Below are 259,679 nucleotides of genomic sequence, written 5' to 3' on the forward strand. Positions count from 1 at the left end.
TTGACCAATCCCTGAAACCGTGGAGCAGAAAACATTAGAGATTGAGTACAGCACTTGTAAACGAGGACACAGTGTCACACCGTTGTTATTTCTGTTGCAATGTTCAGTCACATTTCACAGAGAAGTTAATCACGTCAACTTTTAGGACACACGGGAGCCCATGATCTTATGCAACAGAAGGCCATTCAGCCCTTCACAGCCATTTAAACAAACCATCTAAAATTATTCCATTGTCCACGTTCTTTATCTCAGCCTTTAAATAAAAAAAATTCTCAGTCGCAAGTTATAGCTCACTCCGTTCCCACCTTCCCTACAGACTGTGGATTCCGATTATAACTCATCTCACTTCAGACTGCTTTCTGTGTCCCCTACGATTCCAACTTTCTAAGAAATGCTAGCTCCTTATTTACTGCGACAAAACTCTTCATGATTCTAACCACCGCAATTCAATTCCCCTTTCACCATGTCTGTTTCAAGTGTCGGCACAGAGATTAAGTTGCAAACCCAGTCCCATTCCAGTAAGTCTCCTCTACCCATCGCCAAAGCCTCAACATGCTGTTTAAAATACGGTGCCCTAAATAGAACACAATAGTTTTAGCACACATACAAAAGCACTGTGATACAAGGCTGTTACAATGACTGATCACCAACAACTTCAACTATCTTCCTTTGTGCCAGGTTAGAGTCACACTGAGAACATGAGAAGCTGGTCATGGTTGTTGGCGGTCAATCATCTCAGCACCAGGTCATCTCTGCAGGAGTTCCTCACGGTAGTGTCCTAGGCCCAACCATCTTCAGCTGCTTCAATGACCTCCCCTACTTCTGACCTTATGGTGGAGGGATGTTCACCAATGATTTCACAAAGTTCAGCACCATTCGCGACTCCATAGATGTTGACAATGCCCATGTCCAAATGCAACAAGATGTGGACAACATCCAGGCCTGGGAATGACAAGTGGCAAGGAACATTCATGCCACACAAATGCCAGGCTATGCCCACCTCCCACGAGAGAGAATCTGACCACTGGCAGATGACATTCCATGGTGTTACCATCACTTAATCCCTCACTGTCGACAGCCTGGGGATTGCCTATGACCAAGAAACTGAACTGGACCAGTTGTGCAGTGGCTACAAAAATAAGTCAGAGGCTAGGAATCCTGCAGACAGTAACTCTCATCCTAACTCTCCAAAGCCTGTCCACCATTTACACTCAGGCGCAAGACCAGCCAGGACAAAAGCAGCCCATTTGGTTGGCACTACATCCACAAACATCCATTCCCTCCACCACCGACTCTCAGTGGCAGCAGTGTGTACTATTGACAATGTGCACTCCATAGATTCACCAAAGATCCTCAGGCAGCACCTTCCAAACTCACAACCACCTCCATCTAGAAGGACAAGGGCAGCAGATACATGGGAACACCACCACCTGCATGTTCCCCTCCAAGCCACTCACCATCCTGAACTGGAAAAAAAAGGGAGGCAATTGCCTAGTGGTATTATCACTGGACTGTTAATCTGTTGAACTAGGTAATGTCTTGGGGACCTGGGTTCAAGTCCCACTACGGTTGAATTTGATATAATAGGAACTGCAGATGCTGGAGAATCTGAGATAACAAGGTGTACAGCTGGATGAACACAGCAGGCCAGGCAGCATCATAGGAGCAGGAAGGCTGACGTTTCGGGCATAGACCCTTCATCAAAAGATGAAGGAAGCCTGAAGGAAATGACAAAACATCAGCTTTCCTGCTCCTAAGATGCTGCTTGGCCTGTGTTCATCCAGCTCTACACCTTGTTATCTATGGTTGAATTTGAACTCAATTTTTAAAAAAAGTCTGGAATTAAGAGGCTAATGATGACAATGAATTGCTTATTGGAAAAAAACCCAACTGGTTCACTTTCAGGAAGGAAACGGCCATCCTTACCTGGTCTGGCGTACATGTGACTTCAGACCCACAGCAATGTGGTTAACTCTGAACTGCTCTCTGGGAAATTAGGGATGGATAATAAATGCGGCCTGGCCAACGACACCCTCATCCTGTTTAAAAAAAAATCACTTTCTACACTGTCTCTGGGTCAAAATCCTGGCATTCCCTCCCTGAGGGCATTGCGGGTCTACCCACAGCACACAGACTGCAGCAGTTCAAGAAGGCAGCTCACCACCACCTTCTCAACGGGCAACGAGGGATGGGCCATAAATGGTGCCCAGCCAGTGATGCTCATATCCTCAAAATTAACAATTACAAAAATGAGATGAATGAAGAGTGAGAGGGTAGTGGAGTACACACATCATTCTGTTGTCTTCAAACATCACAATGCCAACTACAAACCTCTCAGTTGTCATTGAAGCTTTGGAACTGAGTAGAGGTATGTAACACAACAGGAAGAGTGCATTTAGATCCTTAAGAGTGCTGTGTCACTCAATAAGACGATGGCTAACTGTATCAACTTCAATTTCCCACATATTTCACCCCCATACCCCATCATCTAACGGAACTTATCCCTCTGTATTGACCACACTGATCGATGAGTGCCAGAGACACAGAACTACACAGTCAAATGGCTCTCAAATTCACAAGGATTCTCAGCTTGGCGAGCACAGAAAATGCAGCTCTTTGCATCAGGAGAACGGGGGCGTTCAATCATTAGCAAGAAGAAGAAGAAAAGCCAGGGAACTCTGTACCAATACAAACAAAAGAAAACCTTCCTAAAGCTGGAGGAGAGATGTGTGCATCACCGGTGCAGAAAGCAATACAGTAAATCAGAAACCAGCTAGCACAAATGCATCCATGCACGCCACGTGACCAGTGCCACATACTTTAAGATTTTTTTTGACAATTTGAAACAACTTGCAGGACGCTCATTGAGGAAGGAAATGGGGAGGGAAAGCCGCGATAATTAAATCGCAAAGCCATGTGATAGGGGCCTTAGACTCAAACCTCAGAGAAAAATGCAAACTCTGCAAATCCTCTTGACCCAGAAAAATCACAAGTGGCCTCGCTGAACGGCGACGGCAGCTTCCCCGATAAAAAACGAGGGATTTTATAATAAAGAGCCAGCCTCAGCTGCTTCTCACATGGGGCTGCTCACCTTCAGGAGGTCCAGGGGGTGCGTGCAACACGCTGCCCCGCAAGATGCCAAGCCTCCGAAATACCAGCGAGACCTCCTCGACCCGGACATGACCACCTCCTGCTCGCTCTGGCTGTGTTGGAGCTGGAGGGGGAACGGCCTTACCGAGCAGCTCTGATCGCCTCCTGGGCTCGTCCGGCTTCTACTTAAATGGGGCTGACGGCTTTGTCAGGCACGGAGATGCACACAGTCCCCTTCGCTGCTAAATTCATCAATCTTCCCTCTTATTATAAATCCAACACCCACCTCTCTCTCTCTCTCTCTCTCTCTCTCTCCCTCCCTCCCTCTCCCTCCCTCCCTCTCTCTCTCTCCCCCCGTCCGTCTCCGTCTCCCCCGCAGGAGAGTGAATGGACTGAGAATCGCTCACACAAGACTTTTGGATTGGTGGTGGCGAGGGGGAAGGCTAGAGACCCTGTGGCACAGCCAATGTGCAAGGGACTTCCGGAATACAACTTCCAGCTGAACATGCAACAAAAAAAGGATACAAACGCCCGAGGGAGGAGGGGACTCCCTGACTGGCAGCGACCTCCTCCAATCACAGCAAACCCCCTGCCCCGGCCCGGGCCAATAGGTTTGCGGGAAGGGTTTGATTGACTGCCCATTGCAGACATCGGACAGAGCCCGGCTCTGGGAGAAGGTCTGGCAGCCCAGGGATTTCCAATCACCACCCCCCCCCCCCAGCTCCCCACCACCCAAACCCCTACCCCACTCCTCCTCATTTCAAACTTGTTAGCCTGAGCTGACAAAGCCCTCCACTCTCCCATCCCCACCCCACCCCCCCCCCCCAGGGGATGAAACACCCTCCCCAAGCGTGGCCTCCTTCCCCCCACCCCCCAACACACCTCCGCCCACGGCTTTCCTCGCCCTGCACTCCCAGCCTGTGTAAAACACTCAGGAAAGGAACAAAACAAATTGTTGGAGGAACTCAGCAGGTCTGGCAGCATCCACGGCTAGAGAAAACAGGGTTGAGATTTCCATGAGACCGTCAGATATAGGGGCAGAATTAGGCCATTCAGCCCATTGAGCCTGTTCCACCATTCAATCATGGCAGATATATTTCTCAACCCCAATCTCCTGCCGTCTCCCTGTAACCCTCGATTCCCTGAATAATCAAGAACCTGTCTATCTCTGTTAACATTTCAGGTCCAGTGACCCTTTCTCAGAGCTCACCGGACCTGAAACGCTAGCTCTGTTTTCTCCTTCACAGATGCTCCTGGACCTGTTGAGCTTTTACAGCAACTTTGTTTTTGATCCTGATTTACAGCATCTGCAGGCTTTTGGCTTTTACCTATCTCTCTTTTTTAATGGCTTAAATAAATGACTTGGCTTCTGAACACTTCTGCAACGATGAGTTCCACAGATTCACCAACCTCTGGCTAAAAAAGTTCCTCCTCATCTCAATTTGGAAGGGTTGTCCCTTCACTCCGAGGCTGTGCCCTTGTGTTCCAGCCTCTCCTACTGAAATAAACATCTTCTCCCTGTCCATTCCGTTCAGGCCTCCTGGTATTCTGTAAGTTTCAATCAGATCCCCCTCCCCATCCTTCCAGACTCCATGGAGTACAGACCCAGAGCCCTCAACTTCTCCTCGTGTGATAAGCCCTTCATCCCCAGGATCATTCTTGTAAATCTCCTCTGGACCCCACCAACTTCAGCACATCCTCCCTTAGAGATATGGCTTAAAACTACTCACAATGTTCTAAATGCAGTCTGACCAGAGCCTTAAATAACAAGGTGTAGAGCTGGATGAACTCAGCAGGCCAAGCAGCATCAGAGGAGCAAGAAGGCTGACGTTTCGGGCCTCGACCCTTCTTCATTTTCTGCAGGTTCTCCAGCATCTGCAGTTCCTGCTATCTCTGACCAGAGCCTTATACAGCTTCAGCAATACATCTCTGCTCTTGAAGCTGCCATTCCTAAAAAAGACCCCTTTACCCTCACTATTTGTCTTCTGCCAGTCAGTAAATCCTCTGTCCATGCCAGTATCTTACCCCTAACACCATGGGCTCTTATCCTATTTGGCAGGCTCCTGTGCGACACCTTGTCAAAGGCTGCCTGGAAATCTAAACAGATCAGACTGGCTCTCCTTTGTCTAACTTGGTCATTATCTCCTCAAAGAATTCAAGTCCAGTACGCCTTCTTCAGAAGCCTTGAAGAGGATTTCAGTCATAAGGAAGGGTCACTGGATCTGATACGTTAACTCTGCTTCTGTCTTCACAGATGTTGCTAGACCTGCTGAGTTTCTCCAGCAATTTCTGTCTTTGTTTGTTTCAGATCTCCAGTGTCAGCAGTGCTCTCTGTGTCAAGAACCTACCTCTGGCATCTTCTTCTAATCACCTTAAAATTATGTCCCCTTGTAGTAGTCATTTTCGCCCTGGGAAAAAGTCTCTGGCTGTCCACTCTATCTATGCTTCTCATCATTTTGTATACCTCTATCAAGTCACCTCTCATCCTTCTTCGCTCCAATGAGAAAAGCCCTAGCTCCGTCAACCTTTCCTCATAAGACCTGCCTTCCAGTCCAGGCAGCATCCTGGTAAATCTCCTCTGCACCCTTCTCCTCTCTGTACAAGCCAATAACTGGAATTAATGTTCTTTGGGCTCCCGACAACACTGTCCTCAAGCTGAGTTTATCCAGCTTCTCCTCACAGCTAAAATGCTCCATCCCAGGCAACATGCTAGATTTTTATTAAATTCAAATTTCACCATCTGTCATTGCTAGCATAGGAATCAAAACCAAATCCTGAGAACATTAGGCTGGGCACCCTGAATTCCTAATGCAATGACGTTGGCACGATGCCACACCAACACATTATCTCTTAGCTGTGTGTGCAGCCACTCGGAGCATCTGCACCTGGTGGCCAGCTTGTCACTGCCGCTTCCAGCAGCAATCTCCCACTCTATGAGTCACTGCCCCCACACAGAGGGAACACAAATGAGCGGGAATACTCCCAGAGGTTTTAGGCTTCTTGAGTTTTGTTGGAGCTGTACCCATCCGGAAAAGTGGGGAGTATTCTATCGCACTCCTGACTTGTGCCTTGTAGATGGTGGGCAGGCTTTGGGGAGTCAGGAGGTGAGTTACTCACTGCAGGATTCCCAGCCTCTGACCTTGTAGCTGCTGTGTTTATGTGGCGAGTCCCATTGAGTTTCTGGCGAATGGCAACCCCCAGGATGTCGATAGTGGGGATTCAGTGATGATAACACCATTGAATGTCAAGAGATGGTCATTAGCTTGTCTCCTGTTGGATAGTCACCTGGTAACTGCATGGTGTAAATGTTGCTCACCACTTCTCAGCACAGATAACTTTTAAAAAATTCATTCACAGGATGAGGGGGTCGCTAACCAGGCTGCATTTATTGCCCATGCCTAATTGCCCAGATGGCAGTTAAGAGTCAACCATATTGCTATGAGTCTGGAGTCACATGTAGGCCAGACCAGGTAGGGATGGCAGTTGCCTTCCCTAAAAGGACATTAATGAACCAGATGGATTTTTCCAACAACTGACAATGGATTCTACTGGTTGACCAGTAGAAAGCAAAGAGTAGGGGTAAGTGGGTGTTTTTCTGGTTGGCGGTCAGTGGCGAGTGGTGTGCCTCAGAGATCAGTGTTGGGACCGCAATTCTTTACAATTTACATAGATGATTTGTAGTTGGGGACTCAGTGCGGTGTGTCAAAATTTGCAGATGACACTAAGGTGAGTGGTAGACCAAAGTGTGCAGAAGACACTGAAAGCCTGCAGAGGGATCTCGATAGTCTAAGTGAGTGGACAAAGGTCTGGCAGATGGAGTACAATGTTGATAAGTGTGAGGTCATCCATTTTGGTAGGAATAACAGCAAAATGGACTGTGTTTTAAATGGTAAAAAATTGCAGCATGCTGCTGTGCAGAGGGACTTGGGTGTCCTTGTGCCTGAATCGCTGAAGGTGGGATTGCAGGTGTAGCAGGTAATTAAAAAGACAAATGGATCTGCCATTGCTACAGGGATGCAATTTAAAAACAGGGAGGCTATGCTGCAGCTGTATAGGGCCCTGGTGAGGCCACACCTGGAGTATTGTGTGCAGTTTTGGTCTCCTTACTTGAGAAGGGATATACTAGCACCAGAGGGCGTGCAGTGGAGATTCACTCGGTTGATTCCAGCGTTGAGAGGGTTGGATTATGAGGAGAGACTGAGTAGACTGGGATTATACTCATTGGAATTTGGAAGAATGAGGGGAGATCTTACAGAAACATATAAGATTATGAAGGGAATACATAAGGTGGAGGCAGGCGGAGGTGTTTCTAAAACATAGAAAACAGGGGTGATAGAAAATTGCAGGCCATTCAGCCCATTGAGCCCGCTCACTATTCAGCTTGATCATGGCTGATTCTCAACCTCAAAGCCACAATTCTGAGCTCTCGCTGTTTCCTCAATATCTTTAGTTTCTTGAAATCTATTTCCTTCTCAAATGTATTGAGACTTAATCCCTCACAGCTTTCTATGGGAGAGTATTCCACAGGGCCATCACCAACTGAGAGAATAAACTGCTCCTCACCTCAGTTTGAAATGGCCTGAGATGGTGGCGTATTGTTCTGGGGTCCTCAGGGCAGGGGAAACCAATCAACCTGCATTCAGTTTTCCCAGCCCTGTCAGAATGTTAGCCGTTTCAGCGAGATCCTCTCTCATTTTTCTTCACTCCAGTGAATATGGGCTCAGTTGACCCTATCTCTCCTCAATGACAAACCAGCTATCCCAACTGCAGAACGTGCGGGCCCCATGGTATCAGGAGCTGGATTAATACCTGAAGTCAGGATTACAGGCAGCGACTCTGAGCATAATGTGGGCAATTGCTACAAGAATCTCCTCCAACCCCCAAACCTCTGCACTCATTTTCCACTGGGCTCTTCAGCACCTGTCCCCACCTCACTGATTCTAATGAGGTCCCCAGCAACATGAGCTTCACCTTTCAAAGCCCAAACCTCAGGAATTCCTCATTTGACACCTCTATCCCCACCCTCCTGTCCCCAAAAGCCAGCCTGCTTGGCCAAATGAAGCATCGCAGTGGGTTGCTCTATGTTGCCATATAAATGGAAGTTGTTGTTGAATGGGGATGCCACAGCTCAGGCAGCCCTGAGGAGTTGGTGAGGCATCTTGTGTAACCCTATTGAAGCTGGGGTGCTGACCGTGCTGGGCCACAGTGCTGCTGGAGGGGGGAGCTCATCCCCAAAAACCCATTGCTCATTCTCTCTCACATACACTCACACACACACTCACTCACACACACACACTCTCTCACATTCACACACACGCACACTCGCACACTCACGCACACACTCTCTCTCACACACACATTCACTCTCACACACAGACACCCTCTCTCACACACACTCAATCTCTCATACACACACATTCAAACACACACACTCACTCCCACACATACTCTCACACACAGACACCCTCTCTCACACACACTCAATCTCTCATACACACACATTCAAACACACACACTCAGTCACACACACACACACATACTCACACACAGACACTCTCATACACACACACTCTCTCATACACATACACACACACACACTCACTCACAAACACACACACTCACTCACTCACAAACAAACACACACACACAGAGGGCAGAAGAGAAACCTGGAGGCAACCTGCATTTGTCACTTTAAATGTTTGCGAACCGTAGCACAAATAAAAAAGCTTCATACCAATGGATTCTTCTCAACATAAAGTCATTTTTAATTCCATAAGCAAACTCAACAGCAGCTTTGGACACATGATTCGGCCATGATGAGAAAATTGTTTTTTTTGCAGTCCAGGCTGAAGCTTGAATATTTTATTGGTTTGTCCTGAATGTTAGCAGTGTTGTTGCGCCGTTAATAAAATTGTTGAAGAAAGAAAGACACTCAGAGTGAATGTGGGAGTATCAGGGTGTATGTGAAAACTGGAAAGCTGCATTAATTACTGCAGCGTTTTAGTGGCCTCAGAATCTGAGAAGCCATTCAAACTCTGGGTGACCTCTAATCCTTCTAACAAACATTTTAGGTTAGTGTTCCCTGGTAACGGGCCTCTCCTTCTTGGGCAATAGGTCTTCCTCATCCATGCTATTCAAGCCCCAAGAATAAAATGTGAAGCTGGATGAACACAGCAGGCCAAGCAACATCTCAGGGGCACAACAGCTGATGTTTCGGGCCGAGACCCTTCATCAGAGAGGGGGATGGGGTGAGGGTTCTGGAATAAATAGGGAGAGAGGGGGAGGCGGACCGAAGATGGAGAGAAAAGAAGATAGGTGGAGAGGAGAGTATACGTGGGGAGGTAGGGAGGGGATAGGTCAGTCCAGGGAAGACGGACAGGTCAAGGAGGTGGGACGAGGTTAGTAGGTAGGAAATGGAGGTGCGGCTTGGGGTGGGAGGAAGGGATGGGTGAGAGGAAGAACAGGTTAGGGAGGCAAAGACAGGCTGGGCTGGTTTTGGGATGCAGTGGGGGGAGGAGAAGAGCTGGGCTGGTTTTGGGATGCGGTGGGGCAAGGGGAGATTTTGAAGCTGGTGAAGTCCACATTGATTCCATTGGGCTGCAGGGTTCCCAAGCGGAATATGAGTTGCTGTTCCTGCAACCTTTGGGTGGCATCATTGTGGCACTGCAGGAGGCCCATGACGGACATGTCGTCTGGGGATTGGGAGGGGGAATTAAAATGGTTAATGGCAATCATTGGCAATCAAAAAATTGCAACCATTTTAACTCCCCCTCCCATTCCTCAGACGACATGTCCATCATGGGCCTACTGCAGTGCCACAATGATGCCACCCGAAGATTGCAGGAACAGCAACTCATATTCCGCTTGGGAACCCTGCAGCCCAATGGTATGAATGTGGATAACAAAGTGTGGAGCTGGATGAACACAGCAGGCCAAGCAGCATCTTAGGAGCACAGAAGCTGACGTTTCGGGCCTAGACCCTTCATCAATGTGGACTTCACTAGCTTCAAAATCTCCCCTTCCCCCACCGCATCCCAAAACTAGCCCAGCCTGTCTCTGCCTCCCTAACCTGTTCTTCCTCTCACCCATCCCTTCCTCCCACCTCAAGCTGCACCTCCATTTCCTACCTACCACCTCATCCCACCTCCTTGACCTGTCCGTCTTCCCTGGACTGACCTATCCCCTCCCTAACTCCCCACCTATACTCTCCTCTCCATCTATCTTCTTTTCTCTCCATCTTTGGTCCGCCTCCCCCTCTCTCCCTATTTATTCCAGAACCCTCTCCCCATCCCCCTCTCTGATGAAGGGTCTAGGCCCGAAACGTCAGCTTTTGTGCTCCTGAGATGCTGCTGGGCCTGCTATGTTCATCCAGCTTCACATTTTATTATCTTGGATTTTCCAGCATCTGCAGTTCCCATTATCTCTATTCAAGCCCCTGATTACTTTGTACACCTCAACTATGACAGCCCTCAACCTCCTCTGTTCTACGGAATGTGACCCCAGTCTATTCCATCTTTCCCCATAGCTGAAATGTTCAAGCCCTGATTACATTCTTGTTAATCTCCTCTGTTATCTCTCTAGAGCAATTATGTCCTTCCTGTACTATGATGATTAGAATTGCTGACAGAATTACACCTGTTGCCTAACAGCACATGAACTGCAACAGTTCCAGAAGGCAGCTCACTACCACTTTCTCATGGGCAGCTAGGGACAAGCAATAAATACTAGTTGCAGCATTCCATTGAACAGCTTGCCCAGTGAAAGATAGCATCCCAAAAGCCTTTTTTACCTCCTTATCTACCTGTGCCGAGGTTCTGTCCTGATGGCCAGAACAGTGTGTTTCAACAGACAAAAGGATTTCATCATCCAGACATACAGCAGGTGTTTCTCTTTCTGAGGGCATCCAAAAGACAGGTCAATGACAAATCCAGTCAGGAATTTGAGAGAAATCTCTTCACTCAGCCATGGCGAGAATTGAGAATTTGCTAACTGATGAAGTGGATGGGAAGGGCCCATGGGCTCCTCTCTTACGCGAGGGAGGTGGTGGTTTAATCTGAGGGTTACCATGCCATAGGTAGAGGAGAGGTTGAGAAAGAGGATCCTTCATGTTAATCTTAGCCAGTGTGGGATTTCAATCCATGCCGTTGACAGCAGTCAGTACCAGAGACCAGCCATCCAACCAAATGAGCTAACCAGCCCTACACACACTGACACAAACTGGTCGGGTCAAATGGTCTGTTTCTGTGCTTTCATTTCTATTCAGTGCTTTATACCTTCTTCCTTCCTCCCCCTAACAAGTAAACAGTGGAAACGAAAGCCCTTTGATTTAAAATAAAAGGAAATTGTCATGTGTATCTGTAAACTGCCATTTTAGCGTTCCAAAACTCTGTGAAATCAGTCTTCTTGAGCAATGTGTCTCTAGTATCTCACTCCGACAACAGTTTAATTACTCATTTACCTTTCCAAATCCAGAATCTCTGCCGAAGAATGTTGCAATGCAGCACTGACAAGGGGCAACACTGCACAGTTAATGCAAAACCTTTACATTCTACTCTCTTCACAGAGTTATTTGTTGGTTGGCTGGACAATTGCCAGTCTCCTGCTTGTTACAAAACCCCCAAAGTAATACTGTATGAATCAAAGAAAGGAAATAAGCACTTTGTACTCATTTAGACAGGTTATATCAGTATGCTGTATGTGCTGAGCAAAAACAGAAGTTGCTGGGAAAGCTCAGCAAGTCTGGCAGCATCTGTGAAGGTAAAAACAGAGTTAACGTTTTGGGTCCTCAGTTCTGAGGGAGGGTCACCCGACCCAAAATGTTAACTGTTTTATTCCTCCACAGATGCTGCCAGACCTGCTGATTCCAACAACTTCTGTTTTTGTTCCTGAGTTACAGCAGTTCTTTCGGTTTTTATTAGTGTATGTACTGAATGCCATGGAACCAACTCGTGCCTGAGTTACATCGAGTGACTCAGGTTTAATGCACAAATTCACAATTAAGATTGAGTTGAAGAAAGTGATCGGTTTCAAGAGAAAGTAGGTAGAGTGGTTGAATGGGCAAATACAGAAGAGATTAATTTCAGTGTAGAAAAGTGTGAGGTGATATACTTTGGCAGAGAAGAAAACATGGGGAGATAATTTAAGCGAAAGAAAACAATTTGAAAGGTGGTACAAGGGAGTAAACAGTGGGGGGTGTTTGTAGACACTTTTTTGAAGGTGGCAGGTCAAGTTAACATAGCAGTTAATAAAACTGAACACAACAAGTGATGGTGCAGTGCTCTCTCACTGTTGCACAAGGAGTGTCAAAATGGATCATAAATGCCTGAGTCTGAGGCAAGAGTTCTATGATCTGAGATGTCGCACAGGGTACCAGCCACTGAGTTCATTCTTCATGGAGCTGTACTGAAACTGTGAGTACTAGTGAGGATATTAAAGGCTACAGAGATACTGTAGTAATCTTCCAAGAATCCTTCATCCGACAGTACTGTAACACCTTTATTCAAAATGGGAAGGAGACAACAAAAGGAAGCAGGTAATTGGCCAGTTAGTTTAACATATGTTATTGGGAAAACGTTGGTATCTATTAGAAAGGATAGAATGCCAGAGCATTTACAAATACAATATATAATCAAGCGGAGTTATAGAGTCAAATCGTACAGCACAGAAACAGACCCTCATTCCAACTTGTCCATGCCAAGCAGATTCCTAAATAAATTAGTCCCATTTGCCAGCTTTTGTCCCATATCCATTTAAACTCTTCCTATTCATACACCCATCCTTTTTAATGTTGTAATTGTATTGCATCAGCATAGCTTAATGAATTGGGAAACTGAATCGGACAAATTTACTAGAATTCATTGACATAACGAGCAGGATGGATAAAGGGGGCACAGCGTATACAATAAATTTGGATTTTCAGAAGGCATTTGATAAGAGACCACAGTGTGAGTAAGAGCCCATGGTGTTAGGAAGCAGGATCAGGGCAGTGGGTACGATGATCAGCCATCACTTTGAATAGTGCAGCAGGAGTGAACGGCTTGCTCCTATTCCTATGTCTCTATGAAAACACAAGCTTTCAGAGCGTAGCCCCTTTGTCAGGTGAAGTCATGCTCAGAAAGTTTGTGATTTCAAATAAACCTGTGACTTCTCACCTTATCCACCCCCATCCAACGCCAGCACCTCCAGATCATGGCTATGTTTCTACGAGCATGGATAGAGGAAAGGCTAAGTGATAGGAGTCAGAGTTGGGATAAAGGCGCATTTTCAGGATGGCGCCCTGTAACCAGTGGATTGCCACAGGAATCAGTGCTGGGGCCACAGTTATTAACAATATATATTAATGGCTCAGGTGAGAAAAGTGAATGTACCATAGCCAGGTTTGCAGATAGTAGGCAAGAAGTGGGTAAAATCTTTGCCAATAGAATATAATGGGAGAAAATATGAGGTTGTGTGCTTTGACAGCAAGAATAGAGCTGCTGAACATTATGTTATATTCACCCGTAAGTCATCTTTTAAGCCAAATGAGGAGAAGTTGAGGAGATGGAGCTGTACTCATTGTAGTTTAGGAAGATTGAGAGATGATCTTACCAATACATAATAGATTCTTCGGGGACTCGACAGGGTAAATCCCAAAAAGGTTTCCTCTTGGGAGAGAGTCTAAAACCACATACGCATTGTCTCAGAATAAGGAGTCAGACACTTGAGAGATGCGGAGGAATTTCTTCTCTGATGGGAGGTAGTGAATCTGCGGAATTCCCTGCCGTAGAGGGCTGTTGAGGCAGGGTCATTAAGTATACTTAGGGCTGCGTAGATTTCGAAAAAAATTGAGGAAATCAAGGCTCCTATCTAGCAGAAGTTGGACAAACACTTGGGGTTGAAGGAATCAAATGATTTTGAGAAGAGCAGGAACAGATTATTGAAGTGGATGATCAGCCATGACCATATTGGGTGTGCAGGTTCAAAGGGCTGAATGGCCTACTCCTGTTCCTATTTTCTATATTTCCATTATAGGATAAAGGCAGGACAGTGGAGTTGAGGATTATCAGACCAGCTATAATCTCATTGAATGGCCTACATCTGCTCCTATCTTATGGTCATAAAATGCATTCCACAGACAAATGGCCCAAGCCCAGGACTAATACGACAGAACTGATATCGTGAGCTGCAAAAGGACAGGGCTCAGAATGGAGAGAATGTCAACTATTTTACAACAGGAGCATCTCTTTCCCATTCTTTGGTTAAACAATTACCGTAGGTGTTGATTATCCCAACAGTGAAATGTTTAACGCAATGGTATTTTAACTCAGTGACCTATAAATCCTCTCTAACTACTCGCTGCATTGGATTCTATGCTATCTAGTAAGAATTCTGCATCTCTCTCTCCTGAGACTGTAAACTAGAACGCTCCAATTCCTTCTCCAAACCATGGGCTTTAAAAACCAGGCATGGTGTTTCTAACCACAGCTTTCATTGCCCTTTCCTCCTCCTTTAGCCTCGGTGGTGCTCCAGAGCTCAAGTCTGAACCTTTGGCCAGTCACCTATTGCCTGGCCTATGAAGTTGGAACATTTTAAATTCCTTTCTCTGACTCAACGTAATCTTTGCACCTTGAGGTTTTGCAATATTTTACAAGGCAAATTCAGAGAGCAGGTTTATCAGGTAAACCATTTTCGGGAAAAATGATTGCGACAGTGTTTTCCTGTGGTTCAGCCACACCCTGACTTTAACTGGACTCCTCACAGCCTGTTTGGGCTTCCTCACATTTCATAACTTTCTACTGGCTGCTGGCAGAGAACCCTGAATCTGTGTCTAACTCTCTAAAGGACGATGCAAAAACAGCTGTGTCAGGGCCTCTTAATTTGCTGAATGATAACTAGGATAACAGGCTTTTAGCAAAACTAACACCCAACCCAAGTCACAGGGATGAGAGATTTGCATTCACATTACATTGTCCCAAGTGCTTTATAGCAAAAGGCTGATTACTGAAATGTTGTTAGTTGGGAAACATGGTGAGCAATTTACACAGCCAGTTCCCATAGATGGAGCAATAAAGCTCTTTGTTAACAGATGTTTATTTGATCATAAGATGTAGAAGTGGGCCATTCAGCCCATCAAATCTGCTACACCATTAATACAGATCCTGGTTTATCAGATAATTCTCAACTCCATTTCCCCGCAGTTTCCCCTGTCTGCCACAACTTGCTGCCTGTTTAAGACTGCAGTCACACAGCATAGGAACAGGCCCTTTGGCCCATCACATGTATGCTGACTGTTAACACCAAACTATACTAATCCCATTTACGTGCACTTGGTCCATTGCCTACAATGTCCTAGAATTTTAAGTATTTTCCTTTGAATATAATGAATGGCCTAGCTTCAACAGCACTCTGCAGGGACGTGTTACACAGTATAATCACTTTAAAGAGGAAATGTGTCTTCCATCCACCTTAGATGTGCGATCCCTTAGTCTGAGATTATGTCCTCTGGGCCTTGATTCTCCCACAGGGAGAAACAACCTCTCCACATCTACCCTGTCAAATCCCCAAATAATCTTCTTTGTTTCAATAGAGTCTCCTCTTACTTTTCTACATTCGAATGAGTATTGCCCCATCTCACTTCAACAAGACAGACAGAGTCAAGAAACACATCAGTCATCACCCCATTGAACAGCAGGCAATACCTGGGGAGCTCAATGGCAAAGTCCCATTCCCATGTGGTGAACATACTGTGAGCGGTGAGCGTCTCTATTACCTGCTGGAATCACAGCTCTTACTCTTTCCCTTAGTCACGGCAGTGCCCTGAGATCAGGCAGTAAGCATGAGTCATTTGGAATTACTATATCAGCCCACCGCAAGCACAAAGGTTCTGGAAAGAGTAACATCACCAGCATTGAAGCCTCCCAAGCCCATCCAACTCTGGGTGACGCACATCCCCCAGACCATGGGAAGTCACCCACCCAAGATCACACATCATTAACAGCTGAACACTGGTAAATGGCACAGACATGCCCCACACAAACACTGAGCAGTCCCTGGAGAAATCCATTTGTGTGTGTCACATTGAATATTGCCAGTGTGAACCCCACTGGTGGCGATAGCTAGAAGTGGCACATCAGCAGTGTTACAGACCACCTTCTGATACTGAGTGAAGAGCCAGTGTTGGAATTAACAGGAAAGGTAGGTCCAGTTATCTTCAGCAGTACCAGCTGTGGGAGAATCTGCTGGTTACAGAAAGGCGCAAAAAACCTGCAATCAGCAAATACAAGGTAACAAGGCGTGGAGCTGGATGAACACAGCTGGCCAAGCAGCAGAGGAGCAGAAAAGCAGTTTTGGGCCTAGACCCTTCTTCAGAAATGCAGTTCCTACTATCTCATCAGCAAATACAACCTTCTGACAATCTTCATCTGCAACACAGCCACCACTTCCAACTCACGTGGCACATAATACAAGTGTGCTTGCATCGTACAGTGTGTGTATATATAAAATACAATCCACATCCGTTCACATTGCAACAAAAGGACAAGGAATGGTGTCCATTCTCCGGGCATTTCACGCTGGTTCGCCTGAGAATTGCAGTTTAATGCTCAGGTAAGAGAGGAGATGCCACCAGAGGGCAGTGCTGCCTGCAGCTAGCAGGAAGAACGCATTAAATGCAATGCAGAGGCCTACATAAGATACCAGGCCAATATCAGAGAGCCGGTTTGCTCAAAGCTCTCTGAATATATAAACTAGAACCTCGCTACCAAACAAACAATGCTATAAGAAGCTCCCACCCCTACAGAAATTCCTATTCTGCAAGAGTATATTTTCCACTATCTAAGCAGATTGCTCCCATTACTCAGATGCAACTATCATTGTGTACACACAGAGATTCAGGGTTGGATAACAGTGTGAAACATTGAATGTCAGCTTTCCTGCTCCTCTGGTGCTGCTGGGCCTGCTGTGTTCATCCAGCTCTACACCCTGTTATCTCAAACATTAAACTGGCTGTCTTTTGCACGTTGACCTCACTGAAAACAAAAATCAGCAGTGGATAATTCACCAACTCTTAAAGAGGCCTATAGAACTGCCCCAGTCCTAAGGTCAGGAATCTCCCCTTCATGACATTCCCTGAAATGTCCCTCTTGGATCATGTAGAGGGAGACAATAAATATGTAACTGGTCACTGCTGCTCTCAAACAAGCCAATGAGGGAAGGCAACGGGGGGGGGGGGGGGGGGGGTGTGTGTGTGTGTGGAATCAGTTGGGATGGAGGAGGGTCTTACTGCATTGCAGATGAATAGGAAGAGCAGCTCTCACAATCAAATGCAGTCCCACATGTGACAAACAGGACCTTGGGTAATGGTAGGTCAGAACAGTCAGAAAAACAGTCCAAAACCGTTCACTAGCGTCGGGGGCAGGGAATTCCAACTCACTATCTCAAAGCTTCATGGCTCTCATAATCTCTCTTCGAGATTACCAAAAACTGTTCAGACTACAGGGAAAGGGGTGTGATTACTTGGCAAGCCGATATTAATTGGCTGTGTTGCAATGAAAACAGCATCAGGAAATTATATCCTCTTCCAGGCAACTGACAAAAAAAAGTGCAAGGTCTGATCAGGGTGGGGCTCAAAGCCTACAGCAAAATGCATAGATTGTGAGGGAACTGAGTGTAAATTATGAACTGGGTGAAGATGAGCAACTGATGAGTGAACTGAACAAGCGATGCACAGACTGTGCGTGAATTGAGCTGTAATACCTCACTGCAGGAGCATCTTCCACCCCACAGCCCGCAGGAGTCCATCAATTACCAAATCGTCAGACTCTCAGACCTAGTAGAGCAAGGGCTGAAGGAATTCAGGGAAAACCGTGAATCCTAAACTGCAGTCAAATCTCTCAAGCAAGGCAGAGAAGTAGCTATCCACAACACCTTGGGGACAGTCGTTACTAATCTACACTTCAAATTCCCTGATCTAACTTTACTGGGGTTTCAGCAACTGTTAATCTAAACCACATCAGCACAGCAGCAGGTCACAGCCCTTTAACAAAGGAGCAATTCCTTCTTTACACTGACCATAGCACCAAGAGGGGTTTGGACTGCTACAGTCAGAGACCAAAGATGGAAGATATAACACTGAGCCTGCCCATGGCCACAGTCATTACTAGCAGCACTGACTTCTCCTATACTTAAAGGCATTATCCTCTCATTGTTAGGCACAACGCTCGCTGTTGAAAATCAAAAGTACTGCACTGTGTGCTGGGGTGGTGTAACCATAGCTTGGAAGCTTTGTCTGTCTCCAATGTGAAACCTCAGCGTTCATTATTACCCCCAAAGTTTTACAACGGGAGGAAGGTGTTCAGGGTTGGGGTACAGGATTTGCTGGTGATTAGATTCACATCAGCGTGAGAACGGAGGGGCTGATCTTATTTTGAAGCCTGCTTGTCTACCTACAGTGACGATGCCCCTGCTCCCAGTACAACTTAACTGAGTTAGTGCATAGTACAAGGTCACTGGATGAAGTCAAAAACATTCACCCCCAGAGTGTGACAAAGGTTCTTTCTTTTCATCATTTAATGATGGGTGAAAATAATCATGCTGTACATGGCGATTCCGTTGATTATGTTCGTTTATGTGAGCATTTACAAAATCTCCAATTCCTATCGGACCAATAACTGCACACTCAGGCAGTGGTATAAAATCATAATAAGTAGACACACACATACAAACAATATCTTGGTCAACCCACACTCCCCACTGTAAAGTAAGTCCCATGACACAGTATACAGCAGCTCCAGGACACCAGTCAGTGTACAGGACCACTAAGGAAGGTCTTGCGACCAGTCTCCACGGTACCCTGCAGTGGCTAAGCGAGCAGGAAAGGTTACTCCAGCTGGACAGTTCCTCCCGCTGCTTCAAGGGCAGCCTTCAGTTTCTCTGCTTCCTCCTTCCCGACTTTAGCCTTGACCTCTTGAGGAAGAGACTCCACCAGTTTCTTCGCCTGGTGATAAGCAGACAGAAGGTTAATCACAGAAAGGGGAAATCCTCCAACGCAGCGACACTTACTGTGCAGCAGGCAGAGACCCCAATCCACCAGCCCAGCTCTCAGTCAGTAAGGATTCAGATCCAAACCACCACTCCCCCTCATCCCAATGTTTCACTCAAGGGAAGAGTGCCTCAAAATGTGACTCCAAGAAAAATCAGAGTTGTCCAAAAACTGGTTTCAGAGACAGTAGGAACCGCAGATGCTAGAGAATCTGAGAAAGCAAGGGTAGAGCTGGAGGAACACAGCAGGCCAAGCAGCATCAGAGGAGCAAGGTCTAGGCCCGAAACATCAGCTTTCCTGCTTCTCTGATGCTGCATGGCCTGCTGTGTTCCTCCAGCTCTATACCTTGTCAAAAAACTGGACCCTTTTTGCTTCAGCTGTTGAGGGGTGAAATTTTTAAAAACAATGTACCTGCACCAATGCAACTAGACACTACATTGGCTTCAGATCCGGTACTGCTTTTGTGACGAGGATCACAGAATCCATACAGCGTGGAAACAGGCCCTTCGGCCCAACACGTTCACACCGACCATGGCCACTTTGGGTCACTCCCTTCAACTCAACTCACCTGCACCAGGTTGAGGCCAGGAATACAGTTCTTCACCTCTTTAATGAGCTTCATTCTCTGCTGCTTTGAATTCTGTCAGTTTCACTGTGAAAAGGGATTTCTCTTTTTTGACCTGGGCAGTGTCTTCGTCTGCCTGCTGGAAAACAGGAGAGGCACGAGAGAGGGCAAGGAAACGGGTCAGATAACATGCCGCATTTAAAGAAGGTAAAGTCACTGAAGGCCTACCATAGGGCTGCTCCCTCATTACAGACACGAGTAGCAGTGGCTTAACCCGAGGGTCAGCATGCCTCAGGCAAGGGGAGGGCCCTTCATGGTGACCTCAGCCAGAACAGGACATCCAACGCGCGCTGTTGGTGTCACAACGCATCACAAACCAGCCATCCAGCCAACTGAGCTAACTGACCCCACATTTATGCGTACACAGTATCACAGGTTGGTCACAGCTGATGTCATTGCTCAGTGTTACACTATGGATTTACTGCTCATACCAGAGGGGAGTGCCGGGTTTCATACTGCAATCCAGAAAACCAAAAAAAAGAAAAGAAACAACTGGCCAATTCTTAAAATAATTCACTGTTTGAATTGTGTTCATGTTATATCACACGGACACCCTCCTGGGCAGCTGCTGCATGCAATGTTAACTGAATAACATATTGTATAGTAGTTAACTGAGCATTACGAGTTCAATACTGAATATTACTAGTACCAGGTCTAGTGATTACTGCACAGACTCAGCACAAACAAACATGAGATACCACTTTCTTGGATAACTACACTATCAACCTGCTGCCTTCCCTCCAACCAGCAGCTGTGTGTGTTCTGAGCCTTGTAAGAAACATCTAGCTCTCGGAGTGCAGATTCAATCTAAGACCCATTTTCTACAAACACTTGCTTTTATAAAAATTCATTCACGGCAACGTGGACTTTGCTGGCTGGACCAGCATTTATTGTTCATTTCTAGTCTAGATCCCTAGCTTGTGACTTAGTTTTGTAACCACAGGAGGCCAAGATGGATCATCCACTCGGCACTTCTGGCTGAAGATCGCTGAAAATGCTTCAGCCTGCTCTTTTGCACTGATGTGCTGGGTTCTTCCAACATTGAGGAAGGGGATGTTTGTGGGGCCTCCTCCTCCAGTGAGTTGTTTAATTGTTCACCACCATTCACCACTGGATGTGGCAGGACTGCAGAGCTTAGATTTAATCTGTTGCTTCTGGGATCATTTAGCTCTGCCTTTCACTTGCTGCTTATGCTGTTTGGTGTGAAAGTAGTCCTGTTTGGTGTCTTCACCAGGTTGATACCTCACCTTCAGGAATGCCTGGTGCTGCTCCTGGCGTGCCCTCCTGCACTTTCCATTGAAACAGCTTTGATCCCCTGGCTTGATGCTAACTGCAGAGCTGGGGATATGCTGGGCCATGAGTTTGCAAATTGCGTTGGGAATATAATTCAACTTCTGCTGATAGTCCATTGACCCCCATGAGTGCCCAGTCTGGAGTTGCTAGATTTGTTCGAAGTCTGTCTGATTTAGCACTGTAAGAGTGCCACACAACACTATGTAACGTATTCTCAATGTGAAGGCAGGGCTTTGCCTCCATAAGGACTGTGTGGTGGTCACTCTTACTGATACTGTCATGGACAGAGGTATCTGCAGCAGGCAGATCGGTAACAATGAGATCAAACATTCATAGTCTGTCTTGGTTCTCACTGTGCCGCTACCTCTGTTGGGTCTGTCCCACCAGTGTGACGTGTCCAGGGTTAGCAATGGTGTTGTCTGGGATATTGGGTATACGATATGATTCTGGAAATAAAGGAGAGAGAGAGAGAGAGAGAGAGAGAGAGAGAGAGAGAGAGAGAGAGAGAGAGAGAGAGAGAGAGAGAGAGAGAGAGAGAGAGAGAGAAGCACAGAGAATGAGAGAGAGGGAGGTTGAGAGAGTGGATCCTAGATCTTAGGGCCCCAAGAAGCTGACATTACAGCTGCCAGTGGGGAAATGATTAAGATCTCTGATATACACGAGGGCAGATCTAGAGAAACAGTGATCTTGAAGGGTTGCGGGGCTGGGGATAGAGTGTTGGAGACACACAAGAAATCTGAAAAGAAGGACAGGAATCTTATAATCCCTGATGGCCCAGGAGTCCACGTAGCTCAGTGAGCACAGGGTTAATGAGGGAGTGGCCCTTGGCCAGAGATAAAACACTAACAGCAAAGCTTCTGGATGAGCTCCTGTTGCCAGAGGCTGGAAGATGGGGAGGTCTCCCTCAAACAGCTGTTACCTGGGAATCTGGCTGAGCAGCTGCCATCGGTCCTGCCATCGGCATCATTCCGATATCCTGAATTTTCAATGTTTTCTGTGAAGTTAAGGAGAGCATTAATTATAACACACAATCAGTTCATTACAACATTCTCACAGGGATAGTTAGGTAAGAAACACAAGGAATCTGAATTCATGTATCTAGCTGCATGGAACATCGATCTGAACAGGAATCTCAAACTGTACTGTAAGCACCGCAAGTGCTCTAGTAGCACTGTGGTAGTGCCCTAAATCTCTGAGCCAGGAGGTCAGGGTTTAAGTCCTACCTGCTCCATAAGTGTGTAATAACATCTCTGAACTGGTTGATTTGAAAGTATCTACCATTAGCACTTAGCCATCAACGCCCAATAATCTTCGATTGTTTCTCGTAAACAAAAGGAAGCCAGCACCAGTTTTCAAATATTCAAAGACCGAAAACACCCACCATCTCCTGAAGCAGAGTACTGCAAGGTCACACAGCCCTCAGAGACATAAATTCCCTCATTTCTATCCTAAAAGGTGGAGCCCAAATTTTACAACAGTCCCCTCGGACTAAACCGTAAGAGGAAACTGCCATCCCAAGTTCATTTTGTAGAGACTGTTCAGGATCTTATAAGTTTCAAGTAAATCATGCCTCACTCTCCTGGAGGCTACTTAGTGCGAACAAACCCAGTCCATCCAATCTTTGCTGATGGGACAACCAGACCCGAAGATTCACTAACTAGGTGTGCTTTACCAGCGTGCACCTTAAACCAGCAGGATGACAAACACTGGCCCATCAGCTTCCTGTGCAACATCAGAACATGAAGCACCATCCACTGCAGCACTGCTGTGTCAGAAGCCCCTCTCAAATGACAGCACCTCTGACAGTGTAACACCTCCCTCGGTACTGCACTGGACAGTCATCCCGATCAAGTGCTTCAAGTCTCTGGCGTGGGAGGAACCAACAACATTATGACTCAGAGACGGAGTTCAAGCTCTCACCAGGGCAGGGACTGGCACTGTCTTGAGCCCCAGGGTTGAGGAGCCAAGCTACTGGCAGGGCTCCCACTGAGCCCCTGGCCAACACCCTATCCTGCTCTGTCTTATTGTGTCCACAGGGCATTTCCAACTCTGTGACAGACAAAGGGAGGTCCTTTCCAAAACGTACCTTAAGCAGTTCATTTAAGTCAGAGATTTCCAGAAGTGTCAAGCTCGCTATTTCCTGCACCAGCTGCTTTATCTTTGGTGAATAATCCTTAGGGGCAGTGTCGAGAGGTGGCGTTGCCAGACTGTCATTGTAATAGCAGGCACTGGTCCTCAGGGCTCGTAATGCACAGAAGGTTCGCAGCTCTCTCCTGTCAAGAGATTGGATAAAACATGATGAGTTCTAATGGAGATAGCAGTGGACTGAGGCCTCGAGACGTTAACTGTTTCTCTGGAGCTGGTCCTGAAAAGTCATTTATCCAGGTTCTGTGAAATAATGGTAAGGCTCTCAGCACCACAGCAAATTGATAAGACCTTTAAAAACGCGGTACAAAGTGGGAACCCAGGGACAATGATCAGAAGGTAACCACTCTGCTGGAGCACGGGATGCGGTTTCCAAATTGCTGAGCGCTGTTACTGGTATTACACTATGTGGTGTGAGTATTTCCTCGCCAGCTTAATACTGTCCCGCTGAAATACAACAGTTTCAGTAAATGGTCTCAGGCTGCTCTCTAAGAGAGAGTTGACTGGTTGTGGTTTTAACTTGAGGGTCACCACGGCTCATATGAGGAGGGGAGGTGAGAGGGTGGGACCTTTGAGATAACCTTATAGCTGGAGCGGGAATCCAACCCACACTGTTGAGGCACTCTCCGTCACAAATCAGCCATCCAGCCAAATGGTCCTGGCACAGTCGTGACCAAGATTGTTACATGACTGCTTTTGCCGTCACAGTAACCGCACAGTACAAACTGACCACCTAGTCAGTTACAGTGCACATTGTGTCACTGATGGTAACACCCTGTGTCAAAGATTCGGGCCAATCGTGACACTGGAGCAGCTGCAGAATTAAGAACATGGGTTATTTTTCAATACTGCCCTGATGTACAGTCTTAAATGCCACATCTTATTCTGCCAGTCTAAACCAGTGTTTCAGACTTGGAGACTTTGCAAAATCAACACCCCCGGGAGGGGTACCCAGCTTCTTAGTGCCAGCTGGGACACAACGGACACTCCTGTTGGTGAAGTCCTTTTCTAGATACACCGCAAAGACATCAGCATTCCGGTATAGTGAAACGAGAAGCTCGCTTTCACTTCCTGGTTTGGAGTCTGACTGTCTCCGTGTGCACAATGATAGGGAACTGAAGCTGTGGCCACCAAGAGGGGGAGAATTAAAATTGGACAGGCACTGGCCTAGTGGCATTATCACCGGGGGGGAGGGATGAGGAGTGGGGGGGGGGGGGGGGGGAGTGCGGGGGGGGGGGGGTGGGCAGTGCGGGAAGGGGGGGAATGCGGGAGTGCGGGAAGGGGGGAATGCGGGAGTGCGGGAAGGGGGGGAATGCGGGAGTGCGGGAAGGGGGGGAATGCGGAAGGGGGGGAGTGCGGGAAGGGGGGGATGTGCGGGAAGGGGGGGAGTGCGGGAAGGGGGGGAGTGCGGGAGGGGGGGTGCGGGAGGGGGGGTGCGGGAGGGGGGTGCGGGAGGGGGGGTGCGGGAGGGGGGGTGCGGGAGGGGGGGTGCGGGAGGGGGGGTGCGGGAGGGGGGGTGCGGGAGGGGGGGTGCGGGAGGGGGGGTGCGGAGAGGGGGGGTGCGGGAGGGGGGGTGCGGGAGGGGGGGTGCGGGAGGGGGGGTGCGGGAGGGGGGGTGCGGGAGGGGGGGTGCGGGAGGGGGAGTGCGGGAGGGGGAGTGCGGGAGGGGGAGTGCGGGAGGGGGAGTGCGGGAGGGGGAGTGCGGGAGGGGGAGTGCGGGAGGGGAGTGCGGGAGGGGGAGTGCGGGAGGTGGGAGTGCGGGAGGTGGGGAGTGCGGGAGGGGGAGTGGGGAGTGCGGGAGGGGGAGGGAGGGGGAGTGCGGGAGGGGGAGTGCGGGAGGGGGAGTGCGGGAGGGGGAGTGCGGGAGGGGGAGTGCGGGAGGGGGAGTGCGGGAGGGGGAGTGCGGAGGGGGAGTGCGGGAGGGGGAGTGCGGGAGGGGGAGTGCGGGAGGTGGGGAGTGCGGGAGGGGGAGTGGGGAGTGCGGGAGGGGAGGGAGGGGGGTGCGGGAGGGGGGGGTGGGGAGTGCGGGGGGGGGTGGGGAGTGCGGGAGGGGGGGGTGGGGAGTGCGGGAGGGGGGGGGTGGGGAGTGCGGGGGGGGGTGGGGAGTGCGGGAGGGGGGGTGGGGAGTGCGGGGGGGGGTGGGGGGGGGATGCGGGAGTGCGGGGGGGGGTGGGCAGTGCGGGGGGGGGTGGGCAGTGCGGGGGGGGGTGGGCAGTGCGGGGGGGGGGTGGGCAGTGCGGGGGGGGGGTGGGCAGTGCGGGGGGGGGGGTGGGCAGTGCGGGGGGGGGGTGCGGAGGGGGGGAGGGGAGTGCGGGAGGGGGGTGGGCAGTGCGGGAGGGGAGTGCGGGAGGGGGGAGGGGAGTGCGGGAGGGGGGAGGGGAGTGCGGGAGGGGGGTGGGGAGTGCGGGAGGGGGGTGGGGAGGTGCGGGAGGGGGGTGGGGAGTGCGGGAGGGGGGTGGGGAGTGCGGGAGGGGGTGGGGAGTGCGGGAGGGGGGTGGGGAGTGCGGGAGGGGGGTGGGGAGTGCGGGAGGGGGAGTGGGGAGTGCGGGAGGGGGGTGGGGGAGTGGGCCAGTGCGGGAGGGGGGATGGGGAGTGCGGGAGGGGGGGGTGGGGAGTGCGGGAGGGGGGTGGGGAGTGCGGGAGGGGGGTGGGGGAGTGGGCCAGTGCGGGAGGGGGGTGGGGAGTGCGGGAGGGGGGGGTGGGGGAGTGCGGAGGGGGGGGGGTGGGGAGTGCGGGAGGGGGGGGGGTGGGGAGTGCGGGAGGGGGGGGGGGGTGGGGAGTGCGGGAGGGGGGGGGGGGTGGGGAGTGGGCCAGTGCGGGAGGGGGAGTGCGGGAGTGGGCCAGTGCGGGAGGGGGAGTGCGGGAGTGGGCCAGTGCGGAGGGGGAGTGCGGGAGGGGGAGTGCGGGAGGGGGAGTGCGGGAGGGGGAGTGCGGGAGGGGGAGTGCGGGAGGGGGAGTGCGGGAGGGGGAGTGCGGGAGGGGGAGTGCGGGAGGGGGAGTGCGGGAGGGGGAGTGCGGGAGGGGAGTGCGGGAGGGGGAGTGCGGGAGGGGGAGTGCGGGAGGGGGAGTGCGGGAGGGGGAGTGCGGGAGGGGGAGTGCGGGAGGGGAGTGCGGGACGGGGAGTGCGGGGACGGGGAGTGCGGGACGGGGAGTGCGGGACGGGGAGTGCGGGACGGGGAGTGCGGGAGGGGGAGTGCGGGAGGGGGAGTGCGGGAGGGGGAGTGCGGGAGGGGGAGTGCGGGAGGGGGAGTGCGGGAGGGGGGGGTGGGGAGTGCGGGAGGGGGGGGGGGAGTGCGGGAGGGGGGGGTGGGGAGTGCGGGAGGGGGGGGTGGGGAGTGCGGGGGGGGTGGGGAGTGCGGGGGGGGTGGGCGGTGCGGGAGGGGGGTGCGGGAGGGGGGTGCGGGAGGGGGGTGCGGGAGGGGGGTGCGGGAGGGGGGTGCGGAGGGGGGTGCGGGAGGGGGGTGGGGAGTGCGGGAGGGGGGTGGGGAGTGCGGGAGGGGGGTGGGAGTGCGGGAGGGGGGTGGGGAGTGCGGGAGGGGGGTGGGGAGTGCGGAGGGGGGTGGGGAGTGGGCCAGTGCGGGGAGGGGGATGGGGAGTGCGGGAGGGGGGGGTGGGGGAGTGCGGGAGGGTGGGGAGTGCGGGAGGGGGGGGGTGGGGAGTGCGGGAGGGGGGTGGGGAGTGCGGGAGGGGGGTGGGGGGAGTGGGCCAGTGCGGGAGGGGGGTGGGGAGTGCGGGAGGGGGGGGTGGGGGAGTGCGGGAGGGGGGGGGGTGGGGAGTGCGGGGGGGGGGGGGTGGGGAGTGCGGGGGGGGGGGGGGGGCGTGGGGGGGGAGTGGGCCAGTGCGGGAGGGGGGTGGGGAGTGCGCAGTGCGGGAGGGGGGTGGGGAGTGCGGGAGGGGGAGTGCGGGAGGGGGAGTGCGGGAGGGGGAGTGCGGGAGGGGGAGTGCGGGAGGGGGAGTGCGGGAGGGGGAGTGCGGGAGGGGGAGTGCGGGAGGGGGAGTGCGGGAGGGGGAGTGCGGGAGGGGGAGTGCGGGAGGGGGAGTGCGGGAGGGGAGTGCGGGAGGGGAGTGCGGGAGGGGGAGTGCGGGAGGGGGAGTGCGGGAGGGGGAGTGCGGGAGGGGGAGTGCGGGAGGGGGAGTGCGGGAGGGGGAGTGCGGAGGGGGAAGTGCGGGAGGGGAGTGCGGGAGGGGGAGTGCGGGACGGGGAGTGCGGGACGGGGAGTGCGGGACGGGGAGTGCGGGACGGGGAGTGCGGAGGGGGAGTGCGGGACGGGGAGTGCGGGACGGGGAGTGCGGGACGGGGAGTGCGGGACGGGGAGTGCGGGACGGGGAGTGCGGGACGGGGAGTGCGGGACGGGGGTGGGGAGTGCGGGAGGGGGGGTGGGGAGTGCGGGAGGGGGGGGTGGGGAGTGCGGGAGGGGGGGGTGGGAGTGCGGGAGGGGGGGGTGGGAGTGCGGGAGGGGGGGGTGGGGAGTGCGGGAGGGGGGGGTGGGGAGTGCGGGAGGGGGGGTGTGGGAGTGCGGGGGGGGGGGGTGGGGAGTGCGGGGGGGGGTGGGGAGTGCGGGGGGGGGGATGCGGGAGTGCGGGGGGGGGGATGCGGGAGTGCGGGGGGGGGTGGGCAGTGCGGGGGGGGTGGGCAGTGCGGGAGGGGGGGTGGGCAGTGCGGGAGGGAGTGCGGGAGGGGGGTGCGGGAGGGGGGTGCGGGAGGGGGGTGCGGGAGGGGGGTGGGGAGTGCGGGAGGGGGGGTGGGGAGTGCGGGAGGGGGGGGTGGGGAGTGCGGGAGGGGGGGGTGGGGGAGTGCGGGAGGGGGGGGTGGGGGAGTGCGGGAGGGGGGGGATGGGGAGTGCGGGAGGGGGGGGGTGGGGAGTGCGGGAGGGGGGGGGGGTGGGGAGTGCGGGGGGGGGGTGGGGGAGTGCGGGAGGGGGGGGTGGGGGAGTGCGGGAGGGGGAGTGCGGGAGGGGGGGGGGTGGAGGTGCGGGTGGGGGAGTGCGGGAGGGGGGTGGGAGTGCGGGAGGGGGGGGTGGGGGAGTGCGGGAGGGGGGTGGGGAGTGCGGGAGGGGGGTGGGGAGTGCGGGAGGGGGGTGGGGAGTGCGGGAGGGGGGTGGGGAGTGCGGGAGGGGGGTGGGGAGTGCGGGAGGGGGAGTGGGGAGTGCGGGAGGGGGGTGGGGGAGTGGGCCAGTGCGGGAGGGGAATGGGGAGTGCGGGAGGGGGGGGGTGGGAGTGCGGAGGGGGGTGGGGAGTGCGGGAGGGGGGTGGGGGAGTGGGCCAGTGCGGGAGGGGGGTGGGGGAGTGCGGGAGGGGGGGTGGGGGAGTGCGGGGAGGGGGGGGGGGTGGGGAGTGCGGGAGGGGGGGGGGGGTGGGGAGTGCGGGAGGGGGGGGGGTGGGGGAGTGGGCCAGTGCGGGAGGGGGAGTGCGGGAGGGGGAGTGCGGGAGGGGGAGTGCGGGAGGGGAGTGCGGGAGGGGGAGTGCGGGAGGGGGAGTGCGGGAGGGGGAGTGCGGGACGGGGAGTGCGGGACGGGGAGTGCGGGACGGGGAGTGCGGGACGGGAGTGCGGGACGGGGAGTGCGGGAGGGGGAGTGCGGGAGGGGGAGTGCGGGACGGGGAGTGCGGGAGGGGGAGTGCGGGACGGGGAGTGCGGGACGGGGGAGTGCGGGACGGGGAGTGCGGGACGGGGAGTGCGGGAGGGGGGGGTGGGGGAGTGCGGGAGGGGGGGGGGGGGGGAGTGCGGGAGGGGGGGGTGGGGAGTGCGGGAGGGGGGGTGGGGAGTGCGGGAGGGGGGATGCGGGAGTGCGGGGGGGGGGATGCGGGAGTGCGGGGGGGGGGTGGGCAGTGCGGGGGGGGTGGGCAGTGCGGGAGGGGGGGAGGGGAGTGCGGGAGGGGGGGTGCGGGAGGGGGGGTGCGGGAGGGGGGTGCGGGAGGGGGGTGCGGGAGGGGGGTGCGGGAGGGGGGTGCGGGAGGGGGGTGCGGGAGGGGGGGTGGGGGAGTGCGGGAGGGGGGTGGGGAGTGCGGGAGGGGGGTGGGGAGTGCGGGAGGGGGGTGGGAGTGCGGGAGGGGGGTGGGGAGTGCGGGAGGGGGGTGGGGGAGTGCGGGAGGGGGGTGGGGGAGTGCGGGAGGGGGGTGGGGGAGTGGGCCAGTGCGGGAGGGGGATGGGGGAGTGCGGGAGGGGGGGGGTGGGGGAGTGCGGGAGGGGGGGGGTGGGGAGTGCGGGAGGGGGGGGGTGGGGAGTGCGGGAGGGGGGGTGGGGGAGTGGGCCAGTGCGGGAGGGGGGTGGGGAGTGCGGGAGGGGGGGTGGGGGAGTGCGGGAGGGGGGGGGGGTGGGGAGTGCGGGGGGGGGGGGTGGGGAGTGCGGGGGGGGGGGGGTGGGGAGTGCGGGGGGGGGGTGGGGGAGTGGGCCAGTGCGGGAGGGGGGTGGGGAGTGCGCCAGTGCGGGAGGGGGGTGGGGAGTGCGGGAGGGGAGTGCGGGAGGGGGAGTGCGGAGGGGGAGTGCGGGAGGGGGAGTGCGGGAGGGGGGAGTGCGGGAGGGGGAGTGCGGGAGGGGGAGTGCGGGAGGGGGAGTGCGGGAGGGGAGTGCGGGAGGGGGAGTGCGGGAGGGGAGTGCGGGAGGGGGAGTGCGGGAGGGGGAGTGCGGGACGGGGAGTGCGGGACGGGGAGTGCGGGACGGGGAGTGCGGGACGGGGAGTGCGGGACGGGGAGTGCGGGACGGGGAGTGCGGGACGGGGAGTGCGGGAGGGGGGAGTGCGGGAGGGGGAGTGCGGGAGGGGAGTGCGGGAGGGGGAGTGCGGGGAGGGGGAGTGCGGGAGGGGGAGTGCGGGACGGGGAGTGCGGGACGGGGAGTGCGGACGGGGAGTGCGGGACGGGGAGTGCGGGGGGGGGAGTGCGGGGGGGGGGTGGGGAGTGCGGGAGGGGGGGGTGGGGAGTGCGGGAGGGGGGGGTGGGGAGTGCGGGAGGGGGGGGTGGGGGGTGGGGAGTGCGGGAGGGGGGGGTGGGGGAGTGCGGGGGGGGGTGGGGAGTGCGGGGGGGGGATGCGGGGAGTGCGGGGGGGGGGTGGGCAGTGCGGGGGGGGGGGGTGGGCAGTGCGGGAGGGGGGGTGGGCAGTGCGGGAGGGGAGTGCGGGGAGGGGGGGTGCGGGAGGGGGGTGGGGAGTGCGGGAGGGGGGTGGGGAGTGCGGGAGGGGGGTGGGGAGTGCGGGAGGGGGGGTGGGGAGTGCGGGAGGGGGGGGGTGGGGAGTGCGGGAGGGGGGGTGGGGGAGTGGGCCAGTGCGGGAGGGGGGTGGGGAGTGCGGGAGGGGGGGGTGGGGGAGTGCGGGAGGGGGGGGGTGGGGGTGCGGGAGGGGGGGGGGTGGGGAGTGCGGGGTGGGGGGTGGGGGAGTGCGGGAGGGGGGGGGGTGGGGGAGTGCGGGAGGGGGAGTGCGGGAGGGGGGGGGTGGGGAGTGCGGGGTGGGGGGAGTGCGGGAGGGGGGGGTGGGGGAAGTGCGGGAGGGGGAGGCGGAGGGGGTGGGGAGTGCGGGAGGGGGGGGGTGGGGGAGTGCGGGAGGGGGGGGGGTGGGGAGTGCGGGAGGGGGGGGGGGTGGGGAGTGCGGGAGGGGGGGGGGTGGGGAGTGCGGGAGGGGGGGGGGTGGGGAGAGTGCGGGGTGGGGGAGTGCGGGAGGGGGAGTGCGGGGTGGGGGAGTGCGGGAGGGGGAGTGCGGGAGGGGGGGTGGGAGTGCGGGAGGGGGGGGTGGGGAGTGCGGGAGGGGGGGGTGGGGAGTGCGGGGTGGGGGGAGTGCGGGAGGGGGGGGGTGGGGGAGTGCGGGAGGGGGGGGGTGGGGAGTGCGGGGTGGGGGAGTGCGGGAGGGGGGGGGTGGGGAGTGCGGGAGGGGGGGGGTGGGGGGGAGTGCGGGAGGGGGGGGGTGGGGAGTGCGGGGTGGGGGAGTTGCGGGAAGGGGGGGTGGGGAGGGGGAGTGCGGAGTGCGGGAGGGGGGTGGGGAGTGCGGGAGGGGGAAGGACGGTATCTCCGAGCTGGTCCTCCCCCACAGTCCGACCCCGTACCTGAGCAGGCCCCGGGCTGTCGCGGTCCCTCTCCCCAGCGCCGCCAACATCTTTCCTTCTCCCCCCCGGCCCCGCGCCCCCGGGCGGACGGTCACCTCCTCAGCGCTGCCGGCTCCCACATGGAGCAATGGCGGCGGCGGGAGGGACGGGGGCGGGGAATCGTGACCTCCAGCGCGTGACCTACCCAGCAGGCACCCTGCCGCCAGGGCGCCGTTGAACCTTATTGACACCCTGACCAATCACGGTAACCCAGCAGGCACCGCGCTGCCGGGACGCTATTAAACTTTATTAACACCCCGACCCAATCACAGCCACCCAGCACGCAACGCGCTGCCAGGATGCAATCAAACGTTATTGATACGCCGACCAATCACGACCACGCAGCAGGCCCCGCGCTGCCAGGATGCAATTAAACTTTATTGATAGGACTCAAATGTGTTTGTTGCAGGGAAGAGCCCCAGGGACCTTGCCTATAAATACCATCAAGAGCTTTCCTGCAGCATTATTACAGCTAATGCTCTGTAGCATTAAGGCTGCAGGATATTTATATATTGGGCCAGATTTCAAACCCATTTGTAATAATCTACTGAATTTTAAAAGATATTTCGATAGGAAAGGAGAAACTAAAGCTGGTATCAGTTCTCTCGGTAGATAAGGTCTGATAGAACTGCAGATGCTATAAAGCAGGAGCAGAAACAGAAGTTGCTGGCAAAGTGCAGCAGGTCTGGCAGTATCTGTGAAGGAGGAAGAAAAAAAAAATCAGATTAAACGTTTTGCATCCAATGACCTTAAGAACCCAGGTCTGTGGTAAACACAATCAAATCCTGTATCTTCTCAAAAGAAGAGATAGCATGAAGATATCGTTGCTATAATCTTCAAAATTGTTTTGATGCTGGAAGGATCCCATTGCATTGAAACGTAGCAAGTTTTGCTCTTTTAGTTTGGTAAAATAACGGAGGCCAAAAGCAAGAATCCAAGGGCCGATTAGCCCAAAGTCTGTCTTTGAAATGCTTAAAGCATGATGCAAACACCAACCTTAATCATAGCTTTAGAGAAGAGAAAAAACTACATTAGTTTAGCATTCTATTGACCAAGTAACATTCATAGTGGCTGTAAGGGAACCAGGTGGTGGGTTGTACTTTGATTTCCAAATGATATTTTATGAAGATGCCATGTAACATGTTGCTGGACAACATGAGAGCACATGGTGAAGAAGTTTGCTAAAGGATTGGTTGTCTAACAAGAAGCAGACTGTCAATAAATGGATCATTTTCATGTGGACAAGCTGTAACTGTTAAGAGTGCCACAGCAATCACTGCTGGCTTTTGACTATTTGTAATTGTTTTCAAGCTGAAGGAGAGTCTGCAAAAGGGATAAAAATAGGTTAAGTGAGTAGGCAAAATCTGGGTAGGAGTACAACGTCAGCAGGTGTGCACTTGTCCATTTTGGCACAAAGAATAGAAAAGCAGTTTACATTTAGATAGAGAGAGATTACAGGACTTTGCAGTACAGAGGGGTATGGATGCTCTCGTACATGAATCGCAAAACACAGTCAGTGTGCAAATCGAGCGAGTGTTTCAGAAGGCAAATGGAATGTTGTTATTTATTGTACGGGACAATAGAACCAAGTAGGGAAGTCTTACTGAAATTTTACAGGACACTAGCACAACCACATCTTCAGTGCCATGTAGATTTGGTCTCATTTCACAAAATACATAATTTCTCTGGAAGTGAGTGGAATAAAAAGTTTATTTTGTGAAGAAAGGCTGAACAGTTTAGATCTCGTTTCATTAGAGTTTAGAAGATCCTGAGATGAGTGGTATTTCCTTATAAAGTAGTAGAGATTGGGTCCTTAAAATGTATTCAAGAACCAATTAGAATTTTGATAAAAATAGATCCCAAGTTTCTGGGGTGCAGAGAGCAAAGTGGAGTCAAGGTACAACCAGATAAGCCGTGATCTTATAGAACGGTGCTATGGACTTGAAGGGCAACCTGCACTGTTGCTGCAATACGTATGTTCCTCGGTACTGACCTCAACCACATTGTCAGGTTTGTCCTCTTGCAGTAACAACTATAAAGCCTAAAATTCCTTTCCACAGACAGAGGTTCAAAGCAATCCCAGCTTGGCCTGCTGTGTTCATCTAGCTCTACGCCTTGTTAACTCTTGTTTGGAACAGGTTTGTTGCCCAATGACTGTCCTGAAGGCTGGTAGCCAGTAGTCAGAAAAGCCATAAAATCTTCAAAAGGCATCTTTTGCTTTAAACTCAAGTATGAAGCGCAGAATGTCCAAGATCCATGTGTTATCCTGAATGCGCACACAACGTGGGGCTGCAGTTTACCACACTTGATGGAATCAGGAACAATTAATGAAGTGAAAACTATGCAAAGTACAAGACAGGTGCAAAACCATGCTAACGAAGGCGGCAGGCAAAGTAAAATCTAGCGTTTAAATTCTGTGGTTTGCAGCATTGTTCAAAACTTGTTCACTCCAAAAGATGACTCTCGGCATTCGGAGGTCACAGATTCCAGCACAGTAACAAACCAGGTGGTTCAACTGGCTTATATTAAAGTTTAGCCTCCACGAGTCTCCTCAATCCATTTCTCATCTAACCCCATGAAGCAAATGCTAGCTGCTCGGCAATTTCTATTTAGCCTGGACTACATCTCAGAAATACCTACGTTCCACACAGATATATGAAAAAAATGCTTTTCTGTAAGTTTTCCACTATTCATAACATTTGTTTCAAACTTTCTAGTATGTTTTAATGTGGTCTTATTTTAAAGCAGACTGAGAAAAAAAGATTGCTTTCCTGTCCAAACCATCTAGTCAACTGGTCCCCCTCCCCGCATCCAGTTATTGTAGGGAGTTCATTATTCTGACCTCAAGTTTTTCCCTCACCCTCTGTAGCACCCGTTTGTCCTGTTAGCCACCTCTCAGTTTTAAAAAGAAAAACAAAATCAACATTAGACATGTTGTGACACATCTGGGGCAGGAAGGACTGGAACCTGGAGGTAGGGACACTATCACAGAGGCCTGTTGGATGACCAGAGATTCATGGGACATGGTACTGAAGCAGATGGCCATTTGGCCCATCACACCACTGCAGGCTCTGTGAAAGAAATCCAGTTGGTCTCATTCCCCCTGTCCTCTCCCCATAAACATGACTTTCTCCACTGGTATTTAACTTGATGCCGTTGGCAAGAATGTCCTTTCATCACCGTTCGAAGCAATGCCTTCAAGATCATCATAACTCATTCTGTCTTACCTCTCCATTAAAGCACACATCAAGTCCATGGAAGTGAAGGACATGAAGGAAAAAAACATTTATTAAATATATGGTTTCAAAATCAGCTGAAACAGTGGGGAAAGCAGAACAGTGTTTTAATAAGGAAAAAATACAGAAGATAGAGACACATTCATTTATAGTATAACAGAACATGCGTGTCCAGCATCTTACTGACACAAGGATAAGGACAGGATAAACCTGTACCCTTTGAACCAACCACAACAATGCAAATTATCCCGTACATTATACTGCAAATGAATAGACAATTAAATTTAAACATGCAGGCCCCATTTATGAGGATGAGCCTTTTTAAATTAGACATTTAATAGTTTATGTTCCAAAGAACACACACATACAACTGAGAGTGACTACACAATATATAATCTGCTAAATGGATGATAGTTACCAGTTAAGGTTAATTATATTGAGCTCCATTCTAGCACACCAACGGTTCATGGAGGACAGTAACTTTCCACAGGACAGTGCCTGTGACTCCAGTGCAGACAAGCTCAGTAAGCAGTCCATCTCCACACTGCAAATGTCCACCTGTCACTTAAAAACCAGAGGAATGGGCTCCTAATCGGCACAGTTCAATCTGGATCTGTTGTACACTCAAGACAACTGAGGTGTCGTTTAAAGTGTGCAGTCAAAACCCTTGTTCTTGTTAAAACTTAATTTGTACCAACTGTCACAGCCGCTCAACCTTTTCCTTCAAAAGGCACCGTTCCCAAGCCAGCATTTTATAACGTTTCTCTCGTTGCATTCAGCCTTTTGCTCAACAGAGGGAAAGGGGTAACCGGCAAATAGTAGACGGCAGTTTCATGGACAGAGCCTCCAGGAGGCTTCCCAATGTTTGTACACCTGTGTTTTATTCAGCGTATTACCATTCGAGAAAATAACCTAGAGATGTGAACAGGCAGTGGCTACCCATAAATGATCTCACCAGCTCTCTAAGTGAATTCCTGTTAGCAGCCCAGTGGTGAACTAGTTGAAGCAGGTAACACTCACTAGTCTAGACAAGAATGTGACTTGTTTTACCAGGACAATGGGTAACAGTTTACAGCAGCACGCAGCAAATAGCATTTTGGAAAAAAAAGACTGCAGTGGAATACTGGGACCAGTTCCCAGGCACCAGTGGATTCATGGAATGGCTGGTGTACCCGCGTCTGGACACACAATCTACGATTCAGTCAGAGGTGACACCTACCCAGGGAGGGAGGTTCAAGGTCCTTTGCTCAGCCACACACAAGTCCCTCCCTCCTGCCTGGCACACTCAAGCTTGTTATCAATAAGCTAATTCTTCAGTTTTCGGGTACTTCCCTTTCTGCTTAGTTTGACATCAGACACGTAAAGCTAGGGAGGTCCATCTTGTGAGCACCCTGTGACTGGACAGTGGGAGAGGACAAAGGCAAAGTCATGCTCTGTCCTCCATCTATGAAGTTATTGTGTAGATGCCAACTGAGAACCACAGTGATATACACACTCCCACAACATTGGAGTTTAATCACTTACTGAAGCTTGGGTGAGAAGGGGAGGGGAAGGGGGCTGTAACCAGTGTTGCACCCAATGTCCAAGTTTACTTTCCACTGAAACCACCCCAGGGAGAAAAATGGCTTGCGTTCATACAACGCCATTCATGGACTCCGAACACACCAAAGCGGCTTACAGCCAAACAAGGTTTCTTGAAGTTTAATCACAGCATTAGTGTAGGAAAGGTAGCAACCAATGTGCAAACAGCGAGCTCCCACAAACAGCAGAGAGACAAACGATCAGATTATCTGTTGTTACGATGCATACCAGCCAGGACACTGGAGAGAACTCCCCTGCTCTTGTCTGAAGGACTTTTGTGGGATCGTTTCATGTGCATCTAAAAGTAAAGACAGACTCTCCATCTGACGTCTCCTGGGAAAGAGGGCCTGGATCTGCAGGAGGTGACAGAGTTTTGTGGTGAGGGGATAGATGATGAGACCCGCAGAAATACATTTCAGTATCGTCAAGAGGAAGGGGAAGGACAGACTTTGTGCACGAGCAAGCACGCGTAGGGGCATGGAGGGGGTGGAATGACAGCCAGTCACAGAAAGTTACCCCATCAGTCGATGAACAATATGGCTCCAAAGAGCAAAGAAAATTAAATATGATGGAAACATCCAAAAACCTTCATTGTTTATGTTATATATCTAACAGTTCACATGGTCCAAGGCTCAAGATTAAAACAAGAGTGCAGCATCACTTTTGATTTAAAATGTGAGGGGTGGAGAAAATTTTTAAAAAAGCAATCCCAGGAAACACCTGCCTGTACTCTCACAAAACTCCCCATGGTTCAAAACCGCAGTCAGCATCAACCCCAGACACGGCACTGTAACCACAGACATCCAAATCAAATCTACTATCTTAAATGATTATCAGTAGTGTTCTTTTCTTCAGCCTCTCAAACACAACCATTTGTAGCAAGGCAGCACAGAGTGGAATTAGAGATTTCTGGTCAGTAGGCAAGTCCACGTGAGATTTTCACAAAGATCAGAACTGGAAGAAAGCCAGTATGTGTTTGAAGTGTTAGTCCAGCCAGTAGTAGCATACACTCTCAATTTCTTTTTTCACTCCCCTCCAAAGATTGACTGGCAACGTGCACCTCCCAGTACGAGGGTGACCGTCACCCCCCCACCTGCCCCAGAGAGACGTTAGTCAAACGAGATGAGCTGTGCCTCTGAGCCGACCTGCTGCTGCTGCTGCTGCTGTGGTGCTGCTCCTCCAGGGGGTGCCATCTGCAAGTTAAGGAAACAGAAGTTAAAAACGCTGTCAGAGGCTGGTTGACAGCCCCTCCCCAATCTGTGCTTCAGGACTCTGGCTCGGACCCCGGCCATTGAGGCAGGAGCCACAGAAAACCAGATACTGCTTTGTAAGTCAAAGGGTTTTCTCATGCCCTTTACCGCTCTTGGGTTCTCAGTGCAGACGTAATTTTTCAGGCTCAACACCAACTTTGCACCAAACCGCAAGGCGGCAGCTCAGTGGGTGTTACTCTGGCATAAGGGCAATCAGAATATAATCTAGGTTGATTCTCCAGCACAGTATCGAGGGACTGCTGCAGGTGTCTCAACATTCAGACATGAAGTTAAACCAAGGCCCGTCTGCTATCTCAGGTAAATGCAGAAGATCCCATGGGACTAATCAAAGATGAGCAGCAACCAGACTGATACTTATCCCTCAACCAGCATCACCAAAACAGGCACAGAGTTACATTCACCATTTATCAAAAGCAGACAACTCGAATTCTGAAACTAGTAACATTCACAAAATTTTCCTGAATAAGGGTCCTGACCCGAATCGTCAAGTTTTCCTGCTCCTCTGATGCTGTTTGCCCTGCTGTGTTCATTCCAGCTTCACACCCCATTATCTCAGATTCTCCAGCATCAGCAGTTCCTACTATCTCTAACATTCACAAAATGTTGGATTCCAATCACCACCCAACTCTGCTCTGAAAACAAAGCATTTTGTAAATCCAGTGACTGCACTGCTCAAGCCTGATCCCTAAACATAAGTTTGCTACTTACCTGCTGATACATGGGCTGTTGTGCTGGAAGGTAAGACTGCTGTGGAGGTAAGTTGCTCATGGCAGGATCCTGAGCTGGGTGTGTTGACATCATGTTCTGTTTGGAGCAACAGAGTGAGTATTCACCACACAAAACGAAGCAGAGATGGAATAAAGTATCAAGCCACACATTCACAAAATCCTGCTAATAGGGTCAATCAAAGAGCTAAACAGTCATTTCTTTACTGGCTTAACATGAACTTGTGATTATTAACCCAGTTAAATCACACAACAGAACAATACAGTTTGAAATGTAAAAACTAACAGATATTTTACAAAATCTGGACTTCAGAAAACTTATTCATTTCATGCGCTTTAGTGAACATTTTCCATCCTACCTGAGGATTGTGAACTTTCACTGAAGATTTCTCTAACCTCAGAACTGTTGATCAATCAGCAACCAAACTTTAGACATTCTCTCAGTGCAGTGATTAGTGAGATAAGCAGCAGTACAGCTCACCTGCATGTTATATGTCTGGTAACCCATTGGGACAGACTGGGATCCCATGTATCCCAATCCTCCTGACTGCGGAGCTTGGGGAATTGTTCCGCTCTGTGCCTGGGAAACCACATTCTGCAACGGAAATTCAGAGTGAGCAGCCACAAAATGGGGGACAGCTCATATGCGTGATCATGCATGCATTCCCACCCACACATACAGCCAAGACAATCCCAGTCTACATACACACACAAGCAGAGAGCCCGAACGGACCCCTGACACACACATACAGCCAAACTAATTGGTTAATCAAACCCAAAGAATGAACTTTTTACTCCTCTGCTCTCCAGTCAGACACAGCCTTCGCTGAGGTAAATGCCGAGCACTGCATACACACTCCAAACAGGAGTGTGCGGCCTGATTGTTAGGCCTGTGTAGGTCACGTCAGCTGAATATTTGTTGGTTATTTAACCACTGGGGGAGAAGAACATCCACACCAGTTTAACCTTTCCTTTTCAGCAGAGGTGACCGGACATTTTGAGGGTGTGGTACGTCATCTGATTGCTGAAGACTAGCAGGGCCAAAACAGCAGAATTAACAACCACATCGACCCAATTCAAACATCCTGAAGAATGAAATTCACACCAAGTACAACACAAAGGTCTCTACCCCCCCCCCCCCCACACACAAACCACCAGTGTATTCGTCACACCTGACTGCACATTGTTCCACAGCTCAGCATTTGCATGCCATGACAAAGAGAACAAGCTACTCTCCAACATCCAATGCTGTTCAAAATCGCAGCACGCTCTGGAGCTCAACACAACGTCAAACACTGGCAATAACACACGTAAACTCAGCTTGTGACCACACTATGTTAAATATGCATATTCCAAATGTGCCTTATAACAAGTTCAGGGGACAATAAATCCTCTTATCATTAACCTAAACAAGCTTCACCTTTCTGACTGTCTTCAGAAAATGTCACTGAAACAGACAATATGAGGAGACTCGAGAGAAATCTCAAAGCATGACGGTTATGGGGAAAAGGCTGAAAAGTGGGGTTGAGGGTCATCAGATCAGCCATCATCACACTGACTGGTAGAACAAACTTAAATGGGCTGAATGGCCGACTTCTGCTGTCACATCTCATGGTCTGACTCTCATTGTTTCCATCCTCAGGGATCAACCTGAGAACAGCTTCTGTGGTCCATGCTTACCCTGCCCACGCAGATCTCACGAGAGATGAATGCCTGATGTTCAGATATCATCAGTTTTTTGGACAGCTACTCTTGAAACACTGTGCCAATGCTTCAATCCAGCACCAAGAAGAGCTCATTCTCTCTCTCTCACACACACACACACACACACACACACACACACACACAGAGAGAGAGAGAGAGAGAAAGACAAGAGACTTGCCTGATAGTTCTGCGTAGGGGTTGGTTGGTAGTTTGAATATCCGGTATTGGTTGTGGACACTCCCTGGCCTTGCTGAGTGGTCTGGCTGGTTGGGGCTGCTGCCTGGTACATGTAAGGATTCACCATACTGGGATCTGAAGTGCACAGGAAATATATGAATGCACACACAATACAGGAACAGATAAAGCATTAACACACATTATCCTACAAAATAATGAACACACTGGAGGGTGGAATACCTGAATAGCTTTGACCTGTTTTCAGATGGATCAGACTTTTACAACTACTTATCCACAGAAGGGAACCTACATTAAGAATGTCTTGTGGTACAGCAGTAATGTCACTACCTCTGGTCTGGAGGTTCGGGTCCCACCTGCCCCCAAGGCCTGTTATAATTATGTCCAAATAGATTGATTAAAATAACTAAGTGAAGTGGTTTCTGGGTTGGCAATACCTCATTTTAAAATTCTTTTCCTGATGTTCAATTCCTTTCCTGGCCTCATCCCTCCCTGTCTTTGTAACCTCCATATGCCCTACAACCCAAGACATCAGTGTTCCTTCAACACGGTGTTCTCTTGCGCATTTCAAACCCCTCCACTCCTCTCTTTTGTGACACTCCCTAAAACTATACATGTGGATAAGTTTTGGCCCACTTGTCCCTACTATCACAATGTGACCAAATTTTCTGTTTTATAACGGTCTGATCTGTGTGTTGGAATGTTTCATTGAAAGTATACAAATGCAATGTGGTGCTGCGTGATAGCTCAGAGGTTATTAAAGTTGTGAAACTCAGTTCTTACCTTGGCACCAGACAAAGAAACAGCTGCTGTACCCCCGTCAGATCTACAAACATTCCGACTCCATTTCCACTAGCTTGAGATGGCCTAGCAAACTACATGGTTACAAGTTGCAGCAGCAAATGGTTTTTAAGGCACTTCATAAATTCTCAGGCACCTTGTAACAGGTAGTAACTAGAGGGTTGTGAACACAGCCCAGAACATTACCTAAGCCACTGATTCCACCCACACGTCTCACTGCCCCATAAAGGCAGCCAAAGACCTCCCCCACCTCTGGTTATAATGTCTTCCATTGGGCAGCAGATACAAAAGCTTAAGCACGTCAACAGATTCAAGAACAGCTTCTTCCCCGCTGTTATTAGATTTCTGAAAGGACCTCTCAAATTTTAAATTTAAATGTTGATCTCACTCTTTGTGCGCCTTCTCTGCATACATAAAAGTGTATTCCTCGCTCTGTTCTATTACCCTAATGCACTTTGTATGGTATGATCTTCTTGTACTGCACACAAAACAAATCACTGTACCTGTGGACATGTGACAATAATAAACCAAATCAAATCAGAATACTGTGGGACACAGAAGTTGGGAACAGGTGATCATTGTACCTGCTCATTCATCAAGATCATGATGGATCTGATTTCGGCCTCAATTCCACATTCACACCTAGCCCTGATAATTGGTGACTCCCTTGCTGGTCAGGGTTCTAGCTGCCTTTGCCTTAGAATTATTCAGTTGCCTCACTTTCACTATTCTTTGGATAAGAGAGTTCCAAAGACTCAGCCCTCTGAAAGAAAACGTTCCTCCTAATGTCGGTTTTAAATAGGAAACCCCCCAGTTGTCAAACGGTGTCCCCTAGTTCTCGGCTCCCCTACAAGGAGAAACTTCCTTCCAACATCCAATTGAAAGTAACAATCTTTGCTGTGGGTGAACCCAATTTACATTGTTACACTAGTGATCATGATTGGAAACATCAGCAGTCACTGCTAAACAGAGATTACTGATTATGTTTCCCAAAAGGAATTTGTTAATGTCAGGCTCTCAAACACCAGTAAAGACAAATATTTCAGAGGTAGCATTTCAGTCTGAAAGATATTGGTATCATTGATTTTCAGAATATAGAAGGCCATTCAGCCCTTAAAGCCTGCTTATACCATTTAATAAGATCATGGTGGATCTGGCTGCGGCCTCAGCTCCACCTTCTGCACTCTAAAAACAGACTCATCATCTCAATCCTCCTGACCCACAAAATTCCTGCAACAGTGAGTTCCAGAATGAGATACTGGGATGTAAAACAAGCACTCAACGTTTGACTAGTGTTTGATGTAAAGCAGTGTCCCGAGTGCTTTATTTGGCCATTGAACAGTTGCACCTCACCTGCCCCAGAGACTGACATTGAGGAATATGGTCCAGTGCCTGGCTGTCCTGTCTGATTCATGTAGACAGAATGCATAGGAGATCCTTCCACTGAGCCTGCTGGGCTGAAAGTGCCAGGGAAACTGGTTGGACCTGTTGGCTGATACATCACACCACTTGCAGGAGGCATGGACTGGAGCTAGGCAGAAGGAAAATTTAGGATTAAACAGGAGTAGATTGTGAAGTTTAATTACTTAAACATCTCACTCTACTAAGTACCACACAATGAGTCAGATGGACAATTAGTCAGCACATCAACCATGTGGAAGTTTCATGATGCACTGTCACTGTGACAAATCCTCAGAATATAGCACTTGGCATAAAAAGGGAACTCTCACAACCAAAAACAAATGGAACAAGTTTTCCATCTAAATGCAATTAATAAATCTACAAAGAGATCAACACAAAGACACAAGGGAGTTACAAAATCAGTCGTCAAACTAACAAACTTTAAGCAGTTGAAACAGCACCTGCACCCAGAGATTAAAACTAAAGGCCTGTTGTGCTCATGTATTTTTTATTTACAGCTGTTGCTCCCTATTATACGGAGGGACAATCGCATGATAAGATGAGAAGAAAGGCAAGCTGCAAACAACAGGGCACCAGGTTGTGTGCATCAGTGATAAGCTCTTTCCTACAAACATTCTCTGATCCTCCTTCTAAACACAAAACAAATCTTTTACATGTCATCAAAATGATACTTTAGAATAGTAAAAATGGCGTCAAAACAACAAAATCACTCCACTTCAACTAAACACTGAAAGCTACAACGCAATCTCAGCACTGAGTCAAATTTATTAATTGGGTTGAGCTCTGCTCTCACTTACAGGATACTCCCTCTCTCCCAATAGAGTTACAGGCACTCTCCCCTGACCCGTATATTGAGCTCTAACCTGTGCATAGGGCAGCGGGAAAGCCGGCATCTGCGCTCGCATCTGAATGGTTTGCTTCTGCTGCTCCAGGCGCATTTGCCGCTCCTTCTCCTGTTCCTGCAGCCTTTGAATGGCCAACTGTCGCTGCATTTCCAGATACTCCTAAGACACAGCAAGACAAGTGGTTCAGAACTCCAAGATTTCAAGATTGACACCACTGTAAAGGTAATCACAGGGAAATGCAAACCTCTACCAGAAGGGGCACGGAGAGAAGCAGAATAAAAGGAAGGATTCAAGTTGAGCAGAGGTGTCAGATTAATTGAAGTCTCAAAATTGGCTTTGCTGCACTTTGTACAACGCATTACATATCACACAATGGATCAAATGGCCAAGTGTGTGCAGTGTGCGTGTGCGTGTGCGTGTGCGTGTGCGTGCAAGGATGTAAATGTAGGATTAGATGTTTATGTGAAGGTAACTGCCACCATCTCCAGAACTAGCTTCCTCGATTTCCCACGTCACCCGAGAGAATTTCAGTGGGGAAGTAGAGAAAGGTAAATCCTAAGCATGCATGTGCTCTTTAGGAATGAGATGTTAAACTGACTCCCATAGACACGAGGAGGCCACCCTGATACTGTTGGAAGGAGGTCTATTGACCCCAGTGTCTTGGCAATACTCAACATTTAACCAGCATCACAAAATGGAATTACTTTGTCAGTTGTCTCGTTGCTGTTTATGGGAGTTTGCTTTGAAATTGACCTTTTATCATTTCACTGTATTTGTTGTTCATCCCCTATTGTCCCTGAAGTGACTGGTTTGTGAGGCAACTTCATAGGGCAGTTATTTAGAGTCAGTCATACTGCTATGGATGTGGTATCACACATAGGCCACATGAGGCAAGGATGACAGACTTTACTCCTAAGAATGGTAGTGAGCCAGAGGAGTTTTTTTTGAAAAAAGACAACAATTAATGATAATTCTCATGGTCATCATTACCAAATCTAGCAATCAGTTTCAAAGTGAATTCCACTGGCTGTGATGCTGAGACTTGAATCCATGTTCTTATGTCCATTTGCTGAGGCATCTGGATCATCAGGTCAGTGACTTTACCACAAGAACTTCTCCTTTTAACATAGTCATCATTATAGCATAGAAAACTATGCTTCAAAAGCTCTTAAGCGGCTGTGAAGTTCTGTGAAACAAGGTCACATACACCAGACCATGGCGGGGGGGGGGGTGTTGGTGGCGTGTTGATTGTTTAACCGGAGGGTCACCGTGTCTTGGGCAAGGGGAGAGATTGAGAAGGAGAATCTTCCATGATAACCTCAACCAGGGTGGGACGTGAACCCACCACTTTTGGCGTCACCCTATCAAAAACTAGCCATCCAGCCAGCTGAGCCAACCCAGTGACATATGATAGACATTACAATAAGGAAGTTCCTTCACCACAAGTATTTAAACCTTTGATGTCTTGAAATTTAGCAATCTGTCTGGGTGTGGGTGAGGAAGGAAACAGGACAGCCACTTAACAGACATTAAACAAAAAGCCCCACAATGACAACTGTCCCTCAGTCCGCACATGCGTACACACCTGCTTCTTTTGCCTCATAATCTCTAGTTTCTGCGCTAACTGGATCTGCCGCTGGCGCTCGGCCTCCTCAGCAGCACGCCGTAGCTTCTCGCAATGTTCTTCACGTAAAGCATTCAGCGCCCCACGTGCATCCCGGATTTGGGCCAGCTTGTCTTGTAGGCCTTCATAATATACTGAAATATAACAGCAACAAAAATCACCGGTTAAACCAGTTACTTGGTTCATTTGTTTTGCAAACCACTGATCACAGATTCTCAATAAAAGCATCTTCCAAACCTGTGCGTACCGCAGCTTGAGAATGCAGTTTTTAAATTCCAAAAGCGCTACCTTTGGAGTCGGCAGAACATAGGAGACTATTCAGGCCAGCGTACCCAACTCCGTTCTTTGATAGCGCTGTCGGATTCCACTCTCGGGTGACTGACTGTGTGGAGTTTGCACATTCTCCCCGTGTCTGCGTGGGTTTCCTCCGGGTGCTCCGGTTTCCTCCCACGGTCCAAAGATGTACAGGTTAGGGTGAGTTAGTCATGCTAAATTACCCATAGTCTCTAGGGTGGGAAATGCAGGGGAAGGGTAGGGGATGGGTCAGGTTGAGAAATGCAGAGTTAGGGTGGGTTTGGATGGGATCTTCTTTGGAGGGTTGGTGTGGTTTTGACGGGCTGAATGGTCTGCTCCCACACTGTAGGGATTCTATTCTACTCTAACCTTTCCTCAATAACCTTCCAAGTGTTGTCCTTTCATGTCTACATCCATTTTTTAAAGAACACAATCCCTACGCGTGGAAGCAGGCTATTCAGCCCATCAGGTCCACACCAACACTCCAAAGAGCATCCCTCCCAGAGCCAACACCACCAACCCCTGCCCTCCCAACCCTGGCCCTATCCCTGTAATCCTGCATTTCCCATGAGTAGTCCACCTAGCCTGCACATCCCTGGACACAATGGCTAATTAAGGACAGCAAACCCATCTAAACTACACATCTTTTGACCGACGGGAAACCAGGAGCACCCAGAGGAAATCCACACAGACACGGGGAGAATGTGCAAACCTCACACAGACAGTCACCTGAGGGTGGAACTGAACCCAGGTCTCTGGGGCTGTGAGGCAGCAGTGCTAACCACAGAGCCACCGTGCCATCCTTTTCTACTGCTAGCTATTATACCTTTTTCAACCATCCCTTCAAGATAGCACATTCTGAAGTTTAAAGCCAAATCTCATCTCCTCCAAAGATCTTATCAAATAGCTTTAAGGTAATGATTTATGCTGAGTTAATAACGAATAATCAAAAGTTTATGAATAAAGAAATGGAACCTCTAAGTTGATTGGTGATTTCAGACTGCAGTCTTCCTCCTTCAATCAGTACCCATGCTGCAAAGGACAGCAGTCAGTCTTGTTGCCAAAAATGTCCTCACCAGATCCAACACTCTGACATTTTGAGTCAGGTTGTGGCTTGCAGGGTTTTAAAAGCAGACAGCCAGATTGAGGAAGCTATTGTAAATCTTAGAACTTAAAACTGGAGATAACCATTGAGAATTTCACATCCTATGGCGGCTGGTATGTAGCTGTTTGGTACAAGAGAAGCTCCATCAGGTTTTTACCTCTTTCTTGCTCGATACAATGGCCAGGATCCAGGGTCAGGCCAGCTGCTGAACTTCTGCCGATGCAACACTGACAGATTACTGGATATTGAACAGGCAGGAAGCTCAGCTGTTCTGGGAAGCATTAAAGCAAACCATTTGGTCTAAAGTCTTATGGTTTATGACTCTCTTCCCACTAGACATTATCTCAGCCCATCAACAAACTTTTCTACCCCTTTCACCCACTTGTTCCATCTAACTGGGATTGGTTGAGGGAGGAAGGATGGGTGGGTGGCTGGCAATAGCAGAGTGGTAATATCATTGGACTGGTAATCCAAAAATCCAGGCTCCTGTTCTGGGGACATGGGTTTGAATTCCATGACGGCATGTTGAAATCTGAGTCCAATAAAAATCTGGCCAAAAGGCATTGTTATTTGCTGTAAAACCGATCTGGTTCACTAATATCCTTCAGGGAAGGAAATCTGGTCTGGTCTACGTGTGACTCCAGACCCACAGCAATGTGGCTGACTCTTAACTGCCCTCATTGCAATTAAGGATGGGCAATAAATGCTGGCCTATTCAGAGATACCCACATCTTGTGAACAAATTAGAAAAACACCCTATTTTGAAACTGGGATCTCTCCCTGGCCTCTAGTACTCACAGCGCTTCTCATCCAGCTGATTCAGCAGGTCCAGGAGCTGAGGGTGCATATTGTTGATGGACTGGAACAAGGACAACACTGCAGTGTCATTGGTGATGCTACGACCACGCATGTGATTACTCTTCATCCTGTTCACAAACGTCACAACAGAGTTCTGCAATGCCTTTAGAAACTGGTCGTGGTTCTCCTCAGACTCTCCATTCTGATATTGCTGCTGAACCTCAAAAGGAAAACAAACAATTGGTCGGAGGACAATGTGCAGAACAAGGGGCAGAGTTTATTGCGTGTGTTTATTCTTGCCAAATAAGACGTCCAAAGCCCTTTCCCAATTAATTACCTCCACCACTGCAACAGGAGGGGCCTGAGTTTCAATCGGCTGAGTTACAGACTCCACCACAGAGACTGGGGCAGAAGGAGTGGGGCTCTTTCTAACCTCTTCCTGCTTCTTCTCCCAGTAGTTGCGATTCAGGTATCGAGCCAACTATTTATTTTCCAAATAAAAATCACAAGTTAGGAAAACAAAGTATTTTGCCTCAATTGAAAATTTTCATTTGAAAAATGCTGAAAATTTGTTATGAACATGGATTATTCTTCACCTCAGGATCAAGCTCTTCAGCTGTTGGGGCAGAAGAATTCTGTAAGAAAAGTATATTTTTGACGTATTAATATTTTATGTTAAACATCAGTAAACGTGGCATGGTTTTTCTCTGTCAGCGGCACAGAGAAGGCTTTCTCTCTCATAACCCAATCAGATACAAATAAGTAGGGAGCTCAAGATTTCAAGAATGAAGTTGATACTTGAGCTGTGGGAGCAAACATGATCAATGTAACCAGTGTGATGCCAAATTCTCTGTGCTGTAGTTAGCCTGTGACAGGCGACGTTACAAACAATCTTCCTGCTTTTGGGGTAGGCTAGAGGGGTTCCCCTCTCTCTCCTAGGCGACCTGAAAACTCCAGTTCAAAGCCAACATTCATGGCTATAAAGCAGGGATGCAAACTTCACAAAAATAGATGCTAAGTATTACAACAGTGACCATGCTACATAAGTTACAAAACACATTGGGACACAGAAGTTGTAAGAGGCCACATATATCCTCCTTTTTTAAGATCATAAACTAAAATGGAAGTTACTGGCAAGATTTGCAACTCAAGAATCAAAGTTGTATGGTACAATGTTGCTTTTTGAAGCAATGAGGGGGAGAATTTGATACGATGGGGCACTGACTATAGATTCAGAGTTGTCCAGAACAGAGAGAGCCCCTTTGGTCCAACTCCCATGGGAGGCAATGGCCTAGTGGTATTATCGCTATACTGTTAATCCAGAGACCCAGGTTCAAATCCCACCACGGCACATGGTGGAACTTGAATCCAATAAATATCTGGAATTAAGAACCTCATGATGACCACAAATCCATTGTCGCTTGTCAGGAAAAACTCATCTGGTTCACTAATATCCTTTAGGGAAGGAAGCTGCCATCTTTTCCTGGTCTGACCTACACGTGACCCACAGCAATGTGGTTGACTCTGAACTGCCCTCTGGGCAATTAGGGATGGGCAATAAATGCTGCCTGGACAGCGATGTCCTTCATCCTGTGAATGAATGCAGTGAATAGAGGAACTCGTCCACACTGACCAGATATCCTAAATTTATCCAGTCCAATTTACCAGCATTCAGCCCACATCACTCCAAACCCTTCCTATTCATATACCCATCCAGATGCCTTTCAAATGTTGTGATTGTGCCAGCCTCCACCTCCTCTGGTAGCTCATTCCACACTCGCTCCACTCTCTGCATGAAAAAGTTGATATCTTTTGAGTCAAGGAAATTTTGCCTGACAACAGCTCTCTGGTTGGTAGGGCTGCAAGGTGTTCAAACAATATAAGGGCCAAGGTAGTAGAATGAGAGAAACTTCCAGAGCCTGCAAACAGACGGTATCCATTTGCACCCACTCGCCAGCAACACAGCATGTCAGCAGTGGTAACAGAAAATCACAAGCTATGCTAGACAATTATAACGCATTCTTGAAATCTGGACTTTTGATCATTGGAATTTACTTTACACTGTCTATTAATTTTCCAAGTCTGTTAAACTATTTGTTTTATCTCTGACTTAATCCTGACTGAGTGAGAGAATATATTGTGTTTTTGAAGTGGTACAATTTAAGTTTCACAGTATATTAGAAATCCTTTCCATTCAATACTGTTGTTCAAGTTAAGTCTGTTACAGTAAAGAGTTTTTTTACCTTGCTACTTACAAAACCTGGTGTGAATCGCTTTTGTTCTGATTAACAGTGAGTCAGGCATAATTGGTCATTTTGGTGGCCTCACTGGAATTTTACACTCTTATACATTTTGTGATGGCTTGTGGAACAGTGAGGAATGATACCAGCGCACTCCTCTCAGTTAAATTATGACAGGGTGCATTATTCAAAAAGCCCTTTTCTCTAATGAGCAAGAAGAGGACACGCTTTGCTTCTGTTAACCAACTAAAGGGTCAGGGAGAGACACCATATGCAACTAACAGTTCTTCCTCAAATATGTGAGAAACATTCAAAAACTGACAGTTAACTCTTACCACTGGAGATGAATACAGACTGCTGACTGGTGGGGCTGAAGAGGTGACTGGTGTTGGGTCAGTCTTTGGGTACATGGAGTAAGTGTTCTTCTGTCTCTGCATAGGGAGAAATCTCATAAGTGAGGGCACATCAACGGTCTATAAACTCACGCAGCTCAGTGTACCATCTGTTGTTAACTAAACATCCAGGCACACAAACACTGTTTCTCTCTCTACACCTGCTGCAAGACTTGCCAAATGTTTGCCAGCATTTACTGTGTTTATTTCAGTTTTTCAAGAACTGCAGCAGTTTAATTTGTTTAAAAAAAAACTTTACTCACCATTCTCTCCTTCTCCTCTGCCTCAGACTGTGATAAGGCTATAGCTAGCTGAAGTTCCTCCTCCTCCTGTAAGGCAGCTTCGTCACGTTTAGGAGGCAACTGTCACAATCAGAAAGCAGAAGACATAAGGGTTATCAGAAACACATTCAGAATTCTGACATTTTCCACAAAATGTCCTCAAAACATGGGCATCACTGGCTGGGCCAGCACTTATTGCCCTTCCCCAGTGGTTACTGGGAAAGTGGTACTAAATTGCCTTCTTAAACCACAGTTGTCCATATGCTGTAGCTACACCCACGATGCTATTGGATAAGGAGCTCCAAAATGTCCATCCCGGGACAACATTCGAACAGTTTCAAGTCAGGATGGTAGGTGAAACTTGCAAGCAACATTGTTCTCATGCACCTGCTGCTCTTGTTCTTTTAGGCGGTAGTGCTCACAGATTTGGTAGCTCCAAGGAGGCTTGATGAATTACTGTATCTTGTGGATGGGACTCTGCGTTGCTGGTGGAGGAAGTGAATTATAAAAGTGGTGAATGGGGTACCAGTCAAGTGAACTGCTTTGTCCTAAATGGTGTCCAGCTTATTGAGAGTTGTTCAAATAGCCCTCATCCAGGCAAATGTGGAAGACTGAGCCACACACCTGACATGTGCCTTGTAGATGGTGGACAGGGTTGGGGAATATCAAGAAGTAAATGCAATATTAGAATTAGGAGTAGGCCATTCAACAAGGTCATGCTTGATCATATTGTGACTTCTACTCCACATTTTTGCTGACCAACATTGACTGTGACTCCTTCATTAGACAGGAATCAATCCACTCTGCTTTAGATTTATTCAATGATCCCCACCTCCAATCTCTCGGAAAGTGTTCCAAAGACACAACCTTGGGAAAGAATTCCTCCTCATCTCAGTTTTAAATAGGAGAATCCTGATTTTTAAAATGTCTCATACTTCTGCTCTCTCCCACAAAGGGAAAACGTCTTTTCATCATTTATCCCATCAAGTGACAAGTATTGGAAGAAGCACCACACATCCACCATTTAATAAGATCACAACCACCTGGATTATTCCCTCAGAGCAGCATTCCTGCCCAACCCTGATAACCTTTCACTGACCCTCTTGTTTACCAAGGATCTATTCAACTGCCATAAAAATATTCAAAGGCTCTGTTTCCATTGTCTTTACAGGGGGAAGGTTGCAAAGACTCATGACTTGAAGAGAAAGAATTTTGCCTCAGCTGTTTTACGTGAGTGACCCCTAATTTTTAAGCAGCAACCCCAGGTCTAAGTTCTCCCACAACAGGAATATCCTCCCCGTTTCTACTTCAAGGTCCCTCAGGATCATCTTTGTTTCAATCAACCAAGTCACTCCTTGCTCTTTTATGAACTCCAGTGGATACTCCAGCAGCCTGTCTGACCCCTCCTCATACAGCAAGCTATCTGTTCCAGTTTCCAGCCAAGTGAACCTTCTCAGAATGATCTCCAAGAAACGCTGTAAATCTGTTTAGGGAGGCCAAAACACAGCACTCCAAATGTGATCTCACCAATATTCCACACACTTGTCGCAAAACATTCCTCCTTATATATATATTCCATCTCCCTTCCACAAATGACACCTTCATCACTTGCTATACCTGCATACAAAGCTTTTGCAATTAAATGTAGCAGTACACCCAGCATTCTCTGCACCTCAGATAATATGCTGTGTTTCTACTCTTCCTGCCATAGTGAGGAAGTTTACATCTTCCCACTCTATCTGCCGATGTTTTGCCCACTCACTTTATCTATCTATGTCCCTTTACAAACTCTGTCTTCTTCACAATTTGCTTTCCAACCTTTGTGCCATCGGCAAAGTTAGCAACTATACTGTCATTGATTTAAATTGGAAACAATGCAGACCCAACACTGATCCCTGTCACATCCTGCAAACCCAAATTCAACCTATTTATGCTCAGCATCTGTTTTTTTAAAATTAAGAGTAAGCCAATCCTCTATCCAAGAGATTATTACCCCTCTACACCACGAAATCTTATTTGAGTAGGAACATCCGAGGTGGCACCTTATCAAATGCTTCCAAAAATTCAAGAGCAGTACATCTGCAGGATCCCCCATTTATCTACTTTGCTTGCTGTTTGTTCAACAAAGTCAAACACGATTTCTCTTTCACAAGATGTTGACTCCACCTGACTGCATTAAAGTTTTCTGAGATCCTAGCATTTTCCCTAATGACATATCAGGCAAAATGACCTGTAATTTCCTGCTTTCTGTCTCCCTCTTTACTTGCGTCATAGAATTCCCATTCTCTGACCTGCCTTTGTAGCCATACTGCATTTATATAGCTGGTCCAATGCAGTTTCTGGTCAGGATTTCAATGGTGACTCCCAGGATGGTGATATTTACAATTTCCGGCCATTTAAAACCTGCTGCATCAGGTATGAGGTGAAATGTAATTATATAAATATTGAAACCCATTTCATCACAAATTCAAAATATCAAAGCATCTACTGTGCAAAAGGAAACTACAAGCGATACTAAACTCAAGTGAGTTGCTGCTTACTTGTGATTGCTGGGATAGAGGGCTAGTCAGGTATTCAGGGGGAAGGTCAACTGGTGCTGAAGCTGTGGACTTGACCTCAGATTTCCTGGAAAAGGAACACGAGAAAGGTCAACCGTTATTGGAATACAAACATCACTTCAATCTCTCAATGCAAGTGACAACAAATTATGTGCTTCCTGGAGATCTGGAATGATAAGCATTCACGTGCGGAAGCTTGGGAATTCAGGCAACTACCTCACCGGAGCCTGCTAATGTTGGAATGCCTGGGTAAATACAATATAACACAAAAACACAATGACCTACTTCACTAACGCTAAAAGCTGTTGGGAAGTATAGACCAAGAGGTGCTGTTGGATTAAGTATTAGTAAGCATTTTGTCAGTAGATCAGAAATCTCAGCTCACATATCAGACTCATGCTAGTATTTTGGAATTGTTGTAATTGAACATTAATGGTCAGGGTCCAATGTTCCCTTCATGTGGTAACCATTAACTAGTGTGACCAGATCATTTGCTAGAACCTGAGGGGGAGGCAGTACTCTTGCGGGCTGTGGCTTTGATATAGTGCTCAATGGGAAAAGAAAAACTATTTCAAATAGTTCCCATCACTTGCAACAACTGGAGGAGAAATCAAGTTCTTGACAAACATTGAGAATTGCCACTCCTTCTGCAGCTGGCTTGATGAAACAGAAGTCTGATCTAGTTAGTTGCTGAATGTGCTTGCTAGGCACTTCTTGTTCCATTAGCACATGGACCAGACAAGGCGAATGCCTCTATTGTGAGCAATAAGTCTGAAGCCTTGTTGGACAAGGAATCATATAGACTGTATTCTGACTTTAAAATATTCTCATAATGGCCTCAAGGGATGGTGGTAGCTGAATGGGAATAGGATAACCCTCAAACATCACAGCATTTAACAGGAACAAAAACAGAAGTTCTGGAAAAGCTCAGCAGGTCTGGCAGCATCTTCGAAGAAACAGAGTTAACGTTTCAGGTCCGGTGACCCTTCCTCTGTTTTGAGGTGCTACCAGATCTGAGCTTCTCCAGCAACTTCTGTTTTTGTTCCTGATTTATAGCATCTGCAGTTCTTTTGGCTTTTATACAGCAATCAACAGCACGTCCACAGCAGCTTCAGTTAAAATTCAATTTTAATTAATTCACAAAATTGTGGGCATCATCGGCAAGTTTATTGCCCAGATTATTGCGAATTTCCTCGAGGGTAGTTGAGAGACAAACACATAGCTGTGGATCTGCAGTCACATACAGGCCAGACCAGGCAAGCACAGCAGTTTAAAGGATATTAATGAACCAGATGGGTTTTTCCAACAATTGACAAATCTTTCCTGGTCATCATGAGATTCTTGTTTTACAACTGTTATTGATTTCAAATCCTCACATTTGCAACAGTAGGATTCAAACCTGGCTCCATCTCTGCATTAATAATCTAGCAAAAATACCTCCAGAACATTTATCTTGGGGAGACAAAGTACCTGACTTGCACATTGTTGCCTGGTCAAAAGGGAACACTCCCCTGGATTTGACAAAAGTGTTTCATACATAGAACCCAGTGGCTTGGGTGATTGATAGCGACATAGTCACAGGAGTCTTGCCACCACAGCTACCCATTACATTACTGAATCTGGAAACCTGGTAATGTCTTTACCAGAGCAACAAAAGCTTGCACCCTTGCAGTCTGGGTTTACCACCCTGCCACAACATCTAACTTGTGACAATACTGTCAGAGCAAGACCAGGAGGGAGAAGAAAACAGTTAGGGAAAACACTAGAGATCTTTCTGAAATTCTGGCATGTGGATTGGATCTTCAATGGGAGCCTACTGAAATACTGGAAAAATTACCCGAAGAATATACAGATAATGCACACATTCTCAGTGGATTAGTGAAGGCTCTCTGAAGGATTGCATCTCTGCCTGGATGTTTTATCATTGAAGATGTAGTCAACATTGCTTATCCTCTTAATATGGCTACTACCTACTTTAATCCAGCTCATTCCAATGGCAGAGATATTTTGACATTTATTTTAATTTTCCTACACTCTACGCCTCATGACTTGCCCAAACCAATGCCAAAGAGGCAGAGACTGGGAATTAGCACAGTGCCCACTCAAGTTCAGGATATGAAGTCACACAGCATGGAAACAGACGCTTTGTTCAACTAGCCCTCAGCAGCCATGTTCCCAAACCAAACTAGTCCCACTTGCCCACGTTTGGCCCATATCCCTCCAAATCTGGATTTGAATGCTGTAACTGTATCCACTACTTCCCCAGCAGTTTGTTCCGCAAACAAAATCACCCTGTGTTAAATAGTTCCCCCTCCTGTCCTTTTTAAAACCTTTCACCTTAGAAAGTTTTAAAGTCTCTCACACTAGGGGGAAAAGACCTTTGATAGTCACCTTATCTGTGCCCCTCATGATTTTATAAGGCTCTATAAAGTCACCCCATAACCTCAGATGGTCTAGGAGAAAAAAGCCCAGCTGTGGGTAATAATTCCACTTTGAATGGTTCTAATACAGGAGAACATATTTTGCCAATATAAGTAGTGTAATCTAATTTACTGCAATCTCCTTAAATTTTGATGTAAAACTATGCTGTCAACATTTAATAAGCAGTGTTAAAGTATATATCTATGCCGCTTCAAATCTTTACAATCTTGGTAATTAAACATAATTTACTCAACAAGCAGCAAAACTATTTTATACAACGCTGAAGTTACGAGGTAATAATATTGGTTTAATTATAATCTACCAATTCAATGAGAATAAAGTTTGGCGTACATGTTACTGGTGTCAAGGTCTTCCTTTCTGTGAAAAAAAAATTATACGTCACCACGGAGGTACATACACACCATTTTTGTTTTAAAACTTCAACAACCTGGACTGTTGCACTCAGCCTACAGAAATAAACATTAATGGCAGACAGACTGCAGCTCTTCACAAACATGCCTCCACAGTTTCATTGGTCCATTTCAGATGTTGCCCTATTCAACTACAGGGGTTCTTTTACAAATTGAACTAGGAACTGGAATCCAGTAAAAGGGCAAAAAATAACATGCTGGGCTTATGAAAAAGAGCAAAATGTCTGACATTTAATTTTTGTTTCGAGTAAGCAACACACCAGCTATGGAAAAGGGCGAAACGCCAGTTTTTAATGCAGACGGTGTAAAGTCAGCTACATACCTGCAGTTGGGCTCGCACATAAAACAAAATACATGTGAATTGCGTATGTAAAAAAGCCATTTCCAAAGATCGGGCACCAAAATATGCTGAGGCGAATAAAGAATGGTCAATTTTAAGATCATCTCTATCAGACGAAACGACATGAGCATGCATTCTTTATTTACAAAGCTCACCTCTTGTTTTTAATTTTTTGGTTAAGTTTTTCCACGGACATTAATCATGGTAAATTATTGTATCAATACGTTGCCCAGTTTTGACATGTCAGCTGTCCCTGTTGAAGGTTTCAGGCATTCTGTGGCTCTGCAGAGCATGTATTGGAACATTCACTCCCATTATTTTTATTTATGTAGGACAGTGACAGTCACCGAAACTACTGACAATTTGCTAGTAAATTACGAAAAATACTAAATCAGGACAGCACAGTGATTAACGTTCAGTCCAATAAACTAAGATTGGGCATAGGTTCCTGTCAGGTTTCCTTCAGTTTTACAATTAGGACACAGCTGGAATTGAGCGTGCAGCTCTGGTCACTGCACTACAACAGTTGCACTGGACAGTATTCAGAAGAGATTAACCAGAACATTGCATGGGCTGGAGCATTTTGGCTGTAAAGAGAAACGAGATAGGCTTGGGTCATTTTTCTTCCAGCAGGAAAGGCTGAAGGGAAAAAAAAAACAGATAAGAAGAAACTTTTGTCCTCAGAGGGGTCAATAACTAGGGACATTTATTTAAGGTAAGGGGCAGGAGGTTCAGAGGTGATGTGACGGAATTTTTTTTCTACTAGATGGTGGAGATAGCTACAACTCACCAGCTGAAAGCGACTAGTCTAGTTATGAACCAACCCAACATTTAATCAGTATTTGGATGAACACTTGAACTGCTGCAGCATACAAGGATACAGGTTAGGTACCAGAAAGTGGGATTAGAGCAGTTAGGTGCTTGATGGATTGTACAGGCATGATGGGCTGAACAGCTTCTTTACGTGCTGTAAAACTCTATGATTATGACATAATTCTGAACTACATACAGCAGGGGAGGAAGGTCATGGCATTTCCAATTACAAGAAAGTAACAGAATAAAGAGTTGTGCCTGGTGATCCTTTTCATCACCTGCTGATGAACTACAAGAAACACTAAAATGGTATAGGATTGTCAAATGAGCTTTACAACGATACCATATTATGGTAGAAGTGAATTGTTATTAATCTGTATTCAGGTAGCTTTATGTCAACCAAGAATAACATATGAAGTGTTTATGTACCTTCCTTTGTAACATTCAGGATTTGCAAGACTGCGCCTCCATAAATCCATGAAAACATTTATTTGGAAGCAACTTGCGAGTTGACTTTGGTCAGGTGCTGTAGCCCATCCCACACCCTCAAACCCCAGAGGAAATGCCTTACCTTTGCTCAACATCATCCAGAGACTAGGCAATAATAGAGAGGGGTAAAACAGGAGACTCTCAAGTGCACAGTGACACCTATACAGACATCCAACAAGTTCTCGCTGCACAATAACCAGCTCGGAAGTCCTACAGATCAAGAGCAAAGTTACTAACTTGTTCAGCTGCTCAAAGCATGGCTCACAAACTCGGACTTCCTTCTCAATCCCAAATTTGGGGATGGTGGAGGACTTAGAAGAACACTTTCCACAGAAGATCTGGCCACATGCTCTGCAATGATGCTGGAGAACAGAATTAAAAGCAGAACAGTACTCAACAAACAAATCCAGGACATCTCAGTTTGAGATGATAGTTCTTTTATGCACACAATCTGGTTATCTATCTTGCTATTCACAAATTGGCTGTCACGTTATCTTCCATTACAACATCGACAGAACTGCAAAGGTAAATTATCTACAAAACAGTAGTAGTAATAGTAATAGTAATAAATCAAGCTTCTTTTTATTTATACTAATATCTCTTTAGTTGGCTGCCCAATCAAAGAGTTAGATGATATGATCTGCACGAAAGATAACTGGTCAATCACAAAACAGCCTTATCCACATGAAAGAGCAAGTAATAACTTACTTTCCTGGTTACCACACCAAACTGCACCCTACACCGATGACATTCTTCAGCATCTACCCAATCAGGAGCCTACAGGGAGACAAATAAAAATTCTTCGCATCCTTTAGGCTTGAGTCAAGATTTTCTTGCATTGCATAAACTAGTAGCCATATTTCCTACAATGCAAATACAGCAAACTCTGTTTTAACCAGCACCCTCAATAAACTGGCAAGCATTATATACCTCAATTACCAGACGTTTACTGTATTATCACAATCTCCAAGTAGTCAGCAAGTAAGAAGGCCTGTTGAGTTTCACGTAAAGCAAAATAGCAATATTTAAGTGATTTACGCTGTAAACAAAGTATAACAGTGATGTGCATAGTCCCTACATTACATTTCTACAACTTGGTGTGTGCTTTTACGTTGATTATGTGGGCCTCTTGACCAATGAGCACACTCCTGGTCCTATAGGTGCCGGTTCACAAAAGGTTTGCTGTGCTTCATTGATTCTAAGGCACTTTGGGATGTCCTGTGGTTGCAAAAGAAAGCCAATTTTCCTTTCTCCAGCGTGTAATTACTTATCACGCAACAGGAACTAGGTACGGGCATTATTAGTATAATATTCAGAGGAAATTAAATCCGGCACAAATCGCTGAAAAAAGAAACTCTTCTGGATGTGAGTTTGCTTGCTGAGCTGGAAGGTTAGTTTTCAGACGTTTTGTCACCATTCTAGGTAACGTCAGTGAGCCTCCGGTGAAGCGCTGGTGTTATGTCCCGCTTTCTATTTATCTGGTTAGGTTTCCTTGGGTTGGTGATGTCATTTCCTGCATTGGTGATGTCATTTCCTGTTCTTTTTCTCAGAGATGGTAGATTGATTTGGAGCCAGTGTGTTTGTTGATGGAGTTCCGGTTGGAATTCTGGTTTCCAACCGGAACTCCATCAACAAACACACTGATTGGAGCCCATCTACCATCCTCTGAGAAAAAGAACAGGAAATGACATCACCAACGCAGGAAATGACATCACCAACCCAAGGAAACCTAACCAGATAAATAGAAAGCGGGACATAACACTAGCGCTTCGTCGGAGGCTCACTGATGATGTTACCTAGAATGGTGACGAAACGTCTGAAAACTAACCTTCCAACTCAGCGAGCAAACTCACATCCAGAACCTCAACCTGTGCTACAAATCTTCTCAAAACTCGCTAGAAACTCTTCTCATACTTTTTCACACAATTTTCTGCAACCAGAATATGGACTCACGAGGAAAGTAGCTTGTTGTGGTGAATTCACCACAACATTAAAGTTTGATCATCAAGATAACAAAATTTAAAGCAAGAAATTTCATAATAAACCGAGCAATAAATCAGGTCTTTTCAAGTTCACAACAAGATGCACCATCCCATGTCTTTTAATTTACACATTAAATAGATCCATATCGACTCCAAACGTAGGCAAGGCTGGTAATAATACCGCTTACCCTTTCAGAAAGGAACATAGCATCGCTCTCTTTGAACTCTGGGAAGACATTCCCTGTAGGGGTAAAAACAAAAATCAGAACATTATAACGCAAGGCCTCTGTCTCATAATTAATTTATACATAATTAGTATGTAGTACAGATACAAACTTCAGGGTTCTTCTGGTGCTGTGGTAGCAGCTCTAACTCTGAGCTAGGAGGGCTGGGTTCAAGTCTCACCCACTCTAGTGGTGTCATGACATCTCTCTACAGTTTGATTAGAAAATATCGGCAGACCCACACTTAAGCAAAAATAGAGAGCAGAGAAAAGTTGAAAATCAAAGCCAAAAGGATAAGAAGCTCAAGTTTGGTTAAAAACAAAATTATATTGACACCGAATAAATAGCTTCTTTTAAATCAAATATTGCAAAATATTTGCTTTTAAACCAGATATTTACTCTGATTGCTGTGATCAGTAGCCTTCCAGCAGTATTAATCAAAGTAACTGAATTGCCTGTTAAGCTAAAATGCTGTAATGCAGGTAAGGTGCACTTGCCCAGAGGATATTATAGCACAGCCTGAAAAAGAAAACAGTAGTGCTCCTCCCTCACGGGTATAGAAAGAAGAAAAATCAGGTTTACACAGAGGCAATTAAAACAAACACACATTATACAGAAACCCAAGAAGTCATGGTAGAGCTTGAAGGTTGGGCAAGGCATGGAAAAGAATAATCGGTCAGCAGGAAGCAAAGTACACACCCGTCCCTGCATGTGGTGTTGCAGTTTAGATATTAACCATTCACATCGCACACATGAAGAGTAAGAGCAGCAAAAGTTTAATCAAAATATAGAACACATGTATTCACTTAAGCCCATCATCAGAGCAAACAGTTAGTTAATGAAAACCCTCATTTGTGCCTTAAATACCTCTAAGACTTGACCATCTCCACAGACTCTAGGCTGGTCACCCACAATCAACCCACTGTAAAGTGAAGGTCACCCGAAACCATGCATTACTGAACTCCCACAGAGTCCCATTCCCTCATCATTCCTGTGGTCTGAGCTCTGGTCATTGGCATCAGGTTAAAATGATCATGTTGGCTTTCAAAAGGGTGACTCCCGCATATTCTCCAGAGCCACAGTCCTCAGATACCTGCATTCTTTCAATTCTGGCCTTTTAAGCATCCCAATTTTAACCATCTTGATACCAAGTTGCCCAGCTCCTCAACTTTGCAATATCTTCCCTGCAGCTCTCCATTTCGCTCTTCTCAAAGTTCATCTCATTAACCTAACTTTTAATCATTGAACCTAATCCCTCCCTTATGGGTCTATATATTTTGCTTAATATTGATCACGAAGCACCTTGGAATGTTTTACTATATTAAAGGTGCTTTACAGATACGACCGCTGTAATCAATTCATCCAATGATTTGTTTAAACAAAGTGCTCGTTCTGGTTGCTCAAATGATAAGCAGTCTACTAAGTGGGAAACACAAACATCAGGAACGCTCTGGGGCTCAATTCCTTGGCGTTGCTGATTATTTTGATCTCAAATGGAATCAGTGAGCATCTGTTTTCTGCGCAGGGATAATGACGGAAGACAGACAATTTTAACTTAGTCAGAGACTACTGGTGCTTTAAAAATAGCTATTCCTGTTCCCATTCATTGAAACTGCATGGGGCAATTGGTGGTGGTGAGGGTGAGGGGTGCGCGGAATGGGGATGTCAGACAAGACCAAGAGTTGGACTTCAACTACAACATCAAACTGAGTCATGAAAGAGTGTAATTGGAAACTGCATGTGTTTTCTTCAAAAAAAAGGTTGTTAACAGAGTGAGCTCATTACTGGCCGGACCGAGATGGTCGGCACATTCGCACATGCCTTTGAGAAAGTAAGAGGGACTGCAGTCCATGTGGTGTTGCTAGACAGTGTTGTTATGAAGGCAGTTCCAGGGTTCCAACCCCAGTGACAGTGAAGGAACAACAATGTGCTGTAGGTCATAACGGGGAGTGGCTGATGGGTGGTGCTCCCATTCATTTACAGCCTTCAACGCTCTAGGTGGAAGAGGTCACAAGGTTAGAGGGTGCTATCGAAAGCCTGAACCAGCATTTTCATACACAGAAGGAAACGAGCTGTGCGTTTGGGGAACAGGAGAGGGGGTGGAAAAGGAGGTTGATTGATTGTTCCTGAGAAGCATGTTTTTCCATTCACCCGTGGCACAGAGGTGTCGCTGGCTAGCCAACACCTTTTATTGCTTCTACCTCGTTGTCCTCAAGAACTGCCTTCTTGAATGCAGTCCACCTGCAGTTAGTAAGCCCACAATGCCCTTGGTGGGGGAATTCCAGCATTTTGACCCAGCAATAATGAAGGAGCAGAAACATATTTCCAAGTCAGGACAGTGGGCGACATGGAGGGGAACTTGCAGGGGGTGGTGTTCCCATGTACCTGCTGTCCTGGTCCTTCTTGATGTAAGTCGTCATGGGCTTGGCAAGTGCTGCCTGAGGTTCTTTGGTGAGTTTCTGCAGTGCATCTTGTAGACAGTACACACTGCTGCTACAGAGCATCATTGGTGGAGCCAGTGGATGTGATGCCAATCAAGTGGGCAGCTCTGTCCTGGGACAGTGTCAAGCTTCTTGAGTGTTGTTGGGGCTGCACCCATCCTGGCAAGTGGGAGTATTCCACCACATTGCTGGCTTTGGGGAAGCAGGAGGCAAGTTACTCGCTGCAGTATTCCTAGCCTCTGACCTGCTTTTGTAGCCACTGTGTTTATGTGATGAGCCCAAGTGAGTCTTGAGTCAATAGTAACCTCAAGAATGTTGAGGTTGGTTGACTCGCCGAGCTGGTTTGTTGTTCCGCAGACGTTTCGTTACCGTGCTTGGTAACATCCTCAGTGCAGCCTCTGATGAAGTGTCGGTGTGTTTTCCCGCCTGGCTTTTAAATTCTGGGGTCCGTTGTGATGGATTGCCTCGCTTCCGGGTTTCCTCCACAGTGGAACGTACATGGAATTGAACTCAACCCCGTATACATTCCACTGTGGAGGAAACCCAGAAGTGAGGCAATCCATCACAACGGACCCCAGAGTTTAAAAACCAGGCGGGAAAACACACCGACACTTCATCAGAGGCTGCACTGACGATGTCAACAAGCATGGTAACGAAACGTCTGCGGAACAACAAACCAGCTCGGCGAGCGAACCAACCTCAACACCCACAACCCGAACTACAAATCCACTCCAAAACCTCAAGGATGTCGATAGCAGGGGGTTCAATGATGTTAACACTGCTGGATGTCAAGGAGCAGTGGTTGGTTTGCCTCTTTTTAGAGATGGTCATTGCCTGGCCATTGAGTGGAATGAATATTACTTAGATATTGTCCAGATCTTATTGTATTTGAACATGGACTGCTTTAGTATCAGAGGCGTCGCCAATGGTACTGAATATTGTGCAATTATCAGCAAACATCTCCACTTCTGACCTTCTGAAGGAGGGAAAATCATTAGTTGGGCCTAGGACATCACCCTTAGTAATTCCTGCAGAGACGTCCTGAAGCTGAGATGACTGAACTCCAACATCTACAGTCATCTTCCTTTGTGTCAAGGTATGACTCCAAACAGTGGAAAGTTTGCCCCGATACCCACTGATACCAGTTTTGCTAGAGCTCTTTGATGCCACACTCAGTTGAACAGAGCCTTGGTACCTCACCTCAGGAATTCAGCTCTTTTTTCAATGTGTGAACCAAGGCTGCAATGAGGTAAGGAGCTGAGTAGCCTTGGCAGAATCCAAACCGGATGTCAGTGAGCAGGAGCTTCTCAATAGCACTGCTGATGGCCTCTTCCATCACGCTATGAAGACCGAGAGTAGACTAATGGGGCAGTAATTGGATGGGTCAGATTTGTCCAGCTCTGTGTGCAGGACTTAACCTGGGCAATTTTGGACATTGATGGGTAGATGCCAATGTTGTAACGCTACAGAAGGAGCTTGGCTAGGCAATTGACAAGTTCTGGAGCACAAGTCTTCATCACTATTGCTTGAATGTTGTCAGGCCCCATAACTGTTGCAGTACCCAGTGACACCAACTGTTTCTTGATATCACCTGGAGCGAATCGAATTGGCCGAGGACTGGTATTAGTGAAGCTGGGGGCCACTGGAGAAATGACCGATCATCCACTTGGCACTTCTAGTGATTACTGCGAACACTGGTCAATTGTTGGTCAATTCACAATGTCACAAACTGCTATTGAGATTTTCTTACCTTCAACCTTCATGATTTGATAGGTGTCCTGTACCACTTTGTACTTGGGTTCATTGCGGAAGGCCTGGGCCCAAGCCTGGATCAGCTGCAAGATCTTGGTCCGGACATTCGACTCTACCTGTTTCTGAGAAGCAAGGAACATATGAACTGACTTGACCAGCAACACAACCAGTAAGGCAGAGAACTACGGCCCTGTGAGGTAACCATCAGAAAAGAAACAACAGACATAATTAATAATTCATCAGGGATCGTCAGTATGGTTTTGTAAAGGGAAGTTCAAGTGTTATTAACTTATTTGACGTTGAGAAAATAACAGAGGATTGAGGAGGAAATTAATGGGGTTATTGTCCTGCTTCAGAGCTGTGTAATAACATCAGTAGATTAGAAAATAGCTAAAATGGATTTGAACGAGGCATTTGTCAAGGTCCCACAAGGCAGGGAGGTCAGGAAAATTCAAAGCTCCTGCCTCTGTGGTTTTATGCTTCATACAACGCACTTGGGGGTTGGATTGTGGGAGAAAAACAACTAACCAGCTTCGACAGAATGGTAATTTGTTCAGACAGGCCAATCCACTTGTGAATTGTGGCCTGTGCCACTGCTCAGAGCTACTTGGCTTTATCTATATCAAGAAGCAGCTAACTTGTATACAAAGCTATTCATGAGAGGCGCAGGTAATTTCAGAGACATAAAATTCACACAGTCCAGAAGTCTGGAACCTCAGATCATTTTGTTACACTGCAAAGTTTGCTAACCTGAATCTCATCCACATTTTGAGCAGTGTGAGCAAATTCAATTTTAAATCAGCTGTTCTCTGGGATAGTTTCCAGGCCAAATGCTCTTCAGAGTAAATTGCAGAAAGAATTTCATATATTTTAAAATAAGAGACAAGCTCAAAGGATTCCAATAGTTCATGGGGATTTCCAACACACCATTTCTATTAATTACCAAACCAGGATCAAAAACTGTTTAAAAAGACTTCTGCCTTTATAGGAAGCAGGATCATTGTGACGTTGTCATCAAAGAAACAGAGTCAGACAGAGTTTAATGATCCAAGAAAGAAATACTATACCCATTGGAAATCCGAAATAATACTGGAAAGACCCAGCAACTCAGGACAGCATCTTTGGAAGGAGAAACTGGGCTAAGGTTTCAGATTAGCGACCAAATCACCAGACCAGTGACTGTTACCTCAGTGGGAAGTGACAGGCAAAAGACTTGAAATGTGGTGATTAACCACTTGTTTAAACGTGAAAGCAATTTGTAAATAGAAAACAAAAAATTTCAAAGGAGACAGAAAGGGAGGCAGGTGGTGGTAATGGTGAGGGGGGGCACGCAGCGGGGTTCGGGGTATGGAGGAGAAGGGTTGTGGGGGGAAAGCGAGGGGGCGAGAAAGAAGAATAGAAGAGAGAGATTGAGAGTGTGAGAACAAATAATTGCACTGAAAGCAGTAAGTACCAAACGGTTTCACACGAGATTTTTTTCCACATTATTTTGTTATAATGTGGCTGACGCATTAAAATTATGAGTATTGTATTTTCAGTATTTGCTGTGAAGAATGATGCTATAGCTCCTTGTACCTTTGGTTAGTGCTTCCATTCCTCAGCATGTTCTCCCATGTCTCCCAAGGGTTTTGGATACTTCCTAATTATGAGTCCTGCTCCATCTCAGTTACCTTTTGGCAGGAGCCAGTTGCTCCTCTGGGAACATGTTCATTCTGAATGGATTCCACAAGGAACAGCAGTTTGGAAACTGCTCTTACACAGGATGAGGAGCAGCAACTCTGGCACAGCTCCCCCTCATCAATCTGGGAATTTGGTACTCGCCTGGCCACGTCAACACAGACTAGGAAACGCACCTGCATAGTCCGGCTATAGTGGACAAGGCACACTCTCAGTTGAGATATTGGGAAGGGAAGCCCCAACACCAAACACACAGCAAACACAGTCCATTCCAGAACTGTTGGGAACAGTTGCACAAGTTACCTTAAACAACTCTTTGAGCTCCTCCATCGTTTGTTTATTAGCAACCTCATCGTGAACAGTCTGGCCACAGTTCTTTACCACAGATTCCAAAACCTGAAGGAGAAATTAGGCAATAAGCAACCAGTGTGAAAATACAGTATTCCAGTGAAACAGACTGGCCATTCAGACCTGGTAAAGCCCCAAACCTACCTCACAAAAAGAAATCACCAGGACTAGAAAACTACATAGCCATAAACTGCCCATAGACAGCACCTACAGATCAAATACTCACCAAAGACATCTAAATTGTGGAGAAAGAAAGCGTTAGCATTGAGTCTGATATGACTCTTTTCCAAGACAGAACAGTTCTGACAAAGTGTCATATCAGACTTGAAACGTTGGCTGTTTCACTCCTTAGAGGCAGCCAGACCTGCTGAGTTTCTCCAGCATTCTGTCTTTATTTCACCCTTTGCCTCCTCTGTTGGAAGGAAAACTTTAATCTCGCTCATCTTTTCTCCTAGGCACAGTTATCAAGCCCCAGCAACAATCTTGTAAACCTCCTCCATATTCTTCGAGAACAATTACATCCTATGCGCAATGTGACTATAACGATACACACAACTCCAGCTGTCGCGTAAACATTGTCTTATAAAGTTTTCGCATCACGTCCCTGCTTTTGGTACTCAAGGCCTCACCCAATGAAGGATAACATCACAAATGCCTTCTTTACCATTTTATCTAACTGTCCCGCTACCTTCAAGGACCACTGCACATGCATGCAGAGGTCTCTCACTTCTTTTCCTCTGCTCAATATCCTCCTGTTTATTGTTTGTTCCCTTGCTTTGTTTGGCCTCCTCAAACGCATAACTTTGCATTTCTCCAAACTGAAATCCATTTGATACTTTTCCACCCACTCGACCAAACAACTGACATCTTCCTCATCCTGGGTTATTGTCTTCATTGTCAACTACGCCACCAATTTTTTATCAGCTGCAAGTTTCCCAGATTCTGCCCTCTGCACTGTATCATGTTTATATATTTAAATTTATCACAAACAGAAATCTGGAACACCACCAGATATCTCTTTCTATTTGCAAAAACATTGGTCTGCTGTTATCCATTGTTTCCGGTCACTGAGCTATCTTGGGATCAATTCTCAACATTCCTCTGCACCCTGTGGGCTTGAATTTTTCTTAACAGCCTTGCACATGGGACCTTGTTAAATATTTGACTAAAATCCACGTAGACAACATCAACTGTATTACCATTGATACAGTTTGTTACTTATAGAACATAGAACGTTACAGCACAGTACAGGCCCTTCGGCCCTCGATGTTGTGCCAACCTGTCATACCGATCTGAAGCCCATCTAGCCTACACTATTCCATGTACGTCCATATGCTTGTCCAATGACGACTTAAATGCACCTAAAGTTGGCGAATCTACTACCGTTGCAGGCAATCCTCAGCAAAACTGAATTCAGTTAGTCAGATACAAGCCTTGCTTCACAAAACTGGGCTGACTATTCTGGAATAATCTTGTTGTCTTTCCAGGTTAATCATGAATTCTATTTCTCAATATTGACCCTAGTAATTTACCTACCTCCGAGGTCAGACTGCCAGTCTATAACGATTTGGCCAATCCCTTTCTCTTGCACTCTTTTTGAATAACGGGGTAATATTCTCAAATTTCCAAATCTCTGGTGTCTAGGTGATGTTTGGAAACAAATTCTCAAAATATTGCTATTTCTTCCTTGGCATCCTTCAACAGCCTCTAGCACAATTCAACTGGCTCTGGTGATTTATTTACTTTCAAAGAGGTTAGCTGCTCTAGTACTTCCGTTACGCTTCTCTCCATTATTTCACAACCTCCCTGCCTTCCTTTACTTGAAAGTCTGCATCATCCCTCCACTTTGTAAAGACAGATACAAAATACTCATAATACGGTGCTATTCCGACCCAGGTAAACAACCTGAAATAAAACAGGAAACACATAACTGCCAAGATTTTTGGAGGTATTGCAAAGCACTATCTAACGCTTTCTGCCATAGCATCAAGCTACTTGCTGGAGAATATTTTCCTTGAAAACAACACAATTCTTCTCTCCCCATTAGAAGACTAATGCACATTTGTCAAAGTGTATTTCAAGTTACATTTTGTCAGTATCTACTCACAGTGGATACTCAATAACAAAACACGCTTCTTTGGCCATAAGACAGCCAGAAAACCTACTCCAGCTCATGAATTACCAAAAACCTTCAGAGCAAAAGTATGAAACTGATATTTTAATGAAGATCTATTACGCAGTAGCAAAAGATAATTTTAGCACTCAAGACGTCCCTATTTTTATGCTAAATAAAAACCAAAAGAACAACTTTGGATGCTGTAAATCACGAACAAAACGCAAAAAGTTGCTGGAAAATCTCAGGAGGTCTAGCAGCATCTGTGAAGGAGAAAACAGAGTTAATGTTCCAGGTCCAGTTCTGAGGAAGGGTCACTGGACCCGAAATGTTAACTGTTTTATCCTTCACAGATGCTGCCAGACCTCCTGAGCTTTTCCAGCAACTTGTTTTTGTTCCTATTTTTATGCTGTAGCCCTATCTTTCTCAATGTCCACTGTGGACTCTTCAGAACTCTGCATGCTTCAAAATGACTACTTGGACATAAAACTCTCAGCACGTGCACTTTATCAAACCTGACAGTAACTAAACCCTTGGAAAAAAAAAATCAATGCTGACATAACTGTGCATTACATAACATCAGCCAGCCTACATAGAGCTCACAGTGTCAGGAATTAAATCTAGGATAATTCTACTGTCCACATACAGAAGTACCTGCAGTTTATAATAACAGATTACTCTCCAGTTAACAGCTACTATTGATTCTGTGTTCGGCTGTAAGTTACTTCACTAAATTGCACATCTCAGTTCCTGCCTGTTGAGTGACACCATTTCACTGCACTTGCTTAATCAGCAACATCATTTCTCTCCCAGTTCGCTCCAGAGTCTAAGCTGACTGCTGCTAAGGTGGTAGAAATGGCAGATTTCAGTGCTACTGCATTGTTTCAGCAGTGTGGGATTACTAGCAACCTTCTCTACCAGGGTGTAATAGCAATTCAGTACAATGCAGACGCACAGTAGGCACTACATTCATTCAGACCCACAACCGCTCCCATGTCTCAAACAGTTGAGAAAAACAACCTAATGCTCCATAAAAGCAAAGACACTGCAGATGTTGGAGGTCAGAAACCAACCAGTACTGAAGAATCTCAGCAAATCTGGCAGTATCCACAGCAGCAGAAACAGGATTAATGTTTCAAGTCGCATGACCTTCTCAGAACCCTGTTACAACCTGAGCTGATGTTATTACTGGCCAGGTCAGATTGCAGACTGAAATCAGGTTTGATAGATGGTAACTTTTGTTTTTGGTTTTAACAAGGCAAGTCCCTCATTGAAACAAGCAAAATGCTGCAGAATCAGTTTAACAGTAAAACAGAAATTTATTACTCAAAAGAAATGAAGACGAAACAGAATAAACCATACTATTTTAACATAACAGATGTTTACAGATTTTGAAATACACTTTAAAATGCAATCCCATTAATTCCTAAAGAAACCCGTTACAGCTCATATACCAGCGAAAATGCCCTTCTTTTTCTCATCTGTAGGGCTTAACTTCACCATGGCTTCAATTCTCCATCTTGAAAATCTGACAGATTGTTCCTCAGGCCTTCATACAACTCTGCTTAGACCTTCACGGCTTCAAACAACTCCTTCACAACTGTAAAACTTCTGGTCAGGAACTCTCAAACTAAACTGCCTACATTGAAGTAGGCTATTTAACAATTCTAAACCATCTCCTTTCACGAGGGTTACTTAGTACACACACAACTTCAGGCAAAACTTCCATAAAAACTGCCAAAACGATGCCCAAACATTTATTTCCCCCCAACCTACAACCCATACGCCACTCAAAAAATACCAAAATCTTCCATCTAAAAGCCTAATGCTTGTTTAGTTGATCTCTCAAACATGTAAACAAATTCTAATAAGACTTCATAAACTCTGTCTGCTTTTTAAAAGAAATGATGGCCACAGAAATGCAAGTTAATTAACCCCTTCAGAACTGAACAAAACCCAGATGCCATGAGCCCACATCCAAACCCTAAAATAAATTTTAAAATATAGATAAATCTCATACCTTACATCATAACCCAACCAAAGTAGTTCCTATAAAAAGTCAAACAGGATTTGAAATATTAACTCAGTGTCTCAACATGCTGCCAGTCCTGCTGAGTGCTCCCAATTTTAACAGTTGTTTTTAATATAACTTAACCCTTATCTACTTGGAGAAGGAACAGGTTCTCACACTTTCCATTTTGCCCCCAAACTCAGCGTAATAATAAGTGCTCACCTCTAGAGTGTAAAGAACCACATGGGGATTTTTATCATTCAGCTTCTTCTTGATGGCACCAATTGCGTATTTAGCCCTATGCCAAAAACAAAATCTTTGGTTAAAAGAATGAACGTCATTACTCCTTTGATGAGCCCATGAGTCATATCATCTCAAGTACCTGCGAAAGTAGGGTTAGGGTAAAGATTTGCCTCTGCCTGGAATCAGTCCTCAAAAGTGGGTGGGCAGTTGAATTAGCTCCAGTTCATATCATCACTGCGGCCCAGGCTCTGAAAGGCCCAGGAAGTGAGTCAGGAAGTGACCCAAATCGTTTGCTTCTTATTCTGTGGGATAGTGTATTGTCCCGAAGCTCCAAACTAACAGCATGGTTGGCCATCAACTCGAGAGGCGTGGCAGAAAGCAATGGATTCTGCAGAGATTCCCTCCTCGGACTTTCCCAACAAGCAACTGCACTAGCTTATCATTTACTACAAAGCAGTGTGAAGCATATTTCTGTAAAATTCAAAACTCAGATTAACAGTCACTCCAGGAGAACCCTAAATTTCTAATGAAGGTTCTTGTCACTTGGGCACGTTTTGAATCTCTTCACTCAACCAATAGAAATGATGTGTTATCTAAGCCCCATGTTTTGGAAATCCCTTCCCTTCTCTCCTGCAAGATGATCCCTAAAACGCATCCCAACATGGCCAAGTGGCAAATTTCACCAATGGAGTTCAGGTGAAGCATCTTAGGGAATTTGACAATGTTAATAGTGCAGATCATTGTCGCGGTTGTCCCCCTCAAACTTCTTCCCCTTTACCATCTACACCGAAGTAAAAAGATCAGCCAGCTGGAATGCTGCAGCTCCACTCTCCGCTGGAGGCTGTTTACAGATTTGCTCACCGCTATTAAACAACATTGTTATAGCAGCAGGATGTCGGAGCCACGACAATTGCATGTAGTTAACAACTGACAAACAGTATGCCTCATTCCCCCTCCATTTCAACTCACACTCATGTATTTTTTTTAATCATTCACAGGAGGAGGGCATCACTGACCACGCCAGCATTTGCTGACAATCCCTAATTGCCCAGAGGTAGTTAAGAGTCAACCACACTGCTGTGGGTCTGGAGTTACATGTAGGCCACACCAGGTAGGGATGGCAGTTTCCTTCCCTAAAGGACATTAGTGAACCAGATGGGTTTTTCATGACATTTGGCAACGGATCCATGGTCAACATGAGGTTCTTAATTCCAGATATTTATTGTACTCAAATTCCACCATCTGCTCTGGCAGGATTCAAACCCAGATCCCCAGAACACTGCCAGAGTCTCTGGAGTAACAGCCCAGCAATAATACCGCTTGGTCATTGCCTCCCCCTGCAGAATGCATCACGGTCTTGCTGTTTTTACATATTCTAGATTTGAAAGTGGCAGATGGAACAAGGAAAGAGAGCGGTTTTATTTGTAAAAACAAGATTTCTAATTTCAGCAAATTTCACACTAAGCTGGTCAATTCAAAGTCTAAGTTCCTATACCGAAGATTGATTACATTTAAATCCTGTTTGGAGAGGTTTCAAACTAGGCTCTTCAGCTGAGACCGGGCACCAAAAAGCATCCTTGGAGGCATGTTTCATTAAACAAAAGTAGACATTCACTAATCAGATAAGCTAAAATACACCAAGTTAGGGTTTGACAGAAACAAGGAGTAGACCACTCAGCCCGTCAATACTACATCATGCTATCAGCAATATCTGTTCTATTTTGTAAATATCCATACTTCACTGTTGTCTACATATTAAAATTCTTACTTCTAGATTTATTAACTACATCCTTTTTAAATGCCTCAACTGATTGTGAATCTACATCTGGAAGCTGTGCTCGTTTTCACAGTTCTTCACCGAGAAACATCTATCACAGATTAAGTTTATGTTTACAAGGCTGAAACTGCCTACGTCTATTGTTCTGAATCTATACTATAAACATCTAACTTCAAATTTACATGATTACTCATCATAGCAACATCACTTAACTCCAGATGTGTGCAGTGAACTCCCTCCTGGATCACAGACAGCCAAAACTGAAAGCAATACTCCAACTATGATCAGACCAGCATTTCTTCACTTTAATATTCGTACAGTAACACTGCAGGCGTGCACTCCAGAATTAGCCAAGCTGTTTGAGTGCAGCACTGGAACAAAGTGGAAATTGCCCAGGTATGCACTATTGACAAAAATAAAGAAGGAAAATCCAATCCATCCCATCAGTCTACATCTCAATCAGCAAAGTAATGGAAGGTGGCAATAACAGAATCATTTAGTGGTTCTTACTCAGCAACTGCTCTCTGATGCTCACTTTGGGCTCCTTAATGGTTGCTCTGCTCCTAACTTCTTCACAGCCTTGATCTAAATACAGATAAAAGAGGTGAAGTCCAAAAACAAGGGAACAGTAACTGGTCCTGGTTTAGATGATTTGATTGAGTAAGACATCAAGGAGCTGGAGCAAAACTTTATTCAATGAGAATCAGAGGGGGCAAAAAGAACTCCAGGAATTCCTCAGCGTGGTGCCCTGAGTCCAATCATCTTCAGCTGCTTCATCAATGGCCTTCCCTCCATCCTAAGGTCAGAAGTGGGGATGCTGCTGATGACTGCACGACGCTCAGCACCATTCACGACTCCTCAGATACTGTTGCAGTCCAACTTCAAACGCAGTGCTACGTGGACAGAGCCCGGGCTTGGACTGACGCGTGATACATAACACATGTCAAATAAGTGCCATGCAACGACCATCTCAATGAAGAGAGAATCCAAAAAAGAAAAAAGCTTGTATTTGCATTTAACTTCATAACAATTCATATCCACCAAAACATTTCACACGAAATATACAAGCTGTCACTTCTTATGTTGTCAAAGTGTCAGTTGTTTTGTGCCAGAATCCAAATAAATGGCCAGCAAGGCTGCTTTTATTCCCCTACACTGCCAGATCATCCTAACCAGCTTCCTAGTCAACTGGTTTCTTGTCTACGCCACAAAGACAGTCCACATATTGCTGTAACTGATAATGTCCTCTACGAATCCTAATCAAGAACCTTCTCAAATACTTTGATCCTGCTACAGTTGTCACCTCAGGCTAACAATTCCACACAACTATGCCAACTTCCAATTGCGCTCCTATATACAGATCCAGCAATCGAGCAGGAATCACTCTGCGCTCACCACTGTAGTTGTCCTACCCTCCCTTGTTCCAATATGCAATAACCTTCGTCACCTTCCAACTCAGTGGCTGTGACAGTCAACAGCAGGACCAATATTTGAAAGCGTACTTAGACACAGGATAGAGATGGGCAACTGAAGCAATATTAGCGATGGGCTTCTGGCCCACGGGCTACCGTCTTGGGGCAAAGGGTCTTCAGAGGGTTGAGAATCACCAACCAGGCGGGCTACAGACAGTCAGCATTTTCAAGGCTGAGATCGATGGCCTGGGAGAGTCAAGGGCCTATGGGACAGAATAAGAACAGATCAGGTAGAAAATAAGCCACGATCTTTTTGAATTGCAAGCAGGCTCAGGGCAGAATATGTTAGCCCTGCTCCCATTTCTTGTTCTTCTGTTGATGTGCAAATGCCAAAGTGGATTTAAAGACACCTTCTCCCAGGTAGGCATGAGCCTCAAACAACAGGGCCTTCAAGAATTGATAAGTGCATGAGCAAAAAGTCATCTTCAGGCTACACTACAACCACACAAGGTCAGTTTACTCACTGTATCAGCAAAAACATTGAAAGAGATGAAAAGCATTCACCCACACCTCTTTTACTGAAGACACTTACTGGGCATCTCCCTGTCGAATCAGGTCACAGATCTGCAAGATGGATTCCCAATCCGTTTCAAGTAGTAACTGGCTAGTTGCTTTGTCTGTTTAGGGAGAGAAAGAAGCAAATTAAACACAGAAGAATAAACAACTATTCTTAGCACGCTACATGCAATGCTGCACAACAGACCTCCAAATGACTAGCTCTCGCGTCAATCACTTGACAGCACAAGGAGGAGGAACAGGAGTAGGCTGATCAGCTCCTCATGCCCCTCTGCCCTTCATTAGAATCATGGTTAATCCAACATTCCTCATGTTCACTTTCCTGCCCTTTCCCATAACCCTTGATTCCCTGCCTGATCAAGAATGTATCTCAGCCTGAAACATAGACAAGAATTCTGCCCACACAGCTCTCTGCGATATAGAGTTCCAAAGGCTCTCAACTCTCAGAAGTAATTCCTCCTCATTTCAGTCTTAAGTTTCCCCCACTTTATTCTGAGACTATGTTCTCTGGTCCTAGACTTGCATATGAGGGGAACATCCTCTCAGCCTTTACCCTATCAAGCCCCTTAAGAATCCAATATGTTTCAATGAGGTCACCTCTCATTTTTCTCAGTTCCAGGGAGTAGAGTCCCAAACTATGTAATCTTTGCTCATATGAAGATCCTTCCATATTGGGATCATGCTAGTGAACTTTCTCTGAACTGCCACCAATGAAATGATATCTTTTCTTAAATAACAGGGCCAAACTGTTCACAGTACGTCAGGCATGGGCTCACCTGCAATTCGTACAGTTGCAGTAAGACTTGGAGAAGGCAATGGCCTAGTGGTATTGTTGCTGGACAGTTAATCCAGAGACCCAGGTAACATTCTGGGAACCTGGGTTCAAATCCCACCACAGCAGATGGTGGAGTTTGAACTCAATAAATATAGGCGATTAGGAATCTAATGATGCCCATGAATCCATTGTCGATTGTCAGAAAAACCCATCTGATTCACTAATGTCCTTTAAGGAAAGAAACTGCCATCTTTACATGGTCCAGCCTACATGTGGCTCCAGACCCACAGCAATGTGTTTGACTCTGAACTGCCCTCTGGGCAATTCGGGATGGGCAATAAATGCTGTCTAGCCAGTGATGTCTTCATCCTGAGAATGAATAAAGAGTCCCTTACTCAACCCCCTAGAAATAAAGGCCACTTCCATGAACCTTCCTGATTACCTGCTGCGCCTGTGCGCTAGCTTTCTGTGTTTCTTGCACAAGTACTCCAAGGCTCTTTGCACTGCAGCTCTTCTCCTTTCAAATAATATTCCGTTTTTCTGTTTTCCCTTCCAAAATGAACAGCTTTGCACGTTCCCAACTTAAACACCACCTGTCAACTTTTTGCCTACTAACTTAACCGATCAAATATCTCTGTAAATGTATGCATCTCTCTCACAACCTGTCTTTCCACCATTTTTGGTGTCATTATCTGACAATTTGGTCACAGTACATTCACTTCTGTCCTCATGAATATATATATCGTTCACAGTGGTGGTCCTGACACTGATCCCCATGGAGCCCTAAAGGTCACCAACCTGGTAAAAAATACATTAATCTCACTCACCGTTACCCGCCTATGAGCCAAATTCTCTATCTGTGCCCATATACTACCTCCAGCACCATGGGCTCTTGTTACTTTTCTGCGGTATGATGTTGAATGCCTTCTGGAAATCCAAATACAATACAGCCATTGGTTCCCCTCTATCCTCAACTAAATAAGTGACATCAGCTAGATATCTAGCATGTTGTGGCAGCAAGAATTAACGTGATATCGTTTTCAGAAACAAGGGTCTGTTACTATTCTGAAGCAAGGGATGTAAAGTCTTCATGTACCTTTATTGCTACGCATCAACTCCCTGCTTCTGTTCGCCCAATTACATTTACCATAGAACAGGAGGAAAAATACTAATAAAATGCTCCTTTTTTGAAGGTAAAGGTCATTTACAGGATAGGGGTGCTGCTGGCTAGGCATTTATGCTAATCACCAATTGTCCAGAAAGTAAGCATTAAGAATCAATCACACTTGGACTGTAGGGTATGTTTCCATGCTGTATGACCCTATAGCTGTGAATATAGTGTTGCATACAGATCAGGCCAAGCACAGGATGAAAATTTCCTTCCCTAAACAACACAGGTTTTCATAACAATCGACAATGATTGACATTGGACTAGTTTTATCTTTATTGAATTCAAATTTCGCCATCCACCTTGGTGGGATTCAAATCCATACTTCCAGAACATTAGCCTGGGATTCTGGATTACAGTGAAGCTATCAGTACGTCAAGGCCTCAGCATTAATGTCTCCCTGATAAAGCACAATATCATACATCCTACTTTCAAAATTAGAGCTAAGCAAGCAAAAAGAGAGGAAATGAACCTTTAAATCAAAATCTAATGCAATTCACATTGATAAATATAGATCCATAATTCTTTATATACTTGCATTAAAAGATTAGAACTTATTGGTAATCGAGTTTAGCCCCTTGCGCTCCATCTTGCTTGTGAAGTGGACACAACATTACTTCAACTTGCTGGTTAACGTTCCTCACAGAAGCCTGGTCTTGTTGAACTATTAACTCGTTACCAATCTCAGCCACAAGTTAGCCAGAGAGTGAGTGGCAGCCTCTGACTAAAAGGAGATCAACCGATTAACCTTTCACCTGACTGGAAACACAGCAGAATTTCATTGAAAAAAACTCAAAAAAACAAGGGCTCATGTGGGGCAAGCACAAAGAACAGAGACTCCTGACACGAACCCACAATGTGAAAGAATGAAAAGAACATTAACAATGAGAGGTATACGAAAGCAGAGGTTCCAAATGTATTGCGTAACTCCACAGGAACAGGAGATCATTCAGCCTCCCTACTTTGCTCCACTTTCCAACTTGTCCTGAATGCTTTTCCCTTACAGGGAAATGTCAAGATAGTCAAAGCTGGTTACCAGGACAACACAACCATTGTATGAATTAGATAAATGGTCGGGGCAGTGAGACAGATTAAAGAATGTGCATGCCAAGGGATACTAATTAAACATGGCCTCTGGTCCAAGGCAGTTTCACTGATATGAATTTGCTTCATTACTAATACAAACATGCAGTAATTGGTGTAAACGTTATAAAGGTCCTATTTCATCATGCAGTTTACTACACCCGGTTTTCACCAGAATCCAGAACGGTTCACAATTATACCATTGTTCCTTTACTGTTGCTGGGTCAAAACCCTGCAACTCATTCCCTAACGGCACCATGGGTGCATCCACACATAGCAGCAGCTAATTGCCGCTTCTCCAGAGGAATTAGGGATGTGATTGCCAATGCTGGCCCACCCAGCAATGTACATGTTCCATTAACGCTTTATGAAAAGGCTATTCAGACCCTTGCTCCTGTTCCTCAGTTCAACAAGGTCATGGCTGATGAGCATTTTAAATCCAACCATCAATTTCTCACAGTATTGTAAGGTACGTCCAGGAAAAGCTATCAATCTGAGAGTTGAAGTTATTTATTTCACTTTCTGTGGGGATGGAAATAACAGTTCTTTACTCCCTCCAAAAATATGCCCTTCCTAACTTTTCTCCTGAATGGCCTCATTCTAATTTCAAGGTTATCTCATGCTTGCATTGGAGGAAGGCAGCAGCATAGCAAAACCGTCTGGAACAGCAGCTGATGGGTTTTAAATTCAGTTATTAAAACCTAAAATGGAAAGCTAGTCTCAGTAAAAGTGGCCACAAAACTGATAACTGTCGCAAAAAGGAAACACATCTCATTCGCTAATATCCTTTGAGGAAACGTGAACATGGATTTGAAGCAGCAGTAAGCTATTTGGCCGCGATACTGTTCCACCTTTTAATAAGACCGTCACTGATCTGATCGAGGCTTCAACTTCACATTTCCACCTAACTCAAATAAATTTTTATTCAGTAATCAGTCACAAATCAATCTTGCTTCAAAGCTCTTCAATGATCCCACCTCCATTGCTCTCTGGAGACAGAGAATGCTAAAGACTCTCAATCCTTGGAAAATATTTTTCCTCACCTCCGTCATATTTGGGAAACCTGTTATTTTAAACAGTTTGTTTCCTAGTCCTACTGTCACTAAGAGGAAACATCCTCCTCGCCTGACAGATCTCCCCAGGTCCTTACATGTTTCAATAAGAAGAACAATGCAGCATAACAATGCACCCTTTGGCCCACCAAGCCTGTGCAGTATCCTAGTCCTTGTATAGACCTGCCACTTATTGCCCATGCGTGGTTTTTATCTGTTTGTCTCCCGTTCATGTGTTTATCAAGGTAGGCCTTAAATGTTGCCGACGTATTGCTTCCTCCACTTGTACTGGCAGTCTGTTCAAGACACCCATCACCCTCTGTCTGAATGATTTTTCCCACATCTCCCCATAAACATTACCTCTCACCTTGAACCTGTGCCCTCCTTCAGTTGGCCTTAACATCCTGGGAAAAGAGCATTTAACTATCCACCCTATCTGTGCCTCTCATAATTTTGCAGGCGCAAAACATATCTGAACAGATTGATTAAAATATCTGTTATCTTCGACATACATACTAGTTTAAAACATCAAATCAAACAAAAAGTATTCCATTTAGTCCATCATCTGCCAGTTCAGCAAAAGAGGTGCCCAGCCTAATTTTATTTCCCAGCAGCACAGTCTGTAAACCTGTAAACTATGATAACAAAAAGCGTGGAGCTGGATGAACACAGCAGGCCAAGCAGCATCTCAGGAGCACAAAAGCTGACGTTTCGGGCCTAGACCCTTCATCAGAGACGGGGATGGGGTGAGGGAGCTGGAATAAATAGGGAGAGAGGGGGAGGCAGACCGAAGATGGAGGGAAAAGAAGATAGGTGGAGAGGAGAGTACAGGTGGGGAGGTAGGGAGGGCGGACAGGTCAAGGGGGTGGGATCAGGTTAGTAGGTAGGAAATGGAGGTGCGACTCGAGGTGGGGGTGGGGATGGGTGAGAGGAAGAATAGGTTAGGGAGGCAGGGACATTCTGGGCTGGTTTTGGGTTGGGATGGGATGGGATGGGATGGGATGGGGGGGGGGGGGGGGTAAGATTTTGAAGCTGGTGAAGTCCACATTGATTCCATTGGGCTGCAGGGTTCCCAAGTGGAATATGAGTTGCTGTTCTTGCAATCTACGGGTGGCATCATTGTGGCACTGCAGGAGGCCCATGATGGACATGTCGTCTAAGGAATAGGACGGGGAGTTGAAATGGTTCGCGACTGGGACGTGCAGTTGTTTATTGCGAACCGAGCGGAGGTGTTCTGCAAAGCGGTCCCCAAGCCTCCGCTTGGTTTCCCCAATGTAGAGGAAGCCGCACCGGGTACAGTGGATGCAGTATATCACATTGGCTGATGTGCAGGTGAACCTCTGCTTAATGTGGAATGTCATCTTGGGGCCTGGGATAGGGGTGAGGGAGGAGGTGTGGGGGCAAGTGTAGCATTTCCTGCGGTTGCAGGAGAAGGTGCCGGGTGTGGTGGGGTTGGAGGGCAGTGTGGAGCGAACAAGGGAGTCACGGAGAGAGTGGTCTCTCTGGAAAGCAGACAGGGGAGGGGATGGAAAAATGTCTTGGGTGGTGGGGTCGGATTGTAGATGGCGGAAGTGTCGGAGGATAATGCGTTGTATCCGGAGGTTGGTGGGGTGGTGTGTGAGAACGAGCTACGATGTTTCAGGCACGCGCTAAAGACATTTTTTAAATGATGCTATGAGGATGTGTGCCTCTACCAACTTTTCAAGCAGAGAGTTCCAAATCCCCAACATCGTTTCGTTAAAAAGGTAAGTAACTGCCCATAAATGGACAGCACTTCCCATTCCCAATGTCCATGTTACAGCGATGTCCCCGATAGTCATTTGCTGCCTTCTCCAAACCAAATTTTCCTCCCGTTTTATGAACGGGATCAATAAAGAGATCGAGTTTCCACGTAAACATTTACACTCGGTGTCAACCGATTCTCCTCGCAGTCTCTGTCACTCGGGGTCAGTGCAAACCGGAGAGATTCCGACACCAGGCCGTCTAAGGTTCTACATCCCCTCCCCACGGCTTCACATCAACCACCCACATCATGGGAACACACTTTCTCAGAGGGAAACGGTTCAGTCCGCGGCCCCGAGGCCCCGGGTTCAGACCCCGGGACCAACCCCAGGCTCCCGGCCCGCGGCTGCCGCCTGTGAAACGGCGGCAGTGATCGGGTTCCAGTGAAACACAAAAACGGACGAGGAATAAGGCCGCCGCTTCTCACCGAGAAGCCTCTCGAAGGCGCCGCTGCCTTTGCCCATCCTCCTCCGCCGCCGATGCCTCCGCTCCCGGTGTTCAAGCGCTTCGGACAATCCTCACCCTCAGTGAGTACCCCGGCACCACAACAGCCGCCAACTTCCGGTCACTCCCGGGGTCCTCCCGTGAATGAAGGCGCCGTAACCTGGCGTCACCGCAGGTTGGGGACGACAAACTCCATCAGTTTAAAAATAAATAATGCGGTTGGAGGGAGAAACTGTGGCTTGAAGGGGAAAAGAGAAACAGGCCGATGGATATAAAAATTATAAATGTTAAGAGAAGAAGGGTAGCAGGAATGTTTCGGCGCGGGGTTATGACGTCACGGAGTCCCACAGACTGGTTATTTTGACTCGTTCAGGTCCGGACAGTCACCGACCAACATCGGCCCAAACTGCAAGCCATGTGTCTGCTGCTGGGAGTTACCGGGGTGGGGAAAACTCTGCTGCTCAAGAGACTGCACAATATCCTTTAATCAGAGGCTGGGCCTTCCACGGAGTTAAAACCAGAGACAGTCTGTGTAAAACATTATCCCAGAGAGAGAGAGTCTGTGTAAAACATTATCCCAGAGAGAGAGAGAGTCTGTGTAAAACATTATCCCAGAGAGAGAGAGAGAGTCTGTGTAAAACATTATCCCAGAGAGAGAGAGAGAGTCTGTGTAAAACATTATCTCAGAGAGAGAGAGAGAGAGAGAGTCTGTGTAAAACATTATCCCAGAGAGAGAGAGAGAGAGTCTGTGTAAAACATTATCCCAGAGAGAGAGAGAGTCTGTGTAAAACATTATCCCAGAGAGAGAGAGAGAGTCTGTGTAAAACATTATCCCAGAGAGAGAGAGAGTCTGTGTAAAACATTATCCCAGAGAGAGAGAGAGAGTCTGTGTAAAACATTATCCCAGAGAGAGAGAGAGAGTCTGTGTAAAACATTATCCCAGAGAGAGAGAGAGTCTGTGTAAAACATTATCCCAGAGAGAGAGAGTCTGTGTAAAACATTATCCCAGAGAGAGAGAGAGTCTGTGTAAAACATTATCCCAGAGAGAGAGAGAGAGTCTGTGTAAAACATTATCCCAGAGAGAGAGAGAGAGTCTGTGTAAAACATTATCCCAGAGAGAGAGAGAGTCTGTGTAAAACATTATCCCACAGAGAGAGAGAGTCTGTGTAAAACATTATCCCAGAGAGAGAGAGAGAGTCTGTGTAAAACATTATCCTACAGAGAGAGAGGGTCTGTGTAAAACATTGTCCCAGAGAGAGAGAGAGAGAGAGAGTCTGTGTAAAACATTATCCCACAGAGAGAGAGAGAGTCTGTGTAAAACATTATCCCAGAGAGAGAGAGAGTGTCTGTGTAAAACATTATCCCAGAGAGAGAGAGAGTCTGTGTAAAACATTATCCCAGAGAGAGAGAGTCTATGTAAAACATTATCCCAGAGAGAGAGAGAGAGTCTGTGTAAAACATTATCCCAGAGAGAGAGAGAGAGTCTGTGTAAAACATTATCCCAGAGAGAGAGAGATAGTCTGTGTAAAACATTATCCCAGAGAGAGAGAGAGAGTCTGTGTAAAACATTATCCCAGAGAGAGAGAGAGAGAGAGAGTCTGTGTAAGACATTATCCCAGAGAGAGAGAGAGAGAGAGAGAGTCTGTGTAAAACATTATCCCAGAGAGAGAGAGATAGTCTGTGTAAAACATTATCCCAGAGAGAGAGAGAGAGTCTGTGTAAAACATTATCCCAGAGAGAGAGAGAGAGAGAGAGTCTGTGTAAGACATTATCCCAGAGAGAGAGAGAGTCTGTGTAAAACATTATCCCAGAGAGAGAGAGAGTCTGTGTAAAACATTATCCCAGAGAGAGAGAGAGTCTGTGTAAAACATTATCCCAGAGAGAGAGAGAGTCTGTGTAAAACATTATCCCAGAGAGAGAGAGTCTGTGTAAAACATTATCCCAGAGAGAGAGAGAGAGAGTCTGTGTAAAACATTATCCCAGAGAGAGAGAGTCTGTGTAAAACATTATCCCAGAGAGAGAGAGAGAGAGAGTCTGTGTAAAACATTATCCCAGAGAGAGAGTCTGTGTAAAACATTATCCTAGAGAGAGAGAGTCTGTGTAAAACATTATCCCAGAGAGAGAGAGAGTCTGTGTAAAACATTATCCCAGAGAGAGAGAGAGTCTGTGTAAAACATTATCCCAGAGAGAGAGAGAGTCTGTGTAAAACATTATCCCAGAGAGAGAGAGTCTGTGTAAAACATTATCCTAGAGAGAGAGAGTCTGTGTAAAACATTATCCCAGAGAGAGAGAGAGAGTCTGTGTAAAACATTATCCCAGAGAGAGAGAGAGTCTGTGTAAAACATTATCCCACAGAGAGAGAGTCTGTGTAAAACATTATCCCAGAGAGAGAGAGAGAGAGTCTGTGTAAAACATTATCCCAGAGAGAGAGAGAGTCTGTGTAAAACATTATCCCAGAGAGAGAGAGAGAGAGAGAGTCTGTGTAAGACATTATCCCAGAGAGAGAGAGAGTCTGTGTAAAACATTATCCCAGAGAGAGAGAGAGTCTGTGTAAAACATTATCCCAGAGAGAGAGAGAGTCTGTGTAAAACATTATCCCACAGAGAGAGAGAGAGTCTGTGTAAAACATTATCCCAGAGAGAGAGAGAGTCTGTGTAAAACATTATCCCACAGAGAGAGAGTCTGTGTAAAACATTATCCCAGAGAGAGAGAGTCTGTGTAAAACATTATCCCAGAGAGAGAGAGTCTGTGTAAAACATTATCCCAGAGAGAGAGAGAGTCTGTGTAAAACATTATCCCAGAGAGAGAGAGAGTCTGTGTAAAACATTATCCCAGAGAGAGAGAGAGAGAGAGAGAGAGTCTGTGTAAAACATTATCCCAGAGAGAGAGAGAGAGTCTGTGTAAAACATTATCCCAGAGAGAGAGAGAGTCTGTGTAAAACATTATCCCAGAGAGAGAGAGAGAGTCTGTGTAAAACATTATCCCAGAGAGAGAGATAGTCTGTGTAAAACATTATCCCAGAGAGAGAGAGAGTCTGTGTAAAACATTATCCCAGAGAGAGAGAGAGAGTCTGTGTAAAACATTATCCCAGAGAGAGAGTCTGTGTAAAACATTATCCCAGAGAGAGAGAGAGAGAGAGTCTGTGTAAAACATTATCCCAGAGAGAGAGAGAGTCTGTGTAAAACATTATCCCAGAGAGAGAGAGAGTCTGTGTAAAACATTATCCCAGAGAGAGAGAGAGTCTGTGTAAAACATTATCCCACAGAGAGAGAGAGAGTCTGTGTAAAACATTATCCCAGAGAGAGAGAGAGAGTCTGTGTAAAACATTATCCCAGAGAGAGAGAGAGTCTGTGTAAAACATTATCCCACAGAGAGAGAGTCTGTGTAAAACATTATCCCAGAGAGAGAGAGAGAGAGTCTGTGTAAAACATTATCCCAGAGAGAGAGAGTCTGTGTAAAACATTATCCCAGAGAGAGAGAGAGTCTGTGTAAAACATTATCCCAGAGAGAGAGAGAGTCTGTGTAAAACATTATCCCAGAGAGAGAGAGAGAGAGAGAGAGAGAGTCTGTGTAAAACATTATCCCAGAGAGAGAGAGAGAGAGAGAGAGAGTCTGTGTAAAACATTATCCCAGAGAGAGAGAGAGTCTGTGTAAAACATTATCCCAGAGAGAGAGAGAGAGTCTGTGTAAAACATTATCCCAGAGAGAGAGAGAGTCTGTGTAAAACATTATCCCAGAGAGAGAGAGAGTCTGTGTAAAACATTATCCCAGAGAGAGAGAGAGAGTCTGTGTAAAACATTATCCCAGAGAGAGAGTCTGTGTAAAACATTATCCCAGACAGAGAGAGAGAGAGAGAGAGAGAGAGAGAGTCTGTGTAAAACATTATCCCAGAGAGAGAGAGAGTCTGTGTAAAACATTATCCCAGAGAGAGAGAGAGTCTGTGTAAAACATTATCCCAGAGAGAGAGAGAGAGAGAGAGTCTGTGTAAAACATTATCCCAGAGAGAGAGAGAGTCTGTGTAAAACATTATCCCAGAGAGAGAGAGAGAGTCTGTGTAAAACATTATCCCAGAGAGAGAGAGAGTCTGTGTAAAACATTATCCCAGAGAGAGAGAGAGAGTCTGTGTAAAACATTATCCCAGAGAGAGAGAGAGAGAGTCTGTGTAAAACATTATCCCAGAGAGAGAGAGAGAGAGAGTCTGTGTAAAACATTATCCCAGAGAGAGAGAGAGAGAGAGTCTGTGTAAAACATTATCCCAGAGAGAGAGAGAGTCTGTGTAAAACATTATCCCAGAGAGAGAGAGAGAGAGAGTCTGTGTAAAACATTATCCCAGAGAGAGAGAGAGTCTGTGTAAAACATTATCCCAGAGAGAGAGAGAGAGAGAGAGTTTGTGTAAAACATTATCCCAGAGAGAGAGAGTCTGTGTAAAACATTATCTCAGAGAGAGAGAGTCTGTGTAAAACATTATCCCAGAGAGAGAGAGTCTGTGTAAAACATTATCTCAGAGAGAGAGAGAGAGTCTGTGTAAAACATTATCCCAGAGAGAGAGAGAGTTTGTGTAAAACATTATCCCAGAGAGAGAGAGAGTCTGTGTAAAACATTATCCCAGAGAGAGAGAGTCTGTGTAAAACATTATCCCAGAGAGAGAGAGAGAGAGAGAGAGAGTCTGTGTAAAACATTATCCCAGAGAGAGAGAGAGAGAGTCTGTGTAAAACATTATCCCAGAGAGAGAGAGAGAGAGAGCCTGTGTAAAACATTATCCCAGAGAGAGAGAGAGAGAGAGTCTGTGTAAAACATTATCCCAGAGAGAGAGAGAGTCTGTGTAAAACATTATCCCAGAGAGAGAGAGAGAGAGAGTCTGTGTAAAACATTATCCCAGAGAGAGAGAGAGAGAGAGAGTCTGTGTAAAACATTATCCCAGAGAGAGAGAGAGAGAGAGAGAGTTTGTGTAAAACATTATCCCAGAGAGAGAGAGTCTGTGTAAAACATTATCTCAGAGAGAGAGAGTCTGTGTAAAACATTATCCCAGAGAGAGAGAGTCTGTGTAAAACATTATCTCAGAGAGAGAGAGAGAGTCTGTGTAAAACATTATCCCAGAGAGAGAGAGAGTTTGTGTAAAACATTATCCCAGAGAGAGAGAGTCTGTGTAAAACATCACAGAGAGAGAGAGAGTCTGTGTAAAACATTATCCCAGAGAGAGAGAGAGTCTGTGTAAAACATTATCCCACAGAGAGAGAGAGAGTCTGTGTAAAACATTATCCCAGAGAGAGAGAGAGAGTTTGTGTAAAACATTATCCCAGAGAGAGAGAGTCTGTGTAAAACATTATCCCAGAGAGAGAGAGTCTGTGTAAAACATTATCCCAGAGAGAGAGAGAGTCTGTGTAAAACATTATCCCAGAGAGAGAGAGAGAGTCTGTGTAAAACATTATCCCAGAGAGAGAGAGAGAGTCTGTGTAAAACATTATCCCAGAGAGAGAGAGAGAGAGAGAGTTTGTGTAAAACATTATCCCAGAGAGAGAGAGTCTGTGTAAAACATTATCCTAGAGAGAGAGAGTCTGTGTAAAACATTATCCCAGAGAGAGAGAGAGTCTGTGTAAAACATTATCCCACAGAGAGAGAGAGAGTCTGTGGAAAACATTATCCCAGAGAGAGAGAGTCTGTGTAAAACATTGGCCCAGAGAGAGAGAGAGTCTGTGTAAAACATTATCCCAGAGAGAGAGTCTGTGTAAAACATTATCCCAGAGAGAGAGAGAGAGTCTGTGTAAAACATTATCCCAGAGAGAGAGAGTCTGTGTAAAACATTATCCCAGAGAGAGAGAGTCTGTGTAAAACATTATCCCAGAGAGAGAGAGAGAGTCTGTGTAAAACATTATCTCAGAGAGAGAGAGAGAGTCTGTGTAAAACATTATTCCAGAGAGAGAGAGTCTGTGTAAAACATTATCTCAGAGAGAGAGAGAGAGAGAGTCTGTGTAAAACATTATCCCAGAGAGAGAGTCTGTGTAAAACATTATCTCAGAGAGAGAGAGAGTCTGTGTAAAACATTATCCCAGAGAGAGAGAGAGAGAGAGTCTGTGTAAAACATTATCTCAGAGAGAGAGAGAGAGTCTGTGTAAAACATTATCCCAGAGAGAGAGAGAGAGAGAGAGTCTGTGTAAAACATTATCTCAGAGAGAGAGTCTGTGTAAAACATTATCTCAGAGAGAGAGAGAGAGAGAGAGTCTGTGTAAAACATTATCCCAGAGAGAGAGAGAGTCTGTGTAAAACATTATCCCAGAGAGAGAGAGTCTGTGCAAAACATTATCTCAGAGAGAGAGAGAGAGAGAGTCTGTGTAAAACATTGTCTCAGAGAGAGAGAGAGAGTCTGTGTAAAACATTATCCCAGAGAGAGAGTCTGTGTAAAACATTATCCCAGAGAGAGAGAGAGAGTCTGTGTAAAACATTATCCCAGAGAGAGAGTCTGTGTAAAACATTATCTCAGAGAGAGAGAGTCTGTGTAAAACATTATCCCAGAGAGAGAGAGAGTCTATGTAAAACATTATCCCAGAGAGAGAGAGTCTGTGTAAAACATTATCCCAGAGAGAGAGAGAGTCTGTGTAAAACATTATCCCAGAGAGAGGGAGAGAGAGTCTGTGTAAAACATTATCCCAGAGAGAGAGAGTCTGTGTAAAACATTATCCCAGAGAGAGAGAGTCTGTGTAAAACATTATCCCAGAGAGAGAGTCTGTGTAAAACATTATCCCAGAGAGAGAGAGTCTGTGTAAAACATTATCCCAGAGAGAGAGAGAGTCTGTGTAAAACATTATCCCACAGAGAGAGAGAGAGTCTGTGTAAAACATTATCCCAGAGAGAGAGAGAGAGTTTGTGTAAAACATTATCCCAGAGAGAGAGAGTCTGTGTAAAACATTATCCCAGAGAGAGAGAGTCTGTGTAAAACATTATCCCAGAGAGAGAGAGAGTCTGTGTAAAACATTATCCCAGAGAGAGAGAGAGAGTCTGTGTAAAACATTATCCCAGAGAGAGAGAGAGAGTCTGTGTAAAACATTATCCCAGAGAGAGAGAGAGAGAGAGAGAGAGAGTTTGTGTAAAACATTATCCCAGAGAGAGAGAGTCTGTGTAAAACATTATCCTAGAGAGAGAGAGTCTGTGTAAAACATTATCCCAGAGAGAGAGAGAGTCTGTGTAAAACATTATCCCAGAGAGAGAGAGAGAGAGAGAGTTTGTGTAAAACATTATCCCAGAGAGAGAGAGTCTGTGTAAAACATTATCTCAGAGAGAGAGAGTCTGTGTAAAACATTATCCCAGAGAGAGAGAGTCTGTGTAAAACATTATCTCAGAGAGAGAGAGAGAGTCTGTGTAAAACATTATCCCAGAGAGAGAGAGAGTTTGTGTAAAACATTATCCCAGAGAGAGAGAGAGTCTGTGTAAAACATTATCCCAGAGAGAGAGAGAGAGAGAGAGAGAGAGAGTCTGTGTAAAACATTATCCCAGAGAGAGAGAGTCTGTGTAAAACATTATCCCAGAGAGAGAGAGAGAGAGAGCCTGTGTAAAACATTATCCCAGAGAGAGAGAGAGAGAGAGTCTGTGTAAAACATTATCCCAGAGAGAGAGAGAGTCTGTGTAAAACATTATCCCAGAGAGAGAGAGAGAGAGAGTCTGTGTAAAACATTATCCCAGAGAGAGAGAGAGAGAGAGAGTCTGTGTAAAACATTATCCCAGAGAGAGAGAGAGAGAGTTTGTGTAAAACATTATCCCAGAGAGAGAGAGTCTGTGTAAAACATTATCTCAGAGAGAGAGAGTCTGTGTAAAACATTATCCCAGAGAGAGAGAGTCTGTGTAAAACATTATCTCAGAGAGAGAGAGAGAGTCTGTGTAAAACATTATCCCAGAGAGAGAGAGAGTTTGTGTAAAACATTATCCCAGAGAGAGAGAGTCTGTGTAAAACATTATCCCAGAGAGAGAGAGTCTGTGTAAAACATTATCCCAGAGAGAGAGAGAGTCTGTGTAAAACATTATCCCACAGAGAGAGAGAGAGTCTGTGTAAAACATTATCCCAGAGAGAGAGAGAGAGTTTGTGTAAAACATTATCCCAGAGAGAGAGAGTCTGTGTAAAACATTATCTCAGAGAGAGAGAGTCTGTGTAAAACATTATCCCAGAGAGAGAGAGTCTGTGTAAAACATTATCTCAGAGAGAGAGAGAGAGTCTGTGTAAAACATTATCCCAGAGAGAGAGAGAGTTTGTGTAAAACATTATCCCAGAGAGAGAGAGTCTGTGTAAAACATCACAGAGAGAGAGAGAGTCTGTGTAAAACATTATCCCAGAGAGAGAGAGAGTCTGTGTAAAACATTATCCCACAGAGAGAGAGAGAGTCTGTGTAAAACATTATCCCAGAGAGAGAGAGAGAGTTTGTGTAAAACATTATCCCAGAGAGAGAGAGTCTGTGTAAAACATTATCCCAGAGAGAGAGAGTCTGTGTAAAACATTATCCCAGAGAGAGAGAGAGTCTGTGTAAAACATTATCCCAGAGAGAGAGAGAGAGTCTGTGTAAAACATTATCCCAGAGAGAGAGAGAGAGTCTGTGTAAAACATTATCCCAGAGAGAGAGAGAGAGAGAGAGTTTGTGTAAAACATTATCCCAGAGAGAGAGAGTCTGTGTAAAACATTATCCTAGAGAGAGAGAGTCTGTGTAAAACATTATCCCAGAGAGAGAGAGAGTCTGTGTAAAACATTATCCCACAGAGAGAGAGAGAGTCTGTGGAAAACATTATCCCAGAGAGAGAGAGTCTGTGTAAAACATTGGCCCAGAGAGAGAGAGAGTCTGTGTAAAACATTATCCCAGAGAGAGAGTCTGTGTAAAACATTATCCCAGAGAGAGAGAGAGAGTCTGTGTAAAACATTATCCCAGAGAGAGAGAGTCTGTGTAAAACATTATCCCAGAGAGAGAGAGTCTGTGTAAAACATTATCCCAGAGAGAGAGAGAGAGTCTGTGTAAAACATTATCTCAGAGAGAGAGAGAGAGTCTGTGTAAAACATTATTCCAGAGAGAGAGAGTCTGTGTAAAACATTATCTCAGAGAGAGAGAGAGAGAGAGTCTGTGTAAAACATTATCCCAGAGAGAGAGTCTGTGTAAAACATTATCTCAGAGAGAGAGAGAGTCTGTGTAAAACATTATCCCAGAGAGAGAGAGAGAGAGAGTCTGTGTAAAACATTATCTCAGAGAGAGAGAGAGAGTCTGTGTAAAACATTATCCCAGAGAGAGAGAGAGAGAGAGAGAGTCTGTGTAAAACATTATCTCAGAGAGAGAGTCTGTGTAAAACATTATCTCAGAGAGAGAGAGAGAGAGAGAGTCTGTGTAAAACATTATCCCAGAGAGAGAGAGAGTCTGTGTAAAACATTATCCCAGAGAGAGAGAGTCTGTGCAAAACATTATCTCAGAGAGAGAGAGAGAGAGAGTCTGTGTAAAACATTGTCTCAGAGAGAGAGAGAGAGTCTGTGTAAAACATTATCCCAGAGAGAGAGTCTGTGTAAAACATTATCCCAGAGAGAGAGAGAGAGTCTGTGTAAAACATTATCCCAGAGAGAGAGTCTGTGTAAAACATTATCTCAGAGAGAGAGAGTCTGTGTAAAACATTATCCCAGAGAGAGAGAGAGTCTATGTAAAACATTATCCCAGAGAGAGAGAGTCTGTGTAAAACATTATCCCAGAGAGAGAGAGAGTCTGTGTAAAACATTATCCCAGAGAGAGGGAGAGAGAGTCTGTGTAAAACATTATCCCAGAGAGAGAGAGTCTGTGTAAAACATTATCCCAGAGAGAGAGAGTCTGTGTAAAACATTATCCCAGAGAGAGAGTCTGTGTAAAACATTATCCCAGAGAGAGAGAGTCTGTGTAAAACATTATCCCAGAGAGAGAGAGAGTCTGTGTAAAACATTATCCCACAGAGAGAGAGAGAGTCTGTGTAAAACATTATCCCAGAGAGAGAGAGAGAGTTTGTGTAAAACATTATCCCAGAGAGAGAGAGTCTGTGTAAAACATTATCCCAGAGAGAGAGAGTCTGTGTAAAACATTATCCCAGAGAGAGAGAGAGTCTGTGTAAAACATTATCCCAGAGAGAGAGAGAGAGTCTGTGTAAAACATTATCCCAGAGAGAGAGAGAGAGTCTGTGTAAAACATTATCCCAGAGAGAGAGAGAGAGAGAGAGAGTTTGTGTAAAACATTATCCCAGAGAGAGAGAGTCTGTGTAAAACATTATCCTAGAGAGAGAGAGTCTGTGTAAAACATTATCCCAGAGAGAGAGAGAGTCTGTGTAAAACATTATCCCAGAGAGAGAGAGAGAGAGAGAGTTTGTGTAAAACATTATCCCAGAGAGAGAGAGTCTGTGTAAAACATTATCTCAGAGAGAGAGAGTCTGTGTAAAACATTATCCCAGAGAGAGAGAGTCTGTGTAAAACATTATCTCAGAGAGAGAGAGAGAGTCTGTGTAAAACATTATCCCAGAGAGAGAGAGAGTTTGTGTAAAACATTATCCCAGAGAGAGAGAGAGTCTGTGTAAAACATTATCCCAGAGAGAGAGAGAGAGAGAGAGAGAGAGAGAGTCTGTGTAAAACATTATCCCAGAGAGAGAGAGAGAGAGTCTGTGTAAAACATTATCCCAGAGAGAGAGAGAGAGAGAGCCTGTGTAAAACATTATCCCAGAGAGAGAGAGAGAGAGAGTCTGTGTAAAACATTATCCCAGAGAGAGAGAGAGTCTGTGTAAAACATTATCCCAGAGAGAGAGAGAGAGAGAGTCTGTGTAAAACATTATCCCAGAGAGAGAGAGAGAGAGAGAGTCTGTGTAAAACATTATCCCAGAGAGAGAGAGAGAGAGAGAGAGAGTTTGTGTAAAACATTATCCCAGAGAGAGAGAGTCTGTGTAAAACATTATCTCAGAGAGAGAGAGTCTGTGTAAAACATTATCCCAGAGAGAGAGAGTCTGTGTAAAACATTATCTCAGAGAGAGAGAGAGAGTCTGTGTAAAACATTATCCCAGAGAGAGAGAGAGTTTGTGTAAAACATTATCCCAGAGAGAGAGAGTCTGTGTAAAACATTATCCCAGAGAGAGAGAGTCTGTGTAAAACATTATCCCAGAGAGAGAGAGAGTCTGTGTAAAACATTATCCCACAGAGAGAGAGAGAGTCTGTGTAAAACATTATCCCAGAGAGAGAGAGAGAGTTTGTGTAAAACATTATCCCAGAGAGAGAGAGTCTGTGTAAAACATTATCCCAGAGAGAGAGAGTCTGTGTAAAACATTATCCCAGAGAGAGAGAGAGTCTGTGTAAAACATTATCCCAGAGAGAGAGAGAGAGTCTGTGTAAAACATTATCCCAGAGAGAGAGAGAGAGTCTGTGTAAAACATTATCCCAGAGAGAGAGAGAGAGAGAGAGTTTGTGTAAAACATTATCCCAGAGAGAGAGTCTGTGTAAAACATTATCCTAGAGAGAGAGAGTCTGTGTAAAACATTATCCCAGAGAGAGAGAGAGTCTGTGTAAAACATTATCCCACAGAGAGAGAGAGAGTCTGTGTAAAACATTATCCCAGAGAGAGAGAGTCTGTGTAAAACATTGGCCCAGAGAGAGAGAGAGTCTGTGTAAAACATTATCCCAGAGAGAGAGTCTGTGTAAAACATTATCCCAGAGAGATAGAGAGAGTCTGTGTAAAACATTATCCCAGAGAGAGAGAGTCTGTGTAAAACATTATCCCAGAGAGAGAGAGTCTGTGTAAAACATTATCCCAGAGAGAGAGAGAGAGTCTGTGTAAAACATTATCTCAGAGAGAGAGAGAGAGTCTGTGTAAAACATTATTCCAGAGAGAGAGAGTCTGTGTAAAACATTATCTCAGAGAGAGAGAGAGAGAGAGTCTGTGTAAAACATTATCCCAGAGAGAGAGTCTGTGTAAAACATTATCTCAGAGAGAGAGAGAGTCTGTGTAAAACATTATCCCAGAGAGAGAGAGAGAGAGAGTCTGTGTAAAACATTATCTCAGAGAGAGAGAGAGAGTCTGTGTAAAACATTATCCCAGAGAGAGAGAGAGAGAGAGAGAGTCTGTGTAAAACATTATCTCAGAGAGAGAGTCTGTGTAAAACATTATCTCAGAGAGAGAGAGAGAGAGAGAGTCTGTGTAAAACATTATCCCAGAGAGAGAGAGAGTCTGTGTAAAACATTATCCCACAGAGAGAGAGAGAGTCTGTGTAAAACATTATCCCAGAGAGAGAGAGAGAGTTTGTGTAAAACATTATCCCAGAGAGAGAGAGTCTGTGTAAAACATTATCCCAGAGAGAGAGAGTCTGTGTAAAACATTATCCCAGAGAGAGAGAGAGTCTGTGTAAAACATTATCCCAGAGAGAGAGAGAGAGTCTGTGTAAAACATTATCCCAGAGAGAGAGAGAGAGTCTGTGTAAAACATTATCCCAGAGAGAGAGAGAGAGAGAGAGTTTGTGTAAAACATTATCCCAGAGAGAGAGAGTCTGTGTAAAACATTATCCTAGAGAGAGAGAGTCTGTGTAAAACATTATCCCAGAGAGAGAGAGAGTCTGTGTAAAACATTATCCCACAGAGAGAGATAGAGTCTGTGGAAAACATTATCCCAGAGAGAGAGAGTCTGTGTAAAACATTGGCCCAGAGAGAGAGAGAGTCTGTGTAAAACATTATCCCAGAGAGAGAGTCTGTGTAAAACATTATCCCAGAGAGAGAGAGAGAGTCTGTGTAAAACATTATCCCAGAGAGAGAGAGTCTGTGTAAAACATTATCCCAGAGAGAGAGAGTCTGTGTAAAACATTATCCCAGAGAGAGAGAGAGAGTCTGTGTAAAACATTATCTCAGAGAGAGAGAGAGAGTCTGTGTAAAACATTATTCCAGAGAGAGAGAGTCTGTGTAAAACATTATCTCAGAGAGAGAGAGAGAGAGAGTCTGTGTAAAACATTATCCCAGAGAGAGAGTTTGTGTAAAACATTATCTCAGAGAGAGAGAGAGTCTGTGTAAAACATTATCCCAGAGAGAGAGAGAGAGAGAGTCTGTGTAAAACATTATCTCAGAGAGAGAGAGAGAGTCTGTGTAAAACATTATCCCAGAGAGAGAGAGAGAGAGAGAGTCTGTGTAAAACATTATCTCAGAGAGAGAGAGAGAGAGAGAGTCTGTGTAAAACATTATCCCAGAGAGAGAGAGAGTCTGTGTAAAACATTATCCCAGAGAGAGAGAGTCTGTGCAAAACATTATCTCAGAGAGAGAGAGAGAGAGAGTCTGTGTAAAACATTGTCTCAGAGAGAGAGAGAGAGTCTGTGTAAAACATTATCCCAGAGAGAGAGTCTGTGTAAAACATTATCCCAGAGAGAGAGAGAGAGTCTGTGTAAAACATTATCCCAGAGAGAGAGTCTGTGTAAAACATTATCTCAGAGAGAGAGAGTCTGTGTAAAACATTATCCCAGAGAGAGAGAGAGAGAGTCTATGTAAAACATTATCCCAGAGAGAGAGAGTCTGTGTAAAACATTATCCCAGAGAGAGAGAGAGTCTGTGTAAAACATTATCCCAGAGAGAGGGAGAGAGAGTCTGTGTAAAACATTATCCCAGAGAGAGAGAGTCTGTGTAAAACATTATCCCAGAGAGAGAGAGTCTGTGTAAAACATTATCCCAGAGAGAGAGTCTGTGTAAAACATTATCCCAGAGAGAGAGAGTCTGTGTAAAACATTATCCCAGAGAGAGAGAGAGTCTGTGTAAAACATTATCCCACAGAGAGAGAGAGAGTCTGTGTAAAACATTATCCCAGAGAGAGAGAGAGAGTTTGTGTAAAACATTATCCCAGAGAGAGAGAGTCTGTGTAAAACATTATCCCAGAGAGAGAGAGTCTGTGTAAAACATTATCCCAGAGAGAGAGAGAGTCTGTGTAAAACATTATCCCAGAGAGAGAGAGAGAGTCTGTGTAAAACATTATCCCAGAGAGAGAGAGAGAGTCTGTGTAAAACATTATCCCAGAGAGAGAGAGAGAGAGAGAGTTTGTGTAAAACATTATCCCAGAGAGAGAGAGAGAGTCTGTGTAAAACATTATCCTAGAGAGAGAGAGTCTGTGTAAAACATTATCCCAGAGAGAGAGAGAGTCTGTGTAAAACATTATCCCAGAGAGAGAGAGAGAGAGAGAGTTTGTGTAAAACATTATCCCAGAGAGAGAGAGTCTGTGTAAAACATTATCTCAGAGAGAGAGAGTCTGTGTAAAACATTATCCCAGAGAGAGAGAGTCTGTGTAAAACATTATCTCAGAGAGAGAGAGAGAGTCTGTGTAAAACATTATCCCAGAGAGAGAGAGAGTTTGTGTAAAACATTATCCCAGAGAGAGAGAGTCTGTGTAAAACATTATCCCAGAGAGAGAGAGAGAGAGAGAGAGAGAGAGTCTGTGTAAAACATTATCCCAGAGAGAGAGAGAGAGAGTCTGTGTAAAACATTATCCCAGAGAGAGAGAGAGAGAGAGCCTGTGTAAAACATTATCCCAGAGAGAGAGAGAGAGAGAGAGTCTGTGTAAAACATTATCCCAGAGAGAGAGAGAGTCTGTGTAAAACATTATCCCAGAGAGAGAGAGAGAGAGAGTCTGTGTAAAACATTATCCCAGAGAGAGAGAGAGAGAGAGAGTCTGTGTAAAACATTATCCCAGAGAGAGAGAGTTTGTGTAAAACATTATCCCAGAGAGAGAGAGTCTGTGTAAAACATTATCTCAGAGAGAGAGAGTCTGTGTAAAACATTATCCCAGAGAGAGAGAGTCTGTGTAAAACATTATCTCAGAGAGAGAGAGAGAGTCTGTGTAAAACATTATCCCAGAGAGAGAGAGAGTTTGTGTAAAACATTATCCCAGAGAGAGAGAGTCTGTGTAAAACATTATCCCAGAGAGAGAGAGTCTGTGTAAAACATTATCCCAGAGAGAGAGAGAGTCTGTGTAAAACATTATCCCACAGAGAGAGAGAGAGTCTGTGTAAAACATTATCCCAGAGAGAGAGAGAGAGTTTGTGTAAAACATTATCCCAGAGAGAGAGAGTCTGTGTAAAACATTATCCCAGAGAGAGAGAGTCTGTGTAAAACATTATCCCAGAGAGAGAGAGAGTCTGTGTAAAACATTATCCCAGAGAGAGAGAGAGAGTCTGTGTAAAACATTATCCCAGAGAGAGAGAGAGAGTCTGTGTAAAACATTATCCCAGAGAGAGAGAGAGAGAGAGAGAGTTTGTGTAAAACATTATCCCAGAGAGAGAGAGTCTGTGTAAAACATTATCCTAGAGAGAGAGAGTCTGTGGAAAACATTATCCCAGAGAGAGAGAGAGTCTGTGTAAAACATTATCCCACAGAGAGAGACAGAGTCTGTGTAAAACATTATCCCAGAGAGAGAGAGTCTGTGTAAAACATTGGCCCAGAGAGAGAGAGAGTCTGTGTAAAACATTATCCCAGAGAGAGAGTCTGTGTAAAACATTATCCCAGAGAGAGAGAGAGAGTCTGTGTAAAACATTATCCCAGAGAGAGAGAGTCTGTGTAAAACATTATCCCAGAGAGAGAGAGAGAGTCTGTGTAAAACATTATCTCAGAGAGAGAGAGAGAGTCTGTGTAAAACATTATTCCAGAGAGAGAGAGTCTGTGTAAAACATTATCTCAGAGAGAGAGAGAGAGAGAGTCTGTGTAAAACATTATCCCAGAGAGAGAGTCTGTGTTAAACATTATCTCAGAGAGAGAGAGAGTCTGTGTAAAACATTATCCCAGAGAGAGAGAGAGAGAGAGTCTGTGTAAAACATTATCTCAGAGAGAGAGAGAGAGTCTGTGTAAAACATTATCCCAGAGAGAGAGAGAGAGAGAGAGAGTCTGTGTAAAACATTATCTCAGAGAGAGAGTCTGTGTAAAACATTATCTCAGAGAGAGAGAGAGAGAGAGAGTCTGTGTAAAACATTATCCCAGAGAGAGAGAGAGTCTGTGTAAAACATTATCCCAGAGAGAGAGAGTCTGTGCAAAACATTATCTCAGAGAGAGAGAGAGAGAGAGTCTGTGTAAAACATTGTCTCAGAGAGAGAGAGAGAGTCTGTGTAAAACATTATCCCAGAGAGAGAGTCTGTGTAAAACATTATCCCAGAGAGAGAGAGAGAGTCTGTGTAAAACATTATCCCAGAGAGAGAGTCTGTGTAAAACATTATCTCAGAGAGAGAGAGTCTGTGTAAAACATTATCCCAGAGAGAGAGAGAGTCTATGTAAAACATTATCCCAGAGAGAGAGAGTCTGTGTAAAACATTATCCCAGAGAGAGAGAGAGTCTGTGTAAAACATTATCCCAGAGAGAGGGAGAGAGAGTCTGTGTAAAACATTATCCCAGAGAGAGAGTCTGTGTAAAACATTATCCCAGAGAGAGAGAGTCTGTGTAAAACATTATCCCAGAGAGAGAGAGTCTGTGTAAAACATTATCCCAGAGAGAGAGTCTGTGTAAAACATTATCCCAGAGAGAGAGAGTCTGTGTAAAACATTATCCCAGAGAGAGAGAGAGTCTGTGTAAAACATTATCCCACAGAGAGAGAGAGAGTCTGTGTAAAACATTGTCCCAGAGAGAGAGAGAGAGTTTGTGTAAAACATTATCCCAGAGAGAGAGAGTCTGTGTAAAACATTATCCCAGAAAGAGAGAGTCTGTGTAAAACATTATCCCAGAGAGAGAGAGAGTCTGTGTAAAACATTATCCCAGAGAGAGAGAGAGAGTCTGTGTAAAACATTATCCCAGAGAGAGAGAGAGAGTCTGTGTAAAACATTATCCCAGAGAGAGAGAGAGAGAGAGAGTTTGTGTAAAACATTATCCCAGAGAGAGAGAGTCTGTGTAAAACATTATCCTAGAGAGAGAGAGTCTGTGTAAAACATTATCCCAGAGAGAGAGAGAGTCTGTGTAAAACATTATCCCACAGAGAGAGAGAGAGTCTGTGTAAAACATTATCCCAGAGAGAGAGAGTCTGTGTAAAACATTGGCCCAGAGAGAGAGAGAGTCTGTGTAAAACATTATCCCAGAGAGAGAGAGTCTGTGTAAAACATTATCCCAGAGAGAGAGAGAGAGTCTGTGTAAAACATTATCCCAGAGAGAGAGAGTCTGTGTAAAACATTATCCCAGAGAGAGAGAGTCTGTGTAAAACATTATCCCAGAGAGAGAGAGAGAGTCTGTGTAAAACATTATCTCAGAGAGAGAGAGAGAGTCTGTGTAAAACATTATCCCAGAGAGAGAGTCTGTGTAAAACATTATCTCAGAGAGAGAGAGAGTCTGTGTAAAACATTATCCCAGAGAGAGAGAGAGAGAGAGTCTGTGTAAAACATTATCTCAGAGAGAGAGAGAGAGTCTGTGTAAAACATTATCCCAGAGAGAGAGAGAGAGTCTGTGTAAAACATTATCTCAGAGAGAGAGTCTGTGTAAAACATTATCTCAGAGAGAGAGAGAGAGAGAGAGTCTGTGTAAAACATTATCCCAGAGAGAGAGAGAGTCTGTGTAAAACATTATCCCAGAGAGAGAGAGTCTGTGCAAAACATTATCTCAGAGAGAGAGAGAGAGAGAGTCTGTGTAAAACATTGTCTCAGAGAGAGAGAGAGAGTCTGTGTAAAACATTATCCCAGAGAGAGAGTCTGTGTAAAACATTATCCCAGAGAGAGAGAGAGAGTCTGTGTAAAACATTATCCCAGAGAGAGAGAGTCTGTGTAAAACATTATCCCAGAGAGAGAGTCTGTGTAAAACATTATCCCAGAGAGAGAGAGTCTGTGTAAAACATTATCCCAGAGAGAGAGAGAGTCTGTGTAAAACATTATCCCAGAGAGAGAGAGAGAGTCTGTGTAAAACATTATCCCAGAGAGAGAGAGAGAGAGTCTGTGTAAAACATTATCCCAGAGAGAGAGAGAGAGTCTGTGTAAAACATTATCCCAGAGAGAGAGAGTCTGTGTAAAACATTATCTCAGAGAGAGAGAGAGTCTGTGTAAAACATTATCTCAGAGAGAGAGAGAGTCTGTGTAAAACATTATCCCAGAGAGAGAGAGAGAGTCTGTGTAAAACATTATCCCAGAGAGAGAGAGAGAGTCTGTGTAAAACATTGTCCCAGAGAGAGAGAGAGAGTCTGTGTAAAACATTATCCCAGAGAGAGAGAGAGTCTGTGTAAAACATTATCCCAGAGAGAGAGAGTCTGTGTAAAACATTATCCCAGAGAGAGAGAGAGAGAGTCTGTATAAAACATTATCCCAGAGAGAGAGAGAGTCTGTGTAAAACATTATCCCAGAGAGAGAGAGTCTGTGTAAAACATTATCCCAGAGAGTCTGTGTAAAACATTATCCCAGAGAGAGAGAGAGAGTCTGTGTAAAACATTGTCCCAGAGAGAGAGAGTCTGTGTAAAACATTATCCCAGAGAGAGAGAGAGTCTGTGTAAAACATTATCCCAGAGAGAGAGAGAGTCTGTGTAAAACATTATCCCAGAGAGAGAGAGAGTCTGTGTAAAACATTATCCCAGAGAGAGAGAGTCTGTGTAAAACATTATCCCAGAGAGAGAGAGAGTCTGTGTAAAACATTATCCCAGAGAGAGAGAGAATCTGTGTAAAACATTATCTCAGAGAGAGAGAGAGTCTGTGTAAAACATTATCTCAGAGAGAGAGAGAGTCTGTGTAAAACATTATCCCAGAGAGAGAGAGAGAGTCTGTGTAAAACATTATCCCAGAGAGAGAGAGTCTGTGTAAAACATTGTCCCAGAGAGAGAGAGAGTCTGTGTAAAACATTATCCCAGAGAGAGAGAGTCTGTGTAAAACATTATCCCAGAGAGAGAGAGAGTCTGTGTAAAACATTATCCCAGAGAGAAAGAGAGTCTGTGTAAAACATTATCCCAGAGAGAGAGAGTCTGTGTAAAACATTATCCCAGAGAGAGAGAGAGTCTGTGTAAAACATTATCCCAGAGAGAGAGAGAGAGTCTGTGTAAAACATTGTCCCAGAGAGAGAGAGTCTGTGTAAAACATTATCCCAGAGAGCAAGTCTGTGTAAAACATTATCCCAGAGAGAGAGAGTCTGTGTAAAACATTATCCCAGAGAGAGAGAGAGTCTGTGTAAAACATTATCCCAGAGAGAGAGAGTCTGTGTAAAACATTATCTCAGAGAGAGAGAGAGAGAGTCTGTGTAAAACATTATCCCAGAGAGAGAGAGAGTTTGTGTAAAACATTATCCCAGAGAGAGAGAGAGTCTGTGTAAAACATTATCCCAGAGAGAGAGAGAGAGAGAGTCTGTGTAAAACATTATCCCAGAGAGAGAGAGAGAGAGTCTGTGTAAAACATTATCCCAGAGAGAGAGAGAGAGAGAGCCTGTGTAAAACATTATCCCAGAGAGAGAGAGAGAGAGAGAGAGTCTGTGTAAAACATTATCCCAGAGAGAGAGAGAGTCTGTGTAAAACATTATCCCAGAGAGAGAGAGAGAGAGAGTCTGTGTAAAACATTATCCCAGAGAGAGAGAGAGAGAGAGAGTCTGTGTAAAACATTATCCCAGAGAGAGAGAGAGAGAGAGAGTTTGTGTAAAACATTATCCCAGAGAGAGAGAGTCTGTGTAAAACATTATCTCAGAGAGAGAGAGTCTGTGTAAAACATTATCCCAGAGAGAGAGAGTCTGTGTAAAACATTATCTCAGAGAGAGAGAGAGAGTCTGTGTAAAACATTATCCCAGAGAGAGAGAGAGTTTGTGTAAAACATTATCCCAGAGAGAGAGAGTCTGTGTAAAACATTATCCCAGAGAGAGAGAGTCTGTGTAAAACATTATCCCAGAGAGAGAGAGAGTCTGTGTAAAACATTATCCCACAGAGAGAGAGAGAGTCTGTGTAAAACATTATCCCAGAGAGAGAGAGAGAGTTTGTGTAAAACATTATCCCAGAGAGAGAGAGTCTGTGTAAAACATTATCCCAGAGAGAGAGAGTCTGTGTAAAACATTATCCCAGAGAGAGAGATAGTCTGTGTAAAACATTATCCCAGAGAGAGAGAGAGAGTCTGTGTAAAACATTATCCCAGAGAGAGAGAGAGAGTCTGTGTAAAACATTATCCCAGAGAGAGAGAGAGAGAGAGAGTTTGTGTAAAACATTATCCCAGAGAGAGAGAGTCTGTGTAAAACATTATCCTAGAGAGAGAGAGTCTGTGTAAAACATTATCCCAGAGAGAGAGAGAGTCTGTGTAAAACATTATCCCACAGAGAGAGAGAGAGTCTGTGTAAAACATTATCCCAGAGAGAGAGAGTCTGTGTAAAACATTGGCCCAGAGAGAGAGAGAGTCTGTGTAAAACATTATCCCAGAGAGAGAGTCTGTGTAAAACATTATCCCAGAGAGAGAGAGAGAGTCTGTGTAAAACATTATCCCAGAGAGAGAGAGTCTGTGTAAAACATTATCCCAGAGAGAGAGAGTCTGTGTAAAACATTATCCCAGAGAGAGAGAGAGAGTCTGTGTAAAACATTATCTCAGAGAGAGAGAGAGAGTCTGTGTAAAACATTATTCCAGAGAGAGAGAGTCTGTGTAAAACATTATCTCAGAGAGAGAGAGAGAGAGAGTCTGTGTAAAACATTATCCCAGAGAGAGAGTCTGTGTAAAACATTATCTCAGAGAGAGAGAGAGTCTGTGTAAAACATTATCCCAGAGAGAGAGAGAGAGAGAGTCTGTGTAAAACATTATCTCAGAGAGAGAGAGAGTCTGTGTAAAACATTATCCCAGAGAGAGAGAGAGAGAGAGAGAGTCTGTGTAAAACATTATCTCAGAGAGAGAGTCTGTGTAAAACATTATCTCAGAGAGAGAGAGAGAGAGAGAGTCTGTGTAAAACATTATCCCAGAGAGAGAGAGAGTCTGTGTAAAACATTATCCCAGAGAGAGAGAGTCTGTGCAAAACATTATCTCAGAGAGAGAGAGAGAGAGAGTCTGTGTAAAACATTGTCTCAGAGAGAGAGAGAGAGTCTGTGTAAAACATTATCCCAGAGAGAGAGTCTGTGTAAAACATTATCCCAGAGAGAGAGAGAGAGTCTGTGTAAAACATTATCCCAGAGAGAGAGTCTGTGTAAAACATTATCTCAGAGAGAGAGAGTCTGTGTAAAACATTATCCCAGAGAGAGAGAGAGTCTATGTAAAACATTATCCCAGAGAGAGAGAGTCTGTGTAAAACATTATCCCAGAGAGAGAGAGAGTCTGTGTAAAACATTATCCCAGAGAGAGGGAGAGAGAGTCTGTGTAAAACATTATCCCAGAGAGAGAGTCTGTGTAAAACATTATCCCAGAGAGAGAGTCTGTGTAAAACATTATCCCAGAGAGAGAGAGTCTGTGTAAAACATTATCCCAGAGAGAGAGTCTGTGTAAAACATTATCCTAGAGAGAGAGAGTCTGTGTAAACCATTATCCCAGAGAGAGAGAGAGTCTGTGTAAAACATTATCCCACAGAGAGAGAGAGAGTCTGTGTAAAACATTATCCCAGAGAGAGAGAGTCTGTGTAAAACATTGGCCCAGAGAGAGAGAGAGTCTGTGTAAAACATTATCCCAGAGAGAGAGAGTCTGTGTAAAACATTATCCCAGAGAGAGAGAGAGAGTCTGTGTAAAACATTATCCCAGAGAGAGAGAGTCTGTGTAAAACATTATCCCAGAGAGAGAGAGTCTGTGTAAAACATTATCCCAGAGAGAGAGAGAGAGTCTGTGTAAAACATTATCTCAGAGAGAGAGAGAGAGTCTGTGTAAAACATTATCCCAGAGAGAGAGTCTGTGTAAAACATTATCTCAGAGAGAGAGAGAGTCTGTGTAAAACATTATCCCAGAGAGAGAGAGAGAGAGAGTCTGTGTAAAACATTATCTCAGAGAGAGAGAGAGAGTCTGTGTAAAACATTATCCCAGAGAGAGAGAGAGAGTCTGTGTAAAACATTATCTCAGAGAGAGAGTCTGTGTAAAACATTATCTCAGAGAGAGAGAGAGAGAGAGAGTCTGTGTAAAACATTATCCCAGAGAGAGAGAGAGTCTGTGTAAAACATTATCCCAGAGAGAGAGAGTCTGTGCAAAACATTATCTCAGAGAGAGAGAGAGAGAGAGTCTGTGTAAAACATTGTCTCAGAGAGAGAGAGAGAGTCTGTGTAAAACATTATCCCAGAGAGAGAGTCTGTGTAAAACATTATCCCAGAGAGAGAGAGAGAGTCTGTGTAAAACATTATCCCAGAGAGAGAGAGTCTGTGTAAAACATTATCCCAGAGAGAGAGTCTGTGTAAAACATTATCCCAGAGAGAGAGAGTCTGTGTAAAACATTATCCCAGAGAGAGAGAGAGTCTGTGTAAAACATTATCCCAGAGAGAGAGAGAGAGAGAGAGTCTGTGTAAAACATTATCCCAGAGAGAGAGAGAGAGAGTCTGTGTAAAACATTATCCCAGAGAGAGAGAGAGAGTCTGTGTAAAACATTATCCCAGAGAGAGAGAGTCTGTGTAAAACATTATCTCAGAGAGAGAGAGAGTCTGTGTAAAACATTATCTCAGAGAGAGAGAGAGTCTGTGTAAAACATTATCCCAGAGAGAGAGAGAGAGTCTGTGTAAAACATGATCCCAGAGAGAGAGAGAGAGTCTGTGTAAAACATTGTCCCAGAGAGAGAGAGAGAGTCTGTGTAAAACATTATCCCAGAGAGAGAGAGAGTCTGTGTAAAACATTATCCCAGAGAGAGAGAGTCTGTGTAAAACATTATCCCAGAGAGAGAGAGAGAGAGTCTGTATAAAACATTATCCCAGAGAGAGAGAGAGTCTGTGTAAAACATTATCCCAGAGAGAGAGAGTCTGTGTAAAACATTATCCCAGAGAGTCTGTGTAAAACATTATCCCAGAGAGAGAGAGAGAGTCTGTGTAAAACATTGTCCCAGAGAGAGAGAGTCTGTGTAAAACATTATCCCAGAGAGAGAGAGAGTCTGTGTAAAACATTATCCCAGAGAGAGAGAGAGTCTGTGTAAAACATTATCCCAGAGAGAGAGAGAGTCTGTGTAAAACATTATCCCAGAGAGAGAGAGTCTGTGTAAAACATTATCCCAGAGAGAGAGAGAGTCTGTGTAAAACATTATCCCAGAGAGAGAGAGAATCTGTGTAAAACATTATCTCAGAGAGAGAGAGAGTCTGTGTAAAACATTATCTCAGAGAGAGAGAGAGTCTGTGTAAAACATTATCCCAGAGAGAGAGAGAGAGTCTGTGTAAAACATTATCCCAGAGAGAGAGAGTCTGTGTAAAACATTGTCCCAGAGAGAGAGAGAGTCTGTGTAAAACATTATCCCAGAGAGAGAGAGTCTGTGTAAAACATTATCCCAGAGAGAGAGAGAGTCTGTGTAAAACATTATCCCAGAGAGAGAGAGAGTCTGTGTAAAACATTATCCCAGAGAGAGAGAGAGTCTGTGTAAAACATTATCCCAGAGAGAGAGAGAGTCTGTGTAAAACATTATCCCAGAGAGAGAGAGAGAGTCTGTGTAAAACATTGTCCCAGAGAGAGAGAGTCTGTGTAAAACATTATCCCAGAGAGAGAGTCTGTGTAAAACATTATCCCAGAGAGAGAGAGTCTGTGTAAAACATTATCCCAGAGAGAGAGAGAGAGAGAGAGTCTGTGTAAAACATTATCCCAGAGAGAGAGAGTCTGTGTAAAACATTATCCCAGAGAGAGAGAGAGTCTGTGTAAAACATTATCCCAGAGAGAGAGAGAGAATCTGTGTAAAAGATTATCTCAGAGAGAGAGAGAGTCTGTGTAAAACATTATCCCAGAGAGAGAGAGTCTGTGTAAAACATTATCTCAGAGAGAGAGAGAGTCTGTGTAAAACATTATCCCAGAGAGAGAGAGAGAGTCTGTGTAAAACATTATCCCAGAGAGAGAGTCTGTGTAAAACATTGTCCCAGAGAGAGAGAGAGAGTCTGTGTAAAACATTATCCCAGAGAGAGAGAGAGTCTGTGTAAAACATTATCCCAGAGAGAGAGAGAGTCTGTGTAAAACATTATCCCAGAGAGAGAGAGTCTGTGTAAAACATTGTCCCAGAGAGAGAGAGAGAGTCTGTGTAAAACATTATCCCAGAGAGAGAGAGAGTCTGTGTAAAACATTATCCCAGAGAGAGAGAGAGAGTCTGTGTAAAACATTATCCCAGAGAGAGAGAGTCTGTGTAAAACATTATCCTAGAGAGAGAGAGTCTGTGTAAAACATTATCCCAGAGAGAGAGAGAGTCCGTGTAAAACATTATCCCACAGAGAGAGAGAGAGTCTGTGTAAAACATTATCCCAGAGAGAGACAGTCTGTGTAAAACATTGGCCCAGAGAGAGAGAGAGTCTGTGTAAAACATTATCCCAGAGAGAGAGTCTGTGTAAAACATTATCCCAGAGAGAGAGAGAGAGTCTGTGTAAAACATTATCCCAGAGAGAGAGAGTCTGTGTAAAACATTATCCCAGAGAGAGAGAGTCTGTGTAAAACATTATCCCAGAGAGAGAGAGAGAGTCTGTGTAAAACATTATCTCAGAGAGAGAGAGAGAGTCTGTGTAAAACATTATTCCAGAGAGAGAGAGTCTGTGTAAAACATTATCTCAGAGAGAGAGAGAGAGAGAGTCTGTGTAAAACATTATCCCAGAGAGAGAGTCTGTGTAAAACATTATCTCAGAGAGAGAGAGAGTCTGTGTAAAACATTTTCCCAGAGAGAGAGAGAGAGAGAGTCTGTGTAAAACATTATCTCAGAGAGAGAGAGAGAGTCTGTGTAAAACATTATCCCAGAGAGAGAGAGAGAGAGAGAGAGTCTGTGTAAAACATTATCTCAGAGAGAGAGTCTGTGTAAAACATTATCTCAGAGAGAGAGAGAGAGAGAGAGTCTGTGTAAAACATTATCCCAGAGAGAGAGAGAGTCTGTGTAAAACATTATCCCAGAGAGAGAGTCTGTGCAAAACATTATCTCAGAGAGAGAGAGAGAGAGAGTCTGTGTAAAACATTGTCTCAGAGAGAGAGAGAGAGTCTGTGTAAAACATTATCCCAGAGAGAGAGTCTGTGTAAAACATTATCCCAGAGAGAGAGTCTGTGTAAAACATTATCCCAGAGAGAGAGAGAGAGTCTGTGTAAAACATTATCCCAGAGAGAGAGTCTGTGTAAAACATTATCTCAGAGAGAGAGAGTCTGTGTAAAACATTATCCCAGAGAGAGAGAGAGTCTATGTAAAACATTATCCCAGAGAGAGAGAGTCTGTGTAAAACATTATCCCAGAGAGAGAGAGAGTCTGTGTAAAACATTATCCCAGAGAGAGAGAGAGAGTCTGTGTAAAACATTATCCCAGAGAGAGAGAGTCTGTGTAAAACATTATCCCAGAGAGAGAGAGTCTGTGTAAAACATTATCCCAGAGAGAGAGTCTGTGTAAAACATTATCCCAGAGAGAGAGAGTCTGTGTAAAACATTATCCCAGAGAGAGAGAGAGTCTGTGTAAAACATTATCCCACAGAGAGAGAGAGAGTCTGTGTAAAACATTATCCCAGAGAGAGAGAGAGAGTTTGTGTAAAACATTATCCCAGAGAGAGAGAGTCTGTGTAAAACATTATCCCAGAGAGAGAGAGAGTCTGTGTAAAACATTATCCCAGAGAGAGAGAGAGAATCTGTGTAAAACATTATCCCAGAGAGAGAGAGAGAGTCTGTGTAAAACATTATCCCAGAGAGAGAGAGAGAGAGAGTTTGTGTAAAACATTATCCCAGAGAGAGAGAGTCTGTGTAAAACATTATCCTAGAGAGAGAGAGTCTGTGTAAAACATTATCCCAGAGAGAGAGAGAGAGTCTGTGTAAAACATTATCCCACAGAGAGAGAGAGAGTCTGTGTAAAACATTATCCCAGAGAGAGAGAGTCTGTGTAAAACATTGGCCCAGAGAGAGAGAGAGTCTGTGTAAAACATTATCCCAGAGAGAGAGAGTCTGTGTAAAACATTATCCCAGAGAGAGAGAGAGAGAGTCTGTGTAAAACATTATCCCAGAGAGAGAGAGTCTGTGTGAAACATTATCCCAGAGAGAGAGAGTCTGTGTAAAACATTATCCCAGAGAGAGAGAGAGAGTCTGTGTAAAACATTATCTCAGAGAGAGAGAGAGAGTCTGTGTAAAACATTATCCCAGAGAGAGAGAGAGAGTCTGTGTAAAACATTATCCCAGAGAGAGAGAGTCTGTGTAAAACATTGTCCCAGAGAGAGAGAGAGAGTCTGTGTAAAACATTATCCCAGAGAGAGAGAGAGAGAGTCTGTGTAAAACATTATCCCAGAGAGAGAGAGAGTCTGTGTAAAACATTATCCCAGAGAGAGAGAGTCTGTGTAAAACATTGTCCCAGAGAGAGAGAGAGAGTCTGTGTAAAACATTATCCCAGAGAGAGAGAGAGTCTGTGTAAAACATTATCCCAGAGAGAGAGAGAGAGTCTGTGTAAAACATTATCCCAGAGAGAGAGAGAGAGTCTGTGTAAAACATTATCCCAGAGAGAGAGAGAGAGAGAGAGTTTGTGTAAAACATTATCCCAGAGAGAGAGAGTCTGTGTAAAACATTATCCCAGAGAGAGAGAGAGAGTCTGTGTAAAACATTATCCCAGAGAGAGAGAGAGTCTGTGTAAAACATTATCCCACAGAGAGAGAGAGAGTCTGTGTAAAACATTATCCCAGAGAGAGAGAGTCTGTGTAAAACATTGGCCCAGAGAGAGAGAGAGTCTGTGTAAAACATTATCCCAGAGAGAGAGTCTGTGTAAAACATTATCCCAGAGAGAGAGAGAGAGAGTCTGTGTAAAACATTATCCCAGAGAGAGAGAGTCTGTGTAAAACATTATCCCAGAGAGAGAGAGAGAGTCTGTGTAAAACATTATCTCAGAGAGAGAGAGAGAGTCTGTGTAAAACATTATTCCAGAGAGAGAGAGTCTGTGTAAAACATTATCTCAGAGAGAGAGAGAGAGAGAGTCTGTGTAAAACATTATCCCAGAGAGAGAGTCTGTGTAAAACATTATCTCAGAGAGAGAGAGAGTCTGTGTAAAACATTATCCCAGAGAGAGAGAGAGAGAGAGTCTGTGTAAAACATTATCTCAGAGAGAGAGAGAGAGTCTGTGTAAAACATTATCCCAGAGAGAGAGAGAGAGAGTCTGTGTAAAACATTATCTCAGAGAGAGAGTCTGTGTAAAACATTATCTCAGAGAGAGAGAGAGAGAGTCTGTGTAAAACATTATCCCAGAGAGAGAGAGAGTCTGTGTAAAACATTATCCCAGAGAGAGAGAGTCTGTGCAAAACATTATCTCAGAGAGAGAGAGAGAGAGAGTCTGTGTAAAACATTGTCTCAGAGAGAGAGAGAGAGAGAGTCTGTGTAAAACATTATCCCAGAGAGAGAGTCTGTGTAAAACATTATCCCAGAGAGAGAGAGAGAGTCTGTGTAAAACATTATCCCAGAGAGAGAGTCTGTGTAAAACATTATCTCAGAGAGAGAGAGTCTGTGTAAAACATTATCCCAGAGAGAGAGAGAGTCTGTGTAAAACATTATCCCAGAGAGAGAGAGTCTGTGTAAAACATTATCCCAGAGAGAGAGAGTCTGTGTAAAACATTATCCCAGAGAGAGAGAGAGAGAGAGTCTGTGTAAAACATTATCCCAGAGAGAGAGAGTCTGTGTAAAACATTATCCCAGAGAGAGAGAGAGAGTCTGTGTAAAACATTATCCCAGAGAGAGAGTCTGTGTAAAACATTATCCCAGAGAGAGAGAGTCTGTGTAAAACATTATCCCAGAGAGAGAGAGAGTCTGTGTAAAACATTATCCCACAGAGAGAGAGAGAGTCTGTGTAAAACATTATCCCAGAGAGAGAGAGAGAGTTTGTGTAAAACATTATCCCAGAGAGAGAGAGTCTGTGTAAAACATTATCCCAGAGAGAGAGAGAGTCTGTGTAAAACATTATCCCACAGAGAGAGAGAGAGTCTGTGTAAAACATTATCCCAGAGAGAGAGAGTCTGTGTAAAACATTGGCCCAGAGAGAGAGAGAGTCTGTGTAAAACATTATCCCAGAGAGAGAGAGTCTGTGTAAAACATTATCCGAGAGAGAGAGAGAGAGTCTGTGTAAAACATTATCCCAGAGAGAGAGAGTCTGTGTAAAACAATATCCCAGAGAGAGAGAGTCTGTGTAAAACATTATCCCAGAGAGAGAGAGAGAGTCTGTGTAAAACATTATCTCAGAGAGAGAGAGAGAGTCTGTGTAAAACATTATTCCAGAGAGAGAGAGTCTGTGTAAAACATTATCTCAGAGAGAGAGAGAGAGAGAGTCTGTGTAAAACATTATCCCAGAGAGAGAGTCTGTGTAAAACATTATCTCAGAGAGAGAGAGAGTCTGTGTAAAACATTATCCCAGAGAGAGAGAGAGAGAGAGTCTGTGTAAAACATTATCTCAGAGAGTGAGAGAGAGTCTGTGTAAAACATTATCCCAGAGAGAGAGAGAGAGTCTGTGTAAAACATTATCTCAGAGAGAGAGTCTGTGTAAAACATTATCTCAGAGAGAGAGAGAGAGAGAGAGTCTGTGTAAAACATTATCCCAGAGAGAGAGAGAGTCTGTGTAAAACATTATCCCAGAGAGAGAGAGTCTGTGCAAAACATTATCTCAGAGAGAGAGAGAGAGAGAGTCTGTGTAAAACATTGTCTCAGAGAGAGAGAGACGGTCTGTGTAAAACATTATCCCAGAGAGAGAGTCTGTGTAAAACATTATCCCAGAGAGAGAGAGAGAGTCTGTGTAAAACATTATCCCAGAGAGAGAGTCTGTGTAAAACATTATCTCAGAGAGAGAGAGTCTGTGTAAAACATTATCCCAGAGAGAGAGAGAGTCTATGTAAAACATTATCCCAGAGAGAGAGAGTCTGTGTAAAACATTATCCCAGAGAGAGAGAGAGTCTGTGTAAAACATTATCCCAGAGAGAGAGAGAGAGAGTCTGTGTAAAACGTTATCCCAGACAGAGAGAGTCTGTGGAAAACATTATCCCAGAGAGAGAGAGTCTGTGAAAAACATTATCCCAGAGAGAGAGTCTGTGTAAAACATTATCCCAGAGAGAGAGAGTCTGTGTAAAACATTATCCCAGAGAGAGAGAGAGTCTGTGTAAAACATTATCCCAGAGAGAGAGAGAGAGAGAGAGTCTGTGTAAAACATTATCCCAGAGAGAGAGAGAGAGAGTCTGTGTAAAACATTATCCCAGAGAGAGAGAGAGAGTCTGTGTAAAACATTATCCCAGAGAGAGAGAGTCTGTGTAAAACATTATCTCAGAGAGAGAGAGAGTCTGTGTAAAACATTATCTCAGAGAGAGAGAGAGTCTGTGTAAAACATTATCCCAGAGAGAGAGAGAGAGTCTGTGTAAAACATTATCCCAGAGAGAGAGAGAGAGTCTGTGTAAAACATTGTCCCAGAGAGAGAGAGAGAGTCTGTGTAAAACATTATCCCAGAGAGAGAGAGAGTCTGTGTAAAACATTATCCCAGAGAGAGAGAGTCTGTGTAAAACATTATCCCAGAGAGAGAGAGAGAGAGTCTGTGTAAAACATTATCCCAGAGAGAGAGAGAGTCTGTGTAAAACATTATCCCAGAGAGAGAGAGTCTGTGTAAAACATTATCCCAGAGAGTCTGTGTAAAACATTATCCCAGAGAGAGAGAGAGAGTCTGTGTAAAACATTGTCCCAGAGAGAGAGAGTCTGTGTAAAACATTATCCCAGAGAGAGAGAGAGTCTGTGTAAAACATTATCCCAGAGAGAGAGAGAGTCTGTGTAAAACATTATCCCAGAGAGAGAGAGAGAGAGAGAGTCTGTGTAAAACATTATCCCAGAGAGAGAGAGTCTGTGTAAAACATTATCCCAGAGAGAGAGAGAGCCTGTGTAAAACATTATCCCAGAGAGAGAGAGAATCTGTGTAAAACATTATCTCAGAGAGAGAGAGAGTCTGTGTAAAACATTATCTCAGAGAGAGAGAGAGTCTGTGTAAAACATTATCCCAGAGAGAGAGAGAGAGTCTGTGTAAAACATTATCCCAGAGAGAGAGAGTCTGTGTAAAACATTGTCCCAGAGAGAGAGAGAGTCTGTGTAAAACATTATCCCAGAGAGAGAGAGAGTCTGTGTAAAACATTATCCCAGAGAGAGAGAGAGTCTGTGTAAAACATTATCCCAGAGAGAGAGAGAGTCTGTGTAAAACATTATCCCAGAGAGAGAGAGAGTCTGTGTAAAACATTATCCCAGAGAGAGAGAGAGAGTCTGTGTAAAACATTGTCCCAGAGAGAGAGTCTGTGTAAAACATTATCCCAGAGAGAGAGTCTGTGTAAAACATTATCCCAGAGAGAGAGAGTCTGTGTAAAACATTATCCCAGAGAGAGAGAGAGAGAGAGAGTCTGTGTAAAACATTATCCCAGAGAGAGAGAGTCTGTGTAAAACATTATCCCAGAGAGAGAGAGAGTCTGTGTAAAACATTATCCCAGAGAGAGAGAGAGAATCTGTGTAAAAGATTATCTCAGAGAGAGAGAGAGTCTGTGTAAAACATTATCCCAGAGAGAGAGAGTCTGTGTAAAACATTATCTCAGAGAGAGAGAGAGTCTGTGTAAAACATTATCCCAGAGAGAGAGAGAGAGTCTGTGTAAAACATTATCCCAGAGAGAGAGAGTCTGTGTAAAACATTGTCCCAGAGAGACAGAGAGAGTCTGTGTAAAACATTATCCCAGAGAGAGAGAGTCTGTGTAAAACATTATCCCAGAGAGAGAGAGAGAGTCTGTGTAAAACATTATCCCAGAGAGAGAGTCTGTGTAAAACATTATCCCAGAGAGAGAGAGAGAGTCTGTGTAAAACATTATCCCAGAGAGAGAGAGTCTGTGTAAAACATTATCCCAGAGAGAGAGAGTCTGTGTAAAACATTATCCCAGAGAGAGAGAGAGAGTCTGTGTAAAACATTATCTCAGAGAGAGAGAGAGAGTCTGTGTAAAACATTATCTCAGAGAGAGAGAGAGAGTCTGTGTAAAACATTATTCCAGAGAGAGAGAGTCTGTGTAAAACATTATCTCAGAGAGAGAGAGAGAGAGAGTCTGTGTAAAACATTATCCCAGAGAGAGAGTCTGTGTAAAACATTATCTCAGAGAGAGAGAGAGTCTGTGTAAAACATTATCCCAGAGAGAGAGAGAGAGAGAGTCTGTGTAAAACATTATCTCAGAGAGAGAGAGAGAGTCTGTGTAAAACATTATCCCAGAGAGAGAGAGAGAGAGTCTGTGTAAAACATTATCTCAGAGAGAGAGTCTGTGTAAAACATTATCTCAGAGAGAGAGAGAGAGAGAGAGTCTGTGTAAAACATTATCCCAGAGAGAGAGAGAGTCTGTGTAAAACATTATCCCAGAGAGAGAGAGTCTGTGCAAAACATTATCTCAGAGAGAGAGAGAGAGAGAGTCTGTGTAAAACATTGTCTCAGAGAGAGAGAGAGAGTCTGTGTAAAACATTATCCCAGAGAGAGAGTCTGTGTAAAACATTATCCCAGAGAGAGAGTCTGTGTAAAACATTATCCCAGAGAGAGAGAGAGAGTCTGTGTAAAACATTATCCCAGAGAGAGAGTCTGTGTAAAACATTATCTCAGAGAGAGAGAGTCTGTGTAAAACATTATCCCAGAGAGAGAGAGAGTCTATGTAAAACATTATCCCAGAGAGAGAGAGTCTGTGTAAAACATTATCCCAGAGAGAGAGAGAGTCTGTGTAAAACATTATCCCAGAGAGAGAGAGAGAGAGTCTGTGTAAAACATTATCCCAGAGAGAGAGAGTCTGTGTAAAACATTATCCCAGAGAGAGAGAGAGTCTGTGTAAAACATTATCCCAGAGAGAGAGTCTGTGTAAAACATTATCCCAGAGAGAGAGAGTCTGTGTAAAACATTATCCCAGAGAGAGAGAGAGTCTGTGTAAAACATTATCCCAGAGAGAGAGAGAGAGAGAGTCTGTGTAAAACATTATCCCAGAGAGAGAGAGAGAGAGTCTGTGTAAAACATTATCCCAGAGAGAGAGAGAGAGTCTGTGTAAAACATTATCCCAGAGAGAGAGAGTCTGTGTAAAACATTATCTCAGAGAGAGAGAGAGAGTCTGTGTAAAACATTATCTCAGAGAGAGAGAGAGTCTGTGTAAAACATTATCCCAGAGAGAGAGAGAGAGTCTGTGTAAAACATTATCCCAGAGAGAGAGAGAGAGTCTGTGTAAAACATTGTCCCAGAGAGAGAGAGAGAGTCTGTGTAAAACATTATCCCAGAGAGAGAGAGAGTCTGTGTAAAACATTATCCCAGAGAGAGAGAGTCTGTGTAAAACATTATCCCAGAGAGAGAGAGAGAGAGTCTGTGTAAAACATTATCCCAGAGAGAGAGAGAGTCTGTGTAAAACATTATCCCAGAGAGAGAGAGTCTGTGTAAAACATTATCCCAGAGAGTCTGTGTAAAACATTATCCCAGAGAGAGAGAGAGAGAGTCTGTGTAAAACATTGTCCCAGAGAGAGAGAGTCTGTGTAAAACATTATCCCAGAGAGAGAGAGAGTCTGTGTAAAACATTATCCCAGAGAGAGAGAGAGTCTGTGTAAAACATTATCCCAGAGAGAGAGAGTCTGTGTAAAACATTATCCCAGAGAGAGAGAGAGTCTGTGTAAAACATTATCCCAGAGAGAGAGAGAATCTGTGTAAAACATTATCTCAGAGAGAGAGAGAGTCTGTGTAAAACATTATCTCAGAGAGAGAGAGAGTCTGTGTAAAACATTATCCCAGAGAGAGAGAGAGAGTCTGTGTAAAACATTATCCCAGAGAGAGAGAGTCTGTGTAAAACATTGTCCCAGAGAGAGAGAGAGTCTGTGTAAAACATTATCCCAGAGAGAGAGAGTCTGTGTAAAACATTATCCCAGAGAGAGAGAGAGTCTGTGTAAAACATTATCCCAGAGAGAGAGAGAGTCTGTGTAAAACATTATCCCAGAGAGAGAGAGAGTCTGTGTAAAACATTATCCCGAGAGAGAGAGAGTCTGTGTAAAACATTATCCCAGAGAGAGAGAGAGAGTCTGTGTAAAACATTGTCCCAGAGAGAGAGAGTCTGTGTAAAACATTATCCCAGAGAGAGAGTCTGTGTAAAACATTATCCCAGAGAGAGAGAGTCTGTGTAAAACATTATCCCAGAGAGAGAGAGAGAGAGAGAGAGTCTGTGTAAAACATTATCCCAGAGAGAGAGAGTCTGTGTAAAACATTATCCCAGAGAGAGAGAGAGTCTGTGTAAAACATTATCCCACAGAGAGAGAGAGAGTCTGTGTAAAACATTATCCCAGAGAGAGAGAGTCTGTGTAAAACATTGGCCCAGAGAGAGAGAGAGTCTGTGTAAAACATTATCCCAGAGAGAGAGAGTCTGTGTAAAACATTATCCGAGAGAGAGAGAGAGAGTCTGTGTAAAACATTATCCCAGAGAGAGAGAGTCTGTGTAAAACAATATCCCAGAGAGAGAGAGTCTGTGTAAAACATTATCCCAGAGAGAGAGAGAGAGTCTGTGTAAAACATTATCTCAGAGAGAGAGAGAGAGTCTGTGTAAAACATTATTCCAGAGAGAGAGAGTCTGTGTAAAACATTATCTCAGAGAGAGAGAGAGAGAGAGAGAGTCTGTGTAAAACATTATCCCAGAGAGAGAGTCTGTGTAAAACATTATCTCAGAGAGAGAGAGAGTCTGTGTAAAACATTATCCCAGAGAGAGAGAGAGAGAGAGTCTGTGTAAAACATTATCTCAGAGAGAGAGAGAGAGTCTGTGTAAAACATTATCCCAGAGAGAGAGAGAGAGTCTGTGTAAAACATTATCTCAGAGAGAGAGTCTGTGTAAAACATTATCTCAGAGAGAGAGAGAGAGAGAGAGTCTGTGTAAAACATTATCCCAGAGAGAGAGAGAGTCTGTGTAAAACATTATCCCAGAGAGAGAGAGTCTGTGCAAAACATTATCTCAGAGAGAGAGAGAGAGAGAGTCTGTGTAAAACATTGTCTCAGAGAGAGAGAGACGGTCTGTGTAAAACATTATCCCAGAGAGAGAGTCTGTGTAAAACATTATCCCAGAGAGAGAGAGAGAGTCTGTGTAAAACATTATCCCAGAGAGAGAGTCTGTGTAAAACATTATCTCAGAGAGAGAGAGTCTGTGTAAAACATTATCCCAGAGAGAGAGAGAGTCTATGTAAAACATTATCCCAGAGAGAGAGAGTCTGTGTAAAACATTATCCCAGAGAGAGAGAGAGTCTGTGTAAAACATTATCCCAGAGAGAGAGAGAGAGAGTCTGTGTAAAACGTTATCCCAGAGAGAGAGAGTCTGTGGAAAACATTATCCCAGAGAGAGAGAGTCTGTGTAAAACATTATCCCAGAGAGAGAGTCTGTGTAAAACATTATCCCAGAGAGAGAGAGTCTGTGTAAAACATTATCCCAGAGAGAGAGAGAGTCTGTGTAAAACATTATCCCAGAGAGAGAGAGAGAGAGAGAGTCTGTGTAAAACATTATCCCAGAGAGAGAGAGAGAGAGTCTGTGTAAAACATTATCCCAGAGAGAGAGAGAGAGTCTGTGTAAAACATTATCCCAGAGAGAGAGAGTCTGTGTAAAACATTATCTCAGAGAGAGAGAGAGTCTGTGTAAAACATTATCTCAGAGAGAGAGAGAGTCTGTGTAAAACATTATCCCAGAGAGAGAGAGAGAGTCTGTGTAAAACATTATCCCAGAGAGAGAGAGAGAGTCTGTGTAAAACATTGTCCCAGAGAGAGAGAGAGAGTCTGTGTAAAACATTATCCCAGAGAGAGAGAGAGTCTGTGTAAAACATTATCCCAGAGGGAGAGAGTCTGTGTAAAACATTATCCCAGAGAGAGAGAGAGAGAGTCTGTGTAAAACATTATCCCATAGAGAGAGAGAGTCTGTGTAAAACATTATCCCAGAGAGAGAGAGTCTGTGTAAAACATTATCCCAGAGAGTCTGTGTAAAACATTATCCCAGAGAGAGAGAGAGAGTCTGTGTAAAACATTGTCCCAGAGAGAGAGAGTCTGTGTAAAACATTATCCCAGAGAGAGAGAGAGTCTGTGTAAAACATTATCCCAGAGAGAGAGAGAGTCTGTGTAAAACATTATCCCAGAGAGAGAGAGAGAGAGAGAGTCTGTGTAAAACATTATCCCAGAGAGAGAGAGTCTGTGTAAAACATTATCCCAGAGAGAGAGAGAGTCTGTGTAAAACATTATCCCAGAGAGAGAGAGAATCTGTGTAAAACATTATCTCAGAGAGAGAGAGAGTCTGTGTAAAACATTATCTCAGAGAGAGAGAGAGTCTGTGTAAAACATTATCCCAGAGAGAGAGAGAGAGTCTGTGTAAAACATTATCCCAGAGAGAGAGAGTCTGTGTAAAACATTGTCCCAGAGAGAGAGAGAGTCTGTGTAAAACATTATCCCAGAGAGAGAGAGTCTGTGTAAAACATTATCCCAGAGAGAGAGAGAGTCTGTGTAAAACATTATCCCAGAGAGAGAGAGAGTCTGTGTAAAACATTATCCAGAGAGAGAGAGAGTCTGTGTAAAACATTATCCCAGAGAGAGAGAGAGTCTGTGTAAAACATTATCCCAGAGAGAGAGAGAGAGTCTGTGTAAAACATTGTCCCAGAGAGAGAGAGTCTGTGTAAAACATTATCCCAGAGAGAGAGTCTGTGTAAAACATTATCCCAGAGAGAGAGAGTCTGTGTAAAACATTATCCCAGAGAGAGATAGAGAGAGAGAGTCTGTGTAAAACATTATCCCAGAGAGAGAGAGTCTGTGTAAAACATTATCCCAGAGAGAGAGAGAGTCTGTGTAAAACATTATCCCAGAGAGAGAGAGAGTCTGTGTAAACATTATCTCAGAGAGAGAGAGAGTCTGTGTAAAACATTATCCCAGAGAGAGAGAGTCTGTGTAAAACATTATCTCAGAGAGAGAGAGAGTCTGTGTAAAACATTATCCCAGAGAGAGAGAGAGTCTGTGTAAAACATTATCCCAGAGAGAGAGAGTCTGTGTAAAACATTGTCCCAGAGAGAGAGAGAGAGTCTGTGTAAAACATTATCCCAGAGAGAGAGAGTCTGTGTAAAACATTATCCAGAGAGAGAGAGAGAGTCTGTGTAAAACATTATCCCAGAGAGAGAGTCTGTGTAAAACATATCCCAGAGAGAGAGAGAGAGTCTGTGTAAAACATTATCCCAGAGAGAGAGAGTCTGTGTAAAACATTATCCCAGAGAGAGAGAGTCTGTGTAAAACATTATCCCAGAGAGAGAGAGAGAGAGTCTGTGTAAAACATTATCTCAGAGAGAGAGAGAGTCTGTGTAAAACATTATTCCAGAGAGAGAGAGTCTGTGTAAAACATTATCCAGAGAGAGAGAGAGAGAGAGTCTGTGTAAAACATTATCCCAGAGAGAGAGAGTCTGTGTAAAACATTATCCCAGAGAGAGAGAGTCTGTGTAAAACATTATCCCAGAGAGAAGAGAGAGAGAGTCTGTGTAAAACATTATCCAGAGAGAGAGAGAGAGTCTGTGTAAAACATTATCCCAGAGAGAGAGAGAGAGTCTGTGTAAAACATTATCTCAGAGAGAGAGAGTCTGTGTAAAACATTATCTCAGAGAGAGAGAGAGAGAGTCTGTGTAAAACATTATCCAGAGAGAGAGAGAGTCTGTGTAAAACATTATCCAGAGAGAGAGAGTCTGTGTAAAACATTATCCAGAGAGAGAGAGAGAGAGAGTCTGTGTAAAACATTATCTCCCAGAGAGAGAGAGAGTCTGTGTAAAACATTATCCAGAGAGAGAGAGTCTGTGTAAAACATTATCCCAGAGAGAGAGAGTCTGTGTAAAACATTATCCAGAGAGAGAGAGAGAGTCTGTGTAAAACATTATCCCAGAGAGAGAGTCTGTGTAAACATTATCTCAGAGAGAGAGAGTCTGTGTAAAACATTATCCCAGAGAGAGAGAGAGAGTCTGTGTAAAACATTATCCCAGAGAGAGAGAGTCTGTGTAAAACATTATCCCAGAGAGAGAGAGAGTCTGTGTAAAACATTATCCCAGAGAGAGAGAGAGAGTCTGTGTAAAACATTATCCCAGAGAGAGAGAGAGTCTGTGTAAAACATTATCCCAGAGAGAGAGAGAGTCTGTGTAAAACATTATCCCAGAGAGAGAGTCTGTGTAAAACATTATCCCAGAGAGAGAGAGTCTGTGTAAAACATTATCCCAGAGAGAGAGAGAGTCTGTGTAAAACATTATCCCAGAGAGAGAGAGAGAGAGAGAGTCTGTGTAAAACATTATCCCAGAGAGAGAGAGAGAGTCTGTGTAAAACATTATCCCAGAGAGAGAGAGTCTGTGTAAAACATTATCCCAGAGAGAGAGAGTCTGTGTAAAACATTATCTCAGAGAGAGAGAGAGAGTCTGTGTAAAACATTATCTCAGAGAGAGAGAGAGTCTGTGTAAAACATTATCCCAGAGAGAGAGAGAGAGTCTGTGTAAAACATTATCCCAGAGAGAGAGAGAGAGTCTGTGTAAAACATTATCCCAGAGAGAGAGAGAGTCTGTGTAAAACATTATCCCAGAGAGAGAGAGAGAGTCTGTGTAAAACATTATCCCAGAGAGAGAGAGTCTGTGTAAAACATTATCCAGAGAGAGAGAGAGAGAGTCTGTGTAAAACATTATCCCAGAGAGAGAGAGAGTCTGTGTAAAACATTATCCCAGAGAGAGAGAGTCTGTGTAAAACATTATCCCAGAGAGAGAGAGTCTGTGTAAAACATTATCCCAGAGAGAGAGAGAGAGTCTGTGTAAAACATTGTCCCAGAGAGAGAGAGTCTGTGTAAAACATTATCCCAGAGAGAGAGAGAGTCTGTGTAAAACATTATCCCAGAGAGAGAGAGAGTCTGTGTAAAACATTATCCCAGAGAGAGAGTCTGTGTAAAACATTATCCCAGAGAGAGAGAGAGTCTGTGTAAAACATTATCCAGAGAGAGAGAGAGTCTGTGTAAAACATTATCTCAGAGAGAGAGAGAGTCTGTGTAAAACATTATCCCAGAGAGAGAGAGAGTCTGTGTAAAACATTATCCCAGAGAGAGAGAGAGAGTCTGTGTAAAACATTATCCCAGAGAGAGAGAGTCTGTGTAAAACATTATCCCAGAGAGAGAGAGAGTCTGTGTAAAACATTATCCCAGAGAGAGAGAGAGTCTGTGTAAAACATTATCCCAGAGAGAGAGAGAGTCTGTGTAAAACATTATCCAGAGAGAGAGAGAGTCTGTGTAAAACATTATCCAGAGAGAGAGAGAGAGTCTGTGTAAAACATTATCCCAGAGAGAGAGAGAGTCTGTGTAAAACATTATCCCAGAGAGAGAGAGAGAGTCTGTGTAAAACATTATCCCAGAGAGAGAGAGTCTGTGTAAAACATTATCCCAGAGAGAGAGAGTCTGTGTAAAACATTATCCAGAGAGAGAGAGAGTCTGTGTAAAACATTATCCCAGAGAGAGAGAGAGAGTCTGTGTAAAACATTATCCCAGAGAGAGAGAGTCTGTGTAAAACATTATCCCAGAGAGAGAGAGAGTCTGTGTAAAACATTATCCCAGAGAGAGAGAGATCTGTGTAAAAGATTATCCAGAGAGAGAGAGAGTCTGTGTAAAACATTATCCCAGAGAGAGAGAGTCTGTGTAAAACATTATCTCAGAGAGAGAGAGAGTCTGTGTAAAACATTATCCCAGAGAGAGAGAGAGAGTCTGTGTAAAACATTATCCCAGAGAGAGAGAGTCTGTGTAAAACATTGTCCCAGAGAGAGAGAGAGTCTGTGTAAAACATTATCCAGAGAGAGAGAGAGTCTGTGTAAAACATTATCCCAGAGAGAGAGAGAGTCTGTGTAAAACATTATCCCAGAGAGAGAGAGAGAGTCTGTGTAAAACATTATCCCAGAGAGAGAGAGTCTGTGTAAAACATTATCCAGAGAGAGAGAGAGTCTGTGTAAAACATTATCCCAGAGAGAGAGAGAGAGATCTGTGTAAAACATTATCTCAGAGAGAGAGAGAGTCTGTGTAAAACATTATCCCAGAGAGAGAGAGAGTCTGTGTAAAACATTATCCCAGAGAGAGAGAGAGAGTCTGTGTAAAACATTATCCCAGAGAGAGAGAGTCTGTGTAAAACATTATCCCAGAGAGAGAGAGAGTCTGTGTAAAACATTATCCCAGAGAGAGAGAGAGTCTGTGTAAAACATTATCCCAGAGAGAGAGAGAGTCTGTGTAAAACATTATCCCAGAGAGAGAGAGAGAGTCTGTGTAAAACATTATCCCAGAGAGAGAGAGAGTCTGTGTAAAACATTATCCCAGAGAGAGAGAGTCTGTGTAAAACATTATCCAGAGAGAGAGAGAGTCTGTGTAAAACATTATCCCAGAGAGAGAGAGAGTCTGTGTAAAACATTATCCCAGAGAGAGAGAGTCTGTGTAAAACATTATCCCAGAGAGAGAGAGAGAGTCTGTGTAAAACATTATCCCAGAGAGAGAGAGTCTGTGTAAAACATTATCCCAGAGAGAGAGAGTCTGTGTAAAACATTATCCCAGAGAGAGAGAGAGAGTCTGTGTAAAACATTATCCCAGAGAGAGAGAGAGTCTGTGTAAAACATTATCCCAGAGAGAGAGAGAGTCTGTGTAAAACATTATCCCAGAGAGAGAGAGGTCTGTGTAAAACATTATCTCAGAGAGAGAGAGAGTCTGTGTAAAACATTATCCCAGAGAGAGAGAGAGTCTGTGTAAAACATTATCCCAGAGAGAGAGAGAGAGTCTGTGTAAAACATTATCCCAGAGAGAGAGAGAGTCTGTGTAAAACATTATCCCAGAGAGAGAGAGAGTCTGTGTAAAACATTATCCCAGAGAGAGAGAGTTGTAATTCGAGAGGAGTCTGTGTAAAACATTATCCCAGAGAGAGAGAGAGAGTCTGTGTAAAACATTATCCCAGAGAGAGAGAGAGAGTCTGTGTAAAACATTATCCCAGAGAGAGAGAGAGAGTCTGTGTAAAACATTATCCCAGAGAGAGAGAGAGAGTCTGTGTAAAACATTATCCAGAGAGAGAGAGAGTCTGTGTAAAACATTATCCCAGAGAGAGAGAGAGAGAGTCTGTGTAAAACATTATCCCAGAGAGAGAGAGAGTCTGTGTAAAACATTATCCCAGAGAGAGAGAGTCTGTGTAAAACATTATCCCAGAGAGAGAGAGAGAGTCTGTGTAAAACATTATCCAGAGAGAGAGAGTCTGTGTAAAACATTATCCCAGAGAGAGAGAGAGTCTGTGTAAAACATTATCCCCAGAGAGAGAGAGAGAGTCTGTGTAAAACATTATCCACAGAGAGAGAGAGAGAGTCTGTGTAAAACATTATCCCAGAGAGAGAGAAGAGAGTCTGTGTAAAACATTATCCCAGAGAGAGAGAGAGAGAGTCTGTGTAAAACATTATCCCAGAGAGAGAGTAGAGAGAGTCTGTGTAAAAATTATCCCAGAGAGAGAGAGAGAGTCTGTTAAAACTTATCCCCAGAGAGAGAGAGAGAGTCTGTGTAAAACATTATCCAGAGAGAGAGAGAGTCTGTGTAAACATTATCCCAGAGAGAAGAGAGAGTCTGTGTAAAACATTATCCCAGAGAGAGAGAGAGTCTGTGTAAAACATTATCCCAGAGAGAGAGAGAGAGAGTCTGTGTAAAACATTATCCCACAGAGAGAGAGAGAGTCTGTGTCAAACATTGTCCCAGAGAGAGAGAGAGTCTGTGTAAAACATTATCCCAGAGAGAGAGAGAGAGTCTGTGTAAAACATTATCCTCAGAGAGAGAGAGAGAGTCTGTGTAAAAACATTATCCCAGAGAGAGAGAGAGAGAGTCCCTGTGTAAAACATTATCCCAGAGAGAGAGAGTCTGTGTAAAACATTATCCCAGAGAGAGAGAGTCTGTGTAAAACATTATCCCAGAGAGAGAGAGAGTCTGTGTAAAACATTAATCCACAGAGAGCAGAGAGGGAGTCTGTGTAAAACATTATCCCAGAGAGAGAGAGAGAGTCTGTGTAAAACATTATCCCAGAGAGAGAGAGAGAGTCTGTGTAAAACATTACAGAGACAGAGAGGGAGTCTGTGTAAAACATTATCCCAGAGAGAGAGAGAGAGTCTGTGTAAAACATTATCCCAGAGAGAGAGAGAGAGAGTCTGTGTAAAACATTATCTCAGAGAGACAGAGAGAGAGTCTGTGTAAAACATTATCTCAGAGAGACAGAGAGAGAGTCTGTGTAAAACATTATCTCAGAGAGAGAGAGAGAGAGAGAGAGTCTGTGTAAAACATTATCCCAGAGAGAGAGAGAGTTTGTGTAAAACATTATCCCAGAGAGAGAGAGAGAGTTTGTGTAAAACATTATCCCAGAGAGAGAGAGTCTGTGTAAAACATTATCCCAGAGAGAGAGAGAGAGTCTGTGTGAAACATTATCCCACAGAGAGAGAGAGATTCTGTGTAAAACATTATTCCAGAGAGAGAGAGTCTGTGTAAAACATTATCCCAGAGAGAGAGAGAGAGAGAGAGTCTGTGTAAAACATTATCCCACAGAGAGAGAGAGAGTCTGTGTAAAACATTATCCCAGAGAGAGAGAGAGAGAGAGAGTTTGTGTAAAACATTATCCCAGAGAGAGAGAGTCTGTGTAAAACATTATCCCAGAGAGAGAGAGTCTGTGTAAAACATTATCCCAGAGAGAGAGAGAGTCTGTGTAAAACATTATCCCACAGAGAGAGAGAGAGTCTGTGTAAAACATTATCCCAGAGAGAGAGAGTCTGTGTAAAACATTGTCCCAGAGAGAGAGACAGTCTGTGTAAAACATTATCCCAGAGAGAGAGAGTCTGTGTAAAACATTATCCCAGAGAGAGAGAGTCTGTGTAAAACATTATCCCAGAGAGAGAGAGAGAGTCTGTGTAAAACATTATCCCAGAGAGAGAGAGTCTGTGTAAAACATTGTCCCAGAGAGAGAGACAGTCTGTGTAAAACATTATCCCAGAGAGAGAGAGTCTGTGTAAAACATTATCCCAGAGAGAGAGAGTCTGTGTAAAACATTATCCCAGAGAGAGAGAGAGAGTCTGTGTAAAACATTATCCCAGAGAGAGAGAGTCTGTGTAAAACATTATCCCAGAGAGAGAGAGAGAGAGTCTGTGTAAAACATTATCCCACAGAGAGAGAGAGAGTCTGTGTAAAACATTATCCCAGAGAGAGAGAGAGAGACAGAGTCTGTGTAAAACATTATCTCAGAGAGAGAGAGAGTCTGTGTAAAACATTATCCCAGAGAGAGAGAGAGAGAGAGAGAGTCTGTGTAAAACATTATCTCAGAGAGAGAGAGAGAGTCTGTGTAAAACATTATCCCAGAGAGAGAGAGAGAGAGAGAGAGTCTGTGTAAAACATTATCCCAGAGAGAGAGAGAGAGAGAGAGAGTCTGTGTAAAACATTATCTCAGAGAGAGAGTCTGTGTGAAACATTATCCCACAGAGAGAGAGAGATTCTGTGTAAAACATTATTCCAGAGAGAGAGAGTCTGTGTAAAACATTATCCCAGAGAGAGAGAGAGAGAGAGAGTCTGTGTAAAACATTATCCCACAGAGAGAGAGAGAGTCTGTGTAAAACATTATCCCAGAGAGAGAGAGAGAGAGAGAGAGAGTTTGTGTAAAACATTATCCCAGAGAGAGAGAGTCTGTGTAAAACATTATCCCAGAGAGAGAGAGTCTGTGTAAAACATTATCCCAGAGAGAGAGAGAGTCTGTGTAAAACATTATCCCACAGAGAGAGAGAGAGTCTGTGTAAAACATTATCCCAGAGAGAGAGAGTCTGTGTAAAACATTGTCCCAGAGAGAGAGACAGTCTGTGTAAAACATTATCCCAGAGAGAGAGAGTCTGTGTAAAACATTATCCCAGAGAGAGAGAGTCTGTGTAAAACATTATCCCAGAGAGAGAGAGAGAGTCTGTGTAAAACATTATCCCAGAGAGAGTCTGTGTAAAACATTGTCCCAGAGAGAGAGACAGTCTGTGTAAAACATTATCCCAGAGAGAGAGAGTCTGTGTAAAACATTATCCCAGAGAGAGAGAGTCTGTGTAAAACATTATCCCAGAGAGAGAGAGAGAGTCTGTGTAAAACATTATCCCAGAGAGAGAGAGTCTGTGTAAAACATTATCCCAGAGAGAGAGAGAGAGTCTGTGTAAAACATTATCCCACAGAGAGAGAGAGAGTCTGTGTAAAACATTATCCCAGAGAGAGAGAGAGAGAGAGAGAGAGTCTGTGTAAAACATTATCTCAGAGAGACAGAGAGAGAGTCTGTGTAAAACATTATCTCAGAGAGACAGAGAGAGAGTCTGTGTAAAACATTATCTCAGAGAGAGAGAGAGAGAGAGAGAGTCTGTGTAAAACATTATCCCAGAGAGAGAGAGAGTTTGTGTAATACATTATCCCAGAGAGAGAGAGAGAGTTTGTGTAAAACATTATCCCAGAGAGAGAGAGTCTGTGTAAAACATTATCCCAGAGAGAGAGAGAGAGTCTGTGTGAAACATTATCCCACAGAGAGAGAGAGATTCTGTGTAAAACATTATTCCAGAGAGAGAGAGTCTGTGTAAAACATTATCCCAGAGAGAGAGAGAGAGAGAGAGTCTGTGTAAAACATTATCCCACAGAGAGAGAGAGAGTCTGTGTAAAACATTATCCCAGAGAGAGAGAGAGAGAGAGAGAGTTTGTGTAAAACATTATCCCAGAGAGAGAGAGTCTGTGTAAAACATTATCCCAGAGAGAGAGAGTCTGTGTAAAACATTATCCCAGAGAGAGAGAGAGTCTGTGTAAAAATTATCCCACAGAGAGAGAGAGAGTCTGTGCAAAACATTATCCCAGAGAGAGAGAGTCTGTGTAAAACATTGTCCCAGAGAGAGAGACAGTCTGTGTAAAACATTATCCCAGAGAGAGAGAGTCTGTGTAAAACATTATCCCAGAGAGAGAGAGTCTGTGTAAAACATTATCCCAGAGAGAGAGAGAGAGTCTGTGTAAAACATTATCCCAGAGAGAGAGAGTCTGTGTAAAACATTGTCCCAGAGAGAGAGACAGTCTGTGTAAAACATTATCCCAGAGAGAGAGAGTCTGTGTAAAACATTATCCCAGAGAGAGAGAGAGAGTCTGTGTAAAACATTATCCCAGAGAGAGAGAGAGAGTCTGTGTAAAACATTATCCCAGAGAGAGAGAGTCTGTGTAAAACATTATCCCAGAGAGAGAGAGAGTCTGTGTAAAACATTATCCCACAGAGAGAGAGAGAGTCTGTGTAAAACATTGTCCCAGAGAGAGAGAGAGAGTCTGTGTAAAACATTATCCCAGAGAGAGAGAGAGAGAGTCTGTGTAAAACATTATCCCAGAGAGAGAGTTTCTGTGTAAAACATTATCCCAGAGAGAGAGAGAGAGAGAGAGTCTGTGTAAAACATTATCCCAGAGAGAGAGAGAGTCTGTGTAAAACATTTTCCCACAGACAGAGAGAGTCTGTGTAAAACATTATCCCAGAGAGAGAGAGAGAGTCTGTGTAAAACATTATCCCAGAGAGAGAGAGTCTGTGTAAAACATTATCCCAGAGAGAGAGAGAGTCTGTGTAAAACATTATCCCACAGAGAGAGAGAGAGAAAGAGTCTGTGTAAAACATTATCCCACAGAGAGAGAGAGAGAGAGAGTCTGTGTAAAACATTATCCCAGAGAGAGTGAAAGAGAGTCTGTGTAAAACATTATCCCAGAGAGAGAGAGAGAGAGAGTCTCTGTAAAACATTATCCCACAGAGAGAGAGAGAGAGAGTCTGTGTAAAATATTATCCCAGAGAGAGAGAGAGAGTCTGTGTAAAACATTATCCCACAGAGAGAGAGAGAGAGAGTCTGTGTAAAATATTATCCCAGAGAGAGAGAGAGTCTGTGTAAAACATTATCCCAGAGAGAGAGAGAGTCTGTGTAAAACATTATCCCACAGAGAGAGAGAGTCTGTGTAAAACATTATCCCAGAGAGAGAGAGAGAGTCTGTGTAAAACATTATCCCACAGAGAGAGAGAGAGTCTGTGTAAAACATTGTCCCAGAGAGAGAGAGAGAGTCTGTGTAAAACATTATCCCAGAGAGAGAGAGAGAGAGTCTGTGTAAAACATTATCCCAGAGAGAGAGAGAGAGAGTCTGTGTAAAACATTATCCCAGAGAGAGAGAGAGAGAGAGAGAGTCTGTGTAAAACATTATCCCAGAGAGAGAGAGAGTCTGTGTAAAACATTGTCCCAGAGAGAGAGAGAGAGTCTGTGTAAAACATTATCCCAGAGAGAGCGAGAGAGAGTCTGTGTAAAACATTATCCCAGAGAGACAGAGAGGGAGTCTGTGTAAAACATTATCCCAGAGAGAGAGAGAGAGTCTGTGTAAAACATTATCCCAGAGAGAGAGAGAGAGAGTCTGTGTAAAACATTATCTCAGAGAGACAGAGAGAGAGTCTGTGTAAAACATTATCTCAGAGAGACAGAGAGAGAGTCTGTGTAAAACATTATCTCAGAGAGAGAGAGAGAGAGAGAGAGAGTCTGTGTAAAACATTATCCTAGAGAGAGAGAGAGTTTGTGTAAAACATTATCCCAGAGAGAGAGAGAGAGTTTGTGTAAAACATTATCCCAGAGAGAGAGAGTCTGTGTAAAACATTATCCCAGAGAGAGAGAGAGAGTCTGTGTGAAACATTATCCCACAGAGAGAGAGAGATTCTGTGTAAAACATTATTCCAGAGAGAGAGAGTCTGTGTAAAACATTATCCCAGAGAGAGAGAGAGAGTCTGTGTAAAACATTATCCCACAGAGAGAGAGAGAGTCTGTGTAAAACATTATCCCAGAGAGAGAGAGAGAGAGAGAGTTTGTGTAAAACATTATCCCAGAGAGAGAGAGTCTGTGTAAAACATTATCCCAGAGAGAGAGAGTCTGTGTAAAACATTATCCCAGAGAGAGAGAGAGTCTGTGTAAAACATTATCCCACAGAGAGAGAGAGAGTCTGTGTAAAACATTATCCCAGAGAGAGAGAGTCTGTGTAAAACATTGTCCCAGAGAGAGAGACAGTCTGTGTAAAACATTATCCCAGAGAGAGAGAGTCTGTGTAAAACATTATCCCAGAGAGAGAGAGTCTGTGTAAAACATTATCCCAGAGAGAGAGAGAGAGTCTGTGTAAAACATTATCCCAGAGAGAGAGAGTCTGTGTAAAACATTGTCCCAGAGATTGAGACAGTCTGTGTAAAACATTATCCCAGAGAGAGAGAGTCTGTGTAAAACATTATCCCAGAGAGAGAGAGTCTGTGTAAAACATTATCCCAGAGAGAGAGAGAGAGTCTGTGTAAAACATTCTCCCAGAGAGAGAGAGTCTGTGTAAAACATTATCCCAGAGAGAGAGAGAGAGAGAGAGAGTCTGTGTAAAACATTATCCCACAGAGAGAGAGAGAGTCTGTGTAAAACATTATCCCAGAGAGAGAGAGAGAGACAGAGTCTGTGTAAAACATTATCTCAGAGAGAGAGAGAGTCTGTGTAAAACATTATCCCAGAGAGAGAGAGAGAGAGTCTGTGTAAAACATTATCTCAGAGAGAGAGAGAGAGTCTGTGTAAAACATTATCCCAGAGAGAGAGAGAGAGAGAGAGAGTCTGTGTAAAACATTATCCCAGAGAGAGAGAGAGAGAGAGAGAGAGTCTGTGTAAAACATTATCTCAGAGAGAGAGTCTGTGTGAAACATTATCCCACAGAGAGAGAGAGATTCTGTGTAAAACATTATTCCAGAGAGAGAGAGTCTGTGTAAAACATTATCCCAGAGAGAGAGAGAGAGAGAGAGCCTGTGTAAAACATTATCCCACAGAGAGAGAGAGAGTCTGTGTAAAACATTATCCCAGAGAGAGAGAGAGAGAGAGAGTTTGTGTAAAACATTATCCCAGAGAGAGAGAGTCTGTGTAAAACATTATCCCAGAGAGAGAGAGTCTGTGTAAAACATTATCCCAGAGAGAGAGAGTCTGTGTAAAACATTATCCCACAGAGAGAGAGAGAGTCTGTGTAAAACATTATCCCAGAGAGAGAGAGTCTGTGTAAAACATTGTCCCAGAGAGAGAGACAGTCTGTGTAAAACATTATCCCAGAGAGAGAGAGTCTGTGTAAAACATTATCCCAGAGAGAGAGAGTCTGTGTAAAACATTATCCCAGAGAGAGAGAGAGAGTCTGTGTAAAACATTATCCCAGAGAGAGAGAGTCTGTGTAAAACATTGTCCCAGAGAGAGAGACAGTCTGTGTAAAACATTATCCCAGAGAGAGAGAGTCTGTGTAAAACATTATCCCAGAGAGAGAGAGTCTGTGTAAAACATTATCCCAGAGAGAGAGAGAGAGTCTGTGTAAAACATTATCCCAGAGAGAGAGAGTCTGTGTAAAACATTATCCCAGAGAGAGAGAGAGAGAGTCTGTGTAAAACATTATCCCACAGAGAGAGAGAGAGTCTGTGTAAAACATTATCCCAGAGAGAGAGAGAGAGAGTCTGTGTAAAACATTATCTCAGAGAGAGAGTCTGTGTAAAACATTATCTCAGAGAGAGAGAGTCTGTGTAAAACATTATCCCAGAGAGAGAGAGAGTCTGTGTAAAACATTATCCCAGAGAGAGAGAGAGAGTCTGTGTAAAACATTATCTCAGAGAGAGAGAGAGAGAGAGAGAGTCTGTGTTAAACATTATCCCAGAGAGAGAGTCTGTGTAAAACATTATCCCAGAGAGAGAGAGAGAGTCTGTGTAAAACATTATCCCAGAGAGAGAGTCTGTGTAAAACATTATCCCAGAGAGAGAGTCTGTGTAAAACATTATCTCAGAGAGAGAGAGTCTGTGTAAAACATTATCCCAGAGAGAGAGAGAGAGTCTATGTAAAACATTATCCCAGAGAGAGAGAGTCTGTGTAAAACATTATCCCAGAGAGAGAGAGAGTCTGTGTAAAACATTATCCCAGAGAGAGAGAGAGAGAGTCTGTGTAAAACATTATCCCAGAGAGAGAGAGTCTGTGTAAAACATTATCCCAGAGAGAGAGAGTCTGTGTAAAACATTATCCCAGAGAGAGAGTCTGTGTAAAACATTATCCCAGAGAGAGAGTCTGTGTAAAACATTATCCCAGAGAGAGAGAGTCTGTGTAAAACATTATCCCAGAGAGAGAGAGAGTCTGTGTAAAACATTATCCCAGAGAGAGAGAGAGTCTGTGTAAAACATTGTCCCAGAGAGAGAGAGAGAGTCTGTGTAAAACATTATCCCAGAGAGAGAGAGAGTCTGTGTAAAACATTATCCCAGAGAGAGAGAGAGTCTGTGTAAAACATTATCCCAGAGAGAGAGAGAGAGTCTGTGTAAAACATTATCCCAGAGAGAGAGAGTCTGTGTAAAACATTATCCCAGAGAGTCTGTGTAAAACATTATCCCAGAGAGAGAGAGAGAGTCTGTGTAAAACATTGTCCCAGAGAGAGAGAGTCTGTGTAAAACATTATCCCAGAGAGAGAGTCTGTGTAAAACATTATCCCAGAGAGAGAGAGAGTCTGTGTAAAACATTATCCCAGAGAGAGAGAGAGAGAGAGTCTGTGTAAAACATTATCCCAGAGAGAGAGAGTCTGTGTAAAACATTATCCCAGAGAGAGAGAGAGTCTGTGTAAAACATTATCCCAGAGAGAGAGAGAGAATCTGTGTAAAACATTATCTCAGAGAGAGAGAGAGTCTGTGTAAAACATTATCTCAGAGAGAGAGAGAGTCTGTGTAAAACATTATCCCAGAGAGAGAGAGAGAGTCTGTGTAAAACATTATCCCAGAGAGAGAGAGTCTGTGTAAAACATTGTCCCAGAGAGAGAGAGAGAGTCTGTGTGAAACATTATCCCAGAGAGAGAGAGAGTCTGTGTAAAACATTATCCCAGAGAGAGAGAGAGAGTCTGTGTAAAACATTATCCCAGAGAGAGAGCGAGAGTCTGTGTAAAACATTATCCCAGAGAGAGAGAGAGTCTGTGTAAAACATTATCCCAGAGAGAGAGAGTCTGTGTAAAACATTATCCCAGAGAGAGAGTCTGTGTAAAACATTATCCCAGAGAGAGAGAGAGAGAGAGTCTGTGTAAAACATTATCCCAGAGAGAGAGAGAGAGAGAGAGTCTGTGTAAAACATTATCCCAGAGAGAGAGAGAGTCTGTGTAAAACATTATCCCAGAGAGAGCGAGAGAGTCTGTGTAAAACATTATCCCAGAGAGAGAGAGTCTGTGTAAAACATTATCCCAGACAGAGAGTCTGTGTAAAACATTATCCCAGAGAGAGAGAGAGTCTGTGTAAAACATTATCCCAGAGAGAGAGAGAGTCTGTGTAAAACATTATCCCAGAGAGAGAGAGAGTCTGTGTAAAACATTATCCCAGAGAGAGAGAGAGTCTGTGTAAAACATTATCCCAGAGAGAGAGAGTCTGTGTAAAACATTATCCCAGAGAGAGAGAGAGAGAGAGAGTCTGTGTAAAACATTATCCCACAGAGAGAGAGAGAGTCTGTGTAAAACATTATCCCAGAGAGAGAGAGAGAGAGAGTTTGTGTAAAACATTATCCCAGAGAGAGAGTGTCTGTGTAAAACATTATCCCAGAGAGAGAGAGTCTGTGTAAAACATTATCCCAGAGAGAGAGAGAGTCTGTGTAAAACATTATCCCACAGAGAGAGAGAGAGTCTGTGTAAAACATTATCCCAGAGAGAGAGAGTCTGTGTAAAACATTGTCCCAGAGAGAGAGAGAGTCTGTGTAAAACATTATCCCAGAGAGAGAGAGTCTGTGTAAAACATTATCCCAGAGAGAGAGAGAGAGAGTCTGTGTAAAACATTATCCCAGAGAGAGAGAGTCTGTGTAAAACATTATCCCAGAGAGAGAGAGTCTGTGTAAAACATTATCCCAGAGAGAGAGAGAGAGTCTGTGTAAAACATTATCCCAGAGAGAGAGAGATAGAGTCTGTGTAAAACATTATCCCACAGAGAGAGAGAGAGTCTGTGTAAAACATTATCTCAGAGAGAGAGAGAGAGTCTGTGTAAAACATTATCCCAGAGAGAGAGAGAGAGACAGAGTCTGTGTAAAACATTATCCCAGAGAGAGAGAGAGAGTCTGTGTAAAACATTATCTCAGAGAGAGAGTCTGTGTAAAACATTATCTCAGAGAGAGAGAGAGAGAGTCTGTGTAAAACATTATCCCAGAGAGAGAGAGAGTCTGTGTAAAACATTATCTCAGAGAGAGAGAGAGAGTCTGTGTAAAACATTATCTCAGAGAGAGAGAGAGAGTCTGTGTAAAACATTATCCCAGAGAGAGAGTCTGTGTAAAACATTATCCCAGAGAGAGAGAGAGAGTCTGTGTAAAACATTATCCCAGAGAGAGAGTCTGTGTAAAACATTATCCCAGAGAGAGAGTCTGTGTAAAACATTATCTCAGAGAGAGAGAGTCTGTGTAAAACATTATCCCAGAGAGAGAGAGAGAGTCTATGTAAAACATTATCCCAGAGAGAGAGAGTCTGTGTAAAACATTATCCCAGAGAGAGAGAGAGTCTGTGTAAAACATTATCCCAGAGAGAGAGAGAGAGAGTCTGTGTAAAACATTATCCCAGAGAGAGAGAGTCTGTGTAAAACATTATCCCAGAGAGATAGAGAGAGTCTGTGTAAAACATTATCCCAGAGAGAGAGAGAGTGTCTGTGTAAAACATTATCCCACAGAGAGAGAGAGTCTGTGTAAAACATTATCCCAGAGAGAGAGTCTGTGTAAAACATTATCCCACAGAGAGAGAGAGAGAGAGAGTCTGTGTAAAACATTATCCCAGAGAGAGAGAGAGTCTGTGTAAAACATTATCCCAGAGAGAGAGAGAGAGTCTGTGTAAAACATTATCCCAGAGAGAGAGAGAGTCTGTGTAAAACATTATCCCAGAGAGAGAGAGAGTCTGTGTAAAACATTATCCCAGAGAGAGAGAGAGTCTGTGTAAAACATTATCCCAGAGAGAGAGAGTCTGTGTAAAACATTATCCCAGAGAGAGAGAGAGAGAGAGAGTCTGTGTAAAACATTATCCCACAGAGAGAGAGAGAGTCTGTGTAAAACATTATCCCAGAGAGAGAGAGAGAGAGAGAGAGAGAGAGTTTGTGTAAAACATTATCCCAGAGAGAGAGAGTCTGTGTAAAACATTATCCCAGAGAGAGAGAGTCTGTGTAAAACATTATCCCAGAGAGAGAGAGAGTCTGTGTAAAACATTATCCCACAGAGAGAGAGAGAGTCTGTGTAAAACATTATCCCAGAGAGAGAGAGTCTGTGTAAAACATTGTCCCTGAGAGAGAGAGAGTCTGTGTAAAACATTATCCCAGAGAGAGAGAGTCTGTGTAAAACATTATCCCAGAGAGAGAGAGAGAGTCTGTGTAAAACATTATCCCAGAGAGAGAGAGTCTGTGTAAAACATTATCCCAGAGAGAGAGAGTCTGTGTAAAACATTATCCCAGAGAGAGAGAGAGTCTGTGTAAAACATAATCCCAGAGAGAGAGAGTCTGTGTAAAACATTATCCCAGAGAGAGAGAGAGAGAGAGAGTCTGTGTAAAACATTATCCCAGAGAGAGAGAGAGTCTGTGTAAAACATTATCCCAGAGAGAGCGAGAGAGTCTGTGTAAAACATTATCCCAGAGAGAGAGAGTCTGTGTAAAACATTATCCCAGACAGAGAGTCTGTGTAAAACATTATCCCAGAGAGAGAGAGAGTCTGTGTAAAACATTATCCCAGAGAGAGAGAGAGTCTGTGTAAAACATTATCCCAGAGAGAGAGAGAGTCTGTGTAAAACATTATCCCAGAGAGAGAGAGAGTCTGTGTAAAACATTATCCCAGAGAGAGAGAGTCTGTGTAAAACATTATCCCAGAGAGAGAGAGAGAGAGAGAGTCTGTGTAAAACATTATCCCACAGAGAGAGAGAGAGTCTGTGTAAAACATTATCCCAGAGAGAGAGAGAGAGAGAGTTTGTGTAAAACATTATCCCAGAGAGAGAGTGTCTGTGTAAAACATTATCCCAGAGAGAGAGAGTCTGTGTAAAACATTATCCCAGAGAGAGAGAGAGTCTGTGTAAAACATTATCCCACAGAGAGAGAGAGAGTCTGTGTAAAACATTATCCCAGAGAGAGAGAGTCTGTGTAAAACATTGTCCCAGAGAGAGAGAGAGTCTGTGTAAAACATTATCCCAGAGAGAGAGAGTCTGTGTAAAACATTATCCCAGAGAGAGAGAGAGAGAGTCTGTGTAAAACATTATCCCAGAGAGAGAGAGTCTGTGTAAAACATTATCCCAGAGAGAGAGAGTCTGTGTAAAACATTATCCCAGAGAGAGAGAGAGAGTCTGTGTAAAACATTATCCCAGAGAGAGAGAGATAGAGTCTGTGTAAAACATTATCCCACAGAGAGAGAGAGAGTCTGTGTAAAACATTATCTCAGAGAGAGAGAGAGAGTCTGTGTAAAACATTATCCCAGAGAGAGAGAGAGAGACAGAGTCTGTGTAAAACATTATCCCAGAGAGAGAGAGAGAGTCTGTGTAAAACATTATCTCAGAGAGAGAGTCTGTGTAAAACATTATCTCAGAGAGAGAGAGAGAGAGTCTGTGTAAAACATTATCCCAGAGAGAGAGAGAGTCTGTGTAAAACATTATCTCAGAGAGAGAGAGAGAGTCTGTGTAAAACATTATCTCAGAGAGAGAGAGAGAGTCTGTGTAAATCATTATCCCAGAGAGAGAGTCTGTGTAAAACATTATCCCAGAGAGAGAGAGAGAGTCTGTGTAAAACATTATCCCAGAGAGAGAGTCTGTGTAAAACATTATCCCAGAGAGAGAGTCTGTGTAAAACATTATCTCAGAGAGAGAGAGTCTGTGTAAAACATTATCCCAGAGAGAGAGAGAGAGTCTATGTAAAACATTATCCCAGAGAGAGAGAGTCTGTGTAAAACATTATCCCAGAGAGAGAGAGAGTCTGTGTAAAACATTATCCCAGAGAGAGAGAGAGAGAGTCTGTGTAAAACATTATCCCAGAGAGAGAGAGTCTGTGTAAAACATTATCCCAGAGAGATAGAGAGAGTCTGTGTAAAACATTATCCCAGAGAGAGAGAGAGTGTCTGTGTAAAACATTATCCCACAGAGAGAGAGAGTCTGTGTAAAACATTATCCCAGAGAGAGAGTCTGTGTAAAACATTATCCCACAGAGAGAGAGAGAGAGAGAGTCTGTGTAAAACATTATCCCAGAGAGAGAGAGAGTCTGTGTAAAACATTATCCCAGAGAGAGAGAGAGAGTCTGTGTAAAACATTATCCCAGAGAGAGAGAGAGTCTGTGTAAAACATTATCCCAGAGAGAGAGAGAGTCTGTGTAAAACATTATCCCAGAGAGAGAGAGAGTCTGTGTAAAACATTATCCCAGAGAGAGAGAGTCTGTGTAAAACATTATCCCAGAGAGAGAGAGTCTGTGTAAAACATTATCCCACAGAGAGAGAGAGAGTCTGTGTAAAACATTATCCCAGAGAGAGAGAGAGAGAGAGAGAGAGAGAGTTTGTGTAAAACATTATCCCAGAGAGAGAGAGTCTGTGTAAAACATTATCCCAGAGAGAGAGAGTCTGTGTAAAACATTATCCCAGAGAGAGAGAGAGTCTGTGTAAAACATTATCCCACAGAGAGAGAGAGAGTCTGTGTAAAACATTATCCCAGAGAGAGAGAGTCTGTGTAAAACATTGTCCCTGAGAGAGAGAGAGTCTGTGTAAAACATTATCCCAGAGAGAGAGAGTCTGTGTAAAACATTATCCCAGAGAGAGAGAGAGAGTCTGTGTAAAACATTATCCCAGAGAGAGAGAGTCTGTGTAAAACATTATCCCAGAGAGAGAGAGTCTGTGTAAAACATTATCCCAGAGAGAGAGAGAGTCTGTGTAAAACATAATCCCAGAGAGAGAGAGTCTGTGTAAAACATTATCCCAGAGAGAGAGAGAGAGTCTGTGTAAAACATTATCCCACAGAGAGAGAGAGAGTCTGTGTAAAACATTATCTCAGAGAGAGAGAGAGAGTCTGTGTAAAACATTATCCCAGAGAGAGAGAGAGAGACAGAGTCTGTGTAAAACATTATCTCAGAGAGAGAGAGAGAGTCTGTGTAAAACATTATCCCAGAGAGAGAGTCTGTGTAAAACATTATCTCAGAGAGAGAGAGAGTCTGTGTAAAACATTATCCCAGAGAGAGAGAGAGAGAGAGTCTGTGTAAAACATTATCTCAGAGAGAGAGAGAGAGTCTGTGTAAAACATTATCCCAGAGAGAGAGAGAGAGAGAGAGAGAGTCTGTGTAAAACATTATCTCAGAGAGAGAGTCTGTGTAAAACATTATCTCAGAGAGAGAGAGAGAGAGAGAGAGTCTGTGTAAAACATTATCCCAGAGAGAGAGAGAGTCTGTGTAAAACATTATCCCAGAGAGAGAGAGAGTCTGTGTAAAACATTATCTCAGAGAGAGAGAGAGAGTCTGTGGAAAACATTATCTCAGAGAGAGAGAGAGAGTCTGTGTAAAACATTATCCCAGAGAGAGAGTCTGTGTAAAACATTATCCCAGAGAGAGAGAGAGAGTCTGTGTAAAACATTATCCCAGAGAGAGAGAGAGTCTGTGTAAAACATTATCCCAGAGAGAGCGAGAGAGTCTGTGTAAAACATTATCCAGAGAGAGAGAGTCTGTGTAAAACATTATCCCAGACAGAGAGTCTGTGTAAAACATTATCCCAGAGAGAGAGAGAGTCTGTGTAAAACATTATCCCAGAGAGAGAGAGAGTCTGTGTAAAACATTATCCCAGAGAGAGAGACAGTCTGTGTAAAACATTATCCCAGAGAGAGAGAGTCTGTGTAAAACATTATCCCAGAGAGAGAGAGAGTCTGTGTAAAACATTATCCCACAGAGAGAGAGAGAGTCTGTGTAAAACATTATCCCAGAGAGAGAGAGAGAGAGAGTTTGTGTAAAACATTATCCCAGAGAGAGAGAGTCTGTGTAAAACATTATCCCAGAGAGAGAGAGTCTGTGTAAAACATTATCCCAGAGAGAGAGAGAGTCTGTGTAAAACATTATCCCACAGAGAGAGAGAGAGTCTGTGTAAAACATTATCCCAGAGAGAGAGAGTCTGTGTAAAACATTGTCCAGAGAGAGAGAGAGTCTGTGTAAAACATTATCCCAGAGAGAGAGAGTCTGTGTAAAACATTATCCCAGAGAGAGAGAGAGAGAGTCTGTGTAAAACATTATCCCAGAGAGAGAGAGTCTGTGTAAAACATTATCCCAGAGAGAGAGAGTCTGTGTAAAACATTATCCCAGAGAGAGAGAGAGAGTCTGTGTAAAACATTATCCCAGAGAGAGAGAGTCTGTGTAAAACATTATCCCAGAGAGAGAGAGAGAGAGAGAGAGAGTCTGTGTAAAACATTATCCCACAGAGAGAGAGAGAGTCTGTGTAAAACATTATCTCAGAGAGAGAGATAGAGTCTGTGTAAAACATTATCCCAGAGAGAGAGAGAGAGACAGAGTCTGTGTAAACATTATCTCAGAGAGAGAGAGAGAGAGTCTGTGTAAAACATTATCCCAGAGAGAGAGAGAGAGTCTGTGTAAAACATTATCTCAGAGAGAGAGTCTGTGTAAAACATTATCTCAGAGAGAGAGAGAGAGAGTCTGTGTAAAACATTATCCCAGAGAGAGAGAGAGTCTGTGTAAAACATTATCCCAGAGAGAGAGAGAGTCTGTGTAAAACATTATCTCAGAGAGAGAGAGAGTCTGTGTAAAACATTATCTCAGAGAGAGAGAGAGAGTCTGTGTAAAACATTATCCCAGAGAGAGAGTCTGTGTAAAACATTATCCCAGAGAGAGAGAGAGAGTCTGTGTAAAACATTATCCCAGAGAGAGAGTCTGTGTAAAACATTATCCCAGAGAGAGAGTCTGTGTAAAACATTATCTCAGAGAGAGAGAGTCTGTGTAAAACATTATCCCAGAGAGAGAGAGAGAGTCTATGTAAAACATTATCCCAGAGAGAGAGAGTCTGTGTAAAACATTATCCCAGAGAGAGAGAGAGTCTGTGTAAAACATTATCCCAGAGAGAGAGAGAGAGAGTCTGTGTAAAACATTATCCCAGAGAGAGAGAGTCTGTGTAAAACATTATCCCAGAGAGAGAGAGAGAGTCTGTGTAAAACATTATCCCAGAGAGAGAGAGAGTGTCTGTGTAAAACATTATCCCACAGAGAGAGAGAGTCTGTGTAAAACATTATCCCAGAGAGAGAGTCTGTGTAAAACATTATCCCACAGAGAGAGAGAGAGAGAGAGTCTGTGTAAAACATTATCCCAGAGAGAGAGAGTCTGTGTAAAACATTATCCCAGAGAGAGAGAGAGTCTGTGTAAAACATTATCCCAGAGAGAGAGAGAGTCTGTGTAAAACATTATCCCAGAGAGAGAGAGAGTCTGTGTAAAACATTATCCCAGAGAGAGAGAGTCTGTGTAAAACATTATCCCAGAGAGAGAGAGAGAGAGAGAGTCTGTGTAAAACATTATCCCACAGAGAGAGAGAGAGTCTGTGTAAAACATTATCCCAGAGAGAGAGAGAGAGAGAGAGAGAGAGAGTTTGTGTAAAACATTATCCCAGAGAGAGAGAGTCTGTGTAAAACATTATCCCAGAGAGAGAGAGTCTGTGTAAAACATTATCCCAGAGAGAGAGAGAGTCTGTGTAAAACATTATCCCACAGAGAGAGAGAGAGTCTGTGTAAAACATTATCCCAGAGAGAGAGAGTCTGTGTAAAACATTGTCCCAGAGAGAGAGAGAGTGTGTGTAAAACATTATCCCAGAGAGAGAGAGTCTGTGTAAAACATTATCCCAGAGAGAGAGAGAGAGAGTCTGTGTAAAACATTATCCCAGAGAGAGAGAGTCTGTGTAAAACATTATCCCAGAGAGAGAGAGTCTGTGTAAAACATTATCCCAGAGAGAGAGAGAGAGTCTGTGTAAAACATAATCCCAGAGAGAGAGAGTCTGTGTAAAACATTATCCCAGAGAGAGAGAGAGAGAGTCTGTGTAAAACATTATCCCACAGAGAGAGAGAGAGTCTGTGTAAAACATTATCTCAGAGAGAGAGAGAGAGTCTGTGTAAAACATTATCCCAGAGAGAGAGAGAGAGACAGAGTCTGTGTAAAACATTATCTCAGAGAGAGAGAGAGAGAGTCTGTGTAAAACATTATCCCAGAGAGAGAGTCTGTGTAAAACATTATCTCAGAGAGAGAGAGAGTCTGTGTAAAACATTATCCCAGAGAGAGAGAGTCTGTGTAAAACATTATCTCAGAGAGAGAGAGAGAGTCTGTGTAAAACATTATCCCAGAGAGAGAGAGAGAGAGAGAGTCTGTGTAAAACATTATCTCAGAGAGAGAGTCTGTGTAAAACATTATCTCAGAGAGAGAGAGAGAGAGAGAGAGTCTGTGTAAAACATTATCCCAGAGAGAGAGAGAGTCTGTGTAAAACATTATCCCAGAGAGAGAGAGAGTCTGTGTAAAACATTATCTCAGAGAGAGAGAGAGAGTCTGTGGAAAACATTATCTCAGAGAGAGAGAGAGAGTCTGTGTAAAACATTATCCCAGAGAGAGAGTCTGTGTAAAACATTATCCCAGAGAGAGAGAGAGAGTCTGTGTAAAACATTATCCCAGAGAGAGAGAGAGTCTGTGTAAAACATTATCCCAGAGAGAGAGTCTGTGTAAAACATTATCTCAGAGAGAGAGAGTCTGTGTAAAACATTATCCCAGAGAGAGAGAGAGAGTCTATGTAAAACATTATCCCAGAGAGAGAGAGTCTGTGTAAAACATTATCCCAGAGAGAGAGAGAGTCTGTGTAAAACATTATCCCAGAGAGAGAGAGAGAGAGTCTGTGTAAAACATTATCCCAGAGAGAGAGAGTCTGTGTAAAACATTATCCCAGAGAGAGAGAGTCTGTGTAAAACATTATCCCAGAGAGAGAGTCTGTGTAAAACATTATCCCAGAGAGAGAGAGTCTGTGTAAAACATTATCCCAGAGAGAGAGAGAGTCTGTGTAAAACATTATCCCAGAGAGAGAGAGAGTCTGTGTAAAACATTGTCCCAGAGAGAGAGAGAGAGTCTGTGTAAAACATTATCCCAGAGAGAGAGAGAGTCTGTGTAAAACATTATCCCAGAGAGAGAGAGAGAGTCTGTGTAAAACATTATCCCAGAGAGAGAGAGTCTGTGTAAAACATTATCCAGAGAGTCTGTGTAAAACATTATCCCAGAGAGAGAGAGAGTCTGTGTAAAACATTGTCCCAGAGAGAGAGAGTCTGTGTAAAACATTATCCCAGAGAGAGAGTCTGTGTAAAACATTATCCCAGAGAGAGAGAGAGTCTGTGTAAAACATTATCCCAGAGAGAGAGAGAGAGAGAGTCTGTGTAAAACATTATCCCAGAGAGAGAGAGTCTGTGTAAAACATTATCCCAGAGAGAGAGAGAGTCTGTGTAAAACATTATCCCAGAGAGAGAGAGAGAATCTGTGTAAAACATTATCTCAGAGAGAGAGAGAGTCTGTGTAAAACATTATCTCAGAGAGAGAGAGAGTCTGTGTAAAACATTATCCCAGAGAGAGAGAGAGAGTCTGTGTAAATCATTATCCCAGAGAGAGAGAGTCTGTGTAAAACATTGTCCCAGAGAGAGAGAGAGAGTCTGTGTAAAACATTATCCCAGAGAGAGAGAGAGTCTGTGTAAAACATTATCCCAGAGAGAGAGCGAGAGTCTGTGTAAAACATTATCCCAGAGAGAGAGAGAGTCTGTGTAAAACATTATCCCAGAGAGAGAGAGTCTGTGTAAAACATTATCCAAGAGAGAGAGTCTGTGTAAAACATTATCCCAGAGAGAGAGAGAGAGAGTCTGTGTAAAACATTATCCCAGAGAGAGAGAGAGAGAGAGAGTCTGTGTAAAACATTATCCCAGAGAGAGAGAGAGTCTGTGTAAAACATTATCCCAGAGAGAGCGAGAGAGTCTGTGTAAAACATTATCCCAGAGAGAGAGAGTCTGTGTAAAACATTATCCCAGACAGAGAGTCTGTGTAAAACATTATCCCAGAGAGAGAGAGAGTCTGTGTAAAACATTATCCCAGAGAGAGAGAGAGTCTGTGTAAAACATTATCCCAGAGAGAGAGAGAGAGAGTCTGTGTAAAACATTATCCCAGAGAGAGAGAGAGTCTGTGTAAAACATTATCCCAGAGAGAGAGAGAGTCTGTGTGAAACATTATCTCAGAGAGAGAGAGAGTCTGTGTAAAACATTATCTCAGAGAGAGAGAGAGTCTGTGTAAAACATTATCCCAGAGAGAGAGAGAGAGTCTGTGTAAAACATTATCCCAGAGAGAGAGAGAGAGTCTGTGTAAAACATTGTCCCAGAGAGAGAGAGAGTGTCTGTGTAAAACATTATCCCAGAGAGAGAGAGAGTCTGTGTAAAACATTATCCCAGAGAGAGAGAGAGTCTGTGTAAAACATTATCCCAGAGAGAGAGAGAGAGAGAGTCTGTGTAAAACATTATCCCAGAGAGAGAGAGAGTCTGTGTAAAACATTATCCCAGAGAGAGAGAGTCTGTGTAAAACATTATCCCAGAGAGAGAGAGTCTGTGTAAAACATTTTCCCACAGACAGAGAGAGTCTGTGTAAAACATTATCCCAGAGAGAGAGAGAGAGAGTCTGTGTAAAACATTATCCCAGAGAGAGAGAGTCTGTGTAAAACATTATCCCAGAGAGAGAGAGAGAGAGAGTCTGTGTAAAACATTATCCCACAGAGAGAGAGTCTGTGTAAAACATTATCCCAGAGAGAGAGAGTCTGTGTAAAACATTATCCCAGAGAGAGAGAGAGTCTGTGTAAAACATTATCCCAGAGAGAGAGAGAGAGAGAGAGTCTGTGTAAAACATTATCCCAGAGAGAGAGAGAGTCTGTGTAAAACATTATCCCAGAGAGAGCGAGAGAGTCTGTGTAAAACATTATCCCAGAGAGAGAGAGAGTCTGTGTAAAACATTATCCCAGAGAGAGAGAGAGTCTGTGTAAAACATTATCCCAGAGAGAGAGAGAGAGAGAGTCTGTGTAAAACATTATCCCAGAGAGAGAGAGTCTGTGTAAAACATTATCCCAGAGAGAGAGAGAGAGTCTGTGTAAAACATTATCCCAGAGAGAGAGAGAGAATCTGTGTAAAACATTATCTCAGAGAGAGAGAGAGTCTGTGTAAAACATTATCTCAGAGAGAGAGAGAGTCTGTGTAAAACATTATCCCAGAGAGAGAGAGAGAGTCTGTGTAAATCATTATCCCAGAGAGAGAGAGTCTGTGTAAAACATTGTCCCAGAGAGAGAGAGAGAGTCTGTGTAAAACATTATCCCAGAGAGAGAGAGAGTCTGTGTAAAACATTATCCCAGAGAGAGAGCGAGAGTCTGTGTAAAACATTATCCCAGAGAGAGAGAGAGTCTGTGTAAAACATTATCCCAGAGAGAGAGAGTCTGTGTAAAACATTATCCCAGAGAGAGAGAGAGAGTCTGTGTAAAACATTATCCCAGAGAGAGAGAGAGTCTGTGTAAAACATTATCCCAGAGAGAGAGTCTGTGTAAAACATTATCTCAGAGAGAGAGAGTCTGTGTAAAACATTATCCCAGAGAGAGTCTGTGTAAAACATTATCCCAGAGAGAGAGAGTCTATGTAAAACATTATCCCAGAGAGAGTCTGTGTAAAACATTATCCCAGAGAGAGAGAGAGTCTGTGTAAAACATTATCCCAGAGAGAGAGAGAGAGAGTCTGTGTAAAACATTATCCCAGAGAGAGAGAGTCTGTGTAAAACATTATCCCAGAGAGAGAGAGTCTGTGTAAAACATTATCCCAGAGAGAGAGTCTGTGTAAAACATTATCCCAGAGAGAGAGAGTCTGTGTAAAACATTATCCCAGAGAGAGAGAGAGTCTGTGTAAAACATTATCCCAGAGAGAGAGAGAGTCTGTGTAAAACATTGTCCCAGAGAGAGAGAGAGTCTGTGTAAAACATTATCCCAGAGAGAGAGAGAGTCTGTGTAAAACATTATCCCAGAGAGAGAGAGAGTCTGTGTAAAACATTATCCCAGAGAGAGAGAGAGAGTCTGTGTAAAACATTATCCCAGAGAGAGAGAGTCTGTGTAAAACATTATCCCAGAGAGTCTGTGTAAAACATTATCCCAGAGAGAGAGAGAGAGAGTCTGTGTAAAACATTATCCCAGAGAGAGAGTCTGTGTAAAACATTATCTCAGAGAGAGAGAGAGTCTGTGTAAAACATTATCCCAGAGAGAGAGAGAGAGAGAGAGTCTGTGTAAAACATTATCTCAGAGAGAGAGAGAGAGTCTGTGTAAAACATTATCCCAGAGAGAGAGAGAGAGAGAGAGAGAGAGAGAGTCTGTGTAAAACATTATCTCAGAGAGAGAGTCTGTGTAAAACATTATCTCAGAGAGAGAGAGAGAGAGAGAGAGTCTGTGTAAAACATTATCCCAGAGAGAGAGAGAGTCTGTGTAAAACATTATCCCTGAGAGAGAGAGAGTCTGTGTAAAACATTATCTCAGAGAGAGAGAGAGAGTCTGTGGAAAACATTATCTCAGAGAGAGAGAGAGAGTCTGTGTAAAACATTATCCCAGAGAGAGAGTCTGTGTAAAACATTATCCCAGAGAGAGAGAGTCTGTGTAAAACATTATCCCAGAGAGAGAGAGAGTCTGTGTAAAACATTATCCCAGAGAGAGAGAGAGAGAGTCTGTGTAAAACATTATCCCAGAGAGAGAGAGTCTGTGTAAAACATTATCCCAGAGAGAGAGAGTCTGTGTAAAACATTATCCCAGAGAGAGAGTCTGTGTAAAACATTATCCCAGAGAGAGAGAGTCTGTGTAAAACATTATCCCAGAGAGAGAGAGAGTCTGTGTAAAACATTATCCCAGAGAGAGAGAGAGTCTGTGTAAAACATTATCCCAGAGAGAGAGAGAGAGTCTGTGTAAAACATTATCCCAGAGAGAGAGAGTCTGTGTAAAACATTATCCCAGAGAGTCTGTGTAAAACATTATCCCAGAGAGAGAGAGAGTCTGTGTAAAACATTGTCCCAGAGAGAGAGAGTCTGTGTAAAACATTATCCCAGAGAGAGAGTCTGTGTAAAACATTATCCCAGAGAGAGAGAGAGTCTGTGTAAAACATTATCCCAGAGAGAGAGAGAGAGAGAGTCTGTGTAAAACATTATCCCAGAGAGAGAGAGTCTGTGTAAAACATTATCCCAGAGAGAGAGAGAGTCTGTGTAAAACATTATCCCAGAGAGAGAGAGAGAATCTGTGTAAAACATTATCTCAGAGAGAGAGAGAGTCTGTGTAAAACATTATCTCAGAGAGAGAGAGAGTCTGTGTAAAACATTATCCCAGAGAGAGAGAGAGAGTCTGTGTAAATCATTATCCCAGAGAGAGAGAGTCTGTGTAAAACATTGTCCCAGAGAGAGAGAGAGAGTCTGTGTAAAACATTATCCCAGAGAGAGAGAGAGTCTGTGTAAAACATTATCCCAGAGAGAGAGCGAGAGTCTGTGTAAAACATTATCCCAGAGAGAGAGAGAGTCTGTGTAAAACATTATCCCAGAGAGAGAGAGTCTGTGTAAAACATTATCCCAGAGAGAGAGTCTGTGTAAAACATTATCCCAGAGAGAGAGAGTCTGTGTAAAACATTATCCCAGAGAGAGAGAGAGAGAGAGAGTCTGTGTAAAACATTATCCCAGAGAGAGAGAGAGTCTGTGTAAAACATTATCCCAGAGAGAGCGAGAGAGTCTGTGTAAAACATTATCCCAGAGAGAGAGAGTCTGTGTAAAACATTATCCCAGACAGAGAGTCTGTGTAAAACATTATCCCAGAGAGAGAGAGAGTCTGTGTAAAACATTATCCCAGAGAGAGAGAGAGTCTGTGTAAAACATTATCCCAGAGAGAGAGAGAGAGAGTCTGTGTAAAACATTATCCCAGAGAGAGAGAGAGTCTGTGTAAAACATTAACCCAGAGAGAGAGAGAGTCTGTGTGAAACATTATCTCAGAGAGAGAGAGAGTCTGTGTAAAACATTATCTCAGAGAGAGAGAGAGTCTGTGTAAAACATTATCCCAGAGAGAGAGAGAGAGTCTGTGTAAAACATTATCCCAGAGAGAGAGAGAGAGTCTGTGTAAAACATTGTCCCAGAGAGAGAGAGAGTGTCTGTGTAAAACATTATCCCAGAGAGAGAGAGAGTCTGTGTAAAACATTATCCCAGAGAGAGAGAGAGTCTGTGTAAAACATTATCCCAGAGAGAGAGAGAGTCTGTGTAAAACATTATCCCAGAGAGAGAGAGAGTCTGTGTAAAACATTATCCCAGAGAGAGAGAGTCTGTGTAAAACATTATCCCAGAGAGAGAGAGTCTGTGTAAAACATTTTCCCACAGACAGAGAGAGTCTGTGTAAAACATTATCCCAGAGAGAGAGAGAGAGAGTCTGTGTAAAACATTATCCCAGAGAGAGAGAGTCTGTGTAAAACATTATCCCAGAGAGAGAGAGAGAGAGAGTCTGTGTAAAACATTATCCCACAGAGAGAGAGTCTGTGTAAAACATTATCCCAGAGAGAGAGAGTCTGTGTAAAACATTATCCCAGAGAGAGAGAGAGTCTGTGTAAAACATTATCCCAGAGAGAGAGAGAGAGAGAGAGAGTCTGTGTAAAACATTATCCCAGAGAGAGAGAGAGTCTGTGTAAAACATTATCCCAGAGAGAGCGAGAGAGTCTGTGTAAAACATTATCCCAGAGAGAGAGAGAGTCTGTGTAAAACATTATCCCAGAGAGAGAGAGAGTCTGTGTAAAACATTATCCCAGAGAGAGAGAGAGAGAGAGAGTCTGTGTAAAACATTATCCCAGAGAGAGAGAGTCTGTGTAAAACATTATCCCAGAGAGAGAGAGAGAGTCTGTGTAAAACATTATCCCAGAGAGAGAGAGAGAGAGAATCTGTGTAAAACATTATCTCAGAGAGAGAGAGAGTCTGTGTAAAACATTATCTCAGAGAGAGAGAGAGTCTGTGTAAAACATTATCCCAGAGAGAGAGAGAGAGTCTGTGTAAATCATTATCCCAGAGAGAGAGAGTCTGTGTAAAACATTGTCCCAGAGAGAGAGAGAGAGTCTGTGTAAAACATTATCCCAGAGAGAGAGAGAGTCTGTGTAAAACATTATCCCAGAGAGAGAGCGAGAGTCTGTGTAAAACATTATCCCAGAGAGAGAGAGAGTCTGTGTAAAACATTATCCCAGAGAGAGAGAGTCTGTGTAAAACATTATCCCAGAGAGAGAGAGAGAGTCTGTGTAAAACATTATCCCAGAGAGAGAGAGAGTCTGTGTAAAACATTATCCCAGAGAGAGAGTCTGTGTAAAACATTATCTCAGAGAGAGAGAGTCTGTGTAAAACATTATCCCAGAGAGAGAGAGAGAGTCTATGTAAAACATTATCCCAGAGAGAGTCTGTGTAAAACATTATCCCAGAGAGAGAGAGAGTCTGTGTAAAACATTATCCCAGAGAGAGAGAGAGAGAGTCTGTGTAAAACATTATCCCAGAGAGAGAGAGTCTGTGTAAAACATTATCCCAGAGAGAGAGAGTCTGTGTAAAACATTATCCCAGAGAGAGAGTCTGTGTAAAACATTATCCCAGAGAGAGAGAGTCTGTGTAAAACATTATCCCAGAGAGAGAGAGAGTCTGTGTAAAACATTATCCCAGAGAGAGAGAGAGTCTGTGTAAAACATTGTCCCAGAGAGAGAGAGAGAGTCTGTGTAAAACATTATCCCAGAGAGAGAGAGAGTCTGTGTAAAACATTATCCCAGAGAGAGAGAGAGTCTGTGTAAAACATTATCCCAGAGAGAGAGAGAGAGTCTGTGTAAAACATTATCCCAGAGAGAGAGAGTCTGTGTAAAACATTATCCCAGAGAGTCTGTGTAAAACATTATCCCAGAGAGAGAGAGTCTGTGTAAAACATTGTCCCAGAGAGAGAGAGTCTGTGTAAAACATTATCCCAGAGAGAGAGTCTGTGTAAAACATTATCCCAGAGAGAGAGAGAGTCTGTGTAAAACATTATCCCAGAGAGAGAGAGAGAGAGAGAGTCTGTGTAAAACATTATCCCAGAGAGAGAGAGTCTGTGTAAAACATTATCCCAGAGAGAGAGAGAGTCTGTGTAAAACATTATCCCAGAGAGAGAGAGAGAATCTGTGTAAAACATTATCTCAGAGAGAGAGAGAGTCTGTGTAAAACATTATCTCAGAGAGAGAGAGAGTCTGTGTAAAACATTATCCCAGAGAGAGAGAGAGAGTCTGTGTAAATCATTATCCCAGAGAGAGAGAGTCTGTGTAAAACATTGTCCCAGAGAGAGAGAGAGAGTCTGTGTAAAACATTATCCCAGAGAGAGAGAGAGTCTGTGTAAAACATTATCCCAGAGTGAGAGCGAGAGTCTGTGTAAAACATTATCCCAGAGAGAGAGAGAGTCTGTGTAAAACATTATCCCAGAGAGAGAGAGTCTGTCTAAAACATTATCCCAGAGAGAGAGAGAGTCTGTGTAAAACATTATCCCAGAGAGAGAGAGAGAGAGAGTCTGTGTAAAACATTATCCCAGAGAGAGAGAGAGAGAGAGAGTCTGTGTAAAACATTATCCCAGAGAGAGAGAGAGTCTGTGTAAAACATTATCCCAGAGAGAGCGAGAGAGTCTGTGTAAAACATTATCCCAGAGAGAGAGAGTCTGTGTAAAACATTATCCCAGACAGAGAGTCTGTGTAAAACATTATCCCAGAGAGAGAGAGAGTCTGTGTAAAACATTATCCCAGAGAGAGAGAGAGTCTGTGTAAAACATTATCCCAGAGAGAGAGAGAGTCTGTGTAAAACATTATCCCAGAGAGAGAGAGAGTCTGTGTAAAACATTATCCCAGAGAGAGAGAGAGTCTGTGTGAAACATTATCTCAGAGAGAGAGAGAGTCTGTGTAAAACATTATCTCAGAGAGAGAGAGAGTCTGTGTAAAACATTATCCCAGAGAGAGAGAGAGAGTCTGTGTAAAACATTATCCCAGAGAGAGAGAGAGAGTCTGTGTAAAACATTGTCCCAGAGAGAGAGAGAGAGTCTGTGTAAAACATTATCCCAGAGAGAGAGAGAGTCTGTGTAAAACATTATCCCAGAGAGAGAGAGAGTCTGTGTAAAACATTATCCCAGAGAGAGAGAGAGAGAGAGTCTGTGTAAAACATTATCCCAGAGAGAGAGAGAGAGTCTGTGTAAAACATTATCCCAGAGAGAGAGAGTCTGTGTAAAACATTATCCCAGAGAGAGAGAGTCTGTGTAAAACATTTTCCCACAGACAGAGAGAGTCTGTGTAAAACATTATCCCAGAGAGAGAGAGAGAGAGTCTGTGTAAAACATTATCCCAGAGAGAGAGAGTCTGTGTAAAACATTATCCCAGAGAGAGAGAGAGAGAGAGAGTCTGTGTAAAACATTATCCCACAGAGAGAGAGTCTGTGTAAAACATTATCCCAGAGAGAGAGAGTCTGTGTAAAACATTATCCCAGAGAGAGAGAGAGTCTGTGTAAAACATTATCCCAGAGAGAGAGAGAGAGAGAGAGAGTCTGTGTAAAACATTATCCCAGAGAGAGAGAGAGTCTGTGTAAAACATTATCCCAGAGAGAGCGAGAGAGTCTGTGTAAAACATTATCCCAGAGAGAGAGAGTCTGTGTAAAACATTATCCCAGACAGAGAGTCTGTGTAAAACATTATCCCAGAGAGAGAGAGAGTCTGTGTAAAACATTATCCCAGAGAGAGAGAGAGTCTGTGTAAAACATTATCCCAGAGAGAGAGAGAGTCTGTGTAAAACATTATCCCAGAGAGAGAGAGAGTCTGTGTAAAACATTATCCCAGAGAGAGAGAGAGTCTGTGTGAAACATTATCTCAGAGAGAGAGAGAGTCTGTGTAAAACATTATCTCAGAGAGAGAGAGAGTCTGTGTAAAACATTATCCCAGAGAGAGAGAGAGAGTCTGTGTGAAACATTATCCCAGAGAGAGAGAGAGAGTCTGTGTAAAACATTGTCCCAGAGAGAGAGAGAGAGTCTGTGTAAAACATTATCCCAGAGAGAGAGAGAGTCTGTGTAAAACATTATCCCAGAGAGAGAGAGAGAGAGAGAGTCTGTGTAAAACATTATCCCAGAGAGAGAGAGAGTCTGTGTAAAACATTATCCCAGAGAGAGAGAGTCTGTGTAAAACATTATCCCAGAGAGAGAGAGTCTGTGTAAAACATTTTCCCACAGACAGAGAGAGTCTGTGTAAAACATTATCCCAGAGAGAGAGAGTCTGTGTAAAACATTATCCCACAGAGAGAGAGTCTGTGTAAAACATTATCCCAGAGAGAGAGAGTCTGTGTAAAACATTGTCCCAGAGAGAGAGAGAGTCTGTGTAAAACATTATCCCAGAGAGAGAGAGTCTGTGTAAAACATTATCCCAGAGAGAGAGAGAGAGTCTGTGTAAAACATTATCCCAGAGAGAGAGAGTCTGTGTAAAACATTATCCCAGAGAGAGAGAGTCTGTGTAAAACATTATCCCAGAGAGAGAGAGAGAGTCTGTGTAAAACATTATCCCAGAGAGAGAGAGTCTGTGTAAAACATTATCCCAGAGAGAGAGAGAGTCTGTGTAAAACATTATCCCACAGAGAGAGAGAGAGTCTGTGTAAAACATTATCTCAGAGAGAGAGAGAGAGTCTGTGTAAAACATTATCCCAGAGAGAGAGAGAGAGACAGAGTCTGTGTAAAACATTATCTCAGAGAGAGAGAGAGAGAGTCTGTGTAAAACATTATCCCAGAGAGAGAGTCTGTGTAAAACATTATCTCAGAGAGAGAGAGAGTCTGTGTAAAACATTATCCCAGAGAGAGAGAGTCTGTGTAAAACATTATCTCAGAGAGAGAGAGAGAGAGAGAGTCTGTGTAAAACATTATCCCAGAGAGAGAGAGAGAGAGAGAGTCTGTGTAAAACATTATCTCAGAGAGAGAGTCTGTGTAAAACATTATCTCAGAGAGAGAGAGAGTCTGTGTAAAACATTATCCCAGAGAGAGAGAGAGTCTGTGTAAAACATTATCCCAGAGAGAGAGAGAGTCTGTGTAAAACATTATGTCAGAGAGAGAGAGAGAGTCTGTGTAAAACATTATGTCAGAGAGAGAGTCTGTGTAAAACATTATCCCAGAGAGAGAGAGAGAGTCTGTGTAAAACATTATCCCAGAGAGAGAGTCTGTGTAAAACATTATCTCAGAGAGAGAGAGTCTGTGTAAAACATTATCCCAGAGAGAGAGAGAGAGTCTATGTAAAACATTATCCCAGAGAGAGAGTCTGTGTAAAACATTATCCCAGAGAGAGAGAGAGTCTGTGTAAAACATTATCCCAGAGAGAGAGAGAGTCTGTGTAAAACATTATCCCAGAGAGAGAGAGAGAGAGTCTGTGTAAAACATTATCCCAGAGAGAGAGAGTCTGTGTAAAACATTATCCCAGAGAGAGAGAGTCTGTGTAAAACATTATCCCAGAGAGAGAGTCTGTGTAAAACATTATCCCAGAGAGAGAGTCTGTGTGAAACATTATCCCAGAGAGAGAGAGTCTGTGTAAAACATTATCCCAGAGAGAGAGAGTCTGTGCAAAACATTATCCCAGAGAGAGAGAGAGTCTGTGTAAAACATTGTCCCAGAGAGAGAGAGAGAGTCTGTGTAAAACATTATCCCAGAGAGAGAGAGAGTCTGTGTAAAACATTATCCCAGAGAGAGAGAGAGTCTGTGTAAAACATTATCCCAGAGAGAGAGAGAGTCTGTGTAAAACATTATCCCAGAGAGAGAGAGAGTCTGTGGAAAAGATTATCCCAGAGAGAGAGAGTCTGTGTAAAACATTATCCCTGAGAGAGAGAGTCTGTGTAAAACATTATCCCAGAGAGAGAGAGAGTCTGTGTAAAACATTATCCCAGAGAGAGAGAGAGAGAGAGTCTGTGTAAAACATTATCCCAGAGAGAGAGAGAGTCTGTGTAAAACATTATCCCAGAGAGAGAGAGAGAGAGAGTCTGTGTAAAACATTATCCCAGAGAGAGAGAGAGAGAGAGAGTCTGTGTAAAACATTATCCCAGAGAGAGAGAGAGTCTGTGTAAAACATTATCCCAGAGAGAGAGAGAGTCTGTGTAAAACATTATCCCAGAGAGAGAGAGAGTCTGTGTAAAACATTATCCCAGAGAGAGAGAGAGTCTGTGTGAAACATTATCTCAGAGAGAGAGAGAGTCTGTGTAAAACATTATCCCAGAGAGAGAGAGAGAGTCTGTGTAAAACATTATCCCAGAGAGAGAGAGAGAGTCTGTGTAAAACATTGTCCCAGAGAGAGAGAGAGAGTCTGTGTAAAACATTATCCCAGAGAGAGAGAGAGTCTGTGTAAAACATTATCCCAGAGAGAGAGAGAGTCTGTGTAAAACATTATCCCAGAGAGAGAGAGAGTCTGTGTAAAACATTATCCCAGAGAGAGAGAGAGTCTGTGTAAAACATTATCCCAGAGAGAGAGAGTCTGTGTAAAACATTATCCCAGAGAGAGAGAGTCTGTGTAAAACATTTTCCCACAGACAGAGAGAGTCTGTGTAAAACATTATCCCAGAGAGAGAGAGAGAGAGTCTGTGTAAAACATTATCCCAGAGAGAGAGAGTCTGTGTAAAACATTATCCCAGAGAGAGAGAGAGAGAGAGAGTCTGTGTAAAACATTATCCCACAGAGAGAGAGTCTGTGTAAAACATTATCCCAGAGAGAGAGAGTCTGTGTTAAACATTATCCCAGAGAGAGAGAGAGTCTGTGTAAAACATTATCCCAGAGAGAGAGAGTCTGTGTAAAACATTATCCCAGAGAGAGAGAGAGTCTGTGTAAAACATTATCCCAGAGAGAGCGAGAGAGTCTGTGTAAAACATTATCCCAGAGAGAGAGAGTCTGTGTAAAACATTATCCCAGACAGAGAGTCTGTGTAAAACATTATCCCAGAGAGAGAGAGAGTCTGTGTAAAACATTATCCCAGAGAGAGAGAGAGTCTGTGTAAAACATTATCCCAGAGAGAGAGAGAGTCTGTGTAAAACATTATCCCAGAGAGAGAGAGAGTCTGTGTGAAACATTATCTCAGAGAGAGAGAGAGTCTGTGTAAAACATTATCTCAGAGAGAGAGAGAGTCTGTGTAAAACATTATCCCAGAGAGAGAGAGATAGTCTGTGTAAAACATTATCCCAGAGAGAGAGAGAGAGTCTGTGTAAAACATTGTCCCAGAGAGAGAGAGAGAGTCTGTGTAAAACATTATCCCAGAGAGAGAGAGAGTCTGTGTAAAACATTATCCCAGAGAGAGAGAGAGTCTGTGTAAAACATTATCCCAGAGAGAGAGAGAGAGAGACTCTGTGTAAAACATTATCCCAGAGAGAGAGAGAGTCTGTGTAAAACATTATCCCAGAGAGAGAGAGTCTGTGTAAAACATTATCCCAGAGAGAGAGAGTCTGTGTAAAACATTTTCCCACAGACAGAGAGAGTCTGTGTAAAACATTATCCCAGAGAGAGAGAGAGAGAGTCTGTGTAAAACATTATCCCAGAGAGAGAGAGTCTGTGTAAAACATTATCCCAGAGAGAGAGAGAGAGAGAGTCTGTGTAAAACATTATCCCACAGAGAGAGAGTCTGTGTAAAACATTATCCCAGAGAGAGAGAGTCTGTGTAAAACATTATCCCAGAGAGAGAGAGAGTCTGTGTAAAACATTATCCCAGAGAGAGAGAGAGTCTGTGTAAAACATTATCCCAGAGAGAGAGAGTCTGTGTAAAACATTGTCCCAGAGAGAGAGAGAGTCTGTGCAAAACATTATCCCAGAGAGAGAGAGTCTGTGTAAAACATTATCCCAGAGAGAGAGAGAGAGTCTGTGTAAAACATTATCCCAGAGAGAGAGAGTCTGTGTAAAACATTATCCCAGAGAGAGAGAGTCTGTGTAAAACATTATCCCAGAGAGAGAGAGAGAGTCTGTGTAAAACATTATCCCAGAGAGAGAGAGTCTGTGTAAAACATTATCCCAGAGAGAGAGAGAGTCTGTGTAAAACATTATCCCACAGAGAGAGAGAGAGTCTGTGTAAAACATTATCTCAGAGAGAGAGAGAGAGTCTGTGGAAAACATTATCTCAGAGAGAGAGAGTCTGTGTAAAACATTATCCCAGAGAGAGAGTCTGTGTAAAACATTATCTCAGAGAGAGAGAGAGTCTGTGTAAAACATTATCCCAGAGAGAGAGAGTCTGTGTAAAACATTATCTCAGAGAGAGAGAGAGAGAGAGAGTCTGTGTAAAACATTATCCCAGAGAGAGAGAGAGAGAGAGAGAGAGTCTGTGTAAAACATTATCTCAGAGAGAGAGTCTGTGTAAAACATTATCTCAGAGAGAGAGAGAGAGAGAGAGTCTGTGTAAAACATTATCCCAGAGAGAGAGAGAGTCTGTGTAAAACATTATCTCAGAGAGAGAGAGAGAGTCTGTGTAAAACATTATGTCAGAGAGAGAGACAGAGTCTGTGTAAAACATTATCCCAGAGATTGAGTCTGTGTAAAACATTATCCCAGAGAGAGAGAGAGAGTCTGTGTAAAACATTATCCCAGAGAGAGAGTCTGTGTAAAACATTATCTCAGAGAGAGAGAGTCTGTGTAAAACATTATCCCAGAGAGAGAGAGAGAGTCTATGTAAAACATTATCCCAGAGAGAGAGTCTGTGTAAAACATTATCCCAGAGAGAGAGAGAGAGTCTGTGTAAAACATTATCCCAGAGAGAGAAAGAGTCTGTGTAAAACATTATCCCAGAGAGAGAGAGAGAGAGTCTGTGTAAAACATTATCCCAGAGAGAGAGAGTCTGTGTAAAACATTATCCCAGAGAGAGAGAGTCTGTGTAAAACATTATCCCAGAGAGAGAGTCTGTGTAAAACATTATCCCAGAGAGAGAGTCTGTGTGAAACATTATCCCAGAGAGAGAGAGTCTGTGTAAAACATTATCCCAGAGAGAGAGAGAGTCTGTGCAAAACATTATCCCAGAGAGAGAGAGAGTCTGTGTAAAACATTGTCCCAGAGAGAGAGAGAGAGTCTGTGTAAAACATTATCCCAGAGAGAGAGAGAGTCTGTGTAAAACATTATCCCAGAGAGAGAGAGAGTCTGTGTAAAACATTATCCCAGAGAGAGAGAGAGAGTCTGTGTAAAACATTATCCCAGAGAGAGAGAGAGTCTGTGGAAAACATTATCCCAGAGAGAGAGAGTCTGTGTAAAACATTATCCCAGAGAGAGAGAGTCTGTGTAAAACATTATCCCAGAGAGAGAGAGAGTCTGTGTAAAACATTATCCCAGAGAGAGAGAGAGAGAGTCTGTGTAAAACATTATCCCAGAGAGAGAGAGAGTCTGTGTAAAACATTATCCCAGAGAGAGAGAGTCTGTGTAAAACATTATCCCAGAGAGAGAGAGAGTCTGTGTAAAACATTTTCCCACAGACAGAGAGAGTCTGTGTAAAACATTATCCCAGAGAGAGAGAGAGAGAGTCTGTGTAAAATATTATCCCAGAGAGAGAGAGTCTGTGTAAAACATTATCCCAGAGAGAGAGAGAGAGAGAGTCTGTGTAAAACATTATCCCACAGAGAGAGAGTCTGTGTAAAACATTATCCCAGAGAGAGAGAGTCTGTGTAAAACATTATCCCAGAGAGAGAGAGAGTCTGTGCAAAACATTATCCCACAGAGAGAGAGAGAGTCTGTGTAAAACATTATCCCAGAGAGAGAGAGTCTGTGTAAAACATTGTCCCAGAGAGAGAGAGAGTCTGTGTAAAACATTATCCCAGAGAGAGAGAGTCTGTGTAAAACATTATCCCAGAGAGAGAGAGAGAGTCTGTGTAAAACATTATCCCAGAGAGAGAGAGTCTGTGTAAAACATTATCCCAGAGAGAGAGAGTCTGTGTAAAACATTATCCCAGTGAGAGAGAGAGAGTCTGTGTAAAACATTATCCCAGAGAGAGAGAGTCTGTGTAAAACATTATCCCAGAGAGAGAGAGTCTGTGTAAAACATTATCCCACAGAGAGAGAGAGAGTCTGTGTAAAACATTATCTCAGAGAGAGAGAGAGAGTCTGTGTAAAACATTATCCCAGAGAGAGAGAGAGAGAGACAGAGTCTGTGTAAAACATTATCTCAGAGAGAGAGAGAGAGAGTCTGTGTAAAACATTATCCCAGAGAGAGAGTCTGTGTAAAACATTATCTCAGAGAGAGAGAGAGTCTGTGTAAAACATTATCCCAGAGAGAGAGAGAGAGAGTCTGTGTAAAACATTATCTCAGAGAGAGAGAGAGAGTCTGTGTAAAACATTATCCCAGAGAGAGAGAGAGAGAGAGAGAGTCTGTGTAAAACATTATCTCAGAGAGAGAGTCTGTGTAAAACATTATCTCAGAGAGAGAGAGAGAGAGAGAGTCTGTGTAAAACATTATCCCAGAGAGAGAGAGAGTCTGTGTAAAACATTATCCCAGAGAGAGAGAGAGTCTGTGTAAAACATTATCTCAGAGAGAGAGAGAGAGAGTCTGTGTAAAACATTATGTCAGAGAGAGAGAGAGAGTCTGTGTAAAACATTATCTCAGAGAGAGAGAGAGTCTGTGTAAAACATTATCCCAGAGAGAGAGAGAGAGTCTGTGTAAAACATTATCCCAGAGAGAGAGTCTGTGTAAAACATTATCTCAGAGAGAGAGAGTCTGTGTAAAACATTATCCCAGAGAGAGAGAGAGAGTCTATGTAAAACATTATCCCAGAGAGAGAGAGTCTGTGTAAAACATTATCCCAGAGAGAGAGAGAGTCTGTGTAAAACATTATCCCAGAGAGAGAGAGAGTCTGTGTAAAACATTATCCCAGAGAGAGAGAGAGAGAGTCTGTGTAAAACATTATCCCAGAGAGAGAGAGTCTGTGTAAAACATTATCCTGGAGAGAGAGAGTCTGTGTAAAACATTATCCCAGAGAGAGAGTCTGTGTAAAACATTATCCCAGAGAGAGAGAGTCTGTGTAAAACATTATCCCAGAGAGAGAGAGTCTGTGCAAAACATTATCCCAGAGAGAGAGAGAGTCTGTGTAAAACATTATCCCAGAGAGAGAGAGAGAGTCTGTGTAAAACATTGTCCCAGAGAGAGAGAGAGAGTCTGTGTAAAACATTATCCCAGAGAGAGAGAGAGTCTGTGTAAAACATTATCCCAGAGAGAGAGAGAGAGTCTGTGTAAAACATTATCCCAGAGAGAGAGAGAGTCTGTGTAAAACATTATCCCAGAGAGAGAGAGTCTGTGTAAAACATTATCCCAGAGAGAGAGAGAGTCTGTGTAAAACATTTTCCCACAGACAGAGTCTGTGTAAAACATTATCCCAGAGAGAGAGAGAGAGAGTCTGTCTAAAACATTATCCCAGAGAGAGAGAGTCTGTGTAAAACATTATCCCAGAGAGAGAGAGAGAGAGAGTCTGTGTAAAACATTATCCCACAGAGAGAGAGTCTGTGTAAAACATTATCCCAGAGAGAGAGAGTCTGTGTAAAACATTATCCCAGAGAGAGAGAGAGTCTGTGTAACACATTATCCCACAGAGAGAGAGAGAGTCTGTGTAAAACATTATCCCAGAGAGAGAGAGTCTGTGTAAAACATTGTCCCAGAGAGAGAGAGAGTCTGTGTAAAACATTATCCCAGAGAGAGAGAGTCTGTGTAAAACATTATCCCAGAGAGAGAGAGAGAGAGAGAGAGAGTCTGTGTAAAACATTATCCCAGAGAGAGAGAGAGAGAGAGAGAGAGTCTGTGTAAAACATTATCCCACAGAGAGACACAGAGTCTGTGTAAAACATTATCTCAGAGAGAGAGAGAGAGAGTCTGTGTAAAACATTATCCCAGAGAGAGAGTCTGTGTAAAACATTATCTCAGAGAGAGAGAGAGTCTGTGTAAAACATTATCCCAGAGAGAGAGAGAGTCTGTGTAAAACATTATCTCAGAGAGAGAGAGAGAGAGAGAGTCTGTGTAAAACATTATCCCAGAGAGAGAGAGAGAGAGAGTCTGTGTAAAACATTATCCCAGAGAGAGAGAGAGTCTGTGTAAAACATTATCCCAGAGAGAGAGAGAGAGAGAGAGAGTCTGTGTAAAACATTATCCCAGAGAGAGAGAGAGTCTGTGTAAAACATTATCCCAGAGAGAGCGAGAGAGTCTGTGTAAAACATTATCCCAGAGAGAGAGAGTCTGTGTAAAACATTATCCCAGACAGAGAGTCTGTGTAAAACATTATCCCAGAGAGAGAGAGAGTCTGTGTAAAACATTATCCCAGAGAGAGAGAGAGTCTGTGTAAAACATTATCCCAGAGAGAGAGAGAGTCTGTGTAAAACATTATCCCAGAGAGAGAGAGAGTCTGTGTAAAACATTATCCCAGAGAGAGAGAGAGTCTGTGTGAAACATTATCTCAGAGAGAGAGAGAGTCTGTGTAAAACATTATCTCAGAGAGAGAGAGAGTCTGTGTAAAACATTATCCCAGAGAGAGAGAGAGAGTCTGTGTAAAACATTGTCCCAGAGAGAGAGAGAGAGTCTGTGTAAAACATTATCCCAGAGAGAGAGAGAGTCTGTGTAAAACATTATCCCAGAGAGAGAGAGAGAGAGAGAGTCTGTGTAAAACATTATCCCAGAGAGAGAGAGAGTCTGTGTAAAACATTATCCCAGAGAGAGAGAGTCTGTGTAAAACATTATCCCAGAGAGAGAGAGTCTGTGTAAAACATTTTCCCACAGACAGAGAGAGTCTGTGTAAAACATTATCCCAGAGAGAGAGAGTCTGTGTAAAACATTATCCCACAGAGAGAGAGTCTGTGTAAAACATTATCCCAGAGAGAGAGAGTCTGTGTAAAACATTATCCCAGAGAGAGAGAGAGTCTGTGTAAAACATTATCCCAGAGAGAGAGAGAGTCTGTGTAAAACATTATCCCAGAGAGAGAGAGTCTGTGTAAAACATTGTCCCAGAGAGAGAGAGAGTCTGTGTAAAACATTATCCCAGAGAGAGAGAGTCTGTGTAAAACATTATCCCAGAGAGAGAGAGAGAGTCTGTGTAAAACATTATCCCAGAGAGAGAGAGTCTGTGTTAAACATTATCCCAGAGAGAGAGAGTCTGTGTAAAACATTATCCCAGAGAGAGAGAGAGAGTCTGTGTAAAACATTATCCCAGAGAGAGAGAGTCTGTGTAAAACATTATCCCAGAGAGAGAGAGAGTCTGTGTAAAACATTATCCCACAGAGAGAGAGAGAGTCTGTGTAAAACATTATCTCAGAGAGAGAGAGAGAGTCTGTGTAAAACATTATCCCAGAGAGAGAGAGAGAGACAGAGTCTGTGTAAAACATTATCCCAGAGAGAGAGAGTCTGTGTAAAACATTATCCCAGAGAGAGAGAGAGAGTCTGTGTAAAACATTATCCCAGAGAGAGAGAGTCTGTGTAAAACATTATCCCAGAGAGAGAGAGTCTGTGTAAAACATTATCCCAGAGAGAGAGAGAGAGTCTGTGTAAAACATTATCCCAGAGAGAGAGAGTCTGTGTAAAACATTATCCCAGAGAGAGAGAGAGTCTGTGTAAAACATTATCCCACAGAGAGAGAGAGAGTCTGTGTAAAACATTATCTCAGAGAGAGAGAGAGAGTCTGTGTAAAACATTATCCCAGAGAGAGAGAGAGAGACAGAGTCTGTGGAAAACATTATCTCAGAGAGAGAGAGAGAGAGTCTGTGTAAAACATTATCCCAGAGAGAGAGTCTGTGTAAAACATTATCTCAGAGAGAGAGAGAGTCTGTGTAAAACATTATCCCAGAGAGAGAGAGTCTGTGTAAAACATTATCTCAGAGAGAGAGAGAGAGAGAGAGTCTGTGTAAAACATTATCCCAGAGAGAGAGAGAGAGAGAGAGAGAGTCTGTGTAAAACATTATCTCAGAGAGAGAGTCTGTGTAAAACATTATCTCAGAGAGAGAGAGAGAGAGAGAGTCTGTGTAAAACATTATCCCAGAGAGAGAGAGAGTCTGTGTAAAACATTATCCCAGAGAGAGAGAGAGTCTGTGTAAAACATTATCTCAGAGAGAGAGAGAGAGTCTGTGTAAAACATTATGTCAGAGAGAGAGAGAGAGTCTGTGTAAAACATTATCCCAGAGATTGAGTCTGTGTAAAACATTATCCCAGAGAGAGAGAGAGAGTCTGTGTAAAACATTATCCCAGAGAGAGAGTCTGTGTAAAACATTATCTCAGAGAGAGAGAGTCTGTGTAAAACATTATCCCAGAGAGAGAGAGAGAGTCTATGTAAAACATTATCCCAGAGAGAGAGTCTGTGTAAAACATTATCCCAGAGAGAGAGAGAGAGTCTGTGTAAAACATTATCCCAGAGAGAGAAAGAGTCTGTGTAAAACATTATCCCAGAGAGAGAGAGAGAGAGTCTGTGTAAAACATTATCCCAGAGAGAGAGAGTCTGTGTAAAACATTATCCCAGAGAGAGAGAGTCTGTGTAAAACATTATCCCAGAGAGAGAGTCTGTGTAAAACATTATCCCAGAGAGAGAGTCTGTGTGAAACATTATCCCAGAGAGAGAGAGTCTGTGTAAAACATTATCCCAGAGAGAGAGAGAGTCTGTGCAAAACATTATCCCAGAGAGAGAGAGAGTCTGTGTAAAACATTGTCCCAGAGAGAGAGAGAGAGTCTGTGTAAAACATTATCCCAGAGAGAGAGAGAGTCTGTGTAAAACATTATCCCAGAGAGAGAGAGAGTCTGTGTAAAACATTATCCCAGAGAGAGAGAGAGAGTCTGTGTAAAACATTATCCCAGAGAGAGAGAGAGTCTGTGGAAAACATTATCCCAGAGAGAGAGAGTCTGTGTAAAACATTATCCCAGAGAGAGAGAGTCTGTGTAAAACATTATCCCAGAGAGAGAGAGAGTCTGTGTAAAACATTATCCCAGAGAGAGAGAGAGAGAGTCTGTGTAAAACATTATCCCAGAGAGAGAGAGAGTCTGTGTAAAACATTATCCCAGAGAGAGAGAGTCTGTGTAAAACATTATCCCAGAGAGAGAGAGAGTCTGTGTAAAACATTTTCCCACAGACAGAGAGAGTCTGTGTAAAACATTATCCCAGAGAGAGAGAGAGAGAGTCTGTGTAAAATATTATCCCAGAGAGAGAGAGTCTGTGTAAAACATTATCCCAGAGAGAGAGAGAGAGAGAGTCTGTGTAAAACATTATCCCACAGAGAGAGAGTCTGTGTAAAACATTATCCCAGAGAGAGAGAGTCTGTGTAAAACATTATCCCAGAGAGAGAGAGAGTCTGTGCAAAACATTATCCCACAGAGAGAGAGAGAGTCTGTGTAAAACATTATCCCAGAGAGAGAGAGTCTGTGTAAAACATTGTCCCAGAGAGAGAGAGAGTCTGTGTAAAACATTATCCCAGAGAGAGAGAGTCTGTGTAAAACATTATCCCAGAGAGAGAGAGAGTCTGTGTAAAACATTATCCCAGAGAGAGAGAGTCTGTGTAAAACATTATCCCAGAGAGAGAGAGTCTGTGTAAAACATTATCCCAGTGAGAGAGAGAGAGTCTGTGTAAAACATTATCCCAGAGAGAGAGAGTCTGTGTAAAACATTATCCCAGAGAGAGAGAGTCTGTGTAAAACATTATCCCACAGAGAGAGAGAGAGTCTGTGTAAAACATTATCTCAGAGAGAGAGAGAGAGTCTGTGTAAAACATTATCCCAGAGAGAGAGAGAGAGAGACAGAGTCTGTGTAAAACATTATCTCAGAGAGAGAGAGAGAGTCTGTGTAAAACATTATCCCAGAGAGAGAGTCTGTGTAAAACATTATCTCAGAGAGAGAGAGAGTCTGTGTAAAACATTATCCCAGAGAGAGAGAGAGAGAGTCTGTGTAAAACATTATCTCAGAGAGAGAGAGAGAGTCTGTGTAAAACATTATCCCAGAGAGAGAGAGAGAGAGAGAGAGTCTGTGTAAAACATTATCTCAGAGAGAGAGTCTGTGTAAAACATTATCTCAGAGAGAGAGAGAGAGAGAGAGTCTGTGTAAAACATTATCCCAGAGAGAGAGAGAGTCTGTGTAAAACATTATCCCAGAGAGAGAGAGAGTCTGTGTAAAACATTATCTCAGAGAGAGAGAGAGAGAGTCTGTGTAAAACATTATGTCAGAGAGAGAGAGAGAGTCTGTGTAAAACATTATCTCAGAGAGAGAGAGAGTCTGTGTAAAACATTATCCCAGAGAGAGAGAGAGAGTCTGTGTAAAACATTATCCCAGAGAGAGAGTCTGTGTAAAACATTATCTCAGAGAGAGAGAGTCTGTGTAAAACATTATCCCAGAGAGAGAGAGAGAGTCTATGTAAAACATTATCCCAGAGAGAGAGAGTCTGTGTAAAACATTATCCCAGAGAGAGAGAGAGTCTGTGTAAAACATTATCCCAGAGAGAGAGAGAGTCTGTGTAAAACATTATCCCAGAGAGAGAGAGAGAGAGTCTGTGTAAAACATTATCCCAGAGAGAGAGAGTCTGTGTAAAACATTATCCTGGAGAGAGAGAGTCTGTGTAAAACATTATCCCAGAGAGAGAGTCTGTGTAAAACATTATCCCAGAGAGAGAGAGTCTGTGTAAAACATTATCCCAGAGAGAGAGAGTCTGTGCAAAACATTATCCCAGAGAGAGAGAGAGTCTGTGTAAAACATTATCCCAGAGAGAGAGAGAGAGTCTGTGTAAAACATTGTCCCAGAGAGAGAGAGAGAGTCTGTGTAAAACATTATCCCAGAGAGAGAGAGAGTCTGTGTAAAACATTATCCCAGAGAGAGAGAGAGAGTCTGTGTAAAACATTATCCCAGAGAGAGAGAGAGTCTGTGTAAAACATTATCCCAGAGAGAGAGAGTCTGTGTAAAACATTATCCCAGAGAGAGAGAGAGTCTGTGTAAAACATTTTCCCACAGACAGAGTCTGTGTAAAACATTATCCCAGAGAGAGAGAGAGAGAGTCTGTCTAAAACATTATCCCAGAGAGAGAGAGTCTGTGTAAAACATTATCCCAGAGAGAGAGAGAGAGAGAGTCTGTGTAAAACATTATCCCACAGAGAGAGAGTCTGTGTAAAACATTATCCCAGAGAGAGAGAGTCTGTGTAAAACATTATCCCAGAGAGAGAGAGAGTCTGTGTAACACATTATCCCACAGAGAGAGAGAGAGTCTGTGTAAAACATTATCCCAGAGAGAGAGAGTCTGTGTAAAACATTGTCCCAGAGAGAGAGAGAGTCTGTGTAAAACATTATCCCAGAGAGAGAGAGTCTGTGTAAAACATTATCCCAGAGAGAGAGAGAGAGAGAGAGAGAGTCTGTGTAAAACATTATCCCAGAGAGAGAGAGAGAGAGAGAGAGAGTCTGTGTAAAACATTATCCCACAGAGAGACACAGAGTCTGTGTAAAACATTATCTCAGAGAGAGAGAGAGAGAGTCTGTGTAAAACATTATCCCAGAGAGAGAGTCTGTGTAAAACATTATCTCAGAGAGAGAGAGAGTCTGTGTAAAACATTATCCCAGAGAGAGAGAGAGTCTGTGTAAAACATTATCTCAGAGAGAGAGAGAGAGAGAGAGTCTGTGTAAAACATTATCCCAGAGAGAGAGAGAGAGAGAGTCTGTGTAAAACATTATCCCAGAGAGAGAGAGAGTCTGTGTAAAACATTATCCCAGAGAGAGAGAGAGAGAGAGAGAGTCTGTGTAAAACATTATCCCAGAGAGAGAGAGAGTCTGTGTAAAACATTATCCCAGAGAGAGCGAGAGAGTCTGTGTAAAACATTATCCCAGAGAGAGAGAGTCTGTGTAAAACATTATCCCAGACAGAGAGTCTGTGTAAAACATTATCCCAGAGAGAGAGAGAGTCTGTGTAAAACATTATCCCAGAGAGAGAGAGAGTCTGTGTAAAACATTATCCCAGAGAGAGAGAGAGTCTGTGTAAAACATTATCCCAGAGAGAGAGAGAGTCTGTGTAAAACATTATCCCAGAGAGAGAGAGAGTCTGTGTGAAACATTATCTCAGAGAGAGAGAGAGTCTGTGTAAAACATTATCTCAGAGAGAGAGAGAGTCTGTGTAAAACATTATCCCAGAGAGAGAGAGAGAGTCTGTGTAAAACATTGTCCCAGAGAGAGAGAGAGAGTCTGTGTAAAACATTATCCCAGAGAGAGAGAGAGTCTGTGTAAAACATTATCCCAGAGAGAGAGAGAGAGAGAGAGTCTGTGTAAAACATTATCCCAGAGAGAGAGAGAGTCTGTGTAAAACATTATCCCAGAGAGAGAGAGTCTGTGTAAAACATTATCCCAGAGAGAGAGAGTCTGTGTAAAACATTTTCCCACAGACAGAGAGAGTCTGTGTAAAACATTATCCCAGAGAGAGAGAGTCTGTGTAAAACATTATCCCACAGAGAGAGAGTCTGTGTAAAACATTATCCCAGAGAGAGAGAGTCTGTGTAAAACATTATCCCAGAGAGAGAGAGAGTCTGTGTAAAACATTATCCCAGAGAGAGAGAGAGTCTGTGTAAAACATTATCCCAGAGAGAGAGAGTCTGTGTAAAACATTGTCCCAGAGAGAGAGAGAGTCTGTGTAAAACATTATCCCAGAGAGAGAGAGTCTGTGTAAAACATTATCCCAGAGAGAGAGAGAGAGTCTGTGTAAAACATTATCCCAGAGAGAGAGAGTCTGTGTTAAACATTATCCCAGAGAGAGAGAGTCTGTGTAAAACATTATCCCAGAGAGAGAGAGAGAGTCTGTGTAAAACATTATCCCAGAGAGAGAGAGTCTGTGTAAAACATTATCCCAGAGAGAGAGAGAGTCTGTGTAAAACATTATCCCACAGAGAGAGAGAGAGTCTGTGTAAAACATTATCTCAGAGAGAGAGAGAGAGTCTGTGTAAAACATTATCCCAGAGAGAGAGAGAGAGACAGAGTCTGTGTAAAACATTATCTCAGAGAGAGAGAGAGAGAGTCTGTGTAAAACATTATCCCAGAGAGAGAGTCTGTGTAAAACATTATCTCAGAGAGAGAGAGAGTCTGTGTAAAACATTATCCCAGAGAGAGAGAGTCTGTGTAAAACATTATCTCAGAGAGAGAGAGAGAGAGAGAGTCTGTGTAAAACATTATCCCAGAGAGAGAGAGAGAGAGAGAGTCTGTGTAAAACATTATCTCAGAGAGAGAGTCTGTGTAAAACATTATCTCAGAGAGAGAGAGAGAGAGAGAGTCTGTGTAAAACATTATCCCAGAGAGAGAGAGAGCCTGTGTAAAACATTATCCCAGAGAGAGAGAGAGTCTGTGTAAAACATTATGTCAGAGAGAGAGAGAGAGTCTGTGTAAAACATTATGTCAGAGAGAGAGTCTGTGTAAAACATTATCCCAGAGAGAGAGAGAGAGTCTGTGTAAAACATTATCCCAGAGAGAGAGTCTGTGTAAAACATTATCTCAGAGAGAGAGAGTCTGTGTAAAACATTATCCCAGAGAGAGAGAGAGAGTCTATGTAAAACATTATCCCAGAGAGAGAGTCTGTGTAAAACATTATCCCAGAGAGAGAGAGAGTCTGTGTAAAACATTATCCCAGAGAGAGAGAGAGTCTGTGTAAAACATTATCCCAGAGAGAGAGAGAGAGAGTCTGTGTAAAACATTATCCCAGAGAGAGAGAGTCTGTGTAAAACATTATCCCAGAGAGAGAGAGTCTGTGTAAAACATTATCCCAGAGAGAGAGTCTGTGTAAAACATTATCCCAGAGAGAGAGTCTGTGTGAAACATTATCCCAGAGAGAGAGAGTCTGTGTAAAACATTATCCCAGAGAGAGAGAGTCTGTGCAAAACATTATCCCAGAGAGAGAGAGAGTCTGTGTAAAACATTGTCCCAGAGAGAGAGAGAGAGTCTGTGTAAAACATTATCCCAGAGAGAGAGAGAGTCTGTGTAAAACATTATCCCAGAGAGAGAGAGAGTCTGTGTAAAACATTATCGCAGAGAGAGAGAGAGAGTCTGTGTAAAACATTATCCCAGAGAGAGAGAGAGTCTGTGGAAAAGATTATCCCAGAGAGAGAGAGTCTGTGTAAAACATTATCCCAGAGAGAGAGAGTCTGTGTAAAACATTATCCCAGAGAGAGAGAGAGTCTGTGTAAAACATTATCCCAGAGAGAGAGAGAGAGAGAGAGAGAGTCTGTGTAAAACATTATCCCAGAGAGAGAGAGAGTCTGTGTAAAACATTATCCCAGAGAGAGAGAGAGAGAGAGTCTGTGTAAAACATTATCCCAGAGAGAGAGAGAGAGAGAGAGTCTGTGTAAAACATTATCCCAGAGAGAGAGAGAGTCTGTGTAAAACATTATCCCAGAGAGAGAGAGAGTCTGTGTAAAACATTATCCCAGAGAGAGAGAGAGTCTGTGTAAAACATTATCCCAGAGAGAGAGAGAGTCTGTGTAAAACATTATCCCAGAGAGAGAGAGAGTCTGTGTGAAACATTATCTCAGAGAGAGAGAGAGTCTGTGTAAAACATTATCCCAGAGAGAGAGAGAGAGTCTGTGTAAAACATTATCCCAGAGAGAGAGAGAGAGTCTGTGTAAAACATTGTCCCAGAGAGAGAGAGAGAGTCTGTGTAAAACATTATCCCAGAGAGAGAGAGAGTCTGTGTAAAACATTATCCCAGAGAGAGAGAGAGTCTGTGTAAAACATTATCCCAGAGAGAGAGAGAGTCTGTGTAAAACATTATCCCAGAGAGAGAGAGAGTCTGTGTAAAACATTATCCCAGAGAGAGAGAGTCTGTGTAAAACATTATCCCAGAGAGAGAGAGTCTGTGTAAAACATTTTCCCACAGACAGAGAGAGTCTGTGTAAAACATTATCCCAGAGAGAGAGAGAGAGAGTCTGTGTAAAACATTATCCCAGAGAGAGAGAGTCTGTGTAAAACATTATCGCAGAGAGAGAGAGAGAGAGAGTCTGTGTAAAACATTATCCCACAGAGAGAGAGTCTGTGTAAAACATTATCCCAGAGAGAGAGAGTCTGTGTTAAACATTATCCCAGAGAGAGAGAGAGTCTGTGTAAAACATTATCCCAGAGAGAGAGAGTCTGTGTAAAACATTATCCCAGAGAGAGAGAGAGTCTGTGTAAAACATTATCCCAGAGAGAGCGAGAGAGTCTGTGTAAAACATTATCCCAGAGAGAGAGAGTCTGTGTAAAACATTATCCCAGACAGAGAGTCTGTGTAAAACATTATCCCAGAGAGAGAGAGAGTCTGTGTAAAACATTATCCCAGAGAGAGAGAGAGTCTGTGTAAAACATTATCCCAGAGAGAGAGAGAGTCTGTGTAAAACATTATCCCAGAGAGAGAGAGAGTCTGTGTGAAACATTATCTCAGAGAGAGAGAGAGTCTGTGTAAAACATTATCTCAGAGAGAGAGAGAGTCTGTGTAAAACATTATCCCAGAGAGAGAGAGAGAGTCTGTGTAAAACATTATCCCAGAGAGAGACAGAGAGTCTGTGTAAAACATTGTCCCAGAGAGAGAGAGAGAGTCTGTGTAAAACATTATCCCAGAGAGAGAGAGAGTCTGTGTAAAACATTATCCCAGAGAGAGAGAGAGTCTGTGTAAAACATTATCCCAGAGAGAGAGAGAGAGAGACTCTGTGTAAAACATTATCCCAGAGAGAGAGAGAGTCTGTGTAAAACATTATCCCAGAGAGAGAGAGTCTGTGTAAAACATTATCCCAGAGAGAGAGAGTCTGTGTAAAACATTTTCCCACAGACAGAGAGAGTCTGTGTAAAACATTATCCCAGAGAGAGAGAGAGAGAGTCTGTGTAAAACATTATCCCAGAGAGAGAGAGTCTGTGTAAAACATTATCCCAGAGAGAGAGAGAGAGAGAGTCTGTGTAAAACATTATCCCACAGAGAGAGAGTCTGTGTAAAACATTATCCCAGAGAGAGAGAGTCTGTGTAAAACATTATCCCAGAGAGAGAGAGAGTCTGTGTAAAACATTATCCCAGAGAGAGAGAGAGTCTGTGTAAAACATTATCCCAGAGAGAGAGAGTCTGTGTAAAACATTGTCCCAGAGAGAGAGAGAGTCTGTGTAAAACATTATCCCAGAGAGAGAGAGTCTGTGTAAAACATTATCCCAGAGAGAGAGAGAGAGTCTGTGTAAAACATTATCCCAGAGAGAGAGAGTCTGTGTAAAACATTATCCCAGAGAGAGAGAGTCTGTGTAAAACATTATCCCAGAGAGAGAGAGAGAGTCTGTGTAAAACATTATCCCAGAGAGTCTGTGTAAAACATTATCCCAGAGAGAGAGAGAGTCTGTGTAAAACATTATCCCAGAGAGAGAGAGTCTGTGTAAAACATTATCCCAGAGAGAGAGAGTCTGTGTAAAACATTATCCCAGAGAGAGAGAGAGTCTGTGTAAAACATTATCCCACAGAGAGAGAGAGAGTCTGTGTAAAACATTATCTCAGAGAGAGAGAGAGAGTCTGTGTAAAACATTATCCCAGAGAGAGAGAGAGAGACAGAGTCTGTGTAAAACATTATCTCAGAGAGAGAGAGAGAGAGTCTGTGTAAAACATTATCCCAGAGAGAGAGTCTGTGTAAAACATTATCTCAGAGAGAGAGAGAGTCTGTGTAAAACATTATCCCAGAGAGAGAGAGTCTGTGTAAAACATTATCTCAGAGAGAGAGAGAGAGAGAGAGTCTGTGTAAAACATTATCCCAGAGAGAGAGAGAGAGAGAGAGAGTCTGTGTAAAACATTATCTCAGAGAGAGAGTCTGTGTAAAACATTATCTCAGAGAGAGAGAGAGAGAGAGAGTCTGTGTAAAACATTATCCCAGAGAGAGAGAGAGTCTGTGTAAAACATTATCCCAGAGAGAGAGAGAGTCTGTGTAAAACATTATCTCAGAGAGAGAGAGAGAGTCTGTGTAAAACATTATGTCAGAGAGAGAGAGAGAGTCTGTGTAAAACATTATCCCAGAGAGAGAGTCTGTGTAAAACATTATCCCAGAGAGAGAGAGAGAGTCTGTGTAAAACATTATCCCAGAGAGAGAGTCTGTGTAAAACATTATCTCAGAGAGAGAGAGTCTGTGTAAAACATTATCCCAGAGAGAGAGAGAGAGTCTATGTAAAACATTATCCCAGAGAGAGAGTCTGTGTAAAACATTATCCCAGAGAGAGAGAGAGTCTGTGTAAAACATTATCCCAGAGAGAGAGAGAGTCTGTGTAAAACATTATCCCAGAGAGAGAGAGAGAGAGTCTGTGTAAAACATTATCCCAGAGAGAGAGAGTCTGTGTAAAACATTATCCCAGAGAGAGAGAGTCTGTGTAAAACATTATCCCAGAGAGAGAGTCTGTGTAAAACATTATCCCAGAGAGAGAGTCTGTGTGAAACATTATCCCAGAGAGAGAGAGTCTGTGTAAAACATTATCCCAGAGAGAGAGAGAGTCTGTGCAAAACATTATCCCAGAGAGAGAGAGAGTCTGTGTAAAACATTGTCCCAGAGAGAGAGAGAGAGTCTGTGTAAAACATTATCCCAGAGAGAGAGAGAGTCTGTGTAAAACATTATCCCAGAGAGAGAGAGAGTCTGTGTAAAACATTATCCCAGAGAGAGAGAGAGAGTCTGTGTAAAACATTATCCCAGAGAGAGAGAGAGTCTGTGGAAAACATTATCCCAGAGAGAGAGAGTCTGTGTAAAACATTATCCCAGAGAGAGAGAGTCTGTGTAAAACATTATCCCAGAGAGAGAGAGAGTCTGTGTAAAACATTATCCCAGAGAGAGAGAGAGAGAGTCTGTGTAAAACATTATCCCAGAGAGAGAGAGAGTCTGTGTAAAACATTATCCCAGAGAGAGAGAGTCTGTGTAAAACATTATCCCAGAGAGAGAGAGTCTGTGTAAAACATTTTCCCACAGACAGAGAGAGTCTGTGTAAAACATTATCCCAGAGAGAGAGAGAGAGAGTCTGTGTAAAATATTATCCCAGAGAGAGAGAGTCTGTGTAAAACATTATCCCAGAGAGAGAGAGAGAGAGAGTCTGTGTAAAACATTATCCCACAGAGAGAGAGTCTGTGTAAAACATTATCCCAGAGAGAGAGAGTCTGTGTAAAACATTATCCCAGAGAGAGAGAGAGTCTGTGCAAAACATTATCCCACAGAGAGAGAGAGAGTCTGTGTAAAACATTATCCCAGAGAGAGAGAGTCTGTGTAAAACATTGTCCCAGAGAGAGAGAGAGTCTGTGTAAAACATTATCCCAGAGAGAGAGAGTCTGTGTAAAACATTATCCCAGAGAGAGAGAGAGAGTCTGTGTAAAACATTATCCCAGAGAGAGAGAGTCTGTGTAAAACATTATCCCAGAGAGAGAGAGTCTGTGTAAAACATTATCCCAGTGAGAGAGAGAGAGTCTGTGTAAAACATTATCCCAGAGAGAGAGAGTCTGTGTAAAACATTATCCCAGAGAGAGAGAGTCTGTGTAAAACATTATCCCACAGAGAGAGAGAGAGTCTGTGTAAAACATTATCTCAGAGAGAGAGAGAGAGTCTGTGTAAAACATTATCCCAGAGAGAGAGAGAGAGACAGAGTCTGTGTAAAACATTATCTCAGAGAGAGAGAGAGAGAGTCTGTGTAAAACATTATCCCAGAGAGAGAGTCTGTGTAAAACATTATCTCAGAGAGAGAGAGAGTCTGTGTAAAACATTATCCCAGAGAGAGAGAGAGAGAGTCTGTGTAAAACATTATCTCAGAGAGAGAGAGAGAGAGAGAGAGTCTGTGTAAAACATTATCCCAGAGAGAGAGAGAGAGAGAGAGAGTCTGTGTAAAACATTATCTCAGAGAGAGAGTCTGTGTAAAACATTATCTCAGAGAGAGAGAGAGAGAGAGAGTCTGTGTAAAACATTATCCCAGAGAGAGAGAGAGTCTGTGTAAAACATTATCCCAGAGAGAGAGAGAGTCTGTGTAAAACATTATCTCAGAGAGAGAGAGAGAGAGTCTGTGTAAAACATTATGTCAGAGAGAGAGAGAGAGTCTGTGTAAAACATTATCCCAGAGAGAGAGTCTGTGTAAAACATTATCCCAGAGAGAGAGAGAGAGTCTGTGTAAAACATTATCCCAGAGAGAGAGTCTGTGTAAAACATTATCTCAGAGAGAGAGAGTCTGTGTAAAACATTATCCCAGAGAGAGAGAGAGAGTCTATGTAAAACATTATCCCAGAGAGAGAGAGTCTGTGTAAAACATTATCCCAGAGAGAGAGAGAGTCTGTGTAAAACATTATCCCAGAGAGAGAGAGAGTCTGTGTAAAACATTATCCCAGAGAGAGAGAGAGAGAGTCTGTGTAAAACATTATCCCAGAGAGAGAGAGTCTGTGTAAAACATTATCCTAGAGAGAGAGAGTCTGTGTAAAACATTATCCCAGAGAGAGAGTCTGTGTAAAACATTATCCCAGAGAGAGAGAGTCTGTGTAAAACATTATCCCAGAGAGAGAGAGTCTGTGCAAAACATTATCCCAGAGAGAGAGAGAGTCTGTGTAAAACATTATCCCAGAGAGAGAGAGAGAGTCTGTGTAAAACATTGTCCCAGAGAGAGAGAGAGAGTCTGTGTAAAACATTATCCCAGAGAGAGAGAGAGAGAGTCTGTCTAAAACATTATCCCAGAGAGAGAGAGTCTGTGTAAAACATTATCCCAGAGAGAGAGAGAGAGAGAGTCTGTGTAAAACATTATCCCACAGAGAGAGAGTCTGTGTAAAACATTATCCCAGAGAGAGAGAGTCTGTGTAAAACATTATCCCAGAGAGAGAGAGAGTCTGTGTAACACATTATCCCACAGAGAGAGAGAGAGTCTGTGTAAAACATTATCCCAGAGAGAGAGAGTCTGTGTAAAACATTGTCCCAGAGAGAGAGAGAGTCTGTGTAAAACATTATCCCAGAGAGAGAGAGAGTCTGTGTAAAACATTATCCCAGAGAGAGAGAGTCTGTGTAAAACATTATCCCAGAGAGAGAGAGAGAGAGAGAGAGAGTCTGTGTAAAACATTATCCCACAGAGAGACACAGAGTCTGTGTAAAACATTATCTCAGAGAGAGAGAGAGAGAGTCTGTGTAAAACATTATCCCAGAGAGAGCGTCTGTGTAAAACATTATCTCAGAGAGAGAGAGAGTCTGTGTAAAACATTATCCCAGAGAGAGAGAGAGTCTGTGTAAAACATTATCTCAGAGAGAGAGAGAGAGAGAGAGTCTGTGTAAAACATTATCCCAGAGAGAGAGAGAGAGAGAGTCTGTGTAAAACATTATCTCAGAGAGAGAGTCTGTGTAAAACATTATCTCAGAGAGAGAGAGAGAGAGAGAGTCTGTGTAGAACATTATCCCAGAGAGAGAGAGAGTCTGTGTAAAACATTATCTCAGAGAGAGAGAGAGAGAGAGTCTGTGTAAAACATGATGTCAGAGAGAGAGAGAGAGAGTCTGTGTAAAACATTATCCCAGAGAGAGAGTCTGTGTAAAACATTATCTCAGAGAGAGAGAGTCTGTGTAAAACATTATCCCAGAGAGAGAGAGAGAGTCTATGTAAAACATTATCCCAGAGAGAGAGAGTCTGTGTGAAACATTATCCCAGAGAGAGAGAGAGTCTGTGTAAAACATTATCCCAGAGAGAGAGAGAGTCTGTGTAAAACATTATCCCAGAGAGAGAGAGAGAGAGAGTCTGTGTAAAACATTATCCCAGAGAGAGAGAGTCTGTGTAAAACATTATCCCAGAGAGAGAGTCTGTGTAAAACATTATCCCAGAGAGAGAGTCTGTGTAAAACATTATCCCAGAGAGAGAGAGTCTGTGTAAAACATTATCCCAGGGAGAGAGAGAGTCTGTGCAAAACATTATCCCAGAGAGAGAGAGAGTCTGTGTAAAACATTGTCCCAGAGAGAGAGAGAGAGTCTGTGTAAAACATTATCCCAGAGAGAGAGAGAGTCTGTGTAAAACATTATCCCAGAGAGAGAGAGAGTCTGTGTAAAACATTATCCCAGAGAGAGAGAGAGAGTCTGTGTAAAACATTATCCCAGAGAGAGAGAGAGTCTGTGTAAAACATTATCCCAGAGAGAGAGAGTCTGTGTAAAACATTATCCCAGAGAGAGAGTCTGTGTAAAACATTATCCCAGAGAGAGAGAGAGAGTCTGTGTAAAACATTGTCCCAGAGAGAGAGAGTCTGTGCAAAACATTATCCCAGAGAGAGAGAGAGTCTGTGTAAAACATTATCCCAGAGAGAGAGAGAGTCTGTGTAAAACATTATCCCAGAGAGAGAGAGAGAGAGAGTCTGTGTAAAACATTATCCCAGAGAGAGAGAGTCTGTGTAAAACATTATCCCAGAGAGAGAGAGAGTCTGTGTAAAACATTATCCCAGAGAGAGAGAGAGAATCTGTGTAAAACATTATCTCAGAGAGAGAGAGAGTCTGTGTAAAACATTATCTCAGAGAGAGAGAGAGTCTGTGTAAAACATTATCCCAGAGAGAGAGAGAGAGTCTGTGTAAAACATTATCCCAGAGAGAGAGAGTCTGTGTAAAACATTGTCCCAGAGAGAGAGAGAGAGTCTGTGTAAAACATTATCCCAGAGAGAGAGAGAGTCTGTGTAAAACATTATCCCAGAGAGAGAGCGAGAGTCTGTGTAAAACATTATCCCAGAGAGAGAGAGAGTCTGTGTAAAACATTATCCCAGAGAGAGAGTCTGTGTAAAACATTATCCCAGAGAGAGAGTCTGTGTAAAACATTATCCCAGAGAGAGAGAGAGAGAGTCTGTGTAAAACATTATCCCAGAGAGAGAGAGAGAGTCTGTGTAAAACATTATCCCAGAGAGAGAGAGAGTCTGTGTAAAACATTATCCCAGAGAGAGCGAGAGAGTCTGTGTAAAACATTATCCCAGAGAGAGAGAGTCTGTGTAAAACGTTATCCCAGAGAGAGAGTCTGTGTAAAACATTATCCCAGAGAGAGAGAGAGTCTGTGTAAAACATTATCCCAGAGAGAGAGTGAGTCTGTGTAAAACATTATCCCAGAGAGAGAGAGAGTCTGTGTAAAACATTATCTCAGAGAGAGAGAGAGTCTGTGTAAAACATTATCTCAGAGAGAGAGAGAGTCTGTGTAAAACATTATCCCAGAGAGAGAGAGAGAGTCTGTGTAAAACATTATCCCAGAGAGAGAGAGAGAGTCTGTGTAAAACATTGTCCCAGAGAGAGAGAGAGAGTCTGTGTAAAACATTATCCCAGAGAGAGAGAGTCTGTGCAAAACATTATCCCAGAGAGAGAGAGAGTCTGTGTAAAACATTATCCCAGAGAGAGAGAGAGAGAGAGTCTGTGTAAAACATTATCCCAGAGAGAAAGAGAGTCTGTGTAAAACATTATCCCAGAGAGAGAGAGTCTGTGTAAAACATTATCCCAGAGAGAGAGAGAGAGAGAGTCTGTGTAAAACATTATCCCACAGAGAGAGAGTCTGTGTAAAACATTATCCCAGAGAGAGAGAGAGTCTGTGTAAAACATTTTCCCACAGACAGAGAGAGTCTGTGTAAAACATTATCCCAGAGAGAGAGAGAGAGAGTCTGTGTAAAACATTATCCCAGAGAGAGAGAGTCTGTGTAAAACATTATCCCAGAGAGAGAGAGAGAGAGAGTCTGTGTAAAACATTATCCCACAGAGAGAGAGTCTGTGTAAAACATTATCCCAGAGAGAGAGAGTCTGTGTAAAACATTTTCCCACAGACAGAGAGAGTCTGTGTAAAACATTATCCCAGAGAGAGAGAGTCTCTGTAAAACATTATCCCACAGAGACAGAGAGAGAGTCTGTGTAAAACATTATCCCAGAGAGAGAGAGAGTCTGTGTAAAACATTATCCCACAGAGAGAGAGAGTCTGTGTAAAACATTATCCCACAGAGACAGAGAGGGAGTCTGTGTAAAACATTATCCCAGAGAGAGAGAGAGAGAGAGAGTCTGTGTAAAACATTATCCCAGAGAGAGAGAGAGAGTCTGTGTAAAACATTATCTCAGAGAGACAGAGAGAGAGCCTGTGTAAAACATTATCTCAGAGAGACAGAGAGAGAGTCTGTGTAAAACATTATCTCAGAGAGAGAGAGTCTGTGTAAAACATTATCCCAGAGAGAGAGAGAGAGTTTGTGTAAAACATTATCCCAGAGAGAGAGAGTCTGTGTAAAACATTATCCCACAGAGAGAGAGAGAGTCTGTGTAAAACATTATCCCAGAGAGAGAGAGAGAGAGAGTTTGTGTAAAACATTATCCCAGAGAGAGAGAGTCTGTGTAAAACATTATCCCAGAGAGAGAGAGTCTGTGTAAAACATTATCCCAGAGAGAGAGAGAGAGTCTGTGTAAAACATTATCCCACAGAGAGAGAGAGAGTCTGTGTAAAACATTATCCCAGAGAGAGAGAGTCTGTGTAAAACATTGTCCCAGAGAGAGAGAGAGAGTCTGTGTAAAACATTATCCCAGAGAGAGAGAGAGTCTGTGTAAAACATTATCCCAGAGAGAGAGCGAGAGTCTGTGTAAAACATTATCCCAGAGAGAGAGAGTCTGTGTAAAACATTATCCCAGAGAGAGAGAGAGTCTGTGTAAAACATTATCCCAGAGAGAGAGAGAGAATCTGTGTAAAACATTATCTCAGAGAGAGAGAGAGTCTGTGTAAAACATTATCTCAGAGAGAGAGAGAGTCTGTGTAAAACATTATCCCAGAGAGAGAGAGAGAGTCTGTGTAAAACATTATCCCAGAGAGAGAGAGTCTGTGTAAAACATTGTCCCAGAGAGAGAGAGAGAGTCTGTGTAAAACATTATCCCAGAGAGAGAGAGAGTCTGTGTAAAACATTATCCCAGAGAGAGAGCGAGAGTCTGTGTAAAACATTATCCCAGAGAGAGAGAGAGTCTGTGTAAAACATTATCCCAGAGAGAGAGTCTGTGTAAAACATTATCCCAGAGAGAGAGTCTGTGTAAAACATTATCCCAGAGAGAGAGAGAGAGAGTCTGTGTAAAACATTATCCCAGAGAGAGAGAGAGAGTCTGTGTAAAACATTATCCCAGAGAGAGAGAGAGTCTGTGTAAAACATTATCCCAGAGAGAGCGAGAGAGTCTGTGTAAAACATTATCCCAGAGAGAGAGAGTCTGTGTAAAACGTTATCCCAGAGAGAGAGTCTGTGTAAAACATTATCCCAGAGAGAGAGAGAGTCTGTGTAAAACATTATCCCAGAGAGAGAGTGAGTCTGTGTAAAACATTATCCCAGAGAGAGAGAGAGTCTGTGTAAAACATTATCTCAGAGAGAGAGAGAGTCTGTGTAAAACATTATCTCAGAGAGAGAGAGAGTCTGTGTAAAACATTATCCCAGAGAGAGAGAGAGAGTCTGTGTAAAACATTATCCCAGAGAGAGAGAGAGAGTCTGTGTAAAACATTGTCCCAGAGAGAGAGAGAGAGTCTGTGTAAAACATTATCCCAGAGAGAGAGAGTCTGTGCAAAACATTATCCCAGAGAGAGAGAGAGTCTGTGTAAAACATTATCCCAGAGAGAGAGAGAGAGAGAGTCTGTGTAAAACATTATCCCAGAGAGAAAGAGAGTCTGTGTAAAACATTATCCCAGAGAGAGAGAGTCTGTGTAAAACATTATCCCAGAGAGAGAGAGAGAGAGAGTCTGTGTAAAACATTATCCCACAGAGAGAGAGTCTGTGTAAAACATTATCCCAGAGAGAGAGAGAGTCTGTGTAAAACATTTTCCCACAGACAGAGAGAGTCTGTGTAAAACATTATCCCAGAGAGAGAGAGAGAGAGTCTGTGTAAAACATTATCCCAGAGAGAGAGAGTCTGTGTAAAACATTATCCCAGAGAGAGAGAGAGAGAGAGTCTGTGTAAAACATTATCCCACAGAGAGAGAGTCTGTGTAAAACATTATCCCAGAGAGAGAGAGTCTGTGTAAAACATTTTCCCACAGACAGAGAGAGTCTGTGTAAAACATTATCCCAGAGAGAGAGAGTCTCTGTAAAACATTATCCCACAGAGACAGAGAGAGAGTCTGTGTAAAACATTATCCCAGAGAGAGAGAGAGTCTGTGTAAAACATTATCCCACAGAGAGAGAGAGTCTGTGTAAAACATTATCCCACAGAGACAGAGAGGGAGTCTGTGTAAAACATTATCCCAGAGAGAGAGAGAGAGAGAGAGTCTGTGTAAAACATTATCCCAGAGAGAGAGAGAGAGTCTGTGTAAAACATTATCTCAGAGAGACAGAGAGAGAGCCTGTGTAAAACATTATCTCAGAGAGACAGAGAGAGAGTCTGTGTAAAACATTATCTCAGAGAGAGAGAGTCTGTGTAAAACATTATCCCAGAGAGAGAGAGAGAGTTTGTGTAAAACATTATCCCAGAGAGAGAGAGTCTGTGTAAAACATTATCCCACAGAGAGAGAGAGAGTCTGTGTAAAACATTATCCCAGAGAGAGAGAGAGAGAGAGTTTGTGTAAAACATTATCCCAGAGAGAGAGAGTCTGTGTAAAACATTATCCCAGAGAGAGAGAGTCTGTGTAAAACATTATCCCAGAGAGAGAGAGAGAGTCTGTGTAAAACATTATCCCACAGAGAGAGAGAGAGTCTGTGTAAAACATTATCCCAGAGAGCGAGTCTGTGTAAAACATTGTCCCAGAGAGAGAGAGAGTCTGTGTAAAACATTATCCCAGAGAGAGAGAGTCTGTGTAAAACATTATCCCAGAGAGAGAGAGAGAGAGTCTGTGTAAAACATTATCCCAGAGAGAGAGAGTCTGTGTAAAACATTATCCCAGAGAGAGAGAGAGAGTCTGTGTAAAACATTATCCCAGAGAGAGAGAGTCTGTGTAAAACATTATCCCAGAGAGAGAGAGAGAGAGAGAGAGTCTGTGTAAAACAGTATCCCACAGAGAGAGAGAGAGTCTCTGTAAAACATTATCTCAGAGAGAGAGAGAGTGAGTCTGTGTAAAACATTATCCCAGAGAGAGAGAGACAGAGTCTGTGTAAAACATTATCTCAGAGAGAGAGAGAGAGAGAGTCTGTGTAAAACATTATCCCAGAGAGAGAGTCTGTGTAAAACATTATCTCAGAGAGAGAGAGTCTGTGTAAAACATTATCCCAGAGAGAGAGAGAGAGAGTCTGTGTAAAACATTATCTCAGAGAGAGAGAGAGAGAGAGAGAGTCTGTGTAAAACATTATCCCAGAGAGAGAGAGAGAGTCTGTGTAAAACATTATCTCAGAGAGAGAGTCTGTGTAAAACATTATCTCAGAGAGAGAGAGAGAGAGATAGTCTGTGTAAAACATTATCCCAGAGAGAGAGAGAGTCTGTGTAAAACATTATCCCAGAGAGAGAGAGAGTCTGTGTAAAACATTATCTCAGAGAGAGAGAGAGAGAGTCTGTGTAAAACATTATCTCAGAGAGAGAGAGAGAGTCTGTGTAAAACATTATCCCAGAGAGAGAGTCTGTGCAAAACATTATCCCAGAGAGAGAGAGAGAGTCTGTGTAAAACATTATCCCAGAGAGAGAGTCTGTGTAAAACATTATCTCAGAGAGAGAGAGTCTGTGTAAAACATTATCCCAGAGAGAGAGAGAGAGTCTATGTAAAACATTCTCCCAGAGAGAGGGAGTCTGTGTAAAACATTATCCCAGAGAGAGAGAGAGTCTGTGTAAAACATTATCCCAGAGAGAGAGAGAGAGAGAGAGTCTGTGTAAAACATTATCCCAGAGAGAGAGAGTCTGTGTAAAACATTATCCCAGAGAGAGAGAGTCTGTGTAAAACATTATCCCAGAGAGAGAGAGTCTGTGTAAAACATTATCCCAGAGAGAGAGAGAGTCTGTGTAAATCATTATCCCAGAGAGAGAGAGAGAATCTGTGTAAAACATTATCTCAGAGAGAGAGAGAGTCTGTGTAAAACATTATCTCAGAGAGAGAGAGAGTCTGTGTAAAACATTATCCCAGAGAGAGAGAGAGAGTCTGTGTAAAACATTATCCCAGAGAGAGAGAGTCTGTGTAAAACATTGTCCCAGAGAGAGAGAGAGAGTCTGTGTAAAACATTATCCCAGAGAGAGAGAGTCTGTGTAAAACATTATCCCAGAGAGAGAGCGAGAGTCTGTGTAAAACATTATCCCAGAGAGAGAGAGAGTCTGTGTAAAACATTATCCCAGAGAGAGAGTCTGTGTAAAACATTATCCCAGAGAGAGAGTCTGTGTAAAACATTATCCCAGAGAGAGAGAGAGAGAGTCTGTGTAAAACATTATCCCAGAGAGAGAGAGAGTCTGTGTAAAACATTATCCCAGAGAGAGAGAGAGTCTGTGTAAAACATTATCCCAGAGAGAGCGAGAGAGTCTGTGTAAAACATTATCCCAGAGAGAGAGAGTCTGTGTAAAACATTATCCCAGAGAGAGAGTCTGTGTAAAACATTATCCCAGAGAGAGAGAGAGTCTGTGTAAAACATTATCCCAGAGAGAGTGAGTCTGTGTAAAACATTATCCCAGAGAGAGAGAGAGTCTGTGTAAAACATTATCTCAGAGAGAGAGAGAGTCTGTGTAAAACATTATCTCAGAGAGAGAGAGAGTCTGTGTAAAACATTATCCCAGAGAGAGAGAGAGAGTCTGTGTAAAACATTATCCCAGAGAGAGAGAGAGAGTCTGTGTAAAACATTGTCCCAGAGAGAGAGAGAGAGTCTGTGTAAAACATTATCCCAGAGAGAGAGAGTCTGTGCAAAACATTTTCCCACAGACAGAGAGAGTCTGTGTAAAACATTATCCCAGAGAGAGAGAGAGAGAGAGTCTGTGTAAAACATTATCCCAGAGAGAGAGAGTCTGTGTAAAACATTATCCCAGAGAGAGAGAGAGAGAGAGTCTGTGTAAAACATTATCCCACAGAGAGAGAGTCTGTGTAAAACATTATCCCAGAGAGAGAGAGAGTCTGTGTAAAACATTTTCCCACAGACAGAGAGAGTCTGTGTAAAACATTATCCCAGAGAGAGAGAGTCTCTGTAAAACATTATCCCACAGAGACAGAGAGAGAGTCTGTGTAAAACATTATCCCAGAGAGAGAGAGAGTCTGTGTAAAACATTATCCCACAGAGAGAGAGAGTCTGTGTAAAACATTATCCCACAGAGACAGAGAGGGAGTCTGTGTAAAACATTATCCCAGAGAGAGAGAGAGAGAGAGAGTCTGTGTAAAACATTATCCCAGAGAGAGAGAGAGAGTCTGTGTAAAACATTATCTCAGAGAGACAGAGAGAGAGTCTGTGTAAAACATTATCTCAGAGAGACAGAGAGAGAGTCTGTGTAAAACATTATCTCAGAGAGAGAGAGTCTGTGTAAAACATTATCCCAGAGAGAGAGAGAGAGTTTGTGTAAAACATTATCCCAGAGAGAGAGAGTCTGTGTAAAACATTATCCCACAGAGAGAGAGAGAGTCTGTGTAAAACATTATCCCAGAGAGAGAGAGAGAGAGAGTTTGTGTAAAACATTATCCCAGAGAGAGAGAGTCTGTGTAAAACATTATCCCAGAGAGAGAGAGTCTGTGTAAAACATTATCCCAGAGAGAGAGAGAGAGTCTGTGTAAAACATTATCCCACAGAGAGAGAGAGAGTCTGTGTAAAACATTATCCCAGAGAGAGAGTCTGTGTAAAACATTGTCCCAGAGAGAGAGAGAGTCTGTGTAAAACATTATCCCAGAGAGAGAGAGTCTGTGTAAAACATTATCCCAGAGAGAGAGAGAGAGAGTCTGTGTAAAACATTATCCCAGAGAGAGAGAGTCTGTGTAAAACATTATCCCAGAGAGAGAGAGAGAGTCTGTGTAAAACATTATCCCAGAGAGAGAGAGTCTGTGTAAAACATTATCCCAGAGAGAGAGAGAGAGAGAGAGAGTCTGTGTAAAACAGTATCCCACAGAGAGAGAGAGAGTCTCTGTAAAACATTATCTCAGAGAGAGAGAGAGAGAGTCTGTGTAAAACATTATCCCAGAGAGAGAGAGACAGAGTCTGTGTAAAACATTATCTCAGAGAGAGAGAGAGAGAGTCTGTGTAAAACATTATCCCAGAGAGAGAGTCTGTGTAAAACATTATCTCAGAGAGAGAGAGAGTCTGTGTAAAACATTATCCCAGAGAGAGAGAGAGAGAGAGAGTCTGTGTAAAACATTATCTCAGAGAGAGAGAGAGAGAGAGAGAGTCTGTGTAAAACATTATCCCAGAGAGAGAGAGAGAGTCTGTGTAAAACATTATCTCAGAGAGAGAGTCTGTGTAAAACATTATCTCAGAGAGAGAGAGAGAGAGATAGTCTGTGTAAAACATTATCCCAGAGAGAGAGAGAGTCTGTGTAAAACATTATCCCAGAGAGAGAGAGAGTCTGTGTAAAACATTATCTCAGAGAGAGAGAGAGAGAGTCTGTGTAAAACATTATCTCAGAGAGAGAGAGAGAGTCTGTGTAAAACATTATCCCAGAGAGAGAGTCTGTGCAAAACATTATCCCAGAGAGAGAGAGAGAGTCTGTGTAAAACATTATCCCAGAGAGAGAGTCTGTGTAAAACATTATCTCAGAGAGAGAGAGTCTGTGTAAAACATTATCCCAGAGAGAGAGAGAGAGTCTATGTAAAACATTATCCCAGAGAGAGAGAGTCTGTGTAAAACATTATCCCAGAGAGAGAGAGAGTCTGTGTAAAACATTATCCCAGAGAGAGAGAGAGAGAGAGAGTCTGTGTAAAACATTATCCCAGAGAGAGAGAGTCTGTGTAAAACATTATCCCAGAGAGAGAGAGTCTGTGTAAAACATTATCCCAGAGAGAGAGAGTCTGTGTAAAACATTATCCCAGAGAGAGAGAGTCTGTGTAAAACATTATCCCAGAGAGAGAGAGTCTGTGTAAAACATTATCCCAGAGAGAGAGAGTCTGTGTAAAACATTATCCCAGAGAGAGAGAGAGTCTGTGTAAAACATTATCCCAGAGAGAGAGAGAGTCTGTGTAAAACATTATCCCAGAGAGAGAGAGAGTCTGTGTAAAACATTATCCCAGTGAGAGAGAGAGTCTGTGTAAAACATTGTCCCAGAGAGAGAGAGAGAGTCTGTGTAAAACATTATCCCAGAGAGAGAGAGAGTCTGTGTAAAACATTATCCCAGAGAGAGAGAGAGAGAGTCTGTGTAAAACATTATCCCAGAGAGAGAGAGAGTCTGTGTAAAACATTATCCCAGAGAGAGAGAGTCTGTGTAAAACATTATCCCAGAGAGAGAGTCTGTGTAAAACATTATCCCAGAGAGAGAGAGAGAGAGTCTGTGTAAAACATTATCCCAGAGAGAGAGAGAGAGAGAGAGTCTGTGTAAAACATTATCCCAGAGAGAGAGAGTCTGTGTAAAACATTATCCCAGAGAGAGAGAGAGTCTGTGTAAAACATTATCCCAGAGAGAGAGAATCTGTGTAAAACATTATCTCAGAGAGAGAGAGAGTCTGTGTAAAACATTATCTCAGAGAGAGAGAGAGTCTGTGTAAAACATTATCCCAGAGAGAGAGAGAGAGTCTGTGTAAAACATTATCCCAGAGAGAGAGAGTCTGTGTAAAACATTGTCCCAGAGAGAGAGAGAGAGTCTGTGTAAAACATTATCCCAGAGAGAGAGAGAGTCTGTGTAAAACATTATCCCAGAGAGAGAGAGAGTCTGTGCAAAACATTATCCCAGAGAGAGAGCGAGAGTCTGTGGAAAACATTATCCCAGAGAGAGAGAGAGTCTGTGTAAAACATTATCCCAGAGAGAGAGAGTCTGTGTAAAACATTATCCCAGAGAGAGAGTCTGTGTAAAACATTATCCCAGAGAGAGAGAGAGAGAGTCTGTGTAAAACATTATCCCAGAGAGAGAGAGAGAGAGAGTCTGTGTAAAACATTATCCCAGAGAGAGCGAGAGAGTCTGTGTAAAACATTATCCCAGAGAGAGAGAGTCTGTGTAAAACATTATCCCAGAGAGAGAGTCTGTGTAAAACATTATCCCAGAGAGAGAGAGAGTCTGTGTAAAACATTATCCCAGAGAGAGAGAGTCTGTGTAAAACATTATCCCAGAGAGAGAGAGAGTCTGTGTAAAACATTATCCCAGAGAGAGAGAGAGTCTGTGTAAAACATTATCCCAGAGAGAGAGAGAGAGAGAGAGTCTGTGTAAAACATTATCCCAGAGAGAGAGAGAGAGAGTCTGTGTAAAACATTATCCCAGAGAGAGAGAGAGAGTCTGTGTAAAACATTATCCCAGAGAGAGAGAGAGAGAGAGAGTCTGTGTAAAACATTATCCCAGAGAGAGAGAGAGAGTCTGTGTAAAACATTATCCCAGAGAGAGAGAGTCTGTGTAAAACATCTCAGAGAGAGAGAGAGTCTGTGTAAAACATTATCTCAGAGAGAGAGAGAGTCTGTGTAAAACATTATCCCAGAGAGAGAGAGAGAGTCTGTGTAAAACATTATCCCAGAGAGAGAGAGAGTCTGTGTAAAACATTGTCCCAGAGAGAGAGAGAGAGTCTGTGTAAAACATTATCCCAGAGAGAGAGAGTCTGTGTAAAACATTATCCCAGAGAGAGAGAGAGAGTCTGTGTAAAACATTATCCCAGAGAGAGAGAGAGTCTGTGTAAAACATTATCCCAGAGAGTCTGTGTAAAACATTATCCCAGAGAGAGAGAGAGAGTCTGTGTAAAACATTGTCCCAGAGAGAGAGAGTCTGTGTAAAACATTATCCCAGAGAGAGAGTCTGTGTAAAACATTATCCCAAAGAGAGAGAGAGTCTGTGTAAAACATTATCCCAGAGAGAGAGAGAGAGAGAGTCTGTGTTAAACATTATCCCAGAGAGAGAGAGTCTGTGTAGAACATTATCCCAGAGAGAGAGAGAGTCTGTGTAAAACATTATCCCAGAGAGAGAGAGAGAATCTGTGTAAAACATTATCTCAGAGAGAGAGAGAGTCTGTGTAAAACATTATCTCAGAGAGAGAGAGAGTCTGTGTAAAACATTATCCCAGAGAGAGAGAGAGAGTCTGTGTGAAACATTATCCCAGAGAGAGAGAGTCTGTGTAAAACATTATCCCAGAGAGAGAGAGAGTCTGTGTAAAACATTATCCCAGAGAGAGAGCGAGAGTCTGTGTAAAACATTATCCCAGAGAGAGAGAGAGAGAGAGTCTGTGTAAAACATTATCCCAGAGAGAGAGAGTCTGTGTAAAACATTATCCCAGAGAGAGAGAGAGTCTGTGTAAAACATTATCCCAGAGAGAGAGAGAGAGAATCTGTGTAAAACATTATCTCAGAGAGAGAGAGTCTGTGTAAAACATTATCTCAGAGAGAGAGAGAGTCTGTGTAAAACATTATCCCAGAGAGAGAGAGAGTCTGTGTAAAACATTATCCCAGAGAGAGAGAGTCTGTGTAAAACATTGTCCCAGAGAGAGAGAGAGAGTCTGTGTAAAACATTGTCCCAGAGAGAGAGAGTGTCTGTGTAAAACATTATCCCAGAGAGAGAGAGTCTGTGTAAAACATTATCCCAGAGAGAGAGAGAGAGAGTCTGTGTAAAACATTATCCCAGAGAGAGAGAGTCTGTGTAAAACATTATCCCAGAGAGAGAGAGAGAGTCTGTGTAAAACATTATCCCAGTGAGAGAGAGTCTGTGTAAAACATTATCCCAGAGAGAGAGAGAGAGAGAGAGTCTGTGTAAAACAGTATCCCACAGAGAGAGAGAGAGTCTCTGTAAAACATTATCTCAGAGAGAGAGAGAGAGTCTGTGTAAAACATTATCCCAGAGAGAGAGAGACAGAGTCTGTGTAAAACATTATCTCAGAGAGAGAGAGAGAGAGAGTCTGTGTAAAACATTATCCCAGAGAGAGAGTCTGTGTAAAACATTATCTCAGAGAGAGAGAGAGTCTGTGTAAAACATTATCCCAGAGAGAGAGAGAGAGAGAGAGTCTGTGTCAAACATTATCTCAGAGAGAGAGAGAGAGAGAGTCTGTGTAAAACATTATCCCAGAGAGAGAGAGAGAGTCTGTGTAAAACATTATCTCAGAGAGAGAGTCTGTGTAAAACATTATCTCAGAGAGAGAGAGAGAGAGATAGTCTGTGTAAAACATTATCCCAGAGAGAGAGAGAGTCTGTGTAAAACATTATCCCAGAGAGAGAGAGAGAGTCTGTGTAAAACATTATCTCAGAGAGAGAGAGAGAGAGAGTCTGTGTAAAACATTATCTCAGAGAGAGAGAGAGAGAGAGAGAGAGAGAGAGTCTGTGTAAAACATTATCCCAGAGAGAGAGTCTGTGCAAAACATTATCCCAGAGAGAGAGAGAGAGTTTGTGTAAAACATTATCCCAGAGAGAGAGTCTGTGTAAAACATTATCTCAGAGAGAGAGAGTCTGTGTAAAACATTATCCCAGAGAGAGAGAGAGAGAGTCTATGTAAAACATTATCCCAGAGAGAGAGAGTCTGTGTAAAACATTATCCCAGAGAGAGAGAGAGTCTGTGTAAAACATTATCCCAGAGAGAGAGAGAGAGAGAGAGTCTGTGTAAAACATTATCCCAGAGAGAGAGAGTCTGTGTAAAACATTATCCCAGAGAGAGAGAGTCTGTGTAAAACATTATCCCAGAGAGAGAGAGTCTGTGTAAAACATTATCCCAGAGAGAGAGAGAGTCTGTGTAAAACATTATCCCAGAGAGAGAGAGAGTCTGTGTAAAACATTATCCCAGAGAGAGAGAGAGTCTGTGTAAAACATTATCCCAGAGAGAGAGAGAGTCTGTGTAAAACATTGTCCCTGAGAGAGAGAGAGAGTCTGTGTAAAACATTATCCCAGAGAGAGAGAGAGAGAGTCTGTGTAAAACATTATCCCAGAGAGAGAGAGAGTCTGTGTAAAACATTATCCCAGAGAGAGAGAGTCTGTGTAAAACATTATCCCAGAGAGTCTGTGTAAAACATTATCCCAGAGAGAGAGAGAGAGTCTGTGTAAAACATTGTCCCAGAGAGAGAGAGTCTGTGTAAAACATTATCCCAGAGAGAGAGTCTGTGTAAAACATTATCCCAGAGAGAGAGAGAGTCTGTGTAAAACATTATCCCAGAGAGAGAGAGAGTCTGTGTAAAACATTATCCCAGAGAGAGAGAGTCTGTGTAAAACATTATCCCAGAGAGAGAGAGAGTCTGTGTAAAACATTATCCCAGAGAGAGAGAGAGAATCTGTGTAAAACATTATCTCAGAGAGAGAGAGAGTCTGTGTAAAACATTATCTCAGAGAGAGAGAGAGTCTGTGTAAAACATTATCCCAGAGAGAGAGAGAGAGTCTGTGTAAAACATTATCCCAGAGAGAGAGAGTCTGTGTAAAACATTGTCCCAGAGAGAGAGAGAGAGTCTGTGTAAAACATTATCCCAGAGAGAGAGAGTCTGTGTAAAACATTATCCCAGAGAGAGAGAGAGTCTGTGTAAAACATTATCCCAGAGAGAGAGCGAGAGTCTGTGTAAAACATTATCCCAGAGAGAGAGAGAGTCTGTGTAAAACATTATCCCAGAGAGAGAGAGTCTGTGTAAAACATTATCCCAGAGAGAGAGTCTGTGTAAAACATTATCCCAGAGAGAGAGAGAGAGAGAGTCTGTGTAAAACATTATCCCAGAGAGAGAGAGAGAGAGAGTCTGTGTAAAACATTATCCCAGAGAGAGCGAGAGAGTCTGTGTAAAACATTATCCCAGAGAGAGAGAGTCTGTGTAAAACATTATCCCAGAGAGAGAGTCTGTGTAAAACATTATCCCAGAGAGAGAGAGAGTCTGTGTAAAACATTATCCCAGAGAGAGAGAGAGTCTGTGTAAAACATTATCCCTGAGAGAGAGAGAGTCTGTGTAAAACATTATCCCAGAGAGAGAGAGAGTCTGTGTAAAACATTATCCCAGAGAGAGAGAGAGAGTCTGTGTAAAACATTATCCCAGAGAGAGAGAGAGAGAGTCTGTGTAAAACATTATCCCAGAGAGAGAGAGAGAGTCTGTGTAAAACATTATCCCAGAGAGAGAGAGAGAGAGAGTCTGTGTAAAACATTATCCCAGAGAGAGAGAGAGAGTCTGTGTAAAACATTATCCCAGAGAGAGAGAGAGTCTGTGTAAAACATTATCCCAGAGAGAGAGAGAGTCTGTGTAAAACATTATCTCAGAGAGAGAGAGAGTCTGTGTAAAACATTATCTCAGAGAGAGAGAGAGTCTGTGTAAAACATTATCCCAGAGAGAGAGAGAGTCTGTGTAAAACATTATCCCAGAGAGAGAGAGAGAGTCTGTGTAAAACATTGTCCCAGAGAGAGAGAGAGAGTCTGTGTAAAACATTGTCCCAGAGAGAGAGAGAGCGTCTGTGTAAAACATTATCCCAGAGAGAGAGAGAGTCTGTGTAAAACATTATCCCAGAGAGAGAGAGAGAGAGAGTCTGTGTAAAACATTATCCCAGAGAGAGAGAGTCTGTGTAAAACATTATCCCAGAGAGAGAGAGTCTGTGTAAAACATTATCCCAGAGAGAGAGAGAGAGAGAGAGAGAGTCTGTGTAAAACATTATCCCACAGAGAGAGAGTCTGTGTAAAACATCATCCCAGAGAGAGAGAGAGAGAGAGAGAGTCTGAGTGAAACATTATCCCACAGAGAGAGAGTCTGTGTAAAACATTATCCCAGAGAGAGAGAGAGTCTGTGTAAAACATTTTCCCACAGACAGAGAGAGTCTGTGTAAAACATTATCCCAGAGAGAGAGAGTCTGTGTAAAACATTATCCCACAGAGAGAGAGAGAGAGAGAGTCTGTGTAAAACATTATCCCACAGAGAGAGAGAGAGAGAGAGTCTGTGCAAAACATTATCCCAGAGAGAGAGAAAGAGAGTCTGTGTAAAACATTATCCCAGAGAGAGAGAGAGAGAGAGTCTGTGTAAAACATTATCCCACAGAGAGAGAGAGAGAGAGTCTGTGTAAAACATTATCCCAGAGAGAGAGAGAGTCTGTGTAAAACATTATCCCAGAGAGAGAGAGAGTCTGTGTAAAACATTATCTCAGAGAGAGAGAGAGTCTGTGTAAAACATTATCTCAGAGAGAGAGAGAGTCTGTGTAAAACATTATCCCAGAGAGAGAGAGAGAGTCTGTGTAAAACATTATCCCAGAGAGAGAGAGAGAGTCTGTGTAAAACATTGTCCCAGAGAGAGAGAGAGAGTCTGTGTAAAACATTGTCCCAGAGAGAGAGAGAGAGTCTGTGTAAAACATTATCCCAGAGAGACAGTCTGTGTAAAACATTATCCCAGACAGAGAGAGAGAGAGAGAGTCTGTGTAAAACATTATCCCAGAGAGAGAGAGTCTGTGTAAAACATTATCCCAGAGAGAGAGAGAGAGAGAGAGAGAGTCTGTGTAAAACATTATCCCACAGAGAGAGAGTCTGTGTAAAACATTATCCCAGAGAGAGAGAGAGAGAGAGTCTGTGTGAAACATTATCCCACAGAGAGAGAGTCTGTGTAAAACATTATCCCAGAGAGAGAGAGAGTCTGTGTAAAACATTTTCCCACAGACAGAGAGAGTCTGTGTAAAACATTATCCCAGAGAGAGAGAGTCTGTGTAAAACATTATCCCACAGAGAGAGAGAGAGAGAGAGTCTGTGTAAAACATTATCCCACAGAGAGAGAGAGAGAGAGAGTCTGTGTAAAACATTATCCCAGAGAGAAAGAGAGTCTGTGTAAAACATTATCCCAGAGAGAGAGAGAGAGAGAGTCTGTGTAAAACATTATCCCACAGAGAGAGAGAGAGAGTCTGTGTAAAATATTATCCCAGAGAGAGAGAGAGTCTGTGTAAAACATTATCGCAGAGAGAGAGAGAGTCTGTGTAAAACATTATCCCACAGAGAGAGAGAGAGTCTGTGTAAAACATTATCCCAGAGAGAGAGAGAGTCTGTGTAAAACATTATCCCAGAGAGAGAGAGAGAGAGAGAGAGAGAGTCTGTGTAAAACATTATCCCACAGAGAGAGAGTCTGTGTAAAACATCATCCCAGAGAGAGAGAGAGAGAGAGAGTCTGAGTGAAACATTATCCCACAGAGAGAGAGTCTGTGTAAAACATTATCCCAGAGAGAGAGAGAGTCTGTGTAAAACATTTTCCCACAGACAGAGAGAGTCTGTGTAAAACATTATCCCAGAGAGAGAGAGTCTGTGTAAAACATTATCCCACAGAGAGAGAGAGAGAGAGAGTCTGTGCAAAACATTATCCCAGAGAGAGAGAAAGAGAGTCTGTGTAAAACATTATCCCAGAGAGAGAGAGAGAGAGAGAGTCTGTGTAAAACATTATCCCACAGAGAGAGAGAGAGAGAGTCTGTGTAAAACATTATCCCAGAGAGAGAGAGAGTCTGTGTAAAACATTATCCCAGAGAGAGAGAGAGTCTGTGTAAAACATTATCTCAGAGAGAGAGAGAGTCTGTGTAAAACATTATCTCAGAGAGAGAGAGAGTCTGTGTAAAACATTATCCCAGAGAGAGAGAGTCTGTGTAAAACATTATCCCAGAGAAAGAGAGAGAGTCTGTGTAAAACATTGTCCCAGAGAGAGAGAGAGAGTCTGTGTAAAACATTGTCCCAGAGAGAGAGAGAGAGTCTGTGTAAAACATTATCCCAGAGAGAGAGTCTGTGTAAAACATTATCCCAGACAGAGAGAGAGAGAGAGAGTCTGTGTAAAACATTATCCCAGAGAGAGAGAGTCTGTGTAAAACATTATCCCAGAGAGAGAGAGAGAGTCTGTGTAAAACATTATCCCACAGAGAGAGAGTCTGTGTAAAACATTATCCCAGAGAGAGAGAGAGAGAGAGTCTGTGTGAAACATTATCCCACAGAGAGAGAGTCTGTGTAAAACATTATCCCAGAGAGAGAGAGAGTCTGTGTAAAACATTTTCCCACAGACAGAGAGAGTCTGTGTAAAACATTATCCCAGAGAGAGAGAGTCTGTGTAAAACATTATCCCACAGAGAGAGAGAGAGAGAGAGTCTGTGTAAAACATTATCCCACAGAGAGAGAGAGAGAGAGAGTCTGTGTAAAACATTATCCCAGAGAGAGAGAAAGAGAGTCTGTGTAAAACATTATCCCAGAGAGAGAGAGAGAGAGAGTCTGTGTAAAACATTATCCCACAGAGAGAGAGAGAGAGTCTGTGTAAAATATTATCCCAGAGAGAGAGAGAGTCTGTGTAAAACATTATCCCAGAGAGAGAGAGAGAGTCTGTGTAAAACATTATCCCACAGAGAGAGAGAGTCTGTGTAAAACATTATCCCAGAGAGAGAGAGAGAGTCTGTGTAAAACATTATCCTACAGAGAGAGAGGGTCTGTGTAAAACATTGTCCCAGAGAGAGAGAGAGAGAGTCTGTGTAAAACATTATCCCAGAGAGAGAGAGAGTCTGTGTAAAACATTATCCCAGAGAGAGAGAGAGAGTCTGTGTAAAACATTGTCCCAGAGAGAGAGAGAGAGTCTGTGTAAAACATTGTCCCAGAGAGAGAGAGAGAGTCTGTGTAAAACATTATCCCAGAGAGAGAGTCTGTGTAAAACATTATCCCAGACAGAGAGAGAGAGAGAGAGTCTGTGTAAAACATTATCCCAGAGAGAGAGAGTCTGTGTAAAACATTATCCCAGAGAGAGAGAGAGAGAGAGAGTCTGTGTAAAACATTATCCCACAGAGAGAGAGTCTGTGTAAAACATTATCCCAGAGAGAGAGAGAGAGAGAGTCTGTGTGAAACATTATCCCACAGAGAGAGAGTCTGTGTAAAACATTATCCCAGAGAGAGAGAGAGTCTGTGTAAAACATTTTCCCACAGACAGAGAGAGTCTGTGTAAAACATTATCCCAGAGAGAGAGAGTCTGTGTAAAACATTATCCCACAGAGAGAGAGAGAGAGAGAGTCTGTGTAAAACATTATCCCACAGAGAGAGAGAGAGAGAGAGTCTGTGTAAAACATTATCCCAGAGAGAGAGAAAGAGAGTCTGTGTAAAACATTATCCCAGAGAGAGAGAGAGAGAGAGTCTGTGTAAAACATTATCCCACAGAGAGAGAGAGAGAGTCTGTGTAAAATATTATCCCAGAGAGAGAGAGAGTCTGTGTAAAACATTATCCCAGAGAGAGAGAGAGTCTGTGTAAAACATTATCCCACAGAGAGAGAGAGTCTGTGTAAAACATTATCCCAGAGAGAGAGAGAGTCTGTGTAAAACATTATCCTACAGAGAGAGAGGGTCTGTGTAAAACATTGTCCCAGAGAGAGAGAGTCTGTGTAAAACATTATCCCAGAGAGAGAGAGAGTCTGTGTAAAACATTATCCCAGAGAGAGAGAGAGAGTCTGTGTAAAACATTATCCCAGAGAGAGAGAGAGTGTCTGTGTAAAACATTATCCCACAGAGAGAGAGAGTCTGTGTAAAACATTATCCCAGAGAGAGAGAGTCTGTGTAAAACATTATCCCACAGAGAGAGAGAGAGTCTGTGTAAAACATTATCCCAGAGAGAGAGAGTCTGTGTAAAACATTATCCCAGAGAGAGAGAGAGTCTGTGTAAAACATTATCCCACAGAGAGAGAGAGTCTGTGTAAAACATTATCCCAGAGAGAGAGAGAGAGTCTGTGTAAAACATTATCCCACAGAGAGAGAGAGTCTGTGTAAAACATTATCCCAGAGAGAGAGAGAGTCTGTGTAAAACATTATCCCAGAGAGAGAGAGAGAGAGAGTCTGTGTAAAACATTATCCCAGAGAGAGAGAGAGTCTGTGTAAAACATTATCCCACAGAGACAGAGAGAGAGTCTGTGTAAAACATTATCCCAGAGAGAGAGAGAGTCTGTGTAAAACATTATCCCACAGAGAGAGAGAGTCTGTGTAAAACATTATCCCACAGAGACAGAGAGGGAGTCTGTGTAAAACATTATCCCAGAGAGAGAGAGAGTCTGTGTAAAACATTATCCCACAGAGAGAGAGAGAGAGAGTCTGTGTAAAACATTATCCCAGAGAGAGAGAGAGAGTCTGTGTAAAACATTATCCCAGAGAGAGAGAGTCTGTGTAAAACATTATCCCAGAGAGAGAGAGAGAGAGAGTTTGTGTAAAACATTATCCCAGAGAGAGAGAGTCTGTGTAAAACATTATCCCAGAGAGAGAGAGAGAGTCTGTGTAAAACATTATCCCAGAGAGAGAGAGTCTGTGTAAAACATTATCCCAGAGAGAGAGAGAGTTTGTGTAAACATTATCCTGGAGAGAGAGAGTCTGTGTAAAACATTATCCCAGAGAGAGAGAGAGTTTGTGTAAACATTATCCTGGAGAGAGAGAGTCTGTGTAAAACATTATCCCAGAGAGAGAGAGAGTTTGTGTAAAACATCATCCTGGAGAGAGAGAGTCTGTGTAAAACCTCATTGACAGAGTGTCCAGTGTGACCGTCATATTGGATAGTTTTCAGTCTGACAGTGATTTTTAAATCCATTTAGTCTGTGGTTCTCGGTACCATTAGGGCAGTGGGTCTGGCGCTGCCTGTGGACATAAAAACGTTGTGTTTCCGATCAGACATCATTCTTTTTTGTTCTCAGACTCAACATTAACTCCGTCTCTGTCTTTGCACAGGTGCTACTAGATGTGCTGAGTTTCCCCAGCAATTTTTCTTCTTCCTTCCACAATACTGTACTACATGTAATCCCAGAGTTTCGTGTTCAAGTCCTTGGAATAGGACCAAAAATCATCTTTAAAAATGATGCAGTGCTTCTGGTTTTTTGTCAAAGACAAATCTCATTCAAGCTTAGAATATTGAGCTACATCCCAGTCATGAATACTTGCAGAACGTGATGTGAATTTTCTGGTTTTAAAAATACATGTCAAATCTTTCAATATTTACACTTCTTGGATCTTTGACCTATTTGCACATATGTGTTCGAAAGAAAGCACTGAGGAACTGGGTCAGCCTCCCCCTACACTACCCACGGTACTGTCAGACTGACTTTTCAATGTCTTCAATAGTAGATTTGCAGCAAAGCTTTACCTGTTCTGAGCTGGTATCCTCAGCAAGTGTCTGATCAACAGTAGCACATTTTGTGCCCCTGCATTCTGAATCTGGCACAACTTTGCCAACCCGTGCCATATTTGGATTTTCATGTCCCCACTCGCCTCTACTGGTCAAGGAAATTTTAAAATCGTACTTAGTGTTTAGATTTCTCACTTGTTCTTTTGTTAAACTAAAAATTGTAAGGCATGAGGAAATTGTAAGCATGATCAAAATTGTTGATTTACTCCTGTTTTGGCTGGAAGTACCTTAGGACAAAATAAGTTTCTTACAGACGAGTCCTATAGTTCAGGCTAAAGGGGCTGAATGCCACCTTGTTTTCCGAATGTAATTTCGGTTATTCCAAAACATCAGCCGAAGTATTTTTGAAATGCCGTCTTGTTGTAATGTTGGAAGCATAACAGCAAATGTGTGAATGAACTACCAGGCTTGAGGCCATACCAGACCAATCTCCCAACCGACTGATACTCAGATTGAAGCCTGGTCTGGTCTGGAGCTAAGGCCTGGCACAGCCTGGAGGCGAGGTGCCGGCATTGACTAGGTTGATAGGCTGTTGTCCAGCACTGCAGAAATCAAAGTTCAGGACATTTTATTTCCCTACTTTCTAAGATCTTGTAACTAAAGAAGCTGAACCAAGGTACCTTTGTACCCAAGATGGCTCTATAAGTGGCAATGCATAAGCCTTTCGCTGTACTCATGTGAGGATATGTGACAATAAAGCTAATTCAATTCAATAAAACTAATTCCAATAGGTAACTTTTGTTCAGGAGGAAATGGTGGGCTTTAACCAAACTCTCATTGCAAGATGGCAGCTGTGACAACACTCCCTCTCGTGAAGTACCAGAAGAGTGCAGCTTCTAAAGTTGCAGTCTCACTCAGAAACTCTCAGGATCCTAGGGAGGAAATCACAGGTAGAGCAAGTGGTGCTGTCTCCACATTTATTAGGATCAGCACTTACTGTCTCGTCTGAAAGGCGGCATCCCGACAAACCTTGTCAAGCTAGTTTGTCCTAAGTCAATGACTAAAACCAGCAAGCACTACAAATGAAGGCCAAGCTGTCATTTAGATAGGGGCATTAATACAGTTTAAGGATGGTTCTTACTCCTGGTAATCTTACACCTTGCAAGAGAACTTTCTCCAGCCTGAATCGCTTCACTTTTTGGATGTCCTGCTGTGGACTGCTTTCCAGCCCATTCTGGTACCTTATAAATAAATATTATTGCATTTTGCCAATTGGTAGCTGGCTCAGTCTGTAAGATTCTCACTTATGCAAAACAGTTCCTTCATCTGTTCATATCTTGTACCTCGACCTCTTCCCGATGTGACCTTGGTTATTTCAGCTGAGTGCTGTTACCTTTCACATGGGCTCTGGGATTGTCTCCACAGTGTGAGTGATAGGAGGCCAACTCAATACATAGAAACATAGACAGTCAGTGCTATTCAGCCCTTCAAGCTTTGTGTGCAGTTTCAGCCTGTTTACCTTAGGAAGTGTGTTCTGGCCACAGAGAGAGTGCAATGGAAATGTACCAGACAGGTTTTTGGGATGACAGGACTGACGTATGAAGACAGACAAAATCAGTTAGGACTGTATTCACTGGAGTTAAGAAGAATGAGAGGGTGGAATCACACACAAACCTATAAAATTCTAACAGGATTAGACAGTGTAATCACAGGAATGACGTTTCCAAAAACTGGGGAGTCTAGAACCAAGGGTCATATTCTCGGATATGGAGTAGATCATTTAGGAGTGGGGAGAGAAGTTTGTTTCACCCAGAGAGTAGGGAGCCTGTGGAATTCTCTGCCACAGAAAGTAGTTGAGACCAAAACGTTGAATGTTTTCAAGAGGGATTTAAATAGAGTTATTTGGGCTAAACAGTAAAAGTTCTATGAGGGAATAGGGTACTGAGTCAGATGATCAGCCAGTGATAATATTGAATAGGATCTATACATTACAGTTGCTGTCTTTGTCCAGTGGGGAAAAGAAACCACAAGTAATATAGGATTTCAGCAGAATAGAGAGTGTGGCTAAAGGAGGACAAGTTTCAGGTGACACCATCTTTGTGGTTCCAAGACCAAGGCGTCAGTAATGGAACTTGAAGAGCTTGACCTTGTGGGTAAGATTAGAGGTGCAATGAACCAATGAGAATGCAAATGACACAGTAAATTATAACCTCTTGATCCAATTCAATTGGGCATGAGGCCATTTAGCCCACTGAGTCCAGGTCAGTCCCCTTTCCCCTGGATCTATCGCTGTGGCCCAGTAGATGTATTTCTTTCAAGTTACCATCCAGCATCCTTTTGAAATCATCTGTTGCTTCCACTAACCTGGTAGACAGAGAGTTCCAGTTCACTGTGTAAAATAGTTCTAACAAATACCATGGCGAGTGTCTTCATTCGAGTTTGGAATTTCTAACCATGTGGAGCAGGGTGGGGTGTAGCAACGCTACCTCAAAACTAACCAAGCCGGGGAAAGGAATTGAAGGTTGTGTGCGCGCCAGGGCAACAGAGCTGGGAGAAGGCTTCTACAGAACATAACCAGCAGCTGACTGGCCAGTTTCTCTGCTATAAATTCTGTGCAATTTAAAATCTGATGTTGGTGATTAATACTTCCAACTGGTGTCTTGGAACACAAGCTCACCTTGACCAGTGAGTGTCTGATCTCATTTTCATTTTGTTTTGTAATCTGCTTTGCCTGCAGGTGGGAACTAATCTAACTGACCTCGTGGTTAACAAGAGGAGATTTACCATTCGGGAACTAGGAGGCTGCATGGCCCCCATCTGGCCAAGTTACTACAGAGATTGTGAGGCTGTGATTGTGCGTATTGGCCATTTGAATCCTCTCACTAGCTCACTGTTAACTGGTTTATTCTTGTTCAAAAATTGACATCCTGCCTGTACATCTTATTTAGAAACCTCAGTGCCAGTAGATGACGGACAGAAAAAAATCTCACACACTAACAAAGCAGCATTATCACTGTGCCCTGATCTGTTTAATGATCAGAACGTAGTAAGGAGATGGGATCTTGGTTTTCCTTCAGTGCATTCTCCCTGCAGTATCTATCCTCCACCACCCGTGGAGCTGAGTGATTGCCTGCGCAGCTTCAGCAGGGAGGCACGCATGTCTCAGCTGATGTTCTCTCTAGGTTTCCCCGCTTCCCCCAGAGAGCAGTCCTGTCCTCAGGAGGCTCCCTGTGCCATCACAAGAGAGGTCAGGCCAGACCTGGCAACTAGAGAGATGCAGCAAACTAGCTACTTGATACATCAATGCATGACATTTCCACTCTAAAATGGTAAATGTTTTCCTCCTAGTTTGTGATCGACGCCGCAAATCCCACTCAGGTTTCCTCGTCCTGCATTCAGCTCCTCTCGCTCGTAGCTGCTGAACTGCTCCAACAAATACCAGTCCTAATTCTCTTCAACAAAGTGTGAGTATGGACAGCGGCAGGGCCTGTCAGAATGTACGCATGTGCTATAGTCACAGCCCCAACACTTTGCACCCAGAACAAACAGTTATTACAAGAAACCCTTTCCTCCGTTACAGCTTTGTAATCACAGCTCTGATCACATTAAACCTCCTTTCTTCGGATAGTTCTGGGACACTGTTGTTCTCACACTGATTAGTCTCAGTGAATTCACACTGCAAGGGAAGTGAGATGCCACAACAGAAAAGTTGACTTTGTGGGAAAGATTATGAAGCTGCAATGAACCAGTGAGAATGTAAACGATAGAGCATTGTAATCTCTTAATCCTATTTAACGTTCAATTGAGCCTAAAGTCTGGGGTGAGGGGTGTACTTTCGGGCAGAGAAAAAGGGGGCTTTATTTGCTTTTGAACAGAACTTTGCCTACATCTACAGCTGGTGCAAAAGATGGCATTGCATGGGTTAGGTGGAGGGGGGTGGGAAGGAGGTACATGGTACACAGTGGCATGGATCAGTTGGACTGAATGACGTGTTTCTGTACTGCAGTTCCGGCCTTTATATCTGTACGATATACTCAGAACAACAGTTCAGTTAGAGGGGTTTCTGAACATTGGAGCAGAGGGGTCTAATTGAGTTTCGGTTCATTTCAGTGATCTGCCCTGCTCCATGTCACGTGTGGAAATGAAAAGCCTGTTCAGGATGGATGACATAATTGCCTGTGCGAAACAGCACATCAGCATAATGGAAGTTAGCGCGTGGGATGGCACTGGGCTGGATGAGGTCTTAAAATGGATTTATTCACACAAGGGCAGACGCCTTACCGTGCCATAGACAGAACCCTCCATCCCACGGAGCTGTGAATACTCACAGCAGGTAGAGGAGAACCCAGAGAGAGGAGATACTGAGGGAATGTGACAGTCGACTCAAAGCAATTGGAATGGAGGAGGTTGACACTGTCCCCTGGAACTGGAGATGTAAACTCTGGACTGGAATGAGAAGGACTTTGCAAGAGAGTGATGTATCCTATACAGTGATTCAAGTTGTTCGAGTTATGAACAGAAGCAATTTGAGACACTAGGTAGTACCTGTTTCCTTAGGCATTCATGCAGGAAGCAAACAGAAGCGATGGTGGAATCAGCAACACAGTTACGTCGAAGCAGGATCAAGTGATCATCCACACCAGCTTCATTTTAAACGATGCCAGGCTTTTGTGGTCACACCTTGTGTAAGTTGACACTGTCCTTTTGCAACTCAAACCACAGCCACAAAAATCAGCTCGTTCTAAAAGTTCCTCTTATTAAAATCAATTTAAACCTTGCTGTATAATGTTAGTCTATTTCTTCACATCGACTGTAATCTCCACTGATTAGGGCAGAGACTGTACTGGAGGATTACAGTATTATTCAGTGTTTGATACTACCCAATACACAGACAGCACAGTCAGTCAATCTTTGTTAATGGTATCAGTATCAGTCATTTATTAAAGAAGGTTTTAAAAAAAAAATGAAGACAATTGGTAGATATAACATGGAGGATGAGGAACATTTAACAGACAGCAGGAGGACTTGTAAACTGAAAAGTGCATTTTCACAGATGGGTTGTACCTTTAACTTTGGAGAAAGAAATTCCAGGCAGATTCCTGTACCTTTTGATTTAAATCACTGGATATACCTACACCACCCAGACTGCAGGATTCAGAATGGCAGCTCACTGACACCTTTGGGGCAATTAGGGAAAGTGAAACACTTGTTGATCCAGCCAGCAGTGCCCACATCCTTGAGCAAACAGAAAAAGCTCTTTAAAAATAGAACAAAAGGGTGTATTTTTTTGGTGCCTAAAAACCATCGATTGCTGCCGTCCAGTGCGGGGGAACTCTCAGAGAAAAAAGAAGAAAGGACTCGTCAGTTGTCCCCTATCCTGATCACAATACAGGAACAAGAACCTATTCAGCCCTGTGCCCATTCTTCCATTCAGTGAGATTGTGGTTGATCTGTGACCTAACTCTCTCTCTTGCCCCTCCACCGCCAAGTACCTTAGCTTTCTGCTCACCAGTCAATCTCAGGTTTAGGATGAATTTACCGGATATCAACAGCCATTCAGAAGCGACTTCGAAACCTCCTCCAGTCTCTGATTTGATTTGTTATTATCACATGTGTGGAGGTACAGTGAATAGGTGCTGTCTTATGTGCTTTACAGGCAGATTACAAGTGCATCAGGACAACAGAAAAAAGTGCAAGATACAGCGTTACAGCTGTAGGAGGTGAAGAGACAGAAAAATCAATAACATTAAATGGGTCCATTCAAGAATCTAGTAACAGCAGGGAAGAAGCTGTTCTTGAATCTGTTCATACACATATACAACTTTTGTGTCTTCTGACTGATAGAAGTTGGTGGAAGTGAGTATAACTGGGTTGGGAAGGGCATTTGCTGGTTGCTTTCCTGAGACAGTGGGAAATGTAGATGTAGTCAATGGATGGGAGGCTAGTTTGCCTGATGGACCAAGCTGCGTTCACAACTCTGTATATAAGCATTTCCTTAATTACCCTCAACAAAATTTAAACATTAGAGGCAGATATTTATCCCTGTAACTAGACTCCATCCAAACCATACTATCCATCTACAACCCACTTGGGTAATATATTCTCTCTAGTCATACAATCCTCTATAATCAAGAAAAAAAAGTGTACTCTCAGATGTTGACGTTTTGGTCTCGACCCGAAACGTCAGTTTTCTTGCTCCTCTGATGCTGCTTGGCTGGCTTTGTTCTCCAGCATCTGCAGTTCCTACTATCTCAGAAGTTGCTTGGTCAACTGTGATGATAAAATCATCTGTTGTTACTGGAACCAGAGAACCTGCTTCGCACTTTAACTGAAGATTATTTACTGAGGAGGGGGCAACATTTAATGATCAGAAGTGTCCACATGGTGCTCAATTTGCCTCTGTGCAAATAACCATTGTACTGCAATGAACTTTTTACTTTGACTATGTAACTTTTAAGAAAGAGATTGGGTAAAGGGGCTACACTACAGCTTATAATTTGACTGTTGAACAATTTAAAAACTAGGAAGGTCTTTTTTTTTGAAAATGAAAACTGGTGAGGCTTCTCAATTTATAATACACGCAGCATTTCTCCTCAGGATGAACAGAAATCTTTAGGAGACTACAGAAGTCTCAAGCTGGTGTGAGAGTCTGAAAAGCAGGCAGTGCTTTTGGAGCAAACTCTTGGAGTCTGGCCAGGGACCCTTTCTCGCGTCACAATGGCTGAAGTAACTTCATTGCATCCTCAATTACTCACTGGTGTGTCCAGCAAATAAATCATGCCTCAGCTGCTGTGGGATACAGCTTCCCCAGAAACCAGAAAAGTTGGTGTTTTTGTGGTTTGGGCGGCGGGGGGGGGGGGGGGGGGGGGGCGGAAGCAGCAGGGGCTTGGTGGAGCTCATAACCAGTATATGACAATCAACAAAACAGCAAATGCACACTGCTTCTCAAACCAATGTCGTTAACAATCAAAATGGGCCGTATCAGTCAAACAGCAATAAGATCGGGCAGTGTGCACTCTTGCTGTATCCAGGAAATTTACATTCTGACCCAGCACAGGGAGGAGGCCAGGCTTGCAGCAGGTCGAAGACCACACACTACGCTCTGTGACTGAGAGTGGAATCTCAGACACACAGCTTCCTGTTCTGAACAAATTGAGGTTGCTTGCTGCAATGTTTCCCTTCAGCTAGTTAGCCAACCCCACCCCCGCCAAATGTAAACCTTCAAAATCCAATTTCTGGAGTCTGGATGCAGAGCTGGCAACATAAAGCTCCCAATGTCAAACAGCACTAAAGCACAAAACAAAAAGCTAAATACCATGATAATTACAAAAATAAACGAGTTCAGACAAATCATTTGGTTAACATTTCAAATAGGAAATTATAAAATCACTAGATTGAAGAGACTGAGCAAGAGTGTGTTTCGGAACATGTTCAGAATATCCAGTTGCCATTAATGGAGAGATCCAAACCTTTCAGCGTCAATTGTGTCAGCGAGGACCAGCTCTCCTTGTTTGATTCAAGGGGTTTCTCACCTGATGGTATTACATTTACTGGTAAACAGACTGATTGGTTTGGGGAGTTGCCAGTTCTTGGCAGAGAGGTAGTGCTTTCAGGCTAGGTGTACAGTCTCTCAGTCTGTTTGAGTAGCGGTTTTTCACTCTCATGCAGCTCACAGGTGTGGTCATCTCCTGAGATGAAGGAAAGGTACAGAAACACACATTTCTCACAGAGACCCTGTCAGAACTCAGCTTCTAACCAGAACAATGCTTCACTGTTCTCTGGCCACTCACCAAATAAATAGTTTAATGCTTACTTCACACAGTTTTGCCCATTTGACATGATCTCATGATTTTAAATTCATGTGAAAACAAATGAGTCAAAAATTTAACGAGTCAAAATTCAAACATGTTGTAGAAATGGAACAGTGAAGGATACAGGAAGGAAATTTAGTCAGGAGGTCTCTCTACTGTATGGTGCAGTGTATTACCTCACCAGTAGAGGGGTGGTAAAAGAAAGAAATTTGTCTTTAAATAGCAACTTTCACTGTCACAAAGCACTTGGCAGCCAATTAAATACACTTTTGAAACACAACCACTATTTTGTCACAATGCAAAAATGGTGCAGCTAATTTGTGCACAGCAAGTTCCCACAAGCAAAGTCTAAATTTAAAAACAAAAGTGAAGTCGCTTGAGGAATTAATACTAGCAAAACATGGAGGAGGAGTCCCTTGCTTCATTTCAAAACAGCGCCATGATAGAGATCCTCAGTTTAACTTCCCAGCTGAAAGAGGGAACCTCGGAATGCAGCACTCTCTCAGCACTGGACTGTCAGATTAAATGCGGGCAGCTCCAGAGTGGGACTCGATGCATCTTTGTTGGTTGAATCAGAAGTGTAGAGTACCAACAGGTCACACTACACTGTACAAAAGGAGCAGACCAGCAAGAACCTAATTCTATCCAAGTTAAAACAGAGGTGGGGAAGAAAGGAATCCTACTTCTGACTACAATACAGAGGACATCAGACTGAGTTTGACAGCATTAGGCTGATGCTCAAGCCCCTGTGTTTTAAAAAAAACAAGCAACACCAGAAGGTAGTTCAGAAACATTCGACAGGCCATTGATGATTTATTTCAATAGAAACGATGTGCAGGGATTTGGGGGAAAAAGGACAGGAGAAGTAGTGTAGAACCTGATGGGCCAAATGGCCCGCTAACATGCTAGTGAGTGAGGTGTACACTGTCACAACTTAACAACCACAGTGAGGTGACTGCAAGGAAGAATTCAGAAACAAAAAAGGTGCAAAGATGTTTTGTGAGTCAAGGAGCAGTTTGTCACCTAAAGCTCACACCACTGGTTAAAAAATTACCATTCAGTACAAACAACAAGAGCAGACTGAAAATTTTGTTGCCCCTTTGTACCAGTGATAAAAACCGTAATTAAATCCCGTAATGTGGGTTGGCAGGAAGACACACACACACACACAGGGACAGAAGATAATCCCAATTGTTATGAAACATTACCATGTAAGTAACGAAGCGCTGTCTCAGTGCTATCGAAATGTCTCAATCCTTCAATCTCTGCTGAAATCAGTATCGACAGAATCGTAGGCTAAAACCAGAAAGAGTCAGCGTTAGAGGCCAACAGCCCAGAGAAAGGGCCTTCAGCCCATCACACTTGTGCTGGTCCAAAACAGTTTCTTAACTATTGTAAAAATCGCATTTTCCAGCACTTGCCCATCACCTCGTATTTTTTGGCATTGCAAGGCAGGCAGTTATTCTGCTAGACTCCTGGATGGATTTTCAGAGAAATTGATACTTTAATAAAAATGTGACGATTTGTACATTTCTACTCCCAGCAATGTGATGCCATCGTAATTTTACATGCACCGAACATCCAACAGCACAGTGCTACCTCAAGGCAGCATGGAGAGGCAAATGGGTGACATGTTGGCAAATGGAGTCTAATGTGGGAAAATGTGAAGTTGAGTTTGGAAGGGAGAACAAAAGAAATTATTATTTAAATGGAAAAAAGCTGCAGAAAGTTACAACACAAAACAAGGGACTTGTGGGTATTTGTGGACAAAACGCAGATGCAGCAGGTACTCAGGAAGGGTCATGGAATGTTGGCTCTTATTTCAAGGGGGTTGGATTATAAGAGTAAGGAAGCCTTACTGTAACTGTACAAGGTGCTGGTGAGACCACATCTGGAGCAATGTAATCATTTTTGGGCTCTATTTACATAAAGATATCATTTCGCTGGAGCCCACTCAGCAAAGGTTCACGAGGATGATCCCTGGTACAGGAGGACTGTCCTGTGAGCAAAGGTTAAACAGGCTGGGACTTTACGGAGTGGAGTTTAGAAAGAATAAGGGGTGATCTCATTGAAACATATTGGATTCTTAAGGGGCTTTACAGGGTAAATGCTGAGAGCATGTTTCCCCTTGTGGGGGAGTCTAGGACTACAGGGCATAGCCTCAGATTAAAGGGTTGCCAGTTTAATACTGAGATGAGGAGGTATTTCTTCTCTCAGAAGAATGTCATTGGAACTCCTTACCACAGAGAGCTGAGAGAGCAGAGTCCTTGTGTGTATTTAAGGCTGAAATAGATTCTTGATCTATCGGGGAATCAGCCACGGTTCTATTGAATGGCAGTGCAAGATAGAGGGGCCAAATGGCCTACTTCCTGTACCCTTTTTTGGAAAAAGAATGGTCTTACATCAGAAACCTACACACACAGTCATGATACTTTACAATACACACAGAGAGATGCTTGGTGCTGGGAACAAATGCCTAGAACAGAGGGGATCGTTTTCAGGAGCTCACTATGAGGGTTAAATTCACAAAATACACAATGCAGCAACTTGCAATTTTTTAAAATGTGCCTTTAAAATGTCCCAAAGTGCTTTTCCGGAGCAACAAGACAACAATGTAACCAAGCATCACGAGGAATTGAGACAGGTGACCCACAGCTGGTGTTAAAGGACTGTGATGGGTTTACAGAAGGAATGTCAGCGTGGCAGCGAAAGAGAGCTGTCAAAGGTGGTGCGATGAGAAAAGAGAGGAAAGAACAACACAGGAGGTGAAAAAGTGTTGGGATTCGTACCTGGAGATTCGAAAAGAGCAGAGATACGTTGTGCTGCTGGAATGTCCGGATCAGTTCCTGCAGGCCATTCACTGTCGTGTAATCAATGCTGCTGACATGAAGACAGTGAAGGATCACAGACCGTGGAGGGGATGCTGTGCAAGGAAACATTACACTTCATTAAAGCAGAACAATTGTTAACCTTCTAGTCCGTTACCGCACCTCAACCCACTGTTTTCACATCCACATGTGGTTCGATGGGACCACTTGTTCTCACGGGTGAGACATTAGCAGGCTATTTGACTGCAGGAGCATCACCCTGCCTTCCCTTTACAAACTAAGCCCACTACCTCCAAGTGGAATTAAGCGCCAACTTGAGCTGAGATGCAGTCTTTCTAGTCTGCTCAGGTCACTCCTCTCACGGTCAACTAATGTGTATCCTATAGCAATGACCAACTCCTAACACCGCCCTTCCCTCCCAACCTCCAGACATCTCATTTCAGATTCTCAGACTCCCCTGCTTGCTTTGGACAGAGACTCTTGTCCACTCCATGAGTTACTCCTCACCAAGAGCAATGAAAAAGTGAAAAGAAGGAGATGCAGAACAAGTTTCTGAAAGGTCCTCACACACTCACAGGTCACCATTGAGCTCCTGACTAACCTTTAATTCAGTTGGGGAATGGGAGAGTTACTGGCTCGGCCAGCATTCACATTGCCTTGGAGGTGGTGACGGGGTGCTGCTTTCTTGAATTACTGCAGCATTTGGTGACGGGATCACCCCGCAGAGCTATGGGAGGCGTTCCAGGAGTTTGACCCAGTGACATGGAAGGAACCCTCTTTTCCAAGTCAGGATGGTGAGGGGCTGGGAGACAAGGCAGCAGGGAGTGACGTTCCCATGTTTCTGCTCCCTTTGTCCTTCTAGATGACAGTGGTTGCGGGTTCGGAAGGTGCTAGTGGAGAGGCCTGGGAGCCGAGACAGTGTAACTGCTCTGCTACTGAGCATTGGTGGTGGAGGGAGTGGATGTTGAGGGTGGAGAACTGGATAGTGATTAAGCAGGCTGCAAAAGCTATGGCAGGGACCAAGAGAAAAATGAAAGTGCTAACAGCGGAGAAAATAGGCAGGGAGGGACGTCGATTCTAAGTAATCCGCTCAGTGGCTTCACTGTCAATTCAAGTCAACTGAGAAGGCAACTAGGTAATTTTAGGATGGAGGGAGATTGTGATCAACCAGGGAAGCAAAGATTGTGCTACTTCAAGCTGGTAGATTCAACAAGGAGTCCAGTACAGGATTAAGGACGGAAGCTACTGAGCAGAGATGTTTTAGATAGTTAGAGTTGCAGTTTGTAAGGGCAAGGTAAAGTCACCCTAGTCCTACTGGATCGTAGGGCTGCTCTCTCAGACGGAGGGACAGACAGGGGGAGGGGGGGGAAGACAGTGGTGGTTTAACCGGAGGGTCACCATGCCTCAGGTGAGGGGAGAGGGTCAGAAGGACAGTCCCTCATGGTAACCCCAGCCAGGGCAGGAACTGAACCCACACTGCTGGCATCAGTCTACATCACAAGCCAGCCCTATCACCGCTGATACATTTAAATTTTGTTATAACAACGGTTAGGGTTGCAGACAGGAAAGTGGAATGGTGGAACAAGCTCTGAGTGACCTATTCCTGCTCTCAAAGCCGGTGTTCCTGGGGGGGGGGGGGGCGGGGACAATCTGTTCGATTGCTCCCGTGTCACCAGCGTGGGTGACAGAATCCCAGCTCCGGTGAGGGATTCCTCAGAATGAGAACTAGTTCAATCCCTGTATTGTACTAACGGGGGAGAACCTGGGGGACTAGTGCAGGAGCACCGAGATTTCCACTTACCCTCTAACACCCGTCTGTACAGCAGGTCACAGACATATTCGACAGCAGGGAAATTCAGACCACTCTGTAACTGCACCACAACTGTACTGTAATCAGAAATCTGAGAGAGAGGGGGAGAGAGATTACACTCCTCTCCTCTGCGTCCATACAGCTCATTAATCTCCATTTTTACACTGTAAAAAAAGTCACACAGATACAAACGAAATCCAAACAAGGAATGCTGAAAGACTCAGCAGGCCTGGCAGCATTTGTGGGGATAAAAACAGGGAGAGGGAGATGGAGACGGAGAGAGAGATGCAGACAGTTAATGTTTGCGTGAAATGATTTCTTTGGAACTGAAGAAAAACTTAACATTTTGGAGAACAGATATGGGACTCAATGTTAACTGTTTCTCTTTCCCCTGCAGACATTGCTGAGTCTCTCCAGCACTTTCCTTTATTTCAGAATTCCAGCAGCCAAAGTATTCTGCTGATATTTGAGCATCGTGTACAAATAAACTGCTGAGGTGCTTTTCCTGGGCTCAACTCCCCACTCTTACTTTTATAAATCAACTGTAGTTGAAGGAACGTGCAGGCAGAGATAGACACACAGACCCCTACCCTTACTGCTTTGTTGGAAAAGAGAGCGAGAGAGAACACAAGATACAATAGACAGGACTACCACCTCCCAGCACCCTCCCCAGCCCAGCCTGCTGTGTAATAGGTATTCTCTCTGTCTCTCTCTCTCGCCTCCCTTGCCCAGGGGCAGTGGAGTACCACCTGTAGACCCCAGCTCCACACACACTTCCTTTACGAGCCCCAACACCACGGTAGCAGGATTTACCCACCATGGGATGGGAGAGGGGGCAGACACTAACCAACCCGGCCAGAGACATCCAGCGGGTGTGAGCTCCCCAGCAAAGAAATTGGCACGTTCCCTGCGCTGTGGGCAGCCTGTACCCAGCTGGTAAACTGGACATTTTTACAGTCAGTCCCAAAACACAGACACTTTCCTACCTTCACCTCTGGTCTGGCGACATTATAAAGCAGAGTTATCCCAGACAAAGCAATTCCAGCCAGAATTCCATACTGGATTTCCCAAAAACAACCCAGGAACGATGCTAGGAAAGGGAGCAGGTCCAGCTCTGGAGAAAATAAATAGAACACAGGATCACTTGATGTGCTCAGTGCTAGGGTGGGGTTGGGAGTTATTCCTGCAGCAAAAGAACACTCAGCAATTTAAGAAAGGGTTGACAAGGAACAAGCTAAGATCATATACTACACATTTTAGCCATGTGTGGGCAAGCTGGCATCACAATGCTTCAGGGTTAAAGCAGATCACTGAGAGAGAAAGATAGTAGGAACTGCAGATGCTGGAGAATCTGGTTAGTGCTGGGACCTTTGTTATTTATTACTTACATAAATGATCTGGCATGTGAATGTACAAGGCATGATTAATAGGTTTGTGACTGTTACAAAGTTAGGAAGTATTGTTGATAGCGAGGAAGATTATCAAAAATTAGAGGGATCTTAATCAGATGGGGAAGTGGGCTGACGATTGGCAATAACAGTTCAATACAGATAAATGTGTGGTGTTGCATTTTGGAAAGTCAAACCAAGATAGGACTTATACAGTAAAACGGTAAGGTCCTGAGGAGTGTTATGGAACAGAGGGACCTGGAAGCACAAGTACAGAGTTCGTTGAAAGTGGCGTCACAAGTAGACAGGGTGGTGAAGAAAGACATTTAGCACGCTGGCCTATATTGGTCAAGGCATTGAGTATAGGAGTTGGGACATTATGTCACAGTTGTACAAGTTGTTGGTGAAGCCACATTTGGGAGTATTGTGTACAGTTGTGTGTACACCCTGTTGTAGGAATGACATAATTAACCTGGTCAGTGTGCGATGTAGATTTACGAGAATGTTGCCAGGACTAGTAGGCCTGAGTCATAGGGAGAGGTTCGCCAGAACATGACTTTATTCCTTGGAACGTTGGAGAATGAGGGGTGACCTTTATTGAGGTGTATAAAAGCATAAGAGGCATAGATAGGATGAATGCATATAGCCTTTTTCAGAGGGAGGGGGAATTGAAAACTGGAGGGCATAAGTTTAAAGTGAGAGGGGTAAAATTTAAGAAGGACCTGACGAGCAACTTCTTCACGCAGAGAGTGGTGCGTATATGGAATGGGCTGCCAGAGAAAGTGGTTGAGGCAGGAACAATAGCAAATTCTAAAAAACATTTGGCTAGGTACATGGATGGGAAGGGTTTAGAGGATATGGACCAAATGCGGGTAATTAGAACTAGCTGATCGGGCATCATGGTCAGCATGGAGCAGTTTGGGCCGCAGGGCCTGTTTCTATGCTGTATTACTCTATGACTCAATGTAGTGGATCTTGCTGTAATAAAACACTTAATTATTGAACGTAAACCTGAGATGCTGTAAATATTACCGTAACTGCCTTGTTAAAGTATTCTAGCTTGTGAGATGGAAACACAATAGCTGTGAGCTCACCGGCCAGCAGGAGGGGTGATTAGTCTGATGGCTTCTTGTGTGTCGAAGTGTGTGTGTGTCAGTTATTACAGAAGAAAGGTTGCCAATGTCTGTGCCTACTGGTGGGATCTAGGAGACTTTGCCATGGCGTAGACCGCTATGAACATTAGGAGAATATAAAACGACAGGGAGGTTAGCACAGTTTTCCCCCTTTGGTCACACCCTGCACCTACTTTTTACCCTCCACAGTACGACAGCAATCTTCAAATCAAACACCCCAGACACGGCACAGATTACAACAGCCGCCAGTGCTCCTTTCGGGATGTAGTAGAACAGAGGGGTGAGGAAGGCGAGAGAGAGCAGCACGATGACTCCTGGGGAGAAACAACACTGTTAGAGATCGTACAGGGTCGGGGCAGGGTAATGTTTAAAGAAATGCTGCATTTCAGGTCAACGTGGAACCAACCCAGAATCAGAACAGGGCAGCGACTAATTCATTTGCCTTATAAAGACAGGACTCACCAGTGACTATTCCACCAGCAGGGCTGCACACGCCTGTCTGGGAATTTACTGCAGTCCTGTGGCAGGGAGAGAGAAAGAGACAGACAGAGAGAGAGAGTCTTTCCAAAATGGAACACCTCACACACATATCAATTGCATTTGTCAATCCTCGGCCCACTTCCCCATCAGTCTGTTACAACAGAGGCTAAAGGAGGGACTTGGATCCAATGGCTGTGATGCAGCCCCTGACACACAGCCAGTGAACTAACAGGCCCACCCAGACTATTCCAAACCTGTGTTTCTTTTCATGGGAATGGCAGAAACCACAGCAATCCTTACTCCCTCCCAGGAGAACACTCAATTCTCACTCCTTCCCCACCCCAGGCTCTGTCCACTTCCCTAACAGCCCCCACCTCTACTTCCCCACTGTGCCCCTGTTCTGTCACTTTAACTAGCTACCTGGGGCACAGAGGGAGGCCACAGGAATATTTTCTCCTCCGGGTGGTAAATTAAAAGGTGCTTTTTAAGAACAGCAGCACAAACCCTCTCCGTTCTACACCAGTACCCCTTCCCCCGAATCCAGTCCCTCCCTGCACACCCATCCCCTGCCCGGTGACTTACCTCCCGAAACTCCCAGTTACAGGATAAGATGAAACCAGAGAGCCCAGAATGTTTGTGCTACCTGAAACCCAAAACAGACCAGAGTCAGGGTGGGCTCAGGCTGTCCCATCGGAGTCACAAGGGAGGGCACACTGTAACAACGGGGAGCATGACATGTCAGGGAACACCGGACACAGTGGGATAGGCTGCATCGGTAAATTCAAAACTAGATAGTCCTTCAGATGGCGGGAGTTGTCCCTGCCCCCAAACCCCTCTCGAACGGGCCCAGTTTATTTTTGAAATTGCAGAGGTTCTCAGTTCTGAGAGATGTCCTTACAGAGTATCCACTGTGAATAACCTGGTGTGTGACCTTTGCAGAAACCAGCCCAATGCCTTGCAAAGGATGGTCCTTCTCTACTCAGCCTGAGAAGTAAGGGGTGGTGGGCAGGGGGGGGGGTGGTGGTGGGGGGTGTGTGGTGGTGGTGTCAGGGTGTGCGAGACACTGACCATTTTACTGCCAGGTGGTGGTGAGAGACGGACCGTCTTACTGCCAGCCGGGGGGGGGGGGGGGGGGGGGGGGGGACCTCTGGGTGTCAGAATAAACCATCTCTCAGGCCAAAACCAGTGGGCAGAGGTTTAAGGTGAGAGGGGAGAGGTTTAAAAGGGACTTAATGGGTAACATTTCCATGCAGAGAGCAGTGTGTGAATGGAATGAGCTGCCAGAGGAGGCTGGTACAATATTTAAAAGGCATCTGGATGGGTACATGAATAGGAAGGGTTTAACAGGGATGCAGGCCAAATGGATCTAGATTTATTGAGGATATCTGGTCAGCATGGACCAAAGGGGCCATTTCTGTGCTCTACAACACTGGCACTAAGTGTGCCATTCCCTTCGATGGGGATGGCACCTACGCCAGATTCTGGCACGAGACCATGAGTAAACCAGCATAAAGTGCCAACCCTTACCGATCGCGAGGAGCTCCTGATTCGGGTCAATTCTGTAATTGTTCTGACTGGCTGCAAAAAACACAGAAAAATCATTAAAGCAAAGCTTCTGCCACCAGAGCATGAACATCTGATGATTGGGGTGTGACATATACGACTGCCCGAAACCTCCTTCATTAGAGTAGAGTGGGGACAACTCAGAAATCTCTGTTAGTGTCCAACAGCCCTTTTCCACTCTAGACAAACGCTACAGGACAGTGAAAGGCAACACCGAACTTCAGGAAGGAGATACTGGTTTTCGAACATGGGACAGAAAAGATTTACTAAAGGTAACTGCCGGCTGGAAGGGTTACATTCAGTCAGGTCATAACAGCTTTAGTCACGTTCCCTTGTAAAAAGTAGGTGACGTAAATGTGTAAGAATTATTCTGGCATTCGGAGTAAATGGACAGAAAATTCTTTCCCAGAACAGTAAAGGGTAGAACCTTAAAATTCGTGCTCGGGTCATTCAGGGGGTGATATCAGAAACTATTCCACCAAGAGGGGTGGTAGAAGTCTCAAACTCTCTCTCCCACACAACATAGGATGGTCCTTCTCTACTCAGCCTGAAGGGGTGGGGGTGAGAGACTGACTGTCTTGCTGCCAGTGGGGGGGGGGGGGGGGGGTGAGAGACTGACTGTCTTGCTGCCACCTGGGGGGGGGGGGGGGTGTACCTCCAGGTGTCAGGATAAACCATTACTCAGGCCAACACCAGAGGGCACAGATTTAAGGTGGGAGGGGAAAGATTTAAAAAGGGTAAACTTTTTCATGCAGAGAGCAGTGTGTGAATGGAATGAGCTGTCAGGGGAAGTGGCCCAAAGTGAAGTGACTGAGACAGAGAGGTTTTGTTGGTTTGAGGGTGGGTACGGGGCAGTAACTGGCAAGCATATGGAGGTACAGATCAGGGTGATCGGGAGGACAAGGCTGAATGGCCTCCTCCTGCTCTGTAATGGTGAACAGGCAGTAAGCGTGGGGCTGCTCAGGTTACTTTTGCTACTCACCGAAAGCTTTGGCGATCGCAATGCTTTCCAGAAACCCAACCAGTGGTACCACGGCTAATCCTACTCCAAAATTCTGGAAAGATCAAACAGTGTTTGGTACAACATCAAGATCAGTTCGACAACCCGCTCACCACCAGCCCCGCTGCTTTGTTGCAGAAAGCCAGTTGGTGAACGATACTCCTGTGACTCCAGACTCTCAGCAATGCAGTTAACTCATTAATTGCCCTCTGGGCAATTAGGGATGGGCAATAAATGCTGACCATTACAAGCATACAACTGCTAACACAACACCACACTGTTTCAGTGCACATGCTTGTGTGAATATAAGTAAATTAACATACAATTAACACCCCATTGTGTTGAATAGCTAAATATTTGATGGCAACAAGTGGAATTTGGGGATATTCATTTTATTTGAGAGAATGGTTTAAAAAAAGTAGATCTGAGTAATGCTTAATCATTGATTGTTCCAGTAGTGGCAGTTACTAATAGAACATTACAGCACAGTACAGGCCCTTCGGCCCTCGATGTTGTGCCGACCTGTCATACCGATCTGAAGCCCATCTAACCCACACTGTTCCATGTACGTCCATATGCTTATCCAATGACAACTTAAATGTACCTAAAGTTGTCGAATCTACTACCGTTGCAGGCAAAGCGTTCCATTCCCTTACTACTCTCTGAGGAAAGAAACTACGTCTGACATCTGTCCTACATCTTTCACCCCTCAATTTAAAGCTATGCCCCCTCGTGCTCGCCGTCACCATCCTAGGAAAAAGGCTCTCCCTATCCACCCTCTGATTATTTTTTAAGTCTCAATTAAGTCAGTCAATTAATCAATCAATTAATTATTCAGCTTGACTTAGAGCAGTGACTTTGTTGTGATGGCTGTGTCTTGGGTAACATCTGGAATGGGTCACCATTGGAAATTTTGCAAGCTCCCAATAAAAACCCATTAACATGTGAGATGGGAAGGTACGTGATCAACGAGCGAAACTGCTCTAATAATGCGATGAAGAATTGATATTTCAGATGTAAATTCAGGTCAGTATTCAGTGCAGGATCACAGTTGGACCCATGACATATAAAGGAGGATTGGATCAACTGGGCATGTACTTAAATGACCAACCGCCCTCCTCATCCCTGCCTTCTTGACCTGACACAACTTGTCCATCTTCTCCACCACCTATCTGTCACTCCCACCTCACTGACCAATCCCCACCACCTGCACTCACCTATCGCCTTTCCTTCGACAGTCCCCAGCCCCACCCCTCCTCTCTCCATTTACTTCTGAGCTCCCTTCCTCCTCCCTCATTTCTGAAGAAGGGTCCCAACCCGAAACATCAGCTTTCCTGCTCCTCTGATACTGCCTGGCCTGCTGCGTTCCTCCAGCTACTCACAGCTGGATCAGGTTTGACTTCACACTGGACTGTCTCATGCAGCCAACACTCACCTGAAGCATCTCAGAAAAGCAGACAGTCTTGTTGGAAGCTGTGTCGAAGAAGTCCGGGAGCCGGAAAGGTGGGAGGCCCTTGCTAGTTTTCCCCGTTAGAGTAAACACATGTTGATTTTGACTTTCGAAGCAGAAAGCAACCAGACTGGCTGCTACCACCACCACAGCGTTGCGGGCTGCGAGAGAGAACAGGATCATTCCTACTGAATCCAATCTACATATCCCCAAACATTAAAAAGGACTCAAAATCCCTTCTCCATTCCAGCCTAATGATTAAACGTCCCCTGGTTCTCCTCCATCTTTTATTTTGACCCGAGATCGACCCTACAAACTGCTGAATTGTGGGGAGATGAGTGAATGTTTGCATGTTTCTTTCGCACATCTACATGGACTCTCCCTCCCTCAACTCGTGCTTCCATTAGCTTTCCCTACCGTCCTTGCTTGCTGAACATATTATTGAAAGACCCCAAAATAAAACTTCATTGAAATCCCATTAAAACAACAGAACTAGAAACAAAAACCTCACTCATGAATAAAGTGAGATTTAACATGAAATACAAAGATTGACGGTGCAGGGGTGTGTAATGACCACATCCAGTGGAAGAGGAAACATTAAAGGAACATAGCTCTTTCAAGCTTTACACATACTTAGAGAGAGCTGGAATTCGAGAGCTGTACATCAGGATGCTGTCGGAATTCTGTTCTGAACATAGGGAGACTGCTTTCAGTTGATCGGCTGAGCTACAGTAACAATGTTTTCTGTGCACACATACTAACCTCAACAGGAAATACCCTCCACAAACTCAGCACATCTTTAAACATCTAGCGTCGACCAGGAAGCAGGGAGTTATTTGCTCATGGGGCTGGGCCAGCGTTTATTGGCCGTCCCTAGTTGCCCCTTGAGAAGGTGGTGGCGAACTGCCTTCTTGAACCGCTCCCACTTCCCAGATTCTCCAGTGAGTCACATAAGGCAGTGGCCAGCGGACCAAGGTGCCTTTTTCCCTGTAGGTTAACGGGTTTTCATCTCTTCAGCCAAATCTCCCGGCTGGAGTCTGAAGTGGGGGGGGGGGGGGGGGGGGGGTGCTCCCTCCCAGGGGCTAACTCTCAGTCCAGCACCACGACGTTCACTGGAAAGCTGTGACCACCCCACCCAGTCAGACACATCCACACAGCTCAGTCGCGATCAGCTCCCATTCCGGTAATGGTGAGGGACAGACCTGTTCCAGTGAAGCGGACGATGGCATGGCACACCCTGTCCAGCAGCGGCAGATGATCCGATCGTTTCGGAAGGTGGTTCTTCATCATCTTCAACAGCACGAGCAGCACGAGACAGCTCAGGCCGAGAACGAGATCTCCGAGCCTGGGCCGAGGGAGAAACCAGGAAGGGAAAGAACATGAACATAGAAAAGTACAGCACAGTACAGGCCCTTCGGCCCACGATGTAGTGCCATGGATTAATCCTAATCCAAAAAAAAGCATCCTTGGATGCTCCAAGGGGCAGCGTGGACTTGTTGGGCCGAAGGGCCCGTTTCCACACGGTAGGGAGTCTAATCTAAATGCCTGCTGCCATCTTGTGAGTGCGATAATAGAGCGAGTAACCTTCCTCAGGTCAACCAGGTCACAAAGCCACCAGTTCCCCTTTCCCCAGCCTGCTTCCCTGCTCACTCTATCCCAGGATGGACCACTGTCAGCAACATCGAACACCCTCGGGAGCTGTACCAGAAACACTGTCCCCCTCTAATACCTCTCCTTCCCAAAACACAACCAACGGTCAGGAACAGACAGCAAAACGTGAAAATTTGCAGCTTTACTCTGTATCTAACCCTGTGCTGCCCCTGTACAGGGAGTATTTGATTTTGTGTGTGTGTGTGTGTGTGTGTGTGTGTGTGTGTGTGTGTGTGTGTGTGTGTGTGTGTGTGTGTGTGTGTGTGTGTGTGTGTGTGTGTGTGTGTGTGTGTGTGTGTGTGTGTGTGGGGGGGGGGGGGGGGGGGGGGGGGAGGAGGAGGAGGTGGAAACCGTGTAGAGGAAGCTTTATTCAGTGTCTAACCCTGTGCTACCCCTGTACAGGGAGTATATGGTGGGTGTAAGACAGCACGTGGAAGCAGAGACGCAAAGACAGATCGTTCAGCCCTTCAAGTCTGTGCTAGCCTCAGAACTGCTTCTTCACCATACCTCATCATCTCATATCCTCCTGTGAGCCTGATTACAGTGACATGCTCCACTTCCTCATGGGGAGCTCCAAATTGGTGCATGTCATACTAACCCCCAACTCATTCATTCACCAGTCACGGACTATTATTGTCAGTATTTCCTGTATTGACGTTCCTCAACCAACTTCTGCATCGGATTGCAGAGATCAATAGGAACCAAGATAGTAGGAACTGCAGATGCTGGAGAATCCGAGATAACAAGGTGCAGAGCTGGATGAACACAGCAGGCCAAGCAGCAGGAAGGCTGACATTTCAGGGCTTCGCCTGAAACATCAGCTTTCCTGCTCCTCTGATGCTGCTTGGCCTGCTGTGTTCATCCAGCTCTGCACCTCGTTATCTCAATAGGACCAAGATTTGTCTTAACCCAGCCTCGCTCATTGTCCGCCTCTCTTTTGGGAAGAGTCAGGAATTGCGGGATTGGAAAGTGGTGGGGGGTGGGTGGCGTGGGTTAAAAAGAAAAGAGTAGAGGATATCTGTCCTCATCAAGTTGCCAGTGCATGTTCCAAATCATTCCCCTAGTGGAGCAGGGCCAGCAGGAATTCTAATTCCCGGTCAGAGAGCATGCCTGCGTAAAGTGTTAGAGCAAACAGCAAAAAAAAATCTGAGAATCCCTGAAAATGGAGCTGAGCTCCATAAGCTTGCATTTTCAAACAAACCTGTCAGACTGTGACCTGGTGCGGTGCAATTTTTGACCTCTCCCACCCGAGTCCAATACCGGCATCAGGCCTAAAATTCTGAAATGATGTGGAGGTGCTGCTGTTGGACTGGGGCGGGGTAGGTCAGAAATCGCATGACACCAGGTTATAGTCCATCAGGGTCATTTGAAATCGCAAGCTTTCGGAGTCTCGATCGTTCTTCAGGCGTTAGAGAGAGACGTGGCATCAGGCACATCTTAGCAAAAGATCAAAGGATCACAGAGCTGACGCAAACGTATTGAGTAAACCGAAGATGACCGTTGATGTTGAAAAACTCGAAACAGACATCTCCACAAGACTGGGGGATGCTTAAAACAACAAATAGCACACTCCTGCAAGTACTTTAGATAATTTTCTAAATCAACCCAGCTCCAACTTGACCCCCAGCTCATTCATTCACCAGTCACGGATTATTATTGTCAGATGCTATCACACACTGCCGGAGCACGTAGGACTTCAACTCGTGCCTCCCGGTTCAGTGGTAGACACACTACCGCCACACCACAAGCGCCCACTTCAAATATTTTTTCTGAAAGCAAATTAAATCAAAGTGCCTCGCATTTATCTCAGAGTGTTCCAAACCACTTCAGTCAATTAAGAAATTCTCAGGCACACAACGACCGTTATAATGGGAGGCTTGTGCACAGCAAGATCCCACAAAGAGCAATGCGATGACAACCAAAACAAAAAATCTCTACTGAAGGACAGGCTGGGATTTTTTCCACTGGAACGTAGGAGGTTGAGGGGTGACCTGACAGAGGTTTATGCAATCGGGAGGGACATCAATAAGGTGGTGATCAGCAAAGGTCATTTCCCCAGGGCAGAGGAGTTCAAAATAGTGGACACAATTTGAAGGTGAGATGGGAAAGATTTAAAAAGGGACCTCAAGGACAACTTTTTATTTAAAAATAGAGTGCTTTATGTGTGTAATGAACCGCCAGAGGAAGCGGTAGACACAGGTACAGTTACAACATTTGGACAGGGACCTGAATAGAAAAAGTTTATAGGGATATTGGCCAAATGCAGGTACGCGGGAATAGTTTAGTTTGGGAACCGTGGATGGCATGGATGAGTTTCTGTGCTGTATATCTATGTCACCGAAGGAGGGATAAACATTGACCCGGGCAGAGAGGAATAATTTCCTGCTCTTCTTCAAAATAATGTCGCCCATCGCCTCAGGTAGGGCTTTTGTTTTAATGTTTCACTGAAAAGATATCACCTCCAACACTCGCTCAGTACTGCACTGGAACATCAGCCTAGACTTTGTTCACCTACATCAAAAACAGTACCAAAGGAGCCATAGATTAGAATTACTTGACTGCAATGAGTTTTGGGACATTAAGAGTTGGTGAAAGCTGCTATATAAATGCAAAGTCATCAAGCAATCAGGAATCCAAGAGGCTTCTTTCCCCAAGTCAGTGGCAGAAAGGGAGCTCCCTCCCCATCCGTTTGACCAGGGAAATTTGAACCTGGGCTCCCCTCAGGCTACAAAAGCACATGATCAGTTAGCTTCTGGAATCATACCCAACAAGAAAGCATGAATACCAACCTGGTCTCTGCAATGTTGTAGAACGTGAAGTAGACTTCCCGGAAGAATTGACGGGGAATGTCACGGAGACCAAGAATATTCTGGATCAAATGACAAAAAGCATAAGACTGAAAGCAATTGGTTCAGAAGCAGCAAGGTAAATGCTTGCACGAACCCCAGAACTGAACGGTCAAGAGCCATGAATGTACAAATCCAGCTGACCTTTCACCTTGTAGCTATTTGTCCATCCCCACCCTTGTCTGCCTTCCGGAGAGACCACTCTCTCCGCGACTCCCTTGTCCGCTCCACACTCCCCTCCAACCCCAACACACCCGGCACCTTCCCCTGCAACCGCAGGAAATGCTACACTTGTCCCCACACCTCCTCCCTCACCCCTATCCCAGGCCCCAAGATGACTTTCCATATTAAGCAGAGGTTCACCTGCACATCGAACAATGTGGTATATTGTATCCAATGCACCCGGTGTGGCTTCCTCTACATTGGGGAAACCAAGCAGAGGCTTGGGGACCGCTTTGCAGAACACCTCCGCTTGGTTCGCAACAAACAACTGCACCTCCCAGTCGTGAACCATTTCAACGCCCCCTCCCATTCCTTAGACGACATGTCCGTCATGGGCCTCCTGCAGTGCCACAATGATGCCACCCGAAGGTTGCAAGAACAGCAACTCATATTCTGCTTGGGAACCCTGCAGCCCAAGGGCATCAATGTGGGCTTCACAAGCTTCAAAATCTCCCCTTCCCCCACCGCATCACAAAACCAGCCCAGCTCATCCCCTCCCCCCACTGCATCCCAAAACTACCCCAGCCTGTCTCCACCTCCCTAACCTGTTCTTCCTCTCACCCATCCCCTCCTCCCACCTCAAGCCGCACCTCCATTTCCTACCTACCACCTCATCCTGCCTCCTTGACCTGTCCATCTTCCCTGGACTGACCTATCCCCTCCCTACCTCCTCACCTATACTCTCCTCTCTACCTATTCGGTCTGCCTCCCCTTCTCTCCCTATTTATTCCAGTTCCCTCTCCGATGAAGGGTCCAGGCCCGTCAGCTTTTGTGCTCCTGAGATGCTGCTTGGCCTGCTGTGTTCATCCAGCTTCACACTTTGTTATCCTGGATTCTCCAGCATCTGCAGTTCCCTTTATCTCTGCGCCTCGGAAAATCTAAACTCTGTCATTTTCCAAAGTCATTCATGACATGTGTTGTATATGGGCCTGAAAGGGTTAATACAGAGTGCCTGGGTGCAATGTTGCTCAGAGGGTTGGTGTAGATTTGACGGGCCAAAAGGCCTGCTCCCACGCTGTAGGGATTCTACGATTTTAGTGGAAATGTGCATCTTCGATGGAGATTGCAGCCTGGCTGGTGACCCCAAAATAAAATTCTACAATTCCTTAAGGATTAAAAAAGAAACAAACAAGAAAAATTCCCTTCCTTCTGGATTCTCGGAGAATCCACAACGTTAAAACAGGAACTCATTTCTCCACAAGCCAATCCCCTCTGTGAAAATTAAAATGGCGCATCTCAAAGTTAATTCGGAATACACGCAGTTCACAGAACTCCACGGGGCCTGACGCACAGTAAGCCTCACATCAAAATGTCCATTGTGTACACTTCCCCACCACTGACTTGCTCCTCCTTCCATATCTAGCCGTGCTGTGGGTTCACAGACTGATATTAGTGATGGCGAACAGGAAACAGCTCCACCAGAATTTCCTTCATTCTTTTTTGGAACATGGTGGTCACTGGCAAGGCCAGTATTTGTTGCTTGTGCCCGTCTGCCCTCCTACCAAGTGGCCTGACGTTCCAGAGGGCAGTTCGAAGCCAGCCCCACATTCCTTTTCCTTCTGGAGTCACGCAGAGGCCAGACTTGTTAAGGATGGCAATTTCCTTCCCCAAAAGATTAGTTGTGAGCCAGATGGGTCTTTTTTTAAAAAACAGGGATCCTTGAGGTGGCACCAATGCCAAAGACTAGCTTTCAATTCCACATTTAAAATCCCACTGGCTGCAGAGTGCTGGGATTTGATCCTGGAAGGCTTCAGGATTACTAGTCCAGCGATATTACCATGACGCTCCTATTTCTCATGCTGCAATTACCAGGAATGAGAAAGTGAGCTAGATGACTTGATTTTGTTTCTGATCTCTTAATTTCTTTTCCTGATAGTGAAGCGGGGCGGGTGGAAAATGTGCAGAACCAGGGAGGGTCACAGTCTAAAGATCTGGGGTAGGGCTTTTAGGATGGAGGGGGGAGATTTTCCTCCAGAGTGGTGAGTCTATGGAGCTCTCTGCCAAAGGAAAGTGACAGGGACCAAATCACTGAGTGCTTTGCAGAAGGAGTTAATATAGTTCTTGGGGGTAAAGGGATCAGAAGTTTGGGGAAAATAGGGGACGGAGTTGGATGGTCAACTGCAATCATGTTGGATGATAGTAAGCGCGAAGGGCCGAGTGGCCTACTCCTGCTCCTATCTGTGTGTTTGAACTCTCATGTTAACACCCACTCGTCCTCCAAAAGGGGCGATATTAAACTTCCCGCTGGTCTGACAACAGATCTCCCGAGTCAGGCCCTCATATCAAACGTATCGCACGGGAGGTGTTAGAAGCTGCGATGATCCTTTTGCGTAGTATTCTGCTGCAGTTTACCAGCCTGGGACCAGCTGAATGTCCTCCCACTTCCTTCACACCCAACAGAAAGTGACAAGATTAATGATTACTCATTGAGAAAACGCAGACATCCAACAGTGTGCCTGGAGCTTGACATGAGCTCTTCTCGTAGGAGACACTGAAATCTGACCAGCACTTGTGTTTTTTTATTAAATCCATCTGGGAATGTCAAAAGGAGCTTTTCTATTTGAATTTATTTGTAGCACATGTGCATCACTGGCTGGGTCAGCATTTACTGCCTTTGGCAAGTGGTCCCCTTGAGAAGGTAGGGGTGAGCCACCTTCCTGAACTGCTGATACCCCCATGGTAAATGAGCAATAACCAGTTCACAGAACACACCAGCAGTGCCCAACATGGAACAACTGAGATTTGCGAGGCTTCTCAAAGTCAAAACAACTGGGACTGGGGGCCTGAAACTTACAGCTTCTTTTTAAAAAGTGAGAACCATTGCAATATCATTTGCTATTTCATTCTTATTATTGAGAGGTCCGAAGGTAAGCTGCTGACATTGGAAAATAATTTAATGATTGGGTGTAAAAGTGCTCAAAATGGTACAGACACCCCAGACACCCCTTGCTACTCTCAATCTTCTCAGTCAGACTTTCCCCACCGATCAGCCCTCAGAGCCAAATCCATCATCAAACGCCTCAAAACCAGAGGCTGGTGCTAGGTCACACTAAAATATTCACCCTACTTTGCTCAGAAGCCACGGACACTAAGCAAAAGCCACTGACTCTCCATCGATTCTCATCCTCACCTTCACTTGTCCAAAGCCAATGGTCACAGCAGCAGAGGAGGTGAATCCCTTTATAACTGGATAGGAAATAAAATCAACCAGGAAGCCTAGGATTAAAATGGGAATGGGATTATTTACCAGAATGGAATCAACGCTGTGAAAGAGTGAGCACAAACGAGAGCGCGAACATGAACAAATCAAATGAAGAATTTAACAACGAGAGGGAGCGAAGGCAAAATAAACCACAGTCCCGATAGGTCAGAGGAGATGGGTGAAGTGGCCACATGATGATCACTCTCCAGTCCTGCCCAAGTGGGCACCATGAGCTGGGATGTTAGTAAAATGACACCACGTTCCCACCTAGCCCCAAGCTGTAATCTTAACAAATAGTGGAGCAGGCTTAAACATAAGCACTGCTGCGTTTAGGAAACATGTCAGCTAGTTAGCACACAGCAAGATCCCAACAGGAACCTTTTAAAAAAAAAAATTAACCTATTTTTCTGTTCAGAGATGTTATTACACACCTCTGGAAGGAGATGGGACTTGAAGCCGGACCTCCCAGTTCAGGGGTTGGGACACTACCACTGCACCGCAACAGGGCCCTCAGCAATGTGTGAATCATGTTTCTTTTCGTGGGTATTTTCTGATCAAGCCACACAGAGATGTTACGACATAATTAACAAACCAGACAGTTTATTCTAGACACGACAGGTAAGGCATAACAATTGGAGACCAGGGAAAATTTTTCTTTGCAATAGTGCGATGGATGCTCCAATGTCCACCTGAGGGGGCAAATGGCGCCACAATTTATCGTATCCTTCCACTGTGCAGCATTGCATAGGGACGTGTTGAACCAGACCTCACGTTTCTGGGGGTAGATGGTGATTGGTTGGGTGGGGAGGGGGCCAGGGAGGATGCACAGCTGAGCCAATGGTAAACACCAGCTAATTCCAATAGAAAAATAAAACTCCCCTCCCCCACAGTCTTCCTGATATCTAATACCACAGTGTGCCACTCCAAAAGAGAGTTGGGTGTGGGGGTACAATGGACTGTGCTCGATTGAGTCTGTGCACATGAAGAGAGCGACTCACCAAGTTGCAGGATTCCCATTGCCAGTTGAAAGCAGCCACAGAGGAAAGCCAGCAGCACGGCATAAACTGGGTCGTGATTGGCGTAGGAAGCAACCAGGAGGGACATGATCGCTGTCGGTCCCAACGTGATATCTTTCGAGGTACCCAGGAGGCAGTAGGCGAAGCAGCCCATAAACGATGAGTACAGCCCATACTGAGAGAGAGAGCGAGAGAGCGCTCAAAACCATCAAAATTTCTACATTTCTGGCTGCTCAAAGAAAGGGAACAGAAAAGAACAACATTTGGCCTCAGAAACACAGGCAGGCCATTCGGCCACTTGGCTCTGCTCTACCATTTAAAAGAGATCACCAGTTGTTCTGTGGTTTCACTTTTTTAGATTCCCTACAGTGTGGAAACAGGCCCTTCAGCCCAACAAGTCCACACCAACCCTTGAAGCATCCCACCCAGACCCATCCCCCTATAGCCCACACACCCCAGAACACTACGGGCAATTTAGTATGGCCAATCCACCTACCCTGCACACCTTTGGACTGTGGGAGAGAACGGGAGCACCCGGAGGAAACCCACACAGACACGGGGAGAACGCGCAAACTCCGCACAGACAGTCACCCAAGGCTGGAATCGAACCCGGGTCCCTGGCGCTGTGAGGCTGCAGTGCTAACCACTGAGCCACTGTGGCACACAACAATGCATTAAACAGATAAAGGAGGTGGCCTGAACTTTAAAAGCAGCATTCCAAAAATATTTTCTCTCCTTCCCAGTCAACTCGCCCCTCCACCTCATGCCAACTAAACCAACGCCTGCATGAATGAATGTTCAAGTCAGGCCTGAGGAGTGACCCCAAAAACACAAATATAATCCCTTCCATTCTGTCAGATACCACAGGGCTGATTAACAGTGTGAGCGCTTTGTATGTGGGGTCTGTCCCTCGCACTCAGGCATGGCTCAGGAGGAACATCAGACAGAAAAAGCAAGCCAGTCACTGTTTTACGGTGTCAATAATTGCAGAGGCTGTTCAGCATCGTGTTTCCATTCAAGACTCAATAGCTACAGCACATAAAGAGTTCATTCAGCCCTTTTGGTATTAAAAGAAAAGAAAGGGCCATTCTCCTCACTTTGCGGCCCTGCACATTCTTCTGTTTCAGACAACAATCCAATTCCCTTCTCTATGCCTCCCTCCGCAACACGCCGAGGGAGGGAGTGCATGCATTCCAGATCCTGGCCATAAGATCTAGGCCATTCGGCCCCAAGAGAAACTGCTCTGCCATTTGATCATGGCTGACTGACATTTTTCTCAATCCCAGTCCCCTGCATCCTCTGAACCCCTCACTCATCAAGAACCTGCCTAGATCTGAACAGAAGTTGCTGGAAAAGCTCAGCAGATTCTGAGGAAGGGTCACTTGACCCGTAAACATCAACTCTGATTTCTCTCCACAGATGCTGCCAGACCTGCTGAGCTTTTCCAGCAACTTGTGTTTTTGTTCCTGATTTACAGCATCCGCAGTTTACGTTAACCTATCGAGAACTGTTATCGCGGGAGTTTCCTCTCACACTACCCCAAGTCATTTTGCCGATTCCCAACATCCCCAGCAGTGCGTACAATCCCTCCCCGTCGACACTGTCTAGGCCCGTCAGGATTTTGACCACCTTTATCAAAATCTCCTTTCTGCCTTCTCTCTCCAAATCAGAAGTTTGTCACTGGGGAAACTGAGAAACATTTCCCTCCCACACACCAATCTGGGCCCTTTACCAGAGAGGGGGGCTGCTTACCTGAACAGGGAGGCCAGCAATCTCAGCATAGGCTAGGCCCTGGGGCACCACGGTCAGCCCTACGGTCATCCCTGCCAGTAAATCCATCCGCAGCCACTGAGCGCTGTAGTGGGGCAGCCAAACCAGGATGGGGAGCCTCTTCTTCAGGGTACGATAGGTGCAGCATTTCCTAATCACAGAGCCCATGGCTCGTCTTCCAATCAGCTCAAGGTGAGGGGGAGCTTGGACCTTTTGCTCACATTGCCTGGCGTCTCAGCTACGACCTGTTCTTCCTGAAGAGGTTCGCCACTAACCCGCCCCCTTCCCCAATCCAAATGGAGGTGGCGTGGACTGTTTTCAGATCCTCAGGGTAACTCAGTCACCGCCATGGCTGTCCATCTCGATCTCCATCTCCTCCGGTTGTCCAAAGGCACCTAAAAAGTGGTGAAACAAAATGTATTTTCTTTTAAAAAAAATCAGAAATCACTCGAATAAAAAACAACACAGCACAGGGAACTCTCTGATATCGAACAGGTTGGAAGATTAAAACACACTGACCTTGACAAGTAAAAACTGAAAGAACTGTGGATGCCGTAAACCAGAAACAAAAATAGAAATTGCAGGAAAAGCTCAGCAGGTCTGGCAGCGTCTATGAAGAGAAATCGGAGTTAACGGGTCAGGTCTGGTAGTCCCACAATAGGAGAACAATCAAGAATTGTGACAACTTCACCGACAAAAGAGTAGCACTGTGAAAGCTTGTGATTTCAAATAAGGAGCGTGGAGCTGTAGAAACGCAGGAGGCCAGGCAGCATCAAAGGAGCAGGGAAGCTGACGTTTCGGGTCAGGACTTCGGGTCATTTCTTCAGAAATGGACGTCTGCAAGACCCTTCTTTGTGAAGAAGGGTCCCAACCCAAATCGTCAGCTTTCCTGCTCCTCCGACGCTGCCCGGCCTGCTGCCTTCCTCCAGATCCACACTGTGTTATCTCAGATTCCAGCATCGCCAGTTCTTACTATCTTTGATTTCAAATAAACCTGTTGGACTATAACCCTGTGTCGTGTGACTTCTGACTGAGTTCACTCAGAATTGGAGAGAGTCTTCCTGAACATAAAGATCTTAAACCAGGACTTGACCCAACACTGAAAACAGGGAAGATGGGACAGGAGTAACTGAAATGCTCCACAATACCCTAACCCCTCAAATAAAAAAGGAGCTGCTGCAGCACCTATGGGCCGAATGGCCTCCTTTGGAAGTGGCGGAGGGAAGAGAGAAGCTCAAGACACTGCCCTCCAAACAGGATGTAGACTCAATTGTGCGGCACTGTTGCAGGGAAGATTACAACAGTCCGAGGTTACAGTATAGATCCGACAAGTGACCACAAATTCACCGACAGCTCTCAAGAAGGGAAGCGATAAAGAGACAGATATATCCTGGCACGTTCACACCAACACGAGTTACACCATAAAAGCCAAAATTAATAAGGCGCAAGAGAGAAGGAGAAAAATAAAGCCAGCAAGACTGAGAGTATCAACTGAAACTCTAGGAACGCGGAGCTGGTCTAGAAATCAAGCGAGTTCTTTGTGGAGTTTCCAAACGGAGAGGCTACTACCGTCAGCGAGACAAGCCCCAGCCCGTCCTCGCCACTCGCTCACGTCCCTGAGCTTCGGGATTGCTCCTGGGAATCTCGGTCACATGACCGCCTCTCACGTGATCAGGCAAACAATGTATCCTTCACTTCCGGGAAATTGGCTACTTCCGAGAGTGAGGGGACGCTCTGGGTCATTGCGTTGATTTGATTTTGGTTTTATTGAGTTAGCGGTTCGGTCACGGTTTGCTGGCCGTGAAGAATTGGGGATTGTCGCGGGAGGGAGGGAGGGAATGTTCTCAGCAGTTTCAAGTGCCGCTGCCTGGGGCTTGCTGCTTTTAGGAATCGGTCAGTCATGGGCTCAGCAGAGGAAGAGGAATGTGCTTCTTATCATTGGTGAGCAGCTAATTATTGGTGCTCTCCCTCCTTCCCCACCCCAAGAGAGTGCATTTCACTCGTTCTGGCAGCACAGGGATAGGCCGTTCGGCCCCTCGCCCGCCGTGCCGTGCTGTTCCACTCAAGCCTCCTTCTCCTCTCCTCTCCCCTCCCCTCCCCTCCCCCCCCACCTTGCGCTCTAGCCCTGGCACTAGCGCTTTCTGTTTTCTTAGAATCCCTGCAGCATGTGAGCAGGTCATTCGGCCCGTCAAGTCCACACTGCTCCTCCAAAGAACGTCCCACTCTCTTGTCCAATGCCTGCACTTCCCATGACTAACCCACCCAACCGACACATCCCTGGACACCACAGACAATTTAGCACGGCCAATCCACCTAACCTGTACCTGTACATCTTTCTATGGACTGTGGGAGGAAACCAGGGCACCAGGAGGAACCGTGCGGACACAGGGACAATGTGTATACTCAACACAGACAGTTGCCCAAGGGTGGAATCGAACTGGGGTCCCTAGTACTGTGAGGCAACAGTGCTACCCACTGAGCCACTGTGCGGCCTCCTTTTTAAGTGCATCCGCATCTTGGATCACAAGGACTCCTCCCCCCCCCCCCCCCCTTCAGGGCAAAGATCAGGACGGACATCCTGTTGCGGTACTGAGGGAGTGCAACACTGTTGGAAGTCATCTTCTCTTTTGCCAGGCAATGATGTGCAATGGTCATGTAAAGGTCTAGTCGTTCATGACTGTTGTGGTAATATACCTCCCTCTGAGCCAGGAGGCTTGGATTCAAGTCCCACTTGCTGCACAGGAGTGTAATATCACCTGAACAGAGTAATCAGAAAATATCTCCCAAATTCTATTTAGATCCAAGTCTCTATTACTTTCAACCACTGACACTCAGTGTGTTTCATCTTGTCCAAACACAGTTTTCTGCTGAATTCTGGGTTGAATATATTAATGGTTGTCTAACATAGCTAGCTCAGGTTTTGCCAATGGGTAGAATCATCTTCTGTGTACCTATGTTAATGTAAGTACAGGTCCACAAACATTGGAGCTGGGATTTGTAAAAGCCACAAACCTTGTCTCTCATTCGAGGTGGGGCATAGAGTCCTATAGCACAGAAACTTCGCCTCTCAGCCCAACTCATCCACACCAGCCAGAGATAGCCATACAGCATGGAATCAAGCCCTTTGGCCCAGCTCATCCTTGTTGACCAAGTTTCCACAAACTGACCTAGTTCCCCTTGCCTGCATTTGGCCATATCCCCATTAACCTTGGACAAACACAAAGTTGCTGGAGAAGCTCAGCAGGCCTGGCAGCATCTGTGAAAGAAAAAAAACAGTTAATGTTTCAGGTCCAGTGACCCTTCCTCAGAGCATTATAAACTATAAACCATCCCTATTCATGTACCAATCCACTTGTCTTTTAATTGTCGTAACTGAACTTGCATCTACTATTTCCTCTGGGCAGTTCATTCCACGTACAAACCTCCTTCTGTGTGGAAAGGTTGACCCTCAGGATCCTTTTAAATCTTTTTCCTCTCACCTTAAAAATATGTCCCTGGTTTTGCATTCCCCACCCTATGGAAAAGACCTTTGCTAGCCATGCCCCTCGTGAATTTATAAACGTCTTATAATCTAAGCTCCAGTGAGAAGAGCCTCAGGCAATCCAACCTCTCCCTATAGCTCAGACTCTCCAGTCCTGGCAACATCCTGGTAAATCTTTTCTCAACCCCCTCTCAAGTAATAAATCCTTCCTATAGCAGGGTGACCAGAACCACAGTACTCCAAAAGTGGCCTCACCAACATACTGTACAACTTCACCATGATGTCTCAACTCCTATGCTCGGACCGACGAAGGCCAGCGTACTAAATGCCTTCTTTACCACACTACTTGTGATGCAACTTTCAAAGGATTATGTACTTGAACCCCTAGGTCTCTATTCGAGAACACTCCCCAGGGCCCTACCATTAATTGTATATGCTGTGCCCTGGTTTGCCTTACCCAAAATGCAATACCTCACATTTTATCTGAACTAAATTCTGTTTGTCACTCCTCAGTCTGCTGATTGTATTCTGAAATAACCTTCTTCGCTGTCCGTTTTACCAACACTTTAAGTGTCACCTGAAAACTTACTAACTATGGCTCCTGTTATCTCATCTAAATGGTTTAGATAAGTGAGAAACGACAGTGCACCCTGCACTGATCCCTGCAGGATGCTGCTGGTCACGGGCCTCCAGTCCAAAAAACAACCCTCCATCACCAACCTCTGTCTCCTTCTGGATAATGTCCGACTTTGGCACCCCCTCTCAGTGTGACACCACACCCCCCGATCCCGCCTGGTGCAGTCACTCTCCCCCCCCCCCTCAGTCTGTCAGCCCCATTTGGAACTGCATTCTGTGAGTGCTCAGCGCACTGCTGTTATTGGTGATCGATGCGGGATGTCAGAATCATGGAATTGTTACAATGCAGAAGGAAGCCATTCAGCCCATTGTTTCGCACTGGCTCGTGAGCATCGTAATTCATTGTAATTCTCCTGCCTTTTCCCTGAAACCCTGTACATTGTTTCTACTTAAATAATAATCCAGTGCCCTCCTGACTACCTGAACTGGAAATCCCTCCACCACTGCTCCAGCCAGTGCATTCCATACTAACTATTCCTTCAGTGAAACATTTGTTTCCACCTCACGTTTGCTCCTTTTGTAAAACATGTTAAAACTGTGCCATCTGCTTCTCGATCTGTTTGCAAACAGGGACAGTCTTTCCTTCTTCACTCTGTCCTTACCTCCCATGATCTTAAGAACAGCTATCAGATCTCCTGTTAGCCTTTTACTCTCCAGTTCCAACTCTGTTGATGTGTCCTCAAAACAGAAATTCTTTGTGCCCGGAACCATCCTTGTAAATTTCTTCTGAGCACTCTCCAATGCCTCTGAGACTGTGGTGTCCAGATCTGTAGGCAAAACAGCACGTAATTATTGTGTGACTGGGGAGCGTGTAGCTAGGAATGATAGTCGTTGCCAACGAGAGGTTTTTGATTTAATCGCTCCTGCCTGTTCGCTCTGACAGCGGATGATGCTGGCTTTGAGACTGAGGTGTACAACAATACAGCAATCCGGACCCCGAACCTCAATGAACTCGCCGAACGCAGTGTCATCTTCCGAAACGCCTTCTCGTCCGTCAGCAGCTGCTCCCCCAGCCGCTCCGCCATCTTAACCGGTCTGCCACAGGTAACTTACCAAATACGTGTTTGAGAATAACTCCCGTTCCTCTGTGTTCATTGCAGACCCTGTAAAGGTACCTTGATTGAAGCCTTTGCATTCAGCCCACAAGCAGGACAAGAAGTTCCCCGTAGCTCATAGCAACAGAGAAAATAGGAGCAAGAGTAGGCCATTCAGCCCTTCAACCCTGCTCCACAATTCATTATCATCATGCAACTCAGCATCCTCTTTCCAATTCTCCCCCCATATCCTTCAATCCCTCTAGCCTCAAGTTCTAGATCCAACTCCTTAAAATCATGCATTCTTTAGTGAGCCCTGTCAGAAGTCACTCGACACCAGGCTATAGCCCAACAGGTTTATTTGAACGCAGAAGCTTTGTCAGGTGAAGCGCTCTGCAAGCTTGTGATTTCAAATAACCTGGTGTCATGTGACTTCTGATTTTGCCCATCCCAGTCCAACACCGGCACCTTCACCTCATCAGTGAGCATCAGGTAGCTCCCAGTAATATGGGAACAGGAACAGGCCATTCAGCCCCACAAGCATGTGCCACCATTCGATGAGATTACGGCTGATCTATGGCCTCACTGCATATCCCTGGCTTTGGCCCATATCCCTCAATGCCTTCTGCTGAACAAAAGAATCTACCTATGTCGGATTTAAAATTAACAACTGGTGTGCTGTTTTGGGACAACTCCCATCCTTTGTGTGTAGAATTGCTTCCTAACATCTCTCCTGGATGGTCTGGCTCTAATTCTCAGACTATGCTCCCTAGTTCTAGAATCCCCAACACGTGGAAATAGTTTGCCTTTATCCAACCCGTCTTTTCCCATTTAAATCTTGAAGACTTCGATCAGATCACTCGTACGCCTTCTATATTCTCGCGAAAACAAGGCCTGATGTGTATAATCTCTCGTCATAACCCCTGAATTCTTGTAAACCTACGTTCTATTCCCTCCAAGGCCAATGTATCCTTCCTAAGGTGTGGTGCCCGGATTTGCTCACAGATAAGTGGGGCAGCACGGTGGCTCAGCGGTTAGCACTGCAGCCTCACAGCGCCAGGGACCCAGGTTCGATTCCACCCTCGGGCAACTGTCTGTGTGGAGTTTGCACATTCTCCCCGTGTCTGCGTGGGTTTCCTCCGGGTGCTCCGGTTCCCTCCCACAGTCCAAAGATGTACAGGTTAGGTGGATTGGCCATGCTAAATTGCCCGTAGTGTTCAGGGATGTGTGGGTTATAGGAGGATGGGTCTGGGTGGGATGCTCTGAGGGTCAGTGTGAGCTTGTTGGGCCAAATATCCTGTTTCCACACTGTAGGGATTCTATGATCTAACTCCGGATGGGGTCTAACCAGGGTTTTGTAGAGCTACAGTATAGCTTCTCCATTCATATTCTCCTGTATAAAGGCCAGCGTTCCATTAGCTTCCTTGATTATTTTTTGCACCTATTTGTGGTAATTTAAAGATTTTTGTGTCTGAACCCACCCTTGCCCCCAGTCTGTTTAGACATCTTTCTAACACCTTAAGCGCCGGGCAAGAGTTGCAACTGTCGGACTGTAAGAGGCTGGGAGTCACACGGAGCTTTCGAGAATTAGAATGACAGCAAACAATGCAGTTGAGGTATAAACCAGCCAGGATCTTGGGTAAAGAGCCAGCAGCACTGAGGGGCAGAACGATCTCTCCCTTCCACCATATGCCATGGCAGGATTTGAACCCAGGTCCCCAGAACATTATCTGGGTCTCTGGATTAACAGTCCAGTGATAATACCACTAGGCCATCGCCTCCCCTGTGCACCAGCTCTCACTGCTGCCCAGGTTTAAAATCACTGCCATCCACTAGCCCTGCTGGAAGTTTATGTAGGATGACACTGCATATATTTTACATGTAGATGTATAAAATATATATGGTACAGATATACAATGTAGAAATAGACCATTTGGCCCATCTGCCCAATGCCTGTATATCTGCCTCTGATCACGTACTTCTCAAATGTACCATAATGGCCCCGTATTCCCCTTTCCCTGAGCTGCTGGTCTAGCTTCCCCTTGACATTTTACACTTAACTGTGCATCCACCACAGTTAAATTCCAAGCATAAGGCTGACCCCACACCCCCCAACACACCCACCCAGTACTTACTGTTATATGCCCAATTGACAAGCACGTACACATGGACATGTGTACATACATGAGCATATACACACAGGCATGTAGTTATGAACATATGCTCATACAGACACTCGGATATCTACATATGCACGCATGGGCATACACGGACACACACACAGACATACGAGTGCGTTTGTACACTTGCAAATATGTATGTATATGCATGCATACATGCAGTCACTTTTCTGTGTGTTTGCACACACAAATAGCGATTGGGAGATTTACAAACACAACTGGAAGATGGGGGTACGGAGTTCAGTTGGTGAATGGGCACGCAGAGTGACCGTATGAGAGCTGGGAAGGCAGAGGATTTTGGGAGAACCCTCACCAGGGTTTGGGGAGTCTGAATCCCTGCTGGCATTAGCTGGTAATTAATTATCAACATCAAAGTGCCCACTTTGGGGCCTCACTAGCAGGGGAGGCGATGGCCCAGTGGTACTATCGCTGGGCTGTTAATCCAGAGATCCAGATAATGTTCTGGGAACTCGGTTTCAAATCCTGGCATGGGAATTGCGTTCAATAAACATCTGGAATCAAGAATCCAATGATAACCGTGAATCCATTGTCGATGTTTGGAAAATCTGGTTCACTAATGTCCTTCAGGGAAGGAAACTGCCATCCTTACCTGGTCTGGCTCACATGTGACTCCAGGCCCACAGCAATGTCTGGGCAATAAATGCTGCCTGGCCAGCGATGCCCTTGTCCTGTGAATGAATAAAGTTTAAAAAAAATTGGCATTGGCACCGGGATGGTACTGCTGGTGGGTAGACAGGCACACAGGTGAACTCCCTGGCAGTTTCTGAAGGCAGGGACAGTGTTTAATGCCACCCTCACTCTACCCCAGCCCCCCAAAAAAACTCCCAGTGCCAGGGGGTAAAGGTTCATCTGTGTGGAAGGCTCCTTCTGTAGCAGTTCTAGCCTCCCATGTTTATAACGGAATGCCGAAAACCTCAGAAAGCATGTCTCCGTTTGTCTTTGGCAGTGCCCACGCCTCCCAGTTTATTGACAGCCTCAGGTTGGGTTGTGTTAATGAGCTGGACCCAGCCTCATTGGGAATGTGGAATGGGTTCTGGGTGAGTGTCATTAACACGCCCATGTACCGTGCAGACCAGGTGCTGCTGAGACAGGGTGAGAGATTCCTACCGGGGGTTTGACTGCAGTTTGTGTTTTGCAGCATCAGAATGGGATGTATGGACTGCACCAGTCTGTTCACCACTTCAACTCCTTCGACTCTGTCAGAAGTTTACCCTTGCTGCTTCGTCAGTCAAACATCAGGACAGGTGAGGCTTTCAACGCAGACTGTATCCGAATTCTAAACTGATCTCACTGTGTTCACAATGTCACTGTCATTCCAGATCTCTCTCAGCTCCTGCACCCTCCATTACCCAGTGTGTAACACGCCGCTGCCCCCTGCATTATCCAGCGTGTAACACGCTCCTGCCCCCCTGCGTTATCCAGCGTGTAACACGCTCCTGCCCCCCTGCGTTATCCAGCGTGTAACACGCTCCTGCCCCGTGCGTTATCCAGCGTGTAACACGCTCCTGCCCCGCTCCATTACCCAGTGTGTAACACGCTCCTGCCCCGCTCCATTATCCAATGTGTAATGTGCTCCTGACCATCCCCGTGCTAAACCGTGTGCAATGTGCTCCTACCCCCTTGCATTATCCTGTGTGTAACATGCTTCTGCCCCCCTGCATTGTCCTGTGTGTAACGTGCTCCTGCCCCCCTGCATTGTCCTGTGTGTAACGTGCCCCTGCCCCCCTGCATTGTCCTGTGTGTAACGTGCTCCTGCCCCCCTGCATTATCCTGTGTGTAACGTGCTCCTGCCCTCCTGCATTGTCCTGTGTGTAACGTGCTCCTGCCCCCCTGCATTGTCCTGTGTGTAACGTGCTCCTGCCCTCCTGCATTATCCTGTGTGTAACGTGCTCCTGCCCTCCTGCATTATCCTGTGTGTAACGTGCTCCTGCCCCCCTGCATTGTCCTGTGTGTAACGTGCTCCTGCCCCCCTGCATTGTCCTGTGTGTAACGTGCTCCTGCCCCCCTGCATTGTCCTGTGTGTAACGTGCTCCTGCCCCCCTGCGTTGTCCTGTGTGTAACGTGCTCCTGCCCCCCTGCGTTATCCTGTGTGTAACGTGCTCCTGCCCCCCTGCATTATCCTGTGTGTAACGTGCTCCTGCCCCCCCCTGCATTATCCTGTGTGTAACATGCTCTTGCTCTTGGAATCAAACTAGTGAGAAGCGTAAACTCTGAGGTGAAGAGTGTGTAGAACCCCAGAAGTTATTCAAAATCATGATTGGCTGAACAGAATAGACAGTGTTAGGGTTAGGGTTAGATAGGGAGAAGCTCGAAGAACGAGCAAGAACAGAATGCAAAGTTGATGCAAGGAAGTAAGGGTGAAGTGAGTAGTTAGGATCTAGAATGTACAGCTGGGAATGTGGTTGAGGCCGGTTCAATAATGACATTCAAGAGGGTATTGATGATGGTTTGGATGGGAATGGTGTACGAGGCTGGAGATTTTATCATTTGGTCATAAAAGGTAAGGTCCCATAGTCCTACCAGAACATAGGGCTGCTGGCTCCTTACAGAGATATGATGGGTGGGGCTGTAGCCTGAGAGTCACCATGTGTTGGGCGAGGGGGAAGAGGTTGAGCAGGAGGGTCCTTCATGGTTACCTCAGCTGGCGCGGGGATTGAAGCCACACTGTTGGTGTCACTCTAGATCACAAACCAGCCAGCTAAGCTGGCCGGTCCCCAAACTTTCGGTAACAATGCTCATCAAGAGCTGGAGCAGGCACAATGGGCCGAATGGCCTCCTGTACTGTAACGAATCTGGGATTTTGTGCATAATTCTGAGATGTGCAGCTCGTGTTCTGTGTGTCACACCGAGTGTAAAACTTCCTGCCCCTAGTGTCAAATGCCTTTGCCCTGTGTCCTGTGAAGTCTCTCCTTCCCACGAGATAATTAACCTTTAAGCACCGTGAGAGGCCAATCCTATCGTTAACATACCGCTCTGTCACCTCTGCTCTTTGCTGCTAACCTTAGCCAGGCTGCTCTTCATAAGCACGTTCTGACTTGCTTCATATTTCCTGCCATTACTATCGCTTCCTCAGATTTGAGCTTTCAGCGATTTTTTTTTTCTCCTCTTTATTTATTCTCAGCTGTCCACAGTGAAAGTTATTACCTGTCATTTCCCGAGGTTACTGCAGCTTGTTTTATTTTTCCAGGAATAATCGGGAAGAAGCACGTTGGCCCGGATTCAGTCTATCCCTTTGATTACTCAGAGACTGAGGAAAATCACTCGATCCTGCAGGTGGGGAGGAACATCACCAAAATAAAACTGTTGGTGCGAGAGTTCCTGCAGAGCACAGTGAATAGGTACAGCCTGGGGTAGGCCCGAAACCCAGCCAGCTCTGGGTCACCACGGGCTATCACTGGAGGGGGATGGGCAGGGGAGATGCATGGGGGGGTGCGTGTGGGTCAATGCCAACGAGACTTGGGAGAGGTTGGCATCTGGTGACTGGCGGCACCCCCCACCTCAGTGTTGAACAGCCCCACGCCCCTCCTCGGATGACCAGCGTCACCTATTTATCTCTCTCTCTCTGTTTGATTCCTCAGGCCCTTCTTCCTCTATGTGGCTTTCCATGATCCTCACCGGTGTGGCCATTCACACCCTGAGTACGGGCCGTTCTGTGAGAGGTTTGGCAATGGGGAGAGTGGGATGGGTCGAATCCCAGACTGGCAGCCATACCATTACACGCCAGAACAGGTCAAGGTAAGAATGCTGGCACAGTCGTAGAATCCCTACAGAAGCAGGCCCATTCGGCCCATCGAATCTGACTGACCCTCTGAACAGCATCCAATCCAGCTAACCCCAGCCCTGCAACCGTGCATTTCCCGTGGCTAACCCACCTAACCTGCACATCTTTGGACTGTGGGAGGAAACCGGAGCACCCGGAGGAAACCCACGCAGACACGGGGAGAATGTGCAAACTCCACACAGACGATGATGGAGTTGAACCTGGGTCCCTGGTGCTGTGAGGTAGCAGTGCTAACCAGTGAGCCACCGTGCCACCCAGTCATACTGGCACAATGACACTGTCACACTGACCAGGGCATACCTTGTTCACGGTGCATTTGGCCTGTGTGTGTGACTGTGTGTGTGTATACACGTATTTCTTTGTGTGTACGTGTGTGTGTGTGCACACGTTTCTGTGTGTGTACGTGTGTGTGTGCGTGGGTGTGCACGCGTGTACGTGCGCGTGCGTGCACGCGTGTGTGTGTGTGCGCCCGTGCGTGCGTGTGCGTGTGTACCATTTGGATGAGTGCAGGCTGTGGTGGTGTAGCCTCCCTAGTGTTGAGCTGGTGATAGGTCTGGTTCTTGAGGGATTGCCAGCCTCTGCATGGAGTTGGTGCGCTTGGGCACCTGTCCAAGAAGAAAGAAAGAGAGAGAGAGAGAGAGAGAGAGTGACCACGATGGGGGTGCGTTGGAGTCCCGTGGAGAGGGATGGGCCTGGAGGGAGGTGAGCAGCGATGGAGCACTATAATGGGGTTTCGCTCTCGACGACAGCAGTGCTGTATTGTGGGTCCCTCATTAATGAAGTGGAGTTGAGCGTTTGCTGACAGTGGAGAGGCTGTTACCACACGCACTGTTTGTTCGCTCCCTGGGGATTAGCAGAAGACTGTAGCCATTGTCGCTTTGACAGGAACTTGGTGAGTGACCATGCTGTGCCGTGAAATCGTTAGATGAAATTCTGTTGAACGTTTTATCCTTTCTCCCCAGGTGCCCCATTTTGTACCAGACACACCAGCTTCCCGCATTGATCTGGCAGCTCAGTACGTCACTATCAGCCGTTTGGACCAAGGTAAGATCACAGTACACCACCTTCAGTCATTGAGAGTTCCTACAGTGTGGAAGCAGGCCATTCGGCCCCTTGAGTCCACACTGGCCCTCCCTTACCCTCTCCTTGCATTTCCCAAGGCTAATCCACCTAGACTGCACATCTTTGGACTGTGGGAGGAAACTAGAGCACCCGGAGGAAGCCCACGCAGACATGGGGAGAATGTGCAAACTCCACACAGGCAGCCACCCAAGGGTGGAATCGAACCTGGGTCCCTGGCTCTGTGAGGCTGCAGTGCTAACCACTGAGCTGCAGTGCCACCTAGACCAAGGTGAGATCACAGTACAGTACCACCACTGTCTAGACTATGCTAGGATTGGAGCTGATCCATGTCAACGCACCAGTAACAGGCTCCCAACCCAAAACTGACCTCCCTATTCCCACTGATAACAAAGTGTGAAGCTGGATGAACACAGTGGGCCGAGCACAAAAGCTGATGTTTCGGGCCTAGACCCCATTCCCACTCTCTGTTTTCTCTCGGTTAACCAATCCTCAGCCTATGCGGTTTTTACCCTCATTCCGCGCATTTTAATCCTGTTTAACTTCCCGTGTGGAAGGTTAAAAGCCTTCTGAAAATCCAAGTGCTCCACATCCTCTGTGTCCTCAGTATCGACTCTACAAATAACGTTCTTTTAAAAAAAAATCCGTCATGTTTGTCAAATGCAAGTGCCCCTTCCTAAATCCATGTCAACTGTCTCCAATTAAACAAGTATTTTTAAAATCGTCCCTAACCACAAGCTTTATAACAAATTCTAGTATTTTCTAAACTGCCGACATCAAACTAACAGCTCTGTACTTCTTCATTTAATCTCTCTCCTTTGCCTCTTAAACAGTGAGTTACATTTACCACCCTCTAATCTGCAGGCACCGTTGTAGAATTAATGGAATTTTGATTCACCGATGCATCCCTCACTCTTTAGCTACCTCTTTCAACACTCTAGGGTGAAAGTGACTGGGACCCAGGGATTTGCCAACTTTCAGATTCATTAGTTCCTTCAATACTAATGTTTTTTATTATTACAAATTAATTTTTGTCCCTCAGTCTCCCTGAACTCTTGGATCTTAATTATTTCAGGGAGACCTGTTATGCCTTCCTCAGCGATGAGAGGCATCGCTACCATTTCTCTATTTCCTATTATAATTTATGCTATTATTATGGACCCACGCTTTGCTGTTCTTTTCCTTTTTACATGCTTACAGAAGATTTTACAATCCATTTCTATGTTTCCTGTTACTTTAAATTCATATTGTATTCTCTTTCTCATTCTCTCTCTCTCTCTCTCGTCAATTTCTTGGTTCTCCTATTCTGAATTCTAAAACTCTCCTGGTCATCAGGCTTACAACATTTTTAGGCAAATGTTCTTCCTTGATCTTTTATCCTCCTCAACTTCCTTTGCTCGGCATCACGCACTGGCATTGCCTGTTGGGTATTTTGGATTTAAAGTAAAATCTGTTTCTTGAAAAGTGCTGATTCTTAAATATTAACCATTGCCGATCTACCCCCAAACCTGTTGATGTATTTTTCTAATGCACTACGGCTATCTTCGTCCTTTCATAATTGCCCTAGTTTGGGTTTAAGATTAAGGTTGAACTATGTACAAATTACCATTCAGTTTGAAAAATTTCATGCTACGATCATTATTCCTGAAATGCACTCTCACACCAAGACGATTAATCGGCTTTTCCTCACTCCATCTCGCTAGATCTGAAATAGCCTGGCGTCCTCACTGATTCCTCAACAGAAATAAATCTCAGAAATATCGCAGGAATTCTTGCTCCACAGCATTACATTTACGCAGTCTTCGTGTCGACTGGAGATACCCATAATTATTGCATTCTCCTCGCTCAATGCACCTCTAACTTACCTTTATGTAACACCTTGACCCCATATTGTCACAGACCTTTGGAAGCACTGCCACTGTCTTCAGGTGGGAAATGCAAACCCCTGCACAGCCTGATCCCACAAGTCGATGATCTTCATTTTGTGAAGTTGTTTGCGGGACACCCTTTTAATAATGCTGTGGGCTCTTATCCATTCACTTGCAGGGGCAGCCAGGGCCTGGGTTTAGTTGGTCGTCCGCAAGCCAGCACCTCTGACAGTGCGGCACTCCCTCAGCACTCCGCTGGGATAGGTGGCCGTGATTTTCCGCTCCAAGCCTCTGACTTGGGACTTTAACCTGTGGCCTTCGGATCCTGCGCGTTTTCCAGTGACTCCCTGGCAGTAGTTTATCCTGTTGCTCTCGATGGATTCCTGTCCCTAGTCCTCTCAGTATCCTGACTGGACCTGGGGAGATGCGACATTAAGGTTGTGGGCTATCATATTGTTCAGGTCTGACCTCAGTCACAGAGTTGTTAAGGTCTACAGCACTGAGAAAGACCCTTCGGCCCATCAAGGCTGTGCAGGGCAAAAACAACCGCCTGACTATTCCAATCCCATTTCTCAACGCCTCAACTGCCCAGGCATTGTAATTACTGACCTAAATACAACTTTAATGTCACGTAAACTTCTTCTCTATCCCACAGCACCCTCCTCCCTCCCCAAAATACAGACATTGACTTCCAGATTCCCAGCCAAGTCATTTGCAGTTCTCTCACTGTGTGTGTCGGGGTGTGTGAGAGTCGGTACATTTCCAGGAGAGAAAGAAAACAGAGATGGTCCCACCTATTGTGGGGACAGAGTGGCACTGACAGTGTTAAAGGGCTAGCACATGTTTGATGGGCCGATGGGACTGTGTCTGATCACTCTCCCTTTGATCTGTGTGTGCTCAGGTATTGGGCTGGTGCTGAGGGAGCTGAGGGAAGCCGGACACGCCAATGACACTCTGGTGATCTACAGCTCGGATAACGGAATTCCCTTCCCAAATGGACGGACAAACCTGTACCAGGCTGGAATAGCCGAGCCGATGTTGGTGCACTCACCGGAGCACACGGGGCGCTGGGGCCAGGTTAGCCTGGCGTACGTCACCCTGCTCGGTACGTGCTGTGTGCCAGCCCGGGGGCGAGGTGGGGGGAGGCAGGGAGAGTGGGGGCAAGATGGGGAGTGGGGATGGGGCGAGGGGTGTGAGGGGGGGGCACGGGGGCAAGATGGGGAGCGGGGGTAGGGGGGTGGCAGGGAGGGGGGCAGGGAACGGGAGCGAGGCGGGGAGGGGGGAACGGGAGCGAGGCGGGGAGGGGGGAACGGGAGCGAGGGGGGGAGGGGGGCGGGGATCGGGAGCGAGGCGGGGGGGGCGGGGAACGGGAGCGAGGCGGGGGGGCGGGGAATGGGAAGGAGGCGGTGAGGGGGGCGGGGAACGGGAGCGAGGCGGGGAGGGGGGGCGGGGAACGGGAGCGAGGCGGGGAGGGGGGGGGCGGGGAATTGGAGGGGGGCGGGGAACGGGAGCGAGGCGGGGAGGGGGGCGGGGAACGGGAGCGAGGGGGGGCGGGGAACGGGAGCGAGGCGGGGAGGGGGGCGGGGAACGGGAGCGAGGGGGGGCGGGGAACGGGAGCGAGGTGGGGAGGGGGGGCGGGGAACGGGAGCAAGGCGGGGGGGGCGGGGAATTGGAGGGGGGCGGGGAACGGGAGCGAGGCGGGGAGGGAGGGCGGGGAACGGGAGCGAGGCGGGGAACGGGAGTGAGGCGGGGAGGGCGGGGAACAGGAGCGAGGCGGGGAGGGGGGCGGGGAACGGGAGCGAGGCGGGGAACGGGAGTGAGGCGGGGAGGGGGGCGGGGAACAGGAGCGAGGCGGGGAGGGGGGCGGGGAACGGGAGCGAGGCGGGGAACGGGAGTGAGGCGGGGAGGGGGGCGGGCAACGGGAGCGAGGCGGGGGGGGTGCGGGGAACAGGAGCGAGGCGGGGAGGGGGGCGGGGAACGGGAGCGAGGCGGGGAACGGGAGTGAGGCGGGGAGGGGGGCGGGCAACGGGAGCGAGGCGGGGGGGGCGGGGAACGGGAGGGAGGCGGGGAGGGGGGGCGGGGAACGGGAGCGACGCGGGGGGGGCGGGGAACGGGAGCGAGGCGGGGAGGGTGGCGGGGAACGGGAGGGAGGCGGGGGGGTGGGGAACAGGAGGGAGGTGGGGGGGGGCGGGGAATGGGAGCGAGGCGGGGAGGGGGGGGCGGGGAACGGGAGCGAGGCGGGGAGGGGGGGTCGGGGAACGGGAGGGAGGCGGGGAGGGGGGCGGGGAACGGGAGCGAGGCGGGGATCGGGAGTGAGGCGGGGAGGGGGTGGCGGGGAACGGGATGCGGGGTGAGGGAGGGGGGGCGGGGAACGGGAGGCGGGGTGAGGGAGGGGGGGCGGGGAACGGGGCGGGGCGGGGAACGGGGGCGAGGCGGGGGGGGCAGGGAACGGGGGCGAGGGGGGGCGGGGAACGGGGGCGTGGTGGGGGGGGGGCGGGGAACGGGGGCGAGGCGGGGAGGGGGGGCGGGGAACGGGGGCGAGGCGGGGAGGGGGGGGCGGGGGACAGGGGGCGGGGAACGGGAGCAGGGAACGGGAGCGGGGGCGGGGAACGGGATCGAGGCGAGGGGCGGGGGCGGGGGCAGGGAACGGGAGCGAGGCGAGGGGCGGGGGCGGGCGCGGGGAACGGGATCGAGGCGAGGGGCGGGGGCAGGGAACGGGAGCGAGGCGAGGGGCGGGGGCGGGGGCAGGGAACGGGAGCGAGGCGGGGGGCCGGGGCGGGGGCAGGGAACGGGAGCGAGGCGGGGAGGGGGGGCGGGGAACGGGGGCGAGGCGGGGAGGGGGGGCGGGGAACGGGAGCGGGGGCGGGGAACGGGGGCGAGGCGGGGAGCGGGGCCGGGGGACGGGGGGCGGGGAACGGGAGCGAGGCGAGGGGCGGGGGCGGGGGCAGGGAACGGGAGCGAGGCGGGAATCGGGCGGGGGCGAGGCGCGAATCGGGCGGGGATGAAGCGGGGAGAGAGGGGGCGAGGCAGGGAGTTGGAGCAAAGCCGGGACACAGACGCTCTGCTTCTGGCCCTGACCCCTGGGGGATCGGTGGGGAGCTCTGTACTGGATCGGGAGCGGGGTGGTTGGTATTGGGTGGGGGCTGTGGGTACGGATAAAGGCAGGGTCAGGACCAACAGTGGTTAGGGACGTGGAGACACTGTGTAACAGGGTGTTCCCATTCACCGCCATCTCTTATTGCTCCCCCCACCCACAACTGAGTACATTGGGGGACCCCGTAAGGAGTGAGTCCTAGCCACTGGGACCGAGGGAGGTTGACAACAGGTGACAGTGTGTGCATTCCAGCCCTTCCGCCATTTTGTCTCTATAGATATAACTCCGACTGTTCTCGACTGGTTCTCCATCCCATACCCAACCTACAGCCTCTTTGGGAAAGATCCGGCTGTACAGCTGACAGGCCGGTCTCTGCTGCCCGCTCTCGACTCCGAGCAGCCGTGGTCGACTGCCTTCGCCAGCCAGAGTCACCACGAGATCACCATGTATTACCCAATGAGAGCCGTGTCCCACCTTCACTACCAGCTCATCCACAACCTGCATTTCAAGATGCCTTTCCCCATCGACCAGGATTTCTACCTCTCGCCAACTTTCCAGGACCTGTTGAACAGGACCGAGTCTGGGCTCCCGACGCACTGGGAGAAATCCCTGTGGGCATATTACTACAGGGAACGCTGGGAACTCTTCGATACCCAACAGGATCCCTCCGAGACCCGCAACCTGGCATCAGATCCGAAGTACGCGGATCTCCTGGAGACCATGAAGGAGCTCCTGAGGAAGTGGCAGTGGGTGACCTCTGACCCCTGGGTGTGCGCCCCAGATGGCGTGCTAGAGGATCAGGGGCCGTACAAACTTCATCCTGAGTGCAGGCCTCTGTATAACCAGCTGTAACATGCGTAAGAGAGCTGGTGGGTAAAGGAAGTTTTACATTTGAGTGCTACTGAAAAAGGAGAAAAACGAATTTGAAGCCCGTCACCTGGGGAGTAAATCAGGACACACACAAGAATGCAAAATTTCAAAGGGAACAATAATTTATCCGACATGAGGAAAGGGTGATGAGGTGGTGACTCAGCTGTTCGGTGGAAGCGTTGCCATGGAGAATGCGCTGGGGAGCTGTTGTCCCACGGATTGTTCATTAATTCATAAAAAGGACACAATAACTGGACATATTCCATTATCCTGCAGCGGACAGGTCCCAACTGCTCATCTCATTGTGAGCCGAACTGATGAGCTTAAATTGCTTGTTACTGTATTTCCTAGCTCGCTCAGGATCCTTCAGTTGGTACTGTCCAGGGAATTGCATCCAGTGTTAGACACCATGTCCTGGGTTTTGTAAAACGAGGCTGATTTTGTACAGTCAGCCTGTTATGAAATTCCAAAGATGTATGTTGTTTGTTTGATATGACCAACTGGTGCCCCTCTGCAAATTTATAACCTATGGCAGCTCTGCAAACAAAGAGAAAAACCTTTTAAGGTAATGCAGATTCAAAATACTTCCTGTTTTATAGGCACAAGGGGCTGAATAGTCTCCTGCTATATTCTTCTGTGATACTTTTATACATTCATAGAACCCTACAGTATAGGAGCAGGCCATTCAGCCCATCGAGTCCCACCTAAAGCATCTCACCCAAACCCACCCATTTTCCATTATCCACCTAGCCTACACAATACTGGACTCTATGGGCAGCTTAGCACGGCCAATCCACCTACCCTGCACATCTTTGGACTGTGGGAGGAAACTCGAGCACCCGGACACAGGGAGAATGTGTAAACTCCACACAGTCGCCCAAGGGTGGAATCGAAACTGGGTCCCTGGCGCTACGAGGCAGCAGTGCTAACCGGTGAGCTACCATGCTGCCCAGGAAGTACAGATTTGATAGGAAGGCCCTGAGAGTGAAGAGAGAATTCTTGGACAGCAGAAGTACCCAGAGCTTCGCTTGAACTGGTCTAGGATGTTGGATTGGGTCAGAGTGTCCACAAGATGGAAGGTAGTGGCTATGGAGAATGTTGAGACGCTGTAGCCAGAAATAGCAGGCAGACTAATGTATTACCTAAGCATCAGTCACAATGGGATCCACTTAGAATTTGATCAACCCTCGGACAACGTTAAGGATTCTTCTAAAAGTGTGAGAATTCAAAGCTTCTGAGAGAACAGGAGACTGGAAGCTTGCTACATGGAACAGCAGCTTGATTGATATTGCTTTGTTGAATAACAATTCATCAGGAGTTGATGTAGCACCTCAAGGCAGGCTGTGAGAGACATCTTTTTGTCCGAATGCCCCAGGAAGGACTCTGAAAGACCCCACCCCCTCAGGGGGAGGGCTCTTGGCCGAAGGGAACACAAAGGGAAAAGCTTTTGCAAATCTATAACAGTTCTGCTGAAATAGTCCACACAATCTGGAAGTCTCTCTCTCAATCCCTTCGCTTCACAAAGATCATCTTCTAGCAAGTGACAGGCCCGCAATGATAAAAGACTGATTTACCTTCATCTTTAGAAGAATATTTTATCCATATCTACTTTTAATCTTTGCATCTGTATTTGAACAACAAATTATGTCACTTTTTTATCACTAGTGCTGAGAATTGATAATAAATTCTGAAAATTGCTAATAAATTAATTGCTGATCTTGGACAAAAACAGAAGTTGCTGGAAAAGCTCAGCAGGTCTGGCAGCATCTGTGAAGGGATAAAACAGAGTTAACGTTTCGGGTCTGGTGACCCTTCCTCAGAACTCCTGGTGGCTGGGAAACGTCAGTTTATAGCAGTTTAACAGTTAGTTATAATGTCCGTTATAATTGTTGATCTTGTTTAAGACCAAAGATTTGCTGCTGATATTTATAGATTAAAACACTGAAAAAATGCTTTTTTTAGAAAAACAAAGCTAAACTGGCTGTGCAGATTTACAGCTCCTGTGAGGCTCTGCAGACACTCTGTATGGTTGTGACAAAGCAATTAAACAAACTTTGGAACTCCTTTTCTCAGCTTGATCCAAGTACTGTTCCCACATGTGGGGACAGCGACGTGCTGTGGAAACACTCATCGTTTTCGCACCATCTGTGGAGAGGGAAATGTACCGAGTCGACTGTGACTATTCTTTCGGTGATAAAATGTTAACTCTCTCCTGAGAGACTGCCAGGCCCACTGAGTTTCTTCAGAATTTTGTGGATGCTGCAAATCTGAAACACACACAGTCTTTTGCTTCAGTCTGTTTCTCAAGTGTCTCCATTCCCACAGCAGTGCGACAACTGGAAAGGAGAGCCGTGATCCGTTGGGTTTGTGTCAAAGGTCATAGATACTTGACCCACCACCCTAAACCAGTGCTTCATCAGGGCTCACCTCTCTCCATTTCCACTGCTCCTTTCGACAGGTCAATACAACCCCAATTCTCATTCTCGCCCTCTCAAGCATTAAAATGGACTTTTTAATCCATGTATAGGACATGGGCATCGCTGGCTGGGGAAGCATTTATTGGCTGTCCCAAGTTGGCCTAGAGAAGGTGGGAATTCCAGGATTTTAACCCAGTGAAGGTGAAGGAACGGCAATATATATCTGGTTCAGGATGGGGAGTGGCTTGGAGGGGCCCTCGCAGGGCGTGGTGTTCCCATGTATCTGCTGCCCTTGTCCTTCTGGATAGAAGTGGTCGTGGGTTTGGAAGGTGCTGCCTGAGAATCTTTAGTGAATTTCTGCAGTGCATCTTGTAGATAGTACACACTGCTGCTACTGAGCGTTGGTGCTGGAGGGAGCGGATGTTTGTGGATGTGGTGCCATTCAAGTGGGCTGCTTTGTCCTGGATGGCGTCGAGCTCCTTGAGTGTTGTTGGGGCTGCACTCATCCAGGTAGAGTGATGTGAATGTCACTTGCCACTTGTCAGCCCAAGCCTGGATATTGTCCAGATCTTGTTGCATGTGGGACTGCTTCAGTATCTGAGGAGTCACGAATGGGGCTGAACATTGTACAATTATTGGCGACCATCCCCACTTCTGACCTTATGATGGAGGGAAGGTCATTGACGAAGCAGCTGAAGATGGTTGGGCCGAGGACACTACCCTGAGGAACTCCTGCAGAGATGTCCTGGAGCTGAGATAATTGACCTCCCACAACCACAACCGTCTTCCTATTTGTCAGGTGTGACTCCAACCACCGGAGACACTGATGGGACTGTAATTGGCTGGATTGGATTTGTCCACGTTGTGTTTGCAGGACATACTCCGGGCAATTTTCCACGTTGTCGGGTAGATACCAGTGTTGTAACTGGAACTGGAACAGCTTGGAGAGGGGAGCACCAAGATGTGGAGCACAAGTCTGTGGTACTATTGCCAGAATGTTGTCAGGGCCCGTAGCCTTTGCAGTATCCAGTGTCTCCAACTGTTTCTTGATACCATGTGAAGTGAAAATGAAGACTGGTATCTGTAATGGTGGGGACTGCTGGAGGAAGCCGAGATGGATCCTCCACTCGGCACTTCAAGCTGAAAATTGTTGTGAATGTTTCGGTCTTATCCACTGATGCACTGGGCTGTTTTAGTGCAGGTTGGCAGCAGAACAGGCTCCTAAGCAGCAGTTTATCTTCTCCGTCCGTCTCCTCTTCCTCTTTTAATTTCTTTCTATTTTCTCGACTTCCCTCCATTTGTTGGACAGTATTGGTAATGGAGAGTTTTGTCAGTGTGCACTCGGGATGGCGGGGGGACACACCCAGCTTCGAGGTGAGGCCTAGCGCAGACTCCCTGCTTTAGAAAAACCACAATGCTGAACTTTTACCTTTTTTTTTGATTTTTCTAATTCCTGCCTAAGATTTTGAATCTAGGGATCTTTGTACCTGAGATGGTGCTGGGAATGTGTACACTTTTTGCTGTACTCCTGTATTTGAGTACAAGTGGTAATAACCCTATTTCTAATTCTTCCACCATTGAGGATGGGGCTATTTGTGGAAGCCCCTCCTCCAGTGAGTTGTTTAATTGCCCACCACCATTCACGACTGGATGTGGCAGGACTGCAGAGCTTAGATCTGATCTGTTGGTTGTGGGATCGCTGAGCTCTGCCTATCACTTGCTGCTTATGCTGTTTAGGGTGCAAGTAGTCCAGTTGGGTGGCTTCACCAAGGTGACACGAGGTATGCCTGATGCTGCTCCTGGCATGCCCTCCTGCACTCTCCATTGAACCAGAGTAAACCCCCTGGCCTAATGGCAATGGTTGAGTGGGGGATAGGCCGGGCCATGAGGTTACAGATTGTGCTGGAGTACAATCCTGCTGCAGTTGATTGTCCACAACGTCTCATGGATGCCCAGTCTTGAGTCGCAACATCTGTTTTACAGATATACGGTACAGAAAGAGACCCTTCAGTCTGACTCATCCATGCTGACTAAATATCCTAAATAAAGCTTTATTATAAATAAATCCCTCTAAACACTTCCTATTCCTATATCCACCCAGATGTCTTTTCAATGTTGTAACTGTATCAGCCTCCACCAGCTCCTCTGGCAACTCATTCCATACACGGTCCACCCTCTGCTTGAAAATGTTGTCCCTTGGGTCTCATTTAAATCTTTACCCTCTCACTTTAAACCTATGCCCCTCTAGTTTTGGACACCCCCAGCCTGGGGAAAAGACCTTGGCTATTTTCCCCAATCCATGCCCCTCATGATTTTATAAACCTCTGTAAGGTCACCCCTCAGCCTCCAACACTCCAGGGAAAACAGCCCCAGCCTATTCAACCTCTCCCTGTTGCTCAAACCCTCCAACCCTGGCAACATCCTTGTAAATCTTCTCTGAACCCTTTCAAGTTTCACAACATCCTTTCTATAGTAGGGAGACCAGAATGGCACACAGTATTCCAAAAATGATCTAACCAACGTCCTGTACAGTTGCAACACGACCTCCCAACTCCTACACTCAATGCACTGACCAATAAAGGCAACCTTGCACTCCAAGGTCTGTTTGTACAGCAACACTCCCCTGGACCTTACCATGAAGTGTATAAATCCTGCCCTGATTTGCCTTTCCAAAACACAGCACCTCACATTTACCTAAATTCAACTCCATCTGCCACTCCTCGGCCCATCTGATCAAGCCCCATTGTACCTTGTGGTAACCTTCTTCATTGTCCACGACACCATAAGTTTTAGCGTCACCTGCAAACTTACTAACCGTCCCTGCTATACTTGCAAAACAATTATGTAAATGACAAAAAGCAGTGGACACAGCATCGATAGTTGTGGCATGTCACTGGTCATAGGCCTCTGGTTTGAAAATTAACCCTCCACCACCACCCAGTGTGTTCTACCTTCGAGTTCTGTATCCAAATGGCTAGCTCCCCTTCCCCCTCTATTCTATGTGATCTAACCTTGCTAACCAGTCTACTATGAGGAACCTTGTCAAACACCCTACTGAAATCCACATAGATCACATCTGCCACTCTGCCCACATCAATCCTCTTTGCTACTTCTTCAAAAACCGCAACCAAATTAGTCAGACGTGAGTTCCCACGCACAAAGCCGTGTTGACTATCCCTAATCTGTCCCTGCCTTTCCAAATGCATGTAAATCCTGTCCCTCAGGATCCCCTCCAACAGTGTCAGGCTCAGCACTCTGTAGTTCCCTGGCTTTGCGTTATCACCTTTCTAATGTAGTGGCACCATGTTAGCCAGCCTCCTGTGGTCATCGATGATACAAATATCTCAGCAAGGGGCCTGGGAATCACTTCCTTCCCTTCCCACAGAGTTCTAGGGTACACCAGATTAGATCCCGGGGATTTATCCACCTTTATGCATTTTAAGATGTCCAGCATCACCACCCTTTGTAATATGGACATTTGTACCTAGGGTCCCACCTTTTGCCCTTAGTAGTTTAAATGCTCCCGAGCAGCTCTAGCAAATCTCCCTGCCAGTATATTAGTCTAGGTGCAATCCATCCTTCTCATACAAGTCACTTCTACCCCTAAAGAGATCCCAATGATCCAAAAATAGGAATCGTTCTCTCCTGAACCACCTCCTCAGCCACGTATTCATCTGCTCTATCCTCCTATTCTTACTCTCGCTAATTCACGGCACTGGGAATAATCCAGGTATTACTGACACCCTCCTTTTTACATCCCTGCCTAACTTCCTATATCAGAGATAATGAGAACTGCAGATGCTGGAGAATCCAAGATAACAAAGTGTGAAGCTGGATCTCAGGAGCACAAAAGCTGCTGTTTCGGGCCTAGACCCTTCATCAGAGAGGGGGTCTAGGCCCGAAACATCAGCTTTTGTGCTCCTGAGATGCTGCTTGGCCTTCTGTGTTCATCCAGCTTCACACTCAACTTTCTATATCCTCTTCTCAGCATTTTATCCTTTTCTATTCCTACGTCATTGGTTCCAATGGGTACAACCACCTCCTGGTCCCACTCCCCTTTCAGAATATTCTGCAGCCTCTCTGAGAGCCATGGTTTACGAAGGAGGTGGAATCTCTGGTCAAGAGGAAGAAGAAGGCTTATGTTAGGATGAGATGTGAAGGCTCAGTTAGGGCGCTTGAGGGCTACAAGGTAGCCAGGAAAGACCTAAAGAGAAAGCTCAGAAGAGCCAGGAGGAGACGTGAGAAGTTGTTGGCGGATAGGATCAGGCTAAACCCTAAGGCTTTCTACAGGTATTTAGGGAATAAAAGAATGACGAAAGTAAGATTAGGCCCAATAAAGGATGGTAGTGGTAAGTTGTGTGTGGAGTCAGATGAGATAGGGGAAGCGCGAAATGAATATTTTTCAACAGTATTCACTCTAGAAAATGACAATGTTGTGGAGGAGAATACTGAGATACAGGCTACTAGACTAGGTGGGATTGAGCTTCACAAGGAAGAGGTATTAGAAATCCTACAGAGGGTGAAGATAGATAAGTCCCCTGGGCCGGATGGGATTTATCCTCGGATCCTCTGGGAAGCCAGGGAGGAGATTGCCGAGCCTTTGGCATTGATCATTAACTCGTCATTGTCTACAGGAATAGTGCCAGACGACTGGAGGATAGCAAATGTGGTTCCCCTGTTCAAGAAGGCGAGTAGAGACAACCCTGGTAATTATAGACCAGTGAGCCTTACCTCAGTTGTTGGTAAAGTGTTGGAAAAGGTTAAAGGGATAGGATTTATAATCATCTAGAAAAGAATAAATTGATTAGGGATAGTCAGCACGGTTTTGTGAAGGGAAGGTCGTGCCTCACAAACCTTATTGAGTTCTTTGAGAAGGTGACCAAACAGGTAGATGAGAGTAAACCGGTTGATGTGGTGTATATGGATTTCAGCAAGGTGTTCGATAAGGTTCCGCATAATAGGCTATTGTACAAAATGCGGAGGAATGGGATTGTGGGAGATATAGCAGTTTGGAACGGAAATTGGCTTGCTGAAAGAAGACAGAGGGTGGTAGTTGATGGGAAATGTTCATCCTGGAGACCAGTTACTAGTGGTGTACCGCAAGGGTCGGTGTTGGGTCCACTGCTGTTTGTCATTTTTATAAATGACCTGGATGAGGGCGTAGAAGGATGGGTTAGTAAATTTGCAGATGACACTAAGGTCGGTGAAGTTGTGGATAGTGACGAAGGATGCTGTAGGTTGCAGAGAGACATAGATAAGCTGCAGAGCTGGGCTGAGAGGTGGCAAATGGAGTTTAATGCGGACAAGTGTGGGGTGATGCACTTTGGTAGGAGTAACCAGAAGGCAAAGTACTGGGCTAATGGTAAGATTCTTAGCAGTGTAGATGAGCAGAGAGATCTCGGTGTCCATGTACACAAGTCCTTGAAAGTTGCCACCCAGGTTGACAGGGCTGTTAAGAAGGCAGAGAATGTTTTAGCTTTTATTAATAGAGTGATCGAGTTCCGGAACCAAGAGGTTATGTTGAAGCTGTACAAAACTCTGGTGTGGCCTCAATTGGAGTATTGCGTACAGTTCTGGTCACCGCATTATAAGAAGGATGTGGAAGCTTTGGACAGGGTGCAGAGGAGATTTACTAGGATGTTGTCTGGTATGGAGGGAAGGTCTTACGAGGAAAGGCTGAGGGACTTGAGGCTGTTTTCGTTAGAGAGAAGAAGGTTAAGAGGTTACTTAATTGAAACATATAAAATAATCAGACGGTTAGATAAGGTGGATAGGGAGAGCCTTTTTCCTAGGATGGTGACGGCGAGCACGAGGGGGCATAGCTTTAAATTGAGGGGTGAAAGATATAGGACAGATGTCAGAGGTAGTTTCTTTCCTCAGAGAGTAGTAAGGGAATGGAACGCTTTGCCTGCAACGGTAGTAGATTCGCCAACTTTAGGTACATTTAAGTCGTCATTGGATAAGCATATGGACGTACATGGAATAGTGTAGTTTAGATGGGCTTGAGATCGGTTTGACGGGTCGGCACAATATAGAGGGCCGAAGGGTCTGTACTGTGCTGTAATGTTCTATGTTCTATGTCCTCAATCCTAGCTCCAGGGAGGCAACACGCCGTCCTGGTATCTCACTGTTAGCAGCAGAAACATCTATCCGTGCCTCCGACTGGAGTGTCCCCTGTCACAATCGATCGCTTGGAACCTGATGTACCCCTAGTTACAAAGGAATTAATGCAGATTTCGTGCCACACAACCTGATGGCAGGTATTCTCAATGTTAAAACTCACCACTTTGACCAACCTTTTTCAATCACCTCCCTTACGATCTTTCATTAAATTCAACTTTTTTTTCTCAAGTCTGTGGTCTTGTGAAGTACTTTAGGACATTTTGAATCTGATAAGGAAGTCATACAAATGTGAGTTGTTGTTGATCAGCCACAGAAGGATGGAGCCTGGGCCAGCTCCTCTCTCTCTCTATCTTGTCTCACTGATGGAGGGAGGGAGAAGAGAGAGAGACAGACATTCCCTCCTGCAATGAGGCAGTTAGTTTACAGGCACAGCTCTGCTCCTGCTCTCCTGGCTGTGATGACCAGGTTGGGTGCTACTTCAATGCAGTGAACCTGCACCCAGTTCGAATCAGCTTGTGACTGCTCCTCATATGCCCAAGATCCCAGAGGTGAAAGGTCAGAGTGTTAATCACAGCCACGTTGATCAGAAACTAGAGCTGGGCTTCCCAAACTGGGGGAGCACGAGCTCAGAGGCAGGGAATGTGGAGCTCTGATGGAGTTAGGATAGCTGTACCACTCCTCCCTCCCATCCCCACTCTGCCACACTCCCTACCCGACCTCCTTAGGTCTCATAATCACTTGCAAGCCTCAAAAATGAGGTCATGTTGGGAAAATGTTTGGTAAATGCTGAACGTCCAGGAGGTCTCAAGTGCTACATGGCACGACCAGCAGAGGGAGCAGGTGCACCATGTAATTAAGTGGTTTTCCAGCACAGCCAGTTGTTGCGAGCTGTCTCTGATCAATCATTTCTGGCAGAGTTTAAACTACCCAACTTCTGTATAAAATAGATAACTGCTCCGGGAAAAATAGCAGTTACCTTGACCACCAATGAACACAAGCACGTTTTAGAATTACATTCAAAGGCTGTTTTAAAGGAAGAACATACATTGATATCAGAGCCTTTAACAGCAATGGGACATTTAGTTGTCTCCCCTGTATAGACCCTGCTGGGACTCAGAATGAGAAAGCCAATTTTCACACTGCAAATTCCTATAACTAGCACTTGCCAGGTTGACTTTTATCTGTGCTTTGTACACATTTAGGAACACAAGTAGGCGATTCAGCCCCTCACACAATCTCTGCCATTTACTATGATCATAACTGACTGAACACGTCACTGTTTTCTACCCCACACTGTCTCCTTAATCCTTTACACTTTTCATAATCAAGATCTATCAACCTCTACTCTAAGTATATTCAAAGACTGCACTTCCACAGCCCTCTAAGGTACACAATTCCAAAGATTCACAGTCATCTGTGGAAATAAAATTCTCTTTATCTCAGCCCTAAGTGGCATTCCCCCTTATTTTGAAATGGCATGTATTGTATGTTCACATATGTCAGATGGGTGTTCAGTGCTCATGTGTGGCCAGATAGCCAGCAACAGAAATGGCTGCAAGACTGATTAAGAGCTACAATGAAGCATGCTGGGAATTTTGGCCAAGTTAGTTTAAACTCTGACCTTGGTTAAAACTGCAGCCAGGACACGCAGCTCCCTGTGCTGACCTAACAAATCAAATGTCACGGGCATCTCGAGACATACTGTCACCACACCACCTGATATGGAACATAGACTGTCACTGTTTTTGATTTAGAGTAAACATTTCAGAATTGCTTACCAGTAAGATTGCATTGTTTGGGATTGAACAATGTGATCACACTTTGATCAATTCATTGGTTGAGTGCTGGAGAACTTTCTGGAAACCAAGAACATTTTGAGATAAGTTAGCAGAACATAGAACATTACAGCACAGTACAGGCCCTTTGGCCCTTGATGTTGTGCCGACCTGTCATACCGATCTCAAGCCCATCTAACCTACACTATTCCATGTACATCCATATGCTTCTCCAATGACGACTTAAATGTACCTAAAGTTGGCGAATCTACTACCGTTGCAGGCAAAGCATTCCATTCCCTTACTACTCTCTGAGGAAAGAAACTACCTCTGACATCTGTCCTATATCTTTCACCCCTCAATTTAAAGCTATGCCCCCTCGTGCTCACCGTCACCATCCTAGGAAAAAGGCTCTCCCTATCTAACCTATCTAACCCTCTGATTATTTTATATGTCTCAATTAAGTTAACTCTCAACCTTCTTCTCTCTAATGAAAACAGCCTCAAGTCCCTCAGCCTTTCCTCGTAAGACCTTCCCTCCATACCAGGCAACATCCTAGTAAATCTCCTCTGCACCCTGTCCAAAGCTTCCACATCCTTCTTATAATGCGGTGACCAGAACTGTACGCAATACTCCAAGTGCGGCCACACCAGAGTTTTGTACAGCTTCACCATAACCTCTTGGTTCCAGAACTCGATCCCTCTATTAATAAAAGCTAAAACACTGTATGCCTTCTTAACAGCCCTGTCAACCAGGGTGGCAACTTTCAAGGATCTGTGTACATGGACACCGAGATCTCTCTGCTCATCTACACTACTAAGAATCTTACCATTAGCCCAGTACTTTGCCTTCTGGTTACTCCTACCAAAGTGCATCACCTCACACTTGTCAGCATTAAACTCCATTTGCCACCTCTCAGCCCAGCTCTGCAGCTTATCTATGTCTCTCTGCAACCTACAGCATCCTTTGTTACTTTCCACAACTCCACTGACCTTAATGTCGTCTGCAAATTTACTAACCCATTCTTCTACGCCCTCATCCAGGTCATTTATAAAAATGACAAACAGCAGTGGACCCACAACTGACCCTTGCGGTACACCACTAGTAACTGGTCTCCAGCATGAACATTTCCCATCAACTACCACCCTCTGTCTTCTTTCAGCAAGTGAATTTCCGATCCAAACTGCTATATCTCCCTCAATCCCATTCCTCCGCATTTTGTACAACTGAGGTAAGGCTCACTGGTCTATAATTACCAGGGTTGTCTCTACTCCCCTTCTTGAACAGGGGAACCACATTTGCTATCCTCCAGTCATGTGGCACTATTCCTGTAGACAATGACGAGTTAAAGATCAATGCCAAAGGCTCAGCAATCTCCTCCCTGGCTTCCCAGAGGATCCAAGGATAAATCCCATCCGGCCCAGGGGACTTATCTATCTTCACACTCTGTAGGATTTCTAATGCCTCTTCCTCGTGAACCTCAATCCCACCTAGTCTAGTAGCCTGTATCTCAGTATTCTCCTCCACAACATTGTCGTTTTCTAGAGTGAATACTGTCGAAAAATATTCATTTAGCGCTTCCCCTATCTCCTCTGACTCCACACACAACTTACCACTACTATCCTTGATTGGGCCTAATCTTACTTTCGTCATTCTTTTATTCCTTAAATACCTATAGAAAGCCTTAGGGTTTAGCCTGATCCTATCCGCCAACAACTTCTCATGTCTCCTCCTGGCTCTTCTGAGCTCTCTCTTTAGATCTTTCCTGGCTACCTTGTAGCCCTCAAGTGCCCTAACTGAGCCTTCACATCTCATCCTAACATAAGCCTTCTTCTTCCTCTTGACCAGTGCTTCCATTTCCTTCGTAAACCATGGCTCCCGCGCTCTACAGCTTCCTCCCTGCCTGACAGGTACATACTTATCTGGGACACACAGGAGCTTTTCCTTGAATAAGCTCCACATTTCCAAAGTGCCCATCCCCTGCAGTTTCCTTCCCCATCCTATGCTCTCTAAATAGAACATAGAACATAGAAAAGTACAGCACAGTACAGGCCCTTCAGCCCACGATGTTGTGCTGTGGAATATTCCTAATCCAAAAATAAAGTAACCTAACCTACATTCCCCTCAATTCACTGCTGTCCATGTGCATGTCCAACAGTCACTTAAATGCCACTAATGACTCTGCTTCCACGACTATCACTGGTAAACTATTCCATGCGCTCCCAACTCTCTGAGTGAAGAACCTCCCTCTGACATCTCCTCTATACCGTCCTCCTAACACCTTAAAACTATGACCCCTCGTGGCAGTCAATCCTGCCCTGGGGAAAAGTTGAAAAATCTTGCCTAATCTCATCATAATTGCCTTTCCCCCAGCTATAACTCTTGCCCAGTGGTATACACCTATCCCTTTCCATCACTAAAGTAAACATAACAGAATTGTGATCGCTATCACCAGAGTGCTCACCTACTTCCAAATCTAACACCTGGCCAGGCTCATTACCCAGTACCAAATTTAATGTGGCTTCGTCCCTTGTTGGTCTGTCTACATACTCTGTCAGGAAGCCCTCCTGCACATACTGGACAAAAACTGACCCATCTATAGTACTCGAACTATAGTGTTCCCAGTCAATATTTGGAAAGTTGAAGTCCCCCATGACAACTACCCTGTCTCTCTCACTCCTATCGAGAATCATCTTTGCCATCCTTTCCTCTACATCTCTGGATCTATTCGGAGGCCTGTAGAAAACTCCCAACAGGGTGACCTCTCCTTTCCAGTTTCTAACCTCAGCCCATACTACCTCAGTTGACGAGTCCCCAAACATCCTTTCTGCAACTGTAATACTGTCCTTGACCAACAATGCCACACCTCCGCCCCTTTTACCATCTTCTCAGTTCTTGCTGAAACATCTAAATCCCGGTACCTGCAACAACCATTCCTGTCCCTGCTCTATCCAAGTCTCTGAAGTGGCCACAACATCGAAGTCCCAGGTACTAACCCATGCTGCAAGTTCACCCACCTTATTCCAGACGCTCCTGGCAATGAAGTAGACACACTTCAAACCAACTTCTTGCTTGCCGGTGCCATCTTGCGTCCCTGAAACTTTATTTCGACCTCCCTACCCTTAACCTTTTCTATACTCTATTTTAGTTCCCATCGCCCTGCTGAATTAGTTTAAACCCACCCGAATAGCCTTAGCAAATATCCCCCCCAGGATATCGGTACCCCTCTGGTTCAGGGGAAGACCATCTTGCTTGTAGAGGTCCCAGAGGAGCTCTCTGATGAAGGGCCTTGGCCCGAAACGTCAGCTTTTGTGCTCCTGAGATGCTGCTTGGCCTGCTGTGTTCATCCAGCTCCACATTTTGTTATCTTGGATTCTCCAGCATCTGCAGTTCCCATTATCTCATCACCAATCGGGATAGTATTTGATTCAAACCAAGCTCATGGAGTTAGAGTTAAAGTGAATTAAGTGAAGCTAAATGTAGTGAGTTAAAGTTGATGTCAAGTTAGATGAAATAAAAAGTAAATGTTGCAACAAATAAATGTTTCATTTTGACTATTATACTTAAAGAGTTAAAATACAGGAAGGTTTGTTTAATTGAAGTCTCTGTCAGTTCCCTGACTTTCATCTGTTACACGAGGGAAAGACCGTGCAGATTGTTTTTGGATCATAATCTGTACCAGATATGATACTGTTTTACCTGCTTTTTCTTTGTTATCTGGGGAGCTCTAGCTTTAGATGCTTCAGATTTTTTTCCCTCTGGGAATTACTTTGGCTTGAAGGCTTGCTATTGCTTTTTTGTCCTTTCCCAGGCTAATTTTGTTTCTGGTCCAACTATCCTAAATCCCTTCTCAAAATGCATGAAATGGACTCATTTCCAATTGCATACTACCTCCGTAAATGCTTTTCCTCCCTCTCTGTAACTGCCTTAAATCTGATTATATTATGTTGCCCACACACTGTCCCACTGCAACACAGATTTGGTCTTCCTCATTTTCCAGAACTGGATCCAGCGATGCTTCCTCGCACATTGTGAAAAAAACTTCTCCCATGTACACTTCTCGTTCAATTCTTCACCCATTTTATCCTCTACTCTGTGTCTTCCCTGCCTATATTAGAGTGATTGAAGTCACTTGTTATTCATAGACTATGATTTGCATCTTTTTAACAAGTTTGCTAACAGATTTGTTCCTCTCTCTCCTTCTCACTGTGTGGGAATCTAAGGTGAACATCCAGAAATGTAAAGTTTCATTTCAGTTCCTTAATACAAACCAAATGGAGCTAGTCTTTAAATGCTCCTTCAATAGAATTGTAAGACAGTCATCTGCCTGCTTCCTCCTCCCTGCCTTCTAATTCCCTTCCTTTTTCCTTCTAAATTGCCTGGAATATATGGTTTCCACTCCTGCCTATGTTTAAGCTAGCTCTCTGTTATAACAGCTACATCATTACCCCAAAAGGAGACTGGTGCCTAGAGCACATACGGCATTATTGGTCACTCATTGCAGTGACACATCTTTCACATTGTGCTGCTAGTCAACTCTGCTTTATTTCTTCCTCCATCTAATTTCTGCTCTTGCTGTATTGCACTTTCTTCACTTTCTCTTTGCTTATCCCTGGTTTCTGTGCCTCTTCTCTCCGGGCCCTACTGCTGTGTCCTGGAGCGTCCACCTCCTTTCAAAGCCATTCAGCTGAGCTGAGGTGGGGGTGGAGTAGGGACATTGTGCAGAATGTGAGCAGGCACCTGGATGCTGGAGGCAGTAGACGCGTGTGTTGCGGTAGAAAGAATAATCAAATCCTCCCCCCACTGCATCCCAAAACCAGCCCAGCTCATTCCCGCCTCCCTAACCTGTTCTTCCTCTCATCTAGATAACAAAGTGTGAAGCTGGATGAACACAGCAGGCCAAGCAGCATCCCAGGAGCACAAAAGCTGACGTTTCGGGCCTAGACCCTTCATCAGAGAGGGCTCTCTGATGAAGGGTCTAGGCCCGAAACACCAGCTTTTGTGCTCCTGAGATGCTGCTTGGCCTGCTGTGTTCATCCAGCTCCACACTTTGTTATCTTGCATTCTCCAGCATCTGCAGTTCCCATTACCTCTGCATGGTCATACTGAAGCGTAACAGAAAAGCAAAGAGATAGTATGGGGAAAATTTGGAAAGTAGCCTAAAATGGAACCCAAAAATATTTTATGAGAAAAAGCAAAGAGATAGTTAAAGGAAGGATGGGAGGAATTAGGGACCAAGGATTACATTGTTTTGTGGGGATGGAGAACATGATTGAGGTATTGAGTGAGCACTTTGATTCTGCCTTTATTTAAAGAAGTGGTTGAAGTTGGCGTCGGGGAGAGAGTTGAAACATTGGATATGATTATTAAAAAAAAAGCAAGAGTGGCACTAGATAGGTTGGCATTATTCAAAGTTGGCAAGTTACCTGGTCCAGTCGGGCAAATCCTTAGATTGCTGAGGGGAGCTGGGATGGAAGTAGCAGAAGCTGTGACTGTAATCCTCGTTTCATATTGCAGCAGTGTCAGAGGTTCGGAGGACTGGAAGTGTTACACCCGATTTAGAAAAGGGGGAGAGGGCTAAGCCTGATAACTACGTGGCAATCAGCCTAATGTTCAATGATGAGAAAACTGTGAAAACTCTGTCAAGGATAAAATTAATTCTCACTTAGAGAAGCCTGGATTAGTAACAGACAGATTACAAACAGAATACTGACTAACCCAGTTGAAATGACACAGAGTACTGATGAAGAGACATGTTCAAAATAGAAATGTATTATAAATATTAAAAGGCCAATGGAGTTTGGAAGAATGAAAGGTAATGTCATTCAAACATATATCTCATTGAAATGTAATGTAGTAGAATAGTATAATAATAGCATATTGTAGGGTATGCAGGATAGTTTGATCTTAGCAGGACAATAGGTTGGGACAGCATAGGGCCTGTAATGTGCTGTACTGTTCTATGTTCTATGTATATCAGATTCCTAAGGGCCTTGCCAGGGTAAATGCTGAGAGGCTGTTTCTCCACATGGGAGAGATTAGGCCTGGAGGGACATTGTCTCAAATTAAAGGGGGGTGTCAATCCAAGTCTGAAATGAGGAGGAACTCCTCTCTAAGGATGGCGAGTCTTTGGAACTTTCTTGTCACAGAGAGCTGTGGGGGCAGAGACCTTGTGTATATTGAAGGCTGAGATGGATTTCATCCGCCTAGCTGAACTCGTCCTCACACTCAACAACTTCTCTTTTGACTCCTCCCACTTCCTACAGACTAAGGGGGTGGCCATGGGCACCCGCATGGGCCCCAGCTATGCCTGCCTCTTTGTAGGTTACGTGGAACAGTCCCTCTTCCGCACCTACACAGGCTCCAAACCCCACCTCTTCCTCCGGTACATTGATGACTGTATCGGCGCCGCCTCTTGCTCCCCAGAGGAGCTCGAACAGTTCATCCACTTCACCAACACCTTCCACCCCAACCTTCAGTTCACCTGGGCCATCTCCAGCACATCCCTCACCTTCCTGGACCTCTCAGTCTCCATCTCAGGCAACCAGCTTGTAACTGATGTCCATTTCAAGCCCACCGACTCCCACAGCTACCTAGAATACACCTCCTCCCACCCACCCTCCTGCAAAAATTCCATCCCCTATTCCCAATTCCTCCGCCTCCGCCGCATCTGCTCCCACGATAAGACATTCCACTCCCGCACATTCCAGATGTCCAAGTTCTTTAAGGACCGCAACTTTCCCCCCACAGTGATCGAGAACGCCCTTGACCGCGTCTCCCGCATTTCCCGTGACACATCCCTCACACCCCGCCCCCGCCACAACCGCCCCAAGAGGACCCCCCTAGTTCTCACACACCACCCTACCAACCTCCGGATACAACGCATCATCCTCCGACACTTCCGCCAGTTACAATCCGACCCCACCACCCAAGACATTTTTCCATCCCCTCCCCTGTCTGCTTTCCGGAGAGACCACTCTCTCCGTGACTCCCTTGTTCGCTCCACACTGCCCTCCAACCCCACCACACCCGGCACCTTCCCCTGCAACCGCAGGAAATGCTACACTTGTCCCCACACCTCCTCCCTCACCCCCATCCCAGGCCCCAAGATGACATTCCACATTAAGCAAAGGTTCACCTGCACATCTGCCAATGTGGTATACTGCATCCACTGTACCCGATGCGGCTTCCTCTACATTGGGGAAACCAAGCGGAGGCTTGGGGACCGCTTTGCAGAACACCTCCGCTCAGTTCGCAACAAACAACTGCACCTCCCAGTCGCAAACCATTTCCACTCCCCCTCCCATTCTCTTGATGACATGTCCATCATGGGCCTCCTGCACTGCCACAATGATGCCACCCGAAGGTTGCAGGAACAGCAACTCATATTCCGCCTGGGAACCCTGCAGCCCAATGGAATCAATGTGGACTTCACCAGTTTCAAAATCTCCCCTTCCCCCACTGCATCCCTAAACCAGCCCAGTTCATCCCCTCCCCCCACTGCACCACACAACCAGCCCAGCTCTTCCCCCCCACCCACTGCATCCCAAAACCAGTCCAACCTGTCTCTGCCTCCCTAACCGGTTCTTCCTCTCACCCATCCCTTCCTCCCACCCCAAGCCGCACCCCCAGCTACCTACTAACCTCATCCCACCTCCTTGACCTGTCCGTCTTCCCTGGACTGACCTATCCCCTCCCTACCTCCCCACCTATACTCTCTCCACCTATCTTCTTTACTCTCCATCTTCGGTCCGCCTCCCCCTCTCTCCCTATTTATTCCAGTTCCCTCCCCCCATCCCCCTCTCTGATGAAGGGTCTAGGCCCGAAACGTCAGCTTTGGTGCTCCTGAGATGCTGCTTGGCCTGCTGTGTTCATCCAGCCTCACATCTTATTATCTTGGAATCTCCAGCATCTGCAGTTCCCATTATCTCTGGATTTTTGATCAGACAGGAATCACGGGCTGTGGGGCATCAGCAGGAGAGCAGACTTGAGGAATGTCAGATCAGCCATGATCCGAGTGATTGCTGGAGCAGGGTTGAGGGGCCAAATGGCCTACTCCTGTTCCCATTTCTAACGCTGTTAAGGACAGTGGTAACCTGGGCTTGCAATTGGTCCTCGGGATAGAAAGCAGAATGTGGTGGTAAACCGGTTTTTATGAGCAGAGAGAGAAACATGGAATGGAACAAACAGAGAATGCTGGAGACACACGGCAGATCCGGCAGCATCTGGAGCGAGAAAAACAGGGTTAATGTTTTGAGTCAAATATGGCTCTTCTTCAGAACGAAAGGGAGCAAAGAATGAGTTTCCCATTGGGTCATATTAGGATCACTGCTCTTCCTTCGTTACAAATTACTGCAGGCTAGGAATCTCAATGTTGAAGTTTGCAGATGATTGCGGCATAGTAAACGGCAGAGACTTCAAGAGGATATTCTGGTCTGCACAAATGAAGTGATGCGCTTTCACAGAAATCACATCGAAAGGTAGCAGAACCTGCAAGCTGTGATGTTAAAGACATTCAAGAGCAGAGGAATTTAACTAGGTCAGAAGCCTTCAAAGGGTCAGATTAATAGGATAGTTTAGAAAGTGTGTGGACATTTCAGATTTTTAAAAAAAGAGGAGTTTGGAATACAAAACAAGGGAATCCCAGTCTCCAGTTTTTGAGAAGATGTGAAGCTCGGGTTGTGGATGAGGTTGTAGACATGCTCACTGAGCCCGTGGGTTTGATTATAGATGTTTTGTCACCCCGCTGGGTCACATGGTCAGTGCGTCTCCGGTGAAGCGTCGGTGTTCTGTCCCACTTGTTATTTACATGCCTCGGTTTTCCGGGGTGACTGGTGTTACTTCTGGTTCTGTTTTTCAGTGATTTGTATATTGGGTCCAGTTCAATGTGTTTGTTGCTGGAATTCCAGTTGGAATGCCAGGCCTCCAGGAATTCCCTGGCATGTCTCTGTTTGGTTTGTGCTATTATGGATGCGTCGTCCCAGTCTAATTTGTATCTGTCTTTCCCGTGTGTATTGAGGCCAGTGAGAATTAGTCGTGCCTTCTGGTGTCTAGCTGGTGTTTGTATCCTTTATTGTCAGTATTTTTCCAGTGTGGCCTATATAATGTTTCTCTCAGTCCTTGCATGGTATTTTGTATATTAGTTTTACTGGTTGAGGGTATGGGATCCTTTACGTTCATGAGTAGCTGTCGAAGGGTGAACATAGAACATAGAAAAGTACAGCACAGTACAGGCTCTTCGGCCCACGATGTTGTGCCGTGGAATAATCCTAATCCAAAGATAAAGTAACCTAACCTACATTCCCCTCAATTCACTGCCGTCCATGTGCATGTCCAGCAGTCACTTAAATGTCACGGATGACTAACACTGGTAAACTATTCCATGCGCTCACAACTCTCTGGGTGAAGAACCTCCCTCTGACGTCTCCTCTATACCTTCCTCCTAACACCTTAAAACTATGACCCTCGTGGCAGTCAATCCTGCCCTGGGGAAAAGTCTCTGGCTATTGACTCTATCCATGCCTCTCATTACCTTGTACACCTCCATCAGGTCACCTCTCTTCCTCCTTCTCTCCAGGGAGAAAAGTCTGAGCTCAGTCAACCTCTCCTCGTAAGACAAGCCCTCCAGTCCAGGCAGCATCCTGGTAAACCTCCCTTGCACCCTCTCCAAAGCCTGCACATCTTCCTATAATAGGGCGACCAGAACTGGACACAATATTCCAAGTGTGGTCTCACCAGGGTTTTGTAGAGCTGCAGCATAACCTCGCAGCTCTTAAACTCGATCCCCCTGTTAATGAAAGCCAAAACACCATATGCTTTCTTAACAACCTTATCCACCTGGGTGGCAACTTTGAGGGAGCTGTGCACTTGAACACCAAGATCCCCGCTGTTCCTCCACACTGCCGGGAATCCTGCCTTTAATCCTATATTCAGCATTTAAGTTCAACCTTCCAAAATGCATCACTTCGCATTTATTCAGGTTGAACTCCATCTGCCACTTCTCAGCCCAGCTCTGCATTCTGTCAATGTCTCGCCGAAGCCTGCAATAGCCCTCGATACTATCAACGGCACCTCCAACCTTTGTGTCATCAGCAAACATAGTAACCCACTCCTCAACCTCCTCATCCAAGTCATTTATAAAAACTACGAAGAGCAGAGGCCCAAGAACGGAGCCCTGTGGGACACCACTCAGCACTGACCTCCAGGCAGAATACTTACCATCTACAACCACTGTCTGCCTCCTGTCAGCCAACCAATTCTGAATCCAGACAGCCAAATCACCCTGTATCCCATACCTCCTGACTTTATGAATGAGCCTGCCATGGGTGGTTATTCATTAGTAGGCCAGCTTGACACCTTGGACTCCAACGCAACTGACCAAGAATGGGCAGCCACACTGGAATAAACCATCAGCATACCACAAGAAAGGACCAGAACAAACAAAAGAATCGCCCTGCAAGATAAAATGTCCAAGCTCACTCACAACAATGGCATGGACAACACAGAACCATGGATCAAGAACGTCTCATACCAGCCACTTACAGACACTGAGAAGACCATCCTAGTACACAGACTGAGTCATAACCACAGAGATGCCTGGCTGCACTGGATTCAACACTAAAGAGCAACGCACTCAGACAATAGTCCCAACACTGAGCAGAAAAGGTAAGTGGAACACATTCAACACAGAAGAGAAGAAATCTCTGGAAAGACTCAAGAAAGACAGAAAAATTGTAACCTTATTGGTGCACTGAGGACGCATAATCCTTAATAGAGCCCAATACATCGAGAAAGCTAACACACTACTAGCAGATACTGACACATACCAACAGATGGTGATAGACCCAACACCACAGTGAGGGAACAGGAGCACAACAGCCCGGAAGCAATTACACAACTCAGGAGATATCAGCAAGAAAGACGACAAAAAAAATGAAGCCAGAGGGATCCAACACACCCTGATTCTATGGACTCCTCAAGGTACACAAACCAAGGGTCCCCCTCAGACCCATTGCCTCACCACCAGGCACGCCAACATATAGAGTAGCCAAGGAACTACAACAGAGACTGAAGTACTTAGTTGACAACACTATCCACTCCATCCACTCCCTCCTGAGAATTCCTGAACGTCAAGGACACCAGGATAGGAGAGCATGAGATAATGGTATCCTGAGGTAACAGCACTATTTACACCCATAAACATCGACCTACCCAAAGAGACAATTGTCTCACTGCTGGATGAATCCAGAAGGCAGGCAGGCACCCCCTGGCACCACCAACGTTGACTAGGACAGCCACCTGAAACTGCTGGATCTGTGCCCCACACCCCACTTCACCTTCAATAACTGTATATTCAAACAAATCACCTGAACATTAGTGGGATCCCCAATATCAGGACTGATTACAGAAGCTGTAATCTAAAGGTTAATACAGACAGCTCTCCCCACTATCCAACCCCAAACTGTGGGTCTGGTATGTAGATGACACCTTTGTGATTATCAAACACAGAAGACT

The 259,679-nt window shown here is 44.9% G+C and overlaps 6 protein-coding genes across 15 annotated transcripts in view; 2 read left to right on the top strand and 4 right to left on the bottom strand.

Annotated features, from left to right (window-relative positions):
* LOC125463867 (mitochondrial dicarboxylate carrier) overlaps nucleotides 1-3,596 on the bottom strand; it is a 39,084-nt gene extending 35,488 nt beyond the window's left edge. The window contains exon 1 of the mRNA XM_059653858.1: nucleotides 3,092-3,596. Coding sequence (XP_059509841.1) covers nucleotides 3,092-3,181 — 90 coding nt within the window. The 5' untranslated portion in view covers nucleotides 3,182-3,596. The remainder of the gene's footprint in view (nucleotides 1-3,091) is intronic.
* A 15,077-nt stretch (nucleotides 3,597-18,673) lies between these two features.
* Nucleotides 18,674-31,376, bottom strand: mrpl12 (mitochondrial ribosomal protein L12). The gene is given in 6 exon segments (XM_059653643.1): nucleotides 18,674-19,063; nucleotides 19,677-19,731; nucleotides 19,733-19,809; nucleotides 21,946-22,020; nucleotides 23,113-23,299; nucleotides 31,196-31,376. Coding segments are annotated over 6 exon segments (561 nt in total). The 5' UTR covers nucleotides 31,246-31,376; the 3' UTR covers nucleotides 18,674-18,946.
* A 3,185-nt stretch (nucleotides 31,377-34,561) lies between these two features.
* hgs (hepatocyte growth factor-regulated tyrosine kinase substrate) lies at nucleotides 34,562-194,398 on the bottom strand. Of its 5 annotated transcripts, none has more exons than XM_059653645.1 (22): nucleotides 194,182-194,398; nucleotides 73,373-73,457; nucleotides 69,571-69,646; nucleotides 65,180-65,272; nucleotides 63,198-63,321; nucleotides 58,971-59,023; nucleotides 57,509-57,577; nucleotides 57,038-57,162; nucleotides 55,079-55,105; nucleotides 52,289-52,373; nucleotides 49,731-49,829; nucleotides 49,411-49,506; nucleotides 47,432-47,470; nucleotides 47,173-47,316; nucleotides 46,836-47,055; nucleotides 44,600-44,772; nucleotides 43,033-43,173; nucleotides 42,101-42,278; nucleotides 39,930-40,063; nucleotides 38,529-38,642; nucleotides 38,031-38,126; nucleotides 34,562-37,244 (listed from the first exon to the last, which is right to left on the bottom strand). In XM_059653645.1, the coding sequence occupies exons 1-22, from the start codon at nucleotides 194,195-194,197 to the stop codon at nucleotides 37,161-37,163; spliced, it is 2,271 nt and encodes a 756-aa protein (XP_059509628.1). In that variant the 5' UTR covers nucleotides 194,198-194,398; the 3' UTR covers nucleotides 34,562-37,160. The 5 variants fall into 5 exon arrangements, with proteins under 5 accessions (XP_059509628.1, XP_059509627.1, XP_048411592.2 ...); XM_059653644.1 differs by lacking the exon at nucleotides 194,182-194,398 and adding an exon at nucleotides 79,644-79,801 and having other exon boundaries at nucleotides 46,836-47,049; XM_048555635.2 differs by lacking the exon at nucleotides 194,182-194,398 and adding an exon at nucleotides 79,644-79,801.
* On the top strand, nucleotides 79,795-194,421 carry arl16 (ADP-ribosylation factor-like 16). Of its 3 annotated transcripts, XM_048554866.2 has the most exons (5): nucleotides 79,847-80,136; nucleotides 189,539-189,597; nucleotides 192,374-192,490; nucleotides 192,985-193,100; nucleotides 193,747-194,421. In XM_048554866.2, exons 1-5 carry the CDS (start codon nucleotides 80,076-80,078, stop codon nucleotides 193,925-193,927), a joined length of 534 nt encoding a protein of 177 aa, XP_048410823.1. In that variant the 5' UTR covers nucleotides 79,847-80,075; the 3' UTR covers nucleotides 193,928-194,421. The 3 variants fall into 3 exon arrangements, with proteins under 3 accessions (XP_048410826.1, XP_048410823.1, XP_048410825.1); XM_048554869.2 differs by lacking the exons at nucleotides 79,847-80,136; nucleotides 189,539-189,597 and adding an exon at nucleotides 79,795-79,835; XM_048554868.2 differs by lacking the exon at nucleotides 189,539-189,597 and having other exon boundaries at nucleotides 79,847-80,102.
* A 123-nt stretch (nucleotides 194,422-194,544) lies between these two features.
* On the bottom strand, nucleotides 194,545-221,486 carry slc26a11 (solute carrier family 26 member 11). 4 transcript variants are annotated; one of them, XM_059653650.1, is made up of 18 exons: nucleotides 221,375-221,446; nucleotides 220,325-220,415; nucleotides 219,788-220,200; nucleotides 218,018-218,210; nucleotides 216,948-217,003; nucleotides 213,539-213,618; nucleotides 210,302-210,444; nucleotides 209,085-209,260; nucleotides 207,632-207,704; nucleotides 206,614-206,664; nucleotides 205,669-205,729; nucleotides 205,069-205,124; nucleotides 204,780-204,920; nucleotides 203,072-203,199; nucleotides 202,077-202,176; nucleotides 200,237-200,370; nucleotides 198,656-198,743; nucleotides 194,545-197,324 (listed from the first exon to the last, which is right to left on the bottom strand). In XM_059653650.1, the coding sequence occupies exons 3-18, from the start codon at nucleotides 219,971-219,973 to the stop codon at nucleotides 197,251-197,253; spliced, it is 1,740 nt and encodes a 579-aa protein (XP_059509633.1). In that variant the 5' UTR covers nucleotides 219,974-220,200; nucleotides 220,325-220,415; nucleotides 221,375-221,446; the 3' UTR covers nucleotides 194,545-197,250. The 4 variants fall into 4 exon arrangements, with proteins under 4 accessions (XP_059509633.1, XP_059509632.1, XP_048410819.2 ...); XM_059653649.1 differs by having other exon boundaries at nucleotides 216,948-217,033; XM_048554862.2 differs by lacking the exon at nucleotides 220,325-220,415 and having other exon boundaries at nucleotides 216,948-217,033; nucleotides 221,375-221,486.
* Nucleotides 221,487-221,641: 155 nt separating this feature from the next.
* Nucleotides 221,642-240,006, top strand: sgsh (N-sulfoglucosamine sulfohydrolase (sulfamidase)). The gene is made up of 8 exons (XM_048554871.2): nucleotides 221,642-221,746; nucleotides 224,806-224,966; nucleotides 228,296-228,401; nucleotides 230,345-230,495; nucleotides 230,736-230,892; nucleotides 231,901-231,982; nucleotides 234,788-234,991; nucleotides 237,258-240,006. Exons 1-8 carry the CDS (start codon nucleotides 221,644-221,646, stop codon nucleotides 237,830-237,832), a joined length of 1,539 nt encoding a protein of 512 aa, XP_048410828.1. The 5' UTR covers nucleotides 221,642-221,643; the 3' UTR covers nucleotides 237,833-240,006.
* The last annotated feature ends 19,673 nt before the right edge of the window (nucleotides 240,007-259,679 follow it).

This window comes from Stegostoma tigrinum, chromosome 22 (assembly GCF_030684315.1).
Source record: "Stegostoma tigrinum isolate sSteTig4 chromosome 22, sSteTig4.hap1, whole genome shotgun sequence".
Classification (NCBI taxonomy): domain Eukaryota; kingdom Metazoa; phylum Chordata; class Chondrichthyes; order Orectolobiformes; family Stegostomatidae; genus Stegostoma; species Stegostoma tigrinum.

What these genes read in the sequence shown, in the direction of transcription:
- slc26a11 (XM_048554862.2), bottom strand. Translation starts at nt 219,973, where the DNA reads ATGGGCTCTGTGATTAGGAAATGCTGCACCTATCGTACCCTGAAGAAG. An exon ending in TACAACATTGCAGAGACCAG is followed by an intron (nt 210,445 to 213,538) that starts GTTGGTATTCAT and finishes CCCTCGGCCCAG; the next exon opens with GCTCGGAGATCTCGTTCTCG. An exon ending in GTACAGACGGGTGTTAGAGG is followed by an intron (nt 200,371 to 202,076) that starts GTAAGTGGAAAT and finishes TTCCTTGCACAG; the next exon opens with CATCCCCTCCACGGTCTGTG.
- arl16 (XM_048554866.2), top strand. Translation starts at nt 80,076, where the DNA reads ATGTGTCTGCTGCTGGGAGTTACCGGGGTGGGGAAAACTCTGCTGCTC. An exon ending in GCTGCTCAAGAGACTGCACA is followed by an intron (nt 80,137 to 189,538) that starts ATATCCTTTAAT and finishes ACCTATTTGCAC; the next exon opens with ATATGTGTTCGAAAGAAAGC. An exon ending in CTCCCCCTACACTACCCACG is followed by an intron (nt 189,598 to 192,373) that starts GTACTGTCAGAC and finishes CTTTGCCTGCAG; the next exon opens with GTGGGAACTAATCTAACTGA.
- hgs (XM_048555635.2), bottom strand. Translation starts at nt 79,680, where the DNA reads ATGGGCAAAGGCAGCGGCGCCTTCGAGAGGCTTCTCG. An exon ending in CAGAGGAGAAGGAGAGAATG is followed by an intron (nt 49,507 to 49,730) that starts GTGAGTAAAGTT and finishes CTCCCTATGCAG; the next exon opens with AGACAGAAGAACACTTACTC. An exon ending in CTCCTGTTGCAGTGGTGGAG is followed by an intron (nt 47,056 to 47,172) that starts GTAATTAATTGG and finishes TTTCCTTTTGAG; the next exon opens with GTTCAGCAGCAATATCAGAA.
- sgsh (XM_048554871.2), top strand. Translation starts at nt 221,644, where the DNA reads ATGTTCTCAGCAGTTTCAAGTGCCGCTGCCTGGGGCTTGCTGCTTTTA. An exon ending in TCTTAACCGGTCTGCCACAG is followed by an intron (nt 224,967 to 228,295) that starts GTAACTTACCAA and finishes TGTGTTTTGCAG; the next exon opens with CATCAGAATGGGATGTATGG. An exon ending in GGCGTACGTCACCCTGCTCG is followed by an intron (nt 234,992 to 237,257) that starts GTACGTGCTGTG and finishes TTGTCTCTATAG; the next exon opens with ATATAACTCCGACTGTTCTC.